General features: G+C 47.5%; 2 protein-coding genes across 3 annotated transcripts; both read left to right on the top strand.

Annotated features, from left to right (window-relative positions):
- Positions 1 to 4,005: 4,005 nt before the first annotated feature.
- On the top strand, positions 4,006 to 6,894 carry LOC147673222 (uncharacterized). Its single transcript, XM_086946333.1, has 3 exons — positions 4,006 to 4,376; positions 5,068 to 5,283; positions 6,603 to 6,894. Exons 1-3 carry the CDS (start codon positions 4,233 to 4,235, stop codon positions 6,858 to 6,860), a joined length of 618 nt encoding a protein of 205 aa, XP_086802459.1. The 5' UTR covers positions 4,006 to 4,232; the 3' UTR covers positions 6,861 to 6,894.
- A 43,130-nt stretch (positions 6,895 to 50,024) lies between these two features.
- On the top strand, positions 50,025 to 287,948 carry ELL (elongation factor for RNA polymerase II). Of its 2 annotated transcripts, XR_015302609.1 has the most exons (13): positions 50,025 to 50,402; positions 144,417 to 144,464; positions 168,048 to 168,169; positions 174,715 to 174,878; positions 221,612 to 221,865; positions 225,980 to 226,104; positions 247,827 to 247,920; positions 265,607 to 266,096; positions 273,562 to 273,628; positions 278,788 to 278,959; positions 280,443 to 280,487; positions 282,371 to 284,035; positions 284,171 to 287,948. XR_015302609.1 is itself a non-coding variant. In XM_086947018.1 (12 exons), the coding sequence occupies exons 1-12, from the start codon at positions 50,268 to 50,270 to the stop codon at positions 282,485 to 282,487; spliced, it is 1,833 nt and encodes a 610-aa protein (XP_086803144.1). In that variant the 5' UTR covers positions 50,025 to 50,267; the 3' UTR covers positions 282,488 to 287,948. The 2 variants fall into 2 exon arrangements, 1 of the variants encoding a protein (XP_086803144.1); XM_086947018.1 differs by having other exon boundaries at positions 282,371 to 287,948.
- The last annotated feature ends 410 nt before the right edge of the window (positions 287,949 to 288,358 follow it).

Raw genomic sequence — 288,358 nt, 5'->3', positions numbered from 1 at the left:
TTTTGTATATTGACAGGATGTGCACGAGCCACATGGGTGGTGCCCTCCAATGGTTGAAATGGCAGAGGGTCTCTCGTTCGTGAGTTGTTTAGGTCTCGTGTGGACCAGCAGATCCTTCAGGTTCTTACCACGCCTGTGTGCAAACATTGGTTTTGGGAAATCTAGTTTTCCGCAATTCAAAATTTTCCAGTGTCTGTTCACAATTTTTGTGATCTGGTTCGAATTGGTGTTGTACGTTGTGACACAAATCGGGCGTTGGTCTTGTTCTTTTTCTGCTGTAGTTTCCAAAAGGGCATCTCGGTTGTTGTTCCGTGCTCTCTTAAAACCCTTGTTGACTACCTTGCTAGGATAGTTCCTGTTACTGAGCTTAGTTTTCAAATCAGCTGCTTGGGTTTTAAAATCTTGGATAGCGCTGCAATTACGCCTAAGGCGAAGGAACTGGCCATAGGGTAAATTGTCACGTAGATGTCGTGGATGGAAGCTACTATATAGTAACAGACTGTTTTTAGCCGTGGGCTTGAAATGAGTACATGTCTCTAGTTTGCCATTAGAGGGGTAGATATTCAAATCAAGGAAAACAAGGTTTTCATTAGAGGCTGTGTGGGTGAACTTGAGGAACCGATCTTGTTGGTTCAGCCAAGTCATGAATTGTACCACAGAGTTTTGATCACCCCTCCAGATGACTAATACGTCATCTATGTATCTTTTCCATGCGACCACATGGTTCTTATAGGGGTTCTGGTCGTTCAGGATTCTGGTGGCTTCGAGATGGTGCACATAGAGCCCTGCTAGGCTCGGCGCACAGGTGCTGCCCATACTCGTGCCGTGTTTTTGTAGGTAGTATGTGTTTTCATACATGAAGAAATTCTTTTTTAGGGTCATGGAGATGCATTCAAGGACCACTTGCCTCGGGGTGTGGTACGCCCATGGGGTTGAGAACAGGACTTCCTCAATAATTTCTAGAGTCTCTCGGTGGGGGAGACTCGTGTAGAGACTCTCTACATCCAGTCCCAACAGGAGGTCGTGTTCGGGGTCAAAAGGTATCTCTTTTACCAACTGTAGGACTGCTTTCGTGTCTTTTAGATAAGTACTCGTCTTCTGTACTATTGGTCTAAGGAAAGCGTCCGCAAATTTTGATAAGGGTTCAAGGATTGACTGGATTCCCGATACTATAGAGCGGACCTGGGATGTATCCTAGCATTCTACCCACCCCCTCCGCCAACTACTACCTATCGTAAGGGAAATGCAACCGACCCTTGCCAATACCTATCCCGGCCCAGCCGACCTCGGACATTTAACAATGGCCGCTCTGGTCACACGCCCAAACCACTCGACCGAACACGCACATCGGTTTCGAGTTAATTAATTAAGGCTCTGCTAACAAGCCACGGCCTCACTATATAAGACCCGCCCTGCCCCGGCTTACCATTACCACGGAAGCCACTGACGAAGGAGGAAGCACTGAGGTGTGGGGGTTGAGTAAGTACGGCATAGCCGACAGTCCTGACCTGGTATACACTACCTTAATTCACTCAGGGTAAAAAGCTAATCTAGGTCCTGGCATTATCTCTCCATGTCTCCCCACAGTTGGACCCTCTATACCCTTCGCCCAGCTTGGCTCATGGGGCATTGTCTCATCATTCAATAAGTATGTATAAAAAGTGAATAAGCATCTCTTTGCTAGTTTTTGATGCTTTATATTGGTGTGTGTATGTATGTATACATTTTTATGTGTGTTTTTTCCTTCCCATTTGCACCCTGTGAAGTTACCTGGCCCCTCCGGGAAATCCTCGGCCAGCCAGGCAATAAGCCCATGAATGCTTTTCTCCACAGTTCTATATATTTTGTCTTTTCCATATCCGGCTATCCAGGTCCCCCTAAGAAGTCTTTGGCGTGACATGTAACAGCCTAAAGTGTGTTTTCTTCCCCTATGTGTATTTTCATTCCTTACAGGTATTCATTAGTAAAGCGCATTGGGATCCGCGCTCTTTCTAAAATCCTGTGTTCTTATCCTTGCAGGCTTACATCATCAGTATTACTGACCGAGCTTCTTTCACGTGTATTTAAATTATTTATACACATTGATCAAACACAACACTCTCTATCTGTGGGAGCGCATTAGTGAGTGACAGGGGGATCTATACATCCCGGTCCTGACGAAGGGGCATGTCGCCCCGAAACATGTTGACCCACACAGGAGAGCAAGACTAGTAACCCGATCTTGCACTCCGCCTCACCCCTTTTAACGATACCAGCCAGTGCCTATTAAATAATTTTTTCTAAACACCAGGCCAGGTATTTTTTAACTTTAATTTCACTGTTCATCACTTCTGACCTCACTGACACTCACTCCATTATCACTCACATAGTACTCACAATTAAAAGGTGCTCCGGCGTAGCCGCTTGTCGCAGCACTGCCCCGTCCCGCAGCGGGGGCGGGAAGACCCCGATGATGAAGCATGACACCAAGGGCCCTTTTGGTGTGTGAGGGGTATTTTAACACACTGAGTGTATTCCAACACCATCGGAATATGTATATATGAAACACAACACGAAATTGACATTCTACATTTTACTCTGCAGCTTAATAATTGCAACTACTTATTTGTTATACTATACAAACCACCACATGTACACATACAAATACTATTACAAGTTTTAAGTACGATATTGAACTTTTACCCTAATTATAATTACTGCATAATGGGTGACTTCAACATAGATTTAACACAAACATCACAAAATGCTGACATACTGCGACAATATATGGTAAACGAATTCAAATGTGAACAGAAAGTAACAGAATATACAACTGACTACAAATCAACTTTAGATCATATCTATAGTAATGTAAACTTAAGTCACTATGGTATATTAGAGTCATATTATAGTGATCACAAAGCTTTATGGGTTGCAATTTAGTAAGCATGTTGTATATATATGTGTGTATAAATAGTTCGCTATCTTTATGTGGCTAAAGCAATATTTATGTTAAGTAGTAACTCAGTGGCTCTCCATGGGTATATATGTAGCTCTGTATATGTGTTGATAGCTCTCTGTGTGTATGGCTGTCTCAGAATATGGAAGTTTATGGATGTATCAATATGTAGTGCTCTATATGTATGTCTGAGTGATACATTTTATCTGTGTGTGGTAGACTCTCTCTCTATATATACCTCACTCTCTCTCTCCCTATCACTTTCTCTCACTAACTCTCTCTCACTACATCACTCACTCTATCTCACACACTACTTCACTCTCTAACTAACTCATTCACTCTCTATAACTCACTCTCTATCTCACTACTCAACTCTATCTAAATAACAGCAACACAATAACACTACTTCACTAACTCTCACTCAATAGCTCATTAAATAAATGTTGCTACATACATCACTCTCTTGCTACATCACTCTCTAACACACTATCTCACAACTTCACTCTCTACCTCACTACATCACTGTCTCTCACTACATCACTCTCTCTCAATTTCACTCTCACTACATCGCTATATCACGCCTCGCTCTCTCTAAAGTTCAGTCAGTCAATAACTCACTAACATAATCACTATCTCACTAACACACAAATTCTATCTCTTTACCTCACTACATCACTCTCTCTCAATCTCACTTCATCAGATTCCCAATCTCTTTATCACACTAAATAACTCCCACTCTCTATCACTAACGCACTCTTATCTCACTAACTCACAACATCACTCTCTGTTTATATCTCTACATTCCTAAGCATCACTACCTAACTCTTTCAATACTTCACTCTGTCTCTCACTACCTCACTCTCTATCTACCTAACTCTCTCTCACTACATAACTCTCTCTATTTAATAAGCCTAGGTTACTTTATGTTACTTCAAGATAAAGTACAATGTATTCAACAGTTATATTCAAAATGTATACTCACAATTTATTCTCATTTCAGATGATTTCTATACAAGAAATTAAGATGGGCAAACAAGATGAGAGCAAACCTTTTCAAAAGGCTATAAAAGCAAACATTGTAACATGTTCTCAAAAAACAAACTACCAAAATGCTAAGAAAGAAAACAAAATCTTATACCACCTTGCCCTAGCAGATGAAAGTGGTACAATAAAAGCAACATGCTATAATGACGATTTTTACAATCAAACCAAACAAGGACATGGAATTATTATAAGAAATTTCCTAGCAAAGAACAATGTTGTACTTTTAACGAAAAATACAAAAATATCAAGGATGATACCTTTAACGCTTACTAGTGAGATTCTGGACGAAGCAAAAAATATACTAGAACCACCAGCTCCACCAGTATCACCGATTAAAACAATAAGACAAGCAAAATTAAGGACATTGATGAGCATAACAGGGACAATATCCGAGGTATGTTAAAAAGTACAACACAAACTCTATTCAAACATGCTCTCTGCCCCACGCGATCTGCCCCCACGCTCTCTGCCCCACGCTCTTTGCCCCACGCTCTCTGCCCCCACGCTCACGCTCTCTGCCCCACGCTCTCTGCCCCACGCTCTCTGCCCCCGCGCTCTCTGCCCCCGCGCTCTATGCCCCCACGCTCTCTGCCCCCACGCTCTCTGCCCCCGCGCTCTCTGCCCCCGCGCTCTCTGCCCCCGCGCTCTCTGCCCCCGCGCTCTCTGCCCCCGCGCTCTGCCCCCACGCTCTCTGCCCCCACGCGCTCTGCCCCCACGCTCTCTGCCCCCACGCTCTCTGCCCCCGCGCTCTCTGCCCCCACGCTCTCTGCCCCCACGCTCTCTGCCACCACGCTCTCTGCCCCCATGCTCTCTGCCCCCATGCTCTCTGCCCCACGCTCTCTGCCCCCCCGCTCTCTGCCCCCGCGCTCTATCCCCCAGCGCTCTCTAACCCCACGCTCTCTGACCCCACGCTCTCTGCCCCCACGCTTTCTCTTCAACACACTCTCTTCACAAAAATCTGTCTGCACCGCACTCTGTCTGCACCGCACTCTGTCTGCACCGCACTCTGTCGGCACTGCACTCTGTCTGCTATACTGACACATTACATCACTAATAAAAACTAATATTTACTTTATCTTTTACAGGAAGAAGAAACTAAAAACATTTTTGTGTCAGGACAAGAAACAAAATTAAAATCTATTACAGTTATAGACACAACAGACTCTGTCAAAATAACATTATGGAGAAATGCAACAGAATTCCCAATAACACTTGGAACGTATGTCAAAATGACACACTTAACCGTCCACGAGTTTAACAATGAGAAAATGTTAAATACTACGCGGAATACACATATAGAGGTAAGTACTACCCACACGCTCTGCCCACATGCTCTCTGCCCCCACGCACTCTGCCCCCACGCACTCTGCCCCCACGCACTCTGCCCCCACGCTCTCTGCCCCCACGCTCTCTGCCCCCACGCTCTCTGCCCCCACGCTCTCTGCCCCCACGCTCTCTGCCCCCACGCTCTCTGCCCCAACAGCTCTCTGCCCCCACGCTCTCTGACACCACCCTCTCTGCCCCCGCGCTCTCTACACCCCGCACTCTCTGCCCCCGCACTCTCTGCCCCCACGCTCTCTGCACCACGCTCTCTGCCCCAACAGCTCTCCTCAACGCTCTCTGCCCCCACACTCTCTGCCCCCACGCTCTCTGCCCACACGCTCTCTGCCCCCCGCGCTCACTGCCCCCCGCACTCTCTGCCCCCGCGCTCTCTGCCCCCCACGCTGTCTGCCCCCCACGCTGTCTGCCCCCGCGCTCTCTGCCCCTCGCGCTCTCTGCCCCTCGCGCTCTCTGCCCCACGCACACTCTGTGTATATGTAGATTTGAGTGCGTTTACCTGTATGTATGCAAAGCTCAATAAGTGGGTAGGTGTCTATGTGTGTTTCTTTAAGTGGCTCTATATGAGTATAATTAACTCTCTATGTCTATGTAGATGCCTCAATATGTATTTTACCTAGATCTATATCTTACAGCACTATCTATCACTACCTAACTCTCTCACTACCTCACTCTCTAACTCACTACATCACTCTCTATCTTACTACATCACAAATTCACTCTCTATCTATCTCACTACATCACTTTCTCTTACTCTCTATCTCACTCCCTCACTTTCACTACATAACTCGCAATATACCACACTCACTCTCTAACTGTAGATCTGTATCTTACAGCACTATCTATCACATCACTCTCTCACTACATCACTCTCAATATCACTACATCACTCTCTATCTCACTACATCACTTTCTCTCTATATCACTACATCTTTATATTACTTTCTATCTCACTACATCACTTTCAACACCTCACTCAAAATACATCTCGCTCAGTCTCTTGAAATCACTCTCGCTCTCTCACTACATCAATAAATGTAACTCAAAACTCCACTCAATTTATCTCACTACCTCACTATCCTACAACATCTATCTCGCAAAACATCACAACTACACAATCTCCCACTAAATAAGTACATCACTCTCTCTCGCTCTCACTACCTCACTCTCTATCTTTAAAACTATCACTTTCTATTTAACTTACCATCTGGACTACTACAATAACTGAATAATCACAATGCACACTATATGCCTCTATTAACAATTTTATTTTACTTTGCAGGTAATAGAACCACCTTTGGAAAAAATAAATATTACAATATATGGGATTGAAAATACGACGCAAGAAAAATGTACACTAACCGTACACATTCAAGACACTGAACTTTTAAAATCAATGGACATCGAAAATACTATTATAATGGACTACTTCGATATACCTACAGACGTAGAAGACTTTAGTGAAGCTCTCATGCTAAAATTACCAAAAAATGTCAATGTTATATTTAAAAATGGCTCCATTATTGAAATAATCGAATAAAATTACTAAAATGTAATTTAAAGTGAACACTAATGCAAACTTTAAGAAATGTAAACAAAACTCTATAAAATTCTAATTAATACAATTTTTTAAACACTTTTCAGTACTAATTCTTTACAAACAACAACAATGTATTTGATCTTCTGAACTATCAATGCATATTTACAAATAGTCTAGGATTACCTCTGTATGTGTAAGTCAGTAGCAATGTATGTCCTCACTCTATCTCAAACTCTCACTTTCACTACCTCATTCTCTTCCCATCACAACGTCACTCACTCTCTCTAACTCACTCTAGCAATATCACTAACTCACTCTTTCAACATCACTAATCCACTAAATATATATCACTAACTCACTACTCACACAATCAAACACTCAATACCTCACTCACTAACACAATATCTATCTCACTACCTCACAAATACACTCTCTCTCTCTAACTCACTACTTCACTCACTCTATATCTCACTAATTCACTTTCAAAACCTCTTTCACTACATCACTCTCTCTCAAGCTCACTACCTCACAACGTCACTCTCTGTTTCAATCTCACTACATATAACAACACTACACCTCACAAACTCACTCTTTAACTACCTCACTCTCTGTCACTCACTACCTCACTCTATCTACCTCACTCTCACTATCTCACTATCTCCATTTGTATCACACAAAGACATTTTCACTCTGTTTCAATACATTACTCTATAGCTCACTACCACACAAACTCACTCACTGTTTACATCTCACTACTATAAAAGATTCCACTACCTCAATACCAAAATCTTTCACAAACTGACTTTTTCCTTCTCTCACTACCTCACTCTCCATCTACATCTTTATCACTACATAAATCTGTCTACTACACTATATTTATCTCACTACTTCACTATCTCACAACTTCTCTCTCAAAAAATATAACAAATTCACTCTCTCACTACTTCACTCTCTCACTATAACTCACTACATCAATAACTCTATCTCACTACCTCACTCTTTCTATCACAGTAACTCACTTCTACTCTCTCTATCACTACCTCCCTATCTCACTAAATCACAACATCCCTCTCTCTAACTACCTCACTCTTTACTAACTCACACTCTATCTCACTACATCACACTCTATCTACCTCACTCTCTCTCACTACCTCACTCTCTATTTCAATATCTCACTCTATCTTGCTACCTCACTCTCTCTCTGCTAATGCAATAAGTATCCCATATTTTGATTGAGAGGGGGGGGGGGGGGGAAATGGACGCCCACGGATTGTCAGAAACTTTGATGTGTGCACATGGGGAGGGATTATATAACTGCAAATGTGTATTATAACTAAAGCATCTAATGTGCTGATGGCCATAGTGCCAACACAAGTGTTCATTGTTTTAATGTCAGTACAGTATTAACACAGGGCAGAACGTGATGCACTAAGAAAACGTTTGCTACAACCTGAAATGAACATCATAAAATTCATGCCTCCAAAGTTTCTAGGCTAATATGCAAGTAGATCACCTAGGCTAGTCTTTTAATTTTCATTCTGGGTCTTGTAGTCCTAGTTTTCTATTATAAAAATCAGGGGAAAGCAAAAAAAATACGATCTATGTGCTGCACATATGTAGACAGAAAAAATTGAAAACTATGCAAAAAAAATAAAAAGAAGTTGCTAGGGAATGTCACTGCCTCATGATGCTTCAGTCAAATAAGTTTGGCTGCCTTTACAGCCCACTGTGACTATATTCTGTACAGTAAACAGCTACAAAAAAATGACCAGTGATATAAAATATTCAACTATTACTGTACTCCTTCCACCATCAATTGGATCAGTATGTTGCCAACTTTTCAGCTGTGCGCTATTTGGACAAGGTCTGTTAGACTGACATCATTTTATGATGTCTTCACACATTAATGGTGCCTAACAGTCGGAGGAGGGGAGGGAAAAAAAAGTCTGTGGTGTGTTTCAATCTCACTACATATAACAACACTACACCTCACAAACTCACTCTTTAACTACTTCACTCTCTCAGTCACTCACTACCTCACTCTATCTACCTCACTCTCACTACCTCACTACCTCTATTTGTATCACACTAAAACACTTTCACTCTGTTTAACTACATCACTCTATATCTCACTAACACACAAACTCACTCTCTGTTTACATCTCACTACTGTTAAAGACTCCACTACCTCAATACAGAACTCTTTCACGGACTCACTTTTTCATTATCTCACTACCTCACTCTCTGTCTACCTCACTAAATAACTCTGTCTACTACACTATACTTATCTCAGTACTTCACGATCTCACAACTTCTCTCTCTAAAAATATAACAACTTCACTCTCTCACTACTTCACTCTCTCACTATAACTCACTACATCAATCACTATCTCACAACCTCACTCTTTCTATCACAGTAACTCACTTTCAATCTCTCTATCACTACCTCCCTATCTCACTACATCACAACATCCCACTCTCTAACTACATCACTCTTTACTACCTCACACTCTATCTCACTACATCACTCTCTCTCACTACCTCACTCTCTATTTCAATATCTCACTCTATCTTGCTACCTCACTCTCTCTCTACTAATGCAATAAGTATCCCATATGGGGTTTTGGGGGGGGGGTGATGGACGCCTACGGATTGTCAGAACGTTTGATGTGTGCACATAGGGAGGGGTTATATAACTACAAATGTGTGTTATGAGTAAGGCATCTAATGTGCTCATGGCCATAGTGCCGACACAAGTGTTCATTGTTTTAATGACATTACAGTATTAACACAGGGCAGAACGTACTGCACTTACAAAACGTTTGCTACAACCTGAAATGAACAACCTAAAATTCATGCCTCCAAAGTTTCTAGGCTAATATGCAAGTACCTCACCTAGGCTACACTTTTACTTTGCATTTTGGGGCTTGTAGTCCTAGATTGATATAATAAAAAAAATGGAAAGCAAAAATACTAGGATCTATGTGCTGATGATATGTGGACCTAGAAAAATTGAAAGATCAGCAAAACAAATAGGAAGAAGTTGCTAGTGAATCTCACTGCCTCATGATGCTTCAGTCAAATAAGTTTGGCTGCCTCTACAGCCCACTGTGACTATATTCTGTACAGTAAACAGCTAATAAAAAGTGAACAGGGATGTAAAAAATTCAACAATTACTGTACTCCTTCCACCATCAATTGGATCAGTATGTTGGAAACTTTTCAGCTGTGCGCTATTTGAACAGGGTCTGTTATAATTACATCATTTTCTGATGTCTTCTCACATAAATGGTGCCTAACAATCGGAGGAGGGGAGAGAAAATGAAGTCTGTAGTGTGAGCTGTGTCTCTTTAATTTACAAGATTCATAAAGGTACACATTACTTACCACGCCTACTTCCTGCACATCTGACACCACGGGTCCATTCAGGTGGATACAGCAGCATGTTCATGGGACATCTTGTAGTATGTGAACACTTTAACAAAAAATGTGGGTTCATATTAAAACAAAAAAAAGGAAGTTTTGAAGTTGGGATTTAAGAATCGGTGAGATTCAGATTTATGCTACAATCTACAAAGATTACATATAGGTGAGCAGAGGTAAACAACTGTAACTCAACCTGCTCTTTAGTACACCTAATAGCTATATCACAACCTCACAAATTAACTCTCTCTATCTCACTACCTCACAAATTATCTCTCTCACGACTTCACTCACTCTATATCTCACAAATTCACTTTCGCTACCTCTTTCACTACATCACTCTCTCTACACCTCACAAACGCACTTATTGACTACCTCACTCTCTACCTCACTCTATCTACTTCACTCTCACTACCTCAATATCTCGATTTGTATCACACTAATACACACCACTCTATCTCACAACTTCTCTCTCGCAAAACATCACTACCTCACTCTCTTACTACCTCACTCTCTTACTACCTCACCCTCTAGCTCACAACTTCACTCTCTCTCTCTAACTCACTACCTCAATCACTCTCTATCTCACTACCTCACTCTTTCTATCTCACTAACTCGCCATGAAACGCCTGGGTGTCTATGCGCTTAAGAAGTTTCGAATAACATAACTCACTTTCACTCTCTTTCACTACATCTCTCTCTCACTACATCACTCTATGCTTAGATCATTACCTCACAACATCCCTCTCCCTCCCTCACTCTTTCACTACCTCACTCTCTATCTACCTCACTCTCTCACACTATCTCACTCTCTCTCTATTTCAATACCTCACTCTCTCTCTTTCACTACCTCACTCTCTCTCTGCTAATGCAATAGGTATCACATATGCAAAAAAAGCTAATGCCGATAGAAATGCCAATGCCATTTATTTAGGGATACAAAAAAAAAAAAAAATAAAGAGCAATACCAAAAGCTCTACATATAATATTGCCGAGACCATTGCATTGTAAATGCTTGTTATCACAGTAGTGTGAGGTGTATTAAACTCAAACTTTCCAGAAAAGGTGTTTCTACAGTTCTCATTATCTGTACTGTCGTCGTGTCCTAGTCGAGTAACACTGGCTCTTCTCGTTAGTTCTAACCCTTCCCAGATGAACCTGGCCATCTCCGAACTTACTTAGTGCATTAAGGGTGCTTAAGAGTCAAATCTTACTCCACCATTGTACGTCTGTATAACCCACATAATTCAAAGCTGTTTAGGCCCAAAAACTAAAGCACTTTTAGCACTACTTTTCTCGAGTATAAAAAAATCAGACCCTTGAATGAACAGATGTGTGAGGGGGCGGCATGATTCATTCTACTTCCTGGCTTAAGGATGAACTTGCCCACCTGCAATGACGGAAACCATTCAATCTACCTTTCATCGTGCTCCTGCTTTCACCAGAGAATCTGATGCCAACCAAACTACCACCCATGTGAGCAAGTCAGTCCCCGCCTCAAACACTTCTCACTGCTCCTATGATGTGTCACAGTTCATAGTATAGATTTTATCTTCTAATTCCTAAGCTGCTGTGTGGCTTAAAGCCACACTTTGTAGCTTGATTTAATATTCATCTTGGTGATGGGCGGTGTCACGGGGTGAGCAGATGGCAGCTCTGACTTGGACGTGAGGTTTTATTAGGGAAGGAATGCTACTGCCAAGACTACGCTTTGTAGACCATACTTTTATGGTTCATGTTTAGGTCCTGTTATAACAGTTGCCCGCATGTATGCAGTGCTCGCCTACAGTTTGAGGAATTACTATAATCTCTTCTCAGGCTGTCAGCTGATTTTTAAGGCTGAAGTCGATCCTGTGCTCTTCTCTGTGAAAGGCACAGCCGGTTGTAGAATTGAATATTTCAGTCGGCTAGCCTTCCCTAGCAGCTTTTGGAATGAACAAACCATGGAAAGGCTATTTTGCAGAGAAGTACACTATACAAGGGCAGGGTACAAGAGGGGCATTAGAGGCAGCGGCAATGGGTGGTAATGTAAATTGATAGGGGAAACTAAGGGTGGGAAAGTGGTTTGTAAACTAACCAAGTTCTTTAAAGACTTAACAAAACAAAATGGGTGTGCATTTTTGTCGAGGTTCCTGGTGAAATACAACAGACACCTCCATATCATTATGGAAGCTTCGTGGTAGTGCTCTTAGTAGTAGTGTGGGCGAGCAGGCTTGGGTCTAACTGGAGATTAAGACCTTTATTGCACATTTACCAATAATGAACACATGACTCCAGTAGGAAATCCAGACCAACCTTGGATAAATACCTTGTATTAGAAGACCAAGATCTACGCAGTCAGGTAAGTACATTTCTAAAATACTTTTCAAAATGAAAATCTACACTTTTTGACAGTTCAATGTTATACTATGGGGACAAATATCTCAGTTAAACGGGTAACACACTTTCAATTCTAGTCTTTGGGACCAAAGGTCAGCAAGGCTCAGGTGAATACCAAAACTAGACCACCAGCGGGCCAGGGGTGGACTGGTGCAGAGGTCAAATTCTGAGTTCAGCATGGACACTGGTTCCTAGAGCCACACAGCTTGCAGGTAGGTACATTGGTTGCAGGGGCCAGGCTTTTAATGGGGGTGTGGGGGTATGGCGAGCACAGGGGGGGCACTAACAGCACAAGAGCAGCTGGGTGCAGGCTGCAAATTTCATATTGGGTGTCCAATGCTTTTCAATGGAGATTCTTGTTTTGACAAAGGCTGCAGACATGTCACTGGAGGTTGTAGAACGGAGACCAACAGCAGCAGAGGTAAGTAAAGATTTAGGGGTCGGGCACCACTGGTTCAGCTCACCAAGGACCGGGCATTTCGGGTACAGGGGTGCCTTTCGATGTTAGCCTTCTTACCAGGGAAAGTCAGTCAGGGGAGCCCCTGGATTCACATTACAGGTGCCACTGTGGAGTCCAGTCAATGCTGGACTTGAGGTCCGAATCGCTACGGAAACCTCACTGCACAGGTTAGCCGCTTTGGCTCTGGCGTGGAGTGGGCAGGAATCTCATATCTGTCTGGATCCAGAGTCCTGGGAGTTAGTTTCTTCAGGAATGCTCCGCTGTCCACTGGAGATTGGAGTATATCAAAGGCAGTAGTGCTCCCAGGGTTTCAGAGGTTGCTGGCTGCAAGATTGGTCGCGGTTTCGCAGAAGCTGGAGACTGGCTGGACCAAGGCAGTCCTTCAGTCTTCTCTGCGGGAATGTTTTTTTCCTTGGGTTGTCTCAGTTCTTGTTTTTAGGTCTGGGGGGGCCACCTAAAATACTAGATTTTGGGGCCTTTTAGGGGAGTAGCAGATAAGGTCTATGGGCACCTTACCTGGTGACAACACCCTCTTATGCCACCTTCCTGTGGGAAGGGGCATAGACCTAGCCCTGATTAGAGGGGGTTTTCCCCTCTTCAAGGCAAAGACTGAAAGATGTGCTTTACTGCGCTTGCCCCCACCTTAGGGGTCAAGTTGGCAGAGGTGGGAACACCTTGTTCTAAGTTTTCCCACCCAAAGTGGGAGTGTAAACCAGGAGCTGGCGTATGCTGCTAGCAGCTGAGCCTGATGGTTGCATTACAAAGGCCTTTGAAGCTTCTTCAAGCACTGGCCCATCCTGGGGTAGTAGGCGTGACACCTGCCCAGGATGTACATTATTTCTGGTCCCAGGGAGCAGGGGTGCTCCACCCAGGGGTCCAGAAACATGTCTGGTGGCTGGCTGCCTACAGCTGGTCGGTCGGACCACACCATGGTTGGTAGGTTTTCAGGGGGCCCCTCTGAGGTGCCCGGAGTACATGGTACAATAAATCCCACACTGACATCTGTGTGGATTTATTGAGTAGTTCGGTACTAAACACTTTTGTTCAGTGAAGCCATCATGGTGCTGTGGAACTAGGGTTGTCTAGTTTCCTGCCCAAGTACTCTCTGGTTTCATTGGCTCTTACAATATTAAGGAATGGACCCCGATATTGTAGGGACTCATCTGCTCCTGCAGATATGTCCTTTCCTGTGGTTATAGTGCACCCTGCCTTAGGGCGGTGAGGCTTGCTAGAAGGGTGACTTACTTTTACCTTCAGACAGTGCAAGCTGGCATGGCACCCAGGTAGGGTTCTATGTTTACTTTTATCTTTCCTCTCACCGGGTCCTGCAAGGCAATGACCTAGTAAGGGGAGGAGGTGTCCCAGGGGACCGCTCAGTCCCCTAGTACCCAGGGTACCACTTATTAGGGGACTTACAGGGGACAGGAGTTCCAGTTGGGTGATATGTTTTTAGGAAACAAACTCTGATATAGGGGACATGGATGAGCTGGACCCTGTGTTCTACATTTGAAGCCACATCAAAACCAGGCAAAAGGTGGGGTCTCATTGTGGGAAAAAAGGCACTTTCTCGCATGATCCTTTTGGACCTTTCTACTGCCTTCGACGCAGAGCCATGCAGTCCTGCTGGAGTGCCTAGCAGAATTGGGATCAATGGCTTGGCCCTTGATCTTTTCTATTCATATTTAACAAGTAGAGAGCAGTGTGTCCCATGGAGAGTATATTTATATTGTCTTGCAGTATCCCCAGGGGGTCATCCCTGAGCCCTATGCTTTTTAACATGAATGTGGCCTCCTTGGCTAAGGTGATTCATTCCTTCAGCTTTGCCACAGTCTTATGCTGACAACACTCAAATTGTAGTTTAGTTATCCGGCCATGTTGACTAGATCGCCGACTATTTTAGGTGACACTTGTGTGCAAGTGTTATCTGAATGAACTGCAATTCCCAAGTTGAATTCTGTAAAAAAACAAAGATTCTCCCGTTTGGGAAGGACACCGCTCCCTTGGAATCAATCTTGGTGACTCTGGCTCATACCTGTGCCAGCACCCAAAGTTAGGAACTTGGGGGTAATTTTTTATTCTCATCTATCATTCAGGAATCAGATTTATAAGTTTATCTTGTCCCGTTTTGTCGTGCTAAGTAGTTTGAGAGGTTCTACATTTTATCCTGTTTGATTTGAGGAAATTAGTTGTCATTGCGTTATCAATAATCGATTACTACAATGCCCTTTATCTATACTACTATTATAAAGAGAGAACACAAACCTTTGAGCCAGGTAAACTCCGGAACCACAGGGCCAATCCACACACCTGATACATCGTTGAAAATGTCTGGGTGTGCAGATGGACATAGGCTATATAAAATAAAAATTAAATGTAAATGTAAAAATTTAACTTTAAAAAAAAGTAGTCCCCTGGAAGTAGCGCCGGCCGCGACGTAGCGCTGGCTGCGACGTAGCTCTGGCCGCGACGTGCGTGATGACGAGGAGGAGCGGCGGACATGAGCGCGGGGAGGAGCGGCGGACAGGTGGGGAGGAGCAGAGAGGAGCGGCGGACAGGAGGGGAGGAGCGGTGATGAGCGGCGAGGAGCGGCGGTGAAGTCAGGAGTGCGGGGAGGAGCGGCGGCTCAGGAAAGGCAAAGGGACACGTAAAATGTCAGGGCCGGAGGGGGCCGGGCGGGAGGTGGCTCCGGGACACGGACAATGTCGGGGCGGGAGGGGGCCGGGGCGGGCGGGTGCCTAGGCGGCCGGTTGGCCCTGAAGCCTCATTGCCCCCGGACAACGTCGGGGCTGGCTGCTAGTATGGGTATAAAACAACTCTCAAACTTCAGACCCTGCAGCCTGAGCAAATTATTGAAGTTCAAATCAGTTTTGGTTGCTTTATCATAGCTTATGTGGTTTGCAGTTAGTGGCCTTTAAGGCGCTTTGTTTGGCGCATAAAGCACTTTATTACTCGCTCGTAGTACCTGGAGGGGGCTGGGGGGGATATTTTACACTCTGACTGTTGCAATCTGCAGCTTCCAAAACGGTCCTTCCTTGTTCCAATAATCAGTATTTTGGAGTAACAAACTTCGGTCATTCCACCTGTCAACTTTGGAGTTGACTGCTTAAGCGCCTTAATGTCCACCAAATTCGACAAGCTTTCGTAAACCTATGAAATCCCGCCTGTACTTTAGTCTTCATTTCCACCTGCGGTTTCTATTCAATAAATTAGTAAATGTTGGCACCAAGATGCCCAAGGGCATTTGTGTGCTTTATAAATTATAATTCCAACATGGTGGCTATGTCCACATTTGTTGGAAATGGCAGTCGCCAGGGCTCCCTAAGAATGACCATACATGGAGTGAAGACATGTCATGTGAACTGCTTATAATTGCAATGGTTATTAATGCTTGCAGTCTTGTAGCAACATGGTGACTGTATTACTTGCACATGCCAATCAAGGGTGCATGTTGTCTTCGAGCTGCTAGCCTCCCATGAGGGATGGTGAGTGGAGGCCTAGTCTGCATCACTCAATATGTGGTTGAGTACCACTAAAATGGGAAGCTGTGATATCCACTGAGTACCCCTAAAAAAGTTCACCGTTTAGTTTCAGTAATTATCCAGCCTCTTGTCTTTGCTATCTTTTGTATTCCTACTTTCTCTACTTTCTTATTTTATACTTTTATTTCTATGTGATGACTAAATTAAATAAAGTGGCTTTTTTTAAGCCCAACCTCCGCACTGCAGCCAGGCCCCATGTGGGCACCAGATTTGTTTTGGGGCGGTGTCCATGTGGGTAACCCGGCTGCATGCTGATGTCAACTGAGAGGAGGCAGAGATTGGCTCTGGTCTGTCGCCTCTCTCGAGATAGCCTGAATTCTGGCACCCAAGGGCTGCATAGAATGCCTCTATTCAGGCATCTTGCAGTGAAATCTACTCCAGTCACTGGAGGAGAAACCCTTATGGCGGAAAAAGATGCTACCAACTTCGACACTGGAAGGCCCTATTGCTGGTACAGTATATTGTGTGCTCTACTTTAGCTTTGTTCTAATTTATCCTTATTGATACCGATTTCCAGCAGCTTTAGCAGCAGTCTTCTGTCAGCGCTGCACTAGTTGAAGCACAAATGGTGGTTAACTTGCCTACGTATCTGGAACCTATCAAATTCAAGCTGCAATATTAAGGGTAAGTTCTTTAATGTCATTTGTATTTTAATGACTAAATTAAAAGTAATTTTTTGAGCCTGACTTCTGGGGCCACACATGACCAACTGTTTTTATTGGGATGCCTCAAGGGGTGAACTGGCTGTAGCACTTGTGTCAACTGAAAAGTGAGATTGGTCAAATCTCACCTGGATTGGATTGGATATGGTTTTTGTATAGCGCGATAGCTACCCGCAGGCATCCCAGCGCTTAGCCAAGTACAGGTGTGTCGGCGGGTCAATTTCATCTGGATTGGATTGGATATGGTTTTTGTATAGCGCAATAGCTACCCGCATAGGCCTTAAGTTCTGGCTTCCAAGAGCACCCCAGAGTGCTATTCTAGAGAGACTGCCCAGTGAAATTTGCTCCATATAAGCAGAAGTGGCACCCTTAGAGTGGGGCAAAAGTGGGAGCCTTCAAGATGGAAGCGCTTTTGGCTCTTGCTGTTATTGTGATACATTGAACACGCTCTTGACTTGGGCAGAAAATGTGTACCAATTATTGCAAACTGAACTGAGCACATAGTAGTTTCCAATCTTAATGTGGTGTTTTCCACAGCCTTGGAGCAGCCTTCTGCAGCTGACCTGCTCAGTTGTCCACTCTATGTGAAGCCTGTTTTTGAATCCGACTTTGCCTGCACTATGAAAGGTGAGTTATGGGTTCATAAAGTGTTTAACATGCAATAAACAAGTATGTTATGCATGTGTTTAAACTTAGTTCTAGTAGTTGGATCACTGCCTTCTCCAAGGTGGTGGCAGAATGGCATGTGTAAGGTGAGACTGGTGAGGAGTGGAGGTGACTTTGAGAATAGAAAGTGTATCTAGGGATATGAACAGCTTACTGTGCCAGGAGTATATCTGGGAACAGATGTGCTGCACCAGGTCTGTGACCTGCAGATCCTGTTTTGCAGTAGGGTGTGGTTTGGAAGGTAAATCTAGGAGGGTTTAATGGTGTAGATTATGACGCTGTTAGGTTCACCTTGTTAGAAATCACCCTGGAGGGGTTGGGATATTTAACAGTTAGCACAAATCTGTCATTTGCTTTGTATCTCTTGGCTAATGCTTTAACTGGGGGTTGCAGGAACATGAGGAATGCAGATAACTTGTCTTCCATAACAGAAGACTCCCATGAATCTTAAATGGTGTATCTGCCTGCATGCAGAGTTGTAGGCTTCATAAGAATGATGCAGCTCCTAAATGCTGTAATCTCTGCTTGCAAAGCGTGGCCCAGCAACTTCAAGGAGTGAAGATGACCAGGGAAGGGTTATATGGGTGGGGGGTGTATACGTTTCAAGAACACTTATTTAAAACCAGGTATGCAACTGATCTGTGCTTTACCATTTTTCTACTTAATGTACTGGTGTGCTTGAGAGGGTGCTCTACTGTAAGTAGTAATCCTGCTGTTTTGGCTTGTAGCAGTGGGTGGACTCAACTTGTACAATTGTTAGTCCTAGTTGAATTTGGATACTTCTACACCTTTGACAACTGTCCTGACTCATGTTTCTCTTGTAGGTGGCTCTCCTCCGACAGGAAGCCTCTTGGAAGTAATCTTTGGTGGCTAGACCTTGTTTACTACACAGCTTCTCATTATTGTGAAATAGTATTGAACTGAATTATTGTGTCTGTGCACATTTTGAGAATGGCATAGTGATCAAGGTTTCCTCAGAGGGGCTCTGCTGTGGGTTGATTGCAAATTATATTCAGGCCCATCATTACATGGAATAAAGCACATTTTAGAAATTGCTTGTCCCATACGTTTCTTCCAATCCAAGCTGGCAATTAGAATGGGGTTTTGGTGGGGGAAGGGGAGAGTTAGTGCTCTGTGCAATTTTATTACATGTACAGTGCCCTGGTGTTCTCCCTCAGACTTGTTCCCTTTACATTAGTTTCACTTGCTGTAACAAGACTACATACATTCTCTGCAGCACTTGGATACTTCACTAAGGCTGCTAGGAAGTGGCTTTTACTGGTTTGTATGCCACACCATCTATTAAGGGATAGCTTGGTCACCTACTGAATTGAACCCAAATTTCCTGAACTATTCTGCCTTTAGTTCCTGCAACAACTGGCCAGGCAGTATTTCACAAGGCAATTTAGAGGTCTGAACCTCTTCGAAGAGACCTGATGCTCCAGGTGATGTGATGCTGCTGCTATTAAACCCACAAGCTCATGTCCAGCAGTGTCACTGGTAGGGGCCTATAGAGCACTATTTTAGGAATGTAGGATCTTTCTGCATGTGTACCTCCAGTTTTTAGGTCTCGCCTGAGACAGCGCATGCTGTCTCTTCGAGACTTTTAGTAAGTGGCTTTGAAGTGCCACCAGAGGCTTTTGCTGGTCTATAGTGTGCGTTCACAAAATCTGTGTTTTATTACTATAATCTGGCTCCTCTGCTTGCACACCCCTTTGTCCTGGTCCGCTTCATTTGTGTCTTCTATCACTGAATGCTCCTGCTTCCACCAGGCACACACCACCAGCCGTCTGTGCATGCTTCCACCGGGCACACACACCACCAGCGGTTGGTGCATGCTTCCACCAGGCACCTACACCACCAGCAGTAAGTACACGTTTTCACCGGGCACACACACCCACACCACCAGCAGTCCGTACACGCTTTCATCAGGCACACACCCCTAGCCGTCGGTGCATGCTTCCAGCGTGCGCACACACCCCCAGCCGTCGGTGCACGCTTCCACCGTGCGCACACACCACCAGCCGTCTGTGCACGCTTCCACTGTACGCACACACCACCAGCAGTCGGTGCATGCTTCCACCGGGTGCACACACCACCAGCCATCGGTGCATGCTTCCACCAGGTGCACACACCACCAGCCGTCAGTGCATGCTACCACTGGGGGCACACACCACCAGCTGTCAGTGCAGCAGGCAGGCTCTTCTGAGTTACTTGGTAAATGTATTTGAGGCTTTTTCTCATTTTCAAAGTTCGGCGCACAGCTAGGCAGCCCCCACACCCCCGGGAATGACTGCTTCCTACAACCAGAATGGAAACAACATTCAGAGCAATGAAAACAAGTTCATTTGTTGCAAAGAACTGTTAACAAAAACCATGTCCAGCTATTGTAGATCTGGCAACTTAAACAAAACTGCAACAAAAAAAGCAGCATTAGCATAGATAATAGGTCTCGCTTTTTGGATTCTATAAGCATTTAGGTATGCAGCAGAATATCCTTGGTGCAACACCAACTATTGCATGGCTAAACACTTATAAGGTCCCAAATGTGAGACCTATTGGCTATGCCAGTGCTTGTTTTTGACTAGTCTGACTGGGATCCTGCTAATTCAGACCCAGTCTATAAGTAAAACTCCCAATAAAAGAAATGTCAACTATCAGGACCCAGTCTCTGCTTTCTCCCAAAACTGTTGTGTGTGTGTGTGTGTGTGTGTGTATATGTGGTAAACCTAGATTGGACACTGGGGTACCCTCTACCTTCCCTAGTATATGGTACACATGTACCCAGGGCATAGGTACCAGAGGCCTCCCATGGTTTGAAGCCTGTATTATGCCACCCATGAGAGGCCATGCAAAATGGAACTACACGTCTGTCATTGCAGCCTGTGGTGAGCTGGTGCTTGCACTACTTGAGATAGATATAGGGTTACCTATATCTTTACTATGTGACCTGACTATGTAGGGTCCTGTTGTGTGCACTGAGAGACTGTGTTACCATAAAGTGCAGTGATCCTCAATCCGTTAATAGATGCGCTCAACCTCCCAGGGACCCACCGTCTCAAAGTCCCTAATCCTCTACGTAAACAAAAACACTATACAGAAGGAGCGCAAAATATAAGAAAGATATTTTGTGTATACAATTCCACAATTAATGTTCAAAGTTGGTGATTTCCAAGAAAATTGTGTGCCCAGAGGTAGTGACATCATTGAATTGGTTGCCGCCCGCTCCCAAAGGCTTGTGTGTGGATCATGCAATATTGGCAGCATAGGCATTAACAAAATAAAAGTTTTAGAATACAACAGTCATAGACAATACAGGATTAATGAATTTATTAATTGCAAGAGTGTAGGGGTTGTCTATGCAATTGTTTGCGCATGTCAGAAGGTATACATTGGCAGCACAAAAAGGAGTCTCAAAACAAGGATACAGGTACACAAGCGAGCAGTAATAAATCAGGATATCGGGTCACTGTTATACGTGCACATGGCGACAACACAGTGAGATGAAAGTGAGCAATGAATTTAGATTCCATGGTTTACGAAAGATAAACCTGGGTATCAGAGGGGATGACTGGGAATTGGAAATTGAGAATAAGACAGGCAGAAGTTAGATGGATTTGCAAATGTAGAACTGTGACTAAGGGTCTGAATTCTGATTCGGAATTACACTATTTCTTGACCTGAGATTATTGAGGATGAGCAAAGAAATCTAAGTCAGAAGAAGTGTATAGATGTGGTGCTCTTAACGTTAGGAGTACAGTTAAACGTTCTGCAAGAATGTGGTAATTGCTGGGAAGATTGAGGTTTACATGTTCATGTTGGTGGTTACACTAGGTCCTGACATAACATTATTAAAGATCAGCAAAGAATCTAAAGTTGGGAATATGTTTGCAGATGTGATGCTCTTAATGTTAGCAGTAGAGCTAATGTTATGCAAGAATGGGGTAGTTTGGAAAGATGGGGATGACATGTTCATGGTGGCAGTTTGTATTAGGAGATAGGATCTCAGGCGCAGGGGTGATGATGCACCAGACATTAAGGCAAATTGATATGTTAAATAACTGTGGCATTAGCTGTATTTGCAGAAATGGCTAGCCGAGAGTAGCGTGGCTTAGAGCAGGAACAGGCACAGATTAGAGAGGTCATTCAATTGCTTTTTTTCCGTTTCGTAACCGGTGTTTGAGAAACGCAGATGTCACTGAATAGGAACTGATGAGGTATCTGATTGGCCCTGGGGTCGTTTTACAGAATTTGATTTACAGAATTTGATTGGAGGATGATGTAGCCACTGAGGTAGGCTGAAGTGGACTTGGAATAATTGTAGTGGAGTCAGAGAAACGAGGAGAATCTGAGTTCGCATGATTTGTGTGTATATATGGATCTTTCTCTGCTTGTTACATAACGGGGTCACATAGGATGTTAAGCGTTTCAGCGTAGGTGCACTATGTAAGAGACTTGTGATGACATTGTTGATTATGGTGTACATTTAGGAGATCGTAATTGGTTAGTATGGTTTACACAGTATTAGAGTGTAGAACGGGGCATAGATGAGGCGCAGGACATATAGGCCGTTTTAAACACTTCGATGTGGCATAATCTGTATTTCCACTGGATTGGTTATTGACGTGACTTGTCATAGAACTTTAGAACGGGGAGAATGCAATGTATTGTTTACATATCATTAGAGTGCAGAACGGGGCATAGATGAGGCGTGGTGACATGAGGGCCGTTTGAAACACTCCGATTGGTTATAGCTTGTGTACCTTCACCTGATTGGCTATGGATGTGACCAATGTGATGGACTACGGAACGGAAAAACTTTTCTTTCTCTTTGGATATTTAGTTTAGAGGAAGCTTGAGGCACTATCTACATGGAGTAAATTGAATTTAGATGCAAGAGAACGTTGGGGGAATGTGTTTATACATGAAAGCTCAGTTATGAGCAGGCGGACCAAATAGGAAACCGTATGAATCTGTAGTACTATACGCTAAGAAGCCACGCATGCCCATTGAGGGTATTAAGGGATAGCGGACTTGAAAGAAAGCATAAGGGGGGTGATGTCAGCCTCTTTGTGGATCGTGTTGGGGATTGGCCAATCGTAATATTGAAATCAGGCGGGATTGGTGGATGCCAACTTAAAAGGAGAGGTTGCAGGGACTGAGATTGCATTCTGGATTTATCGACACTAAAAGGCACAATAAAGTGTGGTCAATGCCATATAGTGTTCGACCCGAAGCAGATTGCTGCTTTCGCAAATAATGCTGTCCTAAAAGGGGCACTGATCAATGCTAGATCTCTATCTAAACACGCACTCGACATATATGATACCATTGTAGAAGAAAATCTTGACTGCCTGTTTGTCACAGAGACGTGGCTAAAATCATGGTCTACGCCAGACATAGTGCAAGCACTCCCCCTGGGATATCAGATCCAAAGAATGGACAGGGAGGAGACTCGGGGGGGGTGGAATAGCAATAATATATAGAGATTCCTACAACTGCACCACAACGAAACTTCAAGAGCTTAAGGACGCGGAAGGGATGTGCTTTCTACTTAAACTCACAGACTCTTTCACCTTTGCTGGTGCTCTAATCTATCGCCCCCCAGGTCCCTGTAAAAGCTTTCTAGAAAGCATAGGAGAAGCACTGAGCCCCCTGGCTACGCGCTTCTCTAATTTCACTGTATTAGGAGATATCAATATCCATCTTGACTCACCTATGGATACCTCAGCAATTACCTTTAGGGATACCATGGACGTATTGGGCCTGACTACATGCGTCACACAGCCCACTCATGAGGCGGGGCACACGATTGACTGCATATCAACTAACCTGCAAGATATTCAAATCAAATCCCATAAAATCCTAACCTGGACAGATCATACATTAATACCATTTGTACTACCATTTAAAATAATTAGAAATAATAAACTCGCAGGGAAAACTGTACACAGCAGTCAATTAGAATGGAAAGACGCCATGAAACATCCAGAACTGCTTAACATAGCAAAAGAACACGAACCTTCATGGTCAGGACAGCCTGAAGATGATAATAACAACTTCAGGAAATGGATGTCAGTCTTGAAAGCAACAGCAGCCCCGACCAGCTGTAAACCTAGACCTACGGCTAAAAAACAATCAGCACCATGGTTTAACCCCATGTTAAAAATAAAACAAGGAGAGGTTCGTAGAGCCGAACGCAGATGGAGAACTAACTACTGCATTGAAGACAGGAATAACTACAAATCCACCAGAAGCGCATATCATGCTCTGATTAAACAAGCCAAAACCAACTTTTACACCTCGGAAGTAGAAAATGCCAGAAACAAACAAAAAACTATTTTTAAAATTGTCAATAGCTTTAATAAACCTAAAATATTAGAACAAGAAATACCGCCTTCAGAACAACTATGCAATACCATCGCAGACTACTTTGAACACAAGGTATTAGCACTCACCAAGGATTTCATCACCTCTGAAGTTAGGGTTAATGAGGAAAACGTGGAAAGGGACAGACTGGAAACTTTCCTGCCCATTAGCCTGGACGAGACCCATAAGGCTATCTTAGCGGCCAAGTCAGGTTCCCCGTTTGACCCATGTCCTCCCGCACTGCTACATATGATGGTGGAGATAGCTAACCCTGTGATTAACAGCATTGTGAACTCCTCTTTGACCACAGCTATAGTCCCAGCTGAATGGAAGCTAGCGGCAGTCAAACCATTGCAAAAAAAGCCACTCCCTGATCCTACCACCTTATCCAACTTAAGACCAATATCCCTTCTCCCTATGCTGTGTAAAATCACTGAAGCCTGTGTAAATAAACAGATTACCAAATTCCTGGAAGGAAATGAAGCCTGGCATCCCAATCAATCGGGTTTCAGGGCGCAACACTCCACGGAAACTGCCCTCCTGCTCACCTCAGATACCATCCGCATGGCCCTGGACCAGGGTAAGAAGGCCGTCCTGATTTTATTGGACCTGTCGGCGGCCTTCGACACTGTGTCACACGCCATTCTGATTAACAGACTTGAAACCTCTGGCATTTCTGGCACAGTGTTGGAATGGATCAAAAACTTCCTGAGTGACAGGAGACAAGTAGTTACTCTCGGAGAATTTCGCTCCAAGGAAAAATTGATAAAGATGGGCGTTCCACAGGGCTCAAGCCTCAGCCCAACGCTGTTTAATGTCTACACCGCCCCTTTAATTAAACTAATATCGTCATTTGGAATTGATGTAGTCGCCTATGCTGACGATACTCAATTGATATTGGTTTTGGACAAAGACACACAGGAATGGGAAGAAAAACTTAAAAGCTGCCTCACGGCAACCTTTGATTGGATGAAAGTCAATCATCTAAAATGCAACACAGGCAAGACAGAAATCGTGCCAATGGGCCCAAATAACAACTTCACGCCCAAAACCTGGTGGCCAGAAAAGGCAGAAATCCCACCGAATACAACCCAATCGGCACGAAACCTAGGGATTACATTTGACAGCAATCTCTCGTTCAAGCAGCAAGCCTTGAAAGTGGCAGGTAACTGCTTTGCCATTATTAAAGGACTCAGGAAGTTTTTCGACCTCCTTCCTCTTGAGGCTAGGAAGACGGTAACAGTTGCTTTGGTGACGTCGCGGATAGACTATTGTAATAGTCTATATGCAGGTACTACAAAAACCACCACACATAAACTTCAAATGGTGCAGAATGCCGCAGCTAGGTTAGTCCTTAAATGGCCGAAGAAATCTTCTGCATCATCTGCACTAAATACTCTACATTGGCTCCCAATTAACAAGAGAGTCCTCTTCAAAACACTGATTATCACCTTTAGAGCCACCCATGCCCTGGGACCAAAATACCTACAGCAGAGATTTGCCAGATACCATCCCTCTCGCAATCTCCGTTCATCTAGCTCTAATCTTCTGTCAGTACCTAGGTTCAAGCTCAGCACAAGAGGTGGCAAATCCCTTCCAGTACTCGGGGCAAAAGCGTGGAACACTCTTCCCCCCGACCTTCGTGCCCTAGACAAGGAAAAAGATTTCAGAAAGGGACTGAAAACCTGGATTTTCAAGCTACAGGACTCACGCGTTAGAGCACTAGTGTAACAGTTGGGTGAGTCCCATCCACTCCCTACCTGTTTCCTTCATCACTAAATCAGTATCTGGCGCCTTGATGCTCCCTGGAGTGACTGCAGCGCGGTACAAATGCTATTTTACATTACATTACATCGGACCGGGAGCCTGAGATGCTTTGCTGATTCGAACGTCTAATACAGGTAAAAGCTATGAAACTATGCCTGTTAGGACTTTTTAGGGGTTAGCAAGTTAATACTAGAAGTTAATGGGATACTCTAAGAGGGAACTCTGCAGTACTGAGGTTATGGATTGCCCTTTTTTTTTATTTATAAAAAGCATCTTGAAAGTATGTGTTGTAAGATAGGTATTGTCCTTTTCCCAACGCAGATCAGAGTATGGAAGCTTTATGGATATCTGGTACAGACTGAAGTGAATATTTGCCAGTGGATTAAGGAAGAATTGGAGGCATCCATGTGGAATTGAGTGTTTGTCAAGTAAATCAAAGTGGGGTTGGATAACTGGATGTTGAATATTCAAGGGCTTACTGTTGCTAAGGGATGTGACTGTTTTTCACTGAATGTGGTTGCAGGGAGTGAACAATATTGGATATGGGAGTGGATCTCGTCCCATAACATTTATTTGAAAAGACCTAATGGAATACGGAACTGGGTATGTATAGATTGGGTGCGTCTCAAGGGGCAATGGTCAGATTTATTTAGGTTACATAATCTTATGTCCTTTGTTTGCTTGCAGTACTACCACCAGGGTATAGAAGCAGTAGGATATCAACACGAGTATCAACAGTATTCACAGCAAGGACTTTAATTTGGAATAACTTGAGGAGGTGAGACTTTTTATGGGAATCTGAGAACACTCATTGACTAACTGCTACTTGTCTAAATTTTAATTAAATAAACATTCAACATCAGTTGTCCAATAGGGTTACTAGCAACAAGGTAGCAAGCTTGTAAGAATAACTTATTTTGTAAATTGGAAACCTGGAAGGTTTGAGTATCCCCAATAACAGGTTTTGTATGTGACTGATCAAATATGTTATCGGGTTTCTCCTTTTCCTTGGAATATAAACAAATGAAGATATGGGTTGCTTTACTGTTGGATATTTTCTTGTTTTGTATGTTCAATAGGCAGGCTATATATGGGATCGGTGTCTTAATTCAGATAGACTGTTTATATTCACATATGAAATGTTTGTTCTTTTTGTATAGAGAAAAAATATCCTTTTGAAAATACTGTTTTTTTAAATTTTCAGCCCTGATGTCCCAAATGGGGAAGAAACGCGTTGGTTGACTGTGTATCTAGAATAATCTTGGTTGGAAGCTGACTCGCGTCATTCTGAATAAAGAATATGAATTGAACATCTGCAGCTTGGACTTTTTTCTTGGAAATCACTAACTTTGAACATTAATTGTGGAATTGCATACACAAAATATCTTTCTTTATCTTATATTTTGTGCTCCTTCTGTATAGTGTTTTTGTTTACCTATATCTTTAGCCCCTTAAGTGCTGCCGTCGGCCAACGGTCGTCGCGAGCACTACATTGCCAGTGCTGCACGCGACCGTTGGCCGACGGGCCAGCATTCGTTCTTCGAACGTTCAGCACTGGGCGCTGAACGTTCGACGCTCCTATGAGGCTAGGTCACTATACTGAACTGCTATCAGTCACCCTAATAGCAGGCCATGACCATCTTTAAAGCAGGGTGCTGGGTTTTACAAGAGAGGGCACCCCTGCAGCCTTTGGAGACCATTCTCCCGGGTTGTCTGTGACGCAGCCAGACATGGGTAGAGGTGCATTATATGATATCGCAAATGGCTGCAACAAAACGTGTCTGATATCAAACACCTTGGAATCATATCCTTACACTGGTAACCAGTGTGGAGGTATGATTCTACCCTTCTGAAGTAAGCTTCGTGGGGGTCCCTGGTCTTCCCAGTACCGGCGTTCTCAACAGCACAAAATGGTTCCTGCCAACCAGAGATACATTTCTGCCCTCCTGTTGAGCTAAGCTAGAGCAGGGGAAGGCAAGACAATAGGCATCTTGTCACAGGGAGGTGTGACCACCTCCCAGACAGGATTTAGTGTATTTGGGCTGGGTGGGTGCACTTCCAAAGTGCCTGAAAGTGCATCTGAGGCACACTTTGTGTCCCTGTGCCTAGTCCAAACCAGTTTTGGGAGCTGTTGGCTCCAGCTCTGGCGTGAAACTAGACAAAGGACAGGAGTATATTTCCCATTGTCCAGACCCTCCCCTGAGTGGGTTCCCTGAATCTGTCAGCCCTCTCCCGTGGGTACAAAAGGGCTTACCCGGCTGTAGGACCCTAAATTCGACATGGACAAGATTTTGAACAAGAAACCACTGACCTTCAACCATCTGGACACTCTGGACTTTGACCGAGCCTGACTTTGTCTCTGTCCAAAGCATAGTCTGTACCTGTGCACCATACAAGCTCCATGCAGTACCTGTGGAGCATCAAGGACAACTAAAGTATCTCCCTTGGGGTGAAGGAAGTCACTCTCCTGCATTCGCACACACTAAAATGCAACTGACTGGTCTGCTGATCCTTAGCTCCTGTTGACTCCGAAGGCTCCTGCAACACAGGAGGTGGGGTCCGACATTTCTTGAAGTTAATCTGCCCTCCAATGTTTGAGGCCAGTATCCCTTGTTTGGACTGCATAACCCTAACCCCTGTGTACCTTGTACTTTTGCAAGTGCATATGCTTGTTGGTGTTCCCCCAACTTAGCGCATTGGGATATTGATTGCCCCAACCTCTGTGCACATTTCGTACAAAGGACTCTGGCCTCCTTGCACTCTGTGTGCCCTGCAAGCTGAAACTTTGTGAAACTGCTAGAGGTCCCCTCGCAACTCCTGTGCCTCCGGCCTGTGGGTCCATTTGAGGGACAACACTGCTTTACTTGGGCTCTCCTGGCCTACCCTGACTCCTCTTGCTGTGGTGAGCCTCCTGGTCCTTGCTGGGCCAGACCAGAACCTTACTCTACATCATGGGTTGCCGCTGCCAAGGCTTGTTGGTGCTCCTGCCGGACACTTGTCCCTCAGCCCTCTACATCCTTCCTGGGACAGCTTGTATCCAGCTTTTGGTCATCTTTGACGTCTCCTGGTCCCCATGGCTGCAGAGTCAAGGTCTCCATCTTCATTCCTTAAGCACCCGACATCGGTGGGCATTAGTCTACCGAGCCCCTGGTCACTCCTGAGAGACCCAGACTCTGTCCTCCCCCCTCGCTTTCAGGTTCCTTTCATCAAGAATCCACCTGTGGGTTCCACCAGACACTTCTCCTTTCCAGCAGTGGCATTTCTTTGAAGACTCCTTGAGAGACTACAGTTTCCAATGCCACGTCAGCCCTACACACTCGTCTTCCCTGGGATAGGTAACTCTGGTATTCACGGGGGGTGTCTCTCCAACCTTCTAGGTTCCAAAGGGTTTCCTTGTAATCCACTGGGAATGGTCCTTAAAGTCTAAAACTGCAACCGTGACTCTCCATTGAATTGTACGTAGCATGTGGTCGGTTCTCACACTGCACCTGTCTTCCGCGTGGTTCCCCTTACTCACCTTGGGTGGTTCATCGGGATTCAAGCGTTTCTACAACCTCTAGATACTGTCTGGAGTTGTGGTTCTTATACCACTATTTTAGTATATGGTTTGGCCTCGCCCTGGAGCCCACTGTGTATTAGTGCGACCTACGATTGGTTCTGTAATACACTATTGTGTACTTATCTGTGGGTAGCAGATACTGGGGTTTTTAGGGCGTTATAATAAATACATACTCTTATAACTACTGTGGTTCTCCTTCGAGTTAACTAATATAATAAGGTTACATTCTGGTAAAACAAGCTGATTAACATTCCTTCAAAACTAAGCCTGAAGGCTGTTCTCCACAGCTACCACTTAGATAGCATTCTAAGGTTATCTTTGACCTCTTAACTCAACATAAGGGGTGTCTGGACTAATGCATGGTGCCCACTTTAATTTGTGGACATCATATATCAGGTAAACTTCTCACAACTATCTTTACAATTCATGGCTTAATTCCATCACTCAGTACTTGCAGAGGCTTGGTAGGAGAGTGTGTTACCCATACTTTTAGTTCCTCCTTGGAGTGCAGAGTTCCAGTTCCTGTACTGGCAGCCTGAACTGTAGGCCAGGACTTGTCCTTCCTATATATGTAGGTGATACAGTAGGTACTCAATCCACCTCTGCTTGGAATATACTCCTAATGAGTGCTGGGAATGCTGGAATCAGATGGGATGAAGGATCACACCTCACAGGGTGCTTGTTCCCAGGCATAGGTTCTCCTTTTTGGGGATTTGATTGAGCATTACTGCTGTAGTTCTTGTAAGGACATTATCAGCTCATGTTTTTTTCCCATAGGGCTTAGAAGACTAGTATGGCTTCATTGTTCATACTCCTGGGGGATATTTTTCAAATGTTTTCTAGTATGTTTCTTAATCTTTGTGCAATGATATTGCATAGATAATTGTATGCTGGTTGTTTCTGGCTGGTGGAGTGCTATGAGGATGGTTTCATCAGGATCCTCTAGTTGACTGAGCTTGTGGTGCAGGGGGTGAGGGGTGATGGGCAGCAGTTATAGAGGGTATGAATTATTGTAAGATACCTTTAAATGTTTATGGGCCTTGTCAGGCTAGCATAGTCGTGCAGAGGTCTGTTATGTGGCACGCTTTATGGCAATGAATGAACTACTTTAAGGTTTCCAGTGTAATTTGAATTCCGGGCACAGTAGAAGAAGGCAAAAAGATAGAGATGTGTGCAAAGTCTAAAGGGGAGGTTTAGTGGAAGATGAGTTTGTAGGACAAGCTTAGAATGGTTATGGTGAAAGTGAGATTGGACGGGTAGTGTAAAATCACATTTGGTTGGGTATAGGAATGGCTTGTAGAGGCAGCGTTTAGAGGATGGCTGGTGGGGGTTGGAATTGTTAGTAGGCAAGGGAGTAATGGGAAAAGATTTTGTTATCCTTGTGTATCTCATACTATGTGATCGTTTAACATTTTCTGGCCTGCTTAATGGGCTTCAGAGCCACAGGAGCCTATGCTGGCTTTAGGCACCTTCCGCATGAGGTTACTAAATCCTGCAACGTGTTGCTGCGCAGTCGAAAGCTCCTCTTTGTTACGTATTTTTGTATTTGGGTTTTGGACTAAAACTAATGAGGTAAAACCTTTGAATTGGCAAATCCAATAGGTCTTGCCTATTCTTTTGGGTTTGCCATTATGTTTAGCAATTGTGTACACCAGTGTAGCTGCTGTTCAGCATGGCTAAAAGTTAGTGGGGTAAAAGTGGAGTAAAATGGAGAAGAGATTCCTGGATTAGCAGTGTTTTGTAGTTTTAGTACAGTGGAGCAGAGCATCGGTGCAGAGTGGCCTAAAGTATAGTGGTGCAGAGTACATTGGCATGGAGTGGTGCAGGGTAGAGTGGAGTATCCATGGTATGGTAGTGTACGGCCATTACCAATATAACTTCACTTGAAATTACCATTATATTTGCCCTTGCATACAGTTTTGCTGATAAAAGTATACAACAATATGTGAATGTCATCACTAGATGTATTGATTTTATCATTAGCACAGTTCATTTACAGACACTTAAACTGTGCTAGAAATGTAACCTCTTACAGCCTTTCTCAAGCAGACCCCTAGAAGCCAGTGTGATTGTCACACAAATCCTCTCACTTTGAAGTGAGGGAGAAAAATCAACCCCAAGCTCCCTAGAAGACAAAGCCTGACATGTGACCTATCTTTGGCTGAACAGCAAATGTGCCAAGATAAGAGCACTAAATGCCTGCTTACAGAAAGTGTGTGGAAGAATACAGTAAACTAGGTTTGTGCAACGGAAGGGACTAACTCGAGCTGGACAGCCTAAAGAAAATAAAGCCAGCTAATGGAAACGAAGAAAATGTCAGTTACAAACCACAAAACCTATGGTAAGCAACAGGTGGAATGCATTCCTTGGGCAACTCTCTGAATGTCCCCAAGATGTATTTTGCTAACCAAACAGCTGTGCTCTGGTAGTCTGTGACCGAATGTTTTCGCACACAACTTGTTAAAGTCAATTTACCAATTCTCATGTGATGCAATAGCCAAAAATGTTCTGCTGTATTGGGAAGAGTGAGCTGGAGAGCGCCTTATCTAAAGATATATGGTACGCTCCTCGCTATTGCTGGTACACAATTAGGCTGCCCAGCACCATGCGCACACCTCGCCCCCCTACTGCAAAGGGGTCTGTGAGTCTAGGTCTTGCACTACAAGGGTACTCTTCCAGTACAGGGGGGGGGGGGGGGGGGGGAGGGAATTTTGCGTCATTTCTGTAACCCGTACATAGCCCATTATCTTAGTAACTCTACCCCATAATGTAACTTATTCATGTGTGTTAGACCTGACACCCTTGGCGTGGTTATTCCCCCATCTGTTTGCCTCTGACTCATGTATTTTTGATGCTGTGCTGGATTTCGTTTTTGCTGGTTTAGATGCTTTGGACGCTTTGCCACTGCTGATCAGTGCCAGAGTGTAAGTGCTCCCTCTGTAAATTGTCATATTGATTGGGTATACCTGATTGGCATATTTGTATCACCATGAAGTCCCTAGTAAAGTGCACTGTGTGCGCCAGGGCTGGTGATGACAGATGCTACTAGTGGGCCTGCAACGCAGATTGCGCCACCCACGTGAGTAGCTCTAAAAGGGTGTCTCAGGCCTGCCAGCGCAGGGCCTGTGTGCAGTCAGTGGACTGCCATGTCCGACTGGCCAGTGTCCCCACTGGCTGGGCCTAACCCTTCCCTGTCTGGGCACATCAGTCACCCCTATGGAAGGCTCAAGGTACCCCCCTGGGCAGGGTGCCGTGTATGGATAAGGTAGAGCATGTACTAGTGCAGGTAACATGCTCTGGTAGTGAGCAGCAGCCCTTTTGTGTGCTCACTGCTGTAAGGCTGTCTTGCTCCATAGAGTAACATGGGGGAGGCTGGTTCCATTGGATCCCAGCCTATCTTCCCATAGGAACAAGATGGAGCATAAGTGAAAGATATCCCTGAACTCAGAATTTAATAACACATCTTTTAGTGAAGGTTGTTTTTAAATCCTGGGGTTGAGAATAGTACTTTTAGAAAGTGGCTGTTCTCTTGTCTAAACCTTTCTGTGTGCCTGGGCCTTTTTGTGGATTGCCTGGCTGGTCTGGGTGTGACAGGGGCTGCAGGGCCCCGGAGGGGGTCGGAGTCAGCCCAGGGGTGAAAGGCAACATCTGCTGCCAGGGAAGGGGGAGGAAGAAGCGCCTGATAGTGCCGGGTTGTGTCTGCCTGACCACCATGCTGGCTAACTCCCCTGCCGGCCCACTGTCACCTCTGGCCCTGAAGCTGACAGGAAGAAGAACACCAGAAACATTCCCGTGCTCAGGGCCCCCTTGCACAAAGACTTCAAAGGACTTCAAAGACTTTTTGGGGTATAAGGGAAGGACCCATGACTACAGAAGATTAGATTCTAAGATCCTACAAGCAAGAAGGAACCTCGGCTGGAAGAAGGACTGATGGAGAACTGAAGGAAGATTGCCTTGCTGTGTGCTCTAAGGGCTGACCTGTTCTGCTGTCTAACTGGAAGCTGAGGAGGAGAAAGGGACTTCGCTGTGTGCTGGGACCCTGCCTGCTTGAAACTGCCAAGACTTGGCTGTGTGCTGTGTCTGCAACTTGAATCTCCAAGGGCCTGAGAAGAGCTGGCCTCCTGTTGGGAACCCAGGGTTAAAGGTTCCTAAAGCTTTGCCAAAAGCAGCTGCCAGATCGTGCTGTGGTGACCTGGGACGTGTGGTACTCGACTGGGGAGCGTGAGGAAGGGATCGGTGTGCTCATCGGCACATTCCCAGCGAGGGTCGGAGGCTTGTGGTGCCTCCCCTCGTGAAATCCGCTCCCAAGTGGTTGTGAGGCCGAGAGGGGGGTCTATTCGTGACCTGCGCCCTCAAAAACCCTTTGCCGCCAAATCACCATCGCGGCCCAGGGCCAGGAATACCCCCAGAAGATTGCCGATCGTTGGGGAGCTGAAGCGGCGAAGAACGAAGCCGCCGCGCTCCCATTGGTTGAGGGAGCCGAGCCCCCTCACTAACGCCGCGACGGGATAGGCCCGTGCGGCGCAGCGTCATCAGTGGTGCTGAGCGTTGATTGGGCGAGAAGCGGAAGCGTCACGACAAGCCTGCCCCGGGAGCCGCACTGCCATTGGCTGACTCCCGGGTGTACCAGAGGCTCGCCCAGACGCCGCGACCTGATTGGCCCATCGGAGGAGCTACTGCGGAGACCTCGGAATTGCCGCGTGATACCCGGCGGGACCGGGAAAGACAGACCCGACCTCGCCGAGGGATTCCTGGAAGTGCCCCAGCCCCCGGCCTGCCATCTCTGCCCCCCGCCGCTCCCGAAGGACTGAGAGCGGGCGGAGAGCTTGCGGAGACCGGCCGGGCCTGAGCGCGAGTGAGCGCTGGTAGGCGAGGCGCGCCTGAGGCTGGAAGAAGTGCTGTGTGGCAGGAAAGGAGTCCCAAAGTATTCCGGTGAGGCGCACTAGTAGCGCGAAGGACCCCTGGCCTCAGGGGTTGATTCTTGTGGCCCATTTAACCGCTGGCATTGTTTCTTTTTTTTTTATTATGGCTCGTTTTGAGAGCCCATTAAACATAAATCAGTGACCATATTTTTGAAGGCTGATTTAAGTGACTTGAGACATTATTGTTCCTAAAGAACTTCCTAACAATTTAACTGCAACCATTAAGAAGAAGTGCAACATTTTTATAATGAAGTAATTATCGTGCAACTTCTTGATTTACCTTGCGGAAACTAGATAAAGTTATATATTTTTATAAAATATACTTACCTGTGTGGTCTCAGTTTGTGGTGGCTTGGGGATTGTTGTTGTGTTAAGTGCAAATGTTATCCACATTGCCTCTGTTTAGCCTAGACTGCTCGCGCCATGCTACCTAGAGGGTGAGCAGGGGTTATCTCAGAGGGTTATTCCTTCACCCTGACTAGAAGCAAGGGTCCCTACTTGGTCTAAGGTAATTATCTCTGCCAACTAGAGACCCCCAGTTCTAACATTGTTGGACAGCGGTGCGGATTTTTGAACTAATAATTGCACTTGACCTGCAGTAATTTCTTGTACATCACTAGTCTAGTTTAGCAGCACAGGTTGCGCAAGATTTTTTTTTTTTGGAGTGAAACCTTTTTAGTTGAAAAGGGCAGGAAGCATCATGTCTCGGAAAGCGCCAAGCGTGACTGTAGAAGTGGTAGGGGAATTTGAATTCCAGGAGTTGTTCATCTATAACAAGGAGCAACTGAAAGCATTCTGCAAACAGCTTGGATGCCCAGCGAAGGGCAGCGCAAACCAGGAAGAGCTACAGAAAGCTCTGAGGGCCTGGTGGGAGGCCAAACATGGTGATCCAGAAGATGATACTGGAGAGGGTGGCGCACAGGAGAATATTTTTCTGCCTAATGATTTGCCAGTGAAGAAGCCAGGGTCTAGGACCGGCAGCAACCACTCCGGTAGGATTATTTCTCCAGAGGAAGTGGAGGAGAATCAGAGAGCTAGGGCCCATGAGATTGAGCTTTTTAAGCTCAAAGCACAAACAGAGGGGAGAAGAAATGCTCTCGCTTTGGAGGAGAAGAAACTCCAATTGGCTCATGAGAGGAACATGAGGGAGCTGGACATCAAAAAGAAACAAGGGGGGTCCAGTTCTAATGGTGGCAGCACACAACCGGTACAGGCGGTAAGGTATACATACCCAAGGATCTGGTACAGAATTATCAGAGGGGTGAGGATATTTATGCGTGGTTCAGAGCGTATGAACTTGCCTTAAGGATGAATGAAGTGCCTGAGAAGAATTGGGGGGCAGGATTGTGGAAGCATTTTGAGGCCTCTGGGAGGGATGTTTTGGCACCCTTAGAAGCAGCAGATGCTTTAGCCTACCCCGCTATGAAGGAGGCTTTGTGCCTCAGGTATGGGCTCACTGCAGAACAGTACCGCCAGAAGTTTAGGAACTTCAAGAAGCTTGATTCAAGTACTTGGGTGGAGTGTGTGAGTATGTACACGCGTGCACTGGAAGGTTGGATAAAGGGCAGCAAAGTTACTGATTATGTGAGGTTGTGTCACTTGATTAGTAGGGAGCACTTAAGTAGTTTATGTGTCCCCGAGCTGCGCCAGCATCTTTTGGATAGCAAGTTAACTGATCCCAGTGAGCTTGCTAAAGAGGCGGACCGGTGGACTAGCACCAGGGTCCACAAGGGGGTGGTAAGTACCCCAGCCAAAGGTGGACAGGGTCCCCAGCAGAAGAGTGGGGGGGGGACACGGGTAATCAAAAGGAGTCTTCTAAAGGGCCCCAAACTGGTTCCCAGGAGAAGGTGTCTCAACCCCCCAAGTCTAAGAAGACCTGGCCCCATAAAGGCACACAGGACAAAAAGACCCCACCTACTTGCTATTCGTGTAGGGAGGTGGGGCACATTGCCCCCAAATGTCCAAAGAAACCTCCAGCACCCTCTGGTGCTCCAGCACCGGCGTTAGCCAGTGTAGCTTTGGGAGGGGATTTGATTTCTAGTGGGGAGAAGGGGTTAGCATTGATGACCCTTGTCTCTCTAGGAGACCAAGAGATGGCCCAGGAAACTTTGCTGCCCCAAAACACTAAGAAATACGGGCAGAAGGTGACCATCAATGGACGGGAGGTGGAGGCTCTGAGAGACACAGGGGCCAGCGTGACATCTGTCAGGTGTCGGTGGGTGTCTGAAGAGCAAATTGTTCCCAAGGTACACCGGCCTGTGGTGGCAGCTGACAGTTCAGTGCGCTACTGCAAGTTGGCAAAAGTTCCATTTGAATGGAGAGGAGTCTCCGGTATTTTGGAAATTGTTGTAAGTGATGCCTTGCCTGTAGATTGTCTATTAGGTAATGACCTGGAGAGCTCCCCATGGAAAGAGGTGGAGCACAGGACTCACTTGGAGATGTTGGGTTTGCCTGCGTGGATCTGTGTGTCCACCCGTGCAATGACAGCCGGAGAGGGCGGTCTAGCAGAGCTAGAGCCTGGAACAATGGCCCAGGAACCTACCAAGAGAAGAAGGGGTAGAGGGCTTGGGAAACCAGCCCCCACTGTTCCCACGGTCCAGGAGGAGGCAGAACCTGAGGGGGATGCCCTGGAACCTACAGGGGAACAGGTGGCCGAACTAGGGGAATTACCTGAGCTGTCCCAGTGGCAGCAAGATGGTGGTCCCTCCAGGGAGGAATTCTGCCAGGCTCAGAAGGAGTGCCCTTCTCTCATTGGTGTGCGGCAGCAGGCTGCCGACCAGGCCGCAGGCCTGGGGTCCAAGGAACATTTGATCTACTGGGAGGATGACTTACTTTATAGTGAGCCTAAGTTCGCTGAGCCCGGTGCGGCCCGAGTGCTGGTAGTGCCCGAGCGCTTCAGGAACTTCCTACTGGGTCTGGCTCATGACGTGCCTCTCGCAGGACATCTGGGGCAAGACAAGACCTATCACAGGCTTGTCACCCATTTCTACTGGCCCCAGATGAAGAAGCACTTCGCTGCCTTTTGTAAGTCTTGTCAGACTTGTCAGGCCAGTGGCAAGAGTGGAGGGAAGTGCGTGGCACCCCTCCAACCCTTTCCCGTGGTGAGCACCCCTTTTGAGCGGGTGGGCATTGACATCGTGGGGCCCCTGGATCCCAAGACAGCCCTAGGCAACAGTTTATCCTGGTCTTGGTGGACCATGCCACTCGGTACCCGGAAGCCATCCTGCTCAGGACAGTCACAGCCCCAGTGGTGGGCCATGCCCTGATGGGGGTCTTTTCCCGTGTGGGATTTCCCAGAGAGGTGGTCTCGGACAGGGGGACAAACTTCATTTCTAGGTATATGAAGTCCCTGTGGGCGGAGTGTGGGGTGACATACAAATTCACCACTCCTTACCACCCTCAAGGAAATGGGTTGGTTGAGAGATTCAACAGCACCTTGAAGGGCATGATTATGGGCCTGGAAGAGCCCATGAGGCGGAAATGGGACGTCTTGTTGCCATGCCTGTTGTTTGCCTACAGGGAGGTACCTCAGAAATCCTTAGGGTTCAGTCCCTTTGAGTTGCTGTATGGCCACCCTGTCGGAGGGCCTCTTACTCTGGTGAAGGAGGGGTGGGAGAAATCCCGTGGGAAAACCCCTCAGGATGTGTTAAGCTATGTGCTGGCCCTTCACAACCAGACCAAGCGCTTCAGGAAGCTCGCTCAAGAGAACCTGGAGGCTAGCCAGGAGGAAATGAAGAGGTGGTATGATCAGAACACCTCTCTTGTGGAGTTCCAACCTGGTCAGAAAGTATGGGTGATGGCGCCAGTGGAGCCTTGTGCGCTCCGTGACAAGTGGTCCGGGCCATATGAGGTGGTGGAGCGCAAGAGCGAGGTTACCTGTTTGGTTAACCTGAAGACTCCCAGGCAACCGCTGAGAGTGCTACATGTGAACCGTCTCAAACCCCACTTTGAGAGGACTGAAGTGACTATGCTCATGGCTACAGATGCTGGAGGGAAGGAGGATAGTGATCCTCTCCCTGACCTCTTGGCAGTCAAGGAGCAGGATGGGTCAGTGGATGGTGTGGTCCTCTCCCCCACCCTGACCCCAGAGCAGCAGGAGGACTGTCGCCAAGTCTTGGGTCAGTTCGCCCCCCTGTTCTCCCTGACCCCAGGTGTCACCAAGTGGTGCGTCCACGATGTGGACACTGGAGACAGTCTGCCTGTGAAACAGAAGTTTTACAGAGTGGCTGACAAGGTCAGAGCCAGCATCAAGGAAGAAGTTTCCAAGATGTTGACGCTAGGGGTTATTGAGCCCTCCAGCAGCCCCTGGGCTAGCCCAGTGGTCTTAGTGCCTAAGAAAGCTGCTACCCCAGGTGGCACCCCAGAACTCCGGTTCTGCGTGGACTACCGTGGGCTCAATGCGGTCACCAAGACCGACGCGCACCCCATCCCCAGAGCTGATGAGCTGGTGGATCGGTTGGGAGCTGCCCGGTACCTGAGCACCTTTGATTTGACTTCAGGTTACTGGCAGATTGCCTTAACTGAGGGGGCCAAGGAAAGATCAGCATTTTCAACGCCAGAGGGGCACTTCCAGTTTCGTGTCATGCCCTTTGGGTTGAAAAATGCCCAGGCCACATTCCAGAGACTGGTCAACCAGGTATTAGCAGGGCTGGAGGAATTCAGCGCAGCATACCTGGATGACATTGCTGTGTTCAGCTCCACGTGGGAGGAACACTTGCAACACCTCTGCGCAGTGTTGAAGGCTCTGCAGAAGGCAGGCCTCACTATCAAGGCCAGTAAGTGCCAGATAGGGCAGGGATCAGTGGTGTACTTGGGACACCAGGTGGGGAGCGGCCAGGTGGCGCCCCTACAGGCGAAAATTGATACCATTCTGGCTTGGGAACCCTCCAAGACCCAGACTGAGGTGAGAGCCTTTTTAGGTCTCACCGGGTATTACAGACGGTTTGTCAAAGGTTATGGCACCATTGTGGCCCCTTTGACAGAGCTGACATCTAGAAATCAGCCCAGGAAAGTGAATTGGACTGAGGCCTGTCAAACTGCTTTTGACACCCTCAAAGCTGCCATGTGCACAGCACCGGTGCTTAAGGCTCCTGACTTTTCAAGTGAGTTCATTGTGCAAACTGACGCTTCAGAGCAAGGCGTGGGAGCAGTACTCTCACAGATCAATGAGGAGGGCGGAGACCAACCAGTGGCTTTCATTAGAAGGAGGCTACTCCCCAGGGAACAGAGATGGAGTGCAATCGAAAGGGAAGCTTTCGCTGTGGTCTGGGCTCTGAAGAAGCTGAGGCCCTACCTGTTTGGGACTCACTTCCGTGTTCAGACCGACCACAGGCCCCTCAGATGGTTAATGCATATGAGGGGCGAGAATCCAAAATTGTTGAGGTGGTCCATTTCCCTACAGGGGATGGACTTCACGGTGGAGCACCGCCCTAGTACAGAACACGCCAATGCTGATGGTCTGTCCAGATTCTTCCGCCTTAGTGATGAGGACTCCCAAGAGGTTGGGTAGTTCTCCCAACTTTCAGCTGGAGGGGACACGTGTTAGACCTGACACCCTTGGCGTGGTTATTCCCCCATCTTTTTGCCTCTGACTCATGTATTTTTGATGCTGTGCTGGATTTCGTTTTTGCTGGTTTAGATGCTTTGGACGCTCTGCCACTGCTGATCAGTGCCAGAGTGTAAGTGCTCCCTCTGTAAATTGTCATATTGATTGGGTATACCTGATTGGCATATTTGTATCACCATGAAGTCCCTAGTAAAGTGCACTGTGTGTGCGCCAGGGCTGGTGATGACAGATGCTACTAGTGGGCCTGCAGCGCAGATTGCGCCACCCACGTGAGTAGCTCTAAAAGGGTGTCTCAGGCCTGCCAGCGCAGGGCCTGTGTGCAGTCAGTGGACTGCCATGTCCGCCTGGCCAGTGTCCCCACTGGCTGGGCCTAACCGTTCCCTGTCTGGCCACATCAGTCACCCCTATGGAAGGCTCAAGGTACCCCCCTGGGCAGGGTGCAGTGTATGGATAAGGTAGAGCATGTACTAGTGCAGGTAACATGCTCTGGTAGTGAGCAGCAGCCCTTTTGTGTGCTCACTGCTGTAAGGCTGTCTTGCTCCATAGAGTAACATGGGGGAGGCTGGTCCCATTGGATCCCAGCCTATCTTCCCATAGGAACAAGATGGAGCATAAGTGAAAGATATCCCTGAACTCAGAATTTAATAACACATCTTTTAGTGAAGGTTATTTTTAAATCCTGGGGTTGAGAATAGTACTTTTAGAAAGTGGCTGTTCTCTTGTCTAAACCTTTCTGTGTGCCTGGGCCTGTTTGTGGATTGCCTGGCTGGTCTGAGTGTGACAGGGGCTGCAGGGCCCCGGAGGGGGTCGGAGTCAGCCCAGGGGTGAAAGGCAACATCTGCTGCCAGGGAAGGGGGAGGAAGAAGCGCCTGATAGTGCCGGGTTGTGTCTGCCTGACCACCATGCTGGCTAACTCCCCTGCCGGCCCACTGTCACCTCTGGCCCTGAAGCTGACAGGAAGAAGAACACCAGAAACATTCCCGTGCTCAGGGCCCCCTTGCACAAAGACTTCAAAGGACTTCAAAGACTTTTTGGGGTATAAGGGAAGGACCCATGACTACAGAAGATTAGATTGTGAGATCCTACAAGCAAGAAGGAACCTCGGCTGGAAGAAGGACTGCTGGAGAACTGAAGGAAGATTGCCTTGCTGTGTGCTATAAGGGCTGACCTGTCTAACTGGAAGCTGAGGAGGAGAAAGGGACTTCGCTGTGTGCTGGGACCCTGCCTGCTTGAAACTGCCAAGACTTTGCTGTGTGCTGTGTCTGCAACTTGAATCTCCAAGGGCCTGAGAAGAGCTGGCCTCTGTTGGGAACCCAGGGTTAAAGGTCCTAAAGCTTTGCCAAAAGCAGCTGCCAGATCGTGCTGTGGTGACCTGGGACGTGTGGTACTCGACTGGGGAGCGTGAGGAAGGGATCGGTGTGCTCATCGGCACATTTCCAGCGAGGGTCGGAGGCTTGTGGTGCCTCCCCTCGTGAAATCCGCTCCAAGTGGTTGTGAGGCCGAGAGGGGGGTCTATTCGTGACCTGCGCCCTCAAAAACCCTTTGCCGCCAAATCACCATCGCGGCCCAGGGCCAGGAATACCCCCAGAAGATTGCCGATCGTTGGGAAGCTGAAGCGGCGAAGAACGAAGCCGCCGCGCTCCCATTTGTTGAGGGAGCCGAGCCCCCTCACAAACGCCGCGACGGGATAGGCCCGTGCGGCGCAGCGTCATCAGTGGTGCTGAGCGTTGATTGGGCGAGAAGCGGAAGCGTCACGACAAGCCTGCCCCGGGAGCTGCACTGCCATTGGCTGACTCCCGGGTGTACCAGAGGCTCGCCCAGACGCTGCGACCTGATTGGCCCATCGGAGGAGCTGCTGCGGAGACCTCGGAATTGCAGCGTGATACCCGGCGGGACCGGGAAAGACAGACCCGACCTCGCCGAGGGATTTCTGGAAGTGCCCCAGCCCCCGGCCTGCCGTCTCCGCCCCCCACCACTCCCGAAGGACTGAGAGCGGGCGGAGAGCTTGCGGAGACCGGCCGGCCTGAGCGCGAGTGAGCGCTGGTAGGGGAGGCGCGCCTGAGGCCGGAAGAAGTGCCGTGTGGCAGGAAAGGAGTCCCAAAGTATTCCGGTGAGGCGTGCTAGTAGCGCGAAGGACCCCTGGCCTCAGGGGTTGATTCTTGTGGCCCATTTAACCGCTGGCATTGTTTCTTTTTTTTTTATTATGGCTCGTTTTGAGAGCCCATTAAACATAAATCAGTGACCATATTTTTGAAGGCTGATTTAAGTGACTTGAGACATTATTGTTCCTAAAGAACTTCCTAACAATTTAACTGCAACCATTAAGAAGAAGTGCAACATTTTTATAATGAAGTAATTATCGTGCAACTGCTTGATTTACCTTGCAGAAACTAGATAAAGTTATATATTTTTATAAAATATACTTACCTGTGTGGTCTCAGTTTGTGGTGGCTTGGGGATTGTTGTTGTGTTAAGTGCAAATGTTATCCACATTGCCTCTGTTTAGCCTAGACTGCTCGCGCCATGCTACCTAGAGGGTGAGCCGGGGTTATCTCAGAGGGTTATTCCTTCCCCCTGACTAGAAGCAAGGGTCCCTACTTGGTCGAAGGTAATTGCCTCTGCCAACTAGAGACCCCCAGTTCTAACAATGTGCAAATGTCTGTTTAATGCCAATATCTAATTTACACCTCAGCAGATAATCACTTTACAATTGTACTGGATGTATGGGTCCAAAGAAGTCCATAGCTTCTCCATTCCAAAGGTTTTCGAGCAAGCTCTGGCACATGACAAGAACTGAGCACCTCCTCCACAAACTCAACTAAGAACTTGGGTGCATCAATGTTGTTTTAGGGAATTATGCCAGATTTACCACCTTGTGCAAGGTTGCGGGTGTTTCTTTGGAGAGTCTGCATAATTACAAAACATGCTCCACTTAGTAATTTTCTGTGGTGTGCTAGTAAATATTTTAGATTGCAGAATACCCTTGGCTTCAGATGTCACTTTTGTGGTGAGTTTTCCTCACTTTTTCCAAGTTTCTCCGAAGGTAATTACAAACGAGAGCTGAAACAGACTTCAAGGTGTGATGTTTTTCAGACAGAAATTGCCATTCTTCAGAGGAAAGGCATGCTTCAGACATTGGTCAGCAGTTAAGGACTCAGATTGCAGGGCAAATCTGGAAGACGTCACCCAGGTTATGGCATTTACCAGACCAATGTACTAATTGAAAACAATAGTCTCAAAGTTGCATGCCCTATCTTTTTATTTGCAGCTACATCGTTGACTAGATATTGCAGAATATGGTCCTGGGAGCCTAGTAATTATCACTACTGTGAATGCTTGTCCCTGCTTGGCCTTTATGAAAATGCTAACCGCTCACCCAGTGATAAGACTTTCTTCTGTATCTTGTGGGTAAACACTTTCATTTTTGGGTAGACTTGGACCGGCACATGCAATGATGGCACTGGAATAGATTCATGCTCTGTTTAACAAGCACTGGAGTTGCCAATAGGTCTCGCAGTAGGAAAGTTGGAGCTATTGGTTTTGTAAATAACAAAGCCCTTTATGTTTTTTAAATGAAAACAAAAATAAAAGGCATTGTTATTTGCAATTTTAATAGCTCCAACTTTCCTACTGCGAGACCTATTGGCAACGCCAGTGCTTGTTGTTATGTCCGGGACATAAGAGTGTCCTCGGGAGAGACATATCTTCACTTATAGAACTCCCCGAGATTAGGGGACGGCATGACTGAGTTGCGGGATTGGGACTTTTCTCTTTACACATAATTTGAATACATTGATTGGTTCTGCTCGCGTGCTTTGCATGTATGAGGCCGCGGGTTCAATCCCCGGCCTCTCCAGTTAATGTTAAAAATATTTGCTTTGAAGAGCGCATCGCTTTTTTTAGTCAAAAAGGAACATATAATATTACGATGCATACGGACAGCACATTGGAGTGCAGAAAAGCCAAATACATTGATTGGTTGTGCTCGCGTGCTTTGCATGTATGAGTCCGCAGCAAAAAGCCCGTGGTTTCACGAGGATTTTGAGCACTTGAATTCTCGATCCCTCAATGCTCTTGCGCGCATTGTAGGTCACAAGACCTAAAAATTGGAAACCCAGGTTTACTATGGTGTACTAAAGGCAGTAGCCAGCCATCTTGGAATGGGACAGTTGTGAGAGCATGCAGATCTACAGTGAACAATAACAGCAGAAACCCGAGCATTTCCACAGTGATATAAAATAAAGTGTATTTTTAGACTGGGTATGCGCTAGACATTTGAAAGAATATAAAAGGGAAAGGTGAAAGTGATTATTTCGCCCTTGGAAGGATGTCTTCAGCCTCTACAAGAAATGCACGGGATTAGATAAGCAAGATAAAGTCATCGTTGGCATTTACCCACGGTAAAGATGGCTTCAGAACTGAAGCTGTGTTTCTTCTGCGCAGGAGTCATTCAGTGCCTCAGAAACCGCAAAGAGTTTCCTTTTCCGCTTCTAGGTAGCTGTGCGCACGCGCCTCCTGTTCTGGGACATACAAGAACGCAAGTGGAGCCAGGGAAACGCAGCTAGATAAGCGCGGGCTGCAGACATCATTACTGAAAAGAAAGCCCATTGAATTCAAAAGAAAAAGATCAAATGAAATTCTCGGCTATTTCATTTTAATGTGCCAGAGAGCTCGGAAGAACAGTAAACGCAGTAGGCAAGGAGGAAAAAAAAATGGTGTGCCTGCAGAAATGTTGTGTGGGGAAAACAAATGTAAGCCTGGGGCCACGAATTACTTCTTAAATCCACTTGGGAATGTAACTGTCAACGGCAAACGGCTATCTGCGCCACAATAGCAAACGAGACAATTATGTAAAAGAAAATTAGTTTTTGCAGCTTAGTGGATATTGGGAACGGAGTTTAGACGCTTTAACCTCTGTATCACCCCAGTATCCCTTTCAGGTCTCAGAAATATCATTATAAACTAAGATAGATTCTCATGTTGGCCCGAATGTCATTATAAAATCATTACATGGCAACCACAGACGCTGACCATATGGCGACATATCAGTTGTGCTCTGTTCCTGCCCTACTGTTGTTGTAGGGTGTCTCTTCACGAAAACATTCTTTTAGCCAATGAAAGGTCAGATATTTCTTCATAGGTGCTTAGGGTTCTACAGTAATTTGCAAGTGACAGTCATTGGTGTATTGCTATTAAAACAAGATAAAACCAGTGGGAGGGAACGAGCATATGGGGGCGTGCGGCGGGGGAGTATGGTGCAAGGCGTGGGGGGAGGGGAAGCAGGCATATGGGGTGTGAGTATCTACAAAGCTCTAGACAAGAACAGGAAAGAAAATGGAAGTAAACCAGCGCGAAATAGAAACAATCTCGAGCGGCGGGGGAGTATGGTGCGAGGCGTGGGGGGAGGGGGAGGGAGTATGGTGCGAGGCGTGGGGGGAGGGGGAGCAGGCATATGGGGTGTGAGTATCTACAGAGCTCTAGACAACAACAGCAAAGAAAATGGAAGTAAACCAGCGGGAAATAGAAACACTCTAGAGAGGCAGATGCGGATATTTTTTAGCTTCTCCGTGGCTATCACTGTCATGCTTTCTAACCAAGCTCATTTCCCTCAAGTGTCCGAAAAAGCAAGCAGCATTAAGCTCATTCACGACCGCCAGCCAGTCAGCTCGGATGCCTCTTCGGAAGGTAGCTTGGGAGTTCTGCGTGCGAATTTCAAGGGATTTCCCCTTCATAAGCAAAGAAAATGGAAGTAAACCAGCGCGAAATAGAAACAATCTTGAGCGGCGGGGGAGTATGGTGCGAGGCGTGGGGGGAGGGGGAGGAGGCATATGGGGTGTGAGTATCTACAGAGCTCTAGACTACAACAGCAAAGAATATGGAAGTAAACCAGCGGGAAATAGAAACACTCTAGAGAGGCAGATGCGGATATTTTTTAGCTTCTCCGTGGCTGTCACTGTCATGCTTTCTAACCAAGCTCATTTCCCTCAAGTGTCCGAAAAAGCAAGCAGCATTAAGCTCATTCACGACCGCCAGCCAGTCAGCTCGGATGCCTCTTCAGAAGGTAGCTTGGGAGTTCTGCGTGCGAATTTCAAGGGATTTCCCCTTCATTATCCGATCTTCGTAGAAGCGGTGATACCCTTGATAAAATGGAATATGCGTCTCTGTGTGAGACCGTGCGGAATACTGCTTCCTGCCACGCAAATGAATCACCCGTGCATCAAATCCTATTTTATGCATGTGTGGCAAACAAAAAATAAACGGCAAGGCTGTGTTTGCGGGGAGTGAGAGGGGAGGTGCTGGTGTGGGAGGGGGGAGGTGCTGGTGTGGGAGGAGTGCTGCTAGGGCAAGGCTGTGTTTGCGGGGAGAGAGAGGGGAGGTGCTGGTGTGGGAGGAGTGCTGCTAGGGCAAGGCTGTGTTTGCGGGGAGAGAGAGGGGAGGTGCTGGTGTGGGAGGGGGGAGGTGCTGGTGTGGGAGGAGTGCTGCTACGGCAAGGCTGTGTTTGCGGGGAGAGAGAGGGGAAGTGCTGGTGTGGGAGGGGGGAGTTGCTGGTGTGGGAGGAGTGCTGTTAGGGGAGGAGAAGCTCTGGCCGTGAATGCGCGTGCATGTTTGCTCACGTGATTCACGTGAACTGCAAGATAACCGCGGGGCTGAAAGCCCTTGGTTTGAAGAGGATTTTGCCGACTTGAGTTCTCCCCATTTCCCATTCCTGCGGAATGGTAAAGGCGAGACCTAAAAAGTACTTAGGCCTGCAATGCTGCTATTAACAACAGCCTCAGAATTTAAAACACAGAGTAGGCTGTGCAGTCTGCCTCTACGATATGAAGAAAGGAGCAAGACTAAGTGGTCAGAAAGCTGCCTAGCGTCCTTGGATGACACCAAGTTCTCTCAAAGGAGGCGTATGGTGAAATTCTTAATGTGTCTGGCACAGTAGCTTGCCATGCCCAAGAAAGATTTTAGACCTGAGACATTTGCAGGAGAAGGCGCTGACACGAAAGCGCCAAATTCTTTGGATCGTGCTTTGTCTTCCCAAGGAAAGGTATATCCATAGATCTTCAATGCCAACTGATGGTGTTGTCAAGTTCTTGCTTGGTCTTGCCAAATATGTGATAGTCTTTAAAAATGAAATAAAGATCAGTCTTGATGACCACACAAAACATTTGATAGAACAGGTCTAGATGTATGGCAAGAGGTGGGGGTGTGTATGTAATACCTATACAGCTCGACCAGTATCAAGAGGTTTGAGGACGCTCTTTCTGAATGGCCAGATTAGAGTTGGTGTATGTCCACACATATTTGACAATTTGTTTTTAAGGGGGCGAATGAGTATAGCCAGGGTGCAGGTACCATCTAAGAATCTGCAAAGTCCTTTTATTTAGTACACTGTGGTCTCATCTGTCACTTGTTGGTAGATGTTGAATGTTTTCAAGTTTAACACCGGTTGTGGCATTGATGATGGAGGGCTCCTCCGTGCACTCTGCAAGAAGGTTGAGAAATAGCTTGCGGTGTTATCCTTCTTTGACTCTACTCCTATGGATTAAACTTTGTGCTGCAAGATTTAGTTTCTTCTGTGAATGCAGACTCACTGGATGAGACATCTTTGGTGATCTTCCATGCCTATTTTTTCTGACTTGAGGAGTTTCTAGCCATCCGGTCCCGTTGATGTTGGTCTTATGATAATCCAACTTCACCTTCTACCTCAGCTTTCATAGTTCGTACTACAGCAGCATCTTTTATAAAGATGATCTCTTCTGCCCTGTGATGACCAGAAACTTCAGTAGTTTATTAAAACTATCAAAATCACAGTGCCAATTCACAAAGGTAAGTCTACAGACGAAATTTTCCACATGTACAGATTTATGCTGAGGAGTAAATCTCCATCTAAATATAATACAGAAACTCCGGGTGTCTCCACAGACCTACACAATCTCCCCCTATGCAATGCAGAACTACAAATTGAAAAAGAACAAGGACACTGGCATCACACAAGGTAAATATACACTTTATGAACATTATTCTTGCAGGCACATAAAATAGCCCATAGCTTGGACCCTAGCTTTGCCTTGTTTCAAGACTTAACCAACAGACAGGAACTTAAGTTGAGTGTAAATGTGCCGTTTAGTCTGTAGAGTAGTAAGAGAGGAGTGGTGAGTGTTTACTTAACAATATACATATTTATAAATAAACGTGCATTTGTTGTGCTTATACTGTTATTTTTGCAGTGTGATGTTTACATGTGTATATGCTATCTAAAATGCAGAGGTCCTCAAGCTTGCATGCTCTGAGCCCCCTCCGGCAAATCTTTTGAAGTTGGGCACCCTTCCAAAACTATATGGCAAGGATTTGGGGAGGGGCTCTGGGATGAAAATAGGGGGTAGGATCATTAGATCATTTTTGGAGTGCTTTTCTGTAACTCATCCACAATAAATGTTAGTGGGCCCCAATGAACTCCACCTGCTGCTCTAATGGTGGTGTAGCACTAAGAAGCAGGCCATCCCCTCTAGCTAGTTCCAGACGACAAAAATTCAAGATACAGGTGCAAAAAGAGATGGCTTTATCAATGTTTGAGCAATTTTTTTCTATTGTAGCTTTTGGATGGTTTTGCTTCATCCCGTCTTTAGTGTGATATATAATTCAATTTTGATTGGAATCAGAATGGCTTGACTTGGGTGAAATGGGTAATAAGTTCGGAGTTGTACAACATGGGCCCCTAAAATATGTCACGCTCAGAGCTAAAAAAAAATCCTTAAAATGGCCCTGTTTACAGGATACCAGTTCGTCTACCAAGGAGTAAAAAAAATGACAACTAGGGTTGTGCGACTTCTCCTGCGCTATGCAGTGTCACACATACATTACTTTTCTGGTTCACATGAGCCCCTCGCAGCTGCCAAGTTCTTTAGTTCAGGGACAGCAAACGTGTGACCCTGTTTATCCAAATGAGTGACAGGCCAGCTGTTCACTGAAATGCACTAGGCCAGAAGCATTCTTAAAAGCAACATGGCTTCACAGGGAAAGGATATTTTTTTAAAGAATACACACAATCTTTTTTGTGTTCTACCTATATGATACGTCCGCTCCAGTCTCGCCTATCTTATTTTACAGACTGCGCTTAAAAAAATCAAAATGTCAACAGTAATTTCTCTCAAGCAGCACGAGTCCTGGGCACAAGCCAACACCAATAATCAAGTAAAAGGCACGTGTGTTTTCAGTTTCATGAAAAAATCCAGAGGGAGGTCCTAAAACACTGTTTCATCCACTGGAAATTAATTTATAAAATGTCTTGAACAAAAAAAAAATAGTTTTTTTGGGTGAGAAAAATAAAATCAACAAAAAAAGTCTATTAAAATCCACTAGAAATTAATTTTATAAAATGTCTAGAACAAAAAATATATATTTTTTTTCTGGGTGGGGAGAAAAATAAAATCTACAAAAAAAGTCTCCTATTAAATTCCGCACTGGTAAATTTTAAAAGTGAATCCTCTGACAAGCAGATACTTGTCTGTCTTGAACTTTTGTTTACAAAACATTTTTGGAGGGTCACAGCAGTGAAATTGTTTATTTTATTGGGTCAGTGAGTTTGTAGTTAAACGACGTAGCATGTTCTGGGTTGCCCAATTAAAGAGATGCGTAAACAAAAAAATATATATATATATATTGCAGATAACTACTGCGAGCGTTCACGTCGTTCTTTTGCAGATTATTGTACCGTTAGTTGCTGTCTGGGAGCCCCTGAAGCAGACAGCCTCGAGGGGGGATGGGCACGGTCTGTCAACGGCGCCGGACCTTCGCCTCACAGCTGACTGACCGTTTACTGTCACCACGCGCGTCATACGCCAGGCTCGTTGACATACGCCCCTATTGGCCAGAAGGGGGCCCGGCCATGCAAACGAACCACCTCCTCGCGCACCAACCAGGCAGCCCGGACTATTCCCATCCGAAGAGGGACTTTGCCACCAATGCGTTACCCGCTAGCTTGCCACCGCCGTCCCCGACCGCTCGCTCCGTCTGCGTCACCGCGCCTCATGAATAGTTAATCAGACGAGGAGCGGGTGGTAGCGCCGCGGCGGCGGCTGCTTCGGTGAGGGAAATGGTTGCAAGATGGCGACGTTGAAAGAAGAGCAGAGCTATGGACTGTCCTGCGGGAGGGTGAGCGACGGCAGTAAGGTGTCCGTCTTCCACGTTAAACTAACCGACAGCGCCCTGAGGGCCTTTGAGGGCTATCAGACCACCAAGGTAAGGTGGGCTGGGTTTGTGCCCCTCAGGGACCAGTGGGGTTGTTATTCGGGAGCGCAATACCAACACAGAACGACTGTATGGGCATGAACATTGGACTTATCTTCTTGACAATAATTTTGAATCTGAAATTGTCTGCGGAATTTGTTTACATCTGTTACTATTGAATATTTACTTGTTGGGACAATGTGAGAGTGAAGTAATATTTGTGGGAGCGAAGCCGAAGCTTGAATTATTTCTACGAAATTGTTAATCGGTGGCCCAGATTAGTATGTGCTTTCAATCCGGTTGTTATTTTTCGTATATTTTCATGCAGACTTTGCTATTTCTTGATTGACTCTGTTGAACCGGTTGACGTCCACTCCTTTCCAAGATGGCCGCCAATCAGACGTGATGCTTTGATTGTCGGAAACGCAGGATCCATTTTGGAAAGGAGTGTTGTCTCTCAGTAGCATCGGAATAGTACTACGGTGTTTATTTCTCTGCCATTTTGGAACGGTATCTCCTTGTAGGTGATAGTGATAGTTACCGGTGCTGATAGGGCAACTCCTGCGCCATCTTGAAAATACGTTTTTCCTAGTGTTTTATGTGTAGATCGCGCATCTCATTAAAACAACTATTAAATAATAAGATGTAATTGTGACTACAAAGCGATCCTGATCTCTTGTCTTGATGTAAGATAAACCTCTTGTCTCTAAACTTTATTACCACCAGGTACTTGTTGAGCATCAGCAATTTTCAACCAATATTATAATGCCTTTTAGTCTCTAAGCGTCGAATTACCATGGACGAATCTAGATTGAGAATCGTTTGCTAGTACTATAGAAAAGTACATTACTTGAACAGCACCCTGTCTTAAGGTGAATCTTTCTGTTCAAGTAACAGTCAGGATGAGTACGTGATTTAACCCGGGTCGGGTTGGTTAAAAAAAATACGGTTTTATGTTTCCATAAACAAAGATCACTTCGTTTCAGTCATGGATTCCCCAATCAATACGCACACGTTCATCACGGCAGAAAAGTAAAATTAAAGTATCTTGGGATCAGTTTAAATAGTAAATAACCATTTGTTAGATCTCATTGTCACCAAGACAGAGCTATGCTTTCAGAATGTTCGAAAAATATCCCAGGAAAACGCTGGTGACAAAAAACATACCGTAACTCCGGAAAGGAAGTTCACTCACTTCACAAGGAGAGACCTGTTTTCAGACGTGGTTTGGTGAGTTGACTCACAAGCTGTCTGGTTTACAGGAACAGCCTTGCAAGAGGGAGGCTTGTTTTCCCAGCAATTACAGTGTTGTTTCTCCACGAGTTGTCATAGGTCTAAATCTGAAAGTATTGCACAGTTTTTTGGAAATCTTTGTTGTTAAAGAAAGAGGTAGAAACGCTTATTACACTTTATAAGTGTAATATTTTTTTGTAGAAGAGTTGGCTGGCTGCTTCTTTGTATGATTTTCTCCGTATTTACTTTTTATATTTGTAAACCTTGTGTTTCTATCCATCTTTTTTTCGGTGACATACATTTTCTGCCCTGGCATTATTTTACTGTTTTATTGGGACGTGTTTTCATCTCTCCGTGTAGTTTAGTGCAGTTAGCTTGTGGATAGATTAATTTTGTGTACTTGACAGAGCACTAACATTCAGAAAGATGTTAAATAAAACGGGAACTCGCTTAATTTACTGGCTCACAGAAATAAGAAAAACAAAGGTGTCATGCACTACCTAACTTTAGCAACAGCTTCATTTTTAAAGACCTCTTGCATGATACGCTCTTTCCAAAATTAAAAAAAGTATTTCATTAATATTCAGAAGCGTTTTAACTTACTAGATCAGATTAAATTGGTGCATTGTGAAGTATTTATTTAAGTGATCGTGTTAAAAAAATAAATGTAGAAATGTTCATGTCTCCTCTCACCCTGACAACATTGCCAATAGCAAAATAAGAGGGTAAATTACTTTTGCTAAGGAACACCTCTGGGTGCCCTGGGTTATTGTCATACATTGACTACATTATGGTTCATTAAATCAAACATGACATGGTTTTGTAGACCACACGCCCTGAACTCATGCTTCTAAAGGTGCTCTTAAACGTGATAAGAAAGATGGAAATTGAAAAAAAAACATTAGCCTAGGATTACACGATTTGAGCACATGAGGAAACCGGGTTTGATCCTAGATTTTCTGGATTCACGTAGTGCAAGTGTATTTCATTCCAATTTAGTAACCAAGTTGCTTCCTTTGTACACTTGACTTTTCTAATGTGCCAATAGCCAGCAGAGAATGCACACTCTAAAGTGTGGTAAAGGGGTAGAGATTCAGATACATCACAACACAATATTGTCAAATCTGAGTATGGGCTTAGTTTAGAGGGGCACACCATATATACATGTCTCGTCCACTATGCCCACTGCACATACCCTCCCTTCGGGCACACAACAGACCATACTTTTTGGCCCATGCGGAAAACGTTTGTGAATACCCGTGGTTTAGCTGCACTGGACGTAGGAGTTAGTTGATTGTTTCCAGTCATCTGGACCTTCTAGGTATTCAAAAAAGCACAGTTTATCCGCTGTGGAGGGTGTGGTCTTTGTACGAAAATACTCGGCTTTAATAGAGCCCTGTCATGTTTGTAATTAAACCAGGGTTTGGAGTTGGCAGCATGGCCTTGGTGTTTATTTTGTATGAAGGTTGTTTTTGAGTAGGCTGGCACTAATAGTGAGGTTATATACATCTTGGAATGAATTGAATGGAGATTTATAATGCGCAAGAACAATAACCCGCAGGTATCAAGGCGCCTAACAAAATGATCAGAAAGTAATCTAGTCTGCTTGTTTTAGGTTTTGTGGTAATAATATCCCACAACAAACGTGTAGGCTGTTAATCTTAAGCAAGTTTCATGATGACTCGTCCTCAATGCACTGCCATCAGGTGTAAGTAAAGAGAGAGTGGTAGTGAGTGGTTAGTGCAAAATCACCCTTGGTACATCAACAGGAATGTTTTAAAGACGACAAATACTCATCCATCGCAGCAAATAGATGCTTCGCTTCACTGTACATGCACTTTAATGTGTGAAGCAATCTCTAGGCAGATGGATTAAAAAAACATAGCGAATTTCTAATATGAGCCGTAAGCTCTGTGGGCCTCATTCAAACAACATTTTCCTCTGGCATTTGCTTGAGATTGGCTGCCCATCATTTTCAAGTTTAAGTTTATTGTCTGGTTACTAATTTTGGCAATAAGACCGATCGCAACTAAAATGTATCAGAACAGATTAGTTTGAATTCACGTTATGCGGTAATCCATTCAGAGAAAATTAGACCAATACAAATTATATTGTTAAAATACCTACTCATGAAGCTGACAAAGCTAAAATTGGAGACTTCGACCCTAGTTTCTACCTATAGCATCTTCCATATCAGATTTGTAATCAGTATACAAAAGCTAAAATTGAGTCTTATGAAAGGATGCAGTAATTGTAAGGTGCGTAATCCTAACTGGCATCCACACAATATAATCAGACCGTCTGTTCTTTACTTCACATTCCTACATAACTAAGGTGCCATTGTGTATTATATAAATAGTTAGTTGCTAATCCTTAGCAACACTTGATAACACTTCACAATCAATTGTAAGACCTATTAAACCTGAAAAACAATTTGAAGCTTTTTTCTGCGCAGGAGACAAAAGAATTTGCAATACAAGACATTTCGACCACCTGAATATTGCATCGGAGCAAGGCTGGGGATGCAATTAAAATCTGACATTATGCTAAAGTGTCTATGTGCGTTAAATAACTCATCTTGCTGTTTCAATGTTCTTGGATGAGTACTTTCTAGCCCTTAAAAAACCATTTTTAAATACACAGGCAGTCATAAAGCCTTATTTACACAGTTAAACGTTTTTGAGACACTAGGGCTAATCGGGTAGCAAAAAATCAACAGTACTAGACCATGGGTCCATGTATTTCTTAAATTTGGGCAGGGCACAAGATGTAACTAAGTTCTGTCGCTTTTGCTTGATAAAGCTGGTAATTCATCAATGCACTCACGTATTTGGTACATCTCCCCAATACACTATGTGACCTGCTATTAAAGCAAATAAAGGAAGCTTGTGTGCAAGTCCGTGCTCCCTAAGCCCAAACAAACCGTTTTAATAAAAGTCTCCATTGCAAATCTAGAACAGGTCAACAACACAACAAATGAGCCCATGTTTGTTGGCATAAACTGGAGACACTGAGGTACCCAGTCCAGGCCACCTTGGATTAAGGTCCCGAATAGGGAGAGCAAGTAGTCTCTTGTAAAGTATCTGAGCCCGGGTCACTGCGTTAATTGAGTCCAAAGGTTAGGGTTGTGGTTTCTCCACTTTATTGTATTGTATTTTAATTGCATTTATATAGCGCTTACTACCCCTGACGAGGCGTCTAAGTGCTTTTTCGGCGAGTAGCATATTAATAGAAAGGGGGACCTGCCAAGGATGGCCCCTCTCCCCATTGATTTTTCCCCACTGGTAATAGAACCACTTGCGATGGCGTTGCAGAGCTTGGCACCGGAATGGGGAATACACCGTTTTGGATGGATTACACACAGTTTCGCTTTATGCGGACAACATTTTATTATATGTAAAATATCTACAGGCGATCCTGAGTGTCATCCCTGATATACTGAGATCACTTGCATCATTGTCTGGGTTGGGAGCGCACGGGGGAAAGTAATGCTTATACCCCGGAAATGGAGGACCCTCGTTGGGAGGTGGACGGGACAGTGGTGCATTGGCATCCAGTGTCGTTCAGATACCTGGGCATATGTATTTACCATAATGATCGCAATCTCATGGATGGCAACATCACCAGGTCTGTCACAATGCTCAAATCCCAAGATGGTTTCTGGAAGACGCTTAACCTTTCAGTTATACGCTGGGTGGAGTTAATAAAGAAGGTCATGCTGCCGCGTCTTCTTTATTATTTTTCTAATCTCCCGCTTTACCTATCAGTGTCCTTCTTTCGTTCCCTGGAGGGAATCATGAGGGATTTTATTTGGAATATCACTGTGCAGGGTGGCTCTGACAGTTTTCTCTACCATGGTCGCTGGGAGGGCTAGCTTAACCCAACTTCGAGCACTACTTCCTGGCATCTTAAATGCTATGGATGTCAAAGTGGGTGGAGGGCCTACACTTGTCAGACTCGGCAGAGCAGGCCCCCCCCCCCCGTTGTCCGTGGAAAGAGTGCTCTTCCTATTTCATCCCTGTAATAAGTCGCAAGGATTGCTTCCATTACTAGTCCAAATTGCATGGAAATGTTTTTGTAGGGTGTTGCGCCTTACTAGGAATGATACATCGTATGCACCCGCTATACCTATGCTGGGTATGCCGACAGTGAGAAGCAGAGACCAGAATTCGGCCTTCACAGATTGGGTGGAGGCAGGTTTAACCACCCTAGGGGACTTGTATGGAGCTTGCACACTATGGCCGTTCCTCACTATCTCTGAAGTTGATCGGGTTAATCCAAGGCCAATTCTTGAATTATGCCTCTTGGACAGTCGTGATGCAGCACTGGTAGGGTGACATAGTGCAGGAACCTCCAACACATCTCCATATGCAATATATCCATGTGTTGGGTACAGGGCCGACACAGTGAAGTGGTTATTTTTTATTTGTTTCTTTTGAAAATAGCGAAATTAATACCTTTTGTCATTTGACAATGCCAATAGTTATAACTTTCGCAAATGTGACACCTATAGCATTTGTAATGTATTATGTGTTGTATTTACGTGACTTAGATGTATGATATTACGAATAACAATGGCTTTTATTTTTTTCAATAATTAATACTTAAAAAAGTTATTGGTATTTATAATGGCAATAGCTTAAACTGTAAATAACTTGTTAAGATTATGTTCAGTGTATTTTATTGTTACGAAAATCCAAGAACAGAAGTGAAATATTAACATCTTTTTGTGAAATTTGTAATAAAGCTTGAAACATTGTGAGAACATATTTGAACCAGTTGTTGTTGAATGGTTGCACAGATTGATGCTGTGGTGGCGCTGAGTGATGTGGCGTTCAGTGATGCTGTGGTAGCGCATAGTGATGTTGTGGGTCCCCTGAGTGATGCTGTGGTGGTGCTGAGTGATGCTGTGGTGATGGAAGGAGTGCGATAGATGGATACGTGGATGTGGTGGTGGCCGCAGTGGTGGCCGTGGTGGTGGTGCTGGGTGTGGTGGTGGTGCTGGGTGTGGTGGTGGTGGATGTGGTGGACATGGTGGTGGTGGATGTGGTGGTGGCGGTCGTGGAGGTGGTGGTCATGTGCCTTAAATGCACAAAACAACATAAGGTTTAATAGTTTATAAACTTGGAACTGTTAATAAAATGCACTATATTAAGGGAAGCATAAAAGTGTGTTAAAATGATGTTTCAGTAGTGAAAATATTAAAAAGCTAGAATGCACTGTAACTTATTTAAACAATGTTATGTAGTGTGCAGGATGTCAGGGTGCACATAAACCCTGGGCTTGATGAAAAATTACCTTGCACAGTAGGGGAAGTTCTTAGCGGTACACAACTGCATTCTACTCCGGGATGCATAAAAGTATGTGAAGCAGAAGTAAGACCTCAAGTTGTCAGCATGAAGAATAAAGTTAATATATTTAAATTTTAGTTGAGGAAGCATACAAAGAATGTAGACCAGTGTCTGGGATTTGAGAGGGAAGTGTTAAGTCTGTCAGCATGTGGTGAAAAGCAATCCATGTTTAGGTTGGGGCTCTAGCTCGCAGATTAACAAAAGATGGTGACACAGATAGTAATCAAAGGCCTTCCTGACGGACTGTCAACCGGATTGCTTGAGGGGAGGTTTCACAGAAGAAAATAAATTATGGCAGCTGTGTGCTGTTTCCCACTTTTGCCGACCAGAAGAATTATCTAGGATTATATATTCAATTATAAAACAAGTGTTGCTCTTGTGTACGGCATTTAATAAAGTATATACCGGCTGAGGAAGCGAGAGGGCGGTACTTCCTTACCGAGCTTACAAACTGAAGCACTTCTAATACAACCAATAGATACTGTGCCTTATCATGGTGCCGTTCGCCTGGGGATGGGTGATAAGTCACTGCAGTATTGTAAAAAATAAGAAAAATACATTACTGTTGGGGAAAGTGGTTGGTGATGCAAATTAACTTCAGACACAAAATTATATCTATTGTGAGTAATAAAGCGTAAACGGGTGTGAAAGTCCATGTAATCCCCCTACGTGTATCCCGGTGCAATTATATCCCGGACTAATGAAAATTCAACACAGACACTCTGGGAAGTTTGTTACTGCACAATAAAATGCATTACATTTTTGAAAAATAAATGTATGTAAAAAAATGATTATCGTCAGTGATTTGTAGCTGGTGCAGTGTATTGCTGTTGCACTGGTAACACTAGATAGAAATTATATTTCTGGAAATGCAGTATCGGAGGACAATGTTCCTTAAAAATGTAAGTGACAGCTGGTTCAACAGTTATATCATTAAAGAGCCGGTACGCACTTTAAAGTAATTAAACACTGTTATATGGCGAACGCGTATTCTAGTGCAATTGCATCTCGGGACTAGAATGTCACAACAAATATTCGGGGAAGTCCGTAGCTGGATACTTAAATAGATACATTTTGTAGAAGCATATAAGTAAGTTAAGGTGCAGTAAGAATTTCTTTAAAAAAGTAACAGAAATATTAAAAGAAATGTTTTATAGTAGGCAAAGCACAGTGTGCGTGTAATAGTGCGCTTATAGCCTGAGAGTGTCCAAATTTAGCAAAATTAGGCTGTGCGCCGAGTGGGAGAAGAGGATCTGTGGGAGGGAGACCGAGTAGCAGGAGACAACAGAAGGCGAATGAGGAGAGACCATGTGCAAAATATAAAGTAATCAGAAGCACTGCTTGGATGAGTCGAACAAGGCGCTTTCAAAACCAACAAAAAAGGAACTGCAACTTGGAAAAGCTTCGAGGAGCAAGACCTCTAACGAGGGCAGTAGAGGCACCACAAAGGTTTAACAAGCGCTCGGCATTGCTGTGGGGGGGGGTCGGGGAGCACATTCCTTTGAAGTCTGATGCGGGGGGAGCGGCAGCTTTGAATTCTCTGAGGCACAGACAAATGGTGGTTTGTGACGTGGCTGGTTTGTGCACACTGGTTTGCGCATGGAGCACATGCTCTGTCCATAATCTGCATTGAAAAGCCCCTTGGTAAGCTTTCCTGGAGCAGCTCTCTATATCTCTCGCATAGCGATTGCTTACGCAATACGCTAGGAAAGACCTAAAAATACAAAGCCTCCTCTAGGTTTTTAGACTTGGGCCTGGTGGTGGCCTAACAGCTTATTACATGCCGCTGGAAGGCGGCAGAACCTCCACCGATAAAAGCATGCTTTCATTCAATGTTGAATTGGGTTAAGGCAGAGGCGGTCTCCCTGATACAAGAAGACACATTCATTGGGCCTCCGTAAATTTCCTATTGCCACTGAATGTAATGTTATGTTGTACATACTTCAGGGAATGTTTGCACTGGATGACCGAACCCTCCACGTGGTCAGCGCACATCAATAAATGGCAGTAGAATCGGTAATTCCCGGTACCGCTTGAGGCCCAGGGATTTATCTTCCTCTATTTGGCTCCTGAGTCCCTTCCCCTACCCCCATTATTGGTTGAATTATTGCATTAGATGTTATCAATGAAATTGTTTAACAGGCTATGTAGACTGATGTGACATGGTGGAGTGAAGCCATCTGAGCTGTATATATGCAGTTTATATATTTAGGCAAAATATAGTTGTACAATATCTTAACAGGGATGGACAGTCCAACTGAAGGACATTTGAGGTTATTTGGAAGAGGAGACCTGCTATTTGTTGTTAACCAAGTTGAACTAACAGCAGTGATGCCTTAAAGTCATTGTGATACCGATTCGCATACTCTGTCAGATAAATTGTTTATTGGGTCCACATGGTAACATTTAAGAGTGTCAAATGCTTGTTTTCCTTTTTGTTTTGTTTTTCTTATGCACAAAACTTAATAAACGGATCAAACAAAAAAAAAAGATGTGAGTCTCACTTGTCTGTTGATTGCTGTCTTCCAGGTAGAGAATGGACTATCGTCCTTCCCTACAGTAGCTTCTTCAGTGTTAAGTGCTAGGATCGCCTCGGTTAGTTGCTGGGACCTCGGGGTTCTAGGACTTTAATGAATGTTTTAAAAAGGCTTTTTATTTACATCTTGGGCACCAGTCTGCACTTGATGTAGTATTTTAGCAAAGATGCCTTACACTCAAGGGATTGATGTGCAAGACCCAACTCTAATCTTAATCTGGAACGACAGGTGTGTTGTGGTTGCTGTAATATTTTCTTGTATGCTCTACTGCAGCCTACTTCCAGGGAGGTGTAAAGTGACCTGGGCTCGGCAAGGTGGTCGTACTGTAAGGCTGGAGATAGAGTTGCCTTCATTACTCTCAAAACTGGAGCCACAAGAAGCAATGCGTAGTGCTCTGTTTAGTTGACCAATCCGCTATGTAATAACAGCCGCTTTCGTTTTAAGATAATTTATTTGGGCTGGAGCCGGACCATCCCCTAAGTACTTATGAGGCCTAGCAGTAGAGATGCTATTTCCACCCAGACGCCACGCCGCCGTCTTCTTACGCCTGTAGATGCCGAATATAAACACTGGTTCTGGCCTGATTCACCAACAGGTGATTTTTCTTGTTGAATCTGCTCTGTGCGTTCAAAGCCCTTTGTAAGCCAGATCTGGTATGTTCCATGACTACTATGTCATAGGCATATTGGATAATTTTCAAAGTGGCTGAACCTAATTTGGAGGATCCAAGTAGCTGCCATCTAGGGTCTTCCCCCAAATCTGCTGTGTACAGATTGAAGAGTAAGGGGGCAAGTATGCAGCCTTGTTTTAGGCCCAGGTTGGTTTCATCTTTCTGTGTGACAGTAAAAGGACCTGTTTTCACCTGAACCCCACTTTTCTGTATGTAAGGAAATTATTGCACTCAGAGGGCTTGAAGGTATACCCTATGCACCCAGCTTCCTTCAAAGGGTGGCCCTGTCCTTTCCGTTGAATGCTGCGCCGTAATCAATAAAACAGCACAGTAGGATTGGACTGTCCTCTTGTAGCACACAATGCCTAAGGATCGATAATGCTTTAATATTGTCTTGGTAGATGATCCCGCCCTAAATCTTGATTGGAAAAAAAGGCAGAATGTCTTCCTCCGCTACCCAACCGGCAAGATGTTCTAGAAGGATTCAGGGATAAGCTTTTGCCTCGATATCCAATAAGACAGCCAGTCTGTAATTTACGGCTAGCAACCGATCTTCATTTTTGAATAATGGGCATAGGCTGGAACCTCTCCAGCTCCCATGGAATATTTGAGTTTCGAAAGGAATGGTTGCACCGCACTGACCATAAGAAATAATTTTGTTCAGGGGGCTGTCCCAAGCCCAGCTCTGTGTGCGTTTGGTGTTGATGACGTAATCTCAGGCAGGCAGTAAAGCATAAAAATACTTCATGTTCTCTGTATCATTCATAGTGCCTTTGTAATCTACTTTGCTTAGTGCTCCAATCATGAATAATTCTAGGGGGCATTTTTCCACAGCACATTGGTTTACCCATTGCTGTGCAATTGTAGTGCCACGCATTCACCTTCCTATGGATCTGCCACAGCGCTCAACTGTCTCTTGCCTGTATAGTGCGCTTGCAGACATTTTTCCTCCTCACAGTTATTTAAAGAAGGAAACATATTTTTGTGTCTGCTTTTTAGACTGTTTCCTTAATATTTTTTATAAATGTACAAAAGAGGGGACCAGAATTTTTCCACTGGATCCGTAACTGCATCTCCCCTCAAAAAAATAAGTCACGTAACAAAAATTCCCTGACAGCCAACTATAAGAAAAATATATTGACAGAAAAGTTCCTTGTAGGAAAATACCCACTTGGATATTTATCTCTGGAGGCTCAGTACGGTTTTAAGGGGGCGAAGTTTGACCTGTCTTTTCTTCAAAAGTATCCAATACAACCATAATGCACTGTTGACTCAATACAATTGGGGCTGGGTGCAGTATTTGGGGTCTTCTGCTGCACTGCAAATGATTTCTCCAGGCAACTGCCCACTCAGCTTTTTCACGCATTTAACTATGGAGTACAGCCGGAAGAAGATAATGTGCCTATCCTGTTGAAAGACTGGGCCAGCCTGTTATAGGAGCTGTACCTTCTATGACTAAGTCCTCATTAGCTACGAAAGGAATGCAGAGCCTGACATGAGTGTAGTTTTTGTCTTTTGGAAAGCGTATTTATCCATGCCTTCGCTTCATCTTTTCTGACAAGTTGGTTAGTGTCACCTTTCGGTTACAAGAATGGAAGGAGCCAAGACTAGAGGGCGACTGTTTATCTAATTTATTGGGGTTACAGTTTGTAAGACACCAACTCAAAATCCTTATTGTAAGATGCAAGGTCAGTCGCAATGTCGTTGTCCTCGGGACACTTCCTGGGGTACTTCCTGGGGCACGTCTTGGGTCAAGGTCCGGGAGTCTCCAGCACATGAAAAGGAAAGAATAATAGGTGGCTTTTAGTGTCGTGCTCCGATTTACTAGAATACTCGGAAACAGGGAGGGGGTGAGGGATAAAGGAATAACCACCACCACATTCAGTGCTCTGTGTTTGACTCGGCTAAACAAAGTGCCCCGGTGATAACCCGGTTTCCTATCCCGACCCCCCTTTCTTGAAGTTTAATAAAGAACCCAAACGAGCACGCACCTGGGAGAGCCACGCGTCCTCCTTTGCGTGGCTGGGCGAAACACGGTGTCGTTGGCCTCCTGGCTTAACAGCTACCTCCGTCCACTCCTCCTCGGGTTTCGGTCCGGCACCTTCTCCGCTCCTGGTGTCGTCCACGTCCAAGGATTCCGCCTTCCCGGTATTCCCCGTTCTCCTGGTCGCGTGGTCCTCCTGGCGTCTCAGTTCTTCCTCCCACGACGGACAACCGGCGTCTTCCTGGTCTCCTCTCATATGGTGAGAGGACGGTCCTGATAGGCCCGCAAAGTCGGTGGTCCAGATGCGAAGCCGTCCTCTCGAGCACACAGGCTGTCCTTAAAGGGCCCGTAGTAATCCGCCTGTTGAGGAGACGGACAATCAGTTAGCCCTGCCGGGGCTGAGCACGGGACCCCCTGACAGTTAGGTTCTTTATTCTGATGACAGATATGTCTTTCATTTCTTATTTTAGGTCTTACCTACCTGACAACAGAAGCTGTCTGGTTGTGAAAGGCATATTCTATTCTTACCAAAAAATTATGGTGGGCTTGAGGTCCCACTGTAATTTAACCATTAGTGACCTCACCAACACTCATTTTGAGTAATATTCTTCCACTGCTCACGTTTTTGGAAGTACATTTTTCTTGCATCACTGAATGAGGGCATATGTTTATTAGTTCTCTCTTTTGTCTGCTGCTTCATCCCAAAAACATTAGCCCACACCCCACACCGCATGCTCCGTGTTCTTGCTCGCATATGTGCGGCACTCTATGTAACTTTCTATCTCGGGACTGGGGTGAGTGCTTGACATTGGTCAGCGTTCTCTGCATCAAATACTCTTTTTGAATGTGTCACCCCAGTTGGAATAGGTATGTCCAGACGCGGGTCCGGTACTCGACTTACCACTGAATTCAAGCTGACATGGCTGATGAGGGGTGATACCCAGAAACCGGTCCTAGGATGCTTTTTTCCGGTTCAGGGAGGACCCGACCTGGCAGTTCAGGCTGGACTGTTCCCATGTGGAGCAGGATCAAGACTGCTTTGCATATGGCTGGGTCCAAACTGTAACTACGTGGATATCCCAAAAAAACAATAGATTTTTGTCCCAGGTCTCTTACTGGGGATGAGTGTTTGACATTGATCAGCGCTCCGTCCATCAGTTGTAGTTTTTGCAGCTCTTTAAAAGTGGCATTTTCAGGATTGCGTCTTAAATTTTGACTATACTATTAAAGAGGTTTTTTTAAATAACTATATTAAAGGTAGGCGATCCTGATCCGGTCCCAGGGAGCAAACTCCTCCAAATTAGGGAACTGGGAGAGCCAAGTTCCCCTCCACAAGGGAGTCATCTCAGTGAGGCAGCGGTTCAGGCTGATAAAATGAAGACCAGCTTGTGGTAAATATTTGATTTACCGTCCTAATTTCTATGCAGGTAAGTACTTAATCAATAATAACTCAATTGGAAAGAAAGAGGCAGAGTCCGTGGTGTTAGAGTTCTTAGGGGTTTTATTCCTTAAAAAGGAATGGTCAGACCGGATATCATGTTCCTACCACCACTGGGGTGTAGGAAGGGATAGAGCAATATTTTATTGACAATACATAGCTTATATACTTAAGTCACATTATAGAAACCAATACAGTTGGCGTAACAGCTGAGAGAAACAAGATAAAACACACACGTGGTAGTGATACGTAATTAGAAGGCGTGAACTAGGCGTGAACATAGAGGTGTGTGCTAGAAACGTCACAGGTAGGTGTCACAAGTGGGTGGCACAAAGCAGAATCTTGTAATGTCAGCAGAAATCTGAGGCCTGGATGCGCGCGCAGCTGCATGACGTGTGATTGACGTGAAACTGGAGGGTGCAGGGGACTTGACATTTACACTGGCGGAAAGAGACAGAAGTCTGGCATGTCAGATCAACTCGTACCTCTATCATATCTGATATCTGATGTTTGGGAACCATATTATCTAGAAGGAAAAGGTCTCTGGGGCAGGAGCTATTCTATACTGACTGTGAGTGCGTGTATAAGCGCCTAAGTGTCTGCATGAGAATGCGAGGGGCATGGGCCTACCATGGTAACAGAGGCTATGAATTACTTGCACGGAGACAGTGAGGCCGGGCCCTTTGCTCTGCAGCTGGGGGGATGTTTACTTAAACTAGTAGGCAGGAATGCATTTTTGAGGAGCGGAACAGATAATTCGAAGGTTGAATACAGTCTTGGCAGGCAGCAGGCTGAGCTAAGCGCCGTGAGCCGCACAGGGAGTAAGGCAGAGGTCACGGGTACAGAGACAGCCTGGGCTGAGGCTTTCGGAGTCAGAAAGCAGGAAAAAAGGCTCGATGGCAGAATTCAGGGCCTACTTCGCCAGAGCTGAAAAACGTGTAAAGTACACCACAAAAAAACGTTGGCATAGCATACTTAGGAACGGAATATTCAACCCATTCAGGGTGGGTCTGAAAGAGGACATGTTAACGTTGGACGCAAATGTATTTGCGTCTTCATAGCTGGCACAGGAGGGAAGTTACATGCACTTTAAGCTGGTACATGGAGACGGTGGGGTACACGTTAGGGAACATTACTTGACCATAAAATTTATATTTCCTCATTCCCTCCTTGTTCCCTACGGACCCTTCATGATATATCGATCCTCATGAATCGATCAGTCTGTTCTTGTAACATCATTTGTTCTTCTTTCTTCCTTTCACGTTTTGAGAGAAAACTGGAATGTTCAATGCACGATGTGGCACACAGTCCACAAATCGCTGGCCCACACTGTAGGCACAGGCAGCAACTGAATACTATGACAAGGGCAATGCCTAGGAAGGATAGGATCTTCCATTCCCAAGCGGTTAATGTTGTCCAGAACCAACCGGACCAAGTCCAGGTGCCTGGATTCTGATGTATCTGATTTGCAATTTTATGAAGACGTGTAATAGCTTGGTATACCGTTGGCGCGTTTTCTAGAATGAAAACACAGCAACTTGACCCGATGACCTTACAAGCTCCGCCTCTATCTGCCAAGATGACGTCAATAACAAGACGATTCTGAAGAACAACAACCCGCATGGCGGACTGCTCCTCTGTTAAGTTACCTAGGGCGGAGGCAGTTTCATTCACTACTGCTTCAAGTGTTCTAGTTAATCTGCGTATTAGTTTACTATTTTGGACGGGACCTGTGAAGAAAAAGAATCCTTTATTGAAATCTGTGTATTGCTCCCATGCCGTTTAAGTATAGTCGACAATCGGGAGATCTCTTCGGAGTCTATTCTTTACTAGATTTGTATTTCTGTGATAATCAGGAGGGGCTAGAAAAACAGGTGGCAGAAGGAATGCAATATAACAGGTACCATCCCAATCTGGAGGCAAGCGGATATATGCGGTATGACCACAAACAAAGTAGGAATGACGAGTAGCTCTAAAGGAAGATTTGCCTTGGTCACTGAATTCGACCACAGTAGTACATTTGCTATGACCTAAGTGTACTGAACCCTTCTTACTGACACATAAATCACCAGTGACTGGTAATACTGACATAGCAGGGAGAACTGGTGCAGCTTCGGATTCAACAGTAAGAATCATAAGGTTAATTGTATAATTACCTAATCCATATACTTCATTTTCTAGATCAGTTCCTATTCTAATGGGAAGTCCCTTCTTGTCAGGTTAACAGGCATTAAGCAGAACTAAGTTCAAGTTTCCCCAAACCCAGCTCCCCTTGAAAACAGCGACATCAGGATCTAAGGAATTAATTATTCTAAACCATGCACCACAGGAGCCATTGTGAGTGAACGGGTACGGAAAGAGGGGCAGAACTCCCTTGTATTTCTGGTAGGGAGGGAGTCGGCCACATATCCAACAGTTTGTAGCATTGTTAGTCTGATGGGAGTGGTGTAACATACTAATGAATGTGTTGTTGCGCAGCGCAAGTCTGTAAGAAAGTTCGTGGGGAGGTAATTCACTAAAAGAATGTTCGGCAGTGACATTGTAAGCAGATTGTTCACGCTTGAAAATAGGGTAGTATATGGGAAGCAATATACTCGCAACGATAATCAGAAGACTTAGAAAAAACATAATCAATAACGTCACTATACAGTGACTGCGCAGTGATTTGCAATATGTACGTTTCTTGAGTTGTCTCTCTCTCTCTCTATCTCGATCTAGGGGATACATGTCAGAAACTATTTAACCGATTCACCTAGGGGAGGACTTAAACAATTAAACTGTCTGACTTGCTAGATCGAAGTTTCATGCGGTACTCCTCTTGGGGAGTTTTCTCTTGTTTCGGAACTTTAAAGTCACTAGGTTCGATGCAGTCTTTGGAGGGGGTGGACGAGTCTGTTTCTGGCATCAGTTCGTTACATTTTTTTATATGACTCGTATGGATCCACCCCTTTCGGCCTTCCACTTTGATAGCGGTCCGTGTTGTAAGAAGGACGGTCTTCGGCTCTTTCCAGCGGGGCTCCAGCGGACTTTTCCTGTCGAAGTTCCTAATTAGGACCGTGTTACCGGGACGGACATCATGCGGCTTTACATCAGTGTTGTCAGGGAAGGCTGCGGCAACCTGTGAACGACATGATTGGAGTGCAGACATCAAGGAGGCAAGGTAATCTGTCAGCATATTACAATCAACATCGGTAATTTTCTTAGGTATGGGCGTCCCCCACATATTCGGTGGTCTGCCAAAGACCACTTCATACGGAGATAGTCCTGATCTCGAATGGGCGACCATTCTCATATAGAACAATGCAACTGGCAGGGCGACTATCCAGTCGACCCCTTTCTGTTTACAAACTTTAGCAAGGCGGGTCTTTAGTGTCTGGTTATGCCTTTCTACAAGGCCAGCGGCTTCGGGATGTCGGACACAATGGAATCTCCACTGATATCCTAGCAGCAAGGAAACCTGTTTCATGAGTTCGGATGAGAATGGCTGTCCGTTACCTGAGTACACGACACAAGGCAAGCCGTATCGTGGGAAGAATTCTCGAACCAGCTGCCTGGCAGTGGTCGGAGCAGTGTAATCTGGGACTGGATATGCTTCGGTCCAACGGGAAAGTGCACAAACAATTACGAGGACATATTTGAATCCTCGACAACGGTCCATCTGGATATAATCCATCTGGAGGACTTCAAAAGGGTGATCGGGAGGATGAAATCCACCTTGCTCTACAGGGACGCTTTTACCTGGATTGAACTGACAACAGATCATGCAAGTACGCACTTTCTGTTTTGCTGCTGCTCGTAAGTGTTTGTTATACCAGAGATTCTGTAAACTGTCTAACATCGCTTTCTCTCCTAGATGTGCTGGACTATGTGCTGTATTGATTATGACTTGAACCATAGAGTCGGGGAGAAACCATGTAGATTTTCCCTTCGTCATCCAACCTTGATCTGTCTGGATCCCTCCTAGTTCAGTCCATTTCTTTATTTCATCTGTAGTAGCATGTGTCTGAATATCGATTACATCTAGTGTGGGATCCCTGACTGTCATACAATGTGTCGGTACTATTGTCTTTGTCACGTCAGTTGTCTGAGTGTGAGTCAATGCTGTATGTTTTGCTGTCTGGTCTGCCAGGTCGTTACCCTGGGAAACAGAATCTGTAACTTTAGTATGGGCTTTACACTTCATGACGGATATGCCTGAAGGCAGATGTATTGCTTCTAACAGTGCTTGAATGAGGGGACCGTGTTGGATCTTGGCACCGTGAGAGGTCAAGAAACCTCGTTCTTGCCATAACATTCCGAAGTCGTGTACGACTCCGAACGCATAACGGGAATCAGTGTATATGTTAACATTTTTGTTCTTGGCTAGTATACAGGCTCGGGTCAGAGCAATAAGCTCTGCCGCTTGAGCGGACAGCGTGTCAATACGATATGTTTCTTTAACTTCAGTTTCAGTGGTCACTGCATATGCGGCCACTAATTCTCCTGTACTTGTTCTCATACATGAACCATCCACATAAAATGTCAGGTCTGGATTTGTCAATGGAACATCGGTTAAGTCTCGTCGGGGCTTTGTTACTGCATTAATGATCTCTATACAATCATGCGGAGCTGGATCTGTCATAATTGAAGGTAACAATGTTGCGGGGTTTAGAATGCTGCAGCGTCTGATTTCTATGTGTGGCTGGAATAGTGTTAATTCATAACCTGTCAGTCATGCTATAGTCAAGTGTTGAGTCTGAGTTCTGTTTAAAAGAACCTCTACAGAATGTGGAACTTGTACTGTTAATTGATGTCCTAAAACAATTGAGTCGCTCTGTCTTATTGCTAGTGCTGTTGCTGCTACTGACTTTAAGCACGCAGGGAGTGCCTGGGCTACTGAATCCAATGTACTTGAAAAATAAGCGCAAGGCTTATGTGAACCTGCTTGGTCTTGAGTGAGGACAGACAACGCTGTACCATCACGTTCTGTAACAAAAAGTGTAAAAGGTTTGCTGTAACATGGTGTCGCTAAAACTGGTGCTTGGCATAAAGCTTTCTTTAATTCCTCAAAGGCTTGTGTGTGTTCCTGAGTCCAAGGAAGGACAGTCGAAGTCGCTACCTCCTGTGTTGTCAACTGGATGAGTGGTTTAGCTAGAAATGCATACTGAGGAATCCATTGTCTGCAGTACGAGGTGAGGCCTATAAAGGCCCGCACTTCCTTTTGTGTCTGGGGTTGTGGCATATTTACAATTAACTGGATGCGATCAGGAGTGAGCTGTCTCCCCACTTTGGACAGCAAGTGACCCAAGTACACAACTTGCTGAACACAGAATTGTAGCTTCGAAGGGGACACCTTGTGTCCCTTGTCGGCCAGAAAATGTAAAACTGTCAGTGATGCTTGTTCACATTCGGGCTCACTTCGTGCGGTGATCAGCAGATCATCGACGTATTGCAGTCAAGCGGTGTTAACTGGCATTTGAATACAATCTAGTTGTCTTTTCAGTGCTTGACTATAGATGCTGGGGCTTTCTGTGAATCCTTGAGGTGCGCGTGAAAATTTGAAACTTCGTCCATTTAAACTGAATCCGAAGAGGTATTGGCTCTCTGGGTCAATAGGCACACTGAAGAAGGCGTTCTTGAGGTCAATTACAGTAAAGAACGTTGCTTCAGAATCAATAGCAGTCAATAGGGATGAGATGTCGGGAACCACAGGGTACTGTGGTACAATGCATTTATTCAGTTCTCGTAAATCAATCACCAGCCGATATACTGGCGGTGCATTGGGATCAGTACGTTTAAGAATCGGAATGATAGGGGAATTACAGATATTGGAGTCGGTCTCTACGACCACTCCTTGGGCAATGAGCTCTTCAATGATTTCCAGTAAAGCCACTACAGCATCGGGTGGTAACTTGTATTGTCTGATTCGGGGTAAAACAACACCTGGTTTCAGTGTAACACGGTATGGTGTAATGTGCATGCAGCCTACATCGGTTGGGCCTTGTGCCCACAGGTGATCCGGTACATTTTTCAATCTGACATCAAACTCTCGTAATACATAGTGACCCTTGAAATCTCGCAAAAAGAGTCTAACTCCCTCCGGAGAACAACATATCACTGCTCCTAGAGCCTTCAATGTTTTGATACCTAACAGATTTTCTGGACATGATTTTGTAAGCAACAAGTCTGTAACACGTGATAATGGACCCACAGCCAGGGGGACTGGTTCTGATACCTCATTTACAATAGGCTGTCCTGAAAAACCAAGGGAAACATTCTGTGAGCCTGAGAGGGGTGCCCCTGGGACTTCATCATGGCTGATTGTTGTGCGGCTTGCCCCTGTGTCAATTAAAAACTTTGTCTTTTCCCAATACTTGACTGTGTACATAAGGACCCTCTTGATCTACAGGAATCTCAATAAGAGGCAAGCCAAACTCCCTCTCTAGGCTGTTTCATGTGTATCGTGGATAATCGGGGTAAGCAGATTGGGCATACTGGTACATCTGTTGTGAAACTTGCTGAGTCGCGGCAATGGGCTGTGGCTGTGGTACCGCTACCGTCTGTGCTGTATGTGATGAAACATGCGTGGGCTGTGTATTCTGCGAAGTCTGTTGCTGGACCTGGTCTTGTCTAGGTGGACGCGGTCTTTCTTTAGTTTTACCTGTTGATATATTATGTTTCAAGACTGGGCATTCATGTACGTAGTGACCTGGCTGCTTGCAATAGTTGCATGTCCCTTTAACGGGAGCTGCTGAATTCTGGGTCTGGGTCGTACCCTTTCTCTGGCCGTCGGCTGGAACCGACTGGGCCACTAACATTTTCATTTTCGTGTCTTTCATACGTTTCTGTTCATGATCCTGTTCTTCTCTAATTCTGTTCTGATGGTATTGTAACATCTGGGATGGCGTATTTGCTTGCCATGTACTCTCAACCTTGTATACACGAGTTTTAACTGCTGCCATGGAATTCTCGACTAACTTTGATACAAAAAGGTGCGGGTACGATTCACTACTTGGTTTAAGGCCGCTATTAATAAGGAAACATTTCTCGAATCTGGAATAGAAGTCACTAGTATCTTCATCGTGTTTCTGTTTACAGGCTGAGATAGCGTCCCAGTCTTCCTTTCTGGTTGTCAGTAATCTTGGCAGAACCTGTACTATCAAACCTGGTAATGCTTTAGTTTTGTCCCCAAGGCCTAGCCCTGGGGTACGAAGTTTCTCCTCGTCTTCTATTTCTGCCCATACAATCTTTTTGTCTCCTACCTCCCATTCTCGTTCCTTAAGTTTCTCGTAGATGCCGGTGGGCAGCAGTACCTTTAACATTTTCATGATATCTGCATATGTGTAATCTCCCATCAGTAGCATGTCTTTTAGTTCTCTGTGAAAACCTGAAGGGTCTTTATCATGACAGGGTACTAGTTTCTTCATTTCCAATAGTTCTAACTTGGTCAGAGGTGTGTGTACATACACACGTTTCAAGGTATTATCGGTACCCATAACTGGATGTACTTCTCGTAAGGGGTTCTGACTTTCAATGCCATGCAGACGCTCCATATGGTACATTTTTCTTTCTGGGGGCGGAGCGGGAACATATTCGGAGCTTAAGAAAGTGTTGTATCTGTGCCGTTGTTCTAGAATTATTTGTATTAACTTGGTACTTAGACCTCTCCATCTATCCATGAGTAGTGCTTCTAATGTATCGTGTAAGGGACCTGGATCAGAATGTTGGTTTCTGTATAACGTGAGGAGGTGCTGAATCATGTATACACCTGCTAATTTCTGCTCGTCTGGGGAAAGGTTCAGGAATGTCTGCGCTACTGTGCCATCATTGTATATGTTCGGATTGTCAGCCCATAGTACTGCTGACCGGGCTAGTTCTTGTTCATCCATAGAATTTAGTACATGGTACCCCATTCGTTCTCGAAGCATTTTATCAGTCTCTTGGAACTGATGTTCAGGAGAATTCGGTTTTGATATGCCAGAGAGAAAAACTCTCTTGCTTTCTGGACGAATGCCTTTCCTAAGGTAAGTTCCCTTACCTACATACGCTATCGTATCTGTAGTCTTTTCTGGTTCTTCAGGTTCTTCCTCCTCCTCGGAGGAAGCTTTTTCTTTCTCTTTTTCGTTTATTTCTATCACTGCTTTTCTTATTTTCCTGTACATACTGGCTATGCAACCCCCTTTATCATGTTTTCCTTCGGATATATTTTGACCCCACTTGTTGAGTCCCTCTAATTCATCCTGTTCTGTCTCAGGCCTGTCTCGTTCTCTTATTAAACAATTTATGAAAAAACGTAGTATATATGCTTGAGTGTCAACTTTCTGATGTGCCATGGCCTCCTTAATACTTTCAGGGTCTTCCCCAGTCTGGACAAAATGATATATTCTATCTAGGTGCTCTTTCATTCCTGAGAATAATATTAGGTAATCTGTAGCTTGTCGTAAGCGTAGCGATGCTATCAACATTCTATCGTCTTTGCCGGGTACTGGATCATATCTGCAAACTGAAAGCGGTCCTTTGAGTCTGTCGAGACGGGGTGATTGGGGCGTAAGGTGGTTCTGCATGTCCCTAAGGTGTAATCTGTGTGTTGCTGGCGGGGTCTGGTAACCCCCGGTCGCACCTCCTGAGGCAGAGGCTTGGGCATTATCCCTCTGTGGAGTCTGTATGTGTACTTGAACTTGTCTTTTAGTAGGATCAGGTAGAAGCGGATTTGGTATATTAATTTTAGGTGCGGGAAGTGGTGGAGGTGGAGGAACGATGGGCTGTCGAACGGGGAAACCTGGTTGCGGTAATGGCGGGATATGGTCTGGAGGCGGGTTGCCATCTCCGTCACCGTCAGTAGGCGGGACGTGGGCATGTGGATTGGTGTAAGCGGGTGCTACATCGTTTAGATAGGAATTCAGAAATATGTCCTTAGTAGTCCTGTGATTTACTTTAGTTGGAACCAATGGTGGCGGCAGGTCTTTCGGTATTTCTGAAGTGGCTTCAGGCGAACCCTCGGCCACAAGATACATACCATTTACAAGATTGTTTCGTGCGCGGTCTACTTGTTCTGATTTCACTCGATCCCTTCAGTAACTAATTCGTTTTCTCGGACTTTATCCGGTGCTTCTCTAAGTCTGTCTTCTCTACGGAGTGCTTTTTCAGCACGTTTATGTGATTCCTTACGCCAAAATTCTATGGCGTCTTTCTGAGATTGTCTGGCTTTTTTTTTTCATAGTGCTTCTTCTACCTTCATGATGCACTCGGCATCCCATGTTCCGGTAACAGGCCATCTGTGTCTCTCGTCTAGGTGCTTAGTATAATCGGCCCATAAATCTAGATACAATATGGCATCTAAGCCATGTTTCTGATACATGAAATTTCCAGGAGTGTCCCTAGGGGGGATAGGAATTTCTTCCTCTAGTATCCCTTTCCTAGTTCCTATCTGCTTTAACTTATTGAAAAACGGCATCTTGTTTACTTAGTACTGAATGCTCAATCCTTGCTACTTAATTCTGAACACAACTAGTTACACAAGAACACAATAATGCACATTAAAAACAGTCACTCATACCACGATATTAATCACATGAAAGACATTTGAGACATATATGACTACCCCCCTATACTGGATGTACTGCTAAACAGCACAGATACACTGCTAAGAACAGTGCAAGAACTCGAATAACGGATATACTGCTAAACAGTACAGATACACTGTCTAAAACAGTGCAGACCGAATTTGTGTACCCAAACCCGTCTTTACCGGATACATAATAATGCACCCGTCTAGATACGTCCCAGCAATGGTACTCACCGGGAAGCACGGAAACAGAAGGCCTCGGAAAACTCGACTGGACTGGACCGGACTCGACTCGACTCGTGGATACTTCGGAAACTGGTGGGCCTCTTGACACCTCGGACCTTGCTTCTTTCGGCTAGGCTCTGGTCGGGATCCTCCGCACTCCTCACCGCCTCGTCTGGGTGCTGATCGCAGTCTTCGTCACCTCCGTGGGCCAGAGGGAGATACAGGAAATCCTGCCAGTACGCGTAGTTCCGTCTAACTGATGGCAGGGGACAGAGCTTGCAACGCACCAACCGGCGCGTGGGGTGGGGGAGGGGTCCCTATTCGGGCGCCAGAATAATGTGGTAAATATTTGATTTACCGTCCTAATTTCTATGCAGGTAAGTACTTAATCAATAATAACTCAATCGGAAAGAAAGAGGCAGAGTCCGTGGTGTTAGAGTTCTTAGGGGTTTTATTCCTTAAAAAGGAATGGTCAGACCGGATATCATGTTCCTACCACCACTGGGGTGTAGGAAGGGATAGAGCAATATTTTATTGACAATACATAGCTTATATACTTAAGTCACATTATAGAAACCAATACAGTAGGCGTAACAGCTGAGAGAAACAAGATAAAACACACACGTGGTAGTGATACGTAATTAGAAGGCGTGAACTGGGCGTGAACATAGAGGTGTGTGCTAGAAACGTCACAGGTAGGTGTCACAAGTGGGTGGCACAAAGCAGAATCTTGTAATGTCAGCAGAAATCTGAGGCCTGGATGCGCGCGCAGCTGCATGACGTGTGATTGACGTGAAACTGGAGGGTGCAGGGGACTTGACATTTACACTGGCGGAAAGAGACAGAAGTCTGGCATGTCAGATCAACTCGTACCTCTATCATATCTGATATCTGATGTTTGGGAACCATATTATCTAGAAGGAAAAGGTCTCTGGGGCAGGAGCTATTCTATACTGACTGTGAGTGCGTGTATAAGCGCCTAAGTGTCTGCATGAGAATGCGAGGGGCATGGGCCTACCATGGTAACAGAGGCTATGAATTACTTGCACGGAGACAGTGAGGCCGGGCCCTTTGCTCTGCAGCTGGGGGGATGTTTACTTAAACTAGTAGGCAGGAATGCATTTTTGAGGAGCGGAACAGATAATTCGAAGGTTGAATACAGTCTTGGCAGGCAGCAGGCTGAGCTAAGCGCCGTGAGCCGCACAGGGAGTAAGGCAGAGGTCACGGGTACAGAGACAGCCTGGGCTGAGGCTTTCGGAGTAGAAAGCAGGAAAAAAGGCCCGATGGCAGAATTCAGGGCCTACTTCGCCAGAGCTGAAAAACGTGTAAAGTACACCACAAAAAAACGTTGGCATAGCATACTTAGGAACGGAATATTCAACCCATTCAGGGTGGGTCTGAAAGAGGACATGTTAACGTTGGACGCAAATGTATTTGCGTCTTCATAGCTGGCACAGGAGGGAAGTTACATGCACTTTAAGCTGGTACATGGAGACGGTGGGGTGCACGTTAGGGAACATTACTTGACCATAAAATGTATATTTCCTCAAGCTCTCCAACAGGTGGTGGACACCAGAGTGTATGAAGGCAACGTAGAGGAAAGGCGAGCCCTATAGAGAAGGTCCAACAGACCATCAAGGCCCTCAGCATGGATTTCGAGCTGATACGCAGGGTAGTCCTAACACCTGGTGACCAGTCATTAATGGGAAGCAGGTGGGTTGCTAGGTAATAAAGATAAATATCCGGAGAATCTAGGTCACCATCAACAGGGGATCTGTGCTGCAGCGATGAAGCTACCTTGTACCTACCTCCCGCCCATATAATGGCAGTAATTTTAGCAGTCTGGGAACAAAACCATTTGCTGAGAATTAGATGGGGATTATTCCCTACGACATATAAATAGCACAGTAGGCGCACCAATTTGAACAGGTCAATATGTCCCAAGGGGGTTCAGTGGAAGGATGGACCAACGACCTAGGTACCGGTCCAGGGTCTGCATAAGTCCCTGAAAATTAAGGGCCCAGGCCAGGAGTGGGTGTGTGTGGGGGGGGGTATGATTGCCAAGGCACTTGAAAGCGTTACAGCGGACGGTATTAATGGGGCACATGAGCCTCCCTTGCAGGTTTCCCCGTACCTCCACCAGGCGGGACTAAGCCGCTTTAACCCACAGACCGATGCGCATCGTACATGCGAAGGAGGGTCAGACGCTTAGACCCTGAAGTTGGTGGGACCCTCAAGAACAGAAGAATATCATCTGTATATGGGGCCATTAGATCCTCCAAGCCATTTCCCCATCAACAGCCCCAAATCTAAGCATCACACCTCAGAAGCCATTCCAGGGGCTCTATCGCTAAAGCAAATAGTGGGGAGAGCCGGCTGCCATGGCACATGCCTCGCATGATAGGGAGGGGAGAGGACCCCATTCTCTCCGGACCTGAGTGGTAGGAACATAGTAAAGAAGACTGACTGTACCAAGATGCTACCTCCCAAACCAGCCTTCTGAGGGCCCTGTCCAGGGAGTCCCAGGAGAGCGTATTAAAATAGTTGTTGAAAGGAGTCAGTGTGCCTTCCAGGTCCTGCATCCAGGATAAGGGCGAGTAAACCCTCCGAATGCAGTGGCGTGTACTGTGACCCGGTAAAAATCCACATTGATCGGAGTGAATCAAGTTTGGCATGACCTGGGACAGTCGGATTGCCAATACCTTTATCTTAATATCAGTGTTGATACAAGAAATAGGGTGATACGACAAGCACCGGTCTCTGGGGAGGTCTGCCTTAGGCAGTACCACAATAGTGGCACAGTGAGTGGTTGGTCAAGCTCCCTAGTCAAGGAAACCAGGATTGATGGCAATTGTATGGTATCTAGGATAGGATTGGCGATCTCCAGTGGTGGCGGGTGACATCAATACAGCTTCTTGTGGAAATACGCAAAAACTTGGGCTGTTTCCCTCAGCCCCTCCTTCAGAAGCCCAGAGGAATCCCTGACTGACGGTACCACTGTGTCTAAAATGCCACAAATTGCCAGCCAATATAACATTTTCCCAACTTATCATGTGACTCGTATACTCTGTGTGGAGGCCACCCAACACTTCTTCGCCTTGTCCAGAGAGATCTTATGCAGTTCAGTTCGAGCCACTGCTAGGGTATTATCTGAGTCATGCCGACGCAATTCAGCCACCATGCGCATCATGTAACCTTCCAGATGGGTCACCTGTGTTAGTTAAAGGTCCTCGGAGCGACACACATTGCCTTTGAGACTACCCCATAGGGAAGGCTTACAAGAGGCCCACAGCGTCGCCGCAGAGGAGACCGACCCCATGTTAAGTTCAAAAAAGGATTACAGCTCCTCCTCCACAAAGGCGGCACAATCTGGGTGCTTCGAGTACCAATCACTGAATCTCCAAATAGGGCCGAAGCCACCGGGTTGCGTTAGCTCAAGACAATAAAAGAGGGGCGTGATATGAAATGTGCAGGAGAATGCATACAGATTGCTTGGAGCAGAGATCGGCAGCCGGTAGTCACAGCAAGTCGACGATCGATTCGGTGTCGTGTGCCGCTGCTTGATGGATATATTTTATTTATTTATTTATTTTTGATATTTGTAAAGCGCATACAATGGCCCGTGGGCGTCTCGGCGCTGAGTATCTGAATATTTACCCTGAAAGAACTAAGGATGATTTATTTATTAAAGAGCCAGGTCTTAAGTTGTTTACGAAAAGACCATAAGGATGGACTGGCTTTAATCATTTGTGGCAGAGTGTTCCACAACTTAGGGGCTGATACCAGGAATCTTCTATCACCCCATGAGACCGGTTTTATACGGGGTATCACAAGATCACCTGAGCAAGGCGCTTATGTTAGGGTGCCAGGGGCACTCTGCATTGCAGAGGCCCACAAAGTCAGGCCAGGAGGACTAAGGGGAAGATTGAGCATGCCTACCGGGATATAGGGCTGTGGAAACGTCAAGCTCAGGAGCTGCATTAAAGTCGTCACCTACGATAGTGAACCCCTGAGGGAGGGACAAGGCAAAGGAGTGCAGTAATTGAAGGGTGGGCTCCAGCAGCAGTGGGGGGACGTAGCAGGATACAAACTTAGTGTTTTCAACAACCACATAGCACCCCTGTGGATCGTCATGATGCCTCGTAATTGGGACAGAATACGACTCGTGTAGCTGTATTGCCACCCCTCTGGAGCCACAGGCACACCCAGAATGATAAATTCTATCGTACCCAAAATGACCTAAGAAGGCACAATGTGTGCCCAGTAGGTGAGTTTCATGTAATAGTGCGACCACTGGTCTGTTTCTCTTAATGTATGTCAGCACTGCTGTGCACTTAATCCGATCCAGCAGGCATTATTGTTCCAGAAAATAACTTTTAGTGTAGCAGGGGTCAGGGCCTATCACGGTAGATATGGATGTATCCTGTCGGATACCACAGGATGTGGATAACCCCAGAGGGAGTGGATTGTAAAACCATACACAAACAGACGCAATAGTGTGTTTTGTTGTGGATTGGAGTGTGGGTCAAGAGTAACCCTATTGAGAAATGCCTTAACCCCTTCCATGCTGGTGACGAACCCCAGCCATCATGCACTACGGTGCTCGTGTGCTGATGACGGCTGGGGTTCGTCATGGCCCGCCCGTGTTCTGCCGGCGGCCGCACACGGGGAAAAAAAGCGGCCGCATCGAAGGGGTTAATGTCCGATCTGCCCTTTTGTCAAAGACAATATGTGTTTTCAGTTTTTGCTCTCCATAAACAGCTGAATTAGTTTAGCCTATTTCAAGTGGTTGGAGCGGCAGACCCTGATGCAGAGGTCTGGCCCGGACCAGGGTTCAACTCCCTGCCTCGCTGGGTCTTGGGCTCAAATTTCCTCGGACCTGGCCATTCTCGCCTCGGTGCCTATTCCAATCATGGAGTCCCACTCTGTAACTCTGGGCAATAGCTTGCTTAATCTCCACAACTGCCCCTCGCAGCGGGATGCCTGGCTTTCACCTTAGGTATGCCCAGTAATGGGTTATCTTGCAGGGAAATACCAGGACGGGTTCCCTAAGCAAGCACTGGGACGCTTTCGGGCAGCCATGCGCTCTACAAATCAAATTTCATTTCATTTCATTCTTTATGAAATGCCACAGGCAGTTCAAGGAATAGCAGAACCCCATCAATATTTCCATGTTTTGTAGCTACACTGCAAACATTTCCCTGATCAGTTCATATGCCACTTGAAATGGCATCCACTAGATTTGTCACTGCCATTAATCAGACTGTCTATTCATAGAATGCGACCAACATATCCATTACTGTCACCCTCCTAAGAAAACAGAGGTGACATGATGAGGAATATGGGATAATTATAAAAGTAGAATTCAGCCCTTTTTACTGTGCCCAGAGAACATGTGTATCTGAAAGAGACTATTAGTTATAGATTCCCTACCTTAGAATTAGCTTCAGGCGTCGCACTAGATCCGGAGAATTTTTTCTCAGCACTACCCCTGCGCGTCGGTAGCTGGTGTCGGTCGACTCCGGGTTCGTCGTCGGTGACCTGATCGCCGGGATGACGTTGCGGTATCTACTTAGGCGCCAACCCTGCTTGCTGATGTCAGTTCTTTCTTTTTTCTGCGCCAGCCAGCGGAGAACCTGAGATAGCGGTACCCTTGGTCACTAACCTTTTTTGGCAATCTTTTTTTGCAGTTGTATCGACTCCTGGTGCACGAGGAATGTCAAATCGTAGACTCTGGTTCAAGCCTTGTGACTCATGTCACAGGCTGGTGTAGGTCACCGGTCTGCACCTCGTGTGCCTTTGTTGCTTGGAGTGCGACCATGACCCGAAGTCGTGCTCCGACTGCCGGGCCCTGAACCCGAAGTCTTTGAGGGAGCAGCCACGAAAGCTGGTTGAGGGGAAGGTCGCAGGACCAATTGCGTAGCCGCCACCACCTTTTGCCATTGAAGTCTTTGGGTAAGTTGAGGCACAAGAAGAAGGGGAAGAAGCATTGTCGCTCTTCGCCTTCTCCCCGTCGGTCGGGCCTATGCCGGACACGGAGGGTCGTCGTTCCCCGACTCCGGGAGCCGGTGATTCACCTGCCCAGCTTTGTGCATTTTACGAAGCCCTCTAGTTCATCTTTGGGCAGCCAGACTCCGCCGCGCCTTCTAGCCCCGCCGACTAAGCTGGGAGCCCTAGGCCTTCGATGCCTGTGGCTCACGCCTCGGTTCCGCAAGCTCACAAGGATCCAGGCCTTTATCCGGATCAGTTAACAGAAAATGACCCGCACCAAGGTTGCGTATATAAATATTGTATTTGACAAAATTCTGTAAGTCACAGTATTAAATGTAAATTCATTTGGAAACTTCCCACAGATAAACAATTACAAAGTCTTGATTGAAGGTTTCAAATTTTCTTTATTCAATATTCCATTATTAGATAACAGAATTGCCTGTTGCCAACACGTTTCGTCACATCCGTGACTACTTCAGGGCTGAAAGCAATTGTGTAGAAAAAAACAATTTACAATAGAATACATACATATATATACAACATAAAATTTAAAAACCAACACGGGGTGTCAGTAATTCTATACTCTCACTGTAGACATTACATTAAATTTCATTGTGCGACCATTTCGTATTAAATGTCTTTCAATTGTCATTTCGAGCAAATATTCTGGGGAAGTTCTCACAAAATCATTGTTATGATACCACAGGGCTGGAACAGGTGTTCTGATGGTTCTGATAGTTCTGTCGGGAGGAGACGTACTTACAGAGCTTCCTAATTCTATCTTATTTATTCAGAGCAGAATTATAGCTACAACTTTGTTTTGATCTATTATTTGCAGATGTTATATATATCTCTAGCTCACATCTTCATATAGTTTTCTTCTCTACGTGGACGTGGGCACTATCTCTACAGAGACCAATATAATATTCCAAATTTCTCATACCTCAAACACGTAATTTTCTTGACCAGAATCACATCGGCCTTCATGCAGTGTATCTATTCACAATGTCTTATATCTATAAGTGAACATTTCCATAATTAAACATAAGGCCATAATATCAGAGCTATAATACATTGTTGTGCTAGCCTTGTATTTTATGGTTCAAAGATAAGGAGTATACAAATTACATAAGAGATACGAGCCAATGATGTGGTGATCTAATAATATATACGTCTCCTGTAGACACGTTATGCATTTTCATAAATATTCAACATATCATATATCATCAGAGAATATATCTAATAATATCAAATGGGTGCATAATCATACAGGTACCACTGATCTCTGGTCTAGTTAATCCTAATGAGCATACATGTCTGCCCGTGTGACACCAAACATTATTTGGTAAAATACTCCATATTACTTTGTAGTGACAAATTACATCTCCATATCAGCAAAGGTTAAGTCTAAAAACAAAAACCCTTTATTACGAGATCATCACTTCAAAATTGTATCATCCATAGTGCAGCTCATATGATCCGGATCAGTGCTGCTCAACCTCATGGTACCTTTCTCGGTGCAGATCCTTCTGACGATGCGTCTGCCGCTGGTTGCACCCCTGGCTGGTGTCGACCCTGGCCTCCTTCCCGACTTAGACACTGAGCCGGACCGGTGTCGAGCGGTACTTTTGTACCACTGTTGTTCCCTGGCGTTACTTATCTCCCTAAGTGGAAGCCAGAGTAGGATAAGGAGGAGTTTAAGGGGTCTGCTGACCCACTGGCAGACCAGCTGGAAGAGCCTGACCCTCTGGCAGACCAGCTGGAAGAGTCAGACTGGAGAGAGGAGTTGGGTGATGCCAGTGGTCTGGATACCTCCCCAGACCTTGGTATGCCTTCTCCCCCTACCATGGCTACGGAGATGGGAGCCTCCTACGCTGTGACGGCTGAGGCCTTGAGCTTCCTACTGTGACAGTCAGACCTAACCTCCTGACTGATGTGCTTAAGCCGGCAGCGGCCTCTTCGGAGCCTTTGCTGCCCTTTATTGAGGCCCTCACGGACATCCTTCTGGGCACTTGGTCCAAGCCCAGCACAGGGGGCTCCTGTGGATAGGATGATTGCCCAAAGCCACCGCCCGGCCCAGGGAAACCCACTTTTCCTCTACCAACACCCTACCCCCAAGAGCTTAATGGTTCAAGACTCAACATCCATAGGCGTGTTCCCTACTGCTCCTCAGAAAGGGAATCCAAAAAGCTGAACCATCTTGGGAAGATGTTTTCTCCCGCCAGCTTAGGACTGCGGTTCGTGAACACTGCATGTCTCTTGGGATGTTGCACAACTGTGTCCAACACAGAGTGGGTGTAAGTGCTGTCGCAGAACCCGGAGGAGGCCTGGGTCATACTCTCCTGTGCTGCCGCAGCGGGTAGAGTTGCAGTAAAGTTTGCCATTCGATGTGGCCTGGATACTGCCGACTCACTGGTTAGAGCAATTTCATATTCAGTAGCCTTAAGATGCAACTCCTGGCTGAGGTTCACTGGATTCTCTGGGGATGTCCAATCGACCCTTTTGGACATGCCCTTTGATGGCCGTCGCCTGATTTTGTGACAAGGCGGACAATACACTCTAGCGCTTCAAGGACTCTAGAACTACGGCTTGATCCTTGGGCCTCGCTGCCACGTCTCACCCCATTCAGTCTGTCTTTCGCTGCTACGGAAGGGGCGCCATACCACTGCGCGGCCTGGGACGTGGGACCCAGAGACATGGGTCTGGGGGCCAGCGGACGGGCCAGTCCACCAGTGCCCCCTCTGCAGCAGCCTCCAAACCGTCCTAGTTTGAACTTTCAGGGCCACCAGCTGCCAGTGGGCAGCAGGATCCACCATCACCTCCCCCACTGGCACAAAATCACGTTGGACAGGTGGGTTTTGCAGATAGTCCGATGGAGCTACTCCCTCTCCTTCGACACTAGTGGAGAGGGAGTGGCTCACTGGTTAGAGCAGGCAGACCCAGAAGCAGAGGTCAGACCCGGGACCAGGGTTCAATGCCCGACGCGGCAGGGTCTTGAGCTCAAATGTCCACAGACTCGATAATTCTCGCTTCGGTGCCTGACCTAATCATGGGTTCACACTCTGCAACTCTGGGCATTAAGCTTGCTTAATCTCCACAACGGCCCCCGCGGCGGGATGCCTGGCTTTCACCTTGGGGATGCCCTGTAGGGGCTATCTCACAGGGAAAATCCAGGACGGGTTCCCAAGGCAAACGCTTAGAGACCCCTTGGTTATAAACGCTATATAAAACCAACATACAATACAATACAATACTACCCCACCCTCCATGCCACCAATACTCCATCGCATGTCAAAGGATCACTTGGCCCTTTTCCGTCAAAAAGTTGCGGCTCTCTTGGCCTAGGGAGCTATCAAGCTAATCCCTGTGCCAGAAGTAGGTTGTGGTTGTTACTCCCACTACATCCTGGTACCCAGGCAGGACAAAAGCCTGCATCCTATCTTGGATCTCCGGGGCGTCAACCGCTTTCTCCAGAAGGAGAAGTTCAAAATGTTAACATTAGCACGAGTCGTGTCTGCCCTCGACCCTGAAGACTGGAAGGTAGCGTTGGACTTAAAGGATGCTTACTTCCACACCCCGTCCTGCCAGCCCACTGGCGTTACCTACGGTTCATGGTAGGCCACAAGCATTTTCAGTTTGCTGTGCTCCCCTTTGGCCTTGCCAACGCCCCTCGGGTGTTCACAAAAGTGATGGTGGTGGTCCCAGCTCATTACGCAGATCAGGGGTTCCAGTCTTCCCTTATCTTGACGACTGGCGGTTGAAGACAGGCTCGCCCCAGGCTCTCATCTCCCACCTCCAGTCTACGGCGGACCTCCCTCACGCGCTGGGGTTCACTATCAACGTGCCGAAGTCGCACCTGATTCACTCTCAGAAGCTCCTTTTCATCGGAGCTGTTCTGGATACAGCGCTGTTTCGGGTTTATCATCCCGAGCAGCGAGCGCAGGATATTCGGGCTATGATACCGATGTTTCAGCCTCTATCCTGGATTTCAGTGAGAATGCCCCCTGAAGCTCATGGCCTCCTGCATCCTGCTAGTGGATCATGCCAGGTGGCATATTCAGGCTCTGCAGTGGGACCTGAAATTCCAGTGGTCGCAGCATCAGGGGAATCTTTCCGATTGCATCCAGATCTCGAGGGCCCTGCACACCAATTGCAGTGGTGGCTTACGGACCAGGATGGGGTCAACGGCAGATCCCTCTCCCTTCCCCAACCAGAGTTCACAGTGGTGACAGATGCGTCACTCTTGGGATGGGGCGGCCACATGGGAGAGGCGGAGATCATAGTTCTCTGGTTTCTGGCGGAGTCCAGGCTCCACATCAATCTTCTGGAGCTTCGGGCGATTAGTCTGGCACTGCAGGCATCCCTTCCTTCTGTCATGAAGACAAGAATGAATGAGCAGAAGAGCAATGTGCGATGTAAAAAGAGCACCACGAAAATGGCCACACACTACCTGACAGCACAGCATTGTGTAAATGATCTAAATTGGACCATCATAGAGCAGCTGCCCTCTGATGACGGTCTCTTCCAAAAAGAACAAAGATGGGTATTCAGACTTGGCACCCATATAATCGGGCTTAATGATGAGGTGCCCTGGGGTCAATTATCCAACTAAGATGCACCAGTATGGACGTGCGGTACACTGATCTAACCAACTAACCACTTGCATCATTCTTAGCCTTGTGATTAATATGGTTGTGGGTCCACAGTACTAATTTTGCAACATTTTCTCCCTCGTAATTTTAAAAACCATCGAATCAGGTTACGAAAAAACTACCCTCGCCCCGCAGTGCACAGAGAACAGGCACGCATGCACAAAAAACACGTGTCCCATAATCGAGCGCAGCAGTATAACACGCATGCGCGACGAAAATCAGTGCGGAATCTAAGCGCATGCGCTTGAGAGCAACACACGCGCTCATAGACGCTGGTCCCATGTGAGTCCGTGTCGGACATACAAGTATTATGTATGGCTGAGGAGCGGATGCTCCATACATGGGTATGTAATTAACAACAGCGAGCGGAATACCCTTGTTTGGGCATACAGGCGCTTCCGCCCTATTACAATACAGGGTATAAATAGCACAGAACCCTTTGACCACCTCATAACAGCGGAGCAGCGTGAGGGGTAAGACGGTGACCACTGCGTCCTGATTTTGTGAGTATTAACCAGAACAACCATAAAACGGCCATCTGAACCTCTCCTACGAAGTAAGTGAGAATTAATTATTAAAACCTGCATCATTCTTCACTACAGATTGCAATCAAGCAACACCCCTGACGTTCCTTTATGCTCATGAAGCCAGCAAGCAAGCTTCACAAGTATGATTAACATTGCCAGTAACTCCTAGTACTTTTGTGTTATATGTTGTATGTGTTGTGAGTACCCCTCTTTCAACAGAGCTTATTACAAGCAATTGGTGAGGTTCCAGGTGACTGCATCTGCTTGAACTACCCGCTACATGGGTAACCATTAGTTTCTTTTTCTTTTTTGTCTTTCTACAGGTCATTGTACTTGTAGCAGACCGCTGTAGGCACACTTAGCCTTAAAAATTAACTTTTTCTGTAAATACACAGTTAGTTTTATTAAGAATACGTGAGTAAGGTGGGGAAGTTGTGCCCCCGTCCTGAAGAAGGAGCTTGCCTCCGAAACATGTCGACGCGCACCAGAGGTCCTGTTCTTTAATACAACAGATTCGACCTCACACTGCACTTCTTTTAACAGTACCAGCCAGAGTTCAGAATAAAAAGTCTTTTTCTTTATACTCATGTGCCAGGTACTTTTTAATTTTTCACCACACCCCACCACTCACTTATAAATACACACCACACCACACATAGTCATATCTATAAGTGCTCCCGCGTAGTCGTTGGTCGCAGCACGCCGCATCCCGTTAGAGGGGTGCGAAGACCCCGATGATGAAGCATGACACCAAGGGGCCTTTTGGTGTGTGAGGGGTATTTTACAAAACAGTGAGCGCTTCAACATTTGTCGATCACTCATCCCCCCTCCTTTTTTCCGCGTTGGATTCTCTTTGTCTTCTATACGCCTATACCACATCGGCCCAGGGTGCTGAAGATGAAGCGCGACCAAGTTATTCTTGTGGCTCCGGATTTGGGCACAAAGAGTCTGGTATCCAGAGCTCTTGAACATGGCCATAGATCCTCCGATCAGACTGCCTCTCCGGGAGGATCTTCTGTCGCAGCCGCAGGGGACGGTCCTCCACCCGAACATGTCCAGCCTCCTTGCATGGAGATTGAGCAGCGACAGTTAACAGCTTTCGACCTTCCTCCAGAAGTCTAACTTTATCTTGGCAGCCAGGCGTCCCTCTACTAAGACAGTATACGCCTGCAGATGGAACAAATTTGTGGCATGGTGCACAGCAAAGGCTGTTGATCCTCTTTCTGCCCCTCTTTCTGAGGTTCTTCTATTCATCGTTTCTTTGGCCCAGCAGGGCTCTGCTTTGGGCACCCGTAAAAGGCTACCTTTTTGGCATTTCTGATCGGTCTTTTCTTTTCAAGTTCCCTTTTGTAAATCGATTTCTTAAGGGCCTTACTCGCCTCTTTCCTCCTATTCCTTTCTTAATGCCCCAGTGGGACTTCAGTCTGGTCTTAGCTTACCTTATGTGCGCTCCATAGCGCCTTCCAACTGTATCCTCAGCGCGACCTTTTCCCCCGCATTACTGCCGCTGCCTGCATTGCTCGTCTTCACATGTAATAGTGAATTTGTGCATTGTGCGCTTTGCAATCTCTGTGCTGTACTGCCAAGTCTGCGCATTGTTGTCAGAGTGGTGCTTCACTTTGTGCCCGATTGTGCCTCTGTTCATCCCCCAGGCCCGGCCAGTTTCGATTTCTCATTATTTGCAGCCATTTTGTTGTTTGTGGTGCTTCCCAGAGCGTAGCTCCACCCCGCGCCCGCCTCCCAGTTGACCCTGCCTCGCCCCCTCCACCATCCATATATGACAGATGCTCCCACGCGCAGCGTTCACGCCCCATGCGTGCCGAAGGTGCGCCAAAGGTAAGCCCGTCCGCGCCTAGCGCAAGAACCCCTGGCCCCCGCAAGCCCCATTCCACCCTCATAACGTATGACGCCGCCACCCTCCTAGCCCTTAACCCCTTATCACCACAATGCTACGAAGCTGCCCCAGGAAGGACCCACGGTCCCTTTGCCTGCCGCTCCTGCAAGTTTTTCTACATCAAGACCCACACCAAATCCACGACCTCCAAACACAGCTCTGACTCTAACCACCTGAAATGCATCCTGCTAAACACCCGCTCGATCCACAAACACGCCACTGAACTCTGGGACCTACTCGACACTACGTCACCGGACACGCCTTCCTTACAGAAACCTGGATGCACGCATCATCAGCACCAGACATCGCCATAGCCATCCCGGACGCGTACAAGATTATCCGAAAAGACCGCACCAACCAAACAGGAGGCGGCATCGCCATCGTTCATAAGAACACCATCAGAATCACGACCAGCTTCGACGACTACCTTGCAACCGCCGAACACCTCCACTTCCAGATCCACACCGACCCCAGGACAAACACTTAGAGGCACCCTCTTCTACAGACCACCAGGAACTCGTAAACAATTCTGCGAAGACATCACTGACTTCATCAGCCCACATGCTCTCCCCTCCGAGAACTACATTCTACTGGGAGACTTCAACTTCCACCTGGAAAAGAAAAACGATTACAACACCACCACCCTTCTGGACAACCTGGCCAATCTCGGTCTCAAACAACTTGTTGACACCCCCACCCACTTAGCCGGACACACACTCGACCCTATCTTCACCTCCAGCAAACACATCTCCTTCAACCATACCACAGCTCTCCATTGGACGGACCACAGCTGTGTTCACTTCAGCTACAAAACTACCACGCCCCACAAGCCCCCACAACCCCCCACAACCTATTCCTCGAAGAAACTGGAACAGAATCACCACCGACCAACTCTTCACATCGCTGAACCAAAACCCTCCCGCCCTCTCATCAGACCCAAACGAAGCTGCCACCAAACTCAAACAATGGATCACTCACATCGCTGACGAATTAGCACCTCTGAAAAACCACCAGATCAAACAAGGTAGCAAAAAGGCCCCCTGGTTCAACGATGACCGTAAGAATTCCAAGAAACTATGTCGTACTCTCGAAAAAACATGGAGAAAAAACCCAACCACTGACAACCTGACCACCTTCAAGGCAGCCACCCGCAAACACCACCAATTGATCCGCGCTACCAAGAAATCAGCATTCAAGGATCGACTAAACAACAACGCCCATAACAGCAAGGAACTATTCAACATCGTCAAAGAATTTACCAACCCCACCGCAGCCTCAAACGACATCACTCCCTCCCAAGACCTCTGCGACTCATTATCCTCTTTCTTCTACAACAAAATCGCCGACATACACAACAGCTTTAAGAACATTTCGAAAGAACAGCCCACCCCACCCACTTCCAAAACCAAACCGCTCTCTAACAACCTTAACGCCTGGAACCCAAACACCACTGAAGACACCATTAGCCTAATGAACTCCATCCATTCAGGTTCACCAACCGACACCTGTCCCCACCACATCTTCAACAAAGCAGACTCCATCGCACCCAATCTCCGTGATGTCATCAACTTCCCCTTCAACTCCGCTACCTTCCCAGAAAGCTGGAAACACGCCGAACTCACTGCCCTTCTGAAGAAGCCCACAGCTGACCCCTCTGAACTTAAGAACTAACGCCCCATTTCCCTCCTCCCTTTCCCAGCCAAAGTCATTGAGAAAGCCGTCAATAGCCAGCTCGCCGCCTTCCTTGAATCCAACAACTCCCTCGACCCCTCACAGTCCGGCTTTCGAGCCAAACACAGCACCGAAACCGCCCTCATTGTAGCGACAGATGACATCCGAATCCTACTGGACAACGGAGAAACAGCTGCCCTCATCCTACTCGACCTATCCGCCGCCTTCGACACAGTCTGTCATAGCACCCTCATACAACGCCTCAGCAACGTCGGAATACAAGGAAAAGCATTAGATTAGATCATCTCGTTCCTCGCCGGGAGAACCCAGAAAGTCTGCCTCCCCCCTTTCAAATCAGAGGCCACCGAAGTCATCTGCGAAGTCCCACAAGGATCTTCACTCAGTCCCACCCTATTCAACGTGTACATGAGCCCCCTAGCATCCATCGCTCGACAACACAACCTCAACATCATCTCCTACGCTGACGACACCCAGCTGATCCTCTCCCTCACCAAAGACCCTAACACCGCCAAAACCAATCTTCATGAAGGCATGAAAGAAGTAGCCGAATGGATGAAAAACAGCCGCCTAAAACTCAACTCAGACAAAACGGAAGTCCTCATCTTAGGATCATCCCCCTCTGCCTGGGACGACTCTTGGTGGCCATCGGCCCTGGGCACAGCACCCATACCCACAGACCACGCACGCAACCTGGGCTTCATCCTAGAATCCTCCCTCTCGATGACCAGACAAGTTAACGCCGTCTCATCATCCTGCTTCAACGTACTCCGTATGCTCAAAAAAATCTTCAGCTGGATCCCCACCGAAACAAGAAAGACGGTCACCCGGGCACTGGTCACCAGCCGACTGGACTATGGAAACACCCTCTACGCCGGAACCACAGCCAAACCACAGAAGAAACTCCAACGCATCCAAAATGCATCAGCCAGACTCATATTGGACATCCCTCGCCAAGCTCACATTACCGGCCACCTGAAAGACCTCCACTGGCTTCCCATCAACAAAAGAATAACGTTCCGTCTCCTCACCCACGCTCACAAGGCCCTCTACAAAATAGGACCCGAATGCCTCAACACCCGACTGCCCTTCTACACACCCACCCGCCAACTAAGATCCTCCAACCAAGCCCTCGCTGCAGTTCCACGCATCCAAAGATCCACCATGGGAGGAAGATCCTTCTCCTACTTGGCGGCCAAGACCTGGAATTCTCTCCCCACACACCTCCGCCTCACCCATAACCACATTTCCTTCAGGAAGGAACTTAAAACCTGGCTACTCGATAAATAATGCACCCCCTTCCCCCAAGCGCCTCGAGACCCTCTGGGTGAGTAGTGCGCTATACAAATTCCTGAACTTGAACTCCATTCAACCCATGCATAATTGTCCTCTCAGGCGCTAAAAACTGCTTTTCCGGTTGCCATCACCTCTGCTCGCAAGTTTTGAGTGAGCTGCAGGCTCTATCTTTAAGACCTCCTTTTCTTGCTGCCCTTCTGAACATGGTTGTTCCTCAAACTAGGCCTTCTTTTCTACCCAAAGTGGTTCCACATAGGACAGACCATCACTTTGCCCACCATCTTACTGCCTTAGCAGTCTTTCAGGGAGGAGGAAAAGACTCCACTGTCTGAATCCAAAATGTCACAGTTATCATTTTATCTGGATCGCACAAAACAATTCTGGTTGGACGATCAACTCTTTGTGGGCGTCAAAGGTCGGGCCATGCAATTACAGGCCATCGCTTGATGTGTCGTCCATTGCATTTAAGATCTGTTATTCCATGTCGAAAAAGTAGCCTTCGGTAGGACTGAGCGCCCATTCCACCAAGGCGACGGCAGCCACTACTGCTTTAGGACGTGGAGTCCCCCTCATTGAAATCTGCCAGGCAGTGAAGTGGGCATCGCTGCACACGTTCACTAAACATATTGCCTGATTAGTCAACTCCGGAGAGACGGCTTCTTTGGCCGCTCAGTTCTCCATGACTTTCTGGTGTGAACTTGGTTTGCAGACCCACCTCCGGGGTTTGTATTGCTGGGGTATCTATTCTAAGGTAAGGAATCTATAACTAATAGTCTCTTTCAGATGAACAAGTTACTTAGCTTCGGTAACAATATATCTGTAGGAGACATATATTAGTTATAGATCAGTTACCGCCCCACCCATCCTCCCCGTTCTGCGAACTGACTTGTAGAGTTAGGGACTTCCTTCAGGGCTCAAGTTTTGTGCACCAGTGGTCAGTGTCTTACATGGCTCTGCGCTGCTGTCGTGGAATATCGTGTAAAAGAACTTACGTCAGTGCGCAGGAACAGCGCCTAAGTAGATACCATGACCTCATCCCGGCATGCTGAAGACTAACACGGAGTCGACCGACGCCACCCACCGACGCGAAGGGGTACTGCTGAGAAAAAATTCCCCGAATCCAGTCTGATGCCTGGGGGGGATTCTAAGGTAAGGAATCTATAACTCCTATATGTCTCTTACAGATATATCCTTACTGAAGGTAAGTAACTTGTTCATGCCTCACGGTGCCAAATAATATTTGTCCACCTGCCACTGTGATACAGAATGCTTGCTGGTGCTTTTAGCAATTCAGCGGGGTTGTGACACCCTAAATTAATGCATTTGTGGCTTGGTAGTTGGATCTGGGTGCCCCGAGTTGGGTTTGCTATGTCTGTGTTGGTGTTTTCGATCATTCTCGTTTCACTAAGATGTTTTAACTTAATTTTTGGGATCAGGAACTTTAATTTATCCCTATTTCCCTAGTTATTGACCCACAAACTGCACACCAGAAATCTGTGACTGCAGCTGAAACAATTTAGGAGCATTGGATCCTAAAACACATTATCAACCCCATGTGTCACAGTCCAACAGTTTTGAATTGAAAACAGTTTTCTAAGCATCATGAATTTATAATTGGAAGATTAGACAGCTGTGTATTGAGAGCAGGCATTTCGTTTACAAAATAAAATTGTTAATTGGTGAAATGAACGGTGCAGTGTGACCCAAACACGAAAGCAATTTGTACACTGGTGTTTCAAGCATGTATTTTTTTCTCCAAGATCTTCCTCGTAGCAGGACCTCATGCTGGCTAAATTATCTGTCTAGCAAAGATTTTCTTCCCAAAATCCAGGGACAAAATGGACCTCATTAGACAGAGTTGCATTTTTTTAATGGTTTTCCTTTTGAGCAGTTATCTAGGATTCTAATGGGCGGATGGAAATGACGTGAACAATAGCCAAGTCAGACTTTGAGCTACTGCAGAGGGCCCCTCTTGGTTTGTGTGCTTTTTTTAGGTCGCACCTGCGATTGCAGGGGCGAAAGCCCCTACTGTCGCAAAGCGATCTATTGTAATCATTTCAGTCCTTTTCCCGTTCAAGGACTAGGCAGAGACAACAGACTGTCACGCGCACGCAGCCTGCCGGAATCTGATCAGGCCACGCGCTCCGATCCCGGCCGGCTGTTCACAACATATGCACACGCAGGCACACACACAGGCAGGCACACAGACACACGCACACACATCCCCCCCCCCCCCCCCCCCCCCCCAAGCCAGCCCGCCGCCGAAGTCAGGAAACGTGCAAAATTACCCGGTGCTCCGGCGCGATACTCCAGCTCCTCCAACGCAGCACGACGCAGGAGCATATGTGCACGCGCCCGCTCACGTTCAGATGTGCACTTGCCCAGACAGCGGGCAAACGTATGGCTCGCACATTCTGCACAACGTGCGCTTTCACTTTCCCTTGTTTTATATTTACTGCTCTGTACCTACCCTTCGGTCTTCCGCAGCTCTAGTGGAGCTGTTTGAGCGGAAAGGAAGAGGTTTTGCTTTATTCTGCCCCACTTTCTGGATGAACATCTATTTTAGGAGTCCGCGCTATAGCGCTTCCTCCCAAGCTGCATACTTCAACAACAAGCAAAGCAGATAAAAGCGCTCCGCATGCTGCACCACTTTTTAACTTTTAAAGCACACATGCTGTTCTGTTTCTAAATCTTGTTGCTGTTGTAAAGCTTGTGTAAGCTCGCTGCTGCTTCTCGGCACTTATAGCCATCTGTGGATTGTGTTTTATTTTATTTATTTTAATGCAACTTTTTATAGTGCAAACTTTTCCCGAAGGTGTCCGAGCGCTTTACAAAAGGAGCAGTTACATCACATATGCTCTTGTAAGCTTGCTGCTCCTTCTCGGCACTTATAGCCATCTGGGGATTGTTTTTTATTTTATTTATTTTAATGCGACTTTATATAGCGCAAACTTTACCCGAAGGTACCAGAGCGCTTTACATAAGGACCAGTTACATTACATATGGTCTTGTAAGTTTGCTGATGCTTCTCGGCACTTATAGCCATCTGGGGATTGTGTTGAAGGGAAGGGGTTTCATTCCGTACAGTGAAACTTCGGGAACTCCACCCAGGCCTAGTACAGGTGCTTTCTGTTGGGTATAGTGATGTCAAAAAACACAAAGACATGCACTCTCACTTTTATCTCGGTTTTCAAAAGTCTTAAAAAATATTGCTTATTTTGCACAATATTGTGTTTTAAATGCCCCTAAAAATCCGCACACCTGGGGCTGAGCTTGCCTAAATTCAAGATGGACGCTTGTTAGGAAAGTTCCAGAGGTTGCTGCCCACATCCTTCACGATCCTTGTGCTCCTAAGCGGCAACACATGAAAACAAGCATTGGCATAGCCAATAGGTCTCGCCTTTGAGACCTTATAAGTATTTAGTTATGCAGCACAATATCCTTGGTGCAACAACATCAACTTTTGCATGGCTAAACACTTATAAGGTGCCAAAGGCGAGACCTATTGGCTATGCCAATGCTTGTTCTCAATAGCTGCCATGATCGCACCAAAGAAGGGTTGTTTAGGAGAGACGTGAAGACTGCACCCAAAGATGCCTACTACTGTTTCTTCTTTGTCCTTTCAGTGTTGACTATTTAAATGCCAAACAGGAAATCTACATTCTAATATAGTAAACTGTAGCTTGAATTCAACTCGTGATAGTTTTTTGGCATCAACTAACCCCCTGGAAGCACCTCTTAGCAGTCAACTACTGCGTCACATCTTGAAGTTCACCTGTACAGCGCAAGAACTAAATTCAACCAATGAAAACCTTATGGCTGCTTACATGACATACCACTATTGTAAGTGGTTGAAATGTGTCATTTTATCATATTCAAAGTACCATAATTCAATCTGAATCCTGTCCTTGCTATTCTGGGTATTCCTTAGTCTTAAGATATTTTGCTAGGCTACTATCTTAGTAAATGTTCCCATCATTTGTACTAATTTAATAAATGAATACATCTACCAGTAACTGAAAGTGCACAGTTAACCGTCGCAAAGGACCTGACATCTCACTACTCTTATGATCCTTTTTGAGCTAGGAACGAAAATTGTTTTTGTTGACATTTGTGCTGCATTGGATTGTGTGTCAAGTGCTGTACAGGTCTGTGAAATATTATGAAACTTATACTTGTCAAAGGGACTGCTTGATTCAGAAATCTTCTGGTCCTACATATATAATAAATGTGTTCCATTTGGTACTTCATAGTTGGTAACACATTATTTAAACATTGTCCTTATCTCAGCACTGATAATCCATTTACGTGTTATGGCAGGGTTTGGATTGTGGCCAGACTGTTTATCCAACGTTTCTATAGGACATACCAGAGTTTTGTTTTTATCAACTCTTTGAAAATCTATGAACTCAATTTATCAAGTGGGCAGATTTTACAAATTGTTACTGTACATAAATGAGTAGTATATTTGTACTCCATGCCTAGGCTGCTCATTCTGTTTTCCATTGCCCCCATCATGTAATTCTTGGGACCATCGTACTGCCTCACGGTGCTTGAATTATAGATTTTGCTATCATTGTGAGCATGTACCAAACCCTAGATCAATGGCTTTACACTTCACTGTTAAACGAGCTCCGCAAAATCTTGTCAAAGACAAAATGCTATAAGCTAAAAGTTAGGCTTACCAGTGCAAAATTTGGGTTTCCACTCATGAAAGGTGAGTGTAGATTTTTCTGAGAGCTAATCTTACAGGTACTGGTAGCAGGCGGAAAATGATAGTTCCATGGCTGGAATGCCATGTCAGTTTGTGCCAACATACAATTTTACATGTTCTATTGTATTCACCAACTCCTCTAAAGGCCCGCCCCGCTCTGAAAAAAGTTGACATTTTACTAATGACAGGCAGATTTAAAAGGTTTTCCTCTTTTAAGATATAAATATAAAAAGTCTAGAGTGGGAAAAGGATTTTTCTCCATGTGGGAAAATATTTGTACCTGATCTGTATATTTTTGTATGAGCTTATACATCTGTATAGTTGCTGTTGCAAAAGTGGAATTGAAAAGAGTGCTTTTAGGACTAGCTCTTGTATGAATTCTTGAACGTCCTAAATCTGCACTAATTCATGGTCACATTTGTGCCATGCATCAAACACTTTTTATTTATTAAGTGATGCCTTCGATAAATGTCCTTAAAAAACTGCTCATTACCGTAGCCGTTTTTCAAATCGCGTTTATTTGGGTGCATTTTATTTAAAAAATAATCACCATTCTTGCTTCCGTTCTTTCTTCATGCATAGGCATATAAAGAAGGAATATTTGGAGGCACTGTAACAAGCCTCAAATTGTTACAGCTTTTTATTTATAACCACTATTGGAAGCTGAGCTTATAGCTCACAATATTTTTCTTCAGCGCACTTGACCCAATGCCAAAATACACATAAAATATTGTTATTGAACTCAATCACACAAAAAAGTGATTGAATGCTTGAAGCTCTCAGCCTTCCAGGCCAGCATTATGTTGCACACCATGCCACCTCTGTTTGTACCCAGCCAGACGTAAATCAGTCTTGACCATGCTCTAATGGATATTGTCCAGCGCAAACTGCCAGGCCCTCCCTGAACTGGAAGAGAAGCAACCCAGGCCCGGTTTTGCTCTTTATTAGGGCTCACCATCCATCTATAATGTGGTTCGTATGGCACAGTGTGCATGGGACCCACAGCTGGGCATACCCGTCTCACTTAGGGCATATCACTGAAGCATACAAAAAGGTGATGGATGGGATTGTTGAATTCATCTTGGCTTCTGGTAATTACGTAGGGCTGCAACCGAGTCATCGGTATTGTGCTCGCTATGCGAACTCTGTTTGTACCCAGCCATATTCAAATTAGTCTTGACCCTGCTCCACCTGGAACAATCTAGCCTTAACTGCATATATTCGGAATCATTCCGGGAGCACTGAAAGTACATTTTCCAAACCTTCATAAATATTTTCATTTTTAACCACTATCTGTAATGCAAGCCAAGCTACCAGCTCACAAAATTTCCTTAGCGCTTTTGACTGAATTATGTTATTGGATCTTGTGTACAAATGACAAACATGAAAACTTGTTGTCTTTTAACTCAAACAATATGTTCTTTGTGGTACTAACTGTGACTCCATAATTAATGTAAAAATCATTACTGCAATAGAGGCTTTCATTTGAAAAGGGCCTTTACCCACAGATTGTTAGGTCTCGGCCTGCGTAGGCTGCGCTTGCGCAGTATCGCTCCGAGACTTTGTCTTAGAGAGTGGGGCTTGAACCCGCCCCACTTCTCCAGTGGCTGGCTTCCTAAACGGAGGCCAGCCATTGGAGAAGAGGCCCAAGTGATGTCATTCTTTGTATCTAAGCCCCGTCCTTTTGCGATTGGGGAGCGTGTTTTTTTAACTTTCTTTCTCGGCTATAAACAACAGTAAAAAACACCCCCCACCCAGTCTGAAAAGGACGGGGCTTAGATAGAAAGAAGAACCATTTGTCTGTAAGCCCCGTCCTTTTCAGACTGGGGGGCGTGTTTTTGACTGTTGTTTACAGCCGAGAAAGAAAGTCAAACTAGCATTTACAATGCAATGGTCTCGGCATTGTTAAAGTTAGAGCTATTGGCATTGCTCATGACATTATTTTTAATTATGTTTTTGTTTTTAAAACATATAAATAAATGGCATTGTCATTCTCTGAGGGCAGCTTTCCGTCAGATGCGTTTTTTATTAGCCAGCTGCACTTTGCATTTTGGCACTTCTAAACATGCACTTGAAATACATGATTGTGAGGCTGCTCCTTTCTTGTGTGTTTCCAGCCCAAGCAGATCAAAAGCAGCTACACTCGCTAGACGGGGGGGGGGGGTTGGAGACCAGGCCAGACACTGCATAAGCTCACAGGCCTGCTGTTGATTGTTCTAATGCGGTACTTAGCCAGGTAACACTTTGCCTCGACGGTGTCAACAATTGAACTTAACGGACTGGGTGAGGTGTTATGTTTTCGGGAAAATTCAAAGAAGGGGAAAGACTGTTATGCTCTATGTCATGAAAATGTTGTTTTTAAGGATTCATGAAAACACACCTTTGTGTCACAGAACACTACACTCGAAGTAGCAATTACTGCAAAGGCACTCAGACTCGAGAAGAATCATGGGCATTTCCGTCTTTTTTTTTTATAGTAAAGACTGTTAGTGAACGGTGTGCATACTAAACAAGAAAGAGACTATCCTGTTCGGGGGGAGGGGTCTGATTCTACACTGGATCCGATGCTTCCAGGGTTTTTATAATCTGACCACAAGATGCACTTCAAACAGCAACACTTGCAAGCACAGAATACATAAATGTGGCACGTTTATTATTACAAGAGGTGTGTACATGAAGGGTTCTTTTGTGCTGAGGCGACACTACATGTTTTTATGCAATCTACCTAGTTTTGAAGATTACAGAGGAGTTCTGCGTTAATACTAAAAATGATGTGCTGGGCAACCCACAGTCCCGCCCGTCCTGCTTACAAGATAACTTACTTAGATTCCGCCCTCGCGCGCGGATGTCAGTTCTTCTTTTTTTCGCGCCAGCAAACGCAGATCCGGAAAAAGTGCGACCGGCTGATGCCGGTTACCGGCCCCCATCGCCGGTGTCTTCATTGTCTGGGCCTCAACCACGACGACAAGGCCTGCTCCGACTGCCGGGCCCTGAAGTCTATAGCTAGGCGGGAGCGGTCCCGCAAGCGACTCGAGCTCCGGCATTCGGCCCGCTCCGCTCGAGGTCCTGGTCCGCGAGGAGGTCACGGGGTCGGAGCCACCATAGCTCCGGGAGTCTTCTTCGGGCTCGAAGTCCTCAGGTAAGCACAAGGAGTTGAAAAGACGTCATCGCTCTTCCGACTCCCCCCTCCCCCCCCCCCCCCCCCCCGACGCTCGCGTGGCGCGGCCGGTGGTTTGGGCGGCACCGCCCACTCTGGAGCCGCGGGTGTTGCGGCCTGCTTCATACCCGTCGGTCCCTGGGCAGAACGCGACGCCGGAGGAGATTGAGGCCTTCCTCACGGCCATGTCAAGTCAAGTCAAGTCATAACACTTATATAGCGCACTACATACCCAGAGGGTTTCAAGGCGCTTAGGAAGGGGAGGTGGATTATTTGTCAAATATCCACGTTTTAAGCTGCTTTCTGAACGCTAGGTGATTCTGGGTGAGGCGAAGGTAGGCGGGGAGTGAGTTCCATGTTTTGGCAGCCAGGTATGAGAAGGATCTGCCTCCCATGGTGGTCTTGTTGATGCGAGGTACAGTGGCGAAGGCTTGGCTGGAAGAGCGCAGTTGGCGGGAGGGGGTGTAGAAGGACATTCGCGAGTTGAGGCAATCTGGTCCGATGTCGTAGAGTGATTTGTGTGCGTGGGTAAGCAGTCGGAAAGTAATCCTCTTATTGACGGGTAGCCAGTGGAGGTCTTTAAGGTGACCAGATATGTGTTCGTTGCGTGGGATGTCTAATATGAGCCTGGCTGAGGCGTTTTGGATTCGTTGTAGTTTCTTCTGGAGTTTAGCGGTGGTACCTGCGTAGAGGGTGTTTCCGTAGTCCAGTCGGCTCGTGACTAGAGCGTGGATGACTGTTTTCCTTGTTTCGGAGGGGATCCAGCGAAATGTTTTTCTGAGCATGCGAAGAATGTTCAAGCAGGAAGAGGATACGGCGCTGACTTGTCTGTTCATTGAGAGTGAAGAATCCAGGATGACGCCAAGGTTCCGTGCGTGGTCTGTCGGGATGGGTGCATTTCCGAGGGCTTCCGGCCACCAGGAGTCGTCCCATGCAGAGGGGGATTTACCTAAGATGAGGACTTCTGTTTTGTCTGAGTTCAGTTTCAGACGGCTTTGTTTCATCCATTCGGCGACTTCTTTCATTCCCTCGTGTAGGTTAGTTTTGGCGGTGCTGGGGTCCTTGGTGAGAGATAGGATCAGTTGAGTGTCATCCGCGTAAGAGATGATGTTGAGGTTGTGTTGGCGGGCGATGGCCGCGAGGGGGCTCATGTATACGTTGAAGAGGGTGGGACTGAGTGAGGATCCTTGTGGTACGCCGCAGATGATTTCAGAGGCCTCGGACTTGAATGGTGGGAGGCGGACTCTCTGGGTTCTTCCGGTGAGGAACGAGGTGATCCATTCCAGTGCCTTTCCTTGGGTTCCGATGTTTCTGAGGCGTTGTAAAAGGGTGCTGTGGCAGACTGTGTCGAAGGCTGCAGAGAGGTCGAGGAGAATGAGGGCGACTGTGTCTCCATTGTCCAGTAGAGTTCGAATGTCGTCTGTTGCTGCGATGAGTGCGGTCTCAGTGCTGTGTTTGGCTCGGAAGCCAGATTGTGAGGGGTCGAGTGATTTGTTGGCTTCGAGGAAGGCGGAGAGCTGGTTGTTGACAGCTTTCTCGATGACTTTAGCCGGGAATGGAAGAAGTGAGATGGGGCGGTAGTTTTTGAGTTCGGTGGGGTCTGCTGTTGGTTTTTTCAGAAGGGCGGTGAGTTCAGCGTGTTTCCAATCTTCTGGGAAGGTAGCGGAGTTGAAGGAGCAGTTGATGACGTCTCGGAGGTGCGGAGCTATGACGGAGTCTGCTTTGTTGAAGATGTGGTGGGGGCATGGGTCTGTGGGGGATCCAGAGTGGATGGAATTCATCAGGCGGATGGTGTCCTCAGTGGAGATTGGGTTCCAGGCGTTAAGGGTGTTGACGGGGGGAGGATGGTCAGCTGATGGTAGGGTGGGTTGCCTTCCGGGTTGGTTGTCAAAGCTGTTGTGGATGTCAGCAATCTTGTTGTGGAAAAAAGAGGCTAGGGAATCGCAGAGGGTTTGAGAGGGGGTGATGTCGTTGGAGTTGGCCGAGGGGTTGGAAAATTCCTTGACGATGTTGAAAAGTTCCTTGCTGTTGTGGGCGTTGTTGTCGAGTCGATCCTTGAATGCTGTTTTCTTGGCTTTTCGGATCAGTTGGTGGTGAGTGCGGGTGGCGCTTTTGAAGGCGTCCTTGGTGCTGGTGGTTGGGTCTTTTTTCCAGGCCTTTTCAAGGGAGCGGCACAGTTTCTTGGATTTCTTGAGGTCGTCGTTGAACCATGGGGCCTTCTTGAAGCCAAGTTTGTGTTGACGTTTTTTCAGTGGTGCTAAGGTGTCGGCGGTGTTGGATAACCAAACGGTGAGGTTGGAGGCGGCTTCGTTGGCGTTAGAAGAGAGGGCTGGGGAGGATTGAAGGAGTGATGTGGAGATCTGCTCTGTGGTGATTTTGTTCCAGTTTCTTTGCAGAGTTGGTTGGGGGTGGTTGATGGGTTTCGGCTTGTTGTAGATGAAGTGAACGCAGCTGTGGTCAGTCCAGAGGAGATCCGTAGTGTGGCTGAAGGAGACATGGTTGCTGGAGGTGAAGATGGGGTCGAGAGTGTGACCTGCGATGTGGGTGGGGGAAGTGACCAGTTGTTTAAGTCCGAGGTTGGCGAGGTTGTCCAAGAGGGTGGCGGTGTTGCGGTCGTTGATCTTTTCAAGGTGGAAGTTGAGGTCTCCCAGAAGGATGTAATCTTTGGAGGGGAGCGCGTGTGGGGTGATGAAGTCTGTGATGTCTTCACTGAATTTTGCGCGTGGTCCGGGTGGTCTGTAGAGGAGGGTGCCTCTGAGTGTGGTCTTGGGGTCGATGTGGATCTGGAAGTGAAGGTGTTCGGAGTTAGCGAGGTTGGCGTCGGAGCTGGTTGAGATGCGGATTGATTTCTTATGGACGATAGCGATTCCACCTCCTGTATGGTCGGTGCGGTCCTTGCGTGTGATCTTATAGTCATCAGGGATAGCGATGGCGATGTCAGGGGCGGAGGAAGCGTTCATCCATGTTTCCGTTAGGAAGGCGACGTCAGGAGAGATGGTGTCTAGTAGGTTCCAAAGGTCAATGGCGTGCCTGTGGGCCGAGCGGGTGTTGAGAAGGATGCATTCTAGGTGGTTGGGGTCGGGAATCTGTGGTGTGGTCGTAGCGGGGATGTTGTCGGTGCCGCTGAATTTGCAGGAATAACAGGAGAAAGGGCCATGGGTGCGTCCAGGAGCGGCTTGGACGCAGTTGGGGGCGCGACCGGGGTCAAGGGCTAGGAGGGTGGCGGCATCATAGGTAATGCGGGAGGGCTGTGGAGCGCGAGGGGCAGGGGGTCTGGCGCTGGGCTCTGTCCAGGCGCGGACGGGCGTAGACGGGCTTACCTTTGGCGCACCTTCGGCGTGTCCGAAGCGCGTGGACGCTGCACGTGGAGGCATTGGCCATAAATGGAGGGTGGAGGGGGCGGAGCGTGGGAGGGTCAGCAGCTGGGAGGCGGTAGCGGGGAGGAGGGGCAGGGAAAACAACAACAGCAGACAAGATGGAGGTCAGAGGGGAGGCGAGGCAGGGGCAGTAGGTCGCCAGCGAATAAAATTACTCTAATAATGCACGTTGCTGCCAGGTGGAATGCAGTGCAGGGCGGGCGGCGCTATAGTCACAAGCGCTGATAGCAATGAGATTACACAAAACACTGCGCAAATGAGGTCGCTCACTCCTCTGTCGGGCTCCGCGGCTCCGACTGGGGGCCCCAGAGGGTCGGCTGCTTCGGCCCTGACACAGTCAGGTGCTTTGGTCCCAACGCCGCCGGTGACTTTGGTTCCGGCGCCGCAGGCCCCCACAGGATCCGGGTCCGGATCCGGGTCGTCGTCGGTCGTCCTTACGACCTCGCCGGCCCCCAGTGTGTCGCCTCCGGGCGGCGCCGTCCCCGATCCCTCCCTTGATTCGGGTCCGGCGCCAGAACGGCGTCGCTCGGCGCCGCTCCCTACGCCAATGTGAGATTTCTACTTCAATGACCCGACCCGATCCTTTGGTCCTGAGGCTCAGGAGATGGGTGGCGAAGGGGGATTGGTAGGGGTCTGAGGACCCTCTGGCACAGGAGTGCCATTCTTATCAGGACTGGGCAGGTGAGCTAGGGGAGGCCAGTGGTCTGGACACCTCGCCGGACACTGGCATTGTCTCCCCTCCTAGCGTGGCTACGGAGGAGGGGGCTGCCTGTAGTGTGGTGCTGACGTGGGCGGCCAAGGCCTTGGGCCTTGAGCTCCCCGTCGCAGCCGTGAGGACTAACCTCCTCACTGAGGTCCTTAAACCGCAGGCAAGCTCGGCCGAGCCTCTGCTGCAGTTTAATGAGGCCTTGTCTGACGTTCTTCTGGGCACTTGGTCCAAGCCCGCTACAGGTCAGCCTGTAGATAGGAACGTGGCCAGATCGGCTCCGGGCGACGCTTGCTTCCTGTCCACCCACCCCACCCCCGAGAGCCTGGTCATCCAGGCCTCTAACTCCCAGGCCGCATTCCCGACGGCTCAATCCCGATCGGGAATCCAAGAGGTACGAGCAATACGGGAAAAAGGTATTCTCCTCCCTGAGTTTAGGGCTGCGGTCAGTCAACACCGCGTGCCTCTTGGGCTGTTACACCCACTCTCTGTGGGACACGGTCGCAGACGTGCTGCTACAATGTCCGGTGGAGGTCCAGACTAAACTCACCCAAGCCCTTGTGGAGGGACGAGATGCAGCACGGTACTCCATCTGGTGTGGGCTGGATACCACAGACTCACTGGGCAGGGCGATGGCAACGACGGTGGCAATTCGTCGCCACGCCTGGTTGAGGTCCGCCAACTTTTCGGCTGATGTCCAAAACACCCTTATGGACATGCCGTTTGATGGCCGTCACCTCTTTGGCGACAAAGCAGATCATGTGCTTGAGCGCTTTAAGGACTCCAGGGCTACGGCCAAGTCCTTGGGCCTCCCGGCCCGGCGTCAGCAAACGGCTGCTTTTCGCTCCTTTCGTGGCAGAGGAAGGGGCACCCCCACACGTCCTGCCAGCCACGGACCGCAGACTACCGTCCAGCGTGGTGGCGGACGTGGAAACTGCTGTGGCAGCGGTCTGGGACAACGGCGAGGCCAGTCCAAACCTGCCCCTGCAGCATCCGCCTCAAAACCTTCCTAGTCAGAGCTTTCAGGCCCATGTGACGCCAGTAGGGGGCATGGTTCGCCATCACCACCGGCGCACTGTCACATCGGACAGGTGGGTGCTACAAATCGCCCGTAGGTCCAGGGCAGGGCAGAGTGAGAGCTTTCTCTCCAGCCAGCGGTGTAAATAGGCAGCGGTAGAGCAGGCACCCCAAGATGGACTCCGGTCAGTCCATAAGCAGCAAGTCGGGAGGAAACCGTTGTGACTCGGGTTCCAGTGTCCCTCGGAGGCAGGGCAACCCAGCAAGGAGCCTTACCGCTGAAAAGGGGGGCGATGCAGTCTGTCTCCGCGATCAGCAGCGCTCCTGCCCCAGCCAGTGCCGTGTCAACGTGTCCGGCCGACAGCGCCCAGCCGTGTCCAATGGCGGCGATCAGCTCCAGGTCCCGGGTCGGAGTCGGGGGTCGGAAAACGGTGCAAATTCACCGTGGAAATAGTCGGCAGAGGTCCCAAAAGAACATCGGCGACATCCGAGCTCACATGCCTCCGTTTGAGCAAGAGACAGTCAGGATTAGTGCCAGGATTTCGGTGCAGGATCGGACGGCTCGCGGAGCCCGGAGCTTACGCGCCCGTCCCGGTCGCCATCTTGCCTCCTCCCCCAGTTACGCCCTTCTTGGCCAAGGGGGCCATCGAGCGCGTTCCTGGGGCAGAAGTAGGGTGTGGTTGTTACTCCCACTACTTTCTGGTACCCAAGAAGGGCAAAGGGGGCCTACGCCCTATCTTGTACCTGCGTAGCGTCAACGTCTTCCGGCAGGAGGAGTTCAAGATGCTGACACTGGCTCAGGTCCTAGCTGCCCTGGACCCAGGAGACTGGATGGTAGCGTTGGACTTGCAGGACGCTTATTTTCATATCCCCGTCCTGCCGGCCCACCGGCATTACCTGCGGTTCACGGTAGGCCACGAGCACTTTCAATTTACCATGCTCCCCTTCGGCCTTACCAGCGCCCCATGGGTTTTCACGAAAGTGATGGCGGTGGTCGCACTCATCTGCGCAGGTTAGGTGTTTCAGTCTTCCCCTACCTCGACGACTGTTTGTTGAAGGCAGGCTCACCCCAGAAAGTCCTCGGCCACCTCCAGACTTCGGCCGACCTCCTGCACCTGCTGGGGTTCTCCATCAATGTGCCGAAGTCGCACCTGTGTCCCTCTGAGAAGCTCCTCTTCATCGGAGCGGTTATTTACTCGGCGCAGTTTCGGGTTTATTCTCCCGAGCAGCGGGTTTGGGATATTCAGGCTCTGATTCCGATCTTTCAGCCGTTATCCAGAGTCTCGGTCAGGTTGACGCTGCGGCTTTCTGGGGCTGATGGCCTCCTGCATCCTTCTGGTGCTTCACGCCAGGTGGCGGATGCGGGATTCTGCAGTGGGACCTGAGGTTTCAGTGGGCCCAGCATCAGGGCAACTTGTCCGACCATGTCTTGATCTCGGAGGGCACTGCAAGACAGTTGCAGTGGTGGCTCATGGACCGTGATTGGGTCAGCGGCAGATCCCTCTCCCTACCCCAACCGGAGCACGTAGTTGTGACGGACGCGTCCCTCCAGGGCTGGGAAGGCCACATGGGAGAGGCGGAGATCAGAGGCCTCTAGTCTCCGGCGGAGTCCCGGCTCCACATCAACCTTCTGGAGCTGCGGGCGATCTGGCTTGCACTGAAGGCATTCCTCCCCTCTGTCCGGGGGAGTGTGGTGCAGGTGTTCACGGACAACACCACCGCCATGTGGTACTGCAACAAACAGGGCGCGGTGGGGTTGTGGACCCTATGCCAGGAGGCTCTGCGCCTCTGGCAGTGGCTGGAACATCAGGGCGTGACTCTGGTGGTTCAACACCTGGCAGGTTCGCTGAACGCCAGGGTGGACAAACTCAGCCGTCGGTTCATGATGGATCACGAATGGCGTCTGAACTCTGACGTGGCGCAAGGCCTCTTCCAACAGTGGGGAGAACCTTTGTTAGATCTATTCGCCTCAGAAGAGAATGCGCAATGTCATCCGTTCTGCGCTTTGGAATTTCCAAGGCGGCACTCGCTCGGCGACGCTTTTCATTGCGAGTGGAGCTGCGGTCTGTTGTACGCCTTTTCGCCTGTACCACTTCTGCCCAGAGTGCTGAAGAAGATCAGACGCGACTGGGCCCAAGTTATCCTTGTGGCTCCGGACTGGGCATGAAGATACTGGTATCCTGAGCTACTCAGCATGTCTGTCGATCCCCTGATTCGTCTGCCTCTTCAGGAGGACCTTCTGTCGCAGCAGCAGGGGACGGTCCTCCACCGGAACCTGTCCAGTTTCCACCTCCCTGCTTGGAGATTGAGCGGCGACAGTTGAGGCCATTTGACTTGCCTCCTGAAGTTTGTGATGTGATTCTGGCAGCCAGGCGTCCCTCCACAAAGTCGGTATACGCCTGCAGGTGGAACAAGTTTGTGGCATGGTTCACAGCAAAGGCTGTGGATCCCCTTTCTGCCCCTCTATCTGAGGTTCTCCTCTTACTTCTTACTCTTGCCCAGCAGGGCTCTGCTCTGGGCACTTTCAAGGGCTACCTTTCTGCCTTCTTAAGGCTACCTGATCAGCCTTCTTTGTTTAAGTCCCCGGTTAAATAGGGCACCACTCGTATGTTCCCCCCCTGTTCCTTTCATGATGCCTCAGTGGGACTTGAACCTTGTACTTACTTTTCTGATGTGCTCTCCCTTCGAGCCACTTCATAACAGTCCTCTCTGTCTTCTTACCCTTAAGACTGGTTGCCATCACCTCTGCCAGAAGAGTAAGTGAGCTCCAGGCTCTTTCATCCAAACCTCCCTTCCTTTCTGTCCATCCGGACAAGGTTGTGTTGCGGACAAGACCCTCTTTCCTGCCCAAGGTAGTCACGGCCTTCCACATCGGGCAGTCTATCACCTTGCCCACCTTCTATCCGCCTCCGCATCCCTCTGAAGAGGAAGAGCGGCTCCACCGTCTGGACCCAAAACGTGCGCTCTTTCTATTTGGGTCGCATACGCCAGTTCCGGGTTGATGACCAACTCTTTGTTGGTTACGTGGGCGCTAAGAAGGGATGGGCGGTGCACAAACGGATCATCTCTCGGTGGGTCGTCTTGTGTATCAAGGCATGCTACTCTTTAGCTAAGAAGGAGTCTCCTGTTGGGCTGAGGGCCAGTTCCACTTTTGCCACGGCGGCTACTACTGCCCTGGAGTTCTCTTGCAGGACATCTGTCAGGCAGCTACGTGGGCCTCGCTGCACACGTACGCAAAACACTACTGTCTGGACAGCCAAGTCCGGAGGGATGGCTTCTTTGGTCGTTCCGTCCTCCAGGACTTTCTGGTGTGATTATTGGTCTTCAGACCCACCACTGGGGTTGGTATTGCTGGGGTATCTATTCTAAAGTAAGGAATCTAATACTAACCTGTTTCTTTCAGATGCACAAGTTACTTACCTTCGGTAACGATATATCTGTAAGAAACAGTAGTTAGTATTAGATTCCTTACCGCCCCACCCATCCTCCCCGTTCTGCGAACCGATATCTAGGGTTAAGGTCATCCCCTTTCAGGGCCCTAGTTTCATGGCACCAGTGTTGGTTTTTATTATGGTTCTGCGTTTCTGGCGCGGAAAAGCTGTGTATAAGAACTGACCTCAGTTCGAGGTCGGCGTCTAAGTACTCCGGTGACGTCATACCGGCGCCAACGACGCCGACTACAGACGGGGAGAAGCAGACGACTCCTACCGACGCGCAAAGGTACTGCTACTCAAAAGTTTCCGGATCCAGCCTGACGCCTGGGGATATTCTTAGGTAAGGAATCTAATACTAACTACTATTTGTGCGTTAAGTATAGTTTGCATAGAAGTGGGACTCAAGCAAGAGGACTGGGGTGCAAATAGTAGAGTACAGGTAAAAAAACACCAGAATTGTATGTAGGTAGAGGAAGACAAAACAACATTGCAAAAGTCACCTTTGGACAAAACAGCCCTAAGAAGTTAGGGGATAAAGGTAAGCAACTGGAAGTGGGAGATCATAGAACATAGAAACTAGGACATTTAAGGACGTTGTGCATCACCAAAGGTTAGTTGTGAAGGTAAATAATTTGATAGAGGGACACAAAATACTAGATATCTGAGAGAACATAGAGTTCAGCTAAAAGGTGTGATTTAAATAGGCAAGGATAGTGTTCCTCAGGTAGCAGGTTCTTGAGGAGGGAGTTGAAGATTTGAAAGGCGGGCATATTAAATTTGATGCGGGGGCATGCCATGCACTTGAGGTGTTGCAGGAATTTTTTTTGTTTTTTTAAATAAAGAGTGACCTTTAATCTTTACAGTGGAGTGAATACCACTCTCCAGAAGTAGTATTTTTTCTGGGCAAGGTATCTCAGACTATGAAGATTCAGAACTTCCTGGAAGAAAATGAATGTATTTGAGCTTCTTGACTTTGTGCAGGTGGAATCTGGAAGCTTTAGCCATGGCTTGGATGTGATTTTTAAGGTTCAGGTTGGAGTCTAGAAACAATGTTAAACACTTAGCAGAGGTTGTCAGCTGTGGGGTGATATCTGCAAATTTTAGAGATTCAAATCAGCACTGTGCATGATGGAAGAGAAATTCGATCCTCCGCACATTACATATGAGATGCTTTTGCTCCATCCATTTGTGGATGTGCTTAAGGAGTAGATTTCAGCTTGACAATAGATTTAAGCAAATCCAGCTTAAGGTAGACCTGAGTTTCATTGGTATATTGGTATATTGATGGAATAGTCTCTGGTCACCTCGTTCAATTTTAATGTATGGTCTATGTGACTACTTCCAGTTTTTCACTTAAGAGTATGTGCACATCGTGTGATAAGCGCTTCTTACCGAAGCACTTATTCATAAAAAATGCAAATTAATACAAATGAACAGAGGAGTGAGCAGCCCATTCTGCCCTTTGTACTGTAGATCAGTGCTCATATCACAGAACAGGCGCCCTGCCCTCGTCTGTGTTTGACACACTTTTAACTGGGTGCTCCAGGTGCAAATGGACAGTGCACCCATCACAATAATTGCACTTCAGTGGCGGCTCCTTGCAATGGCAGAGGAGCGTCGCCCCACTGCCTGGCTCAGAGCCAGCAAATGAAAAATAAAACTATGTTTTAGCACAGTTTATTTATCATTTGCTAGCTCTGAGCCAGCGCTGTAGGCAGGGGTGGGGCCGAGGCGTGGGAGGTGGGAGGAGGAGTGCTTTGTGCACCCCTAAAGTGTGCATATGTGTTTGGCCGGCCGTCTCAAGCTGGCCAAACACACATGCGTACTTGGGTTTCCCCAGCCCAGTTGCATTGAACAGTCAGGCTGGAGAAACCCCACAGACTCCATGGACTGAGCGAAGCGTCTTTCCAGCCCGTTCAGACCAATCCCGGGGCTGGTCTCACAGCATGAGAACAGCGGGGGAATTAGATGGAAGTCTGTCCGAGGGGCTGATGGGACCAGGAAGAGGACAGGATGCGCGCCGCTGGAGGCTGCCAGTAGCTTCAGGTAAATTCTTTTTTTAGGTCTCGCGTGGCAGAGGCTGCGCACATGCTCAGTCTCGCTCGCGAGATTTAATGACTCTGAGTAGCGAGGGTTAACCCTGCCCCTTGTCTCCATTGGCTGGCCTCCTAAACGGCGGCCAGCCATTGGAGAAGAGGTCTGTGTCTCCTTTCTCTCCATCTAAGCCCCGTCCTCTTCTGATTGGGGGGTGTGTTTTTTAGGTCTGTACTACCATCTCCATTGGCTGGAATGGTAAACAACAAGTCAAAAACATGACCGTTGTTTACATTCCAGCCAATAGAGAAGAGGGGAAAAAGAAAAACACGCCCCCCCCCCCCGTCTGAAAAGGACGGGGCACTAAATCCTGAGGACGGGGGAGGAGGTGGGAAGAACAGTAACAATGCGTGTTTTCACTTGAAGGCAGACCTTGAGTTTTTCACCCTGGTCGGCTTACTTGAATAACCCCTTAACATTGCAACCCACTATTTCCTGGTCTCTGGGGGCAGGGGAGACAGAAACCTCAATTTAAAAGAACCGGGTCACCCTCTGTGCCAAAGTGCATTCCTCAGCCTGTTGAGGCCTGTGCTGGATCCGCGCGCCTCTGCTGAGGTCAGCAGTCGGGGAGGCAGAGAGGCCTGGCCCACCTTGCAGGTGCGGGAGGAATGTCGTGCAGCCGTGTAACAGCGCCTGTAACGTGCAGCTCGCAGGCCCCTCGCACCGCGAGTTCAGCGCCCTCCCTACAGGCCTACGCCCAAGCAGTGGGTTTCAGTCAGTGATTTTTACAGAAACCCCAGTTTGCGTGAGGTGTACACGCGCCGCCACCACCCCCTTCCGTGAGGTCTGGTGCCCCTCACAATGGCCCGCCCGTCGGCGTTTAGGAGAGCGAGGCTATACTCCAGCTCCTGTGAGGTCAAGGCCTGGGGCCTGCTGCCTTTTCGCAGCCTAGCCCATCAGGCAATGTATTTATTTATTTTTAAATCTAACCGCCAAACTAATTGTCAAAACTGATTCCCAACAGATTTTTATGTATATCCACAACTAAACAAATCTTGCACTCAGTAAAGTAGGTTATTTACTCAAAGCTAAAGTTATAATGGCTAAATCGTAACTTTACTAATTGCATACACCCCGAGCATTCTCATTACAGCTTTAACCAGAATTATCCATGGATACTCCTAGAAGGGGCGTCATGCTGCAACTGTAGTGTAAGGGTTCCTCCATTTCATGGGGCTGAGGCTCATGCCGTCCAAGGCCTGTGACGGACATCTGGGCGATGTGGGAGTATCCGGGCCCTTCTCCACATTCTGTATGGGGCCACTGATTCAGAGATCTCTTAAACTGCCTCATTATGGAGCAGGTATCCGGCCTCCGACCTGAGCACAATAAACCCCTGCGGGAGGGGCTTCCTCTCACTGAATAAGGCTTCTGGTTGCACAATAGTAGTCCTGTTACCCCCCGCCTGCAAATCCTCCCCTCCCGCAAATCCTCCCCTCCCCCGCTCCATACTGCAGGCTCACATCCTCTCTCGGAGCACAGGAACCCCTGCCTGTGTCTAGGGACGGAGGCTCGCAATTGCCTGGCCCAAGGCGGTGACCTCTGGGCTGTTCATCCAGACCTGAGTTCTTCAAGCCCCCTCTGGATTACTCGGGCTTTCACGGGCTCTCAGTCAAGGGCAAAATATCACCGAGGGTGGGGTCTTTATCCGTCCCTGGGACCTTTAAGAGAAGGACGGCGACAGTCAAATGTCAGGCAAAACGGAAGTGACATTGCATCATTTGGGCAGACCGCTTGACCCACCCATAATATTGTACCAGTCTCCTCTTCATGCAGAGGAACTATGGGATGGAGTGGATGTTCTAGAAAGCAAGCAAGTTCCTTAGCTCGCACCCTCTTCACTCCTGTCTGGGCCTTCAAGACAGCTGAGACCAGGTGAAGAAAGTGCAGTGTGGGGCTTTGTTGTGTGGGGCTTTGTTGTGTGGGGCTTTGTTGTGTGGGGCTTTGTTGTGTGGGGCTTTGTTGTGTGGGGCTCTGTTGTGTGGGGCTCTGTTGTGTGGGGCTCTGTTGTGTGGGGCTTGGGATTTGTGGTTTTGCATTAAGCCCCCCGCTTTCCTTGTTGAGTATTTGGGGTCAATAATAGTCCCACACCACCTTAAGAGCATGAAATCTTTCTGCAGGGATTGCATGGTGGCATTTCTATGGTGGTTGTATGAGACCTTTAGAAACCGAAGAAAATCACTGCCCATTTTCTGTAGCTAATTCATTCTCAATGCTTCCGTTTAGTGTATGCATTCTACAGTCAGTTCCTTATTGGTTCTTTTGCTCTGCTGCTGTGATTTGTCTGACTGTTGTTGGGGTAACACGTCTCTCAAGTTGAAATAAACTGAAAAGCGTAAGCAATGGGGTGTTTGCAATTTTGACATTAACTGTTCTCTAATTTACAGTTGTTTGAATTAGGCATTTCCCACTCTGCTTTTGCTTTTATGGATGATTCTCGTTTTATTTTGAGCTTAGCACTAGATAATTTGCGTGATCTAAATAGTTATCCGGATGACTCATTGGACGTTGATCAAGTTCATTAATGTGTGTGGACCTGTCCTAAGCCAAGTGAAGTGGCAATGACAACTTTGATCAATCAGAAATTCATAGCCACATCTATTTAATATAAGTTGTTAGGCAGTGTTTTTTTTTTCTCTGATAGGCTTTACTTCGATGCAGCTACTTTGAATTAATGCCAAATGATTACATCTTGTAGAGTTCATACCTAGTTTTGTACATATTGCTCAAGAATGAAACCGTTCTTCTCGCCTGATATGTAGTGGAAATTATTCTGAAAGACCTGGCGCACGTCTTGAAATTGTTCCAAGGAAATTCTGGGAAATTGTACCGTTTTCTGATTGTTCAAGAAAGAAGAATCCGTTCTTTGCAAGTATACATTCCTACTGCTGTCTCAGTGCTATTTATATACAGAGTGTAACCTCATCAGATGCATGGTGCACCAAGATCAGAAGTGTAGTAACATTAATGTAGACGGGTTGCCTTTAGTTTGTGTCCTGTCAGGCCAGAAACAGTTTTCTTTCACATGCCTGTAGTATGGTGTTCATGACATGCTGTTTTAAACCACCATTGGATAGTGGGTGCAAGTAAATCTGGCTAGTCGGTATATGGCACTCTGTACATGTTTTATTTTTTTTTGGGAGCCATTTTTAGGTCTCCCCACCAGACAACACAAGCTGTATTTTGTGAAAAGCTCTATTGCTCAATTACAGTGCTCTTAAATCTGTCCAATGTTTGGCTTAATTGTCCCTATTAGCTTACTTTTTGTCAGCTTATATATGGTATGGGCTTTACGTCCTCATCTTGTTTGTATCCCCCCTTGCATGGACACATTTCTTGTGTCTTTCACTGCTCACTTTTGAAGACTGCTTTTTAGGTCTCCGCCTAGCGAAGGTTGCGCTTGCGCAGTCTCGCTGGGGAGAACTGATGTTTTACAGAGTGGGGCTTGAACCCGCCCCTCTTCTCCATTGGCTGGCTTCCTAAACGGAGGCCAGCCATTGGAGGAGAGGGGCGTCTGTCCGTTTAAGCCCCATTCTTTTTGGGATTTGGGGGGGGTGTTTTTTCGTTTCTTTCTGTTTCTCTCCTCTTCCCATTGGCTGGAATTTTACATTCCAGCCAATGGGCAGAGGAGAGAAAGAAAAACACGCCCCCGAATCCCAAAATGACTGCGTGTCTTCGAGGCATTTCTGCATGACCTCAGAGAAACATGGTAGTGTTTCCGGAGCTGCTCGGCTCCCCTCGCCTCCCCCCCCCCATCAGTGATCCTCCGTCCCGCTCTCGCCTAGCTCTCCTCCATCCCACTCTCGCCTCGCCTCCCCCCTTACCTCTGCCGCAGCTCTTCTCCGTTCCGCTCTCGCCTCGCCTGGAGACCAGAAATACCCCCGGCTGTTTGTGCAGCGTGGCGCTGAATTGAAATGGCTTTGCGTCCTTCCTTGTCGCGGGCTGGCCCTCTCAGCCGGTCACGAGGCAGCGAGGTCCCGGGCGGCACCGGGGGTAAGGCGGCAACAGGCCGGGCACCCTTGGGGCCGAGCCGTTGCTTGTTCACACTTTTGATTGTTCTATGCTTCCTGCTGCTTGTTCTCCTGTTCACTAATCAACCTCTTGGCTTAGTTTCTTTCATGTATGTTAACGACCGTAATTACACGTGCCCCGTCATCCTCCACAGCTGCTGCTAGCCTGGTCTTCATGTCGGCTTTGCCTCACCCGCTTCTCCTTTCCCAAGGCAGAAGCAATTACACTGTTCCTTCTTATGCGATGGAGGCCCCCGGGTACTTCTCATATGTATCTCGCACGCATTGCACACCCTCACTTCATGCTAGTAGCTTCCTCATGTTGGCGCCACTTTAGTCTACTACTCACCTGTGTGTCGTGCTTCATTCCCTCTGCCAGTCTTCATTGATTATTTTCTACAGCTCACCTACAATTTTGCTTCCCACTCATTGTACCTATGATCACACTTAGCAATTCAGTGCCCCAGAGCACCTTCTTCCAACCCTAACTTCTCCTAATATAGGTTTACCTCAAGCTCCCTGACGATTTTCACTTGAATCTCACACTCATTGTCATCTGTTAAGTTTGTGACATTTTTACCCCGCTGTACCTTTACTATATTCTCTTTACCTGACATAAATTCTGTCTGAGTCTATTTTTCTTATCTTCATTAATTCTTAATTTCTGCCTCTCTGCTACTTACTGTCCTCGGGTTCACTTAAATCTTACAAATACTGCTTTCTGGTGAACTACCACCTCACAGGGATTTCCCTGCTATGTGCTTGACCACCTACTTCACTCATTATTCTTCAAATAATTTAAAATTCTCCAGTATTAGGGTGTCTTTCATAGATTCACATGCTTGAATAATTCCCCGCCGTCGAAGTGGGAGTCCCACGGTACATAAAAAAGTAGATATATATATATATATATATATATATATATATATATATATATATATATATATATATATATATATATATATATATATATATATATATATATTTACCTACTGGCGGTTGCCAGTAGGTAGTTATAGTTAGGATTTTTTTCAATGTTAAATCTCAAAATTCAATTTGGAATAACTTTTGCGCCTGACGAATCTGCCTGAAAATTTCCTCAAAATGGCCTCGTCAAGCTCCGGTCCTTCCCTGAAAGTTTGGGGGGGATGCGTGAAGCGGGAGCCGAGATAAAAGGGGGGTCCCAAAACGCGTTTTCCCCATGTTAATTTCCATAGGGCGGTCGACCTCACTTTTAGTCTGAACGGCTGAATGGATTTACACCAATCTTGGCAAAATTGTAGGGACTGGTAGCCCGATGTGCCTTTGCTATGTCTCAAGATATGTGCTCCAGTGGATTTTGAGTAATTTAGGTTAAAAAAATATATATATATCTATAGGCGCGCCCCGGTACGCGCACCGGGCGTGCTACGCGACTTGCGCACGGAAAGCTGATTGGCTCACGGGTGTCTGTAAACATTCAAAACAGTCCGGAGCGGCCGTCATCTTGTGTCTCGGTAGGATCAAGACACAAGCGGTGACATTAAAAAAAGGGAGAAATGACTATAAGGGGGCAGGGTAGACCCCCCCTGACCCCCTAGGTTTGATGTGGGGGCTAAAATAGGGTCCCGCGGGGCATTTAAAAAAAAATCGATTTGCGCGGGGGGAGCGCCCGGTACGCGCACCGGGGAGCGAAGCATGGGGAAAATCCAGGGCCTTATTTATGAAGGCCTTGCTACAGTTTTGCGCCGCCTGTGCGTCACTTTTTGTGACGCACCAGCGGTGTAAAAAATGCGCCTCGTTGCGCTATATTTAAAAAGTGACGCATCTAGGTAGATGGGTCACTTTTTAAAACCCTGCGCCACATTATATCTGCGTCAGGTATAATGTATGCAGAGGGGGCGTTCCCCCGCAAAAAGCCTCGTAATAGTGACGCAGTGAAATCTATGAGATTTCACTGCGTCACTTTTAGGACGCTGTTGCGTCAAAATCTTGCACCTGCCTCACATCAGGTGTAAGACTGACGCAAGACCTTTCACATGGGGCTTTCCCCATGTGAAAGGACGCATTACTGGAGTTGCGTCACTTTTGTGACACACTCCAGCAATGCGTCACTTTTGCGCTTACAGATACGTCAGAAATACGGACGTATCTGTAACTCCTTGCGACATGATTCGTCATACATTAAATATGACACATCAGGAATGTCGTAAGGAGTGCGCACAGAAAAGTGACGCATCGCTGTTTTCACGCAGCGATGCGTCACTTTTCAGAAATGAGGCCCCCAGTTTATTCACTGTGTCGCCTCTACGACCCTTTCTTGCGTCAATACGTCCCTTTTGCATACATTACACCTGATGTAGGTATAATGTGGCGCAGGGGTTTACAAAGTGACGCATTACCTCGTAAATATGACATGGTGCATTTTTTTACAGCACTGGTGCGTCACAAAAAGTGACGCTCTGGTGGTGTTAACGTGGCGCATGGCCTCATAAATGAGTCCTTCAGTCTTCTACTCATGCGTCATATTAATGTTATGACGTATTATGTTGGAAGTTCTTACAGATACGTCAGTATTTTAGACGTATCTGTTAGCGCAAAAGTGATGCTTTGCTGGAGTGTGTCTCAAAAATGAAGCAACTCCAGCAATGTATCCTTTCACATGGGGCCAAGACCCATGTGAAAGGGCCTGCACGCCTGCTGTGAAACAGGCGTAAGATTTGGACGCAACAGCGTCATAAAAGTGACGCAGTGATATCTCGTAGATTTCACTGCGTCACCTCTACGACCCTTTCTTGCGTCAATACGTCCCTTTTGCATACATTACACCTGACGTAGGAATAATGTGGCGCAGGGGCTTACAAAGTGACGCATCTACCTAGATGCCCCACTTTGTAAATATGAATAAATTAGGTGCATTTTTTACTGGACTGATGCGTCACAAAAAGTGACGCTCTGGTGGCGTTAAAGTGAAGCATGGCTTCATAAATGAGGCCTTCAGCTTTCAACTCCAGCAATGCATCTTTTCTTACCCTTCCACGCCCCCGTTCCTTTTCAACATTTTCTTTGAATATCAACATTCCCCATATTCACTCTTCTTCTCCTTACTTTCCTTCCTAACACTCACCTTCTTTCAGTCCCCCTACATCACTTCCTTTCTCCTCTCATACCTTTCTGTTCTTTCTTACTCATTTTCCTTTCCATTATCAATGCACTCCATTTCACTTACTCTTTTTCATTTTTTTAAGAATATAACTCTTTGATGAGAATTGGAGGTAGTTCTGAAAAGAACTTTTTGTTCTTCTTTTTTCAAAACCGGAACAAAAACAGGGAATGGAAACTGCTCAACAGGAGCAAAAAAAACAAAAAAAATTAGGGGTGGGAACGGCAGTGATGGTTCTCCAATGCTCGAACCATGAGCTGGACGCTTTGCTCCCCATAGGTAAGGAGGTGATCGCAGTATCTGCATTTCAGGACAGCATTGTTGAAAGCAGGTTGAATATTTGGAACGAGCTCCTGCGATCGCCCCCTCCCAGAAGTAGTTGCTCCTCCGGTGGATGTAGAGGCCCCATCACTGGGAACCTCTTGTGCCAGAGCCCTGACACTTTCCCGGGCACTTTCCTGGACACTTTCCTGGTTAGGTGGTATTTTAAAAAATTTCCAAATGAAATGCTCCTTCACCTTTGGCTGAGGAGGCTCTTCATCGATGAATTCATGCTCACTGGGAACCTCTTGTGCCAGAGCCCTGACACTTTCCAGGACACTTTCCTGGTTAGGTGGGATTTTAAAAAATTTCCAAATGAAATGCTCCTTCACCTTTGGCTGAGGAGGCTCTTCATCGATGAATTCATGCTCATCATCACTGCTGGATTCTCTGGCAGCCATGGTAAACCAAGAAAGATCCAAGAGCAAGAAACAGGTCTTTCAGTCACAATAGTGAAAGAAGAAGTGAAGGAAATGGGTGAAGATTTCATTCTTTGTAAAAAAAACTGTTAGCAACCAATGAAAAGTGTTATTTTAAGGTCACATGACTTGACGCGCTGACGCTGCGTGCACCGGAGCGCTTCCGGGTGCGCATACGCGGCGCGAACGTAGGCCCTTCCGGGGGCGCACACGCGGCGCGAACGTAGGTGCATGCGCGGTGGGAACGTAGGCGCTTCCGGGGCGCATACGCGGCGCGAACGTAGGCGCTTACGCGGCGCGCCGGAGTGACGTTTTGATAGTTTCACGGAAATGCAAAATCATTTTCATTTCCTTATTTTAAAAAAACTGCTTTTATATGTATGGTACTAAATGTCTTGCGTTATTATTTACTTTTCATTCATATTTTTTTGCACGAACGAAAGTGGCGCTCTGGGTGCGCTTTCCGGAGAGCTTACCGGAGCGCGCACCCAGAGCGCCCCAGTAAAAAATGATAAAAAAATAAATAAATAATAATAATTAATACTTACACAAAACAGCAAATTAAAAAAAATCATAGGTTAGAAACTCGTATTAGAAAGGAATTAGCATTTAAAAAACCTATGAAATTCACTGAAAAAACCATAGGTTTCACACCAGTTATAGTTAGGAATTAGCATTTAAAAAACCTATTAAATTCACTGAAAAAACCATAGGTTTCACACCAGTTATAGTTAGCTGGAAATTTTACTGACATAAAACCATTGAAATTCCCACGTTATAGTTAGTTGGACTCCCTATAACTTGCGCACCTGCAATGCACTGCTGATGACGTCACATATTACATCACTCATGACATGGTCAGTGACATCACTGATGACACCATCCTTGTGACAGAGTGACAGACCTCCTTTCAGTGTAATGTAAGCCTTGAAACACATATTCAAAAATAGAAATTAACATTTTCAAAAAAATTGAGATACCCATACCAGTTACAACAAACAATTCAGTAATTCCACCATCTATATACACATCCACTCATTCACCAACAGTTCTATATACTCACTCATTATATGTAGTGATGCACCTATAGATCCTGTTACACACCGACAGTCATCCAAAAGTTACTCACACACATATTCACCCATGCAAAAAAACTATTGAACATCCATTTATTTGCATATACAGCTATACACACACTACCACTTTACTTCTAAGGAAACTTACACATACTTACTCTCTTAAACAATCACTTATAGAAACACATACTTATTTAAACAGGAACTCTTACAATCTCTCTCTCACATATACTCACTTATATATATCAATACTCACATATACTAGATTAAAACATATGTCGTTACTGAAAAAGACAATAGTGAGACAGTCCTTTACTCACTAACCTACACATATACACACTCATCCATCCATACAGTCCTGTACATATGCTGTCTTCAAAGCACATACAAACAGTGAGTCAGTCACGAACCCATACAGCCACTTATACACAAAGTGAAACACTGATACATACATTTCAATATTTAAAAGTTACTTGCTAATATATGTATTCACTAAGATACACTTAAACAGTCAGTTAACCAATCAATTCTTTTAAAAACAAACCTCCATTTACACACTTATTTAACCATTTATTCTTCCATCGTCCTTTACAAATACATATATAAAATATATATGTTTTTCAGAAAGACACACATTCACTGGATGGTGTCATCAGTGATGTCATGAGTGATGTCACTGACCATGTCATGAGTGGTGTAATATGTGACGTCATCAGCAGTGCATTGCAGGGGCGCAAGTTATAGTGAGTCCAACTAACTATAACGTGGGAATTTCAATGGTTTTATGTCAGTAAAATTTCCAGCTAACTATAACTGGTGTGAAACCTATGGTTTTTTCAGTGAATTTAATAGGTTTTTTAAATGCTAATTCCTAACTATAACTGGTGTGAAAACCTATGTTTTTTTCAGTGAATATATATAAAAAAAAAAAAATATATATATATATACATACATACATACATACATACATACACACCGAGAGAGAGAGTCAGGCATGCAGATACATACATACTCTGGTCGACACGCGTCCTTTTTGTAAGTGTTTTTTTTGTTTGTTTTTTTTTACATCGAGTTCATTAAAATAATGAATAACTGATCGCCGTGAGTGCTGGGAGAGGAGGCAGGGAGGAGACATTCATTTTAAGAATCATTAGACACGCGCTCACGCCTTTCCTCTTGCACGTGGTTATCACACTTACCCTTTCTCGTTCTATTCACCACTCACTGTTGCTGTGTCAGTAATAACACTTATGAAACATGTGTCTTGTGCCCCCAAATTCCCTATAAGGGGGTTCGACATTGAAAATTTGGAACTTTAAAATAGTGTAACAAAACTATGACGTGAGCTCCGCGCCCCCCAGCTGGCAGCAGCACTTTGCACGAGGTTGTAGCATCTTTCTAGATAAAAGGGGCTCTGTATTTCATAGCGCCCTGCCCCAAACAGCGCCTTGTGACAGGGCGCTGTGGTCGTGTCCGCCTGCATGCTCTGGGTTAAGATGCCTGACAGATTGTTAGGATTGTGGGTGTCGAATACTTTGATTACGGGTGTCAGGCAGAATTTTATAATTGTGGGTGTTAGACATAATTGTGTGTTTGCGCGTGTCTGACAAAAGTTGTGTTTGTTGGTTTCTGACGCAACGTTGTGATGGCGGTGTCTGCCACACTGTTGCGGCTGCATGTGTCTGCCATCATTGCGGTGTCTTCCACACTGTTGTGGGTCGGGTGTCTGCCAGAATGTTGTGATTGTGGTGTCTTCCACACTGTTGTGGCTGGAGGTGTCTTCCTCAATGGTACATTTGAGGTGCCTGGTACCATGCTACGTTAGTGGGTTTGCGCTTGATGGGCGTGGGTGTGTTTGTCTGACATAATGTTATCATTGTGGGTGTCTGACAGACCGGGGTTCGTGATCTGTGACGTACCACTGTGGGCTCGCCACAATGGGAACGCGATGTGTTTTCCAGTTGTCATGTATGGAATATGAGGCCGAGTGTCTAACATATTTACAACAAGGGGTGGTGAGGGACAGAGTCTCTGAATTAAGCAGAAAGCTCTCACCCAGTCAAGAGATCAGGGCTAGATCCAACACCGTTTTTTAGCTCACTGCACCATCCCAGTTTCAGAACCTGGCTGTATGCAAATTAGTCTGTTCCTGTCCCAGTGCATGATGGGAACAGGGCAAACCAAACTACAAAAGCCAATTCTTACACTGGGAAGGAAACAAGCTCCCGGGGACCGGTTTCTGGCATTACAGCCGTCTTCGGCCCGGTTTGCTTGAATCCTGATGGTTCAATGAGCAAGGGTCTCACATCTGAGAATACCCTTCCACGCTTAGGGTGGACAAAAATATTTACAACAAGGGGTGGTGAGGGACAGAGTCTCTGAATTAAGCAGAAAGCTCTCACCCAGTCAAGAGATCAGGGCTAGATCCAACACCGTTTTTTAGCTCACTGCACCATCCCAGTTTCAGAACCTGGCTGTATGCAAATTAGTCTGTTCCTGTCCCAGTGCATGATGGGAACAGGGCAAACCAAACTACAAAAGCCAATTCTTACACTGGGAAGGAAACAAGCTCCCGGGGACCGGTTTCTGGCATTACAGCCGTCTTCGGCCCGGTTTGCTTAAATCCTGATGGTTCAATGAGCAAGGGTCTCACATCTGAGAATACCCTTCCACGCTTAGGGTGGACAAAAATATTTACAACAAGGGGTGGTGAGGGACAGAGTCTCTGAATTAAGCAGAAAGCTCTCACCCAGTCAAGAGATCAGGGCTAGATCCAACACCGTTTTTTAGCTCACTGCACCATCCCAGTTTCAGAACCTGGCTGTATGCAAATTAGTCTGTTCCTGTCCCAGTGCATGATGGGAACAGGGCAAACCAAACTACAAAAGCCAATTCTTACACTGGGAAGGAAACAAGCTCCCGGGGACCGGTTTCTGGCATTACAGCCGTCTTCGGCCCGGTTTGCTTGAATCCTGATGGTTCAATGAGCAAGGGTCTCACATCTGAGAATACCCTTCCACGCTTAGGGTGGACAAAAATATTTACAACAAGGGGTGGTGAGGGACATGAGTCCCTTTCTCACTGCTCCATCAGGATTCAAGCAAGCCGGGCCGAAGAGGCTGAAATGCCAGAAACCGGTCCCCGGTAGCTTGTCTCCTTTCTGGTAAAGAATTGGCTTGGTAGTTTAGTCTGCCCTGTTCCCATGATGCACTGGGCCAGGGACAGACTGATTTGCATATAGCCAGATTCTGAGCTGGGATGGGGCAGTGAGATAAATAACGGTGATGGATCAAGCCCTGATCTTTGGACTGGGTAAGAGTGGTCTGCTCAATTCAGACACTCTGTTCATCACCACCCCCTTTTGTAAATCGATTTTGGCCACTACAGGTGTGGCAGGGTATACTCAGACATGAGTCCCTTTCTCACTGCTCCATCAGGATTCAAGCAAGCCGGGCCGAAGAGGCTGAAATGCCAGAAACCGGTCCCCGGTAGCTTGTCTCCTTTCTGGTAAAGAATTGGCTTGGTAGTTTAGTCTGCCCTGTTCCCATGATGCACTGGGCCAGGGACAGACTGATTTGCATATAGCCAGATTCTGAGCTGGGATGGGGCAGTGAGATAAATAACGGTGATGGATCAAGCCCTGATCTTTGGACTGGGTAAGAGTGGTCTGCTCAATTCAGACACTCTGTTCATCACCACCCCCTTTTGTAAATCGATTTTGGCCACTATAGGTGTGGCAGGGTATACTCAGACATGAGTCCCTTTCTCACTGCTCCATCAGGATTCAAGCAAGCCGGGCCGAAGAGGCTGAAATGCCAGAAACCGGTCCCCGGTAGCTTGTCTCCTTTCTGGTAAAGAATTGGCTTGGTAGTTTAGTCTGCCCTGTTCCCATGATGCACTGGGCCAGGGACAGACTGATTTGCATATAGCCAGATTCTGAGCTGGGATGGGGCAGTGAGATAAATAACGGTGATGGATCAAGCCCTGATCTTTGGACTGGGTAAGAGTGGTCTGCTCAATTCAGACACTCTGTTCATCACCACCCCCTTTTGTAAATCGATTTTGGCCACTATAGGTGTGGCAGGGTATACTCAGACATGAGTCCCTTTCTCACTGCTCCATCAGGATTCAAGCAAGCCGGGCCGAAGAGGCTGAAATGCCAGAAACCGGTCCCCGGTAGCTTGTCTCCTTTCTGGTAAAGAATTGGCTTGGTAGTTTAGTCTGCCCTGTTCCCATGATGCACTGGGCCAGGGACAGACTGATTTGCATATAGCCAGATTCTGAGCTGGGATGGGGCAGTGAGATAAATAACGGTGATGGATCAAGCCCTGATCTTTGGACTGGGTAAGAGTGGTCTGCTCAATTCAGACACTCTGTTCATCACCACCCCCTTTTGTAAATCGATTTTGGCCACTATAGGTGTGGCAGGGTATACTCAGACATGAGTCCCTTTCTCACTGCTCCATCAGGATTCAAGCAAGCCGGGCCGAAGAGGCTGAAATGCCAGAAACCGGTCCCCGGTAGCTTGTCTCCTTTCTGGTAAAGAATTGGCTTGGTAGTTTAGTCTGCCCTGTTCCCATGATGCACTGGGCCAGGGACAGACTGATTTGCATATAGCCAGATTCTGAGCTGGGATGGGGCAGTGAGATAAATAACGGTGATGGATCAAGCCCTGATCTTTGGACTGGGTAAGAGTGGTCTGCTCAATTCAGACACTCTGTTCATCACCACCCCCTTTTGTAAATCGATTTTGGCCACTATAGGTGTGGCAGGGTATACTCAGACATGAGTCCCTTTCTCACTGCTCCATCAGGATTCAAGCAAGCCGGGCCGAAGAGGCTGAAATGCCAGAAACCGGTCCCCGGTAGCTTGTCTCCTTTCTGGTAAAGAATTGGCTTGGTAGTTTAGTCTGCCCTGTTCCCATGATGCACTGGGCCAGGGACAGACTGATTTGCATATAGCCAGATTCTGAGCTGGGATGGGGCAGTGAGATAAATAACGGTGATGGATCAAGCCCTGATCTTTGGACTGGGTAAGAGTGGTCTGCTCAATTCAGACACTCTGTTCATCACCACCCCCTTTTGTAAATCGAGTGTCTAACATATACATCGTGGACTCAGTATGTCTGCAGACGTGTTTCCGGTTGTCTGACAGGGTCTATTGATGTGATGTCAGAGTGTCTGACTGTAGAATGTGGCTGTACAATGTCACATGATGTGGGTTATGGGTGTCTGGCTGTTGATTGTGGTTTTTACACAAATAACAATGTTTGCGTCACACGACACCCAGCTTTGTGTTTCCAGGAACAAAAGTTTGATTATTTTTAGCACCTGCTCTCTAATGTCTGTAGAGGCAGTAATATTTGGGTAAGAACACACAAACAAAAGAAAGCCACAGTGTGTGTGTGTGTGTGTGTGTGGTGTATGCATCGGCGCTCTTATTGATGTATCCTTTAAAAAACGAGAAATGTGGCAGTATTATTAAAATTATGGATCGTTTAAAAACCTATTTTACAGTATTTAAAAATGCAAATACTACAACCCCCCACCCCACGCACACAGAATACACACCCAGGTGACGTGAGGTCTGCTCTGCTCCAACGACAGGGACACGAACCCAACAGGCTGACAGACTCGTTTGTACATTTCACCACCACCCGCATTAGTATTTCAGGGTTTTTACATTGTAGAGAGTTATGTGATATGTTTATCTGGCCGCCGATAGTAGGAAAGGTGCTTGTTTTTCTGAACAAGAAAAGGTTTTTTGTTTTTTTTTAACCAGAAAGTGCAATCCTGCACACTGTCCTGCTGTCTGTGTAAACAGCACAGACAGTATTTCAGTAATCATGCCAGGCACTACAGACAGCATATGTCGACTGCGGAGGGTTTTAAAACTGCTTTCTGCGGCTGTCACTAGGGTTCAGACCTTGCTTACATGTCCTGCAAAAGACACTTCTTGAACAAAGGGCGTGACGAGGAGCCGGCATCATGTATGACGTCTGTGTTTCATCATAATTACGTCACATGCTCAATAACATGAAACCACCGTGGAATATGGGCTTTGAAACCGCTGCTTTTATGAGAAAACAATCCACCCACGCGCCGCCCCCTCTCTCTCTGTAAATAAGCACGGGTGTGTACGTACATGTACATGTATGTGCATGGCATGATTATAAACATTCCTTCTTAGGCAGGGGTACGCATCTGCACGAGTACAGATATGTGCCTTGATAACAGCACGTGGCCTGTGACCGAATGAATGTAGTGTACCCCAGATGTGCACGCGTTTTGAAAAGAGGCCCCGACGGCCCGGCCTTCCAAGCCCCCGCCATACCCTCCCCCCCACCCACCCACCCCTGTAAAATGGACTTTCTCTTTAGCCCTCCTGACATCTCTACCCTTCTCTTTTCTTGCCCAGAGGCATGTTCTCGAAGCTCTAAGTGTTTGTCTCACCATTCGTCTGGAAGTTTGTTTTGTATCATACCAGCTTGAACAAACAATAAAAAAAAATCAACGTTTAATTCCGAACAGGGGCCCCTAAAATATGTGTTGCCCGGCCCCAAAAATCCTAAAATGACGCTGGCTTTGCATACCGATTACTGTGCACCTTTGTACCTTGTACACTTGTGCATTGCATTATGGGTCCTGTCCGACTTTTTTCTGCTCTAGACTCCCCTTTGCTGCCCCTCCCCCTACAACTCCCCCCGCACTTAAGTCCTACACAGCGGCTTAGATAACGATCGTTTTGTTACACAACCCTGCACGTAGCACCTCTCCCGTTTCTAAGAGCGGTGAATACCAGCCATCCCTCAATGTAATGGTGTTCAGCTTACTGACCTCGGAAGGATGTAAGTCTTGATGCGAGCTCGGGAGCGGGGATAGAGAACATGGACAGCAGGGAGGAGGCGGGAACAAATGGATCGCTGATGGCGGGAGGAGGGCGGGATAACTCCTCAGCGAGAGGGAGGGTGTGGGGGGGCGGGACTTAAAAAAAGACACGGAAACGCCCCCAAATCGCGCCGTGGCGGGGAAAGAGTGATTATGGAGCTAGCCAATGGAAGAGAGAAGCGGGACAAAGCCCCATAGTCTAGGATCAAAAGATTTCGCCTGCGCGGGCACTGCTGCGCAGTGCTACAGCCAGGCGAAACCTAAAAATGGATACGGGACACGAGCGAACCAAACATGGAACTACTAATAGAAAGATGCGAGAAAGACCTGTACCCACCTAACAACTTGCTAAACGTGAATGATCTAACGGACCACTACACTAATTCAATAAAGGATATAGTGAACACCACAATGCCTCTGAAATTGAAAAAAGTCACAGAGAAGGACAAAAATCCATGGTTTAACGGAACACTGAATGAGGAAAGAAGGAAACTCAGACAAGCAGAGAGAAAATGGAGACCACTCCCATCTTTTCCCGAACTGAAGTCCCTCAAAAAAATCAGCAAAGAATGCAATAAGAAGATCCTCAACTCCAAAAAAGACCACGGAAACTATTTAAAATATTAAAACAACAATCAAACAAGTTTGCCCAATCATCACAAGAAATCACAAAAACACAACTAAGTAGCGAAGAATTTTCATCATTCTTCACCAACAAAGCCAACACGTTGGAAAGAGAGCTTGGGAGTGCAGCGGATATCCTAGACATCCAAAGATCCACAACGAACAACACCAACTCCACCAACTCAATATTAAGGAGGATAGAGCAAAAAATAATGCCCACTGGGATACTTTCAAGTTGTTGGACCAGAAAAACATCGCCAAAATGCTACAAGACATCAAACCTAATAACCATTATAACGACCCTCTCCCATCAAAATTTATGACCACATCCTGATTCCTATAGTATATGTACAAAAATTATTAACGCCTCTCTCTCACAAGGGATACTTCCGGAATGCCTAAAAACTGGACAAGTAGTCCCCATTATCAAAAAAACGACAGCGAACCCGGCTGATCCGAATAACTTTCGCCCAGTAACCAACATCCCTATACTTGCCAAACTAATAGACAAATGTGTACAAAAGCAACTTAGCGAACACATAGACAATTTCTCCCTACTGGATGAATGCCAATCGGGTTTCAGAACGGGTCACAGCACGGAAACAGCAATTCTACATATAATTGATGATGCTTTACAGGCCCTAGACCAAAATAGATCAGGTCTACTCATCCTTCTAGACCTATCCTCGGCATTTGACACAGTGAATCATGCAAAATTGCTGAACAGGTTCCAGGACAGGATGGGAATATCGGGTAATGAGCTGAAATGGTTTGATTCCTTCCTCAAAAATAGATCGCAAAGATTCCTGGTCAACCAAACTTTGTCGTCTTCATGCCCTAACACGATTGGAGTTCCCCATGGATCTACTTTATCTCCTTCATTGTTTTTTTTAAAAAAAACCTTTTATTATATTCATACACAATACACAGCTGTCAGCCTACAACCCAGCGGGCCGGCCGCTGTGACATTTAAACATTATGACGTCTCACAGTCAGGCCCCCGGGTACCTTGTTTGGGGGTTAAGCGACCCACAATATAGTCCTGTACATGACGCAGAATCAAAAGACAAGGATTGTAGGTTTTAGTTTTGGAATTTTGATGAACTGAACTAACAACATAAAACACAGACACATGGCAATAATCAATTACAGGGAATCAGAGGGAGAGGACGGAAGAATCTGACTAGCATACTATGATGAAGCATATGTCTCGAGATGAAGGGCGGCGAGGAGATCGATCAGTACATACTATTACAAACTTTTTTTTAAAATTCTTTTTATTGTTGCATCAAAAAGCATAATTATTGCAGAAAATCAGCAGTCGGCAGGGCGTCAACTTTCCGCCTCTGTCCGTGAGTGTCGCAACTTTTGTTCCATAAGTATCAGAGTAAAATGCAAGATATCAACGTGAACATAATAAAACATCCCCCAAAGCAGCAGCATACACTCCCAACCCCCCTCCACCCCCTCAGACCCACCCTACCTCCCCCTTGCAAGGCCTCCTCTCTCTCGCTCACATAGTCTAGTCAGTCAGCATTCGTGTGGCCCTTGTGAGTCAGGCAAATCTACTGCGTAATAAAACCCTCCTGTCCTTCAACACTTCTCCATATCGGCTTCACTCCAGACCATGGTATTGTCTCCATTTTGCCCACACTCTCCGGAACTTCTTAGGGCACCCTCTCGCTTTGTACGTTACTCTCTCTGCGGCCATATACAAGTCCAGGCCCCTCCTCCACTCCTCTATACCTGGTGTTTCGGCCGCCCCCCAGTATTTTGCAACATCCCTCTTTGCCACCACCAATGCAAGGACCAAGAAGATTAGCAGAGGGCGTGCCAAGTCCACCTCAGTTGTCATACCTAGCAGGGCCAGCCTAGGGTCGCGCGTTAGAGCCACTCCCAGAACCTCACTCAGCTCCGCGAATATGTGCTCCCAATATGTTTGTATGGCGTCGCACGCCCATATCGTGTGGAAAAAATTACCACTCTGGTGGCGACACCTAAGGCACGTCGAATCTGGTATCCTTCCCATTTTAAGAAGCCGCACTCTATCAAAATAGGTTCTGTGGAGCACGTTCATCTGGATTGGGCGTAGCCTCGATTTAATCGCCACCTCAAAGGGGGGTGCATGAGGACAATCTCCCAATCCAGATCTACCATACCTCCCACGTCTGCCTCCCACTTACTCTGTAATCCTTGCAAGTCGCCTAACATGTTGTTAGTAAGTGTTTTATAGGTGAGGGATACCGCCCGTCCCAATATCTGCTCCTGAAGCAACCTACCCTCCAGCGGTCCGTACTCTGGAATATCTGTGAGTGTGATGTTTTGCGCCCTCCATGCATGTCTCAACTGTGCATCTTTGTAAAACTGAGTGTTGTGCAGACCAAATTCATTCTTTTTTTTTTTTTTTAATTTTTTGAAAACCTTTATTCGGAATCAGGACACACAGCTATTCAGCCTAACATCCCGGAGGCAAGGCAGCATAAGCAAAGGAGGACATTAGCGTCCAACATTAGGAACATACTCATCAAAGGTTAATTTTATTTTTTATAGAAAACAACAACTGGCGCCCGTGGGCGCGAAAGTGGCAATACGTAAAGCATGACGCTGTGTGTCGGGGATGGGTAGGGAATAGGGCAGGAATACGATCAGTAAAGGAAGAGTTCAGGACGGGAGGGAGGGAGGAGGGGAAGGGCATCAGGAGAAAAAAGCACTTCGAAGTTCAGTTGGCGTCACAGGTCAGGGGAACGCAGCCTCCTGTTGGTCAATTGGTGCAGGTGGTTGGCAAATATCCCCCCTATATTCGTTCCATGCTCCCCAGATCTTCGTCCAGTTCTGCGGTCTCCCCCTGGCTACATAGACCGTCTTCTCCCGAACCATACACCAGTCCATGTTGGCCTTCCACTGCACCAGTAGAGGGGCCGCTGTCGCACCCCATCGCTGGGCTATGTCCCTCTTCGCCACCATGTTCCCAAGGGTGACCCACCTGGTCTGTGCAACATTATGATCGGACGGTTCCCAGACATTTAGGAGGCACCGACGGGCCTCCGCATGGGCGGCCACGCCAGTAACTTCCGCCATCACGCGGTGGATCCTCCTCCAATAGGAGGCGATCACCGGGCAATCCCAGAGGATATGTAGGAAGGTGGCAGGAGCCCCACACCCCCTACGGCAAAGCCCATCTGAGGAGAAACCCATGCACATCAATCGGGGCCCAGTCACGTACACTCGGTGGAGAATCTTAAACTGCACAAGGCGGAGACGGGAAGAGATGGCAACCTCCTTAGGAGAGGAAACCGCACACTGCCAATCCTCGTCGTCCAGTTCAAGGCCATCCGCCACCCACCGCTCTCTCAGGTCAAGGAGGAGATCTGCGCGTGCATTTATCAGTTTCTTGTACGAGAGGGAAATCGCACTGTCTGGCACATGCCCATCCAGGATCCTATCTTCCAGCGGGGAACTTTCCGGAATGGCGCCGTCCGGCGGGGAGGCCGAGATCAGCGCATGTCTCAACTGCGCATAGCGGAAGAACTCCGCCGCGCCCAGCTGATATTCAGCCTGTAACTGGGAGAAGGTCTTAATCACGCCCCTAGCAAGCATATCCTCAACCCTGCTGATGCCAATGAGGTCCCACTTGTCAAAACCCTTGGTGTGCCACAGTCTACCCAGGATGTCGGAATCAAAGAGGGGAGTGAATCTCGTGAGTCTGCCCTGCCATCCCTGCGCCTTGGTGACTGCTTTCCAGATACGAACCGCCGTTAGAGTGGGGCCCGTCAGTTTGCGGTCAAGGGACTTGGAGTATAGGGCACGGTAGTAATTACCGCCTCCCATCAGCCATCTATCCATGGCATAACCAGGGTTATCCACTGGGCCGTAGAATCCATGGTTCAGGGCAGCGAGCTGGGATGACCAATAGTACCGGCGCACGTCGGGGAGGGCTATGCCCCCATCGTACCAGGGGAGCGTGAGTTTGTGGAGGGCCACACGAGGGCGGCCCTCCCAGAGGAGAGTACGGAGAAGGCCGTCAACATCGCGAAAGTATCGGGCAGGGACAGGGTCTTGCGAATTCTGCAGTGCATAAAGGAATCTGGGAAGAGCCATCATCTTAAAAAGGGCCGCGCGGCCTAGGAGGGAAAGCGGCAGGTGGCGCCAGCTATCGACGTCACGCCGCAGCCGCTGAAGTGGAGGGAGCAGATTGTTATCATATCTGAGCATGGCATTACCGGATATGTATATACCCAGATATTTGAAGCCGCGCGAGGCGATCTGGATACCGCAGCCCCCCGGAAGGCGCGGGGTATCTCCTTTAAGGACATAAAGGGAAGACTTGGCCCAGTTAATGACCAGGCCGGAGTATCGCCCAAATAGTCTGATGACATCACAGGCCACAATAAGGGAACTACACGGCGAAGACATGTACAGCAGTATGTCGTCAGCGTAGAGGGAGACCCTGTCCTCAAATCCGGGGGCCCATTCGATACCTCTCAAGTCGGGATGGGACCGTAACTGCGCCGCAAGGGGTTCGAGAGCCAGGGCAAACAACAGAGGGGACAAGGGGCAACCCTGTCTGGTGCCACGGCGCAGGGGGAAGGATGCCGATAGGCGTCCATTGACCGTCACATTGGCCATCGGGTCCGCATAGAGGAGTTTCACCCAGCCAATGAAGATCGGACCGAACCCAAGTTTGGCCAGAACCGCCCATAAATAAGGCCATTCCAGGGAGTCAAAGGCCATGGTAGCGTCCAGGGACGCCAACACCGCCGGGTCCTAAAGAGTGTGTGCCCGGGCCATAACCCCGTGGAGGCGACGCAGATTCAGGGCAGTGTTGCGGTGTGGGATGAATCCCGATTGATCGGGGTGGACAAGGTCACTAATCACTCCAACCAACCGATTAGCCAGCAGTTTGGCAAGGATCTTAGGTTCCACGTTAAGGAGGGAGATGGGACGGTATGAGCGACAAACGTCCCGCGGTTTGCCCTCCTTGTGGATGACCACGATGGTAGCAAGTCGCTGGTCAGGGGGAAGGGAGCCTCTCTCAAAGGATTCAAGGAACATCTTGCGGAGATGCGGGGAAACCGCATCCGATCGGATTTTGTATAATTCCACTGGAATACCATTGGGCCCAGAGGCCTTGCCCGAATTAAGGGAGCGAATCGCAAGGTCGATCTCATCCGCTGTAATGTCCCTATCCAGGTCCTCCCTCTCCTCCTCGGAGAGACTAGGCAGGTCTATGTCAGCGAGGAAGGTCGTATTATCCGCCTCCGAGAACTCCGAGACAGACTCATAGATACCACGGAAGTAGTCCGCGAAAGAGTCAACAATGGCGCTGGGGTCAGTAAGGAGCGTACCGTCGTTTCCGAGGAGCTCCGGCACCACTCGACTGGCCATCTCCCTCCTGTCGAGCCAAGCCAACAGTTTCCCGGCCTTGTCGCCCACATCATAGATGCGGCCCTGCTGTTCTTTGGCGAGAACAAGGGCGGCGTTAGTGGCCAAGTCATGATACTCCGCTTGTTTCAGCGATAGAGTATGGAGGGCCAGGGGGTCCGAATCGGACCGCAGCTGGGCCTCGAGGTGTAACACCTCCTGTTCAATGGCCAGCATAGCCGAGTCTCTATCCCGGCGGGTGGCCGCGACGAGTGCCTGGGCCTCACCACGGAGCACCGTCTTAAAAGCTTCCCACAGTGTAACGGCCGACTCCACCGAGCCCACATTTTCGGTGAAATATAGGTCAATAGACTTGGCCAAAAGGGTGCGGGACTTAAAATCTCGAAAGTACCAGGGATTGATCGCTGCCGGGCGGTCCGACAGAGTCACGCCAAAGTTGAAAGAGACCCACAACGGGGAATGATCAGAAATCCCTCGGGCAAGGAAGCGGGCCTCCGACACAGCTAGGGCATCCGAGGCCAGCGTGAGAACATAGTCAAGGCGCGAGAGACTTCCGTGCGCACCCGACAGAAAAGAAAATTGGCGAAGCGTGGGGTGTAAAAGCCGCCACGTGTCCACCAGCCCAGTAGAGTCAAGGAAGGACGGCAACCACATCTGTGGTCCACTCAGGTCGCGAGGCGGTTGGCGGTCGAGGAGGCCAGAGCAAACCGCATTGAAGTCACCCCCCACGATCAGACGACCAGCCGGCAAAGACAAAATGGCAACACCAAGGTCCTGGAAAGTACTGGATTGAAGCCCTGGAGGGACGTACACAGACAACAGCGTGAGGGAACGCCCTTCCCATCTTCCGGATACGGCTGCGTACCTCCCCCTATCATCTATCAAGGTGGTCCCTATCTCTAAGGGAAGGGATGCGCGCACAAGAATCCCCGCCCCCCTGGAGCCGGAAGAGAACCCCGAATGAGCCACCATTTTGTAACCTTTGCGATTCAGGGCTTTACAGGCATTGCCCACCAAGTGTGTTTCCTGAAGAAGTACAACATCCGGCATATGCCGCTTAACCAGCTGAATAACCACCCCTCTCTTGATACGATCACCCAACCCGTTAACATTCCAACTGAGAATTTTCAACACCCTACCCCTCATCCCTCCACCACCCACCCCATCCATCACCCAAAGACACGTGCATCAGAGAAAGTCCAGGATCGCCATTGTCCGTGTGCCACAATACGGGGAAAAAGAAAAACAAAACACAAACCAAAAATGTACCCAACCAACCCCCCACCCTGCACCCCTGCGTTAGACTAGAAAGCCCCCCCAACTTGCAGTGTGCCTGTCGCCCCATTAACTACTCTACCGAAGACCCAGAGGAGGAAGGAATCCCCGTGGAGTCGTCCCGCCACCCACCTTCAAAAGAAAGGAGAGAGTAATCACACCAAAACAGTAGTCCGACGGTCCTTCGAGGCAGGGGTAGCCCCGGCGCCCAGTTCATTCTTGCCGCTCCGCTCGAGGCCCCTCCAACATCTTCCTCACGCTCCTCCCGTTCTGGTGTGACAGTGTCCAGCCACTCGCTCACGTTGTCCGGGTAATCAAAGAAGTAGGCACGGCCCTTGAATTCCACGCGGAGCTTCGCAGGGAATTGCATAGAGTATTTGAGTCCCATATCTCTGAGGCGTCTCTTGACCCCCGCGTAGCTCAGTCTTTGGCGTTGCACCAGCCTGGTGAAATCCGGGTAAAAATGAACCTCCGCGTTCTGATATTGTAGTGGCCCTTGCGATCTGGACGCCTGGAGGATCGCATCTCGATCTCTGAAGTTAAGAAGGCGCGCCACAATGGGTCGCGGCGTCGCCCCTGTTTTAGGTGGACCCCCGGGCACACGGTGGGCACGCTCCACCGAAAAGAAGTTGCTCAGCCCAGAGGGCGCCAGATGTGTCTTAACCAGTTCCTCAACAAAAAGGTCCGCTGCGCCATCCTCGGACCCTTCCGGAACCCCCACTATGCGGACGTTCTGCCGCCTGGCTCGCCCCTCAAAATCCTCCAGCCTTTTGGAGAACTGATCGGCGGTCGCTCTCAAGTTCCGGACCTCTGTTTGTAGTTCGGAGACATCCGAGGTCAGACTAGTGGTCTTAAGGTCCAGCGCTCTCACACGGTCATTTGTCTTCCCCAGGTCAGTCCTGATCAAAGCAATATCAATGGCCATGGAATCCACCTTGTGGGACAGAACCTCATGTTGGTGTTGTCCGTCAGTACGGAGGCTGGTGATGGCGCCCATAATGTCCACCAGGGTAGGATCCGAGCCGTCCGGCGGGGCAGTCACTGGGGTTCCCTTGGGGCCAGCACCCGACGCAGGTGGCGAGTTGAGATTGACATACCGCTCCATACGGTTGTTCTGCGTCTGCGGTTTGCCCCGAGTCCCTTTATTCGATGCCCTCTCCGGAGCGCCCCTGCCCGCCATGTTGGGTCCCCAAGAACAAAGGACCGGTGGTCGCAGGTCAGGGTCCACAGCCAGGAGTCAATCAGGTCAGAAAGACAATCGGGTCGACCAGGGCAGGGTTAGATCACCGCGTCTTCACCAGGGAGGTGGCAATCAAGGCTCCCGCAGCACGGTCGGGCGAAGTGGCGAAGTGACGAAGTCCGGATGGACAATGGCACCGTTACGGAGCGGAGTTCAGCTCGACGTAACTTTGCTCAGGAGCCACCGATTCGGGAACCGATTGCAGCCCCCGCCTCAGCAGGCCGCCAGCTTTACAGTGCCACCAACGTGGACCAGGATTTCAAGCAGGATAATTGCGGTGGATCGGACGGTCCACGGAGCTCCGAGCTTACGCGGCCATCTTGGTCGCCCGCGAAGCTCCTCCTGATCCAAATTCATTCTTAAGCACCTGGAAGGACTTCAGTTCCCCTCTTGCAATCACATCACCAATTGTTGAGATACCTATATAGTCCCACCTCCCGAAGCCACGCAATTTACTGAGTTCCCCCAGCCATTTACAGTGCCATAACGGCGTCTGCCGGGTGGGCCTCTTGTCCATCCCATGTGCACCGTGGCCTTTTTCCATGCTGTTAATGTGATCATCGTGGGCGGTAGAAGCGACGGTCCAATCGTCCCTCCGTATAGATAGTATAATAGGCTTTTGGTGGACAACTTAGCCCTCTCTAGCGCGTATGTGGGGTGATCCGCTGCCGCATGCAACCACTCATTAATCGGTGTAAGGTGTTCTGCCCAGTAATACGCCTCCAGGTTAGGAAGGGAGATCCCTCCACTATATTGGTGACGCTGCAGCGTTGTAAGGGCCACCCTCGGCTGCTTCCCTAACCACAGGAAGGCCCTAAGGTCTGCATGGATTTTATTCATCGTTTTTGCTGGCAGTGGGTAATACTCGTTCTGTAGCGCGTACAGAAACTTCAGTAGGATAATCATTTTGTATATCGCCGCTCGTCCCAGTAGGGTGAGAGGGAGCTGTCGCCATCTGTTCAACTCTGTTGAGGCGCAGTCCATGACTCTGGCAATATTCTTGCTGAAGGATAATCCCCTGTCTAGAGCGATGAATATTCCCAGATATTGAAAGCCTTCCTTGGTGTGTATGAGTTGCCCCGGTTGGCATTCCCCCCGCTCCAGACCTTGCGGGTCGTAGAGGACTGATTTGTGCCAGTTCACGGTATGGCCTGCCCTAGCGCCATAGCCATCTAGCTCCTTGAACAATTCCGGGATCGTTGTGTCTGGCTCGGTTACAAACAATAACACATCGTCGGCGTACAGGGATATTTTCTCCTGCGCAGAGTCGATACCGCCCCGCGAGAAACCCCTAATCCCATGATTGTGTCTGACCTTGATCGCTAGAATTTTTATAGTGTGTGAATAGAAGGGGGGATAGCGGGCAGCCCTGGCGGGTGCCCCTGCCGATTAGAAATTCGCGGGATAACCTTCCGTTAACCCGAACACGCGCCCTCGGTGCCGAGTACAGGAGCCGGACCCATGTCTGGTACTTAGGGCCGAACCCATACCTCTGTAGCGACGCCATAAGGAAAGGCCAGTGCACCGCGTCGAAGGCCTTCTCCGCATCTAGGGAGAGGAACCAGTGGGGCTCACTTCTTCCCTTAACCTCCTGTAGCCAGTTATGCGTGCGACGGAGGTTCAACTTGGTCGCCCTGTCCGGGAGGAATCCTGACTGGTCCATATGTATGAGGTCCGTTATTACCGACCGCAGTCTTTTAGCTAAAATGGTGGCTAGGATCTTTGTCTCCATGTTGAGGAGGGAGATGGGGCGGTAGGAGGCACATTCATCCTTTGGTTTGCCCTCCTTAAAAATCGGGACAATATTGGGCAAGGCGAGGTCTGGCGGCAGGCTCTCCGTCTGGCACGCCTCCGAGAACAGGGTTTTTAGATGACGCTGCAGCAGATCCGCAGCCCGTTTGAAAAACTCAGCTGGGAAGCCATTCGGCCCAGGGGTCTTCCCTGGTTTCAGCGAGGCTATGGCATCAAATATTTCCTCAAGAGTCACCTCCGCCTCTAGAGCCGCGCTAGCCTCGGGGGACAGAGCCGGTATCTCCATGTCGCCCATATACTGCCGCGCGTCCTCCTCCGTACCAAAGTCCCTGGCTCTATAGAAGCTTTCATAGTAGGCCGCAAAGGCGTCCGCTATAGCCTCGTCTGTGTGTACTTGTCTGCCGTCGGTCAATGTGATCCGATCTACCCACCTCGCCGCTCTTTCCTTGCGTCCAAGCCAAGCTAGGAGTCTGTCGGACTTGTCACCCACGTCGTACAACCGGTGCAGGGTTGCCAACGCCTGAGTACGCGCCTCATCTGTGACCAGCTCCCTTAGCTGTCTTTGCTCATCCAATAGTTTTCGCAGTAGTACCTTCTCCTTCTGTCTCTGATAGTCCGTCTCTAGGACTAGGATAGACGTCTCCATACTAGCTACCTCAGCCTGTTGCATTCGCCGCCTCTCTCCCAACCTGCTCTGTATTCGGTCCCTCAGGACCGGCTTCATCGCCTCCCAGAAGGTGATCCCTGAATCTACCGTACCCTCATTTTCAGCCACATAAACCTTAATGTCAGCTCTGATGCCCCGCCGTATTTCCGGTGTTTGGAGGTCCCATGCCGCTAGGCGCCATTCTATCTTCCTCCCTCCTCCCTCCCACCCCAGCTGTGCATACAACGGAGAGTGGTCTGACAGTCCTCTCGCTTTGTATTCCGCCCTGTCACTCGATGTAAGGTTTTGCCTGGACATGAATATATAGTCTAGTCTTGAAAAGACCCTGTGAGCCCCGGAGTAGTAGGAGTATGCCTCTTGGGTGGGGTGGAGCCATCTCCAGACATCAGTGAGTCCAATGGCATCCATCTGTCGTGCTAAGGCCGTGCTTGTCCCCTGAGTACGTGGTGTCCCTGACCGGTCTCTTACTTCGCACATAACATCGTTAAAATCCCCTCCCACTATTTGTATCGTATCTGCTGTATCCATGAGTATGGTGGTGATCCTTTGAGGGTGCGTACCTGTAGCTTTGGGGGGGCATATACCGAGATAATCGTGTACCTACACATCTTCCAGGTCCCTTGTATGCCTGCGTAGGTCCCCTGTGTGTCCAGCCAGATACGGGTGACAGTGAATGGTGTAGTTTTTTTTACGAGGATCGCCACCCCCCTGGAGTCTGTAGTGTACCCAGCATGAGCTAGCACAGTAGCTATAAACGCGCACTTATTGCCACGAAGGTGAGTTTCCTGTAAAAGAATATCTGGCGTCACCCTCTTGAGGTAGGCGTTCACTAAGCCCCTCTTGATCGTTGACCCTAAACCATTCACATTCCACGTTAAGACGGTGACCCCCGTGTCACCCACTTGCAAGGCGTCCAGTGTACCTGCCACCGTGTAGTACGACATTTATCCCAGGTGGGTCTCTGTAGTGGAAGTGTTACAAAACGTGGCAAGGTGTGATGCTGCTGCTCCTCAACTGCCCCCCACCCCCCCCCCTCCTTCCCTTAACCCTCCCGGACCCCAACTTGAGAGAATTCGAAAACCTTCCCCCCCCCCCCTGCGCAGCCGGAAAAGTAGTTGTCAGCCAGGCGTGGAGGAAGGAGGCCATGTCTCTCCCCTCAATTCCTTCCCTAAAACCCACAAAGCGAAGGTTGTTGCGCCTCGATCTATTTTCCGCATCGTCCACCTTCCATTGTAGGTGACGGTGCGAGGCCTGCAGCTCCGCCATGTCTTTCTTCAGGGCCGTGATCGAAGCATCGTGTTCAGTAACTCTCGTTTCGGCTTCTGCCACCCTGTCAGTCAGGTTCCGAAAGTCCTGTCGCAGCAGTGTTATCTCGGAGCCCACCTCTCCAATCTTTACCTCCAGTGCCGCCCGGGATTCCTGAATGTCACTCCTAGATGCCTGGATGGCTGCCAGTAGCATCGCAGTTTCGGACTGCGGACAGGACATCGCCCGCTGCTGCTCCACGGCATGTTTTGGCGCCGCAAAGTTGTCCATGGGGCCCTGCTTCGTGGGTTTAGGCACCAGGTCTCTCTTGCCCATGATTGTCCTCACCCCTGGAAGAATCCCGCTCCGGGTTACTCGCCAGCGACTTCCGATACTCCCAAAGCGTGGGTTAGGCCAGCCCAGTGGTGGTAGTTACAGTCCGTTTCGCAGCACCCAGAGCCGCAGTTTTGTGGAAAGGGACGTCTCTCTTGTGCACCACACAGCAGGGTACACCTAGTGCCCCCCCCCCAGTAATGCGTTCTCACACCCTGATCTTCACACCGTCGGAGCCGTGGCGGATGCCCCCGTGCTCCGCCGCGACTTCCCCACGTAATCACTGGCTTCCCCGGGACTCCAGAATTTAATCGTCCCACTGTTCCTGCGGGCGTCGCCGAGGCCCGTGTGCCAGGAATGTTCCGTCGTCAGATGGGTACGGGAGGGCGGGCAAGGCCGGCAGCACCAGAGGGCGAAGGCCGCGGCCTTTCCCCGCCGTATCTCACTGTTGCTGCGAGGCTCACCCGGCGAACTCCATGTGCCCCTACTAGATCTGGGCGGCTGTGTGCGTTTCGGGCACCCACGCTGTTCTGTCCCCGGCGGTCACTAACTCTGCCTGTGGGCCACACTCTCACTCCTCCACTGCCCGTCTCCTCCGTCTCCTCTCCTCACCGTTGCCCGGAGGTGTCAGCGAAGTGTATCGTCCGCTCGTCCCTGCGGAGAGGACAGTCCGGGCACCGCGCCGATACAGGGGGGGGCGGGCCTCAGCAGTAACTCGGTCATTCTCCGGGCCCCCCCAAGCACCGCCACTCCAGATTGCCCTGCGGGCCCGGTAGTATCACCACTCGCTGGAGTTTTCACGTTCTGGCTGAGCGGCCCGTTGGTAGCGTGCCGGGCGGGGGGTGGGGGGGGGGGGGGGGAGCAATGCGGGCAAGGTCTGAGCACTACCGCACAGTGTTTCTTCAGTGCGCCCCCGGCATTCCAGCACGTCCCCCCGCACTGACCGTCTCTGTTGCCGCCTCGCAGGTGCAGCCTCCCCAGGCTATCGTGAGCATCTCTGCAGCCTCCGGTTCGCGGTCCCCGGTGTTCGCCGCTTCTGGCCACAGGCGACACCGCCGCTCCTCCGGTCCTCAGCACCGCCGTTTCCCCGTCTCACCTCAGTGCGGAGGCGGCCATCAATCGCCACCTCCACTGATACCGGGCGCAGAGTCCACCGGCCGCCATCTTGGTAAAGGCGGCCGGGCTGCTGTGTAGTCTCCGGACCCCCTCCGGGTGCCTCAATCGCGGTCACCCCTTATCACCGGGTGTGCCTGAGCAAAACAGTGTCTCAGTGCTCGGATTCCTGCTTCTGCCAGGGCCGCGGATTCGTCCTTCTGCGCCTCCGCCTCAGCAGTGGGTCGCGGTCGCCATCTTGACCCACAGGGTGCTGCAGAGTCCGCGTCTGTTCTTCCAACTTTCGGGCAGTTCCAGCTCGGGTCCGCGGTCTCGGAGTACTCCCCAGCTCTCAGGAAGTCTTGGTGTTGTGTGGATTAAGTTCGTGGTACTCGGGGTTATCTGTATCGTCGGATTTCAATGCACGTCTTAGTCGGCCATGCTGTTGGCCCCCCCCCATACTATTACAAACTTAAGCCTGGTACGCTAACTAAGGGGACAGCGAGATATCAATGGTGTAGTCTTGTGGGGGAGTGCAGACATTCCCACGGTAAGTGTTCCGTTGGGACCAAATTCTACCCCATTTCTTAGGTCGGCCCGGGCCACATAAACCGTCTTTTCTCTGAACATACACCAGTCCATGTTCTCCTTCCAAGCCGTTATCGTAGGTGGTCTGTGGGAACCCCAGAGTTGCGCAATATCCCTCTTGGCCACCACATTACCAAGAGTCGCCCAAAAAGTCTGGGCCGTGTTGTAGTCCGTAGGTTCCCAGACATTAAGAAGGCATCGTCTGGCCTCAGGCAATAGAGAGACCCCGGTGACTCTTTCCATAATCGCATGCACTCTAGACCAGAAGGCAGCCACATCAGGACACTCCCAAATGATATGCAGGAAGGTACCACTCATACCACAGCCGCGCCTACATAGCCCATCAAGAAAGTAACCCATTCGCACCAGACGCGTACCAGTTACATATACACGATGGAGGATCTTCAACTGTACGAAACTGAGGCGGGCGGGTATGGCCACCTCCTTAGGGGAGGAGAAGGCCGTTTGCCAATCCTCGTCATCTAGTTCCAGGCTGTCCATGATCCACGAAGCCCTGAGGCGCTCAAGCAAATCAGCCCTGTTATTGATGAGCTTTTTGTAAATCAGTGATATGGTACTATCCGGCACATGGCCGTCAAGGATACAGTCCTCCAGCGGCGAGGATTGGGGAATCTCCGTCCCCGGGGGGAAAACTGAGGTCCAGGCATGTCGCACCTGAATGTACCTGAAGTGTTCCTTGTCATCAAGCTCATATTCAATTTTGAGCGCAATCAAAAGTCTTAATACTACCTCTGGACCAGAGATCCTCCACATTGCTTATACCAATATTGTCCCATTTATCGAATCCTTTCGTTCCCCACAAATCGCCCAAACGGTCAGAATCATACAACGATGTCACTCGGGTCAACCTATCACTCCACCCCATAGCAGCATTTGCGTCTCGCCACACTCGCACAGCACTTTTTGTGGGGCCAGTCAGGGCATCAAATGGTTTCTTAGAATACAGTGCCCTGTTAAAATTCATGCCCGGCAGAAGATGTTTATCCATTGCAAAGGCAGGAGTATGACTGGGGGCGTACGTCACATGATTAACTGCGCATAGCTGCGAGGCCCAGTAGTAGCGTCTGATGTCAGGGAGGGCGATGCCACAGTCATACAATGGCAAAGTGAGTTTGGGTAGGGAGATACGAGCTCGCCCGTCCCAAATCAGTTTCCTCTGAAGGCCCTCAACCTCACGGAAATATCCCGGAGGTATAGGATCAAAGAAGTTCTGAAGTGCATATAGGAACCTGGGGAGCGACATCATCTTAAAGAGAGTCGCACGCCCCAATGGGGAAAGGGGCAGTCGTCGCCACCGTGAGACGTCAAGTTTAAGCCGCTGGAGAGGGGCATGGAGGTTACGCTCGTAACGGACGGCGAAGTTCAGTGAGATATGAATCCCCAGGTACCTAAAACCAGTCTCAGCCACCTGAATCGGAAATCTACGGGGCAACAGGGGTAGATCCCCAGCCAGAACGTAGACGCAGGACTTAGTCCAGTTGATAACAAGACCCGAGTTCTTCTTGAAGGAGGTATGAACATCGAAAAGCACATTAAGAGACTTTCGGGGGGAGGTGAGATAAAGAAGAATGTCATCTGCATATAGCGAGACACGATCTTCAAAGTCAGGGGTCCACTGGATACCCCTGATCGAGGGTTCACAGCGAAGCCACCCGGCCAACGGTTCCAGAGCAAGGGCGAAAAGCAACGGAGACAGCGGACAACCCTGATGGGTGCCCCGTCCAAGTGCAAAAGTACCGGAAACCCTGCCATTCACCACCACCTGGGCTAGCGGTCGTTCATAAAGGAGCTGCACCCAGGCGATAAATTTCGAGCCGAAACCAAACTTAGCGAGAGCTGCCCAGAGATACGGCCATTCTATCGTATCAATAGCCATAGTGGCCGACTCAGTCAGAGTTCCAGCTCTCGCGAGAACGCCGTGGAGTCTCCTGAGGTTAAGGGCGGTATTTCGGTGCGGGATGAAACCGGATGGATCAAGTCGCCGACCACCTTAATCAGTCGATTAGCCAGTAATTTAGCAAGTATCTTGGGCTCAGCATTAAGCAGTGAAATAGGCCTGTACGAAGCACAACAATCGTGCGGCTTACCTTCCTTGTGAATGACAACGATGGTTGCCAGGCGCTGATCAGTAGGAAGGAGACCAGTATCGAAAGCCTCGAGAAACATATTTCTCAGATGGGGCGCCATTTTGTCAGGCCGTAATTTGTAAAGCTCAATAGGCAAGCCATTGGGCCCCATGGCCTTACCAGATCGAAGGGCACGAATGGCACCAGCGACCTCATCCACTGTTATAGGCGCATCCATCATGGCCCTATCCTCATCAGAAAGGCAGGGTAACGCGATATCGCGCAACAGCAAACGGGAGTCACACTCATCTCTATCGCTCACCGAGGCATAGACCGTCTAGAAATGGTCCACAAAGCAATCAACAATCCCAATCGGGTCAGACACACGATCCCCATTCGACTTTTCAATCACCGGCACAACTCGATTCGCTCTCTCTGACTTATCCAACCACGCAATGAGCTTACCCGCCTTATCACCCACTTCGTAGAGTCTACCCTGCTGCTCCCTATTCATAACTTTAGCAGCGTCTGTCACCAGGGTTCTCTAGTCGGCCTGCTTCAGAGCTAGGAAGTGCAAAGTTACTCAGCTGATAAGTAGTAACAAAAAAACAGACGTCGAACCACAATGTCACTCCTGGTCCGATGCACCCCCCTCTGCTCCACCGGGGCGTCCGTTTAGACCGTCTCTGTTAGGCAATGAGTCAAGCCAGTCGCTGGCGCAGTCTGGTCGATCAAAGAAAAAGGTCCGTTCCTCATATTCGATGCGTAATCTAGCTGGAAACAACATCACATACTTAAAGCCCAAGTCCCGCAATCGCCTCTTCACTCCCTGGAACCCCATCCTTTGTCGCTGGACCTGAGGAGTAAAATCCGGGTAGATGTTGACAGTACTATTGTCGATCTTCAAGGGGCCACGACCCCGGGAGGCTTGAAGGATAGCATCTCTATCCCGAAAATGGAAACGCCTTGCAATGATAGGCCTCGGGGGGGCCCCTGGTTTAATCTTCCCACCCGGGAAGCGATACGCACGTTCAACAGCGAAGAGTTTGCGGAGTCCAGCGGGGGCAAGATAGTTGAGGATCAAATCCTCTACAAGAAGGTCGACGGAGGTGCTCTCTGGATTTTCTGGCACTCCCACCAAGCGTATGTTTCGCCGGACCCTATTTTCATGTTGATCCAGTCGTCGGGCCATCAAGTCGTGCGACGATCGTAGGTTGCCGATTTCCGACTGTGCGTCCGCCATATCAGTGATAAGACTGGAGGTCTTTAAATCCAAGGCCTTAACCCTCTCATTAGTCTTGGCCAGATCAGCCCTGATAAGTGTAACATCGACAGCCACAGTATCGATCTTGGAGGCAAGAGCCTCATACTGTTGTCCCATATCAGCTTTCATCCCAGTAATGGCGCTCATAAGGTCCTGGAGAGAAACCTCCGATGGCGAAGTAGAGTCCGTCCTGGGGTCCGCAAGAGTACGGCCGGGACTGCCGGGGGTACCCTTCGGTTGCGTATAGCGGTCCATAACATTAGTCTGAGTAGGTCCCCCACGGATCGGCGTCTTTGTCTTGCGCCTCTCGAACTTAGGTTTGGAAGCCATATTGGAGTCTGTGCCCCGAAGGGGCCCTCTGGACCTGGTGAAAATGGCCGGAGCTGATGGGATACAGAATCAGAATTTATTTTGGCCAAAACGGTAGAATGCAAATCGAGGGAGAAGTCAAGGGTAGAGAGATGTGGCAGGACAACACAGCGGGTCGGAGCTGCACTGACTTGGGAGCAGATCCGCTCGTAGAATAGTCAATCAAGGGGCCGAGGAGAAATCGAAACTGAAAGTGACAATGAGGCCGACTGGGGAGATGTCCCTCAGGCCGTTGTTGTTGACTTACTCCTCGGCACACCGAAGGAGCAGAGTCCCCGGTCCCGATCGGGGTGGGCCAGAAAGATGAAGTAGGCATGAAATCGGCTCCCGACGTCTAAATTCAATTTTTGAAAGGATAGTAGAGTCAGCAAGAGTAGGTCTTCAAAAGCCCATAATAATAATCAGGATATTTTGAGGATAGTCGCGAGAGGGCGGCGCGGGTCCCGGGAGCCCTCTGCTTACGCGACCATCTTAGACGCCTGCGTAGCTCCTCCTCCATCTCCTTCATTGTTTAACCTGTATGTCGAACCGCTTACGGAAATTCTTCGAAATTCTAAAATAGCTTTTCCTATGTACGCGGGTGACACACAGTTATACATTAAAATCGCATCTCTGGAAGACATCAAGCTAATGAACGAGGCTCTACATACAACATTAGAATGGTTAACAAGCAATCATCTGAAGCTAAACACCCAGCAAACGGAATTCCTACTAATCTCACCACCGAAGAACCACTCAGAGTCCAAGGAATGGTCCAAAATGATCACGGCGCTTAACTGCACCCCTTCCTTAGTTGATTCGGCAAAATCACTAGGAATCATACTTGATGAGAACCTCGATATGAAAGCTCATATCAAAGCAATGGCCAAAAGTGCCCGTTTTCAATTGAGCTACATTAGAAAAATGAAACCTTCCATCTCTCAGGCGGATCTTAAACTAGCAGTCCAATCATTGGTAATCTCGAGGATTGAATTTGGCTGCACTACTTTAGCAGGACTACCCGAAATCTCCACAGCCCCACTAAAAGCATGCCTCAGCTCAGCTGCAAGAATGTTCACCGGATCGAGAAAATTCGACAATATCTCTCCACACTTGAAAGCATTAAACTGGTTACCGTACGAAGCCAGAATTCAACTAAAAATGGCATGTATCACTCATAAAGCAGTCCACTACAATACTCCAAGGTACCTTGCCCAAAAGATTGAACTATCTGGAGGAAACAGACCAACTAGGAGTGCCAAGGAGTTACTGCTGAGACCGCCCATCTTCCGGAAGAAGAAAACCTACGATAGAGCTTTCTCAGGAGCAGCGCCCAGAATCTGGAACTCTCTTCCACCAAACATTAGAAAAATAACAACCACAGCGTCATTCAAGAGGGAATTGAAAATATTCCTAATGGGTAAATACCTCCAATAGACGATACCAATCTTTTAAGCCCCATGTTCTACTATGGTAACCCTTGTAGTTGATATCGATTTGTACTTAACTTCGCTATTTAACCAGGTATAGTTATATTTTACAAAACTGTATCTGTGTATTACTATACATGACTTTGTCTATGCTACCTCATGCAAATTGTACTTAACTTCGCTATTTAACCAGGTATGGTTTTATTTTACAAAACTGTATGTTTATTACTATACCGGATTATGTCTATGCTACCTCATGCAATGTAAAGTGCTCTGATACCGAAGGGTCTTGTTCGCGCTATACAAAAATCTCTAATAAATAAAAATTTGTCCTGGCAGAAGTACCTAATCCTTCTTTGGACTAGTAATAAACAAAGGAATCAAATTAAAAGTAAGATTCTCTAGTCCTTCCCACTTCAACCCAAACGTGTGTTACTTAGAAAGTCTGCGCTGTCCTGAAATGGATGAAGCCTCTAGTCTAGAGCAATGGTTTTAAACTTGGGATTTGTGTCACCTTGCTTGGGTCTGTGACGCCTACTTAAGGTCCCCAGCTGTTTGTAATACTTAAACATATTACGTGATTAATAATAAAAAAAATTACATAATGTAAAAATGTTTCTTTTAAATGCCCCGCAAATTTGATCTCAGTGGCAAAAAATCATGTTGCTCTCCTTAGCTGGATTGCGTGAAGCAGTTCAAATAAAGCAAACTGAATCTATGATGGGTGACGTAGTGCCTTCATTGAAGCACTAGATGCACGGACCAAGAGCTCATACATTAGGAACAAAACAGTGAGACATTTCTGCAACTTTTACAAATAAAAGTACATTTTTAAAAGCTTCATCCTTTGCATGTAAATGTGATTTTGATTTTTTGTTTGTAAATTAAATATTTCTTAATTTGTTTCTGTATTTTTGTGCATTGTTTTGAGATTTAATTTATAGAGAGTGCTTAGGTTGTAGTCCCTGGTTTCTGGGACTGGTTAAGTCCGAGTCCACAGAGGTCAAAAAGGAAAAGACTGGGCATTGGTTAAACGGGTATGAAGATCCTAATGGAAAAGTGACAAGAAGAGAGTGGAAAACACGCTATTAGAAGAGATGGGAATGTGATAGTTAGCCTCTTTTAGAATTTGCTTATCCTGTCCTTGTATTCTTTCTTACTTTATTAGAACATTTCTCCCAACCGAGGCAGTGACTTTATGATTCCACACTGTCTTAATCAAAAATATGTTTTCAAATGTCTAATTGAATCTTGATTTGTGAATATTAATTTAGAACTGTGTAAACATCTGCTTATTCTTTTTTTCTGTTTTAGGCTCCGCTTGCTCCAAAGCCATCGATCCGTTTTCAAGGCACACAAGGGGTAAGGGTACAAATGCCTTTTGTCTGCTTTTTAGTCATTGAGACCGAAAGTCTATGCTAGTGCTGTTAACATTTAGAATATTCTTGAATTGCCAGTTTTTTTTTCTTTTCAACACTTTTAAGTCTAAGGTATATGCGCACTACAATTGTGGAACTCTTCACTGCAACAATGCTGAATTTGGGGTATTTTCTGTGTGAGTAAATCTGCTCCTGCAGAAGGGTTGTGGGGCATTTTCTGTGTGAGTAAATCTGCTCCTGCAGAAGGTTTCTGTGCATAAGCAAAAAATACTGTTCGCAAAATAGGATTTGAATGGAGAGACCACCTTAGAATTGTTGGAGGTGCAGCAGTAAGTGGCCTCTCCTGGGTAAAATGGCTACTGTAAATATCGATTGTTTCATACTTACGTTAAAAGATGTTTTTCGCTTGGTTCCGAAACGCACCTGAAAGCCCCAACCTGAGCTATATGGAACCTCGGTGAAAGAAATCTCTCGACAATACTTAATAACTGCAGGCTCTAATATATTATACTGCTAATTAGAGGTCCAGTTTATTGAATACTTTGAAGTGAAATATCCTGGACCGTGTATAAGTTGAAATGGGCCGTGCAAGAGTATGTTTTTTTTTAAAACATAATGTTTATTAGTCTGCACCAACAAAGATGCACAGCCCCGAGCACCGGAGTCTGATGCATACATCAACAAGACGAATATAGCATAGACAGACCATTTGGTCTTTTAAAGAACGTGAAAGAAACACCCACCCCACCCCTATCCCCCTCCCCCCCCACCACCCCCTGGTTGCGCTGCTGCCGTACCCCAGTCCACTTTAATGCAGTAACACATACAATGATTGCACACCAGTTCCATCCAGGCGCCCACAACACATTCCGACCACCCCCTACAGTGAAAGTGCTGGAGGAAGATCACTCTCCGGAGGAGGGTCCAAATCCAGCCCCCTATAGTCAGCCATTGTTTCCAGATTTGAAAATGCTTTCGGGGGCACCCCCTGGCCAGGAATATGGGCTGCTCCAGTCCTATAGAAAAGTCCATGCCGTTCTTCCAAGCAGCCATGGCCGGGCCAATAGAGCCTTCCAGGCCCGAGCGATATCACGCTTGGCCAGTGCGAGGCCAGACAGCAGCAAGTGACGTTTGTAGCGATTTCCCCCTACCCCTTCCATAACCTTCAGTAGCGCCAATCTCGGATCCCTGGGCAGCTCCCACGCCAACACGTCTGAGAGACAGCGGAAGACCCCAGTCCAGAACCTATGCAAACCGGAACAACCCCACGTGTGTGTAAAAGTGTGCCCACCTCAGACCCACAGCGCAGGCAGTCTGGAAAACGTCTCATGCCTGCCTTCCATAGCCGCTCCCTAGTAAAGTATGTGCGGTGGAGGTATTTGAATTGTATGAGTCTAATTCGTGTGGAAATTGCCGCCCCCCTAGGACTCGCCAGGGCCTCCATCCAGTCCTCCTCCTCTGACTCCCCCACATCCCCCACCCACGCCGCCCGCAGCTTCTGCAGATTAGGGGAGCAGTGTCGCACCAGGGACTGGTATACCCGGGACAGTTTTTTATCTGGGAGTTCCCCCATGAACAGTTGAACCTCTAGTGGGCTAAAGTCCGGGAGCGAGCCCACGTCCGTCAAGTACGGCGTCAAAGCATGTCGGAACTGGAGAAATCGATAGAATTGAGAACGGGGCATCTCGAATTCGGTCTGTAGGTCCCGAAAGAACTTCAAGGTACCGCCGGACATGACATCCCCCAAGGGGGAGATACCGATAGCATCCCAGCCACCAAAGCCTTCAAGGATCTCTAAGCGGGGCAAGCGGCCGTTGCGCCAAAGCGGGGTCTCCCGGGTGAGGACATTCCACCACTTCATCCTACGTAGCGCCTGCCGCCAGATAGAGAAGACCACCTGCGTGGCTGAGGGAAGGCCCCGCCGGAGCCGTGCTGAGTAAAGCAGCGTGTGGGCAGATGACGAGCCCATCAGGTGACGCTCCACCGCGTAGGCTGGATCACCCCTGTCGCCATACCACCAATCATTGAGGACCAACAGGTGCGCAGCCGGGTAGAACGACAGGATATCGGACGTGGCAAGACCACCTGCATACATGGACAATTAGCATGTCCGGAGTGCCACCCTCACGGCCCCCCCCCCCCCCCCCCCCCTCCCACAGAAACCCACCCAGTGCAGAGTTAACCTGCTGAAACCAGTGGGGCGGGATGGGATATGGATGATTCTGCAGCTGGTATATAAGCCGCGGGAGTGCCACCATTTTAAGTATGGCCGATCTCCCATAAATAGACATGGGCATACGAGACCACACCTTCAGATCAGCCCGCGTGCGATCCTAGACCGGGTCAAGGTTGCGAGCTCTGGAGACTCTCGCGCTTTCAGACAGATAGACTCCCAGGTACTTCATCCCTCCTGTGGCCAATTGTAGATCCGCCGCCCATACGCCAGCCCTCTGTCCGTCACCCAGCACCCATAGGGTGGACCTTACTAGGGTTCACATACAGACCAGAGGATTCCCCGAAAATCTGCAGGATACGCAGCAGCCGCGGCCCAGACCGATCCAGGTCCTTGAGGAAGAACAGCACATTATCTGTGTATAGCGCGAAAGCCCCTGAGCTGGGCGTCAATATGCACCCACGCGGCCAAGGGCTCCATAGCCAGTGCAAACAGATACGGGGAGAGGGGGCACCCCTGTCGTGTTCCCCTCAGAACCGGAAAGTGCCGGGAAGTCACCACCCCCTCCCCCCCCCCGACACGCACGGACGCAGTGGGACTAGTGTATAACAGCTGTACATAGCTCAGAAAGCGAGGACCCAAGTTAAGGCGTTGTAACAAGGCAACTAAGTATGTCCAACTCAAGGAGTCGAAGGCTCGGTCCATATCCGCTAACAATAGTGCGGCCGGCTCACCTAAGCTCCTCCAGGCAGAGATCGCCAACTGGGCCCGCCTGATATTGTGCTGGGTCGCCCTCCGGGGCATGAAGCCCGCCTGGTCCGGGTGTACCAAGTCCGTAATGTAAAGCTTCAGCCGGTTAGCCAAGGCCTTGGCCAGCACCTTGGCCTCCGTATTAAGTAGCGATATGGGGCGGTAGGACGCGTGACTCTCCGGGGGTCGGCCCGGCTTCAGGAAGACTACTACCTCCACATGCCGCCAGTCCGGTGGGAGCACCCCACTCTCTCGCGCCTCCTCAATAACCGGGCGCAGCCGGGGGCCCAGCTGCACGTGGAATCGCTTAAAGAATTCACAGGGGAAACCGTTCGGGCTTGGCGCCTTCCCGGGGTTGAGTTCACCCAGGGCCGTGCCCAACTCTTCATCGGTGAGCGGCTTGTCCGATAGGGCCCGCGCCTCGTCAGGGACCGACCGCGGGGGAAGGTTATCTATGAACCGCTGAACCACATCGGCCAACAAGCATTCCCGAGGCGCATACAGCCCCTCGTAATATGTAGCAAAACTCTCCGCGATAGCCGACGACTCAGAAATCGGTGTTCCTGCCGAGTTCATCAATTGGGGCAACGATTGGGTGTGGAAAATACCCTGACACAGGCGGTGAAGCATCCTACAGGATTTGTCCCCCCACTGGTATACCCTGCTACGGGTCGCCAACCAGGCCTGTTTCGCCTCGTCAAGTAGAACCGCCGCATACTGCTGCTGAGCCAGGACTAATTGCCGTCCTATAGACCGACCACCTTCCTCCCTGCTCCGACGTTCCAGGACTACCAACTCCGCCTCCAGCTGCACCAGCTCCCACCGCCTCTCCGCCCGGGCCGCCGCACACCAGGAGATGTCCGCCCCCGTAAGGTAGGTTTCATGGCTTCCCAAAGGGTCGTCGGGGAGTCAACTGAGTCGCAGTTAGCCGTTAAGTACAGATCTATTTCCTGCGTCATATGTTGTCTGTAGTCGCTCTGTAACAGGTGCCAGCCAGACATGCGCCATCGGAAAGGGTGCCTAGGCGGGCCCACACAAAAGGTAAGAGCCGCTGGTGAGTGATCGGACAGGGCCCTCGGCAGAATGTCTGAGGGCACTATTCTCTGGGCCAGCCCTCTGGGAACAAATAGATAGTCCAACCGAGAAAACGAGCCATGTACAGAGGAAAAGAAGGTATATTCTCGGCGCGCGCCATGCCCATACCTCCAAGCGACCAGGCCCGTGGCAAGGGCTCATAGCTTGGTGGGGGGTCCCCCCAAGTCTATGCCAATATCAGTCACCCCTCTCCCCCACCGGTCCATATGGATATCCATCACATAGTTCCAATCCCCCCCAACCATAGCAAGGGTGTCCGGCACCTCACTCCAAAGGGACATGACCTTTTCAGCCAGGGACCACTGCAGCAGCGGCGGGGCATATATGCTACCAAGTGTCACCCTGTCGCTCCCAACCCTACCCTGAACAAATATGTACCTACCCTGGGGATCGGACCAGCTCCGTTCATATAAAAAGGCTTCTCTGCGATGAATGAGGACTGCAACCCCCGGGAGCCCCTCGTGAACCCTGCGTGGTAAGCATGTGTGTACCCAAATCTTTGTAAGCACAGCGCCTTTGTACCCAATAGGTAGGTTTCCTGAAGTAGCAGAGCATCAACCCCGGCCCGCTTGGCATAGCGAAGAACTGCCCCCCGCTTGACTTTGTCTAACACCCCCCTCACATTCCAACTCATGAGGCGCAATGTGCCCGGAGCTATCCGCCCCCCATTCTGAGCAGTCGACATTGTAAATAGGCAGTGTATAGGCCGCGGCGGCCCCGACGGTCCAGCATACAAACCTCCCCCAGTGTGAGGACCACAGCAACATGAGCGCAACCAAGACCACCCCCCACCCCAACGCAGCCCCCCCCCGCCCCCCCCCCGCCACGCTCCACCCTGCACCTCCCAACGTGGAAGCACCTGTTGCGGCCGGATTGCGGCCTGGCCCCCAACGGGGAGCCGCAAGCCACCCCCTCCAATGGAGCCCCTGAACATGCCCCATAACTAGGGAGTCGCCACTCCTACCTACCCCCTCATGGAAAGCAGGTGACCAGCCCCAAACTGTTAACTCCCAACCACCCGCCCTCCACTAGGGGAGCCTCCCGCCTATACCTAGCCCACCCCCCACCCCAGCTAACCCTGATTAACCTACTGAATACGTAAACATATCGGCAATGCATCGCACCCATGCTATCGGAGGGCCTATGGTACCCAGGGGTATGGCACGCTATCACCGAGGGCAGTTACAATACACCAATCATATGTCCCACAGAACCTTCAAGTGCCCTTTTTCTGAGTCCCAACGTCCTCCTTGCGAGAGTATGTTTGTAGTTGGCAGTGCAAACATTACTGCTACAGCACAAAATTGAATATTTCACTCTGAAACAACACACAATTGGCCCTTCTTCAATGCAGTGACTCTTTATAAGTGTTTTTTATAAGCAGAGTTTGCACTGGAACATTAATGTGAACTTTTCTTCTACTTAATTACTTCAACTTAGAATTAATGAAGCACTATAATGAAAGTCAGGACATTATTGGGTTTTGTTTTTAGTTTGTGGACTTTCACTTTGTGCATGGCTGGTGTTCTTTCTGTGATATTCATCAACAAGCTGGTTGCTATAGTAATGATCCGAAGGCCTGTAAAATGATAGCAGCCTACCAGTTTGCTATTTTTAAATATTATATCCTGGATGGAAAATTGTAGAGTGCACATATGTTTCATAACTTTGTGAGTCTTTTTTAACCTAATGAGAATCTGATTTTCCTGTTAGTTGATTTTTCAACGACTAATAATAACTTTAGGAAAACATTTGTATACTAAAGAGGTCTGATAAAATCTCTAGAACAGCACGTTGAAACTTGGAGAGCAATGTCTCCACGTAATCTCTCAATCTAAAACTAAGCATTGAAGTTAATCGTGAACTTTACATATCTGTGCTTCTGTTGTACGGCAGAAGGCTGGTTAGATATCTGGTAACTGTCAGTAGTCACTACAGAGGGCTGTGGCAAGTGTTACAGTTTTGGTGATTTTAAATCTGTGTCTCTTCGTTTTTTTCCCCCAATCTTTGATAAATGGTCTTTCATTGAATCCCTATGTGGATATCAGCCAGGAACACATTTTTCATAAAAAGGGTATCCAAGGCTAAAGAAATAAACACCTTGATTTGAAGGGCAGTCCCATATCTTGTCAAATGTACAAGACTCAGCATGCCAATTTTCCAACTCAAATTTTCTAGAGACTCCATAATTGGTATTTTATTAAAATTCTTAAACATCAGTATATCTCTACCCATGTGCAATATCCTCAAAAACATTTAGATTGAGAACATCCATCAGATGTGTCTCCTGCAGCAGTCCGATCTATGTTCCCTGCCGCCAGAGATAGGTCTGGATCCCATACCTCTTAACATAGGAGTTGAGCCCCCTCACGTTCCATCTCACCACCTTAAAGCGGGCAGCCATAATCACATATGCTCAACTACCCCTCACCCCCATTCTTTACCCACCCACCACACCGCTGCTGCAAAACAAAACTAATCCCAAACATCATAACTTTCCCACTGGGTAAACACAGCCTAACAACACACGTCACTCCAAGTAACATAGTCCCATTGTACCCCACCCGATAGAACCTCTGTCACAGTCAGCTCTCAAAATTAGCAATGCCATGGGGGAGCAGCTGCACCCAGTGTCTCAACCGCAGTCGCTGACTCTGGTTACAACCAAGCCCCATGCAACCACTCTCGCCACTTTACTATTTCTCATGCTCTCTCACAAATCATACATAACACCGCGTGTCACCAGACACTTCTAATCCTGCAGACTCTCCACTAACCAAACTAACAGAAAAAACTCTCAATAACAGCCACAGGAGCAAAAAAAATAGGGTGGGGCGTGGCCCTATCTGTGATATGCAGCACAGGCCACTTGGTCATTCAGTCATATACATATAGAGTGTGCCATCTACCACAATGAGGCTCAAGCATCGCTCATGTCTCCATGAAGGCCTCCGACAGTCGCCCACAGGGGGAGACCATAACTCTAGTGAACAGCACCTATATCCAGCGGTCAGGAAAGCCAGGCATCAAATCAGTTCTACCCCATCTCCGAGGTCTCTTGAACCACATCCCTGATACTGTCGTCTGAATTGGAGACCGTCACTACCTCTACCAAGGCTTTCGCCGTCTCCCTCTGTGACTTTCGTTGCTCCAAGTCGGACTACCACCAGAGAAGAGGATGTAGAAGATTCATCATCTTGTCGCTTTCTCCCCGTTGTCGGCGGCGAGTGGTGGGAGCTCCTCACCCGTTGTTTGGAATCACAGGGCGTGGTAGTCGCTGGAATCCGACCATTGCCACAGACCTCCAGCCAATCCCACACCACTTCAGGGGTGGTAACGAAGTGTGACCGGAATGCATGAATCGCCTTTAATTTTTCTGGGTATAAGAGCATATATTGCAGTCCCATAGCTCTCAATTTGTGCTTAAGCCAAAGCTGCTGAACCTGTCTTGCATAATTTGGGAAATTCTGGATCACATGGTTCTCGAACTGTGGGTCTCCTGACTGTGTGACCGCCTGTAGTATAGGTTCTCTGTAATTAAGTATTTTCTCTATCGTAGTGCAGGGGTACACTAGCAGGCGGTCTCCACAGCAGGGTGAGATGAGCCCTTTCCACCACAAAGACCGGAGATAACTGGGCCAAAGGAATCGTCTTTAAAAAAAAAAAAAAAAAAAATCCCCTTCAGGGAAATGTTCTGGGATCCAACCCTCCGCGCAGATTACAGCGGCGGGAATTGCCCTCTGCGTTCTCTGCCATAAGTTCCAGTGTGTCTGTTTTTGTTTACGCTCCAAATTCAGCACAAAGGGTGGCCCCCTCCTCAAGTTGGGAGACTTCACGCTCCATGGTTAAGGTTCGCTCCTCCACCTTGCGGGGATCTGCTCTAAGCAAGCTAATGGCCTGGAAGACCGTCTCTATCTTTGGTTGGACTGCCGCACTTGAGGACACGATGGTGGCAAGTATTTCGGCTCCTGTTGGGCCTTGGGGATCCCATGAATTGGTCCATCTTCGTTTGCTGGGTACCTCTCTGTGTTCGATCCTCTCTCGTGTTAGGCCCCCAAGGGCTCTCAATCTCCGAGTGCGATCCTCCTCATGTCAGGGAGTGGCAAGTTATAGAGGCCAGAATAATTGCCCAAATTAAAGCTGGTTGCAGGAATCTGCAGAACAGTTGCTGCACCCACCTACCCAACAACACCTCAGTTGTACAGGGTGATAGCCATCGGGCCGCCAGCTGATCCCCAGCATCTTGATTATTTCCCTTAGGCAGCCTCCTTTCCTAGATTCAGCCTTCTGACCCACAGGGCTCAAGTCCTCCGTGCGCGCGAGGGGCGCATCGCAGCGTTTACAGTGTCCAAGGGCGACAGCGTCTCCCAGTATGAAGACCATGCTGTCTCACCCTAGCACCACACCCCTGCAGGTAGGTCCTGCAGTATCAAAATACAAACAGAGATGCCCCGGTCCACTGTGTGTGTTTCTGTACTAGTAACTAGGAACCAGCAGGAATTATACAAAAGAAAAATGAGTTGCATCTGGCTGAGAAATTCCCATCAGCCCACCCTTCTGGCGGAATCTCATCATGTGGGAGTTGGTAAACAATCCAAACACCGCCCAAACCATCAAGTGACGGTGCGGATGTGGATATCAAAAGAAACTCTAGCCAGAATGTTACTCAAAAGGGTGATGCTAATGAAGTGCAGTGCTCAAGTGAAAGTGATAATTAAAATTAACTACTTAGACAAAAAATATGTTTAATGAGGATTGTCCAAGTGTTAAAGTTAAAACCACGCCAGGTAGTCTGAATCTATAACTACACTATGGCGCTGTACAGGACGGTCAACATGTTTCAGCCTAAATGGAAACTCTATCCGGCTTTCTTCAGGACTCCAGTGATGGTAAGCTACTGCAAGAAAGAAAAAGAAAATCTAGTGTAATGATAATGTGCAAAGTAAAAGTTAAATAATATACTTTACAATACTTATATCTACCAGGAAATTGGAGCCCCAATGTATACTGGAAGAAGTAAATTGTCTTTCTCCTGTTGGAAGAAAAATACACAAAAAACACACACATATTTACATGTATATATCCACATGGTTACAAAAAAACTGTACAGACAACACAACTGCATGAGTATTATATACTCTGCATAATCGTGAGCATAATAGCTCTATCACAGAAAGGAAATTCCTCTCAGTAATACTCACCCAGCTTTTTGTGGGAGAACGACCTCACCTCACCCGGCAACCGCTCGGGAATTTGAGGCCCCGCTCTGATATGTAAGAAACATTTAACAATTAACAAGCACTGTCTCATATGCCCAGGCAAATTGCTTTACAAATAAATCCTAACAATTTGTTATAGACGCTATCCTGTCTTCCCATGGCCTACCCTACTCAGGTGCCAGAAAAAAGAGAGAAACAAAGAACTCATGCTTGTGGAAAAATACCAGAAGAATTTTGTGGCATGATCATTAAAGTAGAGACCAATACTCTATGCTGTCTTCTTTTCCTCCCACATCTGATCTTAACTAAGTACATGGGAAAAGAAAGTTATACATCGAACAACTACATAGTCAAAAACAGATCATTCAGACCTGCCTCACTTCAGCCGAGTGTCAATAGCTCAAAAAATAACTCAAAAAATAAGAGCCTTACCTGTCCGTCGGTACCTCTCTCTGGCATCCGAGAGGAAGTGGAGGTACTGACTGGACATCCCCTCGCGTTTTTATAATGGGGCTGATTGGTTAATTGCCTCCGTTAGCAGGCCAATTAGAAGCCATACCACTCTGCGCCTGTGCATTGCCAACCCGATTTGTAGCTAGTCAGTCGAGCGTGCGCGAGGAACGCTAGTCAAAACGCGCATGAACACTACTCTCTCACGCATGCGCTAATGCATCCCGCCCGACAATACATACAACTGCACACGAAGTGCACTGTACCTTCGTAACAAAGTCTATTAAGACTGAAGGGAATGTATGGCGTTATGTAGTAACAGACCCTTATTCGGTGCTCTTGTTAAAAAGGTGCATTATAGCTTATCGTAACAGCACCCACCAATCGCACATCATAAGCATACGCTTTATTTTTTATAATATATTATATAAAGAAGGGGGAGCAATTGTGTCATTACATCCCTATCTCTATACATCGTTGTTAATTTTAGGAAGGATACTGTTAGAAAAAGATCTCCGTTCACAAACAATCACCGCGCATGCCCAAAAGAAGAGTCACTGCTCTCTCATTAGAACACTCACGGGTATACACTCCTTAACTAAAAAGGCAATTCATTTTTGCAAAACACATGCAAGAGAATCAATATTAGCAGATTGGTCCAAAAACGGGAAGACGTCGCTACACTAAGTGTTAGTGGAGCGAAAAGTGTTAATTAAATAAACAAGAAATACATTATATCTTGAGGGGTATTTATATATATATGATCTTACATAAGGATGTTTCTGTAACAGAAACAGACAAGGGAAGTTGAACCATCTCCCTTATCTCGAGATCTCACTCCACCTCTCAATCTTAGGATCCCTTCTTTTTGAATTGATACTGATCCTGAAGCCAATGGCAATAATGTGGGTTTATTGCCTACTACAGTGACACCCACGGGATGGCATCATTCAACCCCCTGCTATCACTTTGAAGCCTGAAAATCCATTTCTGCTCTTTTACAAATAGAAACATTGAGATGTCACTAATGTGCGATGGAATGTATGGATGTTCCAAAATCACCCACTTCAGATCTTCTGCCCGATGTTTCATAGACAGAAAGTGGTTGGTCAGACAAGAAGACTGCTTATGACACCGGATGGTGCTCTTATGTTTGCTTATTCGAACCTTCATTTTGCGGGTAGTGTGGCCAATGTACCTTAATGGGCAGGGAAAAGTTATCATATATATGACACCTTCGTGTATTCATTAGGCTGCCAGTCCTCAGGGCGGGGGTCGCATTGTCCCACCCGCTAGAGGCTGTAATGCAGAAGACCACATATAAGCGACATAGGCTCCCCCACCACCATCAGCAGCTAGCTGCACCCCCAATGCAACAACTGCTTACAGTAGTGCTCACCTGCTGCAGCTGTTACTGGCCGCATAAAACACAGTCCCGGTTCATTCATGTCGTTGTGGCCTCCCCAGCCCCGCCACTGGATATAAGCCGGTTGCGACTCCTGATACAAAGACAGTGCAGCCATGCGGCAGAGTAGCCGCAGTCCTAACCATGGGGGCTTGCTCAGCCTCGCCATGAACCCCCGGCAGAACAAAGCCCTTGTGTTCCCTGCTGGAGGGTGAGAGACCTTCAACCTCCCAGGCAATAGCAGATCAAGTTACCGCTCCACCGACATATCGACTGATATGTTCACTGGTGCCAGCAGCCGTCATCCAAATCATCGGGCCACAGTCGCCCCTCAGCACCATTCAAATGAACTAGGATCCGCCCGAGCACCCATCGTTGCACCACACTGCCTCAGGTACCAACCAGTTGCAGCTCCCGAAATGGAAACTGCGCAATTGCCTCGGGCGTCTCCGACACCAACTGTCCGCTCCCGGTCTCTCAGAGATAGTCTCGCCACAGGCTCGTCAGTGATGGCAAGCGACCTCCTGCCACTTTCCGTGCGTACCTCCTCTGTGCGAGGTAGCCACGCTCCCCAGCCTGGGGACAGTACAGCTAACTTAGCCTGAGGCACCGGCGTCCAAACTCCTCAGCAGACTCTCATATTGGTAAATTACTACCCCAGCCGATCACAGTCCTAAGCTCCGCTCCAGAAATAGGCTGCACCATCCCCGGGGGCTCTCTGGCTCACCTCCGGTTGCTGTGTGCAAGGCAGTTTTGCTGCAGTGTTCCCTCCTCCTCACCAGCCCCGAGGGGTACTGCGTCATCAGCGCGGCAGCACAGTTCCAAACCCTGACCTCCTCTTCACCAAGCCCCAGGCCAGCGAATATGCAGAAAATGACAGGCACCACCTGCGGGTGCACACTACGTCCTCACTCCTCCACTGCACAAGGCAGCTACGTTCCCTGACCAGGGACTATGCAACCAACCCCACTTGAGGCACCGTATCAGTATTGCGTCTCCCCGCATGCTGAACTCCACAGCGAATCGAGCCCTCCAAAGACCACGGGAGCTGGTTCCTTGTTGCCCAAGTCGCCTGTGTCTAGAGTACCCTCAGTTTCTAGGGCACTGCATGTCGTCCCCGCCACTAATCTCCAGTGGACCACATCCCGGACTCCAATACTAATTCCGGGCACCCCTGCCATCCTCCACGATAAACATAAACTCCTCCATGGCCCCCACTGCATAGGCGATCCAGTGAGTAGGCTTACTCACCAGGCAACAGGAAGCACAAATAATGGAGTATTCTCGTGGGGCGGAGCTCGAGAAGCTACGCTCTGGCGGCCATGTCTCCATGCCATGCACCCTCATCCTTCGTGTTAACTGAGTTTAAACAATGTTTCATGGGCAGTGGCAGAGCCAAAACCCAATGTGTCGAGCATCCTGCAGTAGAAATGCCATGTTTTAGGTTGTTTGGCAGTGGCATCTAGATTTCCAGACTTAGTTAATGATATTACATATGTTTGCTTATGATAAGTGTTCTTTGAAGTCTCTTGCTGAGGTGCTGAAAAATAGAAATAAATAGTTCACAATAGTAAGTATTTTTTGCTAACAAGAAAAGCCACCTAAAGGTACTCATTCTAAACCTGACCTACGATAATGTATTGTGAACTAATTTATTATTTTGTACTTTATTATGAATGGAATTTGTACAAAGTACCTTATCCACATTGTTTAACAGTTTGATTCCTGTAAAGCATTGCACACTTCAAACTAATGTTTGGCAGCGGTTTGTCTGTTGCATCTAGTCACATATATGACTTTTTAGCCACTTAAAGGTTGGGAGCCAGTGAATATCAACATAAAAAAATACCCTCCAACCTGCCTCTTTATTGTAATATCTTTTAATTGTTGCAGTGTATTTCCCAGTGTCCTACTTACAGCTTCGTATGAATGGTACACTATATTTTCCAAACCCATGATTTTAAAACTTACAGAATCCTACCTGATGCAGTTACCTGCATCAAAGGCTGAGAAATACATAATTTAGAGTATTAAGGTTAGTCAGCCGTCAGACAACTTTTAGCATAAGACCATAATGACTGAATAACCCATACTGTGGTTGTCTTGTCATAACCTAAAGAGGCGTTCTCCTAGGTTATTTTCCATTGCAGAAAAAATATTTAGGGTTAAGACAGTCTATGTTGAACAATTTCCTTATTGAAGGCCAGTGGTGAAGTGAAATCTAGATCAACTGTTTGGAGAGCTTGCATTGAACAACACTCTATTTGTTACAGAGTTCATTTTGCCAAATGGAATGCCTACTGAACGGATCTATTTCACATAGTGGATTTATATAGCATAGGTTAACTATAAAGCAGTGAGCTACTTGGTATGGGGGCTAATTCTCAATCCAAATAACTGACTAACATATCCATCACTCAAATTACTTTTATATTTTTGCTATACTAATTCACCACTTAATTCTTTATGGGTTCCGGAGTAGCGTGCTACTCGCCGAAAAAGTGCTTTGACGCCTCATCAGGGGTTGTAAGCGCGATATAAATGCAATTACAACACAATACCTTTCGGGTGCTGTATAAGGTGATAGGATGGCATAGGGCTAAAAGAGTAGTAAAGTGGATGTGTGGGTCATGAGGAGGAGTGGTGAACAAGAGGTCTTTATATGATAGACACATCTGGCCGCAGATTACTTAGCTGTGAATTTCCCAGGCATCAGACTGGATCCAGAAGATTCTACTGGGAACAATAACCCTGCGCGCCAGTAGGTGGTGTCGGTGGTGTCGCGCGCCTCGTGTGACATAGTTGGCATCGTCCGCGCATGGAAGTGACATCCACGTCATCTATGGTGCCACCTTGGCACGCTGACCTCAGTTCTGTCCAGTCAGCACCAGTCAAGTGCTGATCCGCGAAGAGAGCTACCATGCAACACTTTGATAGGTTTTTTTGCTGACCCTTTTGGTGTATTGGAAGTCATGTCGAGGAAGTCTTCAGGGTTCTGTCACTACACCATGTCTCTGACGGACTTGCATTTGGTTTGCCTATGGTATCTGAAATGCGACCACAACTCTAATTTGTGCTCCGACTGCCAGGCAAAGGTTACAAAGGTTTTAAGTTGTGGTCCCTAAAGCTCCTTGTTGCTGGGAAGGCAATACCGTGTCACTTGACTCCTCGGAGGTCACAATCCCTATCAAAACGACTGTCCATGTGCAGCTCTAGGAGTCTCAGTCCTCTTAGTCACTTTCAAAATCATGGGGACATTTGAGTAAGAGACCTAAGCACAAGAAATCAAAGCGTGCTTTGACTTATCACCATCCATCGTCTAACTTTACTGAGGAGCCTCAGCTTTCAAGAGCCTCTAACCATATCCACAGACGTTTGCCTGGTATGGAGATTAACCTGTTCGGAATAGTCCCCTCCACATACTAGTGTTGGAACAATTTTTCTTCTGCTAAAAAGCCGCAGGGCATTCCCACATTTGGAACTAACAACCCTTGCCACTGACATTACTTGGCTGAAATCCCTCAAACCACAGGAACCCCAGAGAGAATTCCTTTCTCCTCCCTCTCCAATTTGCGTCTTATCCTGACTCTGCAGACCATTCCTGAAGCCCACACTCACTGCGGGACTCCATCCATGACCCAGGGCTGTCCACCTGTCCTGAAGAAAACCCACCGCGACACACTACTCATGCGTCGTTTCGGTCGAAACGTCGATGCTTAATACCGTGGTTCAGCCTCCGCATGCTCTCTGGGCTCGACAGAAAGCATCTTAGCCACAACCAGAGAGAATCACTAATTGAGCTGACTCCCATTTAGATCCTTATATAATTGTATATAATTTCACTAATTGTATATACACTTTGTCACTAGCACTTGCACCCATGTCACTTTAAATACACTTATCACCACCTTACTTTGTTTTCACCTGGACAGCCTTGCTAATATGTCTACCCATGTTCTGGTTGTAAATATTCAATAACAAAAACTTGTTTGCAAAATGTCTTTGTATTCTCTTTTTCTTACAGGGGTGTTGCAAATAGTTTCTGCTTTGTTGGGCACTTCTGAGTTATTCTCCCTTAAATTGATTGAGCATAAATATGTGTTTGCACTTTGTTGATTTGTTCTTGATACACAAAGCAATTGCTGTTCCCCGACAGAGCCATTGTAGCTTTTTGTATACTCACCCAGGCTCTGAGGGTTACTGGGTTACCCCATTGTATAATACCAGGTCTAAACAAGCACTGGCGTTGCCAATAGGTCTCGCAGTAGGAAAGTTTGAGCTATTGGTTGTGTAAATGACAAAGCCCTTTATGTATTCTAAATGATAACAACAGTGAAAGGCATTGTTATTTGCCATTGTAATAGTTCCACCTGTCGTACTGCACGATCAATTGGCAACGTGAGTGTTGTTCGTGTGTGAGTGGCGTTGCGTGTGTGAGTGGCGTTGCGTGTGTGAGTGGCGTTGCGTGTGTGGCGTTGCGTGTGTGAGTGGCGTTGCGTGTGTGAGTGGCATTGCGTGTGTGAGTGGCGTTGCGTGTGTGAGTGGCGTTGCGTGTGTGAGTGGCGTTGCGTGTGTGAGTGGCGTTGCGTGTGTGAGTGGCGTTGCGTGTGTGAGAGGTGTTGCCTGTGTGTGAGGCGTTGGCTGTGTGATTTGTGTTGCCTGTGTGAGTGGCGTTGCCTGTGTGAGTGGCGTTGCATGTGTGAGTGGCGTTGCATGTGTGAGTGGCGTTGCATGTGGCAGTGGCGTTGCATGTGTGCGTAGTTGAGTGGTGTTGCGTTGTTTAGTGGCGTTGCATGTGTGAGTGGTGTTGCATGTGTGAGTGGCGTTGCATGTGTGAGTGTTGTTGCGTAGTTGAGTGTCGTTGCGTAGTTGAGTGTCGTTGCGTAGTTGAGTGGTGTTGCGTTGTTTAGTGGCGTTGCATGTGTGAGTGGTGTTGCATGTGTGAGTGTCGTTGCGTAGTTGAGTGGCGTTGCATAGTTGAGTGGCGTTGCATAGTTGAGTGGCGTTGCATAGTTGAGTGGCATTGCGTAGTTGAGTGGTGTTGCGTAGTTGAGTGTCTTTTAGTAGATGAGTGGCGTTGCGTAGATGAGGGTGAGGTGTTGAGGGTGAGTAAGGATGAGTGAGAGTGAGGGTGAGTGAGGTGTTGAGGGTGAGTGAGGTGTTGAGGGTGAGTGAGGTGTTGAGGGTGAGTGAGGTGTTGAGGGTGAGTGATGGTGAGGTGTTGAGGGTGAGGTGTTGAGGGTGATTGAGGTGTTGAGGGTGAGTGCGGGTGAGGAGTTGAGGTGGAGGCGTTGAGGGTGAGTGAGGGTGAGTGTGAGGTATTGTCATTGAGTGTGAGTGTGAGTGAGGGGGTGTGAGGGTGATGGGGTGTGATGGTGAGGGTGTGTGAGCGTGAGGGTGTGTGAGTCTGAGTGTGAGTTATTGTCATTGAGTGTGTGTGAGTGTGAGTGAGGGGGTGTGAGTGTGTGAGTGTGAGGGTGAGGAGTTGAGGGTGAGTGCGTGTGAGGGTGACTGTGGAGTTGAGGGTGAGTGAGGTGTTTGAGGGTGAGTGAGGTGTTGAGGGTGAGTGAGGTGTTGAGGGTGAGTGAGGTGTTGAGGGTGAGTGAGGTGTTGAGGGTGATTGAGGGGTTGAGGGTGAGTGAGAGTGAGTGAGCGTGAGGGTGAGTGAGTGTGAGTTTGGGTGAGGGTGAGGCGTTGAGGGTGAGTGAGGATGAGTGAGGAGTGAGTGTGAGTTAGGGTGAGGGGTTTAGGGTGGGTGAGGGTGAGGGGTTGAGGGTGAGTGAGGATGAGTGAGGATGAGTGAGGATGAGTGAGGATGAGTGAGGATGAGTGAGGATGAGTGAGGATGAGTGAGGGTGAGTGAGGATGAGTGAGGGTGAGTGAGGGTGAGTGAGGGGTTGAGGGTGCATGCTATTTAGAAAACAAAAATATGCTATTCCCTCAAAGTTATTACTAGCAAAATACTGGTAGTACGTGTGAGTGAAAACCGCAAGTGTAGTTTGCACAAAGCTCTAAAATAGCACTGGAAACAAAGAAAACAAGTGAAAGCAAGTTACGGTACCATAAAGTGGGTTTGAACTTTCATTTAATGTTCTTCCCGAAATGTGCTCCAGGCAACACGTTAATCTCTTTGTACGCCGTGTTTGTGCTGCACATTTGGAGGCTTAACAAAAACATGCTAGTTGGGGCAGAGCAACTCCATCGCTGCCGTACCAAAATGGTTAAAGGGACTGTAAGAAGGGGCGGTGCAAGGAAAACAAACTGCGACGTGCTGAAGGAAGGAGACTGTAAATAAAAAAAATTCTAATGAAAAGAAGCGGGACAGGTATAAATTACAACAAACTGTTGTCCAGCACCACAGCATTTATATTGGAAATACTGTGCTTCTGTCAGACGGTGGTCAGAGGGCGGAAACAGCAGGGGTCCCGGACAAAAAAACAAGCGTTAAGAGCGGCCGGGAAACTGAAAGCACGGCCGGCCGGCCATGATTAATTAGGGGAGGAGAAGCCGCTGAGCGCACGCTGGGCGAAGCCCTTTGATGTGCTGGTGGCAAGAAAGTGCATCATTTTCGAAGAACTGCCGCTTTAAATATGTGACTACATAAAGGATGAAGGCGGAAAAGAAAGTTCTCTCTTTCTGACTTCGGCTCCAGGTGGCGTTAGAGTCTTACACTTGTATATGCAACTGTTAAAGTAAATGGCAGAAATAAAACAATTACCTCGCAAGCGTTTTACGCTCTGTGAACTCCAGGTTATATAAAAGTTACCAGCATACACTGCGGTTTCTCAGGATAAACAAACACCAAAACTGTTGTCTGAACATCCAGACACTGTAGAACTCATGAATAAACCTCCCCTCGAAAGCCGCATATTTCAGACATACAACTATTCCAGACCTTTCCGTTAAAATGGAGGGGATTTGTTGAGACAAATATATCAGTAAACAACCTGGGAAGCCAAAACGAGCACTCGGACAGGAGAAACGCGACGTGCACCAGAAACAAACAAAAAAAAAATGAAACGCCGGATGGGGGCGGGAAAGCCTGGTGGGAGGCGTGAATGCGCGAGGGGAGCCAGGCGGATTGGGAGAGAAGCCTGATGGGGCGGGAGAGCCTGGTGGGTGGGCGTGAATGAGGGGAAGACTGGGCTGGGCTTGCATGCGGATTGGGAGAGAAGCCTGATGGGGGCGGGAGAGCCTGGTGGGTGGGCGTGAATGAGGGGAGGACTGGGCTGGGCTTGCATGCGGATTGGGAGAGAAGCCTGATGGGGGCGGGAGAGCCTGGTGGGTGGGCGTGAATGAGGGGAGGACTGGGCTGGGCTTGCATGCGATGCGCGTGCATGTTGACGGGCACTGCATGAAAACCGCGGGCTGAAAGCCCTTTGGTTTGACGAGAAAATAGCCGACTTGAATTCTCCCCATTTCCCATTCCTGCGGAATGGTAAAGGCTCGACCTAAAAAACTGCGCCCGGGTCAGCTCCGCGCCTCCCCGATTTTCTTGGAGCGAGAATGACTCCCACCCTACTCAGAGAATTTTATGAGGCTCTGCAACTTCTTTTTGGTTGGCCGAACTCCTCCAGGTTCTGCGTGGTCAGAGGGGGCTCCTTAGGGTTCTCTGCCGGCGGCTCAGGCGCCCCCCCCCCACCACCATGGATCAGGACTGGTATTGATAGTGCTATTGAGACCGAAGCTGGCCCGATGCCGCTCACTGGTGCCATCAGCCCCATTCTGATCCCAGGTGACCCGGAGTCTGTACTGCGTCGCTCAATCCCGAATCCAGTGCTGACAGGACCCACAGGTCATAGGTAATTTATTGAATCTTATTCTGAAAGGCTTGTAGAAGATTGTGAGGGGTCACTGGACCCTTTAGAAGACCAGTCTGATGAGGTAATGGACTGGTATAAAGAATTGGGTATGGCCAGTGGATTGGCTACTTCTCCAAATCCTGACATTCTTTCTCCTACTGCGGCTACAGAGAAAGGAGCGTCTTATGCTGTGGTGGTGCGAAGGGCAGCTGAGGTCCTTGGCCTACCGCTTCTTACAGTGGCAGTCAAGACTAACATCTTAACAGAAGAGCTAAATCCAGGTGTTTCCTCCTTGGATCCTTTACTCCTTTTAATGAAGCCCTCCCAGAAAGAGCTTGGTAGTCCAAAGCTTGTTCCCTACTGCTCTCCCAGATAGGAATCCAAGAGGGAGGCTAGTTAAGGCAAGACATGTTTTTTCTACGGCCAGCCTTGCATTGCGGTCGGAGAATACTGCATGCTTAATGGACCGTTATTCCCCCAACTCTGTGGGAAATGGTTGTGCAAGTGCTGCCTTGTGCAAGTGCTGCCACAGGTCCCAAAAAAGGCCCCGGCCGTCCTTTCTCAAGCAATATCAGATGGGAGAGATGCAGCAGAGTTTGCCATTCGCTGTGGTCTTGACACGACTGACTCGCTGGGCAGAGTGATTTAATAGACTGTGCCTGTCAGATGGCACACCTGGCTGAGAACATCTGGCTATTCGGGGGATGTCTAAGCCTCGCTCAGGACATGCCCTTTGATTGCATCCATCTCTTCGGGGACGAGGCAGATACAGTGCTGGAGCGCTTAAAGAATTCACTAGCTACTGCTAAGACCGTGGAACGCTCAGTGGCCACACGTCCCCATCCGCTAAACATTCCTAGTCTCTCCCTTTCGGACCATGAGCGTCCAGTTGGAGACAGGATCAGCCATAACCTCCACCACTGACTGACCATTACATCGGACAGGTGGGTCTTCCAGATAGTCTGAAGTGGCTAACCTCCCACACCTTTAGAGTCAACTCCTACCTCCATGCATCCATCATTGACCGAGTGACTGAAGATCATTTGATTTTTCCTCCGGGTGGCCATGAGTCATAGAGAGGGTCCCGGAACTAGAAGTAGGCTGTGGTTGCTATTCCCCTACTTTATGGTCCAGAAAAAGACAAGGGCCTTCAACCTAGCCTAGACCTACGAGCCCTCAACAAGGGAAAAATTCAACATGCTCATTCGAGCTCGGGTCCTGCCTGCCCTGGACACCGGATGGTAGAGCTGGACTTGTAGGACGCCTATTTCCACATTACCATCCTGCCTGCCCATTGGCACTACCTGCTGTTAAATGTAGGTCACAAGCTTTTTCAGTTCACTGTGCTCCCTTTTGGCCTTAGCAGCACCCCCTTGGGTGTTGACCAAGGTCATGACCGTGGTCACAGTTCAGGGGTACTAGTCTTTCCCATTTCGACAACTGGCTGTTGAAGGCGAGCCCTCCCCACCTCCAGACTACGGTGAACTATCTGCTTTCGCTGGGGTTCGCTATCGACGTGCCAAAGTCATAACTGACTCCCTCTCAGACGCTCCCTTTCATCTGAGCTGTTCTGGATACTGTCCAGTTTCCAGCGTATCCTCCCTAATGGCTACTTCAGGATACTCCGGCTTAGATTCCAATATTTCAGCTTCTATCCTGCATTTCTGTGAGAATGACTCTGAGGCTGCTGGGCCTCATGGCCTCCTGCTAGTGACACATGCCAGATGGCATATGTGTACTCTGCAGTGGGACCTGAAGTTCCAGTGGGCGCAGCATCAGGAGAATCTCTCCAACATAGTCCACATCTTGAAGGAACGGCAATAGACCTGAAGTGGTGGCAAACAAACCGCAATTGGGTCAGTGGCAGACCTCTCTCCCTTCCCCAACTAGATCTCATGGTAGTGACAGATGCTTTACTTCTGGAAAGGCGCAGCCATCTTTGAGAGGTGTAGACCAGATGATTTTAGCCTGCGGCCGGATTTGGACTCCACATCAACATGCTGGAGCTCAGTGTGATCCTATTTGCATTGAAAGCCTTTCTACCCTCCAACAAAGGAAGGCTGGTTGAAGTGTTCACAGACAACCCCACTGCCATCTGGTACAGCAACAAATTGAGTGGAGTTGTTTTGTGGACTCTTTGTCAAGAGGCCCTGTTCCACTGGACATGACTGGAACAGCAGGGCATATTCCCGGTGGTTCAAACCCTGCATGTTCCCTGAACGCCAGGGCAGACAAACTCAGCCTTGGATGCCCAGCAGATCACGAGTGGTGTCTCTATCCAGAGGTGAGGCAAGGTCTTTCATCCGCGGGGTTCGCCTCCGCAGAGAGCGTGCAATGACAGTTTTGCAAGCTGGAATTTCCAAGGAGGCCCTTACTCGGAGACTCTTTTCGTCATGAGTGGAGCTCAGGCCTTCTGCCCATACCCCTCCTGCCCAGAGTTCTCAAGGGGATCAGGAATGATTGGGCCCAAGTTATCCTTGTGGCTCTGGCTGGGCACGGAGACACTGGTATCTCGAGCTTCTACAGATGAGCATTGATACTCCGATCAGGCTGTCCCTTCAAGAGGATCTTCTGTTCCGGCAGTCCTCCACCCAAACCGGTCAACCATGCGCCTTCTTGCATAGAGATTGAGCAGCAACAGCTTTCGTTATTGCTCCCCAAGTCTTCAATGTTATTCTGGTATCCAGGCGTCCCTCCACTAAGACGGCTTCCCTTTCTGATATTCTGTTTTTTGTGCCTTGTCCAGCAGGGCTCTGCTCTAAGCACCCTGAAAAGGGGTTCTTTTGGCTCGGTCTGCCTTTCTGGAGCTTCCAGACCCTCCCTGTTTAAACTACCATTTGTACATAGATTTTTGAAAGGCCTTGTACATATGTTCCCTCCTGCCCTTTCGTTATGCCTCTGTGGGAGGTTCTCACGTTCCTAATGTGCGCTCCTTTTGTCCCTGGCATTATTGTCCCCCTCCAGCTGCACACCATCATAACAGCCTTGTCAGTGGCAATTGCATCTTACAGGAGGGTGAGCGAGCTGCAGGATATATCTTGAACACCTCCCTTTCTGGCAATATTCCTTGCAAAAATGGTGTTTTGCACTAGGGCCCCTTTCCTTCCAAAAGTGGTAACTCCATTTCATGTGGGGCAATCTGTCACCTTGTCCACTTTCTACGCTCTTCTGCATCCCTCTAAAGAAGAGGAGCGACTCCACCAGTTGGAACCAAAAAGAGCGTTGTTCTACCATGACCACACAAAAGAGTTTGATTATGCAACCAATTCTTTGTGGGGTATATTTGGGTGAAGAAAGGTTGTGCAGTGCAGAAGAGGACCATATCACAGTGGGTTGTCTTCTGCATCAAAATTAGCTATGCTGTGGCCAAGAAGAAGCCCCCTGAAGGCTAAAGGGCTCATGCCACCAGAGCTCAGACTTCTACCACTTTTTTGCAAGGTGGAGCATCTGTCCTAGACATCCCTGTACAAATTCAGCAGGCAAGTCTGCAGGGATGGCCATTTTGGCCGCTCAGTCCAGCGGGATTTCCTAGTGTAAATTTGTCCACAGTCCCTCCTCCGGGGTGGCATTGCTTGGCTAGCTATTCAAAGGTAAGGAAGCTGTGGCTAGATATCTCTTATCAGATGGACAAGTTACTTACCTTCGGTAATGCCTTATCTGGTAGCTACATGATCTAGCTGCAGATTCCTTACCGCCCCATCCATCCTCCCCACGCTGCAGACCAGTTTCTAGGGTCCGGGTTGTTCCCTTAAAGGGACCTATTTTCTTTTAAACACACCAATGTCAGTACTCCTGAATGGTTTTGCTTTTCTGGCATGGAAATTCGTGAAAAGTAACTGCTGGCAACGCGCTGAGTTTGTGCCTTTATCGGTGACGTGGACATCACTTTCAATATGGACGGCGGCAATGACGTTACGCAGAGCCAACAGATGCCACCTATCAGCGTGCAGGCGTATTCCCCAAAGTAAAAATCTTCTGGATACAGTCTGACAGCTGGGAATTTCAAAAGTCCGTCATCTGTGGCTGTTTTATGTCTTTAGTAGATAAGGCTTTACCAAATGCAAGTAACTTGTCAGATTCTGACTTATGCTGGAGTCTAAAAAGAAGTTTCAGTTTAAGGGAATCCTTTAGAGTTATCATCAGGAGTTAAACAAATCTGGGATGGCACATTAAGGTATTTCTTGAAGAGATTAAGTAAATGGGGCCTTTGTTTAGCACCAGTTTCAATCTTGAGGAACCCTATTTTTTCTCAAAGAGCTGTGCCTTTCGGCTTGTTTTTTGTGCATGCTTTCTAACACCTCCATGTGAGGAAACATGTTTTATGTTGCTTCAATACTTCCTTAAGTGGCAAACTATTTTTTCACTTTGCTGGAGCGTTAAGGAATACCAACGTTAAAACATTCACATAGACTCAAACTGTGTTTACGTAAAATATTTGTGAGCATTGTTACATTTGGGAAAACGAGAGCCAAAAGCTGTAGGTAATTAAGACACTTTTAGATTGATATAATTAGTCCTGGCAGCATTACTAGTGAGACCATTATAAGCGCACAATTGTAGTTCTGAGCTGTATTTGTATTGATTGTGGATCTGGAGCTCTTTTTCAAAGAGTGTATTTGAAATTTAAATGTCAAATTGACCAATGTGTTTCGCTTTACAATTTCTCAAACAGCAAATCACGATACCCCGTTGTGAGAATCCAACAGAATTGCGCACATTCACTTTTTATCTCTCAAATGTTGGCAGAGAGGGTCCCCAAGGGAGCTTTGACTGTATTCAGCAATACATTTCTAGGTAAGTATTGCATATTCTATTCCTAGTTTACTAAAAATGTCAGTTTTGAAGGAAGTATTATCTATTGCCGAGTCCCAGAATAGGCTAGAAAGTTCTTCATGTTTATTTGTATTGGTGCAGCCTAGCCTTCAGGCTCGCTGTTAGTGCTGAATATGCAATTCGTAAAGGTTTAAAATGCTTTCAGTTGTCATAAATGAAATGTGTTTTTTTTCCATTTACTTTAGGAGTAAGCTTTTTTTCTTCCGATTTGAAGATTTGTAATCGCCTCACTGTATGCTTAATGTAAAGCTGCAAGCTTGACATAAGTCATTCTTGACTGAAGATTCTGCAGTAAGATCAGTCAATCTAATTCGCACAGTACGTCTGCCCTATGTGGGAAGTGTGAGAAGTTGGCCTGATATGCAGTGCTCACTATTCTAGTGATCACTATGCATCAGTCCAAACGACCCTTATGGTGATTGGTTGTAAGTCAACCTTAGACCAGCTATCCTAGTAGCGTGGATACGAGCAGTCTTCGGGATAAACTCTAGAGGGCGTGTTAAGCCAGCTGTTATACCATCACGTACCCCTTGAACACCAAGTGAAAGGACACCACACAAGTGTTATGAAAATAAACAGTGTATTTATTTAAAGTCACAACAGCCCTGCACTCTTTATGAGGACAGGGTACTAAGCACACAACAAAACTCTTAGGAAAATACTTCAAGTGCACAGTCTACACAAATGCCCGAGGGCACGGAAAGTTAGTGTTCTCGGGCAGACCCGATAAGGTAAGTCGGAAGCGACAGGGACTCGGGACCCTTAGATAAGGAGGCTATGCGGGCACCGAAATGCCGAAGTTACCTAGCCCAGGGGCTGCGGCTGCATAAGTCTTGTACAGACGTCTGGAGTCTTCACTGACGAACCAGGAGCCGGAAGGACGGAGTTGCTGGCCGGCGACCAGTGGAGATAGTTCGTAGAGATCCAAGCCTGGATCAGAGATGGATGATACCTGAAAGCAGAGGGGACCAAGTTCGTAACTACTAGCCAGCAGTCAGAGGGTACCAGGAGGGCACCGGATGATCGTCACCTCGACTAGGCGAGTGGGCGACGCTAGGCTCTGCAGTTTCACGGACCAGGAGGCGTTGTCGGCGACCAGGATGGAGGTGCGAGCTGTCCCACGAAGGTTGAAGCTGTCGGCGTCGCTGGGCCCAGGATTGGGGCAACAAGCCTTGGCAAATTTAGGGCCACGTGGTGGACCTAAAATGGCGTCTTGAGTGGACCAGGAGGGTCCGGGGTGCTCCTCTCTCAGAAAGGAGCAAAGGCCAGTCTGGAGCAACCAGACCAGCAGCGTTGGTTGTCGGGCGTCGTCGAGAAGGCCACAAGCCAGCGGCTAGTAGCCAGACAACGTGATGAGCAGCAAAAAGCAGAAGGGCTCCACGCAGATCGTGGAGATGCTGGGAGGCTGAACTTCGGTGCTGGAGCTGCTCAGGGTTGGGGCTTCTCGGACCCCAGAGCACTCACCAGAGGCTCCCTCGGTGGTCGTGCTGGTTCAGAAGTCGTGCAGGTTCTGATGATGGCCGGTCCCTCGAGGTCTCGTCGCACTCACGGATCTCAGCTGAGCTGACGATGTGGGTAGAGGTCAGAGGTGCCAGGGAAGCCGGTTCTCGTCGAGCTGGGCAGTCGGATTCCTGAGGAAGGATGTGCAGCAAACCGCAGAGTTCTTAGATGGTGCCTGCGGATGCAGGGTGACTACTCCTTAGTCACAAGGGAGAAATCTTGAGAAGAGTCTTGAGTTTCCTTTCGTAGAAAGTAGTTCTTGATTCAAAGATGATCTAATTTGGAAGGGCCCCCGCTCCTGCCTTTATCCTAAAGAAAGGGGTGGGTACGCGACTAGGTCCTGCCCTAGAGGTGGGACCAGGAAGGGGGGTGGTTACACCCCTCTCCCATGCCGGACTTTCCCCAGGTCAGGGGCTGGGGTGCCCCTGGAACTGGTTCTAGCCGGCAGATGCGTAGTGAGCACCGGGGTGCCACTCCGCAGTCACCTTCCTGTAAAGCCCTGCCTACCCAGGATACACAAAACCCTGTCTGGGATGGTACGAGCACCGCCCCGGACAGGAAACCCTTTGTCCAAGCTCTCCTCGCTGGAAGGACTCCCAGCAGCAGGAGGTCAGACTCGTGTCTGTGGTGGCAGCATCCATTTTGTGGAGCTGAGGCTTCAGTTAACTTTAACCGGGGTTCACAGTTACGTACATGTCGTGTCCCTCTAGAAGGGTGGAATGATAACCCCGTCGCCAGCATTGGTGAGGGGTCCTCATCCCGATTCGTATGACACCTTACTCGACATGTCTTGATAACGCGATACCGAAGTTACCAATGTGGTACGCGTTATCATGGAACAGCCATTGGGTCTTGGTTCCGCAAGCTGCAACCGGTCTCGGCTCGTGCCAGAGCCCAATTCACACGATTCCACGCACTCTGCCTTCAGGATTGTCAAGGCCTGCCATAGGAGTGGCTGATAGGAATTCGGGTGTCCATTTGAGGGTTAGATATAGGTATACTATATCTAAAGCAAAGGGCGAGTACGCCACGTTGCCCCAGCTGTCGCGCAGCCAGTTGTGTCAGATTTTGATGGCCATCCAGGGGTGGCATAATACATGCTTCAGCCCTTGGTAGGCCCTGGGTACACCTATGCCCTGAGTTACAGGGTCTGATAAGGTGGCCCAGTACCAATTGGAAATGTACCTAAGGTACATGGAATCCATTTTAGAGAGAGAGCAGTAGGCCTGGGGTCCTGATTGGCAGGGCCCCAGGTCAACTAAGTCAGAAAACCAGCAAAACACCAGGCAAAAAGTTGGGGGCAACCATAGTCAGGTATCCACCTTCCTACTGGAAGGGTATGCCCAGACGTGGGTCCCGTGCTCACAACGCCACTGGAGTCAAGCTATCCTGGCTGATAGCCAGAAACCGGTCCTAGGATGCTTGATTCTGGTCCAGGGAAGACCTGGCTTGGCAGTTCTGTCTGGACCATTACCTTGAGGCCCGAGGTTTAGACTGATTTGCATATGGCCATGGCTGAACTAGGGTGGCTTGGTGAGCAAAATAACAATGGATTAAACCCAGATCTGTGACTGGGGTTGAATGTTTTGCCATTGTGCAACATTCAGTCCATTTTGTGTGTTTTGCGGAACTTGACTATGACCAATCACAAGGACTGTTGCCCCACAATGGGTGCTTTTAATTTTATTACACTATTGTTCTTTGGACTAGCCATTATTTTCTTTACTCGTGGGTTTGTTTGATTATGTGCATATTATTTTTTATTATGCAAGTTAATGACTAAAATACCTTTTTTTCCATATTGCCACATGTGAGTTACCAAGTGTTTATTTTTTTTTTAAATGTTAGGTATGTTAGAGCTGTGCCTCTTACAGGAGTCTCATAGCAAATACTCTCTGGTCGATACCCATCATGACAATAGTTCTTTTTTCAAATAATACTTGGAAGAATTTCTGCCCCTTGACCCTGTTTCCAGGCAGGTCGCTCCCCACGCCGCGTAGCTCCACCTAACTGCGCCCGTGCTACCCCCCCCTGCTTCAGCCGAGTTTGAGGCCCGCCTGGTAGGCCTTGAGCTGCCCGTAATTCTCTCAGCTGTGTTTTTTCCTCTACTGTTGCTCCAGTGTTTTTTCTTTGTAAATTGCGCTTACTGCCGTAATTCTCTCAGCTGTGTTTTTCCTCCATTGTTGTTCCGGTGTTTTGTTTTTGTAAATTGTGCTCACTGCCCTGAATTTTTATCAGATATAGTACTTTGTGCTCGCTGATTGGTTCTTTTTCCCCTCCCCTCGCTGGTCCCGCTTCCCGCTGCTGCGGCCCTGGCCCCGTCCCCCCCGCTCCCATTCCTCTGTCGCCCCCCCACCCAGCTACTCCTCTCTCCCACCTCCCCTTCTTATGGCGGCCGCGCTGCTGGCGCGCCGAAGGCGCACCTAAAGCAAGCCCGTCTGCACCCGGACCGCTCCCAGCGCCAGAACCCCTGGCCCCCTCGGAAGCAACAACTCCCGATGCCAGCACCCTCCACGCACTCAACACCAGCCGAGAACACGCCTGCAACCAGGCCACCCCGAAGCGCACCCAAGGACCCTTCAACTGCCAGAGTTGCAGCTTCACCAGCATCCGGCAAGCCAAACCGCCAACCAAGGAACCCAACTATATCCTCCTCAACACCCGCTCCGCCCTCAAACACGCCGTCGAACTCTTGGACCTTCTCGACTCCACCTCCCTGGACGTCACCTTCCTGACAGAGACCTGGATGAACCCTGCCTCAGCACCTGACGTCGCCATAGCCATCCCGGAAGGCTACAAGATCACCCGCATGGACCGCACCAACGGGGTAGAAGGAGGAATCTCCATCGTCCACAGGAACACTCGGAGTCTCAACCAACACCGACGACACCCTCAGCACTGCTGAACACATGCACTTCCAGATCAACACAGACCCAAACACCACCCTCAGAGGAACCCTCGTTTACAGACCTGACCGCAGTTCAGCGACTCCATCGCCGACTTCATCAGCACGCACGCCCTCACCTCCACAGACTACATCCTCCTAGGAGACCTGAACTTCCACCTTGAGAACAAGAACGTCAACTCCACCACCCTGATTGACAACCTCACCAACCTCTGACTCAGACAGCTCGTGACAACACCCACCCACGCCGCCCGCCACACGCTCGACCCCATCTTCACCGCAAGCCCCCACGTCTACTTCAAGCACACCACCGAACCCCACTGGACAGACCACCACTGCATCCACTTCACCTTCAGGAAGCCCACCACGCACCACCGCACTCAACAGAGGCATCGACGCTGCTGGAGCAAAGTCACCGAAGACCAGCTAGTCGCCACCCTCACCCAGAACACGCCTCTCTACTCCACCAAACCCGACACCGCCGCCCGCAACCTCGGACAATGGATTGACAACTACAGCTCGTGACCACACCCACCCACCACACGCTCAACCCCATCTTTACCGCAAGCCCCCACGTCTACTTCAAGCACACCACCGAACCCCACTGGACAGACCACCACTGCATCCACTTCAACTTCAGGAAGCCCACCACGCACCACCGCACTCAACAGAGGCTTCGACGCTGCTGGAGCAAAGTCACCGAAGACCAGCTAATCGCCACCCTCACCCAGAACACGCCTCTCTACTCCACCAAACCCGACACCGCCGCCCGCAACCTCAGACAATGTATTGACGACTACACAAACACCCTCGCCCTGCTCAAGACACCCTCCAACAGGCACACCAGCAAGAAAGCCACCTGGTTCACCGAAGACCTCCAGGCCTCCATTCGAACATGCCGAAAATTGGAGAAGAACTGGCTCCTCGAACGATCACCGTACAGCTACACAGCCAACAAGAACGCCACCCGCAGACACCATCAACTCATCAGAGCCACCAAGATGGCCTCCTTCAAGGTCTGCCTAGATAACAACGCACAAAACATCAAAGAGCTCTCCAACATCGTGAAGGAACTCTCCAACCCCAGCTCCAACACCAACGACATCCTGCCTTCACAAGACCTGTGCGACTCACTAGCCACCTTCTTCCACCGCAAGATTGCCGACATCTACAACCACTTCAGTGCCACGACCGCCCCGACAACCACCACCCCCATGACCACCAACAGCACCAACTGCCTGCTATCCTGGCCCAGTGTCAACAACGAGGACACTAGCAAGATCATGAACTCCATTCACTCCGGATCACCATAGGACCCATGCCCACACCACATCTTCAACAAAGCCAGCACAGCCATCGCACCCCATCTCCGGAGAGTAATCAACATCTCCTTCGAGACAGCAACCTTCACTCGACATCCCCTGCCGCAGCCACATCACCCCCACCTGAGAGACCTGCACTGGCTCCCCGTCAACAAAAGGGTCACCTTCAATCTTCTCCTCCACGCACACAAAGCTCTCCATAACACCGGCCCAGCATACCTCAACACACGTCTCAGCTTCTCCACCCCCACCCGCCAGCTCCGCTCCGCAGGCCTCGCCCCCTCCACAGTCCCTCGCATCCGAAGAACGACCGCCGGCCGCAGATCCTTCTCCCACCTCGCCGCCAAGACCTGGAACACCCTCCCCACTAAACTACGGCAGACCCAAGACCTACTGACCTTTAGAAGACTCTCTAAGACCTGGCTCTTCGATCAGTAGCTGCACCTGTTCCCCCCCCTCCCCCCGCCCCTGCCCCAGCGCCTTGAGACCCTCACAGGTATGTAGTGCGCTTTATAATTGTCTTGATTGAATGCCCCAGACAGATCTTAGGACAGTACGTTCATAATTTTGTGTCTTCAAGAATGGGATGTCTTGTTATAAAACTATCTTACAGGCAGGATATGTAGTGATCGAATATCACACCTCGAGTTGAAGTATGAAGCGGTCAAATGAATGTGAAACCTTTGCCGAATGTAGCAGAAAACGAATGTGACTTTTTCACATTCCGAGTTTTTTATTTTAGCATCGATTTAGGTTAATGTTCTTATCATTTTCCCCAGCAATGGAACTGTTCTGTTGGATTGTCTTGGTAGCATACAAGATAAAATCACAATATGTGCGACTGATGATTCCTACCAGAAAGCGAGGCAAAGCATGGCACAAGCTGAGGAGGAGACACGAAGTCGCAGTGCAATCGTAATTAAACCAGGAGGTAGATATTTGGGTAAGAATCTTTCAGATCTACACAATATAAGTTGGTCTTTCATGTAAATTCATCGTTGCATGCAATAGAGCAAATTTCCTTTTATTATGATTAACATTGCATACCCTGGTTAAGTTAATTACTAAGAATGGGTCCACTGCTCAATGTGTGCATATTCCAAGGAGTTTATAATGGGCTCCTGCAAATTTAATAGCTAGTTTTTGTATCCAACTATTTTGTAAGCGCTTTCAAGGTTTGCAGTTAGTGAAACTTGGATACGTTAGGTCCCTAACACCATAGAATCTCTAGACCAGGCAAAGACACCCTTTGAATTCTCATCTTATACTTCCAGTTGCGTTAGTGTATCCGATGGAGGCACAGTCTTTGTCAATCATTCAAGTAATTCTTGCAGCAATAAATTAGGGCATAGCCTAATATTTCTTTCTTCATGTGTAAATGCTGGCTATAGTTAGTAATAAAATCCCCTTGGGTCTGATACACTTTACCTTTGGATATTATCTGTTTATCATATCTTTTAAAATTATTTTTCAATTACTCCTGTGGATTTACTCGCGTAGTAATGTACTTCAGATCCCCCCCCTTTACCATCCCTTTTTCCTGGGATTTTATTCCAGACAAATCCGATATTTTCCAAGCACATTGTTTATCTCACGATATTATGATGTTTAAGACCAGTTCTAAGTGCAATGGTTACCAAGCACGTGTTTAACTGTGACTAATTGTGGGTCGGTTGAATAGACCGATAATACTGTTTTTGTACAAGTTTTGAATATTTTTAGGGTTTTTAGGTCAAGCATTTGAGACCTCTTGTATATACTTTAGTATATACTTGTATGTATTTTTACTTTGTGTGCTCTGGAGATCAGCCCTAGGACTTGTCTGCTTCCTCTTCTGGTCAACATCCTCTATTTAACCGTCTTGATAGAAAACAACCAGCAGAGGTCAGTAAAATACCAGAATCACTATAGCATTTTCTAGATTCCAGTCCATAGAAATTGTCTTCCACAAGCACCCATAGACCATATTTTTTTCAAATCTTGTATTTTCAGTGATCTGACCACCAAAGGCCCTGCTTTTATATTAAAAACAGAGCTTTGGACTATACCATTTTCAGCTGAAAGGCAATATTTCTCTCCATGTGTTCCTATACCTGGCATGTCACGCAGTTTGGTGCTTACTTTCCCTCTATGTTAAAGAACAGTCGATGTTTCAGCACCCAGGCTAATGTGCTGCATAGCTAAATACATATAAGGTCCCAAAGGCAAGACCGTTTGCATTGCAAATGCTTGTATCTGAAAGAAACAGGCTAGTATTAGGTTCCTTACCTTAGAATATCCCCAGGCGTCAGACTGGATCCGGAAATTTTTGCGTAGCAGTACCCTTGCGCGTCGGTAGGCGTCGTCTGCGGCTCCCTGTCCGTCGTCGGCGTCGTTGGCGCCGTGATGACGTCGTCGGAGTACTTAGACGCCGCCTCCGCGTGCTGACGTCAGTTCTTCTTTTTTCCGTGCCAGCAGCGCAGATCCGGAAAAAGTGGTATTTTAGTCATTTTTTGACAAAACTTTTCTGAGATCTTTTTGATCATTCTTCGAGTCTTCGACTCCGATCGGTGCCGGTAGGGATGCCAGGTTTTAAGCCTTGTGAGGACTGCGACCGTCTGAGGTCGGTCACCGACTCTCACCGACGATGCCTCCACTGTCTCGGCGTCGATCATGACGACAAGACCTGCTCAGACTGTCAGGCCTTAACATCGAAAGCTAGGCGGGAGCGGTCCCGCAAGCGGCTCGAGCTCAGGCAGTCGGCTCCACGCCGTGAGAGGTCCCGGTCCGGACGGAGGTCAAGGGACCGGTCGCGGGGGCGGAGCCATCATAGCTCCGAGAGTCGACATCACTCCTCCGGTTGGAAGTAGTCAGGTAAGCACAAGAAGTCGAAGAGACGTCATCGCTCTACCGACTCCCCCTGACGCGGCCGGGGGTTCGGGAGCCACCGCCCACGCGGCTCCGTCGGAGTCTTGGGCGTCGGGACCTGCCCCATATCCTCCGGTCCCTGGGCAGCAAGCGACGCCAGAGGAGATCGAGCGCTTCCCTATGGCTATGAGGTCCCTCACTCCTCCGGCGGGCTCCGCTGCGTCTTCGGGCCCAGCGGACGCGTCTGAGGGACCTAGCGGGTCAGGTGCTTCGGCCCCGACGCCGCCTTCGGGCCCAGTGCCGCGGGGCCCCACTGGATACGCTTCTGGATCCAGATCGTCGCCGGTTGACCTGACGACCTCACCGGCGCCGGTCCCGCAGGTGTCACCTCCGGCGCCGTCCTCGGGCGGTGCCATCCCTGATACCTCCCTCGACCCGGTTCCGGCGCTGGAGCGGCGCCACTGGGTGCCGCTCTCGACGCCGGTTGGGGAGTTTAACTTCAATGAACCGGCCCCATCATTTGACAACCCTGATTATCCGGGGATGGGTGATGAGGAGTATTGGGAGGGGTCTGAGGACCCTCCAGGAGGACTTGGGGATGCCAGTGGTCTGGACACTTCGCCAGACACTGGCTTTGTCTCACCTCCTACCGTGGCTTCGGAGGAGGGGGCAACCTTCAGTGTGGTGTTGACGCGGGCGGCCAAGGCCTTAAGCCTTGATCCCCCCCGTCGCGGCCATGAGGACTAACCTCCTCACTGAGGTCCTTAAACCGCAGTCAAACTCTGCTGAGCCTCTGCTGCCGTTTAATGAGGCCATGACTGACGTTCTTTTGGGCACTTGGTCCAGGCCTGCTACAGGCCAGCCTGTAGATGGGAACGTGGCCAGACGCCACCGCCCGGCCCCGGGCGACCCTTGTTTCCTGTCCACCCACCCCACCCCGAGAGCCTGGTCATCCAGGCCTCGAACTCCCAGACCGCATTCCCGTCAGCGCCACCTGATCGGGAATCCAAGATGTATGAGAATTATGGAAAGAAAATATTCTCCTCCCTTAGTCTGGGACTGCGGTATTCCAACACCGCATGCCTCTTGGGCCGCTACACCCACTCTCTGTGGGACACGGTTGCGGACTTGCTGCCACAATGCCTGGCGGAGGTCAAGGCTAAACTCTCCCAAGCCCTTGCGGAGGGTCGAGATGCGGCACGTTTTTCCATCCAGTGCGGGCTGGATACCACCGACTCACTGGGCAGAGTGATGGCAACGACGGTGGCGATTTGTCGCCACGCCTGGTTGAGGTCCGGCAACTTTTCAGCGGATTTCCAGAATACCCTCATGGACATGCTGTTTGATGGCCGTCGCCTTTTTGGCGACAAGGCAGACCATGCGCTTGAGCGCTTTCAATCAATCAATCATAACATTTGTATAGCGCGCTACTCACCTGGAAGGGTCTCAAGGCGCTGGGGGAGAGGGGTCCGTTACTGATCGAAAAGCCAGGTCTTGAGTTGCTCCCGGAAGGAGAGATGGTCCTGGGTTAGCTGAAGGTGGATGGGGAGGGAGTTCCATGTCTTGGCTGCCAGGTAGGAGAAGGATCTTCCTCCGGCGGTGGCTCTGCGGATGCGTGGAACGGCGGGAGGGCGAGGCTGGTCGATCGTAGCTGGTGGGTGGGCTTGTAGAAGGTCAGGCGGTTGTTGAAGTACTTGGGGCCCAGGTCGTGGAGAGCCTTGTGTGAGTGGGTGAGGAGTCTGAACGTGATCCTCTTGCTGACTGGGAGCCAGTGCAGGTCACTCAGGTGGCCGGAGATGTGGCTGTGTCGGGGGATGTCTAGGACGAGTCGTGCGGAGGCGTTCTGGATGCGTTGGAGTCTTTTCTGAAGTTTGGCTGTGGTTCCGGCGTAGAGGGTGTTTCCTTAGTCCAGTCGGCTGGTGACTAGTGCTTGGGTGACCATCTTCCTGGTTTAGGTGGGCATCCATTGAAAGATCTTTCGGAGCATGCGCAGGGTGTTGAAGTACGATGATGAGACGGCGTTGATTTATCTGGTCATTGAGAGGGAGGAGTCCAGGAGGAAGCCCAGGTTACGTGCGTGGTCCGTTGGCTTGGGAGTGGTGCCCAGGGCAGGGGGCCACCTGGAGTCGTCCCAGGCGGAGGGTGAAGACCCCAGGATAAGGACTTCCGTCTTGTCTGATTTCAGTTTCAGGCGGCTGTTCTTCATCCACTCGGCGACGTCTTTCATCCCTTCGTGTAGGCTGGTTCTGGCGGTGGCGGGGTCGTTGGTGAGGGAGAGGATCAGCTGGGTGTCATCGGCATAGGAGATGATGTTGAGGTTGTGTTGGCGTGCGATGGCTGCGACGGGGCTCATGTAGACGTTGAAGAGGGTGGGGCTGAGTGATGATCCCTGTGGTACGCCGCAGCTGACTTCAGTGGCCTCGGATCTGAACGGGGGGAGGCGGACTCTCTGGGTGCTTCCGGCGAGGAACGAGATGATCCACTCCAGTGCCTTCTCTCGGATTCCAAGGTTGCTGAGGCGCTGCACTAGGGTGCGGTGGCAGACAGTGTCGAACACTGCGGAGAGGGCCGCTGTTTCCCCGTTGTCGAGCAGGGATCTGATGTCGTCAGTGGCTGCGATGAGGGCGGTCTCGGTGCTGTGGTTGGCTCGGAAACAGGACTGCGAGTGGTCGAGGGATCCTTTTCTCTCGAGGAAGGTGGCAAGCTGTCTGTTGACGGTCTTCTCAATGACTTTGGCAGGAAAAGGGAGGAGCGAGATGGGGCGGAAGTTCTTGAGGTCGGTGGGTTCCGCTGTTGGTTTCTTCAGGAGGGTGCTGAGCTCGGCGTGCTTCCAGCTCTCCTGGAAGGTGGCGGTGTTGAAGGAGGTGTTGATGTCCCGGAGTTGGGGTGCGATGATTGAGTCGGCCTTGTTGAAGACGTGGTAGGGGCAGGGGTCAGTTGGGGATCCGGAGTGGATGGTGTTCATCGTGCAGGTGGTGTCTTCGGTGCTGACCGGGGTCCAGGCGCAGAGGGTGGTGGTGGGGGGCGTGGTTGATGCGCCGAAGCTGTTGTGTATTACGGCGATCTTGCGGTGGAAGAACGAGGCGAGCGAGTCGCAGAGGTCTTGCGAGGGAGTGATGTTGTTTTTTACGGCGCTGGGGTTGGAGAGCTCTTTGACGATGCTGAAGAGTTCCTTGCTGTTGTGGGCATCGTTGTCCAGTCGTTCTTTGAAGGCTGTCTTCTTGGTGGTGCGGATCAGCTGGTGGTGTTTGCGGGTGGCGTGCTTGAGGGCAGTCATGTTGTTTTTGGTCTGGTCGTTGTGCCAGGCTTTCTCGAGGGTGCGGCAGTTCTTTTTGGAGTTCTTAAGTTTGTCGGTGAACCAAGAGGCTTTCTTGCTGCCGGGTCTGCTGGAAGGGGTCTTCAGCGGTGCGAGGTCGTCTGCACAGTTGGTGATCCACTGCGTGAGGTTGCTGGCTGCTTCGTTGGGGTCCGTCGTGCTGGCGGGAGGGTTCTGGCTGAGGGAGGTGGTGAGCTGGTCGGCGGTGATCTTGTTCCAGCTCCTGCGAAGAACCTGTTGCGGGTGGTGGTGGGTCGTGGTTCTTCTGAAGCTGAAGTGGACGCAGCTGTGGTCAGTCCAATGAAGTACGGTGGAGTGGCTGAAGGAGATGTATTTGCTGGAGGAGAAGACTGGGTCAAGTGTGTGGCTGGCGTAGTGGGTGGGGGTGTTCACCAGTTGCTTGAGTCAGAGGTTGGCGAGGTTGTCCTGCAGGGTGGTGGTGTTGCTGTCCTTGTTGTTCTCCAGGTGGAAGTTGAGGTCCCCTAGGAGGATGTAGTCAGCGGAGGGGAGGGCGTGCGGGCTGATGAAGTCTGCAATGTCTTCGCTGAATTGTGTGAGTGGTCCCGGGGGTCTGTAGATGAGGGTGCCTCTGAGTGCGGTCTTGGGGTCGGTGTGTATCTGGAAGTGGAGGTGTTCGGCGGCGATGAAGGTGTCGTCAGAGTTGGTCGTGATGCGGATGGTGTTCTTGTGTACGATGGCGATGCCTCCTCCAGTGTGGTTGACGCGGTCCCTCCGGGTGATCTTGTATCCGTCCGGGATGGCGATGTCGGGCGCTGAGGAGGCATTCATCCAGGTTTCCGTGAAGGGTCCGTGGGTGCGTTTCGAGGTGGCTTGGTAGCAAGCGGTGTTCCAGTTGGGTTTGAGCGCGTTGAGGGTGGCGGTGTCGTATGTCTGTCGTGTGGGCTGGCATCGACGGGGACCAGGGGATCTGGCGCCGGGCGCGGTCCAGGCGCAGACAGGCTTGCCTTTGGCGCACAATCTGGGCACCCCCTGCGCGTGAATGCTGCGCGTACGCGTGGACTCCGCCATAAATGGCGAAGTGGGAGGGAGGAGCAGCTGGGAGGCGGGAGCGGGGTGGCGAATGGGAAGGGAAGGGGAGAGGTCCTAAGAGAAGGGGGCGGGGCCGCAGGGGAGCAGCAGCAGGGAGCGGGGTGCGACGGCAGAAAGGCGGGAAAAACGGCAGCAACGGGACTAACTCAAAACAGGGTCACCACATGGGGGGGGGGAGAAAAAAACAGTCAGGGGCACCACAGGGGCGGAGAACAGTACAACTGGCACAGAGAAACAAAACAAAAGAAAGGCACAGAGGTCACGACCTCGGGAGCGGTGGGATCAGGGAGACCGGGTGAACTCAGGAGGAGCCACGCGGCGAGTGGAGCGACCGTCTCTGACGAGGTCAGGTCACCGCTCCCCGTCTCGTGGAGGCGCCTTAAGTGTCCAGTGGGAGGGAGGAGCAGCTGGGAGGCAGGAGCAGGGTGGCGAATGGGAAGGGAAGGTGACAGGTCCTAAGAGAGAAGGGGGCAGGGCCGCAGGGGAGAAGCGGCAGGGAGCGGGGTGCGACGGCGGAAAGGCGGGAAAAACGACAGCAACGGGATTTCCTCAAACAGGGTTCCCACACGGGGGAAGAAAAAAACAACAGTCAGGGGCACCACACGGGGGGAGAACAGCACAACTGGCACAGAGAAACAAAACAAAAGAAAGGCACAGGGGTCACGACCTACTCAGCGGCGGCGAGTGGGGGGGAACAGGGAGACCGGGTGAACTCAGGAGGAGCCACGCGGCGGGTGGAGCGACAGTCTCTGACGAGGTCAGGTCAGGTCACGTCACCAGGGCTACAGCCAAGTCCTTGGGCCTCTCGGCCCGTGCCAGCAAACGGGTGCTTTCGCTCCTTTCGTGGCCAAGGAAGGGGCACCCCCACACGTGCTGCCAGCCACTCACCGCAGACTAACATCCAACGCCGTGGCGGCCGTGGAAACCGCTGTGGAGGCGGTCGGGGACAACGGCGAGGCCAGTCCACACCTTCCCCCGCAGCATCCGCCTCATAACCTTCCTAGTCAGTGCTTTCGGGCCCATGTGACGCCAGTGGGGGGCAAGGTTTTCCATCACCAATTCCACTGGCGCACTGTCACATCGGACAGGTGGGTTTTGCAAATCGTCCTCATAGCGCTGTGATCCCTCTTCGCCTCCGCCTTGAGTGGTTCGCTCCCTTGTCTCTCTGAAGAGACACGGTATTGTACAAGCTGCGTTCATCTGCATAGCACTGTGTCATTGTTTTTTAGCCAATTTGCCGATACTTAATTGAAATTTGCCGCGCTTGCCTGCAGCATTCCTCCACTGTACTTTGATTTGTGCGCGTTAGCCCCCGGCGCCCTGACCTGCTCCCCCTCCATTTTGTCCCTGTTGCTGGTGTTGTTGTGCTTCCCGAGCCCGCCCCGCCTCCCAGCTGAGACGCCCTCGCCCCTCCCCCTCCACTTTCCATATATGACAGTTCTTCCCGCGCGCAGCGTTCACGCGCAGGACCGCGCCCAACCCGCGCCGAAGGTGCGCCAAAGGTAAGCCCGTCTACGCCCGTCCGCGCCTGGACCGCGCCCAGCGCCAGACCCCCTGCCCCTCGCGCTGCGCTGCCCTCCCGCATCACCTACGATGCCGCCACCCTCCTAGCCCTGGACCCCGGTCGCGCCCCCACCTGCGTCCAAGCCGCTCCTGGACACACCCATGGACCTTTCTCCTGCTACTCCTGCAAATTTAGCGGTACCGACAACATCTCCGCCACGACCACACCACAGAATCCCGATCCCAACCACCTACAATGCATCCTTCTCAACACTCGATCGGTGCACAGGCACGCCATTGACCTATGGAACCTACTAGACACCTTCTCTCCAGACATCGCCTTCCTTACAGAAACATGGATGAATGCCTCCTCCGCACCAGACATCACCATTGCCATCCCTGAAGACTACAAAATCACCCGCAAAGACCGTACCAGCCACACAGGAGGAGGACTCGCTATCGTCCATAAGAAATCAATCCGCATCTCAACCAGCTCTGACGCCAACCTCGCCAACTCCGAACACCTTCACTTCCAGATCCACATCGACCCCAAGACCACACTCAGAGGCACCCTCCTCTACAGACCACCAGGACCCCGCGCAAAATTCAGTGAAGACATCGCGGACTTCGTCACTCCACACGCGCTCCCTTCCAAAGACTACATCCTTCTGGGAGACCTCAACTTTCACCTTGAAAAGATCAACGACCGCAACACCACCACCCTCTTGGACAACCTCGCCAACCTAGGACTTAAACAACTAGTCACTTCCCCCACCCACATCGCAGGTCACACACTCGACCCCATCTTCACATCCAGCAATCATGTCTCCTTCAGCCACACTACGGATCTCCTATGGACCGACCACAGCTGCGTTCACTTCACCTACAACAAGCCGAAACCCATCAACCACTCTCAACCTACCCTGCAAAGAAACTGGAAGAAAATCACCACGGACCAAATCTCCGCATCGCTCCTTCGAAACTCCCCAGCCCTCTCTTCTAACGCCAACGAGGCCGCCGCCAACCTCACCCTATGGTTATCCAACACCGCCGACACCTTAGCTCCACTGAAAAAACGTCAAAGCAAACCTGGCAGCAAGAAGGCCTCATGGTTCAACGATGATCTCAAGAAGTCCAAGAAACTCTGCCGCTCCCTCGAAAAGACCTGGAAAAAAGACCCAACCACCAGCACCAAGGACGCCTTCAAAAGCGCCACCCGCACTCACCACCAACTGATCCGAAAAGCCAAGAAAATAGCATTCAAGGATCGACTTGACAACGTCCACAACAGCAAGGAACTTTTCAACATCGTCAAGGAATTTTCCAATCCCTCAGCCAACTCCAACGACATCACCCCCTCTCAAACCCTCTGCGACTCCCTAGCCTCATTTTTCCACAACAAGATTGCAGACATCCACAACAGCTTTGACAACCAACCCGGAAACCAACCCACCCTACCATCTGCTGACCCTCTTCCCCCCGTGAACACCCTTAACGCTTGGAACCCAATCTCCACTGAGGACACCATCCGCCTGATGAACTCCATCCACTCAGGATCCCCCACAGACCCATGCCCTCACCACATCTTCAACAAAGCAGATTCCGTCATAGCACCGCACCTCCGAGACGTCATCAACTGCTCCTTCAACTCCGCTACCTTCCCTGAAGACTGGAAACACGCTGAACTCACCGCCCTTCTGAAAAAACCAACAGCGGACCCCACCGAACTCAAAAATTACCGCCCCATCTCGCTTCTTCCATTCCCGGCCAAAGTCATCGAGAAAACCGTCAACAACCAGCTCGCCACCTTCCTCGAAGCCAACAAATCCCTCGACCCCTCACAATCTGGCTTCCGAGCAAAACACAGCACTGAGACCGCCCTCATCGCAGCAACAGACGACATTCGAACTCTACTGGACAATGGAGACACAGTCGCCCTCATCCTCCTCGACCTCTCTGCAGCATTCGATACAGTCTGCCACAGCACCCTTCTACAACGCCTCAATAACATCGGAATTCAAGGAAAAGCACTAGAATGGATCACCTCGTTCCTCACCGGAAGAACCCAGAGAGTCCGCCTTCCTCCATTCAAGTCCGAGGCCTCTGAAGTCATTTGCGGCGTACCCCAAGGATCCTCACTCAGTCCCACCCTCTTCAACGTATACATGAGCCCCCTCGCGGCCATCGCACGCCAACACAACCTCAACATCATCTCTTACGCGGACGACACCCAACTGATCCTTTCTCTCACCAATGACCCCAGCACCGCCAAAACTAACCTACACGAAGGAATGAAAGAAGTTGCTGAATGGATGAAACAAAGCCGTCTGAAACTGAACTCAGACAAAACAGAAGTCCTCATCTTAGGTACATCCCCCTCTGCATGGGACGACTCTTGGTGGCCGGAAGCCCTTGGAAAAGCACCCATCCCGACAGACCACGCACGGAACCTTGGCGTCATCCTGGATTCTTCACTCTCAATGAACAGACAAGTCAGCGCTGTATCCTCTTCCTGCTTCAACATTCTTCGCATGCTCAGAAAAACATTTCGCTGGATCCCCTCCGAAACAAGGAAAACAGTCACCCACGCTCTGGTCACGAGCCGACTGGACTACGGAAACACCCTCTACGCAGGCACCACCGCTAAACTCCAGAAGAAACTCCAACGAATCCAAAACGCCTCAGCCAGGCTCATATTAGACATCCCACGCAACGAACACATCTCTGGTCACCTTAAAGACCTCCACTGGCTACCCGTCAATAAGAGGATCACTTTACGTCTGCTTACCCACGCACACAAATCACTCTACGACATCGGACCAGATTGCCTCAACTCTCGACTGTCCTTCTACACCCCCTCCCGCCAACTACGTTCTTCCGGCCAAGCCCTCGCCACGGTACCTCGCATTAACAAGACCACCATGGGAGGCAGATCCTTCTCATACCTGGCTGCTAAGACATGGAACTCACTCCCCGCTTACCTTCGCCTCACCCAGAACCACCTAGCGTTCAGAAAACAGCTTAAAACGTGGTTATTTGACAAATAATCCTCCTCCCCTCCTAAGCGCCTTGAAACCCTCTGGGTATGTAGTGCGCTATACAAATTTTATGACTTGACTTGACTTGACTTCCCCTTCGAGGCGACCCCTCCAGCCATGCCACCGCAATACCACCGCGTATCGGGGGATCATTTGCGGCTTCTGCAGGAGGAAGTTTTGCAGCGTGAATCTTTCTGGATTCACTATGCTGTGCATTATTCCGCGATCTGGTGGTTGGGTCCGGATTCGTAGTCTTTTTTTCTCATTTTTTTTGTACACCATTTGGTGCACCTTCGTGACGTCGGCACGCTTCCTGCGGAAGCTCCCACCCTTGGGCGCCATCTTCAGATTCTTTTTTCTGCCGTTTGGTCTGGATCGTCGCATGAAGCTCCGGAGAAGTTTCAGGAGAAAAGACGGAAATACACCAAGTTTTTGAGGAAAAAGGACCGAGGGAAGTCGGAGAAGAAGACCTCCTTGAGCCAGAACGAAGAAAGAGGAGAAAACCTCGTGATACTCGACGGCCAAGGAGAAAGCGCGCGCAGGGGGCCCCCTGAGCGAGCACATGGACAACACCCCATTCAAGTTCTGCCGTAATTGCCACCACAAGTACGTGCAGAAGACCAGCATCCGGTCTGCAACCTCTGCCTGCCGATCGACCACTCCAGCGAGGATTGCAACGCCTGTTCAATCTTCACGCCGAAGACTCTGAGAGTTCGAGAGAGACAGAGGGTGGCCACCACACGATGCAAGGGAAAGGGACCACGCCGAGCCTCTACCAGCTGGGTGCCTCCTCCGACGAAGAGGAGAACATCGCCGAGGGACCAGATGACTTCACGGTCGTAGAGACCGATGTGAGACCTTCAAAAAAGGTAGGAGAGTCTACGACCCCGAAAACCCAGACAGGGCTGAGAAAGCCTGAGCGAGAACCCCGAAAAGCAGAGGCTAAGTCCTCGAAAGGAGCGCCGGCGACGAAAGTTTCGACGTCCGAAGCCGCATCCTCCGAAAGGCCCAGCGGATCCTTCGAAAAGGACTCCCAGATGGCAAAGACCAGCAAAAAGCAAAGGTCGTCTAAGCAGGCCCTCGAGAAGGGACCCTCGAGCGAGAAGACGCTCAGAACGGCCTCGACGTCGAAGGTACCGTTGAAGAGACCTGCCGAAAAGCTCGACGCCGAGCAAGCGGCAGAGCTGGAGAAAAAGAGAAGAAGGCTCGAGGCCGAAATGGAGAGTATGCTCCAGAGGAAGAGAGCCTTCGAGGAAACAATGAAGAACTATACGATTCCCTCGAAGACCTACTCGACTCCCTCGAAGACCGCTGAGACCGCCGAAGAGGTAGAGGTGCAGGAGGACTTCGAAGCCGAGGAGCCGCCGAAAACTCCAAACCCCACAGATGAGGGAGAAGAGGAGGATTTCTACCGCTCGGAAGGAGATTACCTCCGCGAGAGCTACTACTCAGAATCCTCGGCGTCGCTAGAGGAAGAATGGCAGGATCTCAAAGCCGATAACCCAGAGGAACCTGTGGAGACATACCCTTCGAGGCCTTCGCCGCCAGACGACATCGGGGCTTACTATGAGGTCGTTAAGAAGGCTGCAGCAGTCTACAATGTGAAATTGGAGGAGGAACAGACAAAGGCTGACTTCCTGCTAGAGACTTTGCTCCCCTCACAGACGAAAAGCAGCTTCCTGCCCATGCTGAAGAGCGTCACGGCCCAAGGGACTGAAGCCTTCAAGGAACCGGCCACATGTAGGTCAGTGACCCCGAGGACGGAGAAGAAATACAAGTTCTCCTCCGAGGACCCCCCTTATATCCAGGGCACCGTGGCAGCTGACTCCATAATCGCGGCAACGGCCAGAAGAAGGGCCAACGTGCCAACCACATCTGGGCCACCACCTGATATGGAAAGCAGGAGGATGGACCTCACTGGAAGGAAAATTGAAAGAAATGCCGCTATGCATTGGAGGATGGCAAACTCCAATGCACTCCTGAATAGGCACCAATATCAGCACTGGGATGAGATGAGCCAGTTGCTGAAACACATGCCTGAGGAGTACAGGCAGAGGGCAGCCCACCTCGTGGAGGGGGGAAAGGACATAGCAAACGCATGCCTGAAGACAGCCCTAGATGGGGCAGAGACATCTAGCAGGCTGATGGCCATAGGCATCACTGAGAGAAGGCAAGCCTGGCTCAGAATATCTGGCTTCAAGGCAGAAGTGCAAAATAACATCCTGAACACCCCCTTCAACGGGGAGACGCTGTTCGGGGCATCAGTAGATGACAAACTGGCTCAGCTGAAGAAGGACAATGAGACCGCCAAATCGATGGGAGCCCTACAATTCAGGGGGATGCGGAGAGGCACCCCCACAAGGAGACCAAATGGTAGAGGGGGAAACCAGCAATCACATTCGCAACAGTCGCACCACCATGGTCAACAGAGTGACAACCAATGGCACCAGGGTCAACAGAGGCAGAATTGGAACTCCCAGAATAGGGGCCAGTCCTTTCGAGGGAGAGGAAACGGACAGGGCCAGAGACGGAGAGGTGGTGATCAACCCCCCCAAAAGTGACTCCGTGAAGGAGGCGCTCACCCACCCAAAGCCTCAGAGGGGAGAGCACCAACAGCTAAGGGGAGGCTCACACGGACACGGCTCAAGAGAACACACAACACCAGTAGGGGGAAGGTTGAGATTTTTTCTACACGAATGGAGAAAAATAACCACAGACAAGTGGCTACTAAACATTATACAGCACGGATACTGCATAGAGTTGGAAAAATATCCACCAAGCAGAAAGCCAAAGAGAAGGGGTCACAAGGGCAAAGAACTGCAGTTGCTCCAAGAGGAAGCTCAAGAACTGCTCCTCAAAGAGGCCATAGAACAAGTCCCGCACAGAGAATGGAACAAGGGGGTGTACTCTAACTACTTCCTAGTACCAAAGGCGGACGAAAGCATAAGACCCATCTTGGACCTACGGTTCCTGAGCACCTACGTAAAAACTCAAAAGTTCAAGATGACTTCCCTGCAAGAGGTCATCCCACAAATAAGGCCTCGGGACTACTTGTCCACGATAGACCTAAAAGACGCATACCTGCACATCCCCATGAACAGGAAACACAAACACATGTTAAGATTCAAGGTGAACAAAGACCACTACCAGTTCACAACCCTGGCTTTCGGGCTCAAGTCAGCGCCAAGGGTCTTTACCAAATGCCTTGCGGCGGTGGCCGTACACCTACGAAGGGAGGGTATACACGTGTACCCCTACCTGGACGACTGGCTCGCGAAGGCAAGTTCTTACACGAGATTCAAAGCTCACGCAGAACAGGTCACAAGAACGCTCACGAACCTGGGCTTCTCCATCCACTGGAGAAAGTGCTCCATGGACCCAGAACAAGTGAAAATCTTCCTGGGAGCCCTGATCAACACGGTCGAATGCAGAGTGACACCCAGCGAGAAGAGAACACTCAGCCTGCTGAGGGAGAAACGTCACTACCAGAAGGGGCAAGTTCTGACAGTGAGGACGGTGAGCAAGATCTTGGGGATGATGGCGTCTTGCATCCACCTGGTCCCCAATGTTCGGCTAAAGATGAGACCACTACAGGAGTGGCTGCAACAGCAATGGTCACAAGCAGAAGGAAGTTGGGAAGATCTAGTGGTTGTTACTCACAATGTGCAGGAGGAGATGAAATGGTGGACGAAGGAGAATATAACGATGGGGAAGCCTCTAACGCCACCGGACCCAACTGTGACCATCACCACAGACGCATCCCAGAAAGGATGGGGCGCACACATGAACAGGCTCAGAGTGAGGGGTCTGTGGAACCCAGGAGATGCAGTCAAGCACATCAACTACCTGGAACTGAAAACAGTGTTGCTGGCCCTCAAGGCCTTCCAAAAGCACCTTTACAACAAAAGGGTGATGATACAGACAGACAACACCACAACAATGTTTTACATCAACAAGCAAGGGAGGACTCAGTCATTCCCTCTGTCGAGCTTGGCTCAAGAAATATGGAGATGGGCGATCCCACTCAGGATAGACCTGCTTGCCATACACCTGCCAGGGAAGGACAAGGTGGAAGCGGATTGGCTCAGCAGGCAAGCATCGGTGTCCCACGAATGGGAACTGAACAACCAAGAGACAGAGAACCTATTCAGGAGGTGGGGCACACCAACAATAGACCTGTTTGCAACACGCCAGAATGCAAAATGCCAACACTTTGCATCGAGGGAACAGGAACCAATGTCCCATGGGAATGCCCTATGGATAAGCTGGTCAAAGAAATTTGCCTACGCTTTTCCACCGACGCCACTGATCCCCAGAGTCCTGAACAAGTGCAGGTTGAGCAACATGACTCTCATCCTGGTGGCTCCCCAATGGGCGAGGCAGACTTGGTACTCTCAGATTATGGAGATGTCGCAGGGCAGAGCACACAAGTTCCCAAAAAGAAGAGACCTTCTCTCCATGGAAGGGGGACAAGTTCTACACCCAGAACCAGAAAGCCTCTGCCTGTCAGCGTGGCTCCTGAGGACTTAGAGTTTGCACATCTAAAACTACCAGAGAGCAAACTTCGGGTGCTGAGAGAAGCAAGGAGACCCAGCACGCGGAAGTGCTATGGGGAGAAATGGAAGAGGTTCACGCAGTGGTGCCACAGGAAAAACCTGGAGAGAAAACGGACTAGAGAGTTTACAGTACTCAGATACCTCACGCACCTGATCAAAGCTAAACTAAGCTCGTCCTCGCTGAGGGTTCACCTGGCAGCCATTGTGGCATACACAAGAGGAGAAACAGGACGAAGTTTCTTTACTTCCAGAGTAGTGAAAAGGTTCTTGGAAGGAGCAAAGAGAATAGCGCCACCCAAGAGGATGCCACCGCCGGCATGGAACTTGAACGTGGTACTGACGGAACTCATGAAGCCACCGTTTGAACCCATCCATAAAGCGTCACTACAAATGCTGACAATGAAGACAGCCTTTCTAGTAGCAATAACATCGCTACGCAGAGTGAGCGAGCTACAAGCCTTGACGCTGCAAGAACCGTACATACAAATACACAGTGACAGGGTCGTGATGAGGAAAGACCCGCATTTCATGCCCAAGGTAGTATCTAAATTCCACATGAACCAAAGTATCCAGATACCTAGCTTCTTCCAGAAGCCCACGTCAAACGCGGAGAGGGCGCTCCACACTCTGGACGCAAGGCGGGCAGTAATGCACTATATAGAAAGGACGAAAGAACACAGGAAGACAAAACAATTCTTTGTGTCCTTCGCAAGGAGTCTCCTGGGTAGACCAGTGACTAAGAACACCATAGCAAGATGGATTGCCAAAACAATACAGCTCTGCCACATGCAAGCTGGTGAAGAGCTCACGGAGGGGCCACAAGCCCACTCAACCAGAAAGAAAGGGGCAACGATCGCCTTCCTGGCAAACACGCCCATCCAAGACATATGCCTGGCGGCAACATGGGCTTCAGTGCACACTTTCACTAAACACTATTGCGTAGATGTGCAGATGAACAAGGAAGCACAAGTGGGCCAAAGAGTGTTTCAACATATCTTTAACAACCAACGCTCATCTTCCACCCATCCGCCACATGAGTGACAAAACCGCTACGAAATCTATGCACAGCATAGTGAATCCAGAAAGATTCACGCTGCAAAACGAATAGTTTCTTACCTGTCGGTGTAGTTTTGCAGCTTGAAGATCTTTCTGGATTCACTAGCGAACCCACCCACCTCCGCCAGAAAGATGAGGCTGGAGAAGGTGGAAGGACATGGAGTAAGATAGGAACGATTAACAAAGACAAATATACGTGAAGAAGTTTACGTTGAAGGAAAGTTTAATACACATAGCCATGGATTCACCACAAAAGAGAAAAGAAAAAAGAATCCGAAGATGGCGCCCAAGGGTGGGAGCTTCCGCAGGAAGCGTGCCGACGTCACGAAGGTGCACCAAATGGTGGGACGTCGACGCCCACCTGGACTACAAAAAAAAAAGAAAGAAAACTACGAATCCGGACCCAAGCACCAGATCGCGGAATAATGCACAGCATAGTGAATCCAGAAAGATCTTCAAGCTGCAAAACTACACCGACAGGTAAGAAACTATTCGTTACGGCCCTCTTGGCCAAGGGGGCCGTCAAGCGCGTTCCTGGGCCAGAAGTAGGGTGTGGTTGCTACTCCCACTACTTTCTGGTACACAAGAAGGGCAAAGGGGGCCTACGGCCCTATCTTGGACCTACGGAACATCCACGTTCTCCTCCAGAAGGAGAAGTTCAAAATGCTGACACTGGCTCAGGTCTCAGCTGCCCAGGACCCAGGAGACTGGATGGTAGCGTTGGACTTGCAGGACGCTTATTTCCACATCCCCGTCTTGCAGGCCCACTGGAGCTACCTGTGGTTCACGGTAGGCCACGAGCACTTTCAGTTTACCGTGCTCCCCTTCGGCCTTACCAGCGCCCCATGGGTGTTCACAAAAGTGAGGGCGATGGTCGCAGCTCATCTGCGCAGGTTGGGGGTTTCGGTCTTCCCCTACCTCGACGACTGGTTGTTGAAGGCGGGCTCGCCCCAGACAATAGTCAGCCACCTCCAGACAACGGCGAACCTCCTGCACCTGCTGGCGTTCTCCATCAACGTACCGAAGTCACACCTGTGTCCCTCTGAGAAGCTCCTCTTCATCGAAGAGGTTCTCGACTATCTGATTCCGATCTTCAGCCTTTCTCCTGAGTCTCAGTCAAGTTGACGCTGCGGCTTCTGGGACTGATGGCCTCCTGCATCCTTCTGGTGCATCACGCCCGTTGGCGGATGCGGGCTCTGCAGTGGGACCTGAAGTTTCAGTGGGCCCAGCATCAGGGCAACCTGTCCGACCATGTCCTGATCTCGGAGGACACTGCAAGACAGCTGCAGTGGTGGCTCACGGACCGTGATTGGGTCAGCGGCAGATCCCTCTCCCTTCCCCAACCGGAGCACGTAGGCTGGGGAGGCCACATGGGAGAGGCGGAGATCAGAGGCCTCTGGTCTCCGGGAGAGTCCCGGCTCCATATCAACCTTTTGGAGCTGCGGGCGTTTCGTCTTGCACTGAAGGCATTCCTCCCCTCTGTCCAGGGGACTGTAGTGCAGATGTTCACAGACAACACCACCGCCATGTGGTACTGCAACAAACAGGGCGGGTGGGGTCGTGGACCCTCTGCCAGGAGGTTCTGCGCCTTTGGCAGTGGCTGGAACATCAGGGCGTGACCCTGGTGGTTCAACACCTGGCAGGTTCTCTGAATGCCAAGGCGGACAAACTCAGCCGCCGGTGCATGATGGATCATGAATGGCGTCTGATCTCGGACGTGGCGCAAGGTCTCTTTCTGCAGTGGGGAGAGCCTTGGTTAGATCTATTTGCCACAGAAGAGAACGCGCAATTTCATCAGTTCTGCGCATTGGAACTTCCAAGGCGGCACTTGCTCGGAGACGCTTTTCGCCGCGAGTGGAGTTGCGGTCTGTTGTACGCCTTTCCGCCTATACCACTTCTGCCCTGAGTGCTGAAGAAGAACAAATGCGACCGGGCCCAAGTCATCCTTGTGACTCCGGACTGGGCGCAAAGGTACTGGTATCTCGAGCTAAGGCTACCCGATCAACCATCTTTGTTCAAGTCCCCTATTGTAACTCGTTTTCTGAAAGGCATCACACACACGTTTCCACCTGTTCCATTCGTGATGCCTCAGTGGGACTTGAACCTGGTTCTTACTTATCTGATGTGCGCTCCCTTTGAGCCACTTCACAACTGTCCTATCTGCCTTCTTACTCTGAAGACTGCTTTCCTGGTTGCCATCAACTCTGCCAGGAGAGTGAGTGCGCTCCAGACTCTTTCCTCTAAACCTCCTTTCCTTTCTGTCCATCCGGACAAGGTTGTGTTGCGGACTAGACCCTCTTTCCTGCCCAAGGTTGTCACGGCCTTCCACATCGGGCAGTCTTATCACCTTGCCCACCTTCTTTCCGCCTCCGCATCCCTCAAAGGAGGAAGAGCAGCTCCACCGTCTGGACCCAAAACGTGCGCTCTCTTTCTATCTGGATCGCACACGCCAGTTCCGGGTGGATGACCAACTCTTTGTTACTTACGTGGGCGCTAAGAAGGGACGGGCTGTACACAAGCGGACCATCTCTCGGTGGGTCGTCTTGTGTATCAAGGCTTTTTACTCCTTGGCAAGGAAGGAGCCTCCTGTTGGGCTGAGGGCCCATTCCACTCGGGCCACCTCGGCTACCACTGCCATGGGCCGGGGTGTCCCCTTGCAGGACATCTGTGAGGCAGCTACGTGGGCATTGTTGCACACTTTTGCAAGACACTACTGCCTGGACAGCCAAGTCCGGAGGGATGGCTTCTTTGGCCGTTCCGTCCTCCAGGACTTTCTGGTGTGATTATTGGTTCGCAGACCCACCACCGGGGTTGGTATTGCTGGGGTATCTATTCTAAGGTAAGGAATCTAATACTAACCTGTTTCTTTCAGATGAACAAGTTACTTACCTTCGGTAACGATATATCTGTAAGAAACAGTAGTTAGTATTAGATTCCTTACCGCCCCACCCATCCTCCCCGTTCTGCGAACCGATATCTAGGGTTAAGGTCATCCCCTTTCAGGGCCCTAGTTTCAATGGCACCAGTGTTGGTTTTTAACATGGCTCTGCGTTTCTGGCGCGGAAAAGCTGTGTCTAAGAACTGACGTCAGCACGCGGAGTCGGCGTCTAAGTACTCAGACGACGTCATCACGGCGCCCACGACGCCGACGACGGACGCGGAGCCGCAGACGAAGCCTACCAACGCGCAAGGGTACTGCTACGCAAACATTTCCGGATCCAGGCTGACGCCTGTGGATATTCTAAGGTAAGGAATCTAATACTAACTACTGTTTCTTACAGATATATCGTTACCGAAGGTAAGTAACTTGTTCTTTAATAAATGTTTTATGAAAATAATTGCACACCTAGCTGATCCATATTCAAATGGGGTAAAAATATATTTATGTATTCTCGGTGAAATAGACGAAAACACGTATACCTAAAGCCACAAAACTTTCATTATATATAATCACTCCTTGGCTAAATCTAGGCACAAATGTGCTAATCCATTTAAACTGTGATGCGTTCACACCATTGTCCACATTCTCAAGAACTCTGTAACTATTTTTTAAATTTTTTTATCATCATCATATTTCTGTCCACTCTTTGATGCCAAAGTGCGAATGCAGGTCAGATATGAGCTTTCCATTTTGAGGATTCTATCTTGCCTGATCCTAACACAATGGTGATGTATCATTTTAGTTCCCATACTTCATATATGCACATAAAAAAAGCTTGTTTTGTCCCACCCCTGCCAGACTCAAAGACCAACCTAACATCGGAGACCACATTTACACATCTGCTCTTAGGAACTGAGCTACATTTGGGCAGTGCCAGTTTGTGTGCATGAAGTCATCCTTTTCTGCTCTCCATCTTTCACACTTCAGCGAGTCACTCTTTCCCATTGTCTATAGATTTTCATTGGTGTAATACTCTGCACATATTTAATCTACATTAATTTAAAGTTTGTGCTTATATGGCCTAATCTTCGCACCTTTCCATCCGTTTCCGAATCCTTACGAGCATGGATCTCATATCTACCATCCGTTATTTGTGTAACATTTGAAGATTTAGTACGACCATCGTCTAGTAAATGAAAGATTTGCTTATTTTCCTTCGCCTCCCTCAATACTCTTGATTTCTGGGGGTCTCAGACCAATGTATGTCTCTTTCGGTCTTCCTTCAAGTATGTGTTAGCTTTACACATTAATAAATTGGATATCATGTGTCATATTCTTACTGCAGCTGTGTAAATGTCTATATTGGTCCATGTTGCTAAATGTCACTTTCCATAGAAGCCACTAATTTGAGTTTCTCTCACCATAATCGATGTGACTCAAAGATTCACTCCATTGCTTGTGTCCTCTTCCTTATTGTGCTTGAGCTGATCATTAATAAGGGCTATCTGCAGTGCCCACTGGTTCTCCCTCTGGGCTCACAGCCCCTCTGTTTTTCTTTCCTTGTAAGCACTTTGTGCTGGTGGAGTTGCCTGGCTCCTTTCTTAACACATGGGCACCATATTGGAGGAAGTCTTTTTCCCATTTTAATAATTTTATGCATTTTAAATTTCTTATGAGTTTTTTTATTTGATTACCAGTAAGCTGTTGCTCCCATGACAGCCTGTGGGACCTGCTGGATTTTCTGGACCCCAGTTCGTAAGTCCTTTTTCACTTTTCCCACCTTTTCTAACGAGTGTTGCGCTGGCATTTGAACATGCTCCCTTGGATGAAGGACTACTTACACCGGTTCACGGACGAGGCCTGCGGGCGTGCCAAAGGCAAACCTGTCTGCACTCGGACCACCCTCAGTGCCAGCCGTTTCAGCCTCTCACCAAATAGCTTCTTGGCTCTACACTAGAAATCAGCTTCTGATGTTCAATGCAATGGGTAAGCACTGCACAGGTCCGATTATCTCCCCTTGAACTCATCAGAAGGCTCTGCTTGTCCTAAATGCCTGTTATTATCTGACCTGCCTATAGAAGATCGTAGTCCTTCTAAAAATACCAAATCCAGCTCCTTCAGTCCTAACCTTGCGTACCCCTGCACCCTCATTAATGCAAGTTCCTTAATCAAACATGCATTAGAATGCTCAGACTTCTTGGCGTCCCAGTCGGTAAATGTGGTTTTTAAAGCCGAGACCTAGGCCGATGCAGGCTCAGGGCCTGCATTTGCTACAGCAGTTCCAACTGGCTACTCCTCTTTCAGAAGGTATTGTGTGGGGGGAGGGAGGGTTATTAGATATTATCTATTGCAGTTCTTTTAGATCTTTATTCGTTGAACTCGATGTCTCTCAGGAACCTGAAGCTCTGTTTTTACAAATTAAGCTCACTAAGCACTATTCCTTTAACGGCATCTTGGCCTATCGTCCCCAATACTCAAATGCAGCTTCTATTTCTTATCTTTGCCAGTAAGTGCACACCCAAACTGATTCATCAGATTTTACCTTGCTCTGGGATCTCAACCTTCAGTTTGATGACCTTTCTAACGGCGACTCAACCTATTTCACTGATGTATTGACTAGCATGAGTCTTGAACAACTAGTGCAGGGGCCTACACACTTTGCCGGCCACCAACTTGACTGTATTTTTTCAGACAATCCTTTTTTAAAGATTATTCCTTTGATGTGGTCAGACCATTTGGTGGTTGTATTTAATCTTATTCTTACCACCCACACCCCTGACATCATGCAGCAACTGCCTCCTAGGCCCTTCCGCACTTGGCACAGCATTGACTCCAAACAACTTAATTTGACTTTAGCCACTATGCATCCACCTGACACAGCCTCATTTGATTGTAAACTTTAATGCCCCTCTTAAAACTATAAATAGCAGCAGATCATCCCCATTGAAAGCCTGGTTCTCTGAAAGTCTGTGACTTCAGAAACAATCGGGTTGCAGACTTGAAAGGAAATGGAGGGTCAAATATGATCTCTTAGATATGGACTGTTTTAAGTCCTCCCTAGCCCTCTACAAAGATTTAATCATTAAGCAGAAAACAAAATACTATACGATAATTAAGCAGAAAACAAAATACTATACAAAATTTGACCTCTTCTCCGCTAATTAGGCTCCCTCCTCGGACTCTCTGGGTGCCCACCCAGCTTACTGACATAGGTGCAGCAGCCTCCGTTGATCCCATTGAACTCTCCTGCAACCACTCCCAACGGGTTACTGTCGAATAAAGGCAATGATTCTGGGACACTATCTTCCTTCTCTCCTCATCTCAAGTTTTAGCTCTTATTTCACATATAAAATTTGGCACTCCTTTGGATTCTTGTCAGCCCAAAACAATAATTATTGCACCTGATGTAATTTCAAAGTATCTCATTAACATTTCCAATCAGATTCTCAGCTCTGGCTACTTCCCACTTGACTAGGAAGTGGCATCAATCCTCCCGTGAAACTGGTCGGAGGTAGAGATATACTACACCTGTGTTTAGGACTCCAGAATTGTATCGCATCCCATTGCATTATCCTGCTATGGCATTAAGAAAATAGTAAGAGGTGACTGCTGACAGGTCTATCTTCTTTTTAGAATAAGACGGATAGACTCATCAGACAGCCGATCAGTATTAATAGCTAAGAAACAGTTAGAGACTGACAACAAAGTAAAAAAAAAATAGATAAAATACAGAAGAAATCTGACGTACCTGACTCCATACCAAGATCAATATTTTAAACCTGAAGACACATCTTTTCAGAATAAGTGGTAATACAGGACAGCAAATCATAGCTCCTAATCTAAAAGGATGAAGGGCGATGTCTGTGTAGATTAGTGAAGAATTCAGCATAGTAAACCACTGGTAAGAAAATCCTGAAGAAGGCATTTGCCGAAACGCATTGGTATTCTAAAAATCACTACCAGTGTTGGCATATACGGCTTTAAAATCTTCATGTTAAATTGTGTAACAACTGTACAGATTATGAGGAATGCAATGTATTGCCTGAACATCTATTGCATATGAGTTGGTGCATTCTTACTATATATGAATATTTACTTCTTCTAGGTCACTCTTGAATCAATTTATATATGTGGATCTAACCAGTGCAACAAGTGTTGAAATGTATACTTATACATGCTTCGAAGCTAACTGTGTATAAATCGAAATTATATGTGTTCTAATGTATCTTACATTGTTGTGTGTCTAGAGTGCACTGAGCCGGGTGCATAAGCTTTTCCAATGAGAATCAATCCTCCCCTCTCCTCAAAAAGTCAAACTTAGGTTACTCTAACACGAATAACGATCAGCCCATCTCCCATTTCAGCAGAAATTATTGAAAAGGAGATTAACTCCCAACTCATCACCTTCATTGAGGATCATCATCTTGACTCCTCTCAGTTCGGTTTCAGAAGCCTCCATAGTACTGAATTTGCCCTAGTTACTGCCACTGAGCAAATTGGACAAACTATTGACACATGAGGAAACTCTGCCTTGATCTTATTAGATGTGCCGGCAGTGTTTGATACTGTCAAGCATGAATTCTTGCTTGGGCGTCTTGCATCTATTGGCATCGAGGATCAAGCTCTTTCCCTTGTAAAATCCTTCCTTTCTGATAGAAAGCAGTTTGTGGCACTTGCAATTTTCAAATCAGCCTTTCTCTCTCTCTCCCTTTTGGTGTTCCTCAGGGATCCGCCCTGAGTCCTACCCTTTTTTAGGTCTCGACTAAGCGCGCGGAAGCCGTGTCTGCTTTCCAGGAGACAATCCTGGGCGCGCGCAAGCGATTTCAAACTGGCACGCGCACAAGTAAGAGCGCTGCGCGAAGCTCCAACACAACACACGCATGCGCATACACAGAAACACACACACAAGCGCACACGCACGCACATACATACAGAACCCCCCCACGCATAAACACACACGTGCACACACACGAGTGCACACACCTACCTCCCTTCCCTCCCCCCCCCCCCCCACCTTTTGAACTTACTGTGGCTATCTCGGGGGACTCCGCTCTCAGCACGCGGCAGGGGCAGGCACCGGGCATGTGCCTCGTGCCCCCTCCGCAGAGTTGACGCTGCAGCTCTTGCCAGCTCCTTTTCCGGGGCTCCCTCTTGGTCAAGGGAGCCCCGCAACACTTGCGCAACCTCCTGCTGGCGGCCCCGGGGCTCTCCACCGCTTACAGGAGCCCCGGGCCGCAAGACGCTTTTACTCCGCCTGCCTCCTCTTCCGGTCCGGACGCGGCCCCGCCCCCATCACAGGCGACCTTGCCTGACTTCCGGTGCGGCTGCGGCGGGATTCCGGGGGCATTTTCTGCCACACAGGCCTCCACTAAATGCCTGAACTGGTGTGCACCTGTGTCAAAATGCTCATGGCCCGTTGTCAACAAGCCTGGTGTGATAGCTGATTGTACAGTTGCGTCTCTCTTTATCCACGCTGGGTGGGGGCGCTGGCCATTCAAATATTCATCTGTGTTGGTGTGAGAAGCGCATAAAAGTGATCCCGGCTGAGTAAACATGCGCACACTGTGTGGTACCTACCATTGCCGGTGCACACTGCTTGATTTGCACATGTTCAGGATACCTGCATGCACTGGGTCTGCAAATGTGAGAATGCATACAGTCACAACTGGCACAAATTAGGTTTGCGTTTGTGAGTTGAGTTAGCACCTCTATAGCCCTGAGCATGCTGTGTGTCTGAGGCATGCGCACCCTGGGTGTGTCTCTAAGCGTGTACTGGCTGAGTGTGCGCACTATGTGCCAGAGTATGAACAGAGCCAGATCTGTTCATAGTAGGTGTGCATATACAGTCCAAAAACTAACAAACAGCAGGAGTGTGACAGTGAGTGTGCATTAACTCAGCTCTGTTCATATTAGGTATGTGCCTGAGGGTGCGCCACCCCAACACTGCCCTGTTTGGAAGCATACATACAGCCACAAGAGTTTCATACAGTAGGTAGTTCACATGGGTGCACACTGCTGATATACTTACAAGCCCTAGGTGCTGTATTACACCATGCCTGCATTACGAGTTTGTCTCTGATTTTGCACTACCTTGTCTCTACACATAATGTGTGTGTCTGATTGCGCACACAGCCAGTGGAACAGGGGGTTAGCACTGCACATGCCTATATTTTACAGCAGAGGTGACCATCCATGTCACGCTTTGGAAACCCATTTCATGATTCTAGTATACATTTGTGGAAGTGGAGTGATCCCACATAAAGGCCTCTTGGTCCTCTTAATAATTCTTAATGTTCTGCATTGTGTTCAGCTGCTCACTATGGCACAAAAGTGAGCCAGCCGTGCCTAGCGTATACTCGCTGTACATCCTCCAGTACACATTCCTATGTTTAGACAGCAGCACAGACATCAGACATGCAAGCGCGTTCTTTTTAAAAACAAAAACATAAATAAAAATAATGTCATAAGCAATGCCAATAGCTCTAACTTTAACAATGCCGAGACCATTGCATTGTAAATGCTTGTTTAATATATGTGTTGCTACCCTGGCCAAACTCATTAGATCTTTTGTTTTTTCCACCATTTCCTATGCCGATGATATTCAAATCGTGTTATCGGTGGCCAGCGATCCGGTTCGAACGGGCCTTCGCCTTCACACTTGCATGCACCAATTCGGGGAATAGATGACCCACAATTGCCTAAAGGTTAGATCCGTTAAAATGGAGGTGTTGCTTTTTGGAAAGAATACCATCATGTGGTCCCCGGCCTGGTGGCCAACCGAGCTAGATACTCATCCGAATCTCCTAAAGCTAAGACTTTAGGAGTAATATTTGACTGCAAGCTCTCATTTGAGGGCCACGTAAATTCCATCACATCGCGTTATTTCACACTATGAAATCTTTCCTTTAATTCCTAAAGAGCTGCAGAAATTGGTGACCTCCTTTCTAGTCTTTTAAAGAGTAGATTGCCCTCTTCGCCAATTTATAGAAAAAAAATCTATGAACAAAATCGAGACCCTACAAAATGTGTCAGCACGGCTGCTTCTCGGAATTCCAAAATGCCAATCTGTGTCCTCCGCACTGGTGCAACTGCACTGGCTCCCTGTCAAAAAAACGAATACAAATCAAATCTGTATGCTTAGCCTTCAGGGCATTGCATGAAACTGGCCCCAAATTCTTGAGGCAACATATTCTGTGGTATATTACCTGTAGAACTCTTCGTTCTACCTCCGCATACAATGTGGTGGTGCCCAGATTTTAAAAGGCGCAATGTTGCAGAGGGAGCTTAATTACCACCACCTCTCATCTTTGGAGCTCAGTCCCCCACACCCTGACTAAAAATAATCCACTGATCTGCTGCAATTCAGGAAAGCTTTAAAGACCTAGCTCTTTCAGCACTAATCTTCTTTTTCTCGTCTCTCCTTTCTCTCTTCTTTCTCTTTCTCTTTCTCTCTTTCTCTCTCTTTCTCTCGTTCTCTCTCTCTTCTCTCTACTCTCTACTCTCTACTCTCTACTCTCTACTCTCTACTTCTCTCTTCTCTCTTCTCTCTTCTCTCTTCTTCTCTCTTCTCTCTTTTCTTCTCTCTCTCTCTCTTCTTCTCTTCCCACCCCCCGTTACCTTTGGATTTTTGTAATCCAGAGTAAATCCATATATTTTCCAGAAAAACTTTTGGCAAATTGTGCTATTCATATAAAACCTCAACATACATAATGGCCATTTTGCAGCGTAAATCCTTTTTTGGGTTCACATGCTGTGCATCTATTCCACCATCTAGTGGTTTGGCTGGAATCTTCTCTTTTTTATTATTTTTTCATGGGCATCGTTGACCACTATTTAGTGGTAAGTCCATCCACTGTGTGACGTCAGATGTGCACCCTGGAAGTTCCTGTGTGTGGTCGCCATCTTCAGATTTCTCTTTTCCCCGCTGAGTCTGGAAGCACAATCGAGAAGCTCTGTAATTTTTATTGAAAACACCGGAGTTTCTCCCACAAGGAAACACCAACAATCACCTGGAGACACAAGACTCTTGAAGAACTGGGAAGGAGAGCCTTCTCAATCACAATGGAGGTCCCCACTGGTGAACACCATGTGGTCAGAAAATGCAGACACATGGACCCCGTCCTCTTTAAATTTTGCCTTAACTGCCATCACAAGATCACACAGAGAGACCATCCCACAAGTTGTGCAACTTATGCCTCCTCATGGGCAAAATATCAAAATGTTGGATGGAATGCTGGAAGTAATCTCGGACATTGGCAACCACTAGAGGCTGCATCCCAATCCATCGTTTTTGCCCTCCCTGCCATCTCAGTTTTCACCCGGCCATATACAGATAAGTATTGACCCTGCTCCTTATGGGAACAGTCTATCCCGAACTGCCGGTCCAGGTACTCCCTGAACTGGAACACAAGCAATTTGCCATAGTTAGGGCTCTACAGCCAGTACCACAGCACCAAGGCCTATGCACAATAGTTCTTCCCAAAAACGTTGAGGGCAAAACTCCAAGAGCGACTGGCGTACCACACACACACACCATGGCTGATGCCCAGATGGCAGTAACCCCTGAAATACTTAAGCCTTTCCACTGAGGATTAGGAAGGGAATGTAAAGTAGGCTGAGCCACCAAAGAGCGGAGAGTCGAAAGCCAAGAATAACATCAACATCTAAAGGGTTGAAGTTCGAAGAGAGCAGTGAGCGATGCAGAGAAGAGCTAGCAGCAAATGATAAACGAGGTGCTGATGGGCAAAGACCCTAGATTCTCAAAGGCCTTTTTGACATCTAAAAGCAGTCCACGACCGAAGGTTGGCACAAGCATAAAGAGCTGCATGTTTCCTGATCAAAAAACACATATGGGAACAAACATCCGAGCCAACCCTAGCCGCCAACAGGCGCAAGAGAAGGGGCGAAGGATAAGGACAGGGAGCTGAAGTCAAAGGAACGACCGACCTTGAAGAGTAAGGCTCCTTCGACAGCCGAGGTCGACCGATTGCTCATGACTGAGCAGAAGAAATGCGGTCTCGAAATGGAAATGGCAAAACATCTGCAAAGGAAGGAGGAGTTTGACTCCATAAATAGATTCTGCATTCCTCGAAAGAGACGGGAGACCACCAACTGGACAACGAGACACCCTCGAAGCTGGAGCTTCATGAGGCAGAGCAGGAGGAATTCTTTCACTACGAGGAAGATGAATCCGCCACGCTTGAAGGCCAGGCTGGGGCAGCTCGACGATGTGGCAGGATCTTGACGCTGAAATCCCCCTGAAGTGGACTTCAACAACTACCCCTCAAGGCTCCCACCACCGATGATCTGTCCATGTAGAGGAATTCACCAAGAGGGCGGCAGACACCTATAGGGTCCAGTCCGCGGAAGAGAGGGAGTACTCTTGCTTCTTCCTCGACAGTCATGCCCTATCAGAAGGCTAAACTATATCTTGCTATGCTCCTCTGCATCTTGCATCAAAGCAAGAAGGTGTTTCGAGAGCCAGCCACAAGAGCCGTAACCCCTTGAGTGGAGGAGTAATAACACTCCACACAAGATCTCCGGTAAATGAAGGCCAGATGGAAACATCCAGGTTCCCACGCGGGGGTGGATACAGCACATTTTTACAGCAAACCACGCGCTCACTGACTGTTACAACATAAGCTTTGCCTTTCAATAACCCACAGCAATCTTCCTTATTTAAAAGTAAATAACTCCCGTTTGCTAACAAAGTAAAAGTCGGGATAATAGCAGGTACCGGTGTTCCTTTCAAAACACATGCTAAATTTTGGCCTTCTTGGTTACAGGAACCATGCAATTGGATGGGTCTACACATCAATGAGTGATCTGGTGTTTCTGTACACTCCTCTCCTCCAGGGATGATTCTTATCACCAGGTTGGTGTTATTATCACAAGTCAATAAATATTTAGAAGCGAGCAAATCAGCCTGCAAAGATTGTAGTATAGCTGAGTGCTCAGGCAGCCAGTTTTTGATTTTGTAAAATTTGGTTGTATCAAAGCATACAAAGGCTTGATACGCTGGGCACAATCAGGAATGTATATCCTCCCGAAATTTAAAAATCCCAGCAAAGACTGTAATTTTTTCAGAGTTGTCGGAGCGCGCAATTGTGGGCATTTCTCCAAGAAGTGAGGAGCCAATCCTCGACCTTCATTGTTGAGCTCGTAGCCCAGGAACAACACTGTGTACTCTGCAATGTGCGATTTTGCAAAGTTGAATTTGTAACCGAAGTCCGCAAAGCTACAAATTAAGCGGTCAACTCTACACAGATGCTCCCGCAGTTCATCATCCGTGAGATAAATGTCATCCACATATGAATAAGCATCTGGGTCAACTTCCTCTAAGAGAGAGACTATGCAGGCAGCAAACACTCCAGGACTATTCTTGTAGCCCAGTGTAAACGTTTGAAATGTTTTTGGACACCGCCGCAAGTAAAGGAGGTCCATTGGGAACTAAGACCATCTAAATGGTGGGCATAAAAACCGTTGGAAATGTCAAGCGTGGTTTTAAAACGCTTACGCACAAGACTATCCACTAAAGCAGAGCCGTGAGTATTCTGTACTGCACAGGTACTGCAATGCGAGTTTAAATGCCGGTAATCCAATACTAAACGATATGAACCGTCAGGCTTGGTTACAGTAAAAAGAGGGTTATTCATTGGTGACACGCAAGTTTCAATAACACCCTGATATTCTAATTGTTCAAGGATTTCCGCAACGGAAGCCTTCGCTTTGCGCTTCAAGGGATATTGAGGTTTAGGCTGAGGCATAGACCGCAAAGGATTCTCGTGGTGAGGAGAAAATTTATCCCATCCACAGTGAGTACGGTACAAAGCCGGCGCAAGGGCCTTAGCCCACTCTTCTGCAAAATTCAGCGCATGTTCCTTCGAGACTGTGTGCGCGAAACTAGGGAGGATTACCTCCTCCCCTCTCGGAGCTGCGAGCACAAAAGGTGGGGGCCAGTCAGCCTCCGCTAACAAAATGTCATAGGTAGTCTTGAGAGTTTCCCAAAATACCCCTTCTATAGTGCGTTGAATGTCACCTTCAATGAATAAGACTATTTCATATATCCTGTCAGGGGGAGCTACTCTAGTGTCAGCTGTCTCCACAACAACATAACGGTCAGTCGCTGTCACCTTCAGTAGTGGACGCAAGGCTTCTCGCACTATGGTAATCTCCGCTGCGCTGTCCAGCAAGGTCAGAGCCCATGTCTGATTCCGAAGCTGGGTTCTCACTATCTGATGGCATATATGTGTGCTGTTAAAGCAGCGACTTTCTTCTTCTGAAACTGGGGTCTCTTTGGTGTAGAATCGTCCTGCTTGCCTTTGCCGTCTTTCGGGTGGGGCTGGTCGCGTCCTTGCTGGCCGCCCCGACCCCTGCCGCCTCCTCCACCACCGGAAGAAAAAGCCGATGACTCCTGAAAAGAACGAGGAGAGCATTGGTCCGAATCCTGAAAACGATCAGGTGATTTTATCATCGCGCAAGTCATAAATACGTTCTGTGGGCGCAGGCAATTGAGACACAGGACGAGACTCCTGTTTCTGCTGTTACTGTTGTTTTCACTGTTTTTGTTTTTTAGGCCAATTCTGTTTCTTGGACTTGGGCTGGTCGTCGGTTTCAGACTTCTGCCCTTGGGGTTATTTTTTCTCTTTAGTAGAAAAAGGCTTGAGACCCCTACTATTGCGGCCCACGATTTTATAAGCCGCCACAATAATTTTCGCCAACTGTCTGGGTTTATCGGCATCGGGAACCGCATGCAAAGCATTGGCAACCTGAAAGTTCACCACATCTCCCTTGACATTAGCAAGTATGAGATCGGAAACCACATCAAAGGTGCCACAGAGACGCATACCCAATTCAACCGCAGCCTCTGGTCCGTGATTATCCTGAATACGTTTAAGGACCGTCTGCAGGACAGTCATAGACGGAGTGCCGTAACACCTCGCGTAGACCGCCGCAAATGTCTTTCCCCAGGTCTCACACTCACCGATTTCGGGGGTCAAGTCTTTCGGTAAGCTAATTGTCAGAATCCTGTGTTTTTCACCAGGAGACGTGATAGGAAATACAGCTTCCAGCTGGTCAAACTTCTCGGCAACCAGAAAGGAAAGTCATCCTGTTCTTGGGGACGCTTGCCCATCACAGCGTTAACCATAACTGGACTGAGCTTTATTCCGCCCTGTCCGGCAGGAAGCGCTGCACTACCCGGGGCCCCGCCCGGGAGATTGCGGGTAATGTATTGCACTAACGCCTAATAATGCTAATTGCGACTACATGTAGTCGTATCTCAGCTACGGCACATGCTACGTGCTGAGGATGATGCGTAAATCCAGCCAAAACAGGCCAAGTTGCGCCTGGAATGGACAAAGGACCTAACCACGGAGCAGATAATGAATGGGGTAGGGCGCCATTAAACCAAACGCGGTGCTGCCAAGTATCAATAGGAATTTTCTGTGCCCTATACGAAGTATACTCATTTGGCACAGCAGTGGGAGTGTACGTATGGAACACACCTGAAGTTCCGTCCACAGCCGGGAAGGTCACCCACGAATAATACATTTCGTTAGGGTAAGCCACCTCTGCACTCACCACCATTATCACTGCCATGCCATCCATGGGAACATTATAATTTTGCAAATGATTGCGCACCGCAATGCGACTATGCTGCGGAATGTCCACCGCCTCCATAGTGACACAGAAAGAAAAAGGTACAAAGTCAACTTTGTAGCACAACTGGGTAGTAATTCAAGGAAACCGTTTAGAAAGATTCAAGCTTGAAAAGAACTTTACTAATATAGGTAGGTTCGTCCGACACCACCTTAACCGGAAACAATAGTGAAGGTGTTAAGGACTGAATATTACACTACTCGAGTGTCATGTAATAAGACCACCAACGATTGGGTGCCATGTCGCAGGGATTCCGTGCTCAGACAGAACTGTGCATAGAGGCTTGGAACCTCAGTGAATTAGGGTGTGCCAAAACTCACCTTAGTACCCAAAAATCCCCTACCAGACTAGCAATCAGTGTCTCATTGGTCATCATAAACTCCCAATGCTTAGACAAACCAAAACAGGAACTTAGTACACCTCAGGTAACGTGGAACACATGAACACTTTCGTTATACAATCATTTCAATCCTGAACAAGGAGTAAAAGAGGACACGTGCATATTTGAAATGTTTATTCACTAATGCAGTGTTCTCAAACGCAGTATCTTAGCTAATACAAGCAAACATATTATAAGAAACTCATACTTCAAGATCCTAGTGGTAAGGGATCACATCATCAGCAACCAGCTCTTCTGCATGCGAAGCACCATCAAGTGTGTTTGTATGCTCTTGTGCAAAGCAATATAAAACGCGCCTAAAGCCAGAACTTGGCTGCAGCTGCATGTATGTTATGTCTAGGAACGTGCGAATGTCGGTGCTCACAACAACTACTGTGTTGAGATATTCTTGAAGGTTTCAGCACTCACTGTACAGACACAGCTCGCCAAGCAAGGCTGATATCAGTGTAACAACATATTATTCTCGTATGAATCGAAAACATTCTACTAGGCTCAAAGCTAAAGCAGCAGATGTGTTGTGTGCAAAAGCAGCAGAAAGGTAAAATGGCGTTTAAACTCCTAAAAAGCTCATGTTAACTTAACACAGCATACAGGCTATATATATCTATATATCAAAGGGTTGTGGAGCCCACATGAACAGCCTAAAGGTCAGTGTCCTCTGGAGCCCAGCAGATGCAGTGAAATACATAAACCTACTTACTACCTTCCTAACCCTGACGGCTGTGGCGGCTGCCACTGTGTAGCACAATGGGCGGTGGTGGTAGGGTGAGGGGGAGGGAGAAAAATAAATTAAAACATTACCTTGCTGCCAGACCGCTGCCTCACGCCGTCCTTTTCTGTTCCTGCTTGAAGCAGGAAGCACACTCAGGCTCCCCCATAAGCCAAGCATAATGCTGCAATGCAGTTTTGTGATTGGTCTGAGCGCCGTGGTTCGGTGTTCAAACAGGCAGTGGGAGCCTGTATGTGTTCCTCACCAGGCTGTGCATTAGAGCCTAATGGGGAAGATGCAAAGTGCGCATGACTGGCCAAACTGTCATGTGCAGTTACGTGCCCACCACTCATCCCCTTGCTGTCTGTGACACAGCCAAGCCCCGCAAACCTCCCTGACAACGGAAAAATTAAATAATAGTCTTAATATCATTTTATTTTTCCTTTTTCCACTGCTCATAATGAAGTGTTGAGGCGCTTCTCAGCTATAGCGGAGGAGCCACCGATGTCTGAAGACCTTCCAAGCACATGTAAAAGGACAGACATTGCTGACCCACAACACAACAACCTTGTTCTACCTCAACAAACTGGGAGGAACTAAGTCATTCCTACTATCTAAACAAGCACAGGACATGTGGAACACATTGCTGATGGTAATACACCTCCCAGTAGGGAAGGACATCTCCCCCCTCCCCCCCACATTTGTTTAATTCTTTCCTGAAATTGCTGTGGCGTATGGTGGTCTCCTGCTGGCTTTTTTTGTCAAGTGCAAAAGAGTGGTAGTGGGCAATAGAACGATGGATTTAACCCAGATCTTTTGACTGGGGGAGAATGCTTGCATTGTCAGCATTCCATCCGTCATTTGTTTGCTGTAACACTTTCCCCCCTAAGTGGGATGGGTATGTCCAGAAATGGGTCCCTTGCTCACTGTGCCACTGGATTCAAGCTAACCTGGCTGAAGAAGGGCGACATACCCTGAAACCGGTCCCAGGATGCTTGTTTCCGGTCCTGGGAGGACCTGGCCTGGCAGTTCGGTCTGGACTTATCCCATGGGGCACAGGGTCAAGACTGATTTGCATATTGCTGGGTTCAAACTGGTATGGCGTAGTGGGTAAAAGAACGATGGATTTAACACAGATCTTTTGACTTGGGGAGAATGTTTGCATTGTCAGCATTCCGTCCATCGTTTGTTTGCTGTAACACTTTTTTGTCAAGTGTGCTGAAACCATAATGGATCCTTGTATTTCCGGCTGTAAAGCTCCCATTTCCTCTCTCTGAATTAGTTATAAATATAATCTAGGAATGCTTCAGATGAATTCTTGTAGGTCTTTATCTTGCTCTGTGTTATGAGAAGTACAATGTTGCCTTTAATAGTGGTGGAACACTTTGACTCCCACCTGCTTATTGCCAACTTTAACCCCCCCACCTGTGCCTAAAATACTTCTGATTTTGCTTCTTTGTGGAATTGTGAGCCAGTACAGATGTTTCCCTTACCTTCCTACATTTTCTACTGTGGGGCCATCTAAACCCCGAATCCTGGTTTCAGAGCCTTCCATCGGTGTTTGTTTCCTTAGATTTCAATCACTGCGTTAATTTTTTCCTTTCCTCAAAGTGAAACAGTCAAACCACAATTCCTTCAAATTGCCAGTGCTTCCATTTCAACCTCTTTCTGTCTTGGAATATTGCTTTGGATTTAATATATTTACAATTGTATAGCAATGCTTTATACAAAGCCCACGGCTTTATATAATATCAGAAACATCAGACCTACATCCTGCCGGTCAGATCAAAGTTGAAGCATGCCGCCAGCAAACATATATTTAATCTAAACCTTACCCCACTCGAGCTCCTGAAATCAGCCTTAGCCCCTGTGTGTAATTGCTAGTGCTTTTTGTTCATCATTGGAAAGTAGATGTAAATATCCTTGTTTAGTTCTCTGTTTCAGCATAAAACGTTTGAAAATATTTGTAGGTAAATGCTCAGTGAACATTGAGAGAGACGTTGCAGAGCCACTGGAGTGAAAATGTCCTTGTTTGGAAAGAGTACCACCAAATCTAGGTTGGGGATATATTGCCTACAGGTCCCTGGAAACCTGTTGTACAGTGGTATTGGAGAAGGTTTAAGGGATTGTTTGCCTTCACTGTGTCCCTTGATGAAGGTGGAGAGTAAACAGTTTTTGACAAAATTGGTGGAATATCTCCACTGGGCGAGGGATTTTGACGTCAAGATGTGTAGGGATTTCACAATCTTTGTTTAAGTACATTAAATTGTAAACTGCAGCAAGATTTTATTAAAATAATAGTTTGAGACTAATGCAATCAGATGAGTTTTCTGTAAGGAATGTATTGAAATGCAATGTGTTTTTTTAAGATAAGGCACTTTGTAGGTCTTTTCAACATTTTTAGAGCACTGGAACATGAATTTGGAGAGTAATGTCTTACCAGGATTCGGGAAATTCACCATTATATCTTCAAATGAATATGCTTGGAGGGTTTACTCAGCAGAAAGTGTGCTTGAGAATATCCTGGCTGTTCAAGACAAAGATTAAAAATAAATCAATTTGTACTGATATTGGTTGGAAATGCCAAATGTAATTGCTTCATTACTGGTTTGCACTGATGTTTTACAGTAGCGTCATAGTTTTTTGGAGAAGCATTAGGAAATACATATCTGAGTTATGGGAAATCCACTAGAATATTATGATTCTATAGCTATGGAAAGTTATAAATAAGCAAGAAGGGGCTGTTCTAAGGTGGTTACCTTAATGCAGAATAATTCATTCATGATGTTGCATAGTGGACAACATTGAAGAGGATTACTCCCTGCTAGGATTAATTGGGAAGCTTACTTTGATAAGTTTATCCTCGCCCTTTTGAATTTCAATTCATTCAACAAGTGTTTTGGTGAGAAAATGGAGTGTATATTCACAGCAAATGTTAATTGAGTTAGTTTCAATAAAGGGAAATGCAATATTGCACTTTAAAAATATCTGTGTTCATTAAACTAGATACCCAGTGGGGCCACAATTTTAATTTCCCTGAGTAGCCTCTCTTTTTGTATATACAAAAATGTACTTTGGTCCCTATGAAGATCAGCTTAGAAAGTGGGATTTGGTGGATGTGAATCTCAAATTTCCCCAATTAAAATAGCAGTGGGCTGCAAGGTGGAGTGGTGAGATGACCAATGTTTACGATGGACTGTTTCCATGAGGAACAGGCTCAGTACTGATTTGCATTAGGTGGGACTCTGTCTAGAGTGGCAAAGTGGGCGAACAGCGATGGGTTGGAATGCTACCCTCAGAGATTGCCACTGCTTAGACTTTGCAAGTTTTCATTCCATTTCCTTTTGTGTGTTTGTCAGTGGAAAGTCTGGAAACTGAGACTGCTACAGCTTTCCAAGCCAACTTCTGCCAATGTTTGTGAATTCCAAAAAGTAATACATTTGCACCCATTCAATACCTCAATGGGTGCAGGATTACCTTTTTGGTACACCGGTCATTATATTGATGTGTGTATTTAAGATTAAGATCTGCCATCTTTAAGATGGTCGCCCTGCCACGGCTCCTCTACCAACTACAGAACCACCCGCACAGGATTGACCCACAGTGGTTCCGTCGTGTTAATTCAGTACTTGGCCGCTTTCTGTGGGCCGGGGGTGCCTCTAGAGTGGCACTGCGGACATGCTTTCTATCCACATACTGTGGAGGTCTGGCTACCTTTGACCTTCTGTCCTATTACCAGGCCTCTCATCTCCTGGTGCTCAATGAGTGGTGGTATGGAGACCACAGTGACCCGGCATATGCATTAGAACACTTTCTGATGGGAGATGCCACGCTACATAAGCTATTATACTCGGCCAGGCGGAGGAGGGTGCTGCCTTGGGTCACCCAGGTGGTCTTTACGATATGGAGACAAGCACTGCGCCGCATGGGTTGGTGGGGCAGGCTGACAGCCGAGACTCCGCTGTGGAATAACGGACAGCTTCCAGCACTGGCCTCCCTGTCAGGCTTTGGAGGTTAGGATGCTATCGGGATCTCTTCACTCGGCCATGTCCTCACGGGGACTACACTCAAATCCTTTCAGGACCTCAGCTCCGAATTTCATATGCCCAAGACCCAATTTTTCAGATACCTCCAGTTCCGCCATGCACTCGGCCCGAGCCTAGTGGGGATGGACCAGCTTCCCGAATTCAGCCCAATTGAGGCCAAACTTTTCATGGGGGACCTGGGCGATAAGAAGGTTTCCCAAATATATCGAACGCTGGTTACGCACTGCTCTTCTTCTCTCCTGTCACTGAAGGCCTCCTGGGAGACTGATGTTGGCCCCTTGGATGAGGATGATTGGCGGGAGGCCCTTGAGTCCCCCCGTGGGGCTGCCATAGCTGTACGCCTCAGATTTATACAGTTTAAATACCTACATAGAGCATATTACACTAGAGAGAGGTTGTGGAGGGCGGGCCTCATTGCCGCCACGGAGTGCTTGCGATGTGGAGCTGAAAGAGGAACGCTACTACATACAGTGTGGTCTTGTGGGGGTCTGACCCGATTTTGGAATGGGGTGTGGAACTGTCTGTTGGAGGTGCTGGGGTGGGACCTCCCTCGTACGCCTCGACTGGGCCTCCTCCATGTCCTGGAGAATGTGGGAGGCAACATCTACAAACAACATCTCCTGTTACTGGGGTTGGTTGTAGCTAAGCGGGATCTGGCGAGAGCTTGGAAGAGTGACCGTGCCCCCCCACTCAGCGCCTGGAAGGCGGGACTAGACTTTCTTATGGGGCTGGAATTACCTGTTTTTGAGGCCAGGGGGTGCCCCCGAAAACATTATAAGATCTGGAAGCGGTGGGCGGACTACAGAGGGCTGCCTCTGGATCCCCCAGCTGACATAGACGATGTGCTACCTCCGGATGGGGACCTTGGGACCTAGGTCGATGTTTGACGCCTGCATTGCCTTACCCATGTAGTTGGTATACTGTGAACACGTGCACAGGGTTAGGGTGGGATAAGGGGTGGGTAGCCGGGGAAGGGAGTTGGGGTATGTTTATGGGGGGTTGGTGGGACAGGGGATGGGGAGGGGGGTGCTTCAAAGTTTGGGCTTCTGGTCATTCTACTATTTGTCTATTATTGACAGTGTCCTCCTGATTGTGGAGAACTGTATCTATGCTTGCCTGAGCTTTCAATAAAAACGGTTGTGAAAAAAAAAAACCTTAACAAGTTTAAACCTCTTTGTGAAATGAGAATGATTAGAAAAAAAAGATATTGAAGATTTGACTGAAGACCCCCAAACCCAACTAGCAAACCAAGAATGCATTTGCGGGGTGTCACACCTTTAACACCCCTGTTGTAGCGATGCCCTTGTCCATCCCACCTGGCCCTGGTAGTTCTTTCTGAGAGCTCATGACTACGGTCCTGTTCAACACCATGGCCTGAGACCCTCCCTGCCCTGGCATCACTTATTTTAAATGTATTTTCCTTGCATGCACACTTTTGTCTCCCCTACAGGAACCATTGACTCCAAGATTCTGTGCACAAGCTGACTTAAAAAAAAACTTTATGTATATTGTGCAACAAGCAAAGTAAAAATATGATACACTTTTTTGAATTTTTAAGAGATTGCATTTATTAAGCATGCAGACGTGTTTCATCTTGGTACATCAGATTATATCACTGCATAGAAAAACGTTTTTAGAAACATTAATGGGCTCGCCCCTCAACGACCACGCCATTAGCGAACTAAGAAGTAAATCTTAAGTTGTGTAAAGTGGCCTTTATTCTCATTAAAGATGTTATGTTTTGAAATGTAGCCTACAGACAAGTATCTCTGTCTTGTTTACACAAGGTCACTACTTTGTCTACATTCTCACAACGAAAAAAGGAACATAAAGTTAGCATACCCAAGGCCCCACTGCCCAGCAAAGAATGCATTTATTTGGTGACTGTTGCAACCCTAATACATGTGTGAAGTAATGCATATGCTCCCAAACTGACCAATTTATCAAAATCAGTAGATATGTTACTGTCAAATATAATGCCAAGATAAGCTTGAAATGTGTTGTAACCATTATATACACAATCAGAAGAAAGAACACCCTAGTGTTATTGTTTTTATCCATCCATATTATTCTTTGCTACTGCAGCTGCATTTTTGGGTGAAATTCTTCTAGTGCCTGACCAACTGCGAGCTCAAACCCTCCTTTGTTCTCCTTGTTCTCTGTTTTGAGACCCATTTTCGGGTTAGAATGTAAACCACAAATCCACTACAAAGTTTTATTTCCCCAGCTTTTACTTTTAGTAAGGGATTTGACACAGATCAGTGTTGGTTTTGAGCCTCATTTGTGGACAAACGACTGATTTAAAAAAAAAAAAAAGAAATGTGACATTTAGATGTAAATAATGAAAACCGTAATTCCAAGATTTCTCGGTAATCGCCTGGTAGCTGTTAGTTACACGTCAAGTTACATTGGTGTGGCTCCACATATGTTTGAAGTGTGTAAAACCTCTGCCTTAGAGTTGAAGTTGTTCCCCATTGGTAGTGACACAAAGTGGAGGGGTTGGATATCAGCTAGCCAAAAACAAATCAGCTGGTAGGTAGGTAGCTATCTCACTGGTCCCCTGTTTTTCCTTGACATTGATTTAACACATTACTCTATGGGGGATTTAAAGTTTCTTTGTATATGTTGTCCTGCTGGAAATTAATGGAAATAATTTTAGGTAGAGTCTTCTGATGTTTCTGACAAAGCATAGTGGGTTGTGTGTATGGATTTGTATATTATTCCATCTTCTATTAGCAACTCTTTATTGTCGTTCTAATACTTTTGTGACCCCACAAACTGCAGAGTTTAGTTTTGTGTCATTATCCAGTATTATGGGTGTCTTTCATAGATACACATGCCTGAATCATTCCCCGTCATTGAGACGGGAGTCTCCGGTACATAGAAAAGTAATGTCCTATAGACCTATATAGAGAGAAGTAGGCAAAGGGCCTCACCTTAGTAGCCTATCTATGTCCCTTTGTAAAAAGGACCAAACTCTAGAAGAGAGCCAATCAGCTAACACCTCCCTCTAGAACCATCCTGTCAGGAGCCTAAGTCTCTCAGATTTTCTACCGCACGTTGTGCTAAGGGAGTCTCCACCTGAGTTCTCCTCAGGTTTCCTTATTCTAGCCTATTTCTTCACAGATTTGGATTTCTTTACTTCAAGACTGATTATGGCTGATCCTCAGAAGAAGAATGGTCTCTTCAGAGCATGTACTTCTTGTGGAAAAAAGAGGTTACATGTTGAAGACCAGCACAAGACATGCTTATATTGCCTGTATCTGGACCATTCACCAAAGGACTGCAAAATTTGGAGAACTTTTTCTACAAAAAAGCTAAAAGACAGAAAAGGACGTCTTTTACTCTGGCTCAACAGGCTCAAGACCAGAGACTATCTGGAATCTTCAGAAGATGAGTTTTCTTCGGTCTCCTCAAAGCTGTCTTTAAAAAGGCCAAGGGTGGCTTCCCCTAGCCCTACAGATGATCCTCCAAAGAAGGCTGCAAAAAGGTCTTCAGAGGCCAAGTCATCGGCGTCTGACAAGGAGGTTCACACCTTCAAAAAGTCTGCGCCGTCGTCTATGACGACCTCGGCGACGCCCTCATCGGCGCAAAAGAAGGCTGTGTCTCCCGTCTATGTCTCGACGTCGACGACGACCATATCTACGATGACCGCATCGCCGGCGTTTTCTTCATCGACGACGACTACACCATCATCGACGGCGGGTAAGCCTTTGTCGTCGATTATTATCCTAAAAAAATAGTCATCGACAACTACAGCGTTGTCGTCCGTGTCGACGACGAGACCAGCGCCGTCGACGTCTTTGCCGTCGATGAAATCGTCGACGAGTGTACCGTCGACAAAAGAATTGACGACGAAGAAGACAACGTTGACAGTAGCGCAGTCGACAGTGGCATCGTCGACGAGGGTCTCGTCGAAGGCAACGACGGCAATGTACATACCGTCAGCCACACCGTTGACGATGACATCGTCGACACCACAATGGAAGCAGTCAACAACGATTCCACCGTCGATGAGACAGACACAAGAACTACAATCTGTAGATGATAGATCGTCCAGGATCCTGCCGTCGACTAGTCCTTCAATGACAGCTGAGGCTGAGTTACAACCCGCTTCTCTAAGGGTAAAGAGCTCAAATAAGGCAATTACACCAGAGTTAACGTCCCCAAGTAGAGTGCAAGGATTGCCTCCAGCTTGTCTCCTACAAGAAGAGGAGTCGGATGAGGAGGATAGCACACAGGCTACCAGTCCATCTCATCTAGTGGTCAAATGCCAAAGCACTGATGATGATGGTGATGAGGCTGAAATTACCCAAGAGCATAATGTTCAGGCACAGGTACAGACTCAAATTACGCCCATGGTATGTCTACCAGCATCTATAGTGTCTGATTTGACGTTCTTGATACAGGACTATAAAAAACGGTTCCCGGAGTCCTCAGCTCCTCCTCCAGCAGCTAGAAATTCTCCTCCAGCAGCGGGGACGGCTCCGTCTCCTCGGCCCAGACCACCACCATTGGTGCTCCGTCAGGAAAGGGAACAGATACAAGATCCTCCATCATCTGACGTTGGGGAGAACAACAGGAATAGGGTGAGCTCCAAGATGACCATTCCAATCATGATGACGGAGATGATTACGTCATTTCTTCTCCAGCGTCCCTGGAGCCTGCTACCTCAGATTCACCACCTGTGGACATAGGAGGGTTCCACAATCTGATGGAGAGAGCGGCCAAAAGATTCCACGTTACAATGGAGTCTCAAGAAAGTGACTGTTTCCTTTATGATTTTAAGGAACCACTTAAGAAAAGAACCAGATCAATTCCTATTATTGACTATATATGTGAACAGGGTCTGCAGTTGATGCAGACTCCAGCCTCCGTATCGGCAGTGGTTCCAAGAATGGACAAAAAATACAAGGCCCCAGCATCTGCACCAGCCTGCCTTACAGGACATCCCAAGCCGGACTCTGTGGTTACACAGGCGGCGCAGAAAACTTCCAGGAATCCCTCCTCTCCGTTAACAGCTCCACCAGACAAGGGGGGCAGGAAGCTAGACAATATCGGAAAGCGTTTTTCAACCACATCGGCAATGACAGTCAAGGCGGCACTTCTAGGAAGGTATAATAGGCAGTTGTGGGCTCCGTATTTCTCTGAACTGCCAGACGCCACGAAAGCGGAAGTTCAATCTCTACTTCTAGAGGGTCAAACTTCGGCCTCTGAATTGATAGACTGTGCTGTGGATGTAGCGATGACTGGATTCAGACAGCTAGTAGGGGCAGCTGTTTTGCGAAGGCAGGGATGGCTCAAGGCTACCTCCATTCCGACCGAGGTACAATCTAAGTCCTAGACATGCCATACGATGGACAACACCTCTTTGGAGCCAAGATCGATGAAGCGCTACAAACAATTAAAAAGGACACAGACACTGCGAGGGCACTTGGCACACTACAATTTAGAAACCAGGCCTTTCGAGGGAACAGAGGCAGAGGACAATCCTCTTACAGAAGCAATTATCAAAATATATCCTCATATTCTTACAAACAAGGCAAGTCACAATACCAACCTCTCCAACTCTTCTGGAAAGTCCAACTTTAAGGGAAAAAACCAACGGAAGACCACTGGCGGACGCCAATGACCTATTCCTACAGCCAGTCCATCCCTCATCTCCTTCTTTGAAAATTGGAGGAAAACTGACCCAATTCCTCAACAATTGGAGAATAACAACGGACCAGTGGGTCCTTCAATTAATTCAATTTGGTCATTCTATAGAATTCAAAAAAATCCCACCGACAACCCCTCCACGCCCGATGCATCACAAAAACCTGCGATTGCTTCTTCAAGAACTCTCAATTATGCTACAAAAAGGGGCAATAGAGCGAGTACCGTCAGCTCACAAGGGGAGAGGATTTTATCCCGCTTCTTCCCGATTCAAAAGAAGGAGAAGAAATGGAGGCCCATTCTAGACCTCAGGGCGCTCAACGCATTCTTAAAGAGGCAATCGTTCCGCATGGTCACGATTCAGGAGATCTTGGGCCTCTTAGAGGAGGGAGATTTCATGACGTCTTTGGACCTACAAGACGCATACTTTCACGTCCCAGTCCACAAAAATCATAGGAAATTCCTAAGATTTGCTGTGGCGGGCCAGCACTATCAGTTCTGTGTCCTCCCTTTTGGCCTCAAGTATGCGCCCCGAATCTTCACCAAGTGTCTCTCCCTGATGGCAGCATTCCTCAGGCGGCATGGACATCAAGTCTTCCCATATTTGGACGACTGGCTGGTGAAGGCACCATCCTTGTCAGGCGCAACCAAATCCTCCAACGCCTGTCTAAATCTCTTCAAGCACTTGGGTCTTATACTCAATCGAGAAAAATCCACCTTACATCCCTCTCGAGTCATTACCTTCCTCGGAGCAACACTGGATACAAAAGTTGCGAAGGCATTCCCATCTCAGGAGAGAAAACGCAAGCTCGTCTCTCTGGCCGCATCAGTGGCTTCGAAGAAAACTTTAACAGTCCGTACCTTCAAATCCCTCTTGGGAATGATGTCCTGGTGCATCCTGCTCATACCGCACTGTCGCCTTGGATGCGTCCTCTCCAAGAGGCTTTGACCAAACAGTGTGCGCAATGCACGGGATCGTTCGAAGACCGCATAACGATCACAATGCAAGTCACCAAGACATTGCAGTGGTGGAGGTCGCTCAAGAACCTCTCACAGGGATTGCCGTTCCTCCTTCCAGCAGCTCCTCATATCATTACGACGTATGCCTCCCTGGAGGGTTGGGGAGCAGTCCTACATGAATTACGGATCAGTGGCAGATGGTCAGAACCGGAGACGCAGCTCCATATCAACCTGTTGGAGCTGAGGGCAGTCTCCCTAGCCCTGCAGTCCTTCTTGCCAAGGATCAAGAACTCCCTAGTGCTCGTCAGGACCGACAACACTACGATGATGCACTACCTGAACAAACCGGGAGGGACGCGTTCGCTAACACTCTATCGCGAATCGCAAAAGATCTGGAAGTGGCTCATTCTCCACAACGTATTGTTGAGGGTGGAGTACGTCCCAGGCAAGGACAATGTCATCTCAGACGCACTAAGCAGACAGAGGTCTTTGTCGAACGAATGGGAGCTGGATATGACGACCACCGGTCAAATCTTATCAAGGTGGGGAACGCCGCAAATCGACCTATTTGCGACCAGGGAGAACACCAAATGCCAAAACTTAGCAAGTTGGCATCCGTAATCAAGGTCTCTCGGGAATGCATTTTCCATCTCATGGCGCAACGTCCTTGCGTACACATTTCCGCCATTTCCAATGATTCCCAGAGTCCTCGGAGATGAAGGCGGAGCCTTGCACTTTAATTCTGATAGCCCCATTCTGGCCGAGGCAACACTGGTTCACAGACCTTCATCGCCTATCACTGCAGCCGTCAATCCATCTACGTCCGCATCCATCTCTGCTCACGATGAGCAACAAGCAGGTTCAACATCCGGATCTGAAATCTCTCAGGTTTCGACTTTGCTCCTGAGTACCTAGAATTCAGCAACTTAAACATCCCGTAGGATTGTAAAGATATCCTAGCCAAGGCAAGAGCGGAAATCACTAACAAGACTTATTCCCTGAAGTGGAAACGCTTTTGCATCTGGTGTGCGGACAAAGGTCTACGTCCCTTTGCCACCTCTCCAGAACAAATATTACCCTACCTGCTACATTTGGCAGAGTCAGGCCTGGCCCACTCTTCCATAAGGGTACATTTGGTGGCGATATCCAGGTTGAAAAGAACATCGAATGGACCCTCTCTCTGGTCTAGTAGACTAATAAAACAATTCCTTAAAGGTCTCTATAGATCTTTTCCTCGACCACGGATGATCCCTCCAACATGGTATCTAAATGTGGTTCTTAACCAACTAATGAAACACCCTTTTGAACCCATTCACAGGGCAGACATTAAATACATCTCGTGGAAGACGGCTCTCCTCCTGGCGCTTACATCAGCAAGGAGGATCAGTGAACTGCAGGTTCTTTCCATCCAAGACCCCTTCCTGCAGTTTAGGGATGACAGAGTGATTTTAAGGACCAATCCTAGGTTTATTCCTAAAGTCCCGTCGGACTTCCACTGAAATGAGCCTGTGATTCTCAGATCATTCTTCCCAAATCCCAGCACTGCAGCTGAGAGAGCTTCACTCATTGGACCTTAAGAGATGTCTAAAATTTTATATTGATAAAACCAAACATTTCAGAAAATCTAATCGGCTCTTCATAGCCTTCAGTAGACCTAGGAAGGGTCTACCGCTTACCAAACAAAGCATCTCCAGATGGATCTCTTTGGCGATTGCCTTTTGTCACGACAGAGCCGGACAGCCGTTGCACTCCAAAATCAAGGCTCACTCTACAAGAGCCATGTCGACTTCTATGGCACTATTTGCAGGAGTGCCAGTTATTGACATCTGCAGGGCGGCAACATGGAAGTCGCCGCATACCTTCACCAGGCACTACTGCCTGGATACAGAGCTGATGAAGGATGCAGCAGTGGGACAAGCAGTGCTACGCCATCTATTCCAGTAAGGTGAGCCTTCCTCCATCCCTCCATCCTTTTCTGGTATGCACATTTCTCTGTTAATGCTTCTGGTTGATGTCTATTGATGGTTCATAGTCGCATGATATGTATTATCTAATGACTTGTATATGCTGTTCCATCAGAAATGTGCACAAGGTATTGCTTGCTACTCTGATTCAGGCATGTGAATCTATGAAAGACACCCATAATACTGGATAAGAAATGCGTTACTTACTTGCAACTGCAGTTATTCAGTATTGGTGTCTTTCATAGATTCACATGCAACCCTCCTGCCTCCCTGGGAAGGACTCTCCTATCTCTCTATCAGTGCTACGCCTACTTACCTTGGTTCGTACGAAAATCTGAGAGACTGAGGCTCCTGACAGGAAGGTTCTAGAGGGAGGTGTTAGCTGATTGGCTCTCTTCTAGAGTTTGGTCCTTTTTACAAAAGGACATAGATAGGCAACTAAGGTGATACTTCTCTCTATATATGTCTATAGGACATTACTTTTCTATGTACCAGAGACTCCCATCTCGACGACGGGAAATGATTCAGGCATGTGAATCTATGAAAGACACCAATACTGGATAACTGCAGTTACAGGTAAGTAACGCATTTCTTGGCACACATTCAAAGTTTGATGGCTGCCAAAAACGTTGCAGTTTAGTCATGAGTTTCTTCCCCATATCATAATGCTACTGCATAATGAACTGGACATCCAGCGCAAAAACAGGTTTTAGACAAGCGTGCAAAGATGTTTTAAACTGACAGGCCGAGATTGGGTAGTCAAGATTATAGCTAAATCTCAACATTCCGTAGATTTCAGTTATGGTATCCATATGGTGTTACATAGTTTACTTGATCTACCCTTTCGATTGGAGTATTCAAAGGGCTGTCATTATAGTGGAAGCTCTTTCATTTAAACTATTACTATTTTTTGTGCTTCAGCTTCGTATACTATTTGTGGTGTAATTTCTTACCCCTTTTACATGTATTTTTTTTACTTTCACAACAGAAAATTGGCATGGCTGTTCAAATGCTGTACTGTTTATCTGTTTCCAGGTAAAAAGGTTCAGGTACGAAAGCCACTTCCAGTAAATCCTGACCCAGTTCCTTCTCGGAAGCGGGCAGCGCCAGTCAATCCGGCCTGTGCCGTACGAAAAAGTGGGAGTGCCATTTCTCTGCGGCCCATCAAAGATCGGGTAATGCATTTGTTGGCACTAAAGCCCTACAAGAAACCGGAACTGATATTGCGATTACAAAAAGATCAGCTTCCTCCGCAAGACAAAGACATGTTGGACAGCCTCCTGCAACAGGTAAGTGCCCGTGAAGATGTTTCACCTGTTAATGGTAAATTTTGATGTAATGAAAAATGTTGTTTTAGGGTGGAATACTCCCTGGCCCTGACCCACCATCCCCTGAGAACATCTTTTACTCTGCTTCTTTTCCTCATGTTTGTGCAGACTGATATCCCATTACATTAATTTCAAAAGAGTAAACGTTCCATAAAAAGAAATGGCTTCATGCTCCAAAAGGTTCTCCATGTGAAAGATCTAGCTGCTTATTGCTAGAGGCACAGTTCCTGTAGGATATTATTGTTTCATAAATAAAGTATTGTGTCCTTGAGTAAGTGCTATATCTAACAAATCAATGCCCAATGTTGGTTTTGTAGTGTGTCCACTTGCTAACTCAAATTCCTATTTTAATTGCATGACAATGCATCGCTTGTGTCAACATTGGAAATATGACATGTCTCACCATCTGAACATTCCCTACCTCTAAATAGACCTAATAATAAAATAAATGATACTGTGTGTACTGAAAAAGCAAGGTTGTGGAAGGAATGCTTGAAGTAATCTTAACAGCTGGCAATCTCTTCTGCTCACAATCCAGACCATCATCTTTCTCCTGTTCCTTTCTAGAGAAAAACCCACTTTATGCAAATCAGTTTTGGTCCTACTCCAGTAGAAACTGTCCGGCCAGGTCCCCTCCAAATGGGAACACAAGCAACTCCAGATCGGTTACTACCTATTTAAGTCTCCTTAATGAGGTATAGCATTAGCAACTGGCTGGACCAAGACTGATTTTCATAAGGCGGGCCATCATCTAGAATGTACAACTGTGTGAAAAACAAAAGCCTGGAATGTAACCCAAGCTTATTTATGGCCACAACCCCGGATGTGGAATCCAAACAGGTTAATGCTTTTGTCAAACTGTTTCTTCTGGCAGTTTTGCAGCACAGTACATAACTGCAGTTTGACTGTTCGGTATGGGACATGGCCAAAGAGATCTTGCCAGGGGGTCCTAAAGAGCCGTAACGCTTCCCTGGCTCAGACCATCCTTGATGACCAGGGTGCGACGAAATACATCATCAGTGCTGGCCTAGATACTGCAGATTTAAGTTGCAGAGCCGTGGGTAGCAATGTCATTCTTGACAGGCACGCCTAGATGACCAGACTTTTTGTGTTCAGGCATCGCTGATGTCTTTTGATGGTTAAGTCTCTTCTGAGAGAAGAGCTGCGCCATTGTGCTGGATACGTTGAAAGACAGTACAGCTACAGCACGCTCCTTGTGGCCTGTGACTGATGCTAAACAATTCCCCGCATCAGTTCTGCAATTTTGGTGTTATGCCAGAGGGTTTGGCCTATTGACCTTGGAAATCTTACCAGCCAGTGGTTCATGAGGCATTCCAGTCCTTTTGAAGCAGTGGCTGTGCCACCGGCAGTCATTACACGGGCCAGTAGGGGCATTTGCCACCATCTTTCTGCCACTACCAAGCCACTTTTGGCCTCAACGACTAGTGGACCACTGGGAGGGAGCATGAGTCATTATTTTCTCCCCGGTTGGCGAGCCACTGTGTCTCACAGATGTGTCTTAAACATTGTTCAAAAGGACTGCGCCATACCTTCCACTTAGTTCCACTCCACCTCTCTCTAGCACTGAATAAATATTGGGGAAGCATCTGTCTATTCTCCTGCAGGATGTTGATCTCTTACTCTCCGAAGATACCATTGAACAAATACCTGCTGAACATTGTTATTTGTGCTTTTTTCTCAGTCTAAAAAAGGACAAGGATCTTTGACCTATCCCAGACCTTTGGTCATAAATGCCCTGGATCCAGGGGACTGCATGGTGTCCCTGGATGTGCAGGATGTGCATTTTCATATACCCTGGGGGTCAAGGAGGGCAAGAAACGCATACAGTGTGTTGTGCTCGCTTTCATCTTCACCATTAATTAAATTAATTAATTAATTAATTGTGTGCTTATATAGCGCTGGAATCACTACCGAAGGGGTACCTCCGCGCTTCGACCGCTGCGAAACCCTTCCTGGCTTCCCTGAGAGATGGTCCCTTAATGGGTATCTCCAGGGTGAGACCAGGCATCCCCGGCAGTCTGGTGGGGCCGTTAGTGAAGATGAGGCAAGCTAGTGCCCAGAGTTGCCGAGTGTGATCGCTGATCAGAGTGGGCACCGAGGCGAGAGAATTATCGAGTCCGCTGACCCTGGTCCAGAAACCTGCCGCGTCGGGAATCGAACCCTGGTCCCGGGCCGTCCTCTGCTCTCGGGTCTGCCGCCTCTAACCAGTGAGCCACACTACTTCATGCCCCTCTATTTATGAAAGTGATGGTAGTAGTCACTACTGCGATCAGATTTTGCAGATTCCTGTACCTTGATGATTGGCTTCTGAAGGTGGGCTTGCTGCAGTCCACTGTGACCACCTTTGTAGGACGGCAGAACTCTTGAATACCTTTTGGGTTTACCATAAACATGGCAAAGGTCCACCTGGTTCCTCACAGATACTTCCATCCATTGAAGTGATTTGAGATGCAGTGATGTTCAAGGCTTTTCTTCCACTGCAGTGAGTCCCGGACATTCGGGTTACAGCATAGGTTTCAGGTTCGGTATAGAATCTAATTAAGGATTGCGGTCTCAATGCTATGTGCATCCTCATCGCCGGTAGCTGCAGGTGGCTTATGGGGGGCCATGCAATGGAACTTGAAAGCCCAGTGATCCCAGCATCAAGGCTCTCTGACTCATCCAGGTGTTGAACGAGATGCCCAAGATCTGCAGAGGTTGTTGTCAAATCCCAATTTGTCCTGAGGCAGACTGATGAAGTGCTGCTGGGTTGGGGTGGGGGTGAGGGGGTACATCTAGAGTAGGGGGATCATCGTCTTCTGATATGCAGCAGAGAGTAAGCTCCATCACGCTTGTGACGTTTCTGCCCATTCTTTTTGCTCTGGAGGCTTTTCTGCTGTCCAAGTGGAGGCTGTTGTAGGTTCTCACAAACAATTCTACAGCCGTGTGGTACTGCACAAACAGGATGAGGTAGGATCCTAGGCTGTGTGCCAACCGCCCTTCAGTTTTGGGAGGAGACTGGAGCAGCAGAACAACTTTCTAGTGCTAACCTCCTATTGAGGCTCCTGAATAAAAGAGCAGACATCTGGCAGCTCACAAGTGGTGACTGCATCCTTAGGTGGAATGGGCGCGTTCGATTAGCGTAGAGAGCCCTGGTTAGATATATTAGCCACTATTGTGTCCACAATTTGGCAGAATGAATTTTCCATGGGGCACTCTTTAGGAGACTCATTCGTGCAGGAATGGAACAAGGGTCTTCTGTATGCCTGGCCGCCTCTACCTTACCTGCTCTGAAGATCAGATTGTAGTACTTGGGACTCCTGAGCATGAGCAGCAGTTCTTTCGTCAGGCTGCCATTTAGGAAGATCTCCTGTCTCGACACGAAGGCAGGGTCCTTCATCCAAACTTCACAGCTTTCACCAACATGCTTGAAGATTGAGTGGCGGCAGTTGGTTGCATTTGAAGAGACCTTTCACAACATCCATCCTTCATTTCTGTGCACTGGGTCAAATGTTTTTGTGGTGTGGTGCCTGAAACACTAACCCTTTACAAGCTGAGCTTCGGACATTCTTTTATTTGATCTTTCTTTAGCCCAGCAAGGACTTGCATAGTGTGTCACTAGTTTGCTCCTGAAATTGGTAAGATGTTTTTTTACAGTTTTCACTACGCAGGTGCCAAAATGAAAGTTGGGTCTAGTTTGCCCATTCATATTGATTTGATGGATGGTGCTCTTTTTCTGTGTAGTACAAACAATTTGCTTGAATTGCTCTTAAGGTGTTTAAAAAATCAAAACCTTTAGGTCTGTCTCTGCTCCTCCTCATGCACCAATAATGCAAGTTAACACAAAACATCTGCTTAGTTTATAGTGCAGCAGATAGGGCAAATGTATGTCTTGCAATGATTTTTAAATCCTATTCAGTGAATGATTAAACCTGTCTGACATGGATTTAGCTAAGTTTATGTACAGTTGTATGACCGCTTCATATTTTGCCACCTGTGTTGTCCAGAGATTTACCTGAGTGTTAAATTTACCTCCATGATTTTAATGTTCAGCATGGTTCATATTTCGACACAGGTGGCCAACCTCAGTGCCAAAGACAGCACCTATACTTTGAAAGATTGCTTTTATAAAGATGTGCAGAAGGACTGGCCTGGATACTCCGAAGGGGACCAACAGTTACTTAAAAGGATACTCGTAAGGTAATTGTCTTGTTGTGCTTTGCTGATCTCCACCACTGCCCCCTTTACTCCTGTCCACAGAACAATTGCAGAAAGCTTTTCTGAGACCAGTTTCTACAAAACTTTCTGATGATTCTTCTTTCTGCATTAAATCCCTCATTTTGTTAAGGGGCTCCCTGCTGGTGTTCCGCCGGATAAAAATGGGGCCAGGCGGTCATTGGACCCCCTATTTAAAGTATGGTGGTAATGCTGACCATTTGTAATTCTACTACGTTTTAAATGGAGTCCTGATGCACCCAATAAGATCTAGTGAATGCAGTTCACTTAACAGGCATCAGGTCTTGGTCCTTTCTAAGTTCACATTCCTTTGGTAATTTATGTTTGATCAGTTCTCCAATTTTCATATATTCATTATGTTCGAGGCATGTGGGCTGCTGAATTCATATCTGTGCATACATCGCCGCCTAGTGTTGGGTCCGGATGATTGCACGTTGTTGTCCTGGAAGAGTCTTCGAAGTACACAAGATAGGTGGCTCCTCCCCTGGACTACAGTGCGCATGGGCATCCTCAGATTGGTTTTTTCCGCCATTTGGTTCGGATGTTACTATCTTAGCTCAAGTTAGGAAAACTTTCTACGAAGCCAAAAGGCTTTCGACAGCGTCAGTATTGTTTCGTTCGGTACCGATAACTTTGCTTCGAGAGGACATCGAGGAATCAGACGGTTTTTTTCCACATTCGACCCGATCTTTGATCTACGATGGAAAGAAGCCCATTCAAAAGGTGTCCACTTTGTAATGCAAAATACCCGCACATCGATGTCCACCCGGTGTGCAACAAGTGCCTGTCCCCATATCACAACGAAGCCAACTGTATGGCCTGTGCCCGGTTCAGGTCGAAGAAAACTCTTCGGATTCGACGCGCGGCTCGATTGGAGTCGCAGAGATCAGCGCCTATTCCAGAAAACATCTTCGGGACCGAAGACTAAGAGTTCGTTGATCTGGAGGATCGGGAAGAACACTCAGATCCGGTTTCGGGCCATGACTCCGAGTAGGACGCCGAAGACGAAGAAGTATTGGAAGAAGACGAAAACGTCGTCGAGGAGGTAGAAGACGACGCAGAGGCCCTTGGGGCCGTAGAAGATAGCTCAGGCGAGGAGCTAGGCCCAACCGGCTATACGTGGTCGACGATGAAGCACTCAATAAGGCTCAGGTCGAGGGATCGCCACAAGGCCTTACCCGAGATCTACAGACTCGTTCTACACCCCCGCATAAAGGCCCGGTTTCGAACATATATAAAGAGCCATCGGTATTGAAACCGCCATCGGTCGATCCAAATAAATCGAAACCGAAAGCATCACTGCCAAAACCGAAACCAAAAATGCAGCTGACTCTGGTCGGCTCCAAGGCCTCAAACCCCTCGGAGCCGAAGAAACAGAAAAAGGCCGTCGATACCGAGAAGCTCAAAAAGGTCATCGAACCGAAGGTTGGGGCACCGAAGACCAAAGTCAAGGCTGTCGAACTGACTAAGCCGACACCGAAGGGAGTCGACACACACAAAAGGCTCGAACCAAAAGAAGGGATCGTTTCCTTGGTCGAGGCCTGCAGACAAGACAAAGACTGGCTCCAAGGACCCTGTTGAGTCGATGCAGCCGAGCCCATTCATAGCCAAAGAGGTGTCTGAGTCACTCCAACGCATCAAAAATAAGGCTACAGCGGTCGGGCCGAAGAAGGCCCCAACACCAAAGCTGGTCGGAAACGTTCAGACCGCATCAACACCAATCAAATTCGGGTTGCCACCAACAGTGCGTCCGAAGATGTTCGAACCTAAAAAAGGTATCGGAGCCATTACAAAAGTGTCGATGGAAGTGGAGGCTACTGAGGAGCCTGAAGAACAGGAGTCGAGGCAGTTCATCGACTCGGAAACTGGTAGACTGTCCATATATAAAAGGAAAATAATACCAGAAACACCCATGGAGTCATATAAGATTCCCTTAAAGAAGAAGAGCGATTCAACAACATCGCCAGTTCTTGTGGAACCTCTCCAATCCTATGGACAAGAACCTCAGACTTTTTCACCCACATACTCAGATGTGAATGCAGGGGATGACGAAAATGAGGATGACACTTATCATGTGGACACTGATCCCGATGATCAAAACCAACCATGGGCAGACCCAGCTGACCCAAGGGATACGCAGACTGCCCCTGACACACATGTATACAGTGTAAAAACATCTCCTACTGAGGACACTACTGCCTTTAACGCCCTTATTGAAAGAGCGGCAAGTAACCATGACGTGCAACTACATGCTGACCCTGTGGAGGAAGACTTTCTGGTCGACACATTTTCCACTTCAGAAAGAACAGTCAAGACTGCCCATGCTAAAAGGGGTCCTTAAGCATGCTGGTGACATTTTTAAGGAAACCACCAGGGCCAGGATATTAAACCCAAGAATTGAAAAGAAATATAGACCGGCACCTGTGGACCCTACTTATATAAGAGGACAGTTGCCATTGACTCATTAGTTGTTTCTAATGCATGTAAGAGCGCAAACTCCCAGACTACAGGTGATGCTCGAAAGTACTGGAAACTTCAGGAAAAAGGGTGGCAGCGCAGGCAGCTAACATCTGGTGCATTGCCAACACTCAGGCACTCTTAGCCAGATATGACAGATATGACATTATGATACCCTTGAGAAACTGTTGCAACACCTACCAGATCAGTACAAGGAGGGTGCGGAACTACTAATCCAAGAAGGAAAGCTTATAACCAATGCTTCCATCAAGTGTGCGCTAGACGCAGCTGACACTGCAACCAGGGCCATTAACACTAGCGTCATGTTAAGGAGACATGCCTGGTTAAGAATCTCGGGATTCAAACCAGAAATACAAACTTATATACTCAATCAGCCAGTTAACCCGGACTACTTATTTGGACCTGAGGTTGACACCACCCTTGAAAAAATTTAAAAAAGACACTGAGACTGCAAAGTCTATGGGGGCTCTGCAGTCACAGCAGTTTTGGGGTGGCTCCTTTCGTCGCTCCAATACTAGAGGACCTTCAAGAGGCCAATCCACACAGCAGACACAGTACAATAAAGGAGGTACACAATCCACCTACAATAAAAACCACAGGGGTGGATATTGTCGAAACAACATCAAGGGCAGAGGAAGAGGAAACAACAATTCCAGATCCTCTGCCAATAACAAACAGTGACGCCCTGTCACTGCCCCCCGACCATATAACACCTGTCGGGGGGGAGACTACAACAGTTTCTGCCGGTCTGGAAATTCATCACCACAGACAGGTGGGTGAGAGACATTGTCCAGTACGGGTATTGTCTGGAATTAACATCCACTCCACCCAACATACCACCAAGACACCGTCCTATGTCCACAGAGCACTTACACTTATTGCAGCAGGAGGTCGTCAGCATGCTGCAAAAAGGAGCCATAGAGCTCGTGCCTGTAGAAGACCAAGGCTCAGGGGTGTACTCTCTGTATTTCTTAATACCCAAAAAGGACGGGTCTCTCAGACCTATACTAGACCTCAGGCCTCTAAACAGGAACTATTCAAACAGTTCCTTAGTGATTAACATACAATTCTCCTTAGGGTAGAGGTGAATCAGCATATTGAAACTACATAATGTTAAAGAGACAGTTAGTTATAGATTCCCTACCTTAGAATTTCCCCCCAGGCACCAGACCGGATCCAGAGAATTGTTTCTTAGCAGTACCCCTGCGTGTCGGTAGGTGACGTTGGTCACTTCTGGCGTTGTGGTTGATGGGATGATGTTGCGGTGCCTACTTAGACGCCGCCCCTGCGTGCTGACCTCAGTTCTTTTTTTTCGGCGCCAGCCTAGTGCAGATCTGAGAGCGCTACCAGTTTAGTCACTATTTGATTTTTTTTTTTTTACTTTGTCGACTTCTTGAGTCTTTGAATCCTGGTGTGCAGGGGATGTCCCATCGTCATCCTGCCTTCAAGGCTTGCGGGGCTTGTCACAGGCTTATGTCCGTGACGAACCCGCAGCTCATGTGCCTTTGGTATCTGGAGCGCGACCATGACCCGAAGCCAGGCTATGAATCATAAGTATTTGCGGGAGCGGTCCCGAAAGCTTTTGGAGACCCAGCAGTTAGCTCTACGTCGCTCCCTTTCTCATTCGGGGGGAAGGTATCGAGACTGTTCGCGGAGCCCGCACACCTCGTCCCATTCAAAGTTCTTTGGTAAGTCGAAGCTCAAGAAGGCGGCGAAGAAGCACCAGTGCTCTTCGCCTTCTCCCCATTTGTCGGCTGATGCGGGGGGCTGTCTGATTCTGAGACGACTCCATTCCTCCCTCGTTTCCGGGCGCCGGGGCGTCCCCTGCCAAACATCGTACATTTTACTTAGCCCTCCACTGTATCTTTGGGCAGCCTGATTCTACCGGCGTGCCTTCGGGCCCGCGGAGTAAGTCAGGGGGCCCTGGGCCTTCAATACCGGCGGCTCCGGCCTCGGTACCAGAGGACCCCCGTGGATCCAAGCCTGAATCTGGATCAACGTCTCATCCTCATCCCCGAGATGGAACTGGATCGATGTCGAATCTGACTCCGGAGGCTACTTTTGGTCTCCTGTTCATCCCTTGTGTTCCCTGCCACCCAGATGGTGGTGATGAGGACTGGGAGGGGTCATCAAACCCTTTAGCAGAACAGCTTGAAGAGCCAGACTGGAGAGACGACCTGGGTGACGCCAGTGGTCTGGACACTTCTGCAGAACTTGTCATTCTTTCTCCTCCTACCGTGGCTACGGAGGAGGGAGCGTCCTACGCTGTGGTGGTGCGAAGGGCAGCTGAGGCCCTGGGCCTAGTGCGCCCTTCAGTGGCGGTCAGGACTAATCACCTGACGGGTGCTTTAGCCTGCAGCAACCTCCTCTGAACTTCTCCTGCCCTTTAACGAAGGCCTCACCGAAGTCCTTCTGGTCACCTGGCTCAAGCCCAGCAGAGGGGCTCACCCACCGTCCAACCCCGGACTACTCTCTTTTTCCTCACCCAACACCCTTTCGCCGAGAGCTTGGTGGTCCAAGCCTCCTCTTCTAAGGACGCATTCCCTTCTGCTCCCTGAGACAGGAAATCCAAGAAACTTTATCATCTTGGGAAGCGCATGTTCTCCTAGCTCCAGCTTTGCACTGTGGTCCGTGAATACCGCGTGCCTCATGGGTAGATAGTCCCATACTATCTGGAATACAAGTGCTGCCTCAGTGCCCGGAGGAGGCCATTCTCTCCTAAGCGGTTGCAGATGGGAGAGATGCAACAAAATTCATGATTCGTTGTGGACTGGATACCACCAACTCACTGGGCAGAATGATTGCCACGTCGGTAGCCCTTCGGCGCTACGCCTGGTTAAGCACGTCTGGCTTTTCGGGGGATGTTCATTCAACCCTGCTGGGCATGCTCTTCGCTGGCTGTTGCCTTTTTGGTGACAAGGCAGACTCTATGCTGGATTGCTTTAAGGATTCTCGAGCTACGGCCAGATCCTTGGGCCTCACTGCGTCTTCCCGTCCACCACAGTCTGCTTTATGCAGCTATGGAAGGGGCACCATACTGCATCTGGCCCAGTCTAGCCACTGGTTCACACAAGCTACTCAGCCTCTGCGTGGCTACGGACATGGGAACCAGCGGACGGGCCAGTCCACCTTTCCCACCTCCTCCTCCTCTGAAGGAGCTTCCAAACCCTCCTAGTCCAACCTTTCAGGACCATCATCGGCCAGAGGGTGGCAGGATTCGCCATCACCTTCTCTACTGGCAATCCTTCACGTCGGACAGGTGGGTTTTGCAAATAGTATGAAGGGGCTACTCCTTAGAGACTGCCCCTCCCTGCCTTTCTTTCGATCGCATGTCGGAGGATCATTTGACTCTTCTCTCCAATAAGTTTCAGCTCTCTTTGCCAAGGGAGTTGTCAAAAGGGTCCCTGCGCCAGAAGTAGGTCGTGGTCGCTGTTCCCGCTACTTTCTGGTGCCCAAGAAGGACAAAGGTCTGCGTCCTATCCTACACCTCAGGGCCCTCAACCGCTTTCTCCAGAAGAAGTTCAAAATGCTCGAGTTGGCTCAGGTCCTGTCTGCCCTCCACCCTGGAGACTGGATGCCAGTGTTGGACTTGCAGGACACCTATTTCCATATCCCCCGTCCTGCCAGCCCACAGACGCTACCTACGGTTCACGGTAGGCCACAAGCATTTTCAGTTCACAGTGCTCCCCTTTGGCCTTACCAGTGCCCCTCAGATGTTCACAAAAGTGATGGCGGTGGTCGCAGCTCATCTGCGCAGATCCAGTCTTCCCCCATCTTGACTGGCTGTTGAAGTCTGTCACGACCCAGGCTGGTGGAGGCCGGGCTCCATATCAACCTGTTGGAGCTCCGTGCGATCCACCTGCCTGGCTCTGAATACATATACCTCCCCTTCCCCCCTCGCAAGGGGAAAAGTAGTGCTGGTTTCACAGACAACACCACCGCCATGTGGTACTGCAATAAACTGAAGCTGTGGCCTCCTGTACGCTTTTCCGCATGTACCACTTCTGCCCCGAGTGCTGAAGAAGACGAAGCGCGATCGGGCCCAAGTCATTCTCGGGGCTCCGGACTGGGCACGAACAGTCTGGTACCCCGAGCTCCTGAGCATGGCCATCGACCCTCCGATCAGACTGCCCCTTCGGGGGGTGGCGGGCGGGGGGGGAGAGGATCTTCTCTCGCAGTAACAGGGGATGGTCCTCCACCCGAACCTGTCCAGAATCCACCTACTTGCGTGGAGATTGAGCAGCGACAGTTGACAGCTTTTGACCTTCCGCCCAAAGTTTGTAACGTCATCTTGGCAGCCAGGCTTCCCTCCACTAAGTTGGTATACGCCTGTACATGGAATATGTTTGGAACATGGGGCACAGCAAAGGCTGTGGATCCCCTCTCTGCCCCTCTTTCTGAGATTCGCTTGTTCATCCTTACTTTGGCACAGCAGGAATCTGTTGTGGGTACTCCAAATGGCCATCTTACAGCTATATCTTATCATCTTTCCCTCGGCTACCAGGTCAGCCCTCCTTATTCAAGTCCCCTATTGTAAACAGATTCTTTAAGGGTATTATTCATCTCTTGCCTCCATCTCCTCCTGTAATGCCCCAGTGGGACTTGAACCGTGTCTTAACTTACCTGATGTGTGCTCCTTTCCGGCCTGCCCTCTCGGCTTCTCACTCTGAAGACTGCCTTTCTTGTTGCAATCCCCTCTGCTCGCAGGGCGAGTGAGCTTCAGGCTCTTTCTTCTAAGTCCCCTTTCTTCTCTGTGCATATGGACGAAGTAGCGCTTAGGACAAGACCTTCGTTCTTTCCTAAAGTAGTTACACCTTTTTACAAATCCGACAAACTATCTCTCCGCCCACCTTTTTCCCACCTCTACACCCTTCCAAGGAGGAGGAGAGACCACCGTTTGAACCCAAAATGTGCACTGTCCTCCTACCTTGACTGCACAAAAGATTTCCAGGTGGATGAACAACTCTTCGTTGGCTATGTGGGTGCCAAGAAAGGTACAAAAGCGTACCATCTCTCCATGGGTTGTCCTTTGCATCAAAATATGTTAGGCTTTAGCGTGAAAGGAACCTCCAGTGGAGCTGCGTGCTCATTTCACTAGGCTACGGCAGCAACTACTGCATTGTCCTCGTAAGGCACAGGAAGTACCTACGGTTCGAAATAGCGGGCAGACATTACCAGTTCAAGGTCTTGCCATTCGGCCTAAAATCTGCGCCACGTATCTTCACGAAGTGCTTAGCGCCTGTGGCAGCCTTCCTGCGACAAAGGGGTCACCAGGTTTTCCCCTACCTGGACGACTGGCTGGTGAAGGCGCATTCCCCGGAAGGCGCGGGGGCCTTCATCCAACGCCTGCAGCGCTCTTTTTCAACAGCTGGGTCTGACAATCAACCTCAAAAAATCCTGCATTACTCCATCAACGAGGATCACCTTCCTAGGGGCTACCCTGGACACGAAGCGAACGAAGGCTTTCCCCTCAGAGGACAGGACCAACAAAATACTGTCCCTGGCCGCGGCGGTGGCCAGGAAGCCTCGCATCAAGGTACGGACATTCACCTCCTTGCTAGGGATGATGTCTTCATGCATTCTCCTCATACCTCACTGCAGGCTCCGCATGCGTCCACTGCAGGAGGCGCTGGCGAGACAATGGAAACAGAGTTCCGGCTCCTTCGAGGACATTATCACGATCACACCGGCCATCACAAAGGCCCTTCTGTGGTGGAGAAACCGGACGCACCTGACGGCCGGCTTGCAGTTCCTCCTGCCACCGGCACCACTGGTCATCACGACAGACGCCTCACTAGAAGGCTGGGGCGCAGTACTGTTGGACCTTCGAGTCAGCGGCAAATGGGACGCCCAGGAGAAACAACTACACATCAACCTACTGGAACTGAGAGCAGTGTATCTGGCTCTACAGGCCTTCCTGCCACGTATCGGCTCTTCTCCGGTGCTCGTCAAAACGGACAACACCACGACGATGCACTACCTGAACAAACAAGGGGGAACGCGATCTCTCTCTCTCTCACGAGAATCGCAAAAAATCTGGAACTGGTTGGTGGCGCACGGGCTCTCCCTCAAAGCGGAGTACGTTCCCAGGAAGGACAACACTATCGCGGACGCCCTCAGCAGACGGACCTCTCTCTCCCACGAATGGGAGCTGAACGGCGACACGGTGGCCCACGTCTTCTCGCATTGGGGGACCCCGAGGATCGACCTCTTCGCGACGGCAGGGAACGCCAAATGCCAAAGCTACGCAAGCTGGCATCCCCAACGGGGGTCGCTGGGAAATGCTTTTTCCATCGGCTGGTTCAGCGTGTTTGCGTACGCTTTTCCTCCGTTCCCGATGATACCGAGGCTCCTCCGGAAGATGAAGACGGAACCGTGCACCCTGATACTGATTGCTCCGTACTGGCCGAGACAACATTGGTTCTCGGACCTGCTTCGCCTGTCCATCAGGCCCCCGATTCACCTGCGACAACACCCGAACCTCTTAACGATGTCCGGAGGCCAGGTACACCACCCGAACCTCAGTTCGCTCAAATTATCGGCCTGGCTCCTGAGCACCGAGAGTTCGGAGACCTAGAGATCCCGCAGGACTGCAGGGCAGTACTGGCCAAAGCGAGGGCGGGCAGCACGAACAAGACCTACTCGCTGAAGTGGAAAAGGTTCTGCCTGTGGTGTTCGGAACACGACTTACACCCCCTCCGGATCACCTCGGTACAGCTGCTACCGTACCTCCTCCACCTGGCTCAGTCGGGGCTGGCTCACGCCTCCATTAAGGTTCATCTGGCTGCGATTTCGAGATTCACCAGGACCCCATCGGGACCCTCCCTGTGGTCCAGTCGACTGATAAAACAATTTCTAAAAGGGCTCTACAGATCCTTTCCGAGGCCTCGGAAAGTACCTCCAACCTGGCAGTTGAACTTGGTGCTCAACCAACTCATGAAACACCCATTCGAGCCCATACACCGGGCCTCACTCAAACATCTTTCATGGAAAACGGCACTCCTGCTGGCCCTGACATCGGCCAGACGGGTCAGCGAACTTCAGGCGCTGTCTATTCAGGAGCCGTATCTCCAATTCAGGCACGACCGAGTGGTACTCAGGCCAAACCCTAAATTCATTCCTAAGGTGCCGTCGGACTTTCATCTAAACGAACCAATTGTCCTTAAGTCGTTCTTTGCGAACCCTTCCACGGCGGCGGAAAGGGCGCTGCATTCCTTGGACCTTAAAAGGTGTCTCAAATTCTACTTGGATAGGACCAAAGACGTCAGGAAGTCTTCTCAACTCTTTGTAGCCTACAGCAACCCGCGCATGGGGTTGCCCTTGACGAAACAGAGCATCTCCCGCTGGATTTCTTCAGCGATTGCTTTCTGCCATGATCAGGCCGGACGGCCTTTGACGGACCGAGTGGCTGCCCACTCTACCAGAGCGATGTCAACGTCAGCGGCGCTCTTCGCTGGAGTGACGATCCTGGACATCTGCCGAGCGGCGACCTGGAAGTCCCCGCACACCTTCTCCAGACACTACTGCCTGGACATCGAACTGCAGAAGGACGCTGCAGTGGGACAAGCGGTGCTGCGCCATCTCTTCCAATAAGGTGAGCCTTACCTCGTCCCGCCATCCAGGTATGCACATTCATCATGGTTTTTTATGCTGTATGCATGACTGTATATTACCATGTTTCTCTCGTGTTGTCTGTAAATTGTGCAGATCTGCTGGATGTGAGAATGTGCTTTACCACTATGCATGTATAACTGCTGGCTACTCTGATTCAGGCATGTGAATCTATGAAAGACACCCAAATACTGGATAAGAAATGCATTACTTACCTGTAACAGCAGTTATCCAGTATTGGTGTCTTTCATAGATTCACATGCACCCTCCCGCCTCCCCGGTAAGGACTCACGTACCTCTATGACTACAGTGCCGACACCCTAGCGGGGTGCGTACGAAAATCTGAGGGACTGAGGCTCCTCCCGGGAAGGTTCTAGAGGGAGGTCGGAGCTCATTGGCTAACGATGAGAGTTCGGTCCTTTTTACATAAGGACGTGGAAAGGCCCCAAAGGGGAGGCCCTTCGGCCTATATTCTCTATGTATGTCCTTAGGACATTACTTTTTTATGTACCGGAGGCTCCCGTCTCGGCGACGGGGAATGATTCAGGCATGTGAATCTATGAAAGACACCAATACTGGATAACTGCTGTTACAGGTAAGTAACGCATTTCTTCATGCTGCTAAGGTTGTTATGCGTACTCACCCTAAATTTCTTCCCAAGGTTATTTCTGATTTTCATATCAACCAGACTATAACTTTGCCTACGTTTTTTCAGGATCCTTCATCTCCAGCGGAAAGGTCTTTACATTCCCTGGATGTCAGGAGGGTGTTGAAATTTTATCTGGATAAAACCAAGGATATTCGTAGGTCAGATCAATTATTTGTCAATTATGGATCTGTCAGGACGGGTTTTGCTACCTCTAAGCAGTCCATCTCTAGGTGGATTGTGTCCTGCATACAGCTGTGTTACCAAAAAGCTAATAAGACCTTAGGGGGTAAGCCTAAGGCTCATTCCACCAGAGGTAAAGCTGCCACGACAGCTTTACTCCGTAATGTTCCGATTGCAGAGATCTGCAAGGCGGCCACTTGGAAGTCGGTTCTTACCTTTGCTAAGCATTACTGCCTGGACACTGATGCCAGGGCAGACGCTCAGGTTGGGCAGGCTTCGCTGCGGAATTTATTCGCACTATAGTGGTTGTTTCTGTTTCTCCACCGCCGCTTTGGTGTGGGGATGGGCTTGCCATTCTATTCACTAGATTATGACTATACACAGAGATCCCCTACTACAGAAGGAGTAGTTTCTGTCCTGTAACTCCAGTTCTGTAGTAGGGGTATCTCTGTTATAGTCATAAGCGCCCTCCCGCCTCCCCGGTGGAGACTTCTTCATGTAAATAATGCTACAGGTCTGGCGTTTTTTACGCCTTCAAAAAGAACTGAAAGTAAGTTGGACCTGCTAGGCATTCTGGGATACTGGGAGAAGCTTCTGGAAGGTTTCCTTAAAGGCACAGTATCCTGTTTAAGCCAAATAATGGCAGCCTATGGGGCTTGTCTGTCCAGGTTCTTCTCTCTATCATTCCTGAGGGATCTTGCCGGTGAAGCAAAGGAGATCTGTACAGGCTTTGCTGTTTTTGTGGATTTTATGGTGGAATTTCTAGTTGAAGTACTGGACAGTGTAGCCTTTTTAGGCTGCATTATCTGTCTTTAAATTCTCTCTTAAGTGTCTATGCATTTCTGCATTTTTTTACACTGTAAGAGATTATTTTTGATTGCTCCGGGGTCCACGCACATGGGAGGGACTATTCACTAGATTATGACTATAACAGAGATACCCCTTCTACAGAACTGGAGTTACAGGACAGAAACTACTCCTTAACAAGAAAGGAATCCGATTCCTGCAAGATAAAATATCCATTGCCATGGTCTGGCTACAGTTTACATTGCATAGCAAGGATTGGTTAAACAGCAATGTGCATTTGATTATAAAGGTAAATATCAGTTGGTTAAATAAATTAGCCTCATTCAACACACATCAGCATGTTAGTAAAACAAATTACCAAGTGTCCTTTGTGAATGGTCCAGTGCACCACATGCTTAGCCCCAGGAAGCATCTTCCTCTCAATATCTTCTGCCCTGAAGGGAAAACCGACCACTGTATTAGCCTGCAGGGGTCAACATTAAAACTTCATTTTCCTCTTGATAAAAGCTACTCTTGGTGTTTTGTTTCAGCCATGAGTGATTCAGGCTCTAAAAATAGGGGATGAGAAGGTTGCCTGATGCTGTGCGAATCAAAACTTACAATTGAGCATAGGTAATGAGTCTTCAGACCGGAAACACTGAATGGACTATATTCCATTCTGCTCTATTTGGTCTCGTTTTTTATTATTATTTTTCAACCATCTACTTAAGTGTGTGACAGCTTTTTTGGGGCCTATCAGCATTGTTAGCCTAACCGCAATTCCTCCTGGTGAAAGTTGAGTTTGAATTCTGCTCTGGTGCATAGGGCTTGTTGATTTGGGGGATGTTCATCTTTATGAGCCCTATACACGACCTTTGATTATATTATGAGAGACTTTCTCTTCCTATCGCCATCACTCCGTCCCTCTGTACTGCGGAAATTTAATGTGGACAATAAGGGAATTACTGTTCTCTGTCTTTCTACATCCAGGTTTTTTTTACTCTGTCTTGACGGTGACGGTTAAGTAACACCTGAAATTGGATGATTCTTCCTGCACGCTTATTTTCTCACAATCGTTTGATATATAGGCAAGCTCGGTTTTCCTGCATGGAAAAGTAGACCGATGATGCATCTAATTATATTGTAGCACTTGTATTGTGCTTAATATTTGTGGGGTGACCTAAAAGTGAGTGGGTTAATGTAAGAGGTCACTCAGCTTCTTCTGTGTGGTGTATTTATATTGGGACTTGGGAGATGTTTTGAGGCATGTGAGGGTTGGAGGAATGCTTCAGTGGTGTTGCTTTGGCTTGGATCACACACAAAGGCCAGTCATGCAAAAACATGAGTTGGTTCGAGCAGCACTTGATGTTGCATACCATCTCCTTGTGTCATTTTTATGGGATCAACCTATGTTGATGACACTGTAGTTTGGAAGGTTTTAGTGTTTGGGTACATCCAAGTCTTTACATCTTTTGAAACTCCTGGCATTTGTAAAGGTTTCTTATTCTTGCTGGTACAGTTTTGAGCATGTGGGTTTGTACTGCTAAAGCATTCTCACCAATGCAAGCCTTCAAATAGTTTCCAGGTTTAGATCGGTCTCTATTTTAGGATCCTTCTTGGGTGGGAGGTAGGGTGTTTGTGTGGTTATCCTGCTACGATTACGGTCTCAAAGAACACATTTGAAGTTTCCTATACCTCCACTGTAAGCTCAGACAGTCTTGATTGAGGCTGTTGATTGAGGCTGCTGGGGTGATCAGTGTTTCATGCTTCAACAAATTATAAGTTTCTTTGTAACTTTTAGGCTTTGCCTGGACTAAGCCTGTTGCTAAGATTGATGTGGCTCTCTAGATTGAGATGCAGCCTACAGACTAAGGGTTGCCAGACCATTTTAGAAAACCTGAGAGGGAGGAGTTAACTCATCATACCTTTTCTCCACACTGTATCCATCAGGTCAGTCGAGTGACAATGTTATGTTATGTGCGATCTCTTCTATAGCGCACGGCTACCCCATAGGGTGTCCCGGCGCTTTGGCAAAGAGACCTGAATCCGAAAAACACCAGACAGCAGCTTACAGTGGTCCGAGAGGTCAAGCAGTAAAGAGCCAGGTCTTCAACTCCCTTCTAAAGGAGAGGAGACTGTTGGCTTTCCGAAGGGAGACAGGGAGCTCATTCCAGTGGCGGACCGCCAGATAGCGGAAGGACCGTCCTCCCATCCGGGCACGTCTAATAGGCGGGACAGCGATCGTGGCCGATGTGGCCGACCGCAGCATCATCCTGGGCACATAGAAAGCCATTCGCTTCCTGATATAATTTGGGCCCACAGAATGAAGGGCCTTGAACGCCAGAGTAAGGATCTTAAAGACGATTCTTTTCGAGATGGGCAGCCAGTGCAACTTTTTGAGCAAATCAGAGGCTCTAGCTCTACGTGGAAGGCCGAAGATGGCTCTTGCCGCCGAGTTCTGCACTATTTGTAGTCTGGCCAGCAAGTATTTCGGCAATCCCAGATACAAGGCATTGGCGTAGTCGAGTCGCGATCCGATCAACGCCTGCACAATGATTTTTTTGTATTGTAGGGATAGCAGCGGGAGAAATTTTCTAAGCATCTTCAAGATGCCAAAGCATTTCCCCGATAACCCAATAATCTGGGATCTAAAAGAGAGGTCGTCATCGCATATCACACCAAGATTCTTGGCTTGCGTCAACACTTTCTCAGGAGGAAACATGTCCTGGGGCCACCACGATTTCCAGCACGGATCAGGAGCACACCCAAAGAAAAGCAACTCAGACTTGTCTGAGTTGCATTTTAGGCTGTGCCGTTGAAACCAAGCAAAGACCGAACTGAGGCAGTCTTTGATTCTGGCACCATCAAAAGCCTCACCCTTCCTGCAAGTGAACAGGAGCTGGGTGTTATCAGCGTAGGATATGATCTGGGCACCAAAAGCCTCCGCTACCGCCGCCAGAGGGGCCATATAGATATTGAAACGGGTGGGGCTCAGAATGGACCCTTGAGGAACCCCCACCTCTATCTGCGGCATTTCAGCGGAGAACGGTGGTGCCCAGATCACCTGTCGACGGTCCGAAAGAAAGGATTTAAACCAATCCAACACCGTCCCACGAAACCCGATCTCCCGGAGTCTTAAAAGGAGACCGTCACGTGGGACGGTGTCGAAGGCCGCCGACAGATCCAGCATGACTAATATAGCCTTTCCTCCCAGATCGAGGGTTTCCCTGATAGCTTCGGTGACCTCCAGAAGGGCTGTCTCCGTGCTATAATTAGCACGGAAACCAGATTGTGTATCATGGAGGATGTTGTTGCTCTTGATGAAGTTGGTGATCGAGAGCTGCACATGTTTTTCAACAGCCTTCGCTAGAGCAGGGAGCAGGGAGATCGGCCTGTAATTAGCATGCACCAGGGGATCTAAAGTAGGCTTTTTGATTAGTGGCAGAATCAGCGCGTGTTTCCATGCCGGAGGGACCACTCCCGTGGTCAGGGAGAGATTCAGCAGAGGGTTCAGCAAGCTATTAACAGCTGAAACCACTCTACCCAAACATTTTGCCGGGCAAGGATCCAAAGGTGAGTCTGACTGAAGACGGGACAAGAAATCATGAGAGGTGGCACAGGTCATTGGAGGGAAGACCGAAGGTATGGGCATGTTGTCTTCGCTCAAAGAGGGAGGAGAGATTGATCTATGTGCTGTGACACTATGGGGTCCGAGACAGGAAAAGACTCCTGAATCGTCGTAATTTTATGTGCAAAGAAGACTGCAAGTTGCCTAATACACTCTTCTGTGGGAGAGTGAGAAGGTGAGCAGGCAGCAGGAGAGGCAAACTCCTTGACTATTCTGAAAAGTTCCTTGCTCATATTATCCGCTTTGTCTATTCTGCGTTCCAGATATTCTTTTTTGCCCTCAGCAATGTGTTTATGATAGATCTTAATAGTATCAAGATATTTTAATTTATCCTCCGGCTCGTATTTTTCGCCGCCATACTCTTTCAGCTTTTTTGCACTCTTGGCGCATTTTTCTGAGTGAGGGGGTGAACCAAGGAGCGGAGACATGGCTATGGGCTGATTTGGCTGTCTTCGCTGGAGCTAACTCGTCAAATCTGGCAGTCAACCACTTATGAACCACCTCCAAGTTAGATTCCAGATCGTCAGTAAGCTCGCAGGGATGAAGACGAAGGGCATCAGTCAGCATTTCCACTGAGACTCGATGGAAAGCTCTTGATTGACGGATCTCGCCCTTCTGCACTCTCTGACCTATCGTGGTGTTATAAGGAATACCAAAATTTATTAAAAAATGGTCCGACCATAGCACTGGAAGTGGGGATGACCCAGGTATCTGCCTTGTGGAAAAAATTTGATCTAATGTATGCCCTTTATTATGGGTGGGGCTGTCAATATAGGGAACAAGCCCAAGCAGCGCCACAACCTCCTGCAGTTTAGATGCATTAGGATCCGCTGCCAGATCCATATGCAGATTTAAATCCCCCAGCAGAAGACAATGCGCTGATCGCATACAAGGAACAGAAAGCGCTGCCTGTAAATCATCAAAAAACGTGCCAATGGACCCCGGTGGTCTATAAACAAGGAGGCCCGTGCACGTCTGACGAGACGAAAGACCAAGAGTAAAGCCCAAGGCTTTACAGCCAGATATGTTTTTAACCGGAAACGAGGAACATATTATATCCTTTTCCACAATGAGAGCCACTCCCCCTCCCCCCCCCCCAACTCTGCCATTTCTTAAGATGGTGTAGTTCGGGGGTAATGCACTGGCCAAATCAGGGCCTGAGCCATCCCCGAGCCATGTCTCTGTTAAAAACAGACAAGAAAATTAAGAGTCAGAGAGTAGATTCCAGATGTCCGTGGAATGTCTGCCAAGCGATCTGGTGTTCAAAAGAGCGCATTGACAGTACTGAGAAGGAGATGGCAACACCGTTTCCAAGGACACAACAGGCCGCCAGCCACAGGTCGGACAACCTTTCCTCAGAAGGTCCAAAATCATGGGTGAGGAATGCCTGCACACTCATGGCAATAGGTATACTTACTGCTAAAGGAGAATTTGCATGATACCAGAGATCAGACTAGCCCCCATCTCATCTACCCCTCCATAACCAGCTCAGTGGTATGAATCATTGTGTTAAAGAAGGAGCTGTAGATAATGTTGAGGGATACCCTAAAAAGCATGAGAGGACCTGATGTGCAGCACAAACCAGATGCCAAGCATCTGGTTTGCCTTGATAACTGAATAATAATCAGATAGAGAAAGAAACTATTCACAAAAACGTAAGTTGTTCAATGACATTAGTTTGCTGTACTGTTAATCCAAAAAGTATTTTTTTTAAAAGGAAAAAATATTGCACAGACTAAGAGGTGAATGTAGTGTTACATTTCCATTTATAGCATTTGAGAGATTGTGATCGTGGGCTGTGTGCGGACCGGAATAACAGGCGTGGAGGCCGTATATAGTGGGCTATTTCTGAGCCGGTTTTTATTCTTAGTGTACAGAGGTTTCAGTTCGTGAGAGAAAAAAGGGACAGGGTTGGCTTCGGGATGATGCTTGGTCGTAAGTCGTCACAGTAGTTCCTCGGAAGGGCTGGTTCTTGGGTGGGCGTCGGTTGAGGTCGTCCAGCAGGTCCAGTTGGCCGGTCACCGGGATGATGGTTCCTCAGAGGTATGGGAAGGAGAGAAAGAGAAAGGGCCGTTAGTTCGACTGTTGTACGTTGTCTTGCTTTCGAATACCGTCACCAGGTGTGTGGGATATGAATGGACTGTGAGGAGGGTAGGGAACGGGTCAAGAGGGAAAGGAAAAAGAGTATCAGGGCAAAAGAGGGGTTGATGCTGGCGTGAACAAGTGCGGGGAGTCTGTACAGTGACGTCCGTGACGGAACGGGTACAATACAATATATACAGTGGTAAGTGCAAACGTGCGATCGTGACTGTTTTAAGCTACGGCTATTTACACTCTTCAATATACAAAGGGTTCGTTACTCACGTGCCCCGCCGCAACACTCTTCGTCTGCGGCTCTGCGTCCGTCGTCGGCGTCATGGGCGCCGTGATGAAGTCGTCGGAGTACTTAGACGCCGCCTCCGCTTGCTGACGTCCGTTCTTCTTTTTTCCGCGCCAGCAGCGCAGATCCGGAAAAAGTGGTACCTTAGTCACTTTTTGACTAAACTTTTTTGATCCCTTTTGATCATTTTTCTTGAGTCTTGCGACTCCGGACGGTGCCGATAGAGATGCCAGGTTTCAAGCCTTGTGAGGATTGCGACCGACTGATGTCAGTCACTGACCCTCACCGTCTGTGTCTCCACTGTCTCGGCGTCGATCACGACGACAAGGCCTGCCCCGACTGCCAGGCCCTGACTTCGAAAGCTAGGTGGGAGCGGTCCCGCAAGCGACTCGAACTCCGGCAGTCGGCCCGCGCCGCGAGAGGTTCCGGTCCCAACGGAAGTCGAGGGACAGGTCGCGGGGTAGGAGCCATCACAGCTCCGGGAGTCGACATCCCCGTCCTGCCGGCCCACCGGCGCTACCTGCGGTTCCTGGTAGGCCACAAGCACTTTCAGTTTACCGTGCTCCCCTTCAGCCTTACCAGCGCCCCATGGGTGTTCACGAAAGTGATGGCGGTGGTCGCAGCTCATCTGCGCAGGTTAGGGGTTTCAGTCTTCCCCTACCTCGTCGACTGGTGGTTGAAGGCGGGCTCGCCCCAGACAGTCGTCAGCCACCTCCAGACGACGGCGGATCTCCTGCAACTGCTGGGGTTCTCCATCAACCTGCCAAAGTCACACCTGTGTCCCTCTCAAAAGCTCCTCTTCATCGGAGCGGTTCTCGACTCGGCGCAGTTTCGGGTTTATCCGCCCAAGCAGCGGGTTCAGGATATTCAGGCTCCGATTCCGATCTTTCAGCCTTTATCCCGAGTCTCGGTCAGGTTGACGCTGCGGCTTCTGGGGCTGATGGCTTCCTGCATCCTTCTGGTGCATCACGCCCGTTGGTGGATGCGGGCTCTGCGGGACCTGAAGTTTCAGTGGGCCCAGCATCAGGGCAACCTGTCCGACCATTTCCTGATCTCGGAGTGCACTGCGAAACAGCTGCAGTGGTGGCTCACGGACCGCGATTGGGTCAGCAGCAGATCCCTCTCCCTTCTCCAACTGGAGCACGTGGTTGTGACGGAAGCGTCCCTCCAGGGCTGGGGAGGCCACATGGGAGAGGCGGAGATCAGAGACCTCTGGTCTTCAGCGGAGTCCTGGCTCCATATCAACCTTTTGGAGCTGCGGGCGATTCGTCTTGCACTGAAGGCATTTCTCCCCTGTGTCCGAGAGAGTGTAGTGCAGGTGTTCATGGACAACACCACCGCCATGTGGTACTGCAACAAACAGGGCAGGGTGGGGTTGTGGACCCTCTGCCAGGAGGCTCTGCGCCTTTGGCAGTGGCTGGAACATCAGGGCGTGACCCTGGTGGTTCAACACCTGGCAGGTTCTCTGAACGCCAGGGCGGACGAACTCAGCCGCCGGTGCATGATGGATCACGAATGGCGTCTGAACTCGGACGTGACGCAAGGTCTCTTTCTGCAGTGGGGAGAGCCTTGGTTAGATCTATTCGCCACCGAAGAGAACACGCAATGTCATCAGTTCTGCACGTTGGAATTTCCAAGGCGGCACTTGCTCGGAGACTCTTTTCGCCGTGAGTGGAGTTGCGGTCTGTTGTACGCCTTTCCGCCTATACCACTTCTGCCCAGAGTGCTGAAGAAGATCAAACGCGACCAGGCCCAAGTCATCCTTGTGGTTCCGGACTGGGGACAAAGGTATTCGTATCCCGAGCTACTCAGTATGTCAGTCGATCCCCCGGTTCGTCTGCCTCTTCAGGAGGACCTTCTATCGCAGCAACAGGGGACGGTCCTCCACCCGAAATTGTCCAGTCTCCACCTCCATGCTTGGAGATTGAGCGGCGACAGTTGAGGCCATTTGACTTGCCTCCTGAAGTCTGTAATATAATTCTGGCAGCCAGGCGTCCCTCCACAAAGTCTGTATACGCCTGCAGGTGGAACAGATTTGTGGCATGGTGCACAGCAAAGGCTGTGGATCCTCTCTCTGCCCCTCTTTCTGAGGTTCTTCTCTTCTTTCTTTCTCTTGCCTAGCAGGGCTCTGCTCTGGGCACTATCAAGGGCTACCTTTCTGCCCTTTCAGCCTTCCTCAGGCTGCCTGATCAACCATCTTTGTTCAAGTCCCCTATTGTCAATCGTTTTCTGAAAGGCATCACACACACGTTTCCACTTGTTCCCTTCGTGATGCCTCAGTGGGACTTGAACCTGGTTCTTACTTTTCTGATGTGCGCTCCCTTTGAGCCAGTTGACAACTGTCCTATCCGCCTTCTTACTCTGAAGACTGCTTTCCTGGTTGCCATCACCTCTGCCAGGAGAGTGAGTGAGCTCCAGACTCTATCCTCTAAACCTCCTTTCCTTTCTGTCCATCCGGACAAGGTTGTGTTGCGGACAAAACCCTCTTTCCTGCCCAAGGTAGTCACAGCCTTCCACATCGGGCAGTCCATCACCTTGCCCACCTTCTTTCCGCCTCCGCATCCCTCGAAAGAGGAAGAGAGGCTTAACCGTCTGGACCCAAAACGTGCGCTCTCATACTATCTGGATCGCACACGCCAGTTCCGGGTGGATGACCAACTCTTTGTTGGTTACGTGGGCGCTAAGAATGGACGGGCGGTGCACAAACTGACCATCTCTCGGTGGATCGTGTTGTGCATCCAAGCGTGCTACTCCTTGGCTAAAAGGAACCTCCTGTTGGGCTGAGGGCCCATTCCACTCGGGCCATGGCAACTACCACTTCCCTGGGCCGAGGAGTCCCCTTGCAGGACATTTGTTATGTGGGCCTCGCTGCACACGTTCGCAAGACACTACTGCCAGGACAGCCAAGTCCGGAGGGATGGCTTCTTTGGCTGTTCCGTCCTCCAGGACTTTCTGGTGTGATTATTGGTTCGCAGACCCACCACCGGGGTTGGTATTGCTGGGGTCTCTATTCTAAGGTAAGGAATCTATCACTAACGTGTCTCTTTCAGATGCACAAGTTACTACTTGTGTAACGATATATCTGTAAGAGACATTAGTTAGTGATGGATTCCTTACCGACCCACCCATCCTCCCCGTTCTGCGAACCGATATCTAGGGTTGAGGTCATCCCCTTTCAGGGCCATAGTTTCAATGGCACCAGTGTTGGTTTTTGACATTGCTCTGCGTTTTTGGCGCGGAAAAGCTGTGTCTAAGAACTGACGTCCGCACACGGAGGCGGCGTCTAAGTACTCCGACAACGTCATCACGGCGCCGACGACTGACGCGGAGCCGGAGACGATGCCTACCGACGCGCAAGGGTACTACTACGCAAAAATTTCTGGATCCAGTCTGACGCCTGGAGATATTCGAAGGTAAGGAATCTATCACTAACTAATGTCTCTTACAGATATATCGTTACACAAGTAGTAACTTGTGCTTTAAACTGGTGAAACAGAAGGTCCTCACACAGCTGTTTCATACCCCAAAGATGATGTACAAGTTGTAGATTCTGCCAGACGTCATAACTCTGTGGGTAACCCATGACTAATGTTTCAATACCCTTGACTCAGGTATTTAAAATATATTTCTGAAAATTATTGGGTCAAAAAATTGTTAATGATTGGGGTGGGGGAAAGGGTTTTTAAACCTTAACATGGAGAATTGGATTTACTAATCTGAAATTGATGTCTATTTGGGCTACCATGAAAACAGTGGCATAGGACTTCTGCCAAGTTTGTTTTTTATGCTGTGTAAAACAGATTTCATAGAGTCTTGTGCTAGGTCTGTCTCTGTTTTACTCTCTTAATAGAATTTTTAAAAAATGAGCATCCTTTTCTTAAATTTAGTAGTATGCCATTTTATTCTACTGTGTTTTTTCCATTTCATTTATATAAGTATTCAGTTGTTTACACCCATCTAATTTTGTTTTGCAGAAAACTGTGTCAGCCACACATCTCGGGTGGTTTCCTTGGAGATGTTTCTCCAGCTAGTCCACCAAAGGAGAATGTGAACTCGTCTCCGCAGCAGGTATGTGGATAATCGTTATTTTTTGTTTGAACCATACTCTAGTATCCTGAACAAGATATGTACAAGATTTAACCAAATGCAGGTGTTGGCTAGAAAAACACTTCCTGTCAGGGTACAGAAGTTTTGTAAAATATATTCAACTAAAGCAAATTGTCTTGTATATATTTTTTTATTTGAGGATTTCCAGCCCTTCTAACAAGTGCTGTGATTTGCAGCATGCTGTGGGTTTCAAATACCTGGTTTTGGAGGACATCCCCATAAAAAATGATCTAATGTGCAATGCATTTGAGAAATTAAACTCACAGCATGTATAAACAAACATAACTCAGTATGCTAGTTTGCATAAGCTCATATTATTTACAGTCAGTCTATCTGGAGTGCTATAGTAGGAGAGCTAGAATTACTGGGATAGTTTTATGTAAGCTTTAACTCTGAAAAGAGCAGAAGCTAAGTTTGCACAGAAGAAAATTAGGTTTGATGGATCTAACATTTGAGGGCGTCAGTGGGTTTTACTACCTCCAGAAATAATGATTGGTGGGATGCAGTGATTATGATTGAATATGACTTGAGATAATTTTACTTTGCTGTGTTGTTAATGCCCATTCTATTTTTTGGGCGCCGTGGGGGGAGGGGGGTTACTGAAGGATGGTAGTAGATATGGTACTAGATAGGCTACCTAGTGTGCAGGTAGCAAAGTTAGTGGTTTTGTTTTAGTGTGAAAAGGCATAGTGTTGAAGCCCCAAAAGTAAGCTGTTCAGTAGCGCAATTCTCTCATTGCAATAAATTGATACGGATTTTGGCCTTATGAAATGAGATGTTTAATCTTTCCTCCTACTACACTGCTGGCTATGGGCTGCAGAATTAGTACTTCCTATAAAGCAGTGTGTCCCAAACTATGGGTCGCCAGATGATTTTTGGTGGGTCACAAAAGCCAAAGCAATAAATACAGATGCCATTAGATTTTGTATTTATCTTGTCTCAATTGCTTCACTTTAAAGATAGGTCAAATGTCTTCTGCTGGCTGTGTTATTTTTTTTAACTTGGGGACTGGTTACAAACTCCTCACTCTGCAGTTATGAAAAAATGAGAGCCTTTCCTTTCACAAGTCAACAAAATGTAATGTCAGCCTTACACATCGTTAGGAAAGCGCGAATTAAGCACCTTTTGTAATTCTGAAGTGTGAAGGAAACACAGATTTTAATACGATCAGGATAAATCTTTACGTGGTGATACACAAATATTCTCTGAACTATGATTTCCACACATTATCATTTGTCTGCCGTATAGTTTGATTCGTAAAACTGTAGGCCTATGCAAATTAAGTGATCATTTGAAGAGAAAATGTGTTGTCTGTAAATAAATGATTGTTCTACCACACAATGCTATAGTTATATTAAAAATCGCCCACCACATATCTGTTAGTGGTTTGTGAAAGTTTATAGTACTAAAACCTCGGTCGCTGTTTCAAAATGTTTATGAAACACTACTATAAAGGAATCAAAGTCCAGGTTTAGAGGTACACCTAGATCTCTGGCTGTATTAGTGTAAGTTATGGGGTTTGGGAGACAAGTGAGGTAAGAAGTAAGATGAGGTTAGATACAGTAGGGAAGCTTAGTTTTCACAGAATGAACCTATTCTGGATTTTAAATGCTCATTGTTCCACCATCTATTCGTTTCCAGACTTGAAATAACCAACATTTAACTTTGGGGGTAAATCTGTATGAGGTCCTGTCATGTCGACTGTAAGCCCACAATACCCAAGTGTGTGAGCCTCTTAATACTTTTTTCCACTATTGGGTTTGGTTTGTAGTGAGCTGTATCGGTCATTAGAGGCACTCTAGCCAAGTAATAGCCCTAGTCACTAGCCTGCGGAGGGCTAATTTGCCTGTGGTTGTTCTGTGAGATTACCAGCAAAGCTGTGCTGGATATCCATTATGAGGGTTAATTTGCCCCCACCCACCTCCCCTATAGTGCCACCACACCATCAGGACTGATGTGTCTTTGCCTTGACAGCACAGTGCCCATGCAGCATGGCCCTGCCTAAGATGAAATTGGGGGACTATGAGGGAATTCCACACGTTAAATTGATTGATATCTAATCGTTATTACGGCTGCTTTAATCAAGGATTGCATTTGGTTGCAGCCTGAATTCATACTTACACCTGTTACCACGCATCACTCCTCTTGATTGTGGGTCGTCTTATTCCTTTTAAGAGAAACAATGACATTGCTTAGACAATATTTATTGTGAGTGATGCCTGCTAGATGAATGTGAGGTTCTACACCAAACCATGTCCAATAGTAAGCCCTTATTATATGACCTAACTCCCTATCCCAAAGTGTGCTTACTGTATTTACGAACACCTGTGTTTCCTGTGGCAATGGTAGTACCTGCCATCCCCATGATAGTGCTCATCTGTACGCACTCTGATGATTGAGGGATTTTGAGTGGGATGTAAAGGAGCCTTAGTGGGCAGCTTAAATCGGAATAGGAGACCCGGGCCTTTTATAGAATATCATCTGCATTAATCTGTGATGGAGAACCAGATAAGGCACAGCAGGTCAGATGCTTTGTGTTTTTGGTATTCAGATAATTGGACCTTTGATTTAAAGAGTACGCAGGGAACACTGACCGTTTGAAAAATTGCATTTAATTGCCTTTTTGTCCTGGCTTTTTACCAGCATTCTGTGATGTAATAGGTGCAGCAGTTACACCTACCCCGTTTGGATCGAAAATTGCACTGTGGCCTACCTAGAGAGTTGGCAGAGTAAGTGCACTGGCCTCCTTATGCTCTGGGGAGGGGCATAAATTACACACCTCGTGTGTATAAGAGTGTGCGTGAGCCACCGTAGTAAGGCAAGGGTTGAACTGATTTTGACTCAATATATGCCCATCCTCTGACTGAAGAATAAGCAGGGTGTCGCCGCCATAGGAACGGAATTGAAACCCAAAGGAGGCAACAAGATCCTCCAGCAGGTCAGATATATTTTAAACAAGACGAGACTTCACGAAGAGCCCTGGGTGACCTTACAGCGCAATGTGCGACTGCGAGCCTGAAAAGGCATCAGATGAACACCTCAATCTTGCTTGTAAGAATTATTTGAACCAGCTCGGCGAAATCTTGATTGGGATTTTTCAAGTATGCCCCTATCCGCTCTACAGCGCGACAGATGCATATTCACATGGCTTTCCATCATTATAGCCATAGTTAGCAGAAGGGAGATTGGACGATAATGGAGAGGTTAACTGATCCATTTATTCAACCTCACCTAAACCATCACAGACAAAGACCAACTAGAAGCACATCCGCATCGGCTCCGCATATCGTATCACCCAGTGACCTAGTGTAAGTTCTACTATTTTGGGAAGACTTGTGTAATAGAACTTGTTCTTGTCCACAAGGAGGAGAAATGACGTAAGATGCCAATAATAAAACTTCCTCAAGTCAAAACAATTTGCAGAGTCCGGCTGCAACACTAGATGGCAGGAGCATGCAAGTAATATGCTCCTTTTTAGGTCTCGCTCTCGAGACCTATTGTCGCCGAGTTAGCTCTGAAGGGAGACCGACCTGGGAACGCGCGGCGTTTCTGGTCTGTGGATGCGCTTGCGCAGGCCGGCTGAAGACACGCGCATACACACAGACACACACACACACACAGACAGACGCGCAGACAGACAGACACACATACACACACCGCCCCCCCACCCCCACTATGCCCCACTTACCGCATCAGCGGCCTCAGCCGCCACTCCTGACTTCTGCTGCCACCCACCGCCACTCCTGCTGCCACCGCTCCCGCCTCACGACAGCCGTGAGTGTGCACATCCCGAAACCGGAAGTTCGGGAGCGTGCACGCTCACGGCTTGTTTTAGCCCTTGAGGCTACTACAGAGAAGTTTCGTGTTCATTTTATTCACATTATATCTCTTTGTATTAATCTTGCTTGTCAGAATCAGAAAGGACCTTATTCGATTAAATCAATAATCATTAAAGCAACAACATGAAAATTACAATTTACACAAGAAATAACAGATCCATTATATTACATTAACACCAATGGATTTTTGCAATTTGAATACATGCTTAAAAAAACTTGAAAGTACGGCAATGGTAAAAACTGTGTCCATTCTCTGGCATTCTATAAAAGCTAGACGACATCTGTTAAAATTCATATCTTAAAGCAAGGAGATTATACATTTTCTGCGAGGCATAGTGTAAAATTTACAGAAAAATAAAATATGAATATCTGATTGGGGTGAGGAATCATCACTTGGGCAGGTAGGCAAATTTCGCGACCATAAATTCATTTGTGGGAATGACAAGAGTCTGAAGAGGATGTTTAGTCTGAAACGGGTCAAAAGGAATCGATCATAATTCGACATCATCAGGGTTAAATAGGGCTGTACTTTTACACCAGATAATACTAAGTTATGCGAGGTAACTGTCTGTTTACTCATTTCCACTCGTCTTCTCTTATCAAGGTATTCCAAACTCAGTTTTTTCAACAGTTTTCTGGAGATGTTTCCCATTGATGGAGGATCCTCATAGTATTCACGGCAACCAATTTCAATCATGAAATGTTTGATATAATTTAGCCAGTCAACACTACCCACATTATCCATATTTAGTATATCCTGTAGCACAGCCCGATTTACCACACATTCATTTGTAGTCCATACCCTGTGCCAAAGAAGGATGGGCTGAATTCTAATTAGATCTGAAATATACGGGAGACCCAGTTCAATATGGCAAATATATGTCGAGACACTCTGTGGTACTGCAAGGATATCCCTCAAGAATTTATTTTCGGTTAATTGTAATGATTCTATGTTAGAGAAACCCCAAATACCCGCACCATACAGTGCAACCGAGGTACATGTAGCATTATATATGACCAAGATTTATCTAATTGGTTCATGACCCAGCTTTTTTATAAAAGTCTTTATGGCCATTATTGTTTTTTGGAACAACAGAGTTCTGGCCTTTACAGCACTTGTCCATCCCCCAGATGCGTGAAATAGAATGCCTAGGTAAGGGAAAGTAGTAATATTTTCCAGGGGAACATTATTTAAATACATTCTTTTCATTTGTACCCTGGATCTTGTGCCACAGTTCATGGAGTATGTTTTACTGCAATTAATTTTCAAATCTAAATTCAACATGAACTTTTCGAAAGATATTAGCAGTTTTTGTAGGGCATGGGGAGTACGGGCCATTAAGACGGCATCGTCCGCATACAAGAGTGCAGGGATCGACCTCTTACCCACCCTAGGATATATATCTGCACTCCTGCAGGAGACGACACTCAAGTCCGTTTATATAGAGAAGAAATAAAAAGGGGGCCAAAACGCACCCCTGACGTACTCCACGTCCCACTCCAAAATTCCTGGTACATTCTCCCCCGTCCCACTCCAAAATTCCTGGTACATTCTCCCCCGCGGCCATATCGGACTGAGGCTGATGCTCCCGAGTATAATTCTCTCAGGAGGCCAATAATCGAATCTTCCACACCCAACCCTTTCAAAATTTCCCACAACTTTGAATGTGACACACAATCAAATGCCGAGGATAAATCAACAAACATAAAATATAACCTTTCTCCTTTAACCCTCATGTACTTTTGCTGGATAATCATGAGATTCAAACATTGTTCTACAGTTCCCATGCCCTTCTGAAAACCATACTGTAGGTCGCTCATGATTTCATTTTCCTCTGCCCAGTTCTGTAATCTAACCAGGATGATTCTACCAAGAATTTTTATAGCTGAATCAAGAAAGGAGATTGGCCTATAACAAGCACAGTCTTGTCGATCACCCTTCTTGTATATTGGAACGATAATCGAGGTAAAGCAAGATGGATTCAGACCGTCAGCGAGAGCAGCATTAAAAAGCTGTACCAACAAAGGGCCCCAAAGCTCGTTGTTCGCTTTATATAGATCAGCAGGGATCCCATCAGGGCCGGCAGCCTTGCCTCCCTTCGTGGCCTTCAACCCCATCATGACTTCCTCCAGAGTTATCACCAATTTTTCATCCCCCATTCCAACATTATCCATTTTTGAGACATTTATAGAATGATAGTCATCTTGGGACTTGTACAAATTTGAAAAATGTTCCACCCATTCATCCTCAGTAATTGCTAGCTCTATACGAGCTTTGTGATTATCAAAGAGGAAGGGGGCATTAACTGCCCTCCAAAAAGCAGATGCATCCTTCGATTGGGCGGCCTCACAGAGTGCATATAGGGCCTCCTTTTTTATAGCGGTTTTTCTGTTTTTCAGGGCCTCATTATATTTTTTCCTTAACCCTCTTATTACTAATGGATCCCGGGGAGACCTATGAATAGCGTGTTTCAGATCAGTTAATGCCTTTGTACAGGCGGTATCAAACCAACTTTTAACGCGCCTGTAATCTTGCTTGTCACTTCTCTTGTTATCAATGATGTCAAAGTCAGTGCGACATATTGCATCGATTCTACTAATTTGTTCACACTATTACGAATTATCCAAACTAGAGGACTCTGTGCTGTGCTTCCCAATAGACCACCCGGACACAGCTTCCAGTTCAGTGCGCGCGCTTCCGCTTTCCTCGCGCGCTCCAGTAAGCAGACAGCCGGTCGCGCACGAGCCTCTCCCAGAGGCGGAGGCGAGCGAACCTGGGTCTGGGCGTCCGCCAAGTCGGTGGCGCATACGCAGAGCACGCCGTGGCCCTTTCCCTCCCGTGTGTTTGAACAGGAAGGCGGACATGTTTGTTAGTTGGTGAGGGCGCCTCCGTTCCCCCGCAGGACAGTGACTGTCAGCCCCTCCCCAAGGACCTGGAGCAAAACCGACCCCAGCAGAAATCGGCTTCAACTTCGTCACTTAGACAAGGGCCTAGGAGTTACGGCGGGCAACTGTTCAACACTTTCCCCTTCATGGCCCGCCACAGTGAACACAATTGACCCCCTCTGCGTGATGCATCCGTTCAGGGACTGAACCAAGAGACAGAAAACAGTCACCGCGGAACCACCATGTCAAGCACCGGGGAGAGCTTGGAGGCCCGCCTGGGGCGGATGGATGCCATGCTGCGGGACCCTGCCAGCCAAGTCAACACCGACTGTCTGCTGGTAAGTGACCCGTTGGAGTGCATATCTCAGCCAGGCGGTGGAGCCAAGGGGTGCCCGGCACAGAATATGGGCTGCACAGACCTGTACTTGAAGCTGACCTCGGCCTGTGGGTTTGCAAAGTGAAGTTTGTCCCCGAGAGCAGTCTGGCTGCTTTCAATGTTTACTTTAAGTTAGGGTGGCGGGCTCAGGCGACCCCTCACTTTGGCAATGCGCCAACTGTCAATGCCCCTCCGGGGGCGGCCCAGTGTGTTCCCAGGCCAGCCCGCTGGATGACAGCTCCTGCCCGGTGCCGCCCCGGGGTGTGACAGGGCGAGTCCGGCACCTGCGGGCGGGGACTGTTTACCTGCCCCCAAGCCGTGCTGCAACTATTAGGAGCACCTATCTGGCTTTCCCATCGACTCGACGCGAGTTCTGTGTCTGCTGCTTATTTGGACTGTAATTATCAAACCGATCATTGTTTCTGCATAAAATTACCCTAAAAGAAAACGGTCCTCGCTAACCCCCTCCAAAAATGAAATCCGTAATCTGTCTCTAAGGCATCCCCGCCAGTTCCGTGTAGGTGTCACTAGAACCCGCTTCCAAACAGTTTGTTAGCAGTCCCTCTCCGCTCGGTACCCATCCCCTGTATCTATTTTCTTGGTAGAAGTTTCTGCTCTACGTATTTTCACGCAGCTCTTTAGTTAGGAAAAGGTTCAAGGCTTTTTTTTACCCATACAGACAGAATATGTATTGCATTGTATTATACTTTTTGTATAGCTCTTACTACCATTACGCTGGGCGCTGAGTATTATCCGCACGTGCTACATATAGGCTCCTGGTGTGTGTTAAATGTCTTTTCTTTGCTTTAAGCCTGTGCGAGAAGTGCTTCCACGTCATGGGCGAGGACCACCAAGGTGGGGCTATGGTGTTATGGAACGCAGAGCTTAGCTGTATCGAGGATGAGGAAGTGAGGTTCACATTTTTTTGTAACTTACATTATGCTGGCGGCTTCGCAGGTCCCATTATTGTGTGATCGATCCGATTTCACTTGAGCATCAGTCTCAGTTTTAATGGCTTTGTTGAGCAAAAGGGCGTTATGCCTTAATACCTTGCTTAATCACTAGATCCATTAGTTACGGGCGCACAAAATGAATATATACACCGACTTTTTAACTGCTGCAAAGATCCTGTTAATCCTATGGCATGTATAATTCGTACTTATTTTCGGTTGATTGGTTGGTATAACGCCGCTGGCCTCTGAACTTTTCATGTCTCTCCAAATGTCTTAATTCATTGGAACGGTTTTGTTATATTAAATGTCTGCATGGCAGTGAATAGTAGGTGTTTTATTTTAATTTTAAATGTAGTAGCATGAATGACTCAAATCCTCTCTCTCTCTCTCATCTTTGTACTGTGGACTTGGGCTTAGGCCTGTGTAAGATTGAACTGCATGCGTTGTAGGGGTGCAAGAAGGATCACTGTGAGAGATTCGAGTAGGATTGTGTTAGGGTTATCAATAGTATGATAATTTCAGTCTCTCTACAGTTGCTCTTCTTGTTTTTAAGGGTTGATAAATATGCATTCAGCCAAATTATTTAGGATCAAAAGTGAATGAGCTCTTGGAGGAAAAATCAATTATCTTGCCTCATGGTATGAGCCCAGTTATGTGCCAAGGACTACAGGCAATTGGAGGAGGGTTGGGGGTACTTGTGTTTTTCTTTCAATTCTGGTATATATAAGCCCACGTTACTCCTCGTTCTATTTGCTTTGAGCCTGCACAGTGATGGCAAGGTTCCTAGAAGTATGATTTTTTTAAACTGGATCTCTGTCATCAACTTGAAACCATCTTTTGAGTGCTGTCCCATTTGTAATAAGGCATGTATAGCACTATTGCAATGGATCATGGTCCCATACTAGCTCTTTAACTATGAAGTTTTGATCTGGGTTGTCTGTGGGTTATAAATGAGTAGGTTCAGCTTGAATTTAGTAATATATATTTTTTTTCTGGTTAGGACTTTTTTTAGATGCTTTTGGACAGCAACTTCAAGCTTTTAGTTTTGTGCTTTTGGCTTCTTTTTTGCTTTTGGGTATGTCATAATCTTCACTCCCTCAGACTCACTTTTAGAAATGATACTTTATTTGATTTTGTTAAAATCATAAAAGGGTGGATCTTACCACCATGTGATAAACATCAACATCTTTGAGTCAGCGTAAAAACAGCATAAAATGACATGATAAAACGAATGTTAAAATGACACAAGTCGTTAGCGACTTTGCACAAATATACCAACAAAAATAATTTTAAAAAAACAGGTATGACACTTTGTAAGGAGACAACTGTCTCATTAAGACATGGGGACCATCAAATGAGTGTTGTGACAGGGGATACGATATACTTAGGGGCTTATACCTAATTGGATATAACTGTCACCCATAGTCTCAGATAAAATGCATTTGCAGGGGGAGTAGGAAAGAAGGTATCTATTGACAAAATGAGGGAGAGTCCAGGGCCAGCCGCGGGGAGGCAATGTGACCTAGTTCATCTTTTGTTGCTGCCTTTTTTTCAAGCTCTTGGGCAGCAAAAGCCAAGAATTTTATAGTTTTGCAGGAAAGTTGTATCGAAGACCCGCTGAGGCATTTTATCACAGCCGCCCTACAGGTTCTGACTTGTGCTTCTCTCAAGAGTGGTTTCAAGAGGATCTTCCTTAGATTTTGTAGTGCCGGGCAAATACACAATAAATGCAGTAACGACTCTTCACCCTTGTCACAGAGGCGACAGTCTGAAGTTGACCAGGTCCGTAACCATTTGGGGGTAAGGTCTTTGCTTGAGAAACAATCCAACCTCAGAAGACTTAGTTTCCTCTTGTAATGGTCCCTGAAACATTCTTGCAAATAAGGTTGTTGTTTCAGTTGGTTGTATGTTGGCATCACGATCCAGGCGTGGATTTTACCAGCCACTGAACCTTTGTCCATTTGCAACGATGCTTGTTTGATAGCTTTGTTGGTAATTTGTTTAAAAGCATTGTAAGGCATAGGTGAAAGCCAAGCTTCTTCCAGATTTAATGATAGAAGCGCTTGCCTAAGAGTCTTACATGTGAAGTTGGAGTGCCTAGCCTTTTTTTCGACTACTTCCCAGCAGAGGTGGGCAAGTGTGTGATCTTCGGCGTTCCTCATGCGCCAATAATATTTGGCCAGGGCCACTTGTCTTGCCGGAATCTGATTTGTTAACCCGTACTCCAGACATATTTGTGCTTGGGAAATATGTCGCAGAATTGAGAAGAGGTTTTTAAACAGTCTTGATTGGGCAAGGTTTAGCACTGTAGAGTCCCTGGTAGCCATAATTTCCGAGCCGTATGTGAGCGAGGGCAGACATTTTGCTGCTACAATCTTTAGCACATGACCGGTTGAACTTCCACTTAGGTGTTTTTGTATAGTTTTGAAGACAAATTGGAGTTGTTTTGATTTTGAATTCCCAAGGTCTAAATGATATTTATACTTTAGTTGATGGTCTAATAGGATGCCCAAGTATTTATATTTATCTACCTGGGTTAAAGTACAGGAATTTATCCTCCAAACAAATTTTGGTCGTATTTTTTGAGAGCTAGAGAAGCACAGAATGTTAGATTTTTTTGAAGTTTATTGTTAGTTTTGCATTGGAAATGTACAGTGAGAGTTTAGAAATCAGCCGTTGTAAGCCAAGCGGAGTTTGTAAGAGGAGCACAATGTCGTCTGCATATTGCAGACTTACTATGGGTGTTTGTCCCAATTTCAGTGGATCTCCCTGGATTGTGCGTAGGTCACGCTCTAGGTCAGTGGTATAGATGTTTAATAGGGTAGGGGCCTGCACGCATCCTTGCTTTAGCCCGTTAAGTGTTGGAAATTTCTTTGTTAGGCATCGACCATCCCCTTTTTTTATTTGGACCCAGGTATGCGAGTATAACTTAATAATTGCTCCCAATAGATCAGGAGTGGCACCCCAAGCTTTCATTTTGGTCCAAAGTTTAGATCTTGGCACTTTATCAAAAGCCGCTTTCAGGTCTAAAAACATGTATATAGAACGGTAGAGTTGTCTATTGCCTTTTTAGCAAGGAGAGTTAGCGCAGATAGATTTGTTAGGGTGCCCATACCGGCCCGAAAACCTGTTTGTCAATGGGATCAAACCTTTGCTGCTGACCCAAGACTCCAGGTCTGCCAATAAATTAGATGTATAAATCTTAGCCTCAACATCTATTAGGGCTATCAACCTATAGTTTTTAGGGTCTGAGCGAGTCCCTGATTTGTGAATCGGTTGTAGAATACTGCCCCTCCAAGAGTCGGGAATGTTCCCGGTCCTTAGGCTGTTACAGAACAAGGGGGATAAGTAACTAGACCAAAACGTGGGATCTTGCCTAAATAGAGCGTTGGGTAGGCCATTTGGTCCGGGGGCCCCGTCTGCTCTCAGGTGGTTTATAGTCCTCAAAACCTGCTTTGGTGTTATCTGGTCTATTTCTCCTATATGCTCAAAACTGGTGACTTGCTGGTTACTTTGGTTTGAAAATACTTTACTGGGTTTGAGGATAAGGTTACCACTGATATCCGACTATGGGTGTGGGGTGAATCTTTTTGCTTACTGGGTTTCCACTCTTCTGCCGTTATTCTCGAACTTGCAGTTGGAATAAACTCTATTGGGGTCGCAGGTGTATGATCTATGGATTTATCCTGTGTAAAGTTGTAAGTTAGATTAATGTGTTTGCCCCAAATCTGGTCTGTCATATCAGAGTTGAACTGTCGATGTTTGCCATTAAGCATAAAATTTATTTTTGCCCAGAAATCTTTAGAGTTCCGCAGCTTGCTAGCATGGAGTATAGTGCACTCTAGTTTTTCCTTATATGTTTGCTTGGCCTCTTTGGTCTCGCGTTTCAGCTCCTTTTTAGGTTTCGCCTGGCGTTCACTGCTCAGCAGTGTCACGCAGGCGAAATCTTATCTTTTTTAGTAAGGGGCTTTCACCCGCCTCTCTCTTCTATTGGCTAGCTCCATAAATGGAGGCTAGCCATTGGAAGAGAGATCTGTCAGTAATTCTCAGAGCAGATTTGTGGGCGTTCTGGTGATTTTTTTCTCGCTCCGCCCCTTTGCGAACGTCATGTGGCGGTGGGTGGGTGTTTTTTGGGGGGGCAGCATGTTTTGATGATTTGTTCGTGGCTTTTGCAGGAGTGGGCTGCGCACTGAGGCCGCTTGCCGATGTGGGAGGAGGTGTAGACGGATAGGCAGCTCCAGTAGCCGCTCCGCTCGGTCCCAGGACGTGCAGGTAGGAGCCGGGCCTCGGCCTCTGGGGTAGGTCTGGAGCAGAGCCTCGGAGAACCTGCAGGGGACTCCCAGCCAGCTCCTTCCTTCCCGCTCCCCGGCGTCCTCGCCCCGCTCCTCCCCCTGACTCCCGGCTCCTCCTTCCCTGTCTTCGCCGCTGGGGTAGGCCTGGAGCAGAGCCTCGGAGAGCCCTCAGGGGACTCCGAGCCAGCTCCTTTCTTCCTTCCCGCTCCCCGGCGTCCTCTCCCCGCTCCTCCACCCTGACTCCCGGCGCCTCCTTCCCTGTCTTCGCCGCTGGGGTAGGTCTGGAGCAGAGCCTCGGAGAGCCCACAGGAGACTCCGAGCCAGCTCCTTTCATCCTTCCCGCAACCCGGCGTCCTCGCCCCGCTCCTCGGCACCATGCTGAAGGTCATCGTGGAAAGTGCCAGCAACATCCCCAAGATCAAACTGGGGAAGCCGGACCCGGTCACCAGCACCGTCTTCAAAGGTAAGGGGGTTCCGGAGGGCTTCCCCTCCCTCCCGCATCCGGTTATCTCTATCACCAGGGCTGACTTATCCTGCCGTATACAGGTGAGGGAAATACCCCACGCGGGCCACTGTGTCTCCCATCTTGGGAAGGGCACTGATGCGGGGGCCCTGGCGCTCCGTGCTGAGAACGAACCAAGAAGGCCTAATGGCTCCCCCAGATGAGAGACACATGATCCGCCAGGGTCACAGCTAGTGCTTACTACCCCTGACAAGGTGTGGTTGGGTGGATGGAGTCAGTGGATGAATGGAGTTGAGTGGTGGCTAGGTGGATGGACTTAGTGGGTGGATGAAGTGTGTGTGTGTGGCTGTGTGTGTGTCTGTGGCTCTGTGTATGTGTGTGTGTGGCTCTGTAGGTATGTATGTGTGTGGGACTCTGTGTGGGTCTGTGTTTGTGTGTGGCATTTGCGAGAAATTAAGCTATTGGCATTGTAAATGACAGTGCCATTTATCTGTTTTCAAAACCAACTCATAAATAAAAATGTTGTAATTTACAATGCCAATAGCTCTAACTTTTTCAAAGGCGAGACCGTTGCATTGTAAATGCTTGTTGTGTCTGTGTGAAAGCCAACAATCACTAGTCATCTGGACTATTGTCACACTGGCCTTTCAGCATACCGGATGCAACATATGCAACACGCAGCAGCAAGGCTGGTACTAGGACTCCCCGGATAAGCCATAATATCCCCACCGGCCAGCAGCGATTCATAAAGCAGCCCCAACAAATTACCTGACAGGCCTATTTTTTTTTTTTTGAAAAACCTTTATTGCAACATTCAGAAAGTACAAGTATGGGCCTACAACCGCAGGGGCCGGCCACTAGTCATAATTAGAACCCAGCATATCGCGGCTTAACACAGCTCATCAGCCGACAACCCTGAGGTCCGGCAGCGATTCAGGATTAAACTTGTATTGGAACGCATGAATAGGTCACAGGATAAATAAAGGTTTTATTTTATATTATCTAAATAAACGGATCAGGTGCCATACAATCAAACAAAAGGATACGGGGGACAGGCCAAGAAACAGGATATACATCTAGAAACAACCACATGAGGAACTCTGGCGCCAATGCTTATGGATCGAAGTGAACAACAATACAATATACAGTTTCGTAAACGCCGGTTCTCAGGGCCTGCCCACCCGGAAGTCCGATTGACGTAAGAAGCATGAGCACAAAATTCCAAAACACAGTGTAATCAGAATAAAGCACAGACTATACTGACCCCAAAGGAAGAAAGGGAAGGGAGAAAAAGGCCATAGAAAATAAGAAAGGCAAAATAAAAAAAACTCCAAACCCCCACCCTGCACCCCTGCCGATGGCTATAGCCTAACCCCACTAGCAGCGTGCCTGTCGCCCTAAGTAACTAAAACCCTAAAAGAAGGGACAAGAAGAAGAAGAGTGGAGGAGGGCCTATTTGTACGTGCTCCCAGCCCCTTAGTCCCCCCGCCAGAAACAGACACCCCCTATCGCAAAGAGACGGATGTAGAACGGCCCTTATAAACGAAATTAGGGGGCACCGTGATACACCGGCCAGCCTCTTAAATCAAACAATTGCAGATCGTATATTCATAATGCCATTCCAAACCGTCCCGAGTTGATTGATCTTAACCTTGACCCTTCCGAACCAGCACACGAACCCTCGCCAGCGAGACCCAAAAGCATACAAATGAGTGATAGAGGAGAGGGAAGTCATCGAGAATCAATCCGTTACCACTTGCAGCAAGTAAGTCCAGGAAAACTTCAGGCACAGGAAGTCTCCCTCTCCCAACTTGGCAGTCCTGATGTTTCTTGCCCCGGGGTCGTAACGTTTCCAAAAAGGGGGGAGACGACCACAAGATGAGAGAAGAGTCTACAACACAAGTCTCCGGGGGTGGAACGCCAGTCAATACCACCAAAGTCAATAACGGTGGAAGGTGCGGTAGCACACTCACGACCTCTGGGACACCATCTTCCAGGGCATCATCCGATGGTTCCAATACTCGCTCCCCCACGGGGTCCTCGCAGTGAGTTAAAATGGCCGCAGCTTGAATGGCTGCAGATTGCTGTTCCAATAGTGGGGCAGGGTCCGGTACGATAAGCAGCATCCCAGATAGGCTTGCATCCATTTTAGTCAATAAAACAGCCACTTGTGAGTGAAACGCCCAAAGTTCTGCCAATATTCTTTAGTTCTCAGCGATGGCTCAGACACATTTCGATCCATAGTCTCACGCCCGAAACCAATCACAATCACCTCCCCGGGTGAATTGGTGTCTCTGGGGGGGGGGACAAACGGGATCACGAGAGGGCAAGTGTGGACGGAGACCTGTCGTTCTCAACAGCCGCGGTCACCCGGCTTAACGCCGGGGGCCCCGACCCACCGAACCCCGGCGGGTGCCAATACCGGGGCCGCGGGACGGGAACCCCCACCCACTGTCAGTAGCAAGCAAGGTCACCTCTCCATCAATGCTGAGCAAAGAAAACAATCGCTGCCAAATTCGGGCGCAAAAGAAGCCTCCACTACGATTGACCGGACCCTGCCTGGGTCTCTCAGCCGTTGTTGTTGCACTGCCGCCCAGCCTTGCAGATACTCGAGGCCCCGGCCTCACCGCTGGAGTAGGCCACAATCTTCAACTCGGTGTTACTCCGTGAAACCTGCCGATGAAAATTCCCAGATTTCACCATCGGAGTGAGGAACAGTTCATGCACGCAGGGGCTGGGTGCAAAATCAGGATATTGTGCAGGATCTTGCGGCGGGATACGGAGGTCGGCGGAGCCGGGAGCCTAAACAGCCATCTTGTTTGCCGTCGTAGCTCGACCGACCTATTTTTGAAGTAGTTCCCATCCACGCAGCTTCAGTCCTCTCGTGCCTTGCTGCTAACGTTCCTTGGTTTTGCAGAAAACGCATAGGGGAGGCTGATGCTTCTCGGTCATCCGGCCCAGAGGTGGAAGAACCTTCACATTACCTTCTGGATTGAATGAACCCATCTGCCTTTCCAAATGTCACTTGCAGCACACCGCTTTCTGATCGTAGTTTTATTTCACTCGCCTTGTCTTTTGCTCTTATGGTACTTTCATAGGTTATACAATTCTGCTAGGTTACCAATGCGTGAGATTTAAAAGAATGCATGCATCACTTTGTCTGCTGACGAAGCTTTCCTCTTTGCCTTCCACTACATTTACAAAAAAAAAAACAATTTCCAGAGCCAATACGGCTGGCCTACATTCTGAGTCCTGGCTTAAATAATTGTGAAATGGTTGCTGCAGTGAAAAAACAAACAGAACGATTGCCATCTGTATGCAACGCATCTGAGTTAATGATTTAATCTGTGGTGGTTCATTCTGCTTTTGATATGCAAAATGCTCCCCTCCTGCTTTGCAGTTTAGGTTCTCCAGAGGAGGTAGAGCCAATGGCACGAGTTAAGAGGGCAATACTGCTGGGACTGATTCAGAGCTCGCTGTCTATTTGTTTGAGAATTAGTAACAATAGATAGGATAGAAAGCTGCAGTATAGGCCAGACCTAAATACCTGTTCTTTGCCAGTACTTATTTTCTTGTATTGTGCAAGTGACTTGCTTTTGTTCAAGTGTTTGAGTCTAGTGCCATCTCGTGGCACATCAGGGAACTCTTCTTTAACAGTCTTGTTTATGTGCTTATTTACGGGTGGTGGTAGGCAGATGGTGTATGTTTTAATTGTTTTATCTTCGTGTTGGTATACTTCGATAAACCTAATTAAAATGAGATGTCTTTTCCTTTCCTTTGTCCAATCCATGCTATATTTTCCCGACTGCTCTGTTTACTCAGTGATTATGAAATGAGCGGATTCGGTCTTATGGTGTTTCTCAGCTCCTTCTTCCCTCTGATGCCAGTGTCAAGTGAAATATCCAATAATTGGTATTGTTTACACCTGTGTATATAAAAGGAGAATATATTAACTTGTGTTCAACTGAGGTACTTCAGTGAGTATTGGTGTACAGAAATATTGCGGGGTAATCTTGTTTTGTTGCATTTATAAAGGTAGCGCTCAGTACCCCTCCCCTATGTGGGGTGCTAAAGCGCTTGACCACACAGTCAACAAGCTATACCGTAGGAGTACAAGCGTGTGCTAGGAAGAGTGATGATAGTGTTGGACGTTTCTGGTGTTGTGCATCAGTAACTTGAGAGATGCTCTCACCTTGCGTAAGAGAGAGAATGTGCACAATGTACATGGACTCGTACTTTTAGAACACCCAGAGTATGTACACCATACGTTACCCATCTAGAAATAGACACCCACTTTGGCATTGTTAAGCAACCAGGGCGCTGTGCGGGGCTGGGAGAAGGTGTTGGTGTTTTGCTTGCCCGTGGGGTGGATTGCGAACTGAAACACAATGCGCCATCCTAGTCAGAGTGGCCACAGTGTGCTCTGCATTTACACTTAAAAGGAGGGTGCATGGTTGATCACAGAAGGCAGATGCATTAAAGGGAATACCTTTTGTTGCAGAATCAGACTATACTAATAGTGCAGACCTCAAGGGTTTTCATTTCGAATTTCTGTTTTTTGGTTGGGGGGTGGGGTCACGACACGCAGCAGTATTTGTGCCTATATCATTTAGGACTTTTGAAGAAAAGACTGTTCTAGAAGTTCATGAAATAAAAACCATAGACACTCAGAGCTTTTCAGTGAATGTTGGAGAGATGACTTGTTTTTGAAATTCTAGTTCTTGCGTCTGTTAGAAATTGGTACATTTCTTAGATGAAATTCAAGTTTCGCATTATGGCAAAGTGTATTTAGGATTTTTGTTGACTTCTGGTAATTGTATGTTTTTTTTCCCAATCAGAAACTAAACCAGCCTTTAGAACCCACAGACCCAGTTATCCACAAAAAGCCAAGGATATCTCACTTCACTCCAAGAACTCAACCTGCTCTTAATGGGAAACTGAACTCTTCAAATGTGAAGGAGGTCCCCTCATCGACGGCGCTGCCTTCTGATTCCGTCAGCTCCAGCTCTCACTTACCAGTATTGGAGATGCTGCGGTCGCAGGACCCGTTGTCCGATGTTAGCAATGACTCCAATCACAATGGCAGGGACTGTGAGAGTCAGGAAGTCACGGAACGGCTAAGCCATCCTGTGACGGCAACCTGCCCTCCAGCCAGCGACCAGAACTGTAGCTCATCACACGGAAAGACCAAGAGAAAATCTAAAAAGCACAAAGAAAAGGAGAAACACAAAGACAAGAAAAGTGACGAGAAGCATAAAGAAAAACAGAACTGTGAATTAACAAAAAATTCTGTCTTAAAAATTGGTAGTGGACCAGAGGATACCTTGGGTATGCATGAACATTTTAAGAATTATCATTGTTTTCTTTTAATTGGTAAACAGCATATGATCAATATGCCAAAACCACACTTTTATTTTTTGGCTAGTTTTTTCTTGTAAGTAAAACAACCTACAAATACTAATTTTCCAACCCAATTTGGTGAACTTGGAAGAGTATCTGGATGAAGCCTCCAGGTGTCGAAGTGGTGGGTTCAAGCCTTTGAGTATTGGGGTTCTTCTCTAAGTATCCATAGCATAGTTTGAAATCTACAACACCTCCTGATCTTCTTCGCTGGACTTCACTGAAGTCTATCCTGTGTTTAGATGCAGAACATTACCTGCTTTCCAGCTTTTCCAAGCAAAGGCTGGTTTCTCTGTGGTACACTTTTAAAATGATCTTATTTTCAGAGGTCAGTTCATCGGGAAGTTGCTAACTATGTGAGGAAGACACTGTCTTCTCATCACTGGCAGCCAGTGAACAAAGGTTTGTAAATGGTCTGAGAACCTGTGCTCCCGTAGTTTCTCATTGTCCACTCAAAATTTTAATGCTAAGCTTTTGTGTTTCTGATTAATGGTAAAATAATATTATTGCAGGAAGCATTTTGTTCCATCGAGCATAGACAATATAAGAAAAATATGCATGGCATCAATGTGGTTAAAATAAAAACTGCTGCTAGTCATAAGACGATAAGCTAAAGGACTTGAAAAGGACAGATGGCAAAACTGGTCAGGCTCCAGGTGTGCGGAAAGGCTGAGATGTACTCTCCTGGCCTCATCTTTAAAATTGCAGAGACCAGTTTTCTCGTATAAAGGTGCATCTTCCACCATTGTGAGGGCAGCAGATGGTGTTGATGCATTGTGTATTTTTTTTAATTTATTTATTGAAAAAAACGGCATGTTACATAGTCACAGCAGTGCAATCAATTAGTCATACACGATATACACTGAAAACCTCTTCTCGGTGTACACACTTCAATACCTGGAAAACAGTGTTCATTACTTGACATCAAGACCCCCACAATATTTTCTCGAGCTCTTGGCGGCTCACAGATCTCGCTCCTGTAAGTGTTCCAATGTCCCCAGACTTGCGTCTATTTCTTCTAGCAACCCCTAGCTTCATAGATGGATCTTTCTGTCACCATGCACCAATCCATATCGTTGGACCAGTCCGCAATTCTCGGCGGGTGAGAAGCCCTCCAAAGCCTCGCGATGTTTCATTTGGCAATCATGAGCCCAAGTGTGACCCACAGTTGTTCCCTGGAGTTTAGATCTGTAGGATCCCAAATATTCAACAGTGCTAACTTTATATTGCAGTGGATCTGTTGCCCTAATGCATCCTCCATTCGGCCCGCCACCCGTCCCCAGTAGTCCTGGATAACACATTCCCAGAGAGTGTGAATAAACGTGCCCTTCTGCCCGCATTGTCGTACACAGCCTCCCTCCGAAACATAACACATACGAACCAGTAAAGGCCCTAACATATAGGATCTGTGAAGTAACTTTAAAATGGAACAGGCTGAGCCGATAGGAAATGGCCACCTCACGAGGGGAAGATACCGCGGCCCGCTACTCTTTGTCCTCTAGACCAGCGACGTCGTGATCCCATCTGGCACGTAGACGGGTCAGAGGATCCCCCATATTATTGATGAGATTCTTGTAAATGAGGGATAAGGCTTTTTCCGTCAGGTCCCCGTGGAGAACCCTAACTTCAAGTGGAGAGGAATCAGGGAGATCGCTACCTCTCTGAATAACTGCGAGCAGGGTGTGTCTGATTTGAAGCTATCTAAAGTATTCAGACTGGGCGAGGTTGACCTCTTGCTGCAGTCAGGAGAAGGGCACCACATCACCCGATTTCCATAAGTCACCATCTCTAGTGATACCTATGAGGTCCCATTTGTCGAAACCCTTCGAACGAATCAGCCTACCCAGTTGTTTACAATACCAGAAGGGCGTGGCCTGAGTGATTCTACCCTCCCAGCCCAGACTCCTGTTGGCCGCCTTCCATACGGTAACTGCATGCCCAGTTGGGCCAGACAGGGCAGGCCGCAAAGGCTGCGCATACAACGCACCTCCAAAGCAACTGCCCGGGAGGTGCCATCTGTCGATTTGAAAGGCCGGATCGTCATGGGATCTGTAAGTGCCGTGGTTAACAACTGCGAACTGCGCAGCCCAGTAATACTTCCTAATATCTGGGAGCCCTATACCCCCGTCGAACCAACCCAGTGTGTTTGTGGTGGCTTGGCCTCCCACAGTAGATCCCGAACAATGCTGTTGAGGTCCCTAAAATATGCGGCGGAAACAGGAAGCGGAGCGTTCTGTAACGCGTATAACAGTCTATGAAGTGACATCGTCTTGAACAGGGTAGCGCGCCCCAAGAGAATCAACTGGGGCGATTTCCAGTGTTGGACATCCGATTTAAAACGCACCAAAGGCGGCAGGATATCATAGAATCTGGAAAGATCTTTGATGCAGTGTGTATTTAAACACTGGGTAAACCTATCTGCTGAACTACTTTCTCTTGCTGTGATTTCTATCCTGGATTGGAAGACTGCTATGATACACCAAAGGTGACCAACTTGTTGTGGGGGCTCCTGAGGGTTAACTGACCATGACAGTCTTCCTACTGACTGGGAGGATTTCCTGTTGCAGCAGCAGGGGAGGGCCTCTAGCCGAACCTGTCCACTCACTGCCTTGTTGCATGGACATTGAGCGGCGACAGTTGACAGCTTTGACCTTCCTGTTGAAGTCTGTGAGGTCATTCTGGCAGCCAGGCGTCCCGACACGAAGTCTGTATACTCTTGCAGATGGCAAAAAAATTGTAAATACTGTACAGAACGGTCTGTTGACCCTTTGTGTGCTTCCCTGTCAGATGTTGTTCTTTTTATTCTCTTTTTCGCCCAGTAGGGCTCTGCTCTGGGCACTATGAAGGGCTACCTTTCAGCCCTTTCTGCTTTTTTTCCGCTGCCGTATCAGCCATCTCTTTTCAAATCACTTCTTGTACCAAGATTTTTAAGGGGCTTACCAATAGGTTTCCTCCTATGCCTTTTATTTTTCCCCAATGGGACCTTAATTTGGTCCATACTTTTTTGGTGTGTGCGCCATTCGAACCTCTGCACAATTGTCCCCTCCGCTGCTCACTATTAAAACAGCCTTTTTAATTATATTAATTTGTGCCGGGAGGGTGGGTGAACAACAGGCACTGTCATCTCAGCTTCTTTACCCGACCGCCTTTCTGGACAAAGTAGTGCTGCACACTAGGACGTCTTTTCTGCCGAAGGTAGTAACACCTTTCCATCTGGCCCAGTCGGTTACTCTGTCCACTTTCTATGCGCCTTCGTATGCTTCCAAGGAAGAAGAGCGTCTACACCATCTAGACTCGAAAAGAGCGTTATCGTTCTACCTTGATCATACAAAAAAGTTCCGAGTGCACAACCAACTCTTCATAGGATATATTGGAGCAAAGAAGGGGCAAGCAGTTCAGAAGAGGACCACACATCCTGGGTCATCCTCTGCATAAAAATATGCTACGCCTTGGCATAGAAACAAACTCCTGAAGGCCTTAGAGCCCATTCTACCAGGGTGAAAGCAGCCACCACGGCTCTCCAGCGTGGTGTTCCAGTTTCTATTGTCTGCCAAGCGGCCACATGGGCATCTCTGCACACGTTTGCAGACACTACTGCCTGGATTCTCAGGTCCGCAGGGAGGGCCTCTTTGACCGCTCTGTCTTGCAGGACTTCTTGGTCTGAATCCTTTCCGCAGCCCCCTCCAGGTATGGCATTGCTTGGGTATCTGTTCTAAAATAAGGAATCTGCGGCTAGATGTCTCTATCAGATGGACAAGTTACTTACCTTCGGTAACGCCTTATCTGGTAGAGACATGATCTAGCTGCAGATTCCTTACCAACTCACCCATCCTTCCCCCACTGCAGATTGGTTTAGTGTCAGAGCTTTTTCCCCTTTAAGGGTCCTAGTTGTTTTTGGCAATCCACAGTCAGTCACTTCATATTTCTGCACTTCTTGCATGGAAACTTGCGAAAAGTACTGACGTCAGCGAGCCGCAATGGCGCCGATATAGATGACTGGAACGGCAAGACGAACCCGACTCCTAGGACGTCACGATGAGTCGACCAATGCCACCTATCTGTGCGCAGGGGTACTGCTAGCAAAAATCTTCAGGATCCAGTCTGACTCCTGTAAGTTCAAAGGTAAGTAATCTGTGGCTAGATCATGTCTCTACTGGATATGGCGTTACCGAAGGTAAGTAACTTGTCCTTCAGCAATCTTTTCTTTGAGGCAATATGTGAAGGATTAGTCTGAGCCACCAGGCATTTAGCCACCATATTCCTTTCATCCCTTTCCTTGTATGATGTAGTATTAGCTCTATAGAAGAGTGCTCAGACAATCCACTGGGTAGGATACAGGTACTTTCCAACATTGGTAGAGACTCAGCAAGGACAACAACAAAAAATCTGTTGTAGAGGATGAGTCATGGGGGTGAGGATGAACTAGGGGGACGTAGTAAATAGTAGGTAAATAATGTGCCTGTTGGACATTGCTTACTCCTTGCGTCGGTGAGTCTGAGTATTTGACAATCTGGGATGGCTTGTGGACAGTGGATTTTGGTCTTATTTACGGCATCCATTACTGCATTAGAGTAGCCCTTTTATTGACCGTCGTCCCAATCATTGTCACGCTAGGCAGGCACCCATGGAAACTCATACCTACCGAATACATTTTTGTGTACAGCATTGACCACCACTGGAAAGGGTTTCTGCAGGAGGATAATCACACTTCTGGCACCTTGGGTAAAACCTGAGTGGAAGACCCTGCTGTAACTGTGTCTGCCAAGTATGTTACAGGTTGGGGCCTGAAGATGTTTCTTGGTGCACCAGGACTGCAGGCCCATGTAGCTTAACATATAACATGACCTCTCCTCTTTCAATCAAATCATTGACCCCATAGGCATTCCACGACATCACTCAGTAATGATCTATTCTATCATTTTGTGAATTGGTCATGTCTCCATTGTGAATATAGTTATATTGAAGGCGTTTCTTTCTGTGACATGTACTGAAAAGAGAAAAACAATACCTATACCCCCCAGCAACCCCTCACCCTGCACTTTTCACCCATAAACATGCGTCGACCGGAACAAGTATAACCATTTAGAAAAGTGGGTGGAGGGGAGTGGGACCGTGAAAAAAGAAAAGGGGAAGGAAAAATAATTAATGGCTAGTCATGAGACAAGTGTCAGTGTGCCAGCCCATAAACAGTACTACATTTATTTGGCTATCTGATAGCACTTTCATAGAGTACACAAGTACGTAGGAGGGGAAGGAACCATAGTAAACCACCCCAAGAGCTCTCCCTACAAGTTGAAGTTGTAGCCTTTAGTTTGTCGGTTCCTCTAAAGGATAGATTTTTTGTCTGGTGCAGATCAGCTAACTCGCAAGCATCTCCAGTACTGTAAGTGTAATCCAATATCTCCAGTACTGTTTGCATGGGATCTCTCTAGTACTGCCATGTTGTTAACTGGATGTGGCTCAGTGCTGATTGTCTTCACTCTGTAATAATCTCTTTCTGCAGTCTTTTGATCAGGTTCTTTGATGGTGATGACTTCTGGGAGTACCCCGGCCAACAGCCTTCTTCTTCCTTTGTCGTCTAAGCTGACTATGGTATTCTGCAGCCCAGGATCAATCTTGGTTTGGAGACTCAAAAATTGTGAAAAGTAGTAGAAGAGGACCTTTAATTTGGTTAGGGACAACAAATCTAGTGTAAGGCTATAGCTTACATTTTCCTTTAAACCTGATCAAACATCCTCCGCTATTGTTTTTTTTATTATTTTGTTGTAATCCCAGATGATGAATGTTTTATGGAAGCTCTACTGGCTCTCAGGACCAAGTCTCTATCTCTTTAATTCTGGAACCATGGAATCATAGTAATGGACGGAGCAATGGTCCCAGCACATGATGCACGCTCTCCATTAACGAACCGGGTATCTCGCATTTGTGTTTGCAGCTTCTCTTCAAGAGTTGTTGCTGGGTTATCTCCTTCCTCTGTTTTCAGGAAGCCCTCAGTTGTGACATTACTGCACCTCAATCTGCCCTAGGCATCTTTACACAGCTGCATAACCATAACTCATGATCAGTAGCTTTTTTTTTTTTAACAGTGTCACTAAGCCCTGTGATTGTATCATAAAGTTGGGATTTTCGCCCCCTCTGCCTCAGATGCTGTGTCAACTACTTTACACATGTCCTGTCTACGGATTGCAACATCCAATCAGGTCTCTAGGCAGTAGCATGTTCTTGTAGACTAGATGCATTCTTTGCTGATTGGCCAGCCCTAGGGTCTCTGGGGAGGCACAAGTAGTCACAGAACTATAGTGCAAGAGGTGAAGCAGACACATACAATACCACCACTGGCTCAAATCTGCCTCATTTATAAATTCAGTAAGAGATTATTTACAATCATCTGGTGTGGCGCAGTCTGATGTGCGTCTCCAACATACATCATGCATGGGTCATGCCTTCAGTGACTACCCCCAGTAGATGCACGCTAACTATCAGAAGTGCCGTGCCCCTGTGAAGCCCCACCGACCTAAGGGGAAACCGTCACTAGGTGCTTATTTAGTCTGCAGACACCATGGATATGGGTCTCCGAACAATACTCTCTTGTTCAGGTGGCTGTGAATGGACTGGGTGAAGCACCTCTTTCTAGAGGCAGGCTTGGTGTATAGGGGCCCGGTCGAAAGAAAAGATCAGGACTGCTATCCTACTCCCCGGTAGTCATTTTTGACTGGGGGGGGGGGGGGGAGGGGGGATAGAGGGGGAAGGGGGGCGAACCCATGTCCTAAGGCCGCAGCCTGCTGATTGTATGCGGGGCCAGGCAGCAGCATACCAAGCATGTCCGATGCCTCATGGCTGCCACTAGGCCACTTATTGCTGAAGCACTGGCTCCACTAATTTTTGAAGGGATTCGTAGAAAAATAGTGAGAACTAATGTGCTGGTCTTGTTCTGCCCTCCGGCAACACAGCTACCGCACAACCAGGTATTGCTATTCCGCTGCTCAGCAGGCCAGGTTAGTTATGAATCTTGGCACATTATTTTTATTATATGATTTAGGAGGTATATGTGTATTTAATGATAACCATTGAGTCGAGCTGGTGGTTCCTTGAAGGTAGGACATAAATTTGCCTCCCACGATAAACAATTATCTAAAGGATTTTGCAGTCTTCTACTTCAAGACGGTGGTTTTTGTTGACTGCTGGTGTTTTTTGTCATATGGGTGTGTCCGAAGTTGAAATGTTTGGCTGCTGCAAAGTAAATAATAGCACTTTATATACAGAAATTGTGCACATCAAGCAGATATATTAACTGTCATAGAACACAGCTACATTCTGCTAACAAGTATTGCATAGACTGAAAAGAGCAGCATTCAGTGATAACTGTTCATTTACTTGATGATTTATTTTCCAGGCGTAAATGGATTGTGTAATAGTTCCAGTGTACCCACTTCAACTTCGGAATTGCCGGATTATTTATTGTGAGTATATGTAGAATATTTTATTTGTGCATTGAACAAACATAAGGTGAATACTGTTTATTACCCTTTATAATGCAGAGACACTATTTATATTTTCTGGGTGGATTCCTCTAAAACATTGCGCATAGAAAACTTCTTTGCAGTTATGCATGCAGTTTGTTCAGTTATTGTGACGGTGCATGATGTTGCCAGTTCTGAACAGTTTCTCTTCAGTGCATGCCTTTGGAGAACAATCATGAGATTGTGGGCCTTGTCTAGGCACACCAGAGATCTATTGTACAAATGTAGCACCAGCAGTATAGAAGGTCTACAGCACGGGTTCCTTGGCCCATACACAGCCACATGTCCTTTTCTATGATAGCAAGTGGATTGTTGACTCCAGCTCTGAAATAGGAGTACCAATGGGAGTGATGATCGTTCCAAGTAGAAGCCTTGCACTGTTGCCTTTATGTTAGATTAGCATTATCTGCTGCATCTTGCTCCATGGAAGAAAGATTTACCTCTATTAGGTACCTTTTTAAAGGTTCCAGTGTTAGTGCTCTTCGACTTCAATACTGATCTGTTGGCTGATAGTTTTCTGCTCCGTTCACTGTAATTTATTATGCTTTTTGTTGCTGTGTTTGACTAGCTAATTTAAAGTGCACTGAATGGTCATTGGAACATCCCAGTTTCTCCAGGTACTTTCAGATATAATCCTTTAAAAAGAGATTAGGTGAAGAAAACAAAATATACAAAGCGAAACAACAAATATTTGCTCTTTTAAACATTTTTGTGCAAAAATTGTTGTGGTTTTGAAGGAAAGCTTCAAAGCACTTCATCTTAAGTCAAACTCCCCCAACACAAAAATGCTCTCTTGCCCCCACAAACTACAGAGGGCAAGCTGCATATCACGTTAAACCTAGAGGCTCAGTCACTTGTACAAGTTTTGTTCCAAACATCAACATCACAGGCATTCCCAATGTGGATGGAGCTTCAAGCCATGAGCTGTATAAGGTCTTCAATTCATGGTTCCCAAGTCCCCCACCATAACATGGAAGACCCATTCCCCATCTTCCCTCCCACACCCGCCTTGCTACTCTAGCTTATATCTTGGACGACAACATACTTCAAGCCCGAACAGGATGTCAATCTTTACCTGCTTAGCAGCCTGGCCCGGGCTAAACCTCCTTTTAATATGTGTATTAATTCTAATTTGAGAATTTTAAGACGATGCTGAAAACCTGGGCGGTTTAGATTCGTTTGTAGCATGCCCTGCCTGCTGTCTCATTCAGGGTGCCATCTGAAGACCATTTACATAATTGCGCCTGGCTACCCATTCTCCATTCATTGTGAAGTACTAATTTTACACTGATGGCTACCGTTTGGTGGTGGACAAGATGGATTCCCCTGTTGCTTACTCTTCTGTTTAGATTTATATTTAAAAACTGCCAAATGCTATACCAGCATTATAGAATTTCTTCAGAATTTACCAAAAGGTTCAGAAGGCAGTTCTCCTTCCTTATTTTTTTCTTTTGAAGGATTAGCTCCATGTTCCACAGAAGGCTGATTAAAGTTCCTCATAGTTGTAATTCTGACCAGTTTTCCAGTAAACTAACCTGCTTTTGAAGGGAACACTTCTCCAGTGGTTTTTGCCTGAGGCATGCCTGTGATTGCTGCCCATTTTTGCCATGAGTCTGTAGGCCTTCCTTACTTTTCCCTTTTTCCAATAATGTTCCTTCTGTATGAAATGTGGCATAAGTCACCAACCCAACCATGAATGGCTAGTTCGCTTCCTAATCGTATCCTCTTGCATGGGCAAAGTAGCCATGTCCAGTCACTCAACACCTGTTGGTCTGGTGCATGAGGAGCGCTTGTTATAATACTTGGAGATATAATTTAGTTCATTTTGTGTAGCAGCAAGAGTGACCTTCTCTTCATCTAGTTGAAATAATTCCTTCAATTTATGTCTAATTATCAGCTAAGGCAGTATCTTTGTTTAATTTCTTGTTCTTGATACTGACAAGGTGCGTACTCTTGGTAGTCCATTTTCTGACTGCCTTTAAGGTTCCCATTGCTGTGGGTGTTCCCCAACAATTAGTCTTCTACGAGCTGGGGTCCGCCATCCCAAAGAAATGATTTTCATAATACCCAGTTGCCTTGAAAGCCTACCACAATACCGTAGCCTACTTACGTTTCTTTGATTTCCTGGCAGTGGGTATGGATTTAGTCAATTCCACATTCAATTTATTAGAATTTTGGTTTTCTGATAATAGAATTATTCCTATATTAATTAGCGTTGATTTTACAGAAAATACATAGCAGATAATAAGTTAAAATATATCGCTAGCACATCTAAATCTTTTTCATCTAAAAGTATCATGTCCAGAAAAGGACAACCAACATTATTTAAAATACACATTAAATTAATGGTCTAGTTAGACGTCTAGCACAAACATTTAAACTCAGTTGAAATTTTAGATTTATTCTCTTTGACTGTCTTGTCATCAGAGGGGAAGCCTTTACCTGTTTTTTTTTTTTATTCAAGGGGCTAGAGTTGCTACTTTTACATCTGTATGGACTGTCCTTGCTGGTGTCATTGACATGACGTGTAGGTGCACAGGGAACAGTAGGAGCTCTCCCTTCTGCTTTTATTATATAGACTCTTCAATACTCAAAAGGTATACATTGTATAGGGGACCTCTAATAATAGTCACAAGATCTTAGTTGTCATATACATGTGCTAGATCCAAGAGCAACTTTTTAAATGAAATAAATTACTTTTCCTTTTAGAAAGACCAATTAATAGAACAAATAACTTGGTCATTTTACTTTTCTTTAACTGATTTAGGTCTACATTTAAAAGCTGTGTTTGTTAAATAACAGTGACCGCAAACCTCTGTCTCAAGCCTTTTTAGTGAAAATAATTAAAACAGAGGCAGGGTTGCCAGAGAGGCAGTAGTCTTTAGAGGCTGAAATTTTACACCGATCATTTTGAAAGCTCGCATCACCAGTATCCCATCCTCACCTGTCAGTTGCATTTCTTCACTTTTCCAGCCCAGAGTGGAATAAACTCACCCCTTTCCACCGGACAGGTGAGGTGGTACTTGTGAACTTCAGTTGAGATTCCCCTGAATGAATACAGGTAATAAATGTTTCTTCTTCAGGGATCTCAACAAATGGACACTGTATGTAGAGTAGTAGACCCATGGGCCTGCTCGAAGAAAGAACAGAGATTAAACATTACGCAAAGACATGTAGGTGGATGCTTCACTGCACTTGGGAAGTTTCTTAGCAAAGCAGTAGTATGACACTTCTTTTAACAAAGGTTAACACAGGATGCTTATCCATATTGCTTTAATGTGGAAAACTGTTAGAATGGGCCCATAGTTAACAAGTAAGTGTTTAGCCTTTCTAAGCTCTTTGGTTTGTCTTGTAGAATCCTCTTTGACACACTTGTTAACAGTGGTATAGAGAAGACGCCCCATTGTCTAGCATCATGTGTATGAAATGTTCAGGTTTGTGATATGCACCCACCATGACCACATAGTCCACACAAGGGCCTCATTGACAAGGACTCTGTCAATGGTTGCCTTTTAAAAGTGTGTAAAGCACGGTTAAAACCGCCTCTACAGGAGGTTGTCGCAAGTGAATCTATGAATGATAAAACAAAGTCTGCAGTAATTGCTGACTCCTATATATTTTTTAAATTAGCATTTGTGCTTTTGTTGACCTAACCTCAAAAGTGTTGGCTTTTATTTTGTGTAGTGGGAACATGAAGTAGATTAAGGGCTATTGGGGCAGAGCAACCAATTGCGCATAGAAAAGATGTCAAATTGGTTTAGACTATGGCAAGTGACCTACACTAGATAGCCACCATAACACTTTATGACCTTTTTCTTAATTTGAGGTTTATGGTCACTCTGAAACCTGCTTCAACCTTCAGGGTTAGCAGAAGAATAACAATTCTGTGCTTAGTAGTTAATTTTTAAGGCATCTCCCAGCCAGTATTTTGTCTAACCCTATTTTAATATAAACGTTTCTCCCCAGTGATAAACCTGTTGAAACCATCATTACCTTCATTTTCATTTCACCCTGCAAAGAAAGTAACTCTCGGTGTGAGCCCGAGCCTCAAGTCACAGCAATGTTTCTGCTGTCTGATTCAAAAACTGAAGTCAGTTGAGTAATCTCTTCTAAACTCCTTTCTGCTTCCCTGAAAACATGAATAAACAAGCATTGGCACAGCCATTCAAACTAGGCTTTCAATAGCAATACTACCTGTTGGCGTTGCTAACAGTTTGTTCCGCACCACAGATATCAACCCTGGAAAACAGCATTTACAGATAAGTATTTTTATTATAGGCAAGGCCAAAATAATGAGCGTCCTCTACTAGTTTGGCTTGCGGTTTAGTGCTGTGAATAATGTGATAAATGTTTGTCGCTACAAGAACTATAGTATCAGTAGATGCAACCAAGGGTTGCTATTGTCTTTTTAGTCAAAAGATGCCGCAGTTGTAATCCCACTTTTTGCGTACTCACTGAAAAATATATACAGATGCTGAGGATACCGAAGGGATGCATTTTCTTTCAATTCTTAGTTTATCATTGCATATTCCATGTAACAATGCTTCTAGCAATGAGGAATGCCACACTGTAATCCTTTTATTACAATATGGTTTTATTCTGTCTGCTGCACTGCTCCATGTCCACCCTTGGAATGTAACAATAGTGTTTCTGTGTACGGTGAAGTTAGTATTGGCATCTATTCCCTGAGTAATGTACTGTAACTAGAAGGAACTTTTACCACATGGCTGTTGTATAGTATACTTTATACTGTGCTTCAGATTTTGTAATATGACTCTGTCTAAACAGTGTATTCTGGTGGCAAAGTGTTGGTTATACAGGTGGTGACCAAAAAACGCATGAGATCTGTGTTGAGCAACATGGAATTATGTTACAACCTTGAAACAATTTTTATGATTCATAAGAAATACATCAGGAATATCTGTTCTCACCTACATCTAACGGCCGGTGAGGGATTGCCAGGGGAGGGGGATGTAGGGTTGAGGAAGGGAGGGTGAATAAGTCCTGGGACCAGAAGGGTAGGAAGAATACATGAAACAATTTTTTAACATAAAGCATACTTTTTTTACAGTGACTGTATTAATTTATTTTTTATTTAGGAAATACAAAGCTATTGCATCTCAAGAGCAGCGGCAGGGCTATAAAAATGACTTCAATGCTGAATATAACGAATACAGAGATTTGCACTCCAGAATTGAACGGATAACCCATCGGTTTACACAGTTAGACTCTCAGCTGAAACAGCTTTCCCAGGGCACAGAACAATACAAGGTATGACGCTAGGATTATGATGGGTGTGTGTAATGTGTATCACAGGGAAGCAATTCTCAGAGTGCTTGCTGCGTAGATTCAGGTTTCTGTTCTAAATCGAGTCTCGCTTGAACATTTGGAGATTCTCGTGCATTCCAGGGTATGCTGTTTTTGTAAGTGAAAGTATGTACATTTTCAAAACTCGAATTCGCTGTGTTGTGGATGTCACAATAAAACTAATAAAAGTAGAACAGAAAAATGTGTAACTCTTTAGGATTTATTTAAAACTTTGCTTTTTGACATTTGCAACCTTCACAAATGTAGTGTTTTACTAATGTGTTGCATTAACCCTTCATGTATTAATGGGGGAAACCTATAAGCCAATCTGTGTTTGTAGTCTCATTGAAATAGCCTCATTAAAAGTTCTTTAGATGTATAAGCTGGTGATCGGATTAAACTGTGGCCATTATTGTTTGACCCTTGCAGAGTGAGCAGTGTTTATATTTGACTTGGATAATACGAGATAGAACATAACCTTAAAAGAAATGTAACAAAAATGTTATGAATACATCCAAATCTGTAAAAGATGCACTGATACTTCAGAAGAATAAAATAGTTGTTTCTGTGTATAAATAAGACCAGTACACAGTCGGGGAATTCAGGAGTTGGACTTTCCCATACTGTTGCAACATAGCACAGAGCCACAGCACCATCAGCTTGTAGTGGAAGCATGCCCTCACAAAAGTGGAGACCACTTTACTTTGCAAGACTTAAAAGCACACCAATCAATGTATGAATATACATTGGGGACAAATACCATAAATGTCAGTGTTTATATCAAGCATTTTTATGTCTAGAAAAGTGAAATAGTTTCGTCTTCAGTGAGGCTTTCTACTGGTTTGTCGGACATAATGAAGCCCTGACTTCCAATCCTTTATACCACAGCGTTGATGTAGTTTTCACATCCTGATGTGCAGTTTGTTATTGATTGTGAATCTAATGCACTGGAGTGGTCTAGGTGGCTGTTAAGCAGGAAACCGAAGCAGTGGCATATAGAGATTTAGAGCAGATGTGGGATGGCGGAGAGGACTTTAAAAAGAACAAAACTTGACAGCATGCCCAAATTGGTGTTTGCATCATCTTTGGGATTCTAGTTGTGAAGGCTCTCAACATCTACTCGTTGCTTCTGATATTAATCCTCACTAGCACTCCTTCTAAAGCCCATTAGACCTCTGAATTCTTTTTGCATTTTTCAGTTTTTAAAAAGTTCTTTACTTCTCCACAAAGAGAAGTGATGTTTGTGATTGAACTGCATTTATTAGAATCTATATTCTACAAACTTTTTAATCCCTATAGATCTATCCAGGAAGCCTGTTTTTTTTACCATATTCATTTTATTTGCATATTTTCCACCAACGTGGCACATTTTTCAGAACATAGACATAAATGATTGTGGCCCTATCAAGTTTTTGCTGAAAAAAGCTTTTACATTTTTTTCCCACAGACTATCCATGATCAAATTTTACAAGAATATCGCAAAATTAAAAAGGTGAGTAGTAAAGATTTACAAAGGCATGTTATCATTTTCCACAATTTTTTCTAAAATTACTTTGTGAATGATGTAGTCTCTGTAGGGAAGGGTAGCGAATAGCCACGATTGTTTGCTTTATAGTGTGTTCATTTTAGTTGAGCACAAGTAAAGTATCAAGTGTGGGTTAAGGCTGACATACATGCCTGCTTAACACAGAGTCTTTGGATGTGGTTACTGCCACTATTCAGTTCAGCCCCCTCCACCTCTCTAAGGAAACCCATCACTACAAGGGAATAGCACACGTCTGCTCTTGATATGTGAGGAACTAGCGCTGTGCAATTTTGATATTCAAGTATACCTAGTAAAATAGTTTTCTGAATTTATGATCTTGTTTGAAAGTAATCTGAAAGGCTTTTGTTCAAGCATCCCTATATAACTTAACCATTCAATGGAAAAACTTTCTTCATATCATCTTATACAGACATACTTGATTTATTATGAAAACATCACCATTTTCTTGTGTGGTAACTCATTTTCCTATTTCACACCATATCAGTGTAACAATGTCTCCCAGGTACAAACCTTGTTCACTTGTGCTAATTTTAACTATATCACCATGTAAAAAAATGTATTCATCATTAGTTCCAATCAAGTAGTTTCTGTAAGATGATGGGCAGTACCACTTGTGTTTAAGTTAGTATCTTTTTTTTACTGCAGCAAGTTGGTATTCATAGCCAAGCTAGTATTTTCTTTTAAATTCTTGGTCACAAGACTCCTGCTCAGATTTTATATTACTTCACCCTGAAGGCTTTTGTTTCATGCCTGCGCTAGTTCACTTATCATTGGCATTAAGATTGAAACGTAAACTTTTTCTTAAATTCCTGGAATTATTTATTAAATAGTTTATTTCTACTGGCGCACTTTAGAATACTGAAAAGATGCGGACAAATGTATAACATTTTATTTCTTGTACACAAATTGTCATGTCAGTTCAAAATAGGATTCATTCAAGCCATGAAAACAGAGCTACCTCCCTCATATGATCCACAACAAAAATTGTCTGATTGTCCATGTTAATGGAACCTGGATGGAGGAGAGCCCGGGAAAGTGGGAGAAGGTATTCAGCATAGGTTGGAGCTGAAAAATAGTGTTAGAATTGTGCTGCCAGTCTTTCTGGGCTGATTCATGAAACTGTATTGCTGAAATTGTAGAACTCTACATATATTATTGGGGATTCCACTAGGAGAAGGGCCTTTTGTTATATGAACTGGATAACAATTTTTAACTTGCTCAGCTACCTTCTTGCTTACCACTTGAACAACACCTTATTCCACTTAAGTGACTCCTAAATGTCTAGTAGGCAAATCAATTGCCTGATTCGTATTCTCCTGCCTAGTCTACCATTTTATTTCCTGTACAGATGAGTTAGTCCCAGTTTATGAACTCTGTGTTGAGAGCAGCATTTTGACTCACTCTGTAACAGCTAGTTTCCGTCCCTGATACGATCTTTTGCAGCACGTAGCATTGGACTGCTGCAGCTTGCTGCTTTGCCATAGTCACGTACATGCCCTGCTCTTCCAGATGTTTGTGCGTAAGTCTACTTCAGCAGAGTCACAGCTCTAAGGATTATAAGGAAAATCATTTCCATATTTATTATGTTCCACTCTTCATGTATATTGGGTTGTTCTATCAAACAAATACATTTGATATGTTTATCGGTCATAGGACAACCATGTTGTTGCCAGCCTTTCATGCAAAGTTAGAAAGGTTCTTAATTGGCATATTTAAGGTGAATATCCTGTGATTGCAGCTTACAAACTGTTGACGGGAATCTCAAAAGCTGTGTTTTTTACTTCTTACTCCAGAATGAAAACATAACTTTCATTGTTGTTGCTTTTCAGACAAATCCACTCTACAGCCATGAGAAGAATCGCTGTGAGTACCTTCACAACAAATTAGCCCATATAAAGAAACTAATAGCAGAATATGATCAACAGCACTTTCAGTCCTGGCACTAGCCCCGGGCCCAAAAGATGGGTAAAGAATCTGGTGGTAGTTCATCGTTTTACGGCAAGTGTAATCCCCGTTCACAGATCAGCACTAAGTACTTGACATTAGAATGTGGAGTTACTACTTCAAAAGGATGCCATCTTATTTTTGCAGATGGTTGAACCACGTAGTGAAATCAGCACTTGGTTCAATTTCTGCAGCTGTTTCACCTTTTTAGGTGTTGGAAGAATATAAAAACAAAACTTTCATTTGGTAGTGAAAGCCAGATGCAAGGGAAAACGTAAAAGGCTGATGGAACTCAAAAATGGAGTCAATTGTTTTGATGGACACTGGCTTCTTGACTGGGATGGCTTTTGTTACCGCACAACTTTATGACCTGGAATGCTCGGACCATAACTATTCTATCTTGATTGACGATATTTCAGAGATTTGATCTTTCAACTGTGCTACAGAAAACGGTCTCTGTAGTGCCTACCCATTTCAATTCGAAGAGTTGATTAAGCATGAAACCCTCCCTGGATGAAAGGGCTTTGTACATTAATATGGATTCCTTTCTGAGGAAATACATCCAAGCTCCGTTTTGTGATCTTTATACTTTTGAGCGGTCACAGGAACCTTTGACATCAGCTGAGTGTCGGACATGTGCGTTTTATTGTCCTGTATTAGATTACCCTTTCCATCAAGCAGTGTGAGCATTTCCAAGACTCTCTCCTATCTTTTGAATTTTATAATTTTATACTATGATGGCCAATTTTATTCATTGATGAGACTGTGGTCTATTTTTATATTAATATAAATAGAAAAGCATCTTTCTATATGCGTGCCTCCAGACCAGAGTTTCTGCATTCTTCTCATGAAAGGCTCAGTATTAAAGAAGTAATTATCTAGAGACATTTAATATGACCTAAAAAGGGCGTGCTTTGTAAAAAGGCGATGTTAAGAACGTCAAGTCGGCGTGACAAGCAAATAATTCTGGAATGTGAAGTTAGCAAAAATGAAGCATTGACATCAGCACCACATAAAGGTGGGTTTATTCTAATGGGAGTCATCTTTTAACAGTAGTATTAAAAGTGACATTTTAGACCTTTGCAGACATGTAAGAAAGTTGCAGCAGAACTGAAATGTTTTCCTATGTGCTCGCTCTGCAGTTCTGTTTTATAACTTTTGTTTGCTTTTGATAGATTTAACCAAAAAATCCTTTAAGCCAGAAATATCCTTAGATAATGTTGCAGCCCTGTTTTATTTACCGGGCTGACATCTTTTTCTTGTTTGTTGCTGTGCATTGGAAAAGTGAAATGGCAGTTAGTGAAAGGTGGCGAAAAAAGCATTTTAGTATTTTGAAATCACTATGCGTCACAGACTTGTTCTTGGTTGCGCTCATACCTTGTTTTGCAGTGCAATGGCCTCTAGCCGCATTCTTATGGGGGTGTTTAAATGGAGGATGTTCCAGTCAATTTTATAGATCTATTTTGGAAGCTTCAGTTGAAGTGGCCTGTCTAGTTACTTATTTATTAGCTATGCATTTCTCCTTTTTTTTATTTTATTTTTTATTTTGAGTGACTATAACAGGGGTCTCCAAACCGGTCCTGGAGGGCCGGATCCATGCCAGATTTTTAAAATTACTACATGTATCTCAATGGGGATATCCCAAAAATCTGGCATGGATCCGGCCCTCCAGGACCGGTTTGGAGACCCCTGGACTATAATGACATAGCCATGCTGGCCCCCTCTCTGGTGACTCCATGCTCTTGTGGGAGTTTTGTCTCCAGCTTTTCTAGAGTGCTCATCTGCTTGCAAACCGAGATATGGCCACTTTGTTCTACCAATGTGAAAAGGTGCATGCATAAAAGAGCATCATAAGTGACCATAATACAAATAGAGGTATTCCTACATCCGGATCACTGGATATCCCTCATTGACACCATAGGGGATTGGAGGCCAAGTCTCCTTTGCAGTTTGAAAGGATGGGCTGCAGTGAATCTCCTACATTTTGCTTTATAGCTGCTGTTGAATGATTTGCTTTCTTTGTAGGTATAAAATAGGATTCTAATTGGTCTACTGGAAACTACATTTGGCTATAAGGTTGTCTTTTCAATACAGTCAAACAATTGCTGTTCAACAGCACCTTCCTTCCCAATGAAGTAGTACGTGCAGAGAACCATGTGTCCTTTGAACGTGTATTTGAGCAAATATCTTGTGTATGGATAGTCACCAAGAAGTCAGACCTGCTCGCTCAGTGTGGTTTGCAAGTACAATTTTTCTAGTGTCCTTTTTTAAGTTTGATTTTTCAAATAATCTTCCCACGTTTATCCTTTTGTCCTAAGCATTTTGCTGACATTTAGGGCATATGTCCACATCCTCCTTATTTCTATGGATATGTAGGAAGTATAGTATTTTATTATTTACTGTGTATAGGATCTCCTTAGATGTACAGAAGTCAACTGTTTTGCCTTTGAAGAAAATATTTTGCTTAAAATAATTACAATTATTTTTTTCCAGTGTTTAGGCTGGCCTCACGTACTATTGTATAAATACCAAGACTTGACCAAGGATCATTTCCACTTATTGGCTTACAGAATTTTAACTTGCACTTTATCGTGCTTATGATCAGTGTAAGCAAAAGTGAGTCAGACTCAAAATGTTTATCAGAAATTAAGGTTGCTGTATGGTTATTGCCCTCATTAAAAAAGTTCAGGCAAAAGGAGAACGAACGGTTTATTCACTACACCAAATTCAGCTTATGTTCATGCCAAAAGTATTGTTTAAAGACCCTATACAATGTAATATGTGTTTGGAAAATTAAGATGCTGTTATTTTTGCAAACTACGTCCAAAGGAAACTATGCTTTCTTGAGGAAGGTTTCTTATATTGACTGTTAAAGTACCTCTGTATAGTAATCAATAAATGGTGCGTGAGGTCTGTATTATTCTTCCATTATGTTTATTCAATTATTCGTATCAAAACTGTATAGAAATTCCTACATGAAAGGTGCCAATCATGATTTACACACAGTGCATTCTGCCTGATGAACAGATGTGGAATACATAATCCATTTTTTTTTAAAGTACAATGATATATGTGCAAGCAACTGGCTGCTCTTATCACATCCAAGGGTTCAGGATTCTTTCACATAGTCAGAAATGTCAATGTGGTTAATAAGATAATTGACGTTCCATCCCCAGCTGTCTGGAATTGGACGAGGTTATCAGGGTAGTATATCGACAGCCACTCTTTTTTTGTGTGTATCAATCATATTGAACATGTCCTTTTACAATGTTGCTGCTACTTGCTGGCTCCTGCACACTACTACTGCAACATTACAAGTGGTTGCTACTGTTTCAATATACTGTCCTTAAGATGATCTTGTCCAGTTCTCGATAATTGAGATTGTTGGTTTCAATCTCATTAACTTGGCTGACTCTTCTGACCATGCAAAAGAAATCTGTGTATTCACTAAGAGCATTTGGTTAAGTTCTACATATGCATTGCTCAGTTTTTTTATTGCTTATGTATTCAGCACCTGTACATTGTGCAATATGCATGGTTATTCATGATTTGCCACTATTGATGTTGAAATTTCTATACATCATTGATAGGAACAATTGAATAAATAGAGGAATAGCACAGGGCTCATTTACCATTTGACTACTGTACAAGTAACTTCAGTCATTATTAGAATTTCTCCCACACTGAATATTGTTTCATTTCATGTATTCATACCCGGTTCCCTGTGGGTTATTGGGTCTTCTTGTTTTATAATCCTTCTTATGCCTACGATGTTGCTTTTTAAAATAACACACCTGCACCACCCCCTCCAATATGTGTATGCACAGAAAATCTATTTTCCTACCTTGGTAAATTCTTGTGTGACATTACTAAAGACTACTATATAGTTCTCACTTTACCCAATACATCTAAAGTTGGAAGATGGTCTATTGGAGCTCACGCCATCAGTGTGCCAGTCACATGTATGTGTTCTCCTTCTATAATTGTGTTGAATTAATACACCGTCCTCTGTATGAATGTGTATTCTTACTTGCAAGGATTGCATTTTTTTGGTTTGTCAGGGGTTGGTTTTTTTGGTCTGACAGTTGAAAAGGAGAGTCTGGGTTTGTCAGTACAAATACAAGTGAACCAAAGTGAATTCTGGCTAAGTGCGAGATGTGCAGAAGAGCATTATTTGTCTTGAAGGACATTGCTAGTCACCAAATTATCGGAGGCCATTTCTAGCACACTGTAGAGGCGTGTCTTGTGGAACATTAACCCAAGTTGTGAGTAGGCTAAAAACAGTTTGTTTCTGCTTAAAGCTTCCGTACACATAGGGGCAAGTGTGATTTAACAAGAGGAAGCAAAATATCAATACCCTGTTTCGGCTTCGATCTCATTTTCAGTTCTAAAGTATTTGTAATGGAAATTGCTCAGTGGTTCACAAGACTAGTCACATTCGCCTTACAAACGTGAACTGATATAAGGCCATATGCTTTATGGAATTTCCACCATTCGGGAGAGGTGACATACCATGCATACCAAACTAGAAAGATCAAATGAATTAAACGCTAAGTTTTGCAGCGTTGATGAACTTGAATAGAGTAATGCAGGTGGCTGACAAAATCAAACTTTTCCAGAATTAAATTACTTATTGTGATATTTGCTGTTCTGTGGCCCAGTAGTGTTGCTGACCCCAAACTGATACCACTTAGAAAGAAATACACTTGGATCTGACACCTTAACTAAGAGCCAATGTTGCTTGGGTAAAATAGTGTGATCTTTGACTAAATTATGCCAAACAATGTTCAGAGGCATATATTTAAATATCTTTACTTAGTCATTTGTCTGTAAAATAAGCTAAAATGATACACAAACTAAAAACTGACCCAGGACAAAAAGTAATAGAAATGAAAAACCGTTGTGTACGTTGAGCAATAATCTAGTGATGCATTGTTCCTTTTTTTTTTATTTATTGCAAAGTTAACCCTTAATAGTGATGTTATTTAAGGTGCTAGACATTAAGGCTAAGCATGCATTCCATGCGAAATGTTTGGAGGAGATTTTCGTCCAAAACTGTCCTATTGGTTCCAAATCCTTAGTCTGCTGTTTCAACTGTATCGTTTTCAATCAGATTGTGATTAAACGGTCTGTGTCTTCATTTGTTACATGTTTGCTAAATTGTAGTACATTGAAGCTTTATCTATGGGGCAGTGACTGTGCTTTTACTTGACACTGGAAGCAACAGGTGGAAAATGATTATTGTAAATGCCTCCATGAAAACATTTCTGTTAACCTTTCAGAAAACATTCTGTCTACGCTAATGAAAAACAATATATGTTGCCAACTTTCTACATCTGCTATCAGTATATCCTATTTTTGAAAACAGAGTTGTACAGAAAGAAGTATTGTATACATTTACATGTATTTTCTGGAACTTGTAGACTTGAGATATAAAACCTGAAAATAAAGATATTTAATGAATATTGTTGTTCTGAGACTCCCAAAGCAATTAAAAAAATTAAAAAATGGAAAGTAAATCTTCTTCTGTTGTTTAAATTAAGTTCAAAGACATTTAGTAATGTATTATTATTTTTTGGGGGATTAAGCAGACAGCCAAATGGTTTGCTTATTGGTTATTAGATTCTCAGTTCTAGGTGAATAATTTGTGTAATACTGTGTTTTACTTTGATATTGTACTGTGGATGAACTTCTGTTGAGCCATGGTGTTGGAGTTTACAAGAGCTTTTAACTTTGCCAAAATGTTACAATTTCAAGTCATAGTAATCTTCAAGTTTCCTAACGTTTTCCTAAAGAGCAAGTGTCCTTTGTTCACTGAAAAGCAGAATGTTGATTTTGCAACATATAATAAAGTTCATTGTGTTGGAAAATGA

The sequence above is a fragment of the Lissotriton vulgaris genome, chromosome 12 (assembly GCF_964263255.1).
Source record: "Lissotriton vulgaris chromosome 12, aLisVul1.2, whole genome shotgun sequence".
In the NCBI taxonomy this organism is placed as follows: domain Eukaryota; kingdom Metazoa; phylum Chordata; class Amphibia; order Caudata; family Salamandridae; genus Lissotriton; species Lissotriton vulgaris.
The sequence above is the reverse complement of the archived record's forward strand: the minus strand, read 5'-3'. Positions and strand labels throughout refer to the sequence as shown.

Coding starts and splice junctions, on each gene's coding strand:
- LOC147673222 (XM_086946333.1), top strand. CDS start 4,233: ATGATACCTTTAACGCTTACTAGTGAGATTCTGGACGAAGCAAAAAAT. Junction 4,377..5,067: donor TAACAGGGACAATATCCGAG/GTATGTTAAAAA, acceptor TATCTTTTACAG/GAAGAAGAAACTAAAAACAT. Junction 5,284..6,602: donor CGCGGAATACACATATAGAG/GTAAGTACTACC, acceptor TTTACTTTGCAG/GTAATAGAACCACCTTTGGA.
- ELL (XM_086947018.1), top strand. CDS start 50,268: ATGGCGACGTTGAAAGAAGAGCAGAGCTATGGACTGTCCTGCGGGAGG. Junction 247,921..265,606: donor TGAACTCGTCTCCGCAGCAG/GTATGTGGATAA, acceptor TTTCCCAATCAG/AAACTAAACCAGCCTTTAGA. Junction 280,488..282,370: donor AATATCGCAAAATTAAAAAG/GTGAGTAGTAAA, acceptor GTTGCTTTTCAG/ACAAATCCACTCTACAGCCA.